At 38.0% G+C, this 234854-nt stretch overlaps 7 protein-coding genes across 10 annotated transcripts; 4 read left to right on the top strand and 3 right to left on the bottom strand.

The window, feature by feature from the left end:
* The first annotated feature begins 4567 nt into the window (after positions 1–4567).
* On the top strand, positions 4568–149215 carry prkcab (protein kinase C, alpha, b). Of its 2 annotated transcripts, XM_058418421.1 has the most exons (18): positions 4568–4908; positions 7294–7325; positions 59907–59989; positions 106882–106993; positions 108295–108423; positions 117640–117796; positions 117891–118025; positions 121499–121592; positions 127723–127752; positions 132665–132805; positions 133621–133794; positions 136137–136228; positions 137079–137141; positions 139043–139181; positions 142354–142434; positions 144647–144754; positions 145190–145330; positions 145612–149215. In XM_058418421.1, exons 1-18 carry the CDS (start codon positions 4742–4744, stop codon positions 145777–145779), a joined length of 2046 nt encoding a protein of 681 aa, XP_058274404.1. In that variant the 5' UTR covers positions 4568–4741; the 3' UTR covers positions 145780–149215. The 2 variants fall into 2 exon arrangements, with proteins under 2 accessions (XP_058274404.1, XP_058274414.1); XM_058418431.1 differs by lacking the exon at positions 127723–127752.
* A 2566-nt stretch (positions 149216–151781) lies between these two features.
* On the top strand, positions 151782–164113 carry cacng5b (calcium channel, voltage-dependent, gamma subunit 5b). 2 transcript variants are annotated; one of them, XM_058412815.1, is made up of 7 exons: positions 151782–152733; positions 153627–153664; positions 157303–157510; positions 158760–158846; positions 161400–161540; positions 161619–161764; positions 162171–164113. In XM_058412815.1, exons 3-7 carry the CDS (start codon positions 157315–157317, stop codon positions 162411–162413), a joined length of 813 nt encoding a protein of 270 aa, XP_058268798.1. In that variant the 5' UTR covers positions 151782–152733; positions 153627–153664; positions 157303–157314; the 3' UTR covers positions 162414–164113. The 2 variants fall into 2 exon arrangements, with proteins under 2 accessions (XP_058268798.1, XP_058268797.1); XM_058412814.1 differs by lacking the exon at positions 153627–153664 and having other exon boundaries at positions 151783–152733.
* A 158-nt stretch (positions 164114–164271) lies between these two features.
* Positions 164272–201922, bottom strand: cyth3b (cytohesin 3b). Of its 2 annotated transcripts, none has more exons than XM_058412782.1 (13): positions 186741–186892; positions 183587–183669; positions 182883–182947; positions 179586–179652; positions 179254–179372; positions 178747–178827; positions 177236–177348; positions 175658–175806; positions 173348–173459; positions 167191–167267; positions 166984–167055; positions 166565–166719; positions 164272–165838 (listed from the first exon to the last, which is right to left on the bottom strand). In XM_058412782.1, exons 1-13 carry the CDS (start codon positions 186778–186780, stop codon positions 165766–165768), a joined length of 1206 nt encoding a protein of 401 aa, XP_058268765.1. In that variant the 5' UTR covers positions 186781–186892; the 3' UTR covers positions 164272–165765. The 2 variants fall into 2 exon arrangements, with proteins under 2 accessions (XP_058268765.1, XP_058268774.1); XM_058412791.1 differs by lacking the exon at positions 186741–186892 and adding an exon at positions 201553–201922 and having other exon boundaries at positions 164273–165838.
* An 8915-nt stretch (positions 201923–210837) lies between these two features.
* On the bottom strand, positions 210838–213765 carry LOC131367482 (small integral membrane protein 10-like protein 2A). The gene is made up of 2 exons (XM_058412820.1): positions 213389–213765; positions 210838–211679 (listed from the first exon to the last, which is right to left on the bottom strand). The coding sequence occupies exons 1-2, from the start codon at positions 213566–213568 to the stop codon at positions 211659–211661; spliced, it is 201 nt and encodes a 66-aa protein (XP_058268803.1). The 5' UTR covers positions 213569–213765; the 3' UTR covers positions 210838–211658.
* Positions 213766–214730: 965 nt separating this feature from the next.
* Positions 214731–221248, top strand: rac1b (Rac family small GTPase 1b). The gene is made up of 6 exons (XM_058412819.1): positions 214731–215082; positions 218060–218131; positions 218651–218768; positions 218890–218952; positions 219045–219204; positions 219805–221248. Exons 1-6 carry the CDS (start codon positions 215048–215050, stop codon positions 219933–219935), a joined length of 579 nt encoding a protein of 192 aa, XP_058268802.1. The 5' UTR covers positions 214731–215047; the 3' UTR covers positions 219936–221248.
* Positions 220015–225856, bottom strand: stk19 (serine/threonine kinase 19). The gene is made up of 6 exons (XM_058412816.1): positions 225495–225856; positions 225198–225343; positions 222829–223064; positions 222649–222746; positions 222253–222400; positions 220015–222162 (listed from the first exon to the last, which is right to left on the bottom strand). Exons 1-6 carry the CDS (start codon positions 225595–225597, stop codon positions 222117–222119), a joined length of 777 nt encoding a protein of 258 aa, XP_058268799.1. The 5' UTR covers positions 225598–225856; the 3' UTR covers positions 220015–222116.
* Positions 225857–230434: 4578 nt separating this feature from the next.
* On the top strand, positions 230435–233584 carry LOC131367402 (uncharacterized). The gene is made up of 2 exons (XM_058412803.1): positions 230435–230695; positions 231405–233584. The coding sequence occupies exons 1-2, from the start codon at positions 230611–230613 to the stop codon at positions 232301–232303; spliced, it is 984 nt and encodes a 327-aa protein (XP_058268786.1). The 5' UTR covers positions 230435–230610; the 3' UTR covers positions 232304–233584.
* The last annotated feature ends 1270 nt before the right edge of the window (positions 233585–234854 follow it).

The raw sequence follows: 234854 nt of genomic DNA, 5'->3' as shown, positions 1-234854 counted from the left end.
TTAAAATTTCTAGTATTCAGTATTTTCTGTTATGATTTATTTTATTATATTTTACTTGTTATATTTTTTGTTCGATTTTGTACCCTAAAATTCTAGTATTTAGTATTTTACGTTATATTTTATTTAATCGTTTTTTTATTATTATTATTTATTTATTTATTTTTTATTACCTTATTATCTATGCTGCTGGAAGTTATATCTAAGTTCTATTTATCTATCTATCACTCTCCGGTGTCACCCAAATGAGAATGAGGTTCCCTTTTGGGTCTGGTTTCTCTCAAGGTTTCTTCCTTTTCCCATTGAAGGGAGGTAGTCTTGGAGTTTTTGTACCATGATTCTTCACTGTTAAAAGTGCTATCCAAATAAAATTGAATTGAAAAATGTAATTGATTATATTATATTATATTATATTATATTATATTATATTATATTATAGTAAGCTTCTGGAAAATGATCACAAAGGATTTATCATAATTTACGTTTTTAAGGAGAAAACAATGTGTCTCGATTGGGAAGTTTGTACTAAGAGTAGTCACCTGACCAGGATCCCCGGATTCAATCCTGTTCCTGTAGAATATTACATGTTCTCTTGAGGTTATCATGGGTTTCCTCTAGGTTGTCTGGTTTTCTCCCACTGTGGTAATTGTAGTCTGCTTGTATTACGTAGTCAGATGGACTATGCTATTGCCCCTAGTGTGGATGAGTGTGTGTATGTGTGTGAGTGTGTGATGGACAGAATATTGAGAATGAATGAATGAATGAATGAATGAATAGATTTCACATTATATGCTTTAAATATGTGCTCTGATGATTGTTTTATTGGTTTTATAACAACAACAAAAAAAGAATACCATCCCCAAAAGCAAAAACAAAGTAAGTAGAGGTCAAAGTAAGGGGTAGCCAAGTGACATAAATGACATAAATGCCTAAATAAAGTACAAAGCAGAAGGAGGTTTAGATTTAAAAAAAAAAAAATCTGTTACTGAAAAGCAACTTTCCAGTACTGCCAATTTAGCAACATTTTTTACTAGCTTTTGTGACCTGTAAACATATCCAGTGGACATATTAAATGCCATTTTGAGCAGACATTAACTGTGCATCCATTAATTTTCTTTTGCAGGGTCACAGGAAACCTGGAGCCTATCGTGGGGGACTTGGGGCACAAGGCAGGAAACATCTTACACAGGGTGTCAACCCATCACACCCATTCACACACTACAGACAATTTTAAAAAAGCCTTTTATATCAGCATTGGCTGGAGGAGGAGTCTACAACCTACAAACCTAAGACTGGAGGAGGAAACTGGATTACCCTGAGGAAACCTCAGAAGCATGGGGAGAACATGCAAATTTTACACACACACACGACCTCAGAGGTGCAAGACAAATGTGCTAACAACTAAGCCGGTGTAAGTAATAAGTAGATATTCTACGATTTCCTATTCTACGAAAACTCAATTCTGTTGTATTTGAAATATATTTGAAAAGAATCATTCTCATTAAACTCATTTTGATATGCAGATCATAATTATTTCATAAACATGCAAATTTTTCTATGACACATCTGGGGACTTAATTGTACAGTCCTTTATATAAACTCCCTTAATCCGAAATTTAAGTCATTTAAGATATCTTTCGCTATGTGGGATTTTATTTTGAAATTCCTCTTTTCGTTCATGTTGTTTCCAGCTTCATGGTACTTCAGAAAGCGGTTGTATCTCCTAGCAACAATATAACGCTTTGCGCGCGCCGGTACTCTGCTACTGTGCTTGTAATAGTCCAAGCCAAATTAACACAACAAAATGTTAGTATACGTTTTAAGCAAAAAAAAATTATTATTAAGTTCAAACATCCCAAATCTAATATTGCAATCATATGCACAGATCACAGCTTCCCAAACCCATAAACAGAACCGGACTGTGGTGTAGAAACTATCAGCTGCTCTGATAAACAGCTGCTACTATCACATGATGCCTGTAGTAGTGGATAATAGAGCAGGTTCATATTCTGTATCAAAACTGGATTAAAGAGTTAGACATGATGGTCCGACATTTAATACATTCATATACACACATTGTAAAATGACTGTAAATGTACACAGATCAGGTATAACATTATGAGCACTGACAGGTGAAGTGAATAACACTGATTATCTCCTCATCATGGCACCTGTTAGTGGGTGGGATATATTAGGCAGCAAGTGAACATTTTGTCCTTAAAGTTGATGTGTTAGAAACAGGAAAAATGGGCAAGTGTAAGTATTTGAGCGAGTTTCACAAGAGCCAAATTGTGATGGCTAGATGACTGGATCAGAGCATCTCTAAAACTGCAGCTGGATATGTGTTCCCGGTCTGCAGTGGTCAGTATCTATCAAAAGTGGTCCAAGGAAGGATCAGTGGTGAACCGGTGATAGGGTCATGGGCGGCCAAGGCTCATTGATGCACGCGGAGAGTAAAGGCCGGACTGTGTGATCCGATCCAACAGATGAGCTTCTGTTGCTCAAATTGCTGAAGAAGTTAATGCTGGTTCTGATAGAAAGGTGTTAGAATACACAGTGCATGATGGGTCAGGGCTGTTTTAGCAGCAAAAGGGGGACCAACACAATATTGGGCTGGTGGACATAATGTTATGCTTGATTGGTGTATGTCTGTATATAACTTCTGCATTGAAATATTTCTAAGCTTTGCTATTATTCACCACACTGCTATATGGTTTAAATAATGTTGACTTATATAATGATTTAAGAAAAAGAGGTGAATACAGGCTGTGTTGAGTTTTATGTTCCTGGACAGTCTTTGTTATGTGAAGAGCTGAAAGAGCAGTGTTCACTAATCATAATATAAAAAGTAGCTCAATGAAGCTGCATTGTGACTTGTGGGAGGCTTTTTCTCTAAATGTCAGTGTTTTTTAGCTGTTGTTTAGAGTGCTAATGAAGGAAAAGTACAAATACCTCATCCCAGTATTAATGAAATTGAATATTTGTGCTCAGGTCAATTAAAAACAAAACAAATAAAATAAAATAAAATAAAATAAAATAAAATAAAATAAAATAAAATAAAATAAAATAACATCCATTTTTTTCCTTCTTCTACTCCTAGGTTTCAGAATTTTAAATTCTATGAATTTTTTTTTTTGCTTCGGGCTTATTTTTCCCTTTATTTTTCCTTAGAAAGTTATCTTTATTTGAAATTGCACATACATTCAGGACGTTAAACAACGCATAAAAAGTCATCTTTTAGTATGTTAAAAAGTCAAAGCAAGTTAAAACATGATAAAATGTCCTCATTTGACAATTATGTTCAATTGGCTAGTTATGTATTGAAATTTGGCTAGTTGAAATAGCTAGGTATTTTCCCCTCTATTTTTCCTTAGTGAGATATATTTATTTGAACTTACACATACATTCAGGATGTAAAAAAGTAATATTTTAGTATGTTAAAAAGTCAAAGCAAGTTAAAATAAGCTAAAACGTCCTTTAAAACTTTGACAATTAGGTTAGATTGGCTGGTTAGGTACTGAAATTTAGCTAGTTAAATTGGCTATATGCTTACACATCTCTACATTTTGCTCTTGAATATTGAGTATGTATAAATGTAGATATTTTTGGACTTTCACATGGTTTGGCTCCATAACTCTACTTTAATAAATCAATACTTTTACAGTTTTGATGTACTTTCTCCATCTCTGGTAATATATGTTGTCTCTGAGTGAACACAGTAAACACACCCTGTCCAGTGTTGCCAGATTGGTCTTTTTCCATCCAAACTACAGCTTAAAACCCGTCCATTAAAAAATAATACCAGCCCAAAATGCATACTGTGATAACTAATACAATAACAAACAGAAAACCCAAAACAAATGGGTTAGTGCAAAGGGCACTATTTACACACACACACACACACACACACTACCTTAGCTACTTGTATACGTTTAATTTAATTACCAAACATGACATCAGAATTTTATAGCAGAATAATAGCTCATAAACACGCTTACATTTTTATAGGGACTTTTGAAATATTATAGAATTATTAAAACGAGACACTCTCCCATTCTTTTCGGTAGGACTTTCTATATTTCCCCCACTTTGTCATGATGTTGATAAAAACACTTAGAGCTGTTCTAATAACTTTGTGATATTGGCTTAAGGAGTACAGCGATTACAGCAACCCGCCAATCAAGACTGAAGTCTGACTGGACAGGACTCTCCTCAACCTTATTGGCTAAACTGACCCATATAATTAAAACGTCGACATTTACTGTAAAGTTCGTTTGAATGGAAAATTAATAAAATATCATGTTTATAGTAAAAAAAAAAACAGACCAAATTTTATCAACCCGCCCAGTGCAGGAGACCAATCTGGCAACACTGACCTTGTCCGCGAGCATAAACCTATAGGCTGGAAGTGGACCATATTGGACACCAGGTGTGTGTTTTATTGCGCGTTGTGTCCACGAGGAGGCGCTATGTGACCTTCCCGTAGCCGCGCCGCCGACTGAACTCCACTGACGTCACTGAGAGACGCGAAAGAAGCAAAGAAGCGCTCAGAGGAAACGCGAGGAAACAGACACAGTGAGAGAAGCGTCCTCTGGTCCGGTTACCGCGTGCATACGATTACTGTCAGAGAGAGAGGGAGAGAGAGAGAGAGAGAGAGAGAGAGAGGGAGAGAGAGTGAGAGAGGGAGAGAGAGAGAGAGAGAGATCGAGCAGTACGGCGGGAGAGCGCGCTCCTCTGTCCCGCTATGGCTGATCTTATCCACATGCACGACTCTACCGCTACGCTCGTGAACCGGTTCGCCCGCAAAGGCGCGCTGCGGCAGAAGAACGTGCACGAAGTAAAGAACCACAAGTTCATCGCGCGCTTCTTCAAGCAGCCCACATTCTGCAGCCACTGCACCGACTTCATCTGGTAAGAGGCACCTGCCCCGCAAAAGCAGCTCTCTGTTCAGAGAAACGCTCTCCGTGCAAAAACTTTACCAGTTTCTCAGCGTGTGGTCTAAACTTTCTCCGTGAAACGCTTTCCTTTTTTGAGATAAATAGACTTTTTAGTTCACGTTTTCAGTTTAGCGCGTGACCTGCCTCCTGGCTGTCACCATTACGCACCAAGACGCGCCAGTTCTTTCTGCTCCGTTGGGAGACACAGCGCGCTTACTTCAAACTGATTGTACTTCATATCAGTGTAAATATGCTCGAATGCAAATATTCAAAGAGCGCGACAATAGTGCATATCAATTTCCAGTTGAAAAGTGTACAGCTTTTATATCTTTAGTGGGTATCTTACAGCTGGAAACGTGGATACAGTGTCGCTTTAAAGTCACTAAACGTACAAAACACGTCTCCTTGATGGTTTTTACAGCAGCGACATGGTAAAATAGAGTTTAATACTACTGTGCACTTTAATTCTTTCGATTCTTAGAAATAAATATAGCAATGCGCTTCTCTTTCCTTGTTGCTGAAGAGTTGCTGTATCTTTAAAAGTGTGTGCTTTCACCAGTAAAGTGTCCCCAAGTAAGATTTAAAGCTGCATTGCATGCACCCTGTGTAGATAAAAGATACATAACCCGCTATAAGCTGGAGGCATGTCTTCACGAAGGACGTTTATTTCCCTGTCACTGCGGTGAGAATGAATTACTGAATAATGAAAAGTACATCTTTTGTACATTTAGTGTGTATTTTCACCAGTAAAGTATTCCCAAGTAAGATGTAAAGCTGCATTGCATGCACCCTGTGTAGTTAAAAGATACATAACCCCTCCTAGAAGGACATTTATTTCCCTGTCAGTGTGATGATAATTAATTGCTGAAATGGTACTATCAAAAGTACATCTTTTGTTGTTTGTAGTCTTCATCGGTAAACATGGATACATCGGACATTTAAGATACATTTTTGTAAGGATATAAAGCAACATTTCATGCATCCTGTGTAGTTAAAAGATACAGAACATGTCTGCTTGTTGTATCACCACAGCGAGAAGGGAAAAAAAATACAGTTTAGTGCTGTTTTTCTAACAGCATGATGATGTTGGATAAGTACATACTCAGAAATAAAGGAAGCAGGCTGTACTTTGTTGCTGAAGAGCTACCATCCAAAGTACATATTTATACCGTCAGTGTAGATTTTTCACCCGGAAATATGGGTATAATGCAGATTTAAACATCCATAAATGGACAGTTTCTAGAGTGGAGCTTTAAACACACATGATTCTCACTTATTTTGATACGTAGTCTGCTAAAGGAACAAAACATGTCCCCTCGATGGTACCATCCCAGCGTCAAAGGAGCGTACAGTTTGTACTGTTTTTCAGCGACAGTGATGATGTTTAATACACACACTCTAGTACTTTTCCATGTGGCTGGGTTGGAACCATCAAGAGACATGTTTTGTAGGATCAGTATGTATATTTTATCCTGGAATGTGTTTGTGCTGTGTCTTTAATTAGCAGAGTGAAGCTTGACAAGTACATCAATGGCCATTAAGATCCAGTTTCAGTTATTTTTTTAAAAATGTATTGTATTTATGTTTCCAAGTAAAAGATACAGAGTGCAAATGATGTTGTTGACTCAGTGACAAGGAAAAGTACCATTTCCTGTTTTTGATACCTTTACTTGTATGAGTAAACATAATTTCCTTGATTTACATTTAATTCAGTTGAATAGTATTATAATAATAATTATTATTATTATTACACTTTTCAACCAACAGAGAAAGGAGCTGTATCTTTTAATTTCCAATAACAACAATTTAATTTAATGTTTATTTATTTATTCATTTATTAAGTAATTAATTAATTTATTTAAAAAACATACAAGAATTATCAAGAATTCTGATCAATACATTATATTTTTGGGGGATCTTTGGATGTTTGTCTGAATGAAGTGTTAAAGTTTCTATATGTGAAATGTTTCCATTAAAGAAGGTTCAAAGAACTGAAAGATGATGAGAACCATTAAAAAAACCCTTAATTCTCTACAGACAATTTTTAGGGCCCCATACATTTTTGAAACAGCGAATGCAGTAAAAATGATATTTTGACTTTTTGACAGTATTTTGTGATGAGTGGATTGATCCTCTGGTTGAGTCAGGTATGACAGCTGCGTCTAAGAAATTCAGTTACAACAATTAGAACGTATTCTTGGGTAAAATTACGTTCCAAATGGCATTTGAGCACAAATAGATTGATTCATGTGTATGCCCGTGGGAGGCTAATTATTCCTGTGTGTGTATTTTACTACTGTTTTGATTTGAATTGTTCTAAAGTTATTTATGTCTGTGTCTTTTTTTCTCAAATCAACAGGGGATTTGGCAAGCAGGGATTCCAGTGCCAAGGTAATGTGTGCATTGTGTGTTTGTGTGTGTGTGTGTGTGTTTTTAAAGAAGCATCTCCACAATACTGTGCTATAAACGTGTGTGTGTGTGATGAGCCTGTGGAAAAGACAGCGGTTATAAAATGAACAGACGTGACTGTTATTGCCTTCCTGTAATAATAGTAATACAGAGCCCTTGTTGCAGATGAAGGGGTTATAATACCTTCATTTGTTTAAGCATCATGTCAAATTAAGGAAATTTACTCCTCTGTAATGTGGAAAGTGTTGCGCTTGCCAGGCCCTGGCTGCATTTGCAGAAGTGCCTGAGTGAAATTGTACAAATGTGTCGCTGCAAGATGAATGGCAAATCTTCTAGAGTGGAAAAAAAATCGAGAAGTTAGATAAACATGTGAAAGTGGCTCCTTCCTCAGTAGTGATGAATTCCTGTTTTGAATGAATGGAGTTATGTTCCTTCTTGCTCAACCGAATGTTCAGAGAAGGCTTTGAAAGTTTAATTTGTTTGAAATTTCAGCTTGTGTGACTCTGATTTGTGCTTTTATTATTTGCTTCACAATGGTCATGAATGCGTTTACAGTCTTTTGTCAAACTGTAACACATTTCAAGACGGTGAAGCTTAGTTCACCTCCTGCCTTAAAAATGTGAGTCAACTCGACTTGGATATAACCTTTGCTTCAACTCAAATGTAGTCAAGACAGTGGATTACTTTAAGGCTCTTTTTTTTGAAAATGTATAAAATTGAGTTTAGTATCTAAAGCTTATGACAAGTGGAGTTTTAACTTATATCGTAGACAGGATTATTGCTGAATGTATGCTTCGATATGGAAGTGCTCACACTATTTCATTCGTGTCAGAAAAGAAATAGTGCCGTCTCTAATTACTCAAAAAAAAAAAAATCAACAACTGATATTCAGTCTTTTGGCAATCCTACTGGACAGATCCAGGAAGAAGAAATATGCTTAGATACTGAGCTAGCAACAGATGGCAAAGGCATCAATGCTTGTTAATTCCCAATCAGATTATCTCCTTTCACCTGCTTTATTTTCCATAAGAGATGAAGCCTTGTTTGTTTGTGTGTGTGTGTGTGTGTGTGTGTGTTTGTGTGCGTGTCTGTTTTTTTGCCTATCGTCCACTTATTTTTGTAGTATTTAACCTGCCATCTCCAACACAAAACAGAAAACAGTTAGCCTCCATCTCAGAAATGTTGCTCTCAGTACCTCTCATTAAACCAGCACCGTTTTCACAAGGTCTCTAGAAGCACAGCACAGGGCACCGACTCTTCAGTGAGTGAGAAACTGGCCATCAAGATAAGAGATAAATTGGCTAAAAGCCTCTGATGTGCCTGAAGTCAGATTCCCACTGGAAGACTCTTTATTAAATGGGATTGCAGTCACTACACAAAGCTCTCACACACCACACAACACCACACTACAGCTTTCTCCCTTCAGCAATAATGCAACACACCCACACAACCATGGTGCTCTTCTGAAAAGGAAAAAAAAAAAATTACAACCTGGTTCAAACATCTGTGTCCACTAACAAGAACCATTTTTTAATGACTACAACTCCTCATTAACAGAAGTTAGTTACAATAACACAACACATGAATGACTAAACTAATTAGGCAAATATTAATCATGAGACAACAACAGGCTTCATTTATTACAATGGATACAACCAGATTTATGTGTAAATCTTCTTATCTTCACATTCTCAGGACTATTTACATGTGAAATTTGGTACTCATGTCAATCTAGTTAGTTCAGAACAATTCATATCCCATGAATGCCTCGTTAATGTGAACCTAGAATGATATAATCATATAATTTGTGACATTAGATAGGTTTGATGTATCTGATCTAATCCACTGATGTATTCTGTTATGTTCTGTTATGTTGACTGAGACAACATGTGCGCATAGGACGCGTCTATAAAACCTGCTGCCATTGTGCCGGCTTTACATAATTTTGCAACAGAAGCTTGCAGACAATCGGCTTGACTACTAAGAAGATGTGAGTATCGGTGGAGCTGGAGCTTACAGATGGTACTACTGATGGGTTGTAGGCTGTGAGAGAAGGAAAGTGTGGGAGAGATGACAGGAGGACCAGGCAGTGAGTGCATGTTCTTGGACTCAGTAGAGAACTGAGATGAGGAAGATGAATGAAACGAACTTCTTGAAGACTTTCAGATGAGTCTGATAATGGCCTTTTGCTTGAATGAACACTCAAACGTTCTCAAAATTATGTAGAGAAATATCAGTCCAGTAAATATCATGTCTAGGCTATAGGTTTTTTATTTGTAGCCTCCTGATAGACCAGTTGGTTAAACAACCAGAGAGCAAGCATCTTACTTTTAACTGACTTAGACAAACAAAAGTTTTTTATTTAGGGTGTATTATATTAAAACATAATGCACTTCATGGTTTTTTGATGCACCTTGATGCTTAACCACAGAGCATGCATCTTCACCTCTGCACTGCACTAAACACACAGCTGAGGTCGATTAACTAATATCCATGCACTAGATGTTGGGAAGCAATCATTTGGAAAAACTGATAAAATTGAGTGAAATTAACTGCCATATAGAGTAACTCCCCTGCAGTAAATAATCATTACACTGTGGTTAAGCTTATTGAAAACAACACCATCACCACCAACAATAAAATTACTAGCCTAGGCTTGAACAATATCTATAACATGTGAACCAAGGGCAGAGCACTGCATCCAACAGCTGGAATTTGTGGTTTTAAACTTTAGAAACTATGTTAGAAGAGGATAATAGTCATATACTGTATGGGTTTGATTATTTTAGTCTATATTAATGCACTAAACTTGAAAGCATTTGGCAGACAACCTTATCTAGAGCAACTTATATTTTATACAACTGAGCAATTGAGGGTTAAAGGCCTTGCTCAAGAGCCCAGCAATGACAGTGACTTGGTGGACTCACAACCTTCTGATCAGAAGAACCATCACAACTTAACCACTAAGCTACAACATCCCCTGTGGTATGAATATGAATGTCATCTGACAAAAGCTTTTTTTCATCATCAGTGACTTAAGTGTTATGGATGGAAACCATGTTAACCATATGTGTACTGGTAAACACACAGACTACAAGCCCCTATGTAACCAAAAACAGGTCAAACAAAATGGAAATGGAAAGGCTGAATAGCTTCAATCAGGTCAAACAAAGTGGAACAACCTTTGACCGTTTAGTTCACTTAATCATTATTGAGGTTCCTGTGTGTGTAACAGACTCATGTGATAGTCTCTGTCTCCAAGCAAGTGTAATGAGGCTGTGTCTCAGCCATTCATCACCATCAGTTACACTTCAGTTCGACTTGGAACTCATTAAGGGTCTGCCCATTATAGGCAGGTGAAGCAGGGGTGTAAAATCCGCAGGTCTGAGTCCATGCAGTGATCCCTAGAGCAGTGTAAATGAAGTGGAGGGCTTTCAAGCTTTGGAGGCAGTGACCTTGAGTGTTATGAAACTGCTACTTTGTATGTTTGCTCTGTTCACCTTCTTCAGCCACCTCCACATTTCTAGGTCAAACAGAGTGTAGGTTTGTTTGTGTATGTGTTTGTGTCCTATGATCAAGCATGTTGATTCTTTAGTGACTCTTTGGAGTGTGTGTTAAGCTTTAACCGATGCTGTAAATTACATTTTCTAGAATTAAATTTGACTTGAACAAAGCCAAAATCTACATTCATCCCAGTTCAACTGTAACTGTGATTATTAGCATTTATATACTGTAATAATTGCATTTATTAACTAAATGGTTAAATATAGCAATTTATTTATTATGATTTTCTGAATTTGCATTTTTTTTTATATAAACATGAGTGTTATTAGTTTAATTTCTTACAACTAAAGTGGCATTTGTGTAAACAGATTTAAAGAGTAATTTTGAAAGGGAACTGTGGCAAAGTTACATTATCTTCTTTGCATAGGTTCTTTATTATAAATAGATAAATGGATGGATGGATGTACTTTATTGGTCCTCAGGGGGATATTTGGGTTCTATAGTAGCAAAGGGCAATGAAGTGTTAGACAGAGGTCTAACAAACAGCATATTTTAACAATTAACATAGCACAAAAAGACCCATTAGGTACAAAAATACAGTGTTATGGTAAGGGTGTGAAAATCCAAGGAGCAGAAGGGCAACATCAAAATAGCAACAACTGAATAGGTGCAAAACTACCATGAGGTGCGGAAGAGCAGCAGCAGACAACCAAGTGGTGGTGATACATGTGTGCACTGGATGTGTGTAAAGGAATAGATTCTGTCCAATGGTTTATTCTTTCTGAGAAGCTAGGGGTGTGTCCCCCTGGGGGCAGATGTGAAGCATGATAGCAGCTGGTAGAAATGACCCCCAGTAGTGCTTCCTTGAACATCTTGTTGGTATGAGCCTAGGGCTAAATGTGTTCCTGGAAAAAGTGCCATGGAGAGGATGAGCAGGATTGTTCATGATGTTCTCCAGTTTTGTTACCATTCTCTTCTCTGTAATTGTTTCCAATGAGGCTAATGTCAGGCATGTGTTGGAGCTGGCCTTTCTGTTCAGCTTATTGATATGTATTGAGGTGTTTTGCTGCTCCTCCACAGAACAATTGGCTGGTCTTGTATAGTGCTTTGGTAGTGTCTGTCCAGTTCAATCTGCAGTTTATTGTGACCCATGTGAAACACATGTCATGATTAAAAAAAGTAACCCTAGATCTTAGAGATTATACTCTCATTTACAAGCTTTTGAGGAGCAATATTTGCAATTTATTATAGTCTGTTGTTCATGTAAATTAGTTATTGGATATTTTACCTGTTTAAGTAAAAAGAAAACATACTGATCCTTTGTAAAGTAATAAAGCTATTAACATGAATTAAATACAAAACCAAATATAGCTCTCTTAATCCACTTGTCTTAATCGCCAGCATGTCTAATGAAATGATGAATCTTTGGAGATTTTCTTGTATGTTAAGAATTAGTTTATATAATAAATTGAAACATAATTATTATAGTTTATATAGGTGGTAGAAAGGTGATATATGACAACTATTATTTAGTAACGTCGTTAAATGTGGGAAAACAACTGGCTTCCACATAATGACTCCATTGTAAAAAGCTCATTGAATTTACTTTTCTCAAAAGCATACATCAGTTCCACATGATTGAATTGAGTAATATGAACACAATTAGTTTTTGTACATCCAAATGATTTGATCACATATTTTCAAAGACCTGAATAAAATAAACCCACAATTTACTGTTTTGAAGCAGACACATTAGCACTACACTATTCTATTAATTGTCTAAATTTAATATTACAGTTATAATTCCCATCAGTACCAGCATCCTCATGAGATTTCACATTGTAACTGGTTTACGTTAATGCTATTTGAATTGATCACGCTCACTCTACATCATCCAATCTAGCAATTAGAAAACTGTTTTAAGTATGTTTACTATAAGCAATGAAATCAGATTTTGATGTGAAACTTAATATTTTTATACAAAGCATATGTATTATTTTTTCTTAAATCTGACTTGCCACATATTCCTTTTTCTACTCTCTTTTCTAGTGCAGTAGTTCCATAAATGTAAGCAAGGCATTTCAGGATAGGCAACTCATTTAGAGTGGGCACCATTGTCTTTCCAAATTTGGTAGTGTTTAGTGTCTCAGTCTCTGTTCTTAGTGTCCAGCACTAACATGGGCGTCATTCATGCTGGAGCCCTGACTGTTCTCTGTCAGTGTAGGAAAATAGGCAGATCATGAATTAGAGCCTGCTGCTCTTACATTTTTCTTTTTGCATTTGATACACTTGAAGTCATGGACTCAGAACAAAACTGGTCACTTCTTATGGAGAACCATAAAGCCTTGTTGGCTTTGCTTTGCTAATGAGAGAGAAAAATGATTTTTGGTATATATTGGGGCAAAATATATTGACATACAACATACAAGATAATACAGAGGCTGCTTATAATAGTGTAGAATAAGTGCAAATTGAGAACTAGAGAGTTGAAGCAGGGAAATCCAAAGGTTAATCGTGGATATGAAAGAAGGGGAGAGGCTGTAGGGTGTCTCTAATTCTGTATGAGGAGCGCTGACAGGGCCGGAATAAACAGATCATCCACAAATAGGGTCGGCTGGTGAGGAGAGGAAAGCAGGAGTGGATGTTTTGTCTGAATGTGAGCAGTGGCAGAGACCGGTACAGTGATCCAGCTGTCTCACATCAGCACTAGCTTCATTTTTTCCATATATTAAACGTCCTGGAAAATGTCCTTCACTTCAGTAGTAGTCATGTCCCATGTGGAGTTTTCACTCTCCTCATTCTACTATAGTGCGCAGAATTTTTTTAAAAGTTATTAATAATTATTAAAAATATTAATATTTCTTATTTATTATCTTTTATCATTATTTAATGGTTGTAAGCATGAGCACATAATTGTTCCAGATTTGGTTAAATAACATTCTTTGGATGTTTGTTTTGTTACTCATTCAATTGACTTGAAATTTCTATTAAAAAATCTTGTATTAAACATCTTTCATTGCTCAGAGGAACAGTTTGGTCAGTTTACTTCAAGTACATTTAGTGGAAATTGTGTGATCATGCTGAATGAATCACATTTAATGTGGCATTTGGGGATTTGCTAATTGCATGACTAAAATTATGATTCATTTATGGTTTATCATACAGGCCTATTCACAGATGAGCAAAGACTGGCAACTTAGACCTCTTGCTAATCCATGGTTCTCAAAGTAAGGACTACTTGGATTTATGAAGTATAGACAGTGAATCCACAATTTTGAATTTTTACAGTGCCTGAACGCACAAGCCACCATTAGCAAAGTTATTATATTTATTAATAAGTTTCTATAGGGCTGTAATCTTTCAGAAATTATGTTAATATTTAAATAGGAAAGTTATTCATATTCAGAGTTGGGTTTATGTACACGCTTAAGTTAAATAGACAAAGTAGGCCATTAATTTAACAAACGAGTACATCAGAGGGACAGCTCATGTTGGACATTTGGGGGACAAAGTTAGGGAGGCCAGATTAAGATGGTTTGGACATGTTCAGAGAAGGGAGAGTGAGTATATTGGTAGGAGAATGTTGGACATGGAGCTGCCAGACAGGAGGCAAAGAGGAAGGCCAAAGATGAGGTATATGGATGTAATAAATGAGGCTATGTGGCTAGTGGGTGCAAGTATTGAGGATGCAAAATATAGGGATAGGTGGAGAGAGATGATTCGCTGTTTCGACCCCCGAAAAGCTGAAAGAAGAAGAAGAAGAAGGCCGTTCATTTAACAGTCTGAAATGGAAGCCAATTCAGAGTGTTATATTTACCTGCATGTAGTTCACATTGAGGGGGTTGCCAGATTTTTTTTCAGTAGAGGATTCTGAGGCAAGGTTTAAACTTTAAAATATAGAAAAACCACTGCCTTTAAAGTGTGGACTGAAGAATATTATATTTTTGCATATTTTTAGATATATAAGTGCCAACTTATAAAAAGGAAAAAAAAAAATCAGGAGAATGAGATTGAAATTGATATTATGGCATTGTAATGTATGTGGGATGTAGGTTATTTTACCAAGCTGTTCATTTTCTATTTTGAATCATGCATTTATTACAATAATGCCATTAAATTCTTATTTTATTAAAGTAGATTGTTTAGTTCTTATTTTAAAGAATAAGATGAAAAAACACTCTCAATCTTGGTCCAGAAAAACTATTCCTCAAGATAAAACAGTGTCACCAGTTAAGGTTCTGTAATCAAAAGCACTATTAAGGAATAGTGTTCACTAATTAATTAATTAATTAATTGTCTCATATTTATGTATTTAATATTGGATTTTAATTTTAATTTGGAATTTACTGTCCGAAACATTTCAGTATGTTTCAGACAGTGGTGCTGGACTTTATATTGCTCCCTATTAAAGCTGATATCTGACAGGAAAATAGGTTTAAATCCAAGAAGTGTATGTAACAGAACCACACTTTTATTTTAAGCAAACTTTGCCCCATGCACATGAGGCTCATGTATTCTGACAAGCAGAATTTTGGTTTTAAATGCGCACAAAACATGGTTATTACCTTTTTGACTAGTTTGTTAACTAACTAACAAACTAACTTAAATAATAAGGGCTATAAATGAAGATAATGTCTAAATGAGTCTAATGAAAGTTGCCATGTAAAATGTGCTATCTGAATGGAAATATTGGAAATAAAAAGCACTTTGGTGCCAATAAATAAGTAAAATATTCTTGGACATGTTTAAAAATGGAATTTTTGTCTTATGTTAATAAAATAAAATCTGTACTGAGGAGGTCCATGGAATTCTTTTTTATAACTGGCTGCAAAACCAGCCCTGATTTATTGTATGACTGTTAACAGTAGCATTATGTTGCTGGAAAGAGCATCCGTTTGGTCTGCCTTTAGGGTTGTTTGGACTTTAGTGAAGATGGTCTATTTAGTTGGCAGTCTCTCTCTCTCTCTCTCTCTCTCCCTCTCTCTGATGAGAACGATGTTAGCAATTCTCACTTGCCCCCTTCCTCTGCACCAATGCCTCTGCCAAAAAGCTTCACTTCATCACAGTGCCCGTCTGCTTTGATCTGACATGCTGTATCCGTCACTTCTTCCATTGCTTAGACTCCAATGAGCTATTCATTCAGGTTAGTGTTATTGCAAACGTGGCACGAATGATACTAAAACCTTTTATGGGAGTGGAATGGTATGAATAATGGGAGGGATGTACAACAGTATAATAACTACAACCTAAAGCCATGGGATATAACAGTACAAGTTTGCCAAATGGTCAGAGTTGAAGCAATGTATTTGTTTTGACTAGAAGAGACCTGACACTGAATCTCTTATGACCACATATGTTTAGTTTAGTTTTACTGTAGTTACTCAATAATTCATCATAGTTTTTTCCACAGACTTGCCATGTATGGACTTTATTACTAATATACATGTTGTATAAGTTACATGAAAGTTTAAAGGGTTTATAGGATTGCGCTTTCTCAAATCTACACCCGGTGTATTTGTTCCTTAAAAAAACCCTGTAACATATTTCAGATATTATTATCGGTGTCCATTTCCTAATGATCAGTATACATCATCCCAAATGCAATTGTTTTTCTCTTTGCTTTTATCATACCCTGCTTTTTAACTACCGATGTACATAATAAGTGTGATATTGGTACTTGCCGTGGCAGCATCACACACACACACACACACACACACACTTTATGTTTAGACACCCATCTATAGTCTTATTATGGAAGTCTTTGGGAAATGGAAGGCTAGGACATAAGGCTACGACACTCATGTGCGTCCGATGTTCCGAAGCGCTGACAGATGGGTTGATAGTGGCTGTCTCTTAATTGTTGCGTAGGATGGGGGAGCCATCACTTTTGTCTGCAAGAAAAACCCGAGCTCATTAACCGGCAAGGGCGGCAGAAGTGAGTGGGTGGTGGAATATGTGAGCCAGGGCTGTGATGCTATGAAACAATAAACATCTTATACAACTCTATGCTTGATGCCGTTCTTCTCAGAAGTCATCCTCTAATATCTAATAAGATCTATAACATTATGTGTGGCTTGTTTTCACAGAACAGTGAGAATCATCAACTTCATGGTTTCTCACGTTTCCTTTTTTAAACCATAATATTTATTATTATATTTTTTAATATTAAGCCAGTGGATGCTTATTGGGTTAAATCAAATTTTTTTCTTAAACCCTTAAAGTCTAAAAGTATTATTCTGTCATTCATCAGTTACTGATATCATAGTAACTGCTGTTAATCAGATAGTAAAAAGTACCGGAACAATGAGGAGGAGGATCTGTCAACAAGTCCTGGGACTTGAGTGGTTGAGACAGTGGGTTTATGGTGAGTGGTGAGGTTTGGTGTTTCTTGATATTTGCTATAATAATAATAATAATTATAAAACACCTACCCAGAAATACATGATTGAGTTAACTTCCTTGTCAGAAATTGAATAGAAATTGTAGTTTTGTATAAATTATATATAAGCAATATGTAATGGTGGTAGGCACGGTGGCTTGATGCTTAGCACATTTGCTTCACACCTCCAGGGTTTGATTCCCACCTCCGCCATGTGAGTGTTGAGTTTGCACGTTCTTCCTTTGCTTTGGTGGTTTCCTCTGGGTAGTCCAGTTTCCTCCCTCAGTCCAAAGGCATGCGAATGGGTGTGTGAGTATGTGTGTGTGATTGTGCCCTGTGATAGACTGGCATCCTGTCAAAAGTGTACCCTGCCTTGTGCCCCAAGTCTCCTGGGATAGGCTGCAGAATGGATGGATCGAATATTACACCAGAAAGAGTGTGGTTATACTGAATATTGGCATTGCTTTGATTTGCCTGTAGGCATGAGCTCACAGCTCGCTGCTGTGGCTAATATTTAGCTGTTTTTTTACACAGCTATGTGTGCTGGTCATGTCACTACTGTAGTAACAGTTTTGAAGTAGGGAGTGAGATTTATGTTGCAAGCACAGATGAGGACGGTGATACACAGTGAAACATCCCAGTTATAATAAATTTAAGCACTGTTGGAACCTTGCTTGACCAATCAAATTAGTGGAACGGAACTAACTGTTGAACATTTTATATATACAGTATATCAAGCCAGTGACCCAATGATATCACCAAAATTTATTTATTTTTCATACTATATGCTACTTCTGTCTACAGTCATTTTTTCCCTTCTGTTGAAGCATGTGTTCAGATGATACTCTAGTGGATTTGATCCAATATGGATCAACACATTTATGAAAATCCCTTTAAGATTCTACGTTTCCCTCATGATATTACTGATCGTAAAATCTCAATGAAAAAAATGTTCTATTAAATTAGACACTATGCAAAATAAAAGCATTTTCACCAGTGCTGTCAGACTCCATTGTATTCAAGCATGCAGTAGACAAATCTGAAAGGATAACAGGGAATAGAGAACATGGAAACGGCTGCCAGAGATTTCAGGCTCATTCAGAGTGCATTGTATTCCTGCTTCATGACCAGTGTGACCCTGACCAGGATAAAGTGCTTAGTGAACATGAAATAATGACAAAAAACAATCTAAAGGCGTAGAAAAGAAATAACCTAAACAGAAGCAGAAGAACACTGAATCACAACTCAGGCTGAAAATTGTTACAGAGGATATTCATGTGAAAGTTTATGTGTCTTATAATGCCTAAACACCTATAACACTCTACTAGTGTGCTTTTTTAATAAGTCTTTTTTAATTAAGTGTTTCTCTATGCACTATTTTACTGTACTTTTATTTAAATATAAAAATTAACAAATTCTAATACTTTTTAAGGTTGTTTATATGCACCACTATTATATTTGTATTTTTTATACTGATGAAAATAATCTGTTAAATTATATCTGTTAAAAAGTCATGCTAAAATAGCTCATAATTTATGTAGGGTGGCAAATATACAATACAGTACATAGTACAAATATACGTAAGTACAAAGATAATTCAAGCACACTGTTTTTGTTTTTTTTTTCACTACAAACCTCAAGCATGTTGCTAGTGTTTGTTGTACAGAACCTTTCCCTTTGCATCTATGGAAACATATTTTACAGGTCATACCCTCCACTTAAAGAAACTGAAAGGAGACACTCAGTGCTCTTTCCGTGATTCACTGTATTCTGCAAAACACGATCAAGTGTCATTGTAGACCTAAAAATATCACCTCACTTTCCCCTCTAAATAAACGTAGCCCAAAAAGGCTGCCTGGACACTCCCATTCATTTTATGTTCCATTATCTACAGCCTACAAAGGAGTGACGTGAGGCTGTGAGCTGGTGAGTGTTCTGCTGTCCATTGGCGACATTCATCTAAAAAGGCACTGCTCATTCATGTCCTTCACTGCATCACCACTCTCCAAACCCTTATAGCATGAGTAATGGATTTGTTAGTCAAGCCCTAATTATTGTAATTAACTCACCCCTCTCATCTCTCAGTGACCCCGACACTCCCACTCCACTCCAGTGACATTCAGGAGTACCTCATGGCTTGTCGTAGGCTTGTCACACACCCACTAGCATCTGAATGGGCTGCTCTGGTTGCCAGGGGAACACATCTGCCTGGCCTGGGCACTTGGAGTGTGTGCTAAAAGTCATGTAGCCCCAGGATAAGTGAAGATGTCTGCAAAAGGTAGCTGTTTGGGATTGCTTTATAGTTACATCCTTCTACTAACAATTGCTCACACCACTCCTTTGGTGATTTTACATTTAAATTTACATTCATTTTCCTGGCTGGCAGATTATTTTTATCTACTTGCAAGAATACAATGCAAACACCCAAGCTGCTGAAAGAGCTGAAAGTAAAACTAATTAAACACCAACGCCAACAAGTTTCAAACAACTGACCAGAAATAAAGTGTAGGAGAAGATAAGTGTTGGAAGAACCACAGATATTAGAATTGGAGAAGAGTTAAGAATGTTTCTGCACAAGGAGAACATGGGAAGATGCATCACACATGAATCTGTGAGCCTTGAGTGTCCATGACCCTGTCGCTGGCTCACCGGTCATCCTTCTTTGGACCATTTTTGGTTGGTACTAATCACTGCCTATTGGGAACACCCCACAACACCAGCTGTATTGGAGATGCTCTGACTGATGCCTAGTCATCTAACCGTCACAATTTGGCCCTTGTCAAAGTCACTCATATTCTTACACTTCCCATTTTTCCTGCTTCCAACACACCAACTTTGAGAACTAACCGTTCACTTGCTGCCTAATATATCAAAACTCTTGATATTCAGTCTTATTCACTTCACCTGCTTATGTGTTTTTTTTGTTATGGGTGATTGGTGTGTATATACTGTATATGTATCTGTGTATATATGAAATTCTTAAATTCTTTAATTTAAGTACACAATGCATATTTTCTCTGGGCAGTTCTCAGTCTGAAAATATTATTTTTTAAATATTTTTTATTTTATTAAAATAAAGTAAAATATTTAAAATAAATAAAATAAAAATAATTTATTAAAATATTTATTAAAATAAAATAAAATATTTAAAATAAATAAAATAAAATATTTTTAATTTTATGTTTTTTGTTTCTTTTGAATTTAAGCTGATAATTCTCTTTTGTGTCAGGCTTGTGTTCATAATGCAAGAGATCTTCATGAGTCTGTCAGTTCCAAAAGACTAAATAGAAGGAATGTGATGAAATTAAAAATATAAAAACTGTTTTTGTGAGTGTAGTAACTTAATGTAATTGTGACCAAATTCATGGCATCAGATGGCATCCAGAAATTTTGTTATTGGTGCAAAACAAAAACACAGCAGGATTTGGTTAGTCTAGGTTTAGACTTGCCTCCAATACTGTGGTTTAGCATATTTGTTGAGGACCCCCTGAACTGAGTACAAGAGTTAAGAAGGTCTGTTTTGGGTGAAACAGGAGGGGAACTGTAGGAAAAAGTTCAGCTAATTAAGAGAACGATAGGAGGCTACTGTGATTAGCGCCTAGCACCTTTCACATAGAGTTGTGATGACAGGCTGGCCAGGAGGGCTACACACACACGTACACACACACACACACACACACACACACCATTGCTTATGCAAGGTCACTGCTGAAGTGTTATACACCAATTCTAGCTCATGAGATAATTACAATACTGCCTAGACCCTATCCACAAAAATGTTCACAGTTCACAGATTTCACGTTCACGATCTCTACACAACAACTATCTTATATTATATTTTACAAAAGTTTTCACAGTCTTTTGGTTTTTATCTGTTAAATAAAAGGGTTCTTAGATCAGACAGTGTCCATGACAGGCTTATTACTGAAACATGAGCCTTACTACCATCAAATAATCTATTGCAAGCTTAGCATGAGCTCGCTAACAACCAATGCTTTCATGTTGAATTAACAGCTGTCTCCGAGTCTGCCATGGCCAGAACTGTCAAAGTAATTTCATTTTACATCTGTTAAATAGCCTTTTAGTTGAACCAGCAACATATTTTTTCCTTCTCACTCAGCACAGGCAAAATCTATAGCAGCTGAAAGACTCTGAAGCTTTTTCTCCTGCACTGTGAGCCTCAAACTGCCCTTGAAGTTAATTGTCATCATGATGCATTTTCCTTGGAGTCGCATTGTTACCGTAATGAGAGGGCAAAAGCTTCCTCATGCACTGTTTAGCGACAGCGTATCATCAGGAAGAAAGCAAGAGGGCGAAATGTGTAAATGCTTCATCACCACAAACTGTGAGTGGGAGAGGCCGACTTTAATGTGCTATAATCAGGATGAATAAGACGGCCTGAAGCAGACTAAGCTTGTTTTTATTATTATTATTATTATTATTATTATTATTATTATGAAAACTGTGGACATTACAGGTTTTGATAAACGGCAAGCAGCCTGAAAAGACCCTTCACATGGTCACATTTTAACTATACAATGTCTCTAATCACCTAAGGTAAAAGATAATAATTAACAGTATATTTATTGGATTTTTACCAAATAACAAGCAACAGCAAAAATCATTCATTCATCTGTAAATAGAGAAAAAAATGAAAAAATGTGCCTGTTTTGGTGGTGTCCATGTTCAGCACTAAATGTTTTTGTCATGTCACACTCCAGAGAGATGCTTAATGTCTCATATAAAAGTAGATATTCAGTGCTTTAAGAATTTGTAGTTTTTACTTAGCCAGCTAGGTGCAATATAATCATCGAAGTTTCCAAGAAAACAATACAGTTATTTTTTCTTTCAGACAAATGTTTCTGTTTTCAAAGTAAATGGTGATATCAAACCCATTTCTGCTCTCCGAGAGGTCCCCAAGTGCTTGCTCATAAGCCTCTAAAATTTGAAGGCGTTATCTTCAACCACTGAAATTCTGTGTAAGGTTATCAACAGGTATAAAACATCTCAAATTTGTTTATACTGATTGAAAGTGTCTGATGAGTCGACTTCCAGAACACTTATTGTACTGGTAAAAACTGGTGGTATACATGATCCCAGTCCTTAAAATCCATGCAACATAAGATCTGAGTCACCAGGATCCAATTCATTTGAAATAATGTTTATAAAATGTTTCCCAAACTTTCTAAAAATGATCAGTTTTGAAATTCAAGATACATGTAAGGTATTCAAGTGTCGAAATAAAATATTTTCCAGAGTTCAGCTGCAGCAACATCCAGTGGATTTTCCCAAACAACCATACAAATAGCAATTGTCCAGTCACGACTGCACATATAATATTTGAATATTTTTAGTATGGACAACAGAGAATCTAAACAAATGTTGTTGGAGTTAAACTAAACAATCTAAACAATAGACAATTTAGACAAGATCACATTCTAAGATTAGTCAGATTAGATTCTTATAAGTTTACTTTTAGTAGGCTTGTGTTATTTAATGGATGTGTTTCATCTTTATAGACAGAAGAGGTCTAGCAAAAAAAATTATAATAATAAATTAAAGGGAGCTAGATTTACATTTATAGCATTTGGCAAACATCCCTATCCAGAGCGACTTACATTTATCTTATTTATACAACTGAGCAGTTGAGAACTAAGGGCCTTGCTCAAAAGCCCAGCAGTGGCAGCTTGATGGTGCTGGGACTCAAACCTTCCCATCAGTAGTCTAACACCTTAACCACTTAGAAACCACTTCCCAGTACTAAATCATAAATGCCTTTCTGCTAAACATATATGTTATAGAGTATACACAGACTAAATAACCCTAAATGGTACACTGAGTCATTTGGAAATACCATTAACTCAACGTTTTGTTCCTGGCTCAGTTTCACCAGCTATAGTCTGCTCATAATTCAGGCTAAAGTTCAGTCCATAGCTATATATTTAAAGTTGTGGGTTAAAAATGTAAAGTGTAGATTTTTTGAAGTGTTTAGTATGACTAGTAGCATGGAAGTGTTGCTAAAACTCACAAAGTCGCGTAGATTTCAGCATCAGCACATAATCAGAAACACGATCTGACACAAACAGGAAATAAGACATCCACAATAGAGCTGCATAAGGATGCAAGGAAGCGGTGAATGTCTGTTTTTTTTTCTCTGTGTAATTCAGTGTATGAACAAGCAAAGGAAATAAACCAGATGTGTGCGTTTACAGTAAATACAATAAAGTAGTAGACTCAATTTATCCAGCTCTTGTTTTTGTATTTTACTTTGCTATGCAATTGTTCTCCTCTGCTGCTTTAGTAATGAACCACAGCAACAACAACAACAACAAAATGGATGCCTGCAAAATGAATTTCCATTTAAATCCAGTGAAAAGTAGTGTAATATCACATTAATGGCAAACTAAATCTAATCTTAAGTGGTGTAAAATGCCTTTCTTATATCAATATTTGATGACATTTGGCACCAGAGGAAAGAGCTCACTGCACTGGCTGATATATAAAAGTAGCATATTTATAGTCTTATAGTCATAGAGGCTTGTAATATTACGCACATATTAACACACAATTTAAATTCAAGTCCAGTTTGTTTGAATAGCACTTTTAACAATGGACATTATCTCAAAGCAGCTTTACAGAAGTATAAAAATTCAGATTAAAAATTACATGGGACAAAATTCAAATGAAATTTATCCCTAATAAGTAAGCCAGAGGTAACAGTGGCAAGAAAAAACTCCCTGAGATGATATGAGGAAGAAACCTTGAGAGGAAGCAGACTCAAAAGGGAACTCATCCTCATCTAGGTGACACCAGAGACTGTGATTATAAATAATGTATGCTGTATACAGTCATGTGGAGCAGCTTTTGAGCAACTTATAAATCAGCGTAATTTCTGAATTGATTATAGATTTAACACTAATTCCTTTTTGCCAGAATTATCAAGTGTTCATTGAGAGAGAGATTGAGTTACAGTATTGCATGATACTACTTTATGTTGCAATTGTGAGATTAGAAAAAGTGTAAGATATGTAACTCGCATTGGGTAATAAATGGTGGCTTAGTGGTTAGTCCATCAGCTTAGGCGTTAGGGGTTCAAATCTTGCCTCCTCCTTGTGTCTGTGGAGTCTAGATTTTTTCTTCTTGCTTCAGGGGTTTCTTCCTGGTACTCCAGTTTCCTTCACAAGTCCAAAGACATGCCTTATAGGCTTTTCAGCATCTCTAAATTGTTCATAATGTGTGAATGAGTGTGTGAGTGTGTGTGATGGGTCTGCACCCTGTCCATCGTGTCCCTTGTTTTGTTCCCCGAGTCCACTGGGATAGACACTAGGCTCCATGTGACCCTGTGTAGGATCGACAGAACATAAATGAATGGATGGATGTGATGAAAACAAGGTTCATTATGCATTCACATATTTTAGCAAGTTGTCCATGTCCAGGGATTATGAAGTAATCACATGAGTAGATCCTAACAAATGTACTATACATATGGTAGAGTATTGCTCAATTTTACAAAGTATTCATGCAGAACATTAGGTTTTAAATACCAAGTGTCAATATTTGTATTTTGTATACTCAAAGGTATTGTTTTACTTTCCTACAAGGCCTTGCCTAAACTTATATTCAGCTGGTGCAACTGGCTGCTGATTCACAGAGATGAGTTTGTAGTTTTAAAATGGCCGGTGCTTCATGAGGCTGGGTTTCTATTCTCAGGCTTAGCGAAACACCCTCTGGGAATATGTACTTGAACACTCAGCATGAGTACTTGAAGAAGTTGTGATTAATTAAACACTAAAATAAGAGTTGTGGGCATTTATATAGGAAGGTGGACTATTTTTAGAAGAAAGCTTCGAGCCTTTTCGCTGAGCTATGCATGTGAAGAAGTAATACAGTGCTGTTGCATATTACTGGCCAGTGAAAGAAACCTGAATAACCAGTGATTATTGTGCAGTGATCTTGATATTTAACACATTTCCTTCAGTTCAAAGCCATAAAGTAATAATTATGGTGTTTAATACTGATTATGGTTATGGTGGGTTAAGGGAAATATTTAGGTGTACAGTAGCTTTAATTAGCTGAGTTGTGTCAGTGGAATGTCCTCATAAGGATAGACAAGCGTGAGAATGTGTGTGTGTGTTTTTCCTTTGCTGCTGCTCAGTGAAATGGTCGCATTGAGTGGAAGGTTGGAAACTCTTGCCTCCTTGTGCTAACAGAGATCACACACACACACACACACACAGACTGGTCTGTCAACAGAGAACTCAGCTGTATACCACCACTCATACAATATAGTCTTTCCATTCTATGCTCTATACACACACACACACACACAACTATGAAGCATTCCTGGACTCTGTAATGACCAGAGTCCCTTCTCAGGCACTGGATAATCATTATGATCCAATGAGTCACCACACACACACACACACACACCGTTGATTATATTATTGTATTATGTTTAATACTATTTATATCTGTGTGTGTGGCGTGCACGGGGGGCGTATAGTAGAAATTCAGTAGTGTAACCTGCACACACAAGCACACCTCCATACTCAAGGACACAAGGTGAACTGTTTCACCACATCTCCTGTTGTAACTGCTCTAGCTTATTCCCTTCATTGGTTTCTGTTTCTCTCCTTCATCAGACCACCATCTGTGTGCTACCATGACAAATGTCTGTTCCATGTTTTCTCCTCCTCCTCCTCCTGCTGCTATTGGTCTGACAGTGAAGTTTTCCATTCCTTTCTCTTTGTTGCTTTGCATTGTGTGACTGACAAATGTTCTTAGCAAGTGCCGTTTGTTTACATCTAATGATTACATCAAGCAAATAGCAGATAACGCTGCATGGCACGCTGCAGGAGAGTTCAAATGCAAAGGGTTTTAGTCTTCAGCTGAGTTTACTGTCTGTCTGGAGGTTTGCATGTTCTCCGATGTATTCTCCCACTCAAAAACATGCCAGAAGGTAGAATGGTGCAATGTGTGTGTGTTTGTGTGTGTCTGTGATGGAACTGTGTCCCATCCTGGGAATATTTCAGCTGAGATAGGCTCTAGATCAAGGTATGTACTGATTTTTTAATTTTTATCCCACTGCTGCCCACTCAAATAAATTTGAATCATCTAATTCCACTCCAACAGAAAGTTAACCAGCCCTGCCCACTCCAGCTGAAACTTAACCAGCCATGCCCACTCCAACCGAAAATTAAACAGCCCTGCCCACTCCAGCTGAAAGTTAACCAGCCATGCCCAGTCCAGCCAAAAGTTAACCAGCCCCACCCACTCCAGCCGAAAGTTAACCAGCCATGCCCACTCCAGCCAAAAGTTAACCAGCCCCACCCACTCCAGCTGAAAGTTAACCAGCCATGCCCACTCCAGCCAAAAGTTAACCAGTCCCGCCTACTCCTGACAAAAGTTAACCAGCCATGCCCACTCCAGATGAAAGTTAACCAGCCATGCCCACTCCAGCCAAAAGTTAACCAGCCCCACCCACTCCAACTGAAAGTTAACCAGCCCCGCCCACTCCAGCTGAAAGTTAACCAGCCATGCCCACTCCAACCGAAAGTTAACCAGCCCCGCTCACTCCAGCTGAAAGTTAACCAGCCATGCCCACTCCAGCCAAAAGTTAACCAGTCCCGCCTACTCCTGCCAAAAGTTAAGCAGCCATGCCCACTCCAGCCAAAAGTTAACCAGCCCCACCCACTCCAACCGAAAGTTAACCAGCCCCGTTCACTCCAGCTGAAAGTTAAACAGCCATGCCCACTCCAGCCAAAAGTTAACCAGTCCCACCTACTCCTGCCAAAAGTTAACCAGCCATGCCCACTCCAGCTGAAAGTTAACCAGCCTTGCCTACTCCTGCCAAAAGTTAACCAGCCCCGCCCACTCTAGCTGAAAGTTAACCAGCCATGCCCACTCCAACCGAAAGTTAACCAGCCCCGCTCACTCCAGCTGAAAGTTAACCAGCCATGCCCACTCCAGCCAAAAGTTAACCAGTCCCGCCTTCTCCTGCCAAAGTTAACCAGCCATGCCCACTCCAGCTGAAAGTTAATCAGCCTCGCCTACTCCTGCCAAAAGTTAACTAGCACCGCCTTCTCCTGTCAAAAGTTAACCAGCCATGCCCACTCCAGCTGAAAGTTAATCAGCCTTGCCTACTCCTGCCAAAAGTTAACCAGCACCGCCCACTCAAGCTGAAAGTTAACCAACCCCGCCCACTCCTGCTTTTTTTTTCATACCAGATATTTTCTTGTGCACTTAGTTGGCTGTATTTCTACTACAGAAATACTATTTTGCTACTATTTTCAGTAACTGTTCAGGAAAGTGTTTTTTCTTTACCTGGCAGCCCCCATGAAAGTAAAAAATGCCCATTGCTGTGACTTTTTATTAGGCTTGCTGCACAGCTCTAGTTCCAGATCCACCACCATACAGTAAGATGGATTGATGGATGGATGAATGAATGGATGAAATGTGCAATAGTTTGATAAAATAAGTCTAATTAAGGATTTGGATCATTCTAAGCAGCAAACATAAACTTATCATTCATCGTTATATCTTCTTTTTTGTGTGCTATAAACATTATTAGTCATTATTTTGGACCATTCAAAACTTTCAAAACATTCAAAACAGATAGATGGGCACATGGGCTATGTTTTTAATTCCTTGCTAAAACCAGGCATGTATTGGTTTATGATCATTTCTATCTCACTGTATGTTTACTTTAACCTGTATCCCACTGCTTTTCCCAAACTTTTCCAGCAGTACATAACCTGGAAAATGCTCAAATATGTAACATTTTTAACAAAGAAAATGTCTGTTTATGACTGTTGTTTTTCAACAATGAAATAATGTTGAAACAACCTTTAATGCAAAATGGTTAAACAAAAACACAAGAAATTTCCAACAGTGAAATTTTAGCACAGTGTGTACATACAAAAGAGATATATGCCTTTTAAATGATTACATTGATTTTTTATTATTGTTGTATTAGCATATTTATATATTGTGATCATAAAACCTCTTGAACAAAATTGTAGATGTTAATAATAATAATAATAAATTAAAAATATATATACATTTCTTATAGGTTTAGATATAATGTGTATATATATATATATATATATATATATATATATATATATACATAAATAAATAAATAAATTCTATAACATTATCAAGCACATTTTATTCTGTTCCGTCCAGACCGTACAGTCAGTGTTCTGGTTCATTGCAGTCTATGATCTAAACACCAACCCTAGTGGCGACACAATATTGTGAGATTGCACAATACTGTACCACATGTTAGACAAACAAGAGAGCATATCGTGTCTAGTATCTTCATTCGTTCATGCATTCATTCATTTTCACAAGCTGCTTTATCTAGCCCAGGGTGGAGTAAATAACTGATTTGCATTTACTTTGGGAAACAGAACCAACAAATTTCATTAGAAAACATTGCTGACGCATGCAAACAGGAATAATTGAGGAAGAGATGGGCTTTGGACAATATTTCTTTTTAAACAGATGGAAGTGATATTTTTAACAGCCCTATCCACACCTGAAGTCTGGATTAATCTAGTAAAAAAAGAACAAATTTTTAGCTGTAAAAGCTTCCTCACTTTCTCAGATTATGACACTATGATTAATTACATGAACCAAGATAAAGAAAGAGAGCTGCAACATTTAGTTCATTTCAAGTAGCTAACACAGCTGTGTTAACAAAGCAAATTGCTACAGCAAGTCATTTTAAATCTTGCTCCTGAAACCCAAGCCAATATTCTTCCTGAAACCCAAACCAAGGTCTTATTATTACTTTTGTTTTTCTTTAGAAAAGAAAGCTGTTATCACATTTCCAATCCCAACAGACTAAGCAGCAATGTCTCTGATCATCAGCAGGTTTATTCTTCACTGAACACCATGTGATTACACACACACACACACACACACACACACACACACACACGGATATCACCTCTGCATTTAATGCTGTTATTCCCACAAAAATAAAAGTGTTTATTTTTATGAAAGTTCAAGCCATCTTATTTATTTTTTTAAAAAAGAAAATTCCTCTAAAGAAAATCTCTAAATGTGATACATCATACTTTTACATCTCTTTATTCATGCAGTTATCCAATCAGCCAGTCATGTGGCAGCAGACCAACACATAAAGCCATGCAGATACAGGTCAGGAGCTTCAGTTAATGTTCACATCAAGCATTGTGTGTCGATTCGCTTATTATACATCCAAGTTCAATTCATTTTGTAAAGCAATGTATTTAATGATTAAACTCATGTGAGCGAAGGCAGTCACCTCAAATTTTAATAATTACAAAAGATAACAACAGAAAAGGAAAACTGCCTCACAGTTAGCAGATGATAACAATCAAAGCAACACCTGCCACAGATGATTACTGAGAAAAAAATAATAGTTCAGTTAAATATATTATTTTCTAATAATTATTTGGTCTTTAGTTCTCTACATTTGCATTAACTACACTGTAAGACTTTTCAAGATTTTTAAACTTATAGATTCATTTGCTGCCTTAAAAAAACATGAGTAAACTCAACTTTAATATAAGCTTTGGACAGTGGATTACTTTAAATGTAATTTTTGAAAACTTGAGTTGATTAACCATGCCATGGGCAGAGCCACCTGAGTTCTTGTTTTAAGCAATAATTGAAATAAAAGAGCACTTTGAACCAGGAAGTCTAACTTGTTTCGCTAAAAAATAAGAATTTCCATCTAATTGATTAGGCTTATTCAGTTTGCTAACAAGATTTATAGCGATGAAGCCAATAATTAATTGGGCCAAACAGAGTTTGGGTGGGTCAGTGGAGCAGCAGGTAACCTCACACCCTCCAGCTCCCCAGTTTGAGCTTGAGCTTAGTTTACAGTCTGTGTGGAGTTTTGCATGTTCTTGTGTAGATACCTCTGGGTTCCTCCCACCTCCCAAACACATGCTAATAGATGGATGGGGGCATAATTACCTAAAGGTGTTGTGGCAATTAATGAGTGTGTGCATGGTGCCCTGTAACGGACTTATGTCCTATTAAGGCGTGTATTCCTGCGCCATGCACAGTGTACCTGGGATTGGCTTTGGATTCACTGTGACCTTGAAAAGGATAAAGTGGCCACTGAAGGAATAAATTACCATCTAACTCTGAAATGCAATTGTCTTAAACCATGTTATTCTTTAATAAGCGCTTGACCATGATACAATTTATTTGTGTCATTATCTTTTTTTTTCCACATTACATACTGCACATTACCACTTTATGTATCATCCTGGTGGATTTAGCATAGCATTGCTTTTTTCAGTAGAAATAATGCTTTTTGTTCCTGACAATTTATCATTATTTATACACATTAAGAAAATGTGTTGTCTCACTTGTCCTTGGATTGACACCTGGTTGCATAAAGCCTAAGTGTTTTTGCAGAGAGCCCATCATCACTCCTCTTCCATTTTAATTGAATTTAGCCACCCCGAGCTAAGCTGAAACAATGGGAGAATGATAAATAACGAGAACAAATGCTGCATATGTCTGTCTTTGTCTCTATTCACAGTCTAACAATTCATTTGTGCAATGCCATAGCTGAGACATTTGAATGCTGTAAATGGAGGTTTATGGGATTCATCAGTTTCTAAATACATACACCAAATTCCCAAGCTTTGGCACCCAGTCCTCCTGCTCAGCTGGCCATCGTTCATTTACACCTTTCCCTTTTTTCTCCCAGTCAGTGAGTATTAGATTCGGGTTGGAGGAGTGTGGTACATTGGGAGACCTATAGCAGGTGTTTGGATTGCTCACTGCTCACAGAAGTCAAGGAATAGGAAGAGTTGGAGAACAGGAATAGAAAGTAATATATCAGCGAGTCCCAGACGAAGCCGCTCTTCTAGCTGCTGCTTTCAAACCTCCCCACGTTCTTGCTGCTGGGCTGTTGGGGGCGGTACGACAAAATGGGTATCCTCAGCCCACCAATTAAAGCTGCCGGCATTGCCATGTGACCCTCGAGTGGGTAGGTGGGACGACACCATATGGACCACTTTACTGGCAACTCCTTTGTTGTACCAGTATGCGCCAGTATAATTAGTCGCCTTTAATTGTGGAAAACAGATTTATGTGCTGCTCTGTAGCTCCTTCTTCACAGTTTTCATTTGAACATCTTCAGTGAGGAGATAATTCCAGATAAGCTGGTGGGGTAAACTCTTAAAAGGAATGGTTATTTAGGGAACATAATGCGGTTCTCGTATATGTAAGCCCGAAATGGTTCTTTATATAGAAGCATTATGAAGGGTTTATACAAATTTAGACTGGCAAATACCGCAAACTCAAACACAGTATGTGTGTGTATATATATATATATATATATATATATATATATATATATATATATATATATATATATATATATAATTTTTTTTTTTTTTTTTTTTTCCACCATTTTTTAGAAGCATGACCTGTGATAAATTGCTCCTAAGAGTGAATGAGCATGTGTGTGTGTGTTAATGGTGTCTTCTGATGGAGTCGCATGCTATCCAGGACTTATTATAGTATTCCTGGGATAGGCTCCCAATGCACCACGACCCTGACCATGATAAAGCATTTACTAAAGAGGAATAAATAATTCATGTATAAAAGTCTGAATGGAATATGACTTAAATATTTGGTTCTACCTGCATTCCCAGTCGCGACAGACAGATCCAGTCCAAGGGTGGGTTTTATTAAAAGAAACCAAAGCAAACAGCCAGGAGGACTAGCAATAATAATTTAATTATAATTTAAACCCAGTTACAGGCTAAAGGTCAGCCGATCAGCAAACAGGCATAAAATAGACAGGACTAAATGGGAAATGTGTAAACAAAGCAGAAATCAAATCAGAAGGAGAAACATGTAAATTCAGATGAGTATAAAAGGGTAAGTACTAATTATAAAGAGGCATGGGTGGACATTTCATATGCAGAACAGCTTAAATCACCTCATCTTCCTGACATGACCAATTACTCACTGCACCTGAATGAAAGCACTTCATGTACAGGTATAAACTCACTCCCAGTTTATACTTCACCATAACCATTACCATAACAGTATAGCTCATTCTGCACACAATAATAACTCACAATAATATTTGGTATTTAAAAATACAAACATCTGACCAAAGTGAGGATTTTTTTTATAGCCAGTTTCTTTACTGTGAGGAAGAAAACACAGAATGATGTGTTGTTCTAGGAAAATAATTAACATCCTGGTGATGTCATGCAGCAAGTTCACAATTTTCCAGTCCAGGTTTTCTTTCTCTTGTTCTATAGCCGTTTGCCAAAGCTGATAATCTGTATTTGTTCAAGAACGACAAATTGTGCATTTTATCCATTTCTACTAAAGTCTAATGTTGTGAAAAGTCCTGAATTAAAACCGGAATTAAAAAAACTCTACCCAGACGTGTAATCCCAGTCCCAGAGGTGCTTTAGAGAGCTCTTCTCTACTTGATGAGATTATTTAAAGATATTCTTACACATGCTTTAGTTCTATTTACTGAGAGAGATTAACTGCTCCTTGGTGCTGGTATTTTGGTTCGGCATGTTAAAAAGAAATAATGTAGTGAGTGGATGAGATGTGATTTTGTTTTCATCCCACTTGTGAGAGGAAAATACTATAAGTGCGAGAGATAATGTACACTGCAAACAATTGCAGTAATAAAAAGCTGTTTTATTATGGTATCGTAATTTTGTAATGTCATACTGTGCTGGTTTTCTGGGATACCTTGGTTTTTGACAGAAATCATTAAAATCAGCTTTTCCTGAGGAACAGTGGGATTGATTTTCTCTTCACTCTTTATGCCATTTTAGTAGTGCCTGTATTACCAACAGCAAAATACACTCTAAGGCCAAATGTTTGTGGACTCCTGACCATCACATTCATATGTCCTTAGTGAACAGTCCCATTCCCTCTTTGCTGTTATAATAACCTCCACTCTTCTGTGAAGGCTTTCTACTAGATTTTGGAGTGTGGCTACAGATTTTGGAGAAGAAGCCTTGGGGTTCAGTTTGCATTCCAATTCATCCCAAAGGTGGTCAGTGGGGTTGAGGTCAGGGCTATGCAGGACATTCGAGTTCTTCCACACCAAACCTTGGCATACCATGCCTTTATAGATCTCACTTTGTGCACAGATGTATTATCATAAACCAGTTTGGTCCCTTTAGTTCCAGTCAAGGGAAATTGTAATGTTACAGCATAAAAACATCCTAGATATAAAACTGGTAACAGTTTGGTGAAGAACCACATATGAGTGTGATGGTCACAAGACCACAATCTTGGCCATATATTGTACACTGCCAAAAAAAATACATCTTAGATCTTTATTATAATTGAAATGATACCAACTTTGATATGATTAAACCAATATCGAGACATTTTTCTTGTATATTGTCAGATAATCAAGCTAATTTTAAGTACGCATTTCTAAAAAGAAGCAAAGTAACCCACCAATAGAGTAAAATAGCAAAATATGTCTAGAAATAGGCTTAATAATCTTATATTAAGTTTATTGTTATCTTATTGTTGGAAATAGATCACTTTTACTATAATCAGTATATTGCAGCTTACCAAGATGTCATTTATTGCAGTGTATCAACTAAATATTCACTTCATATTCTGTCTAGGTTAAATGAATGACTTTACTAAGAGCTTTTGTGTATGTAGGCTAATGGTGATTACTTTATTTGGTGATTACTTACCTTATTTGTGATGTATGTATAACATGATCGTGTAGTGAAGGTCATTTTTTAAGTGAAGGTTACCAAGCTGTTCCCTGACCTGTTGAAACATTTGACAGAAATGTAATTTTATCTTTTGTCATGTTGCTCACGAGGCCGATGTGACTTTAGTTAGTGCACTTGTTTTTTGAGAGGGGTTTTTTATCCCATTTTCACCCCTAGCTCTCGCCTATCACATGGCAGATTCTAATCAGAGAAAGTGGGGGCTAATGCAGTACATACTTCCTGTAAGATATATGAAGCCTGCACAAACTACTGCTCATTCGAAAGAACATCACACTCCAGCAGAACACTTTCGGAGGAAAGCTGTCTTCCATATACATGAACCACATATACATAAAAATACCCGATTGCCTAGTCTTCCTGAAGTATCCAGACAATTCATTTTTATTCCCTGGCCGTTTTCCCAAAGAAACTTAATGAGATAACAGTCAATGAGATAAATAATCAGAGTGTAGCTAATCTATGCTGAATGCAAGCTATAGAGCAAATAGCCTGCCAGTGTTATACTGACGATATCTATGATCTATTAGTTAGTTAAAAGTGTTGCATCTACTGATGCTTTGAATACCAAATTTGCAAATGCATTAGCAGAGTAAATGGGCTTAATTATCTTAGATTTGGTTTATTTTTAATCTTATCATAGGAAATAGAACATCAAGGCTATTAAGCCTAATCAATGGTCATACTCAGATACAGCAGTAGTAAAAAACTTTTTAATAAAACATGCACTGTATTGTGGCTCATTCATGAACCACTCCAGGCTGCAATCTAATTTTAATCATTTATTTCTAGAAAGAAGAAAATGATCTGCCAATAGAATAAGAAAAGTTAATGCTTACAAATAGTAAAATATGCCTAGTGGCTTAATGGTCTTCTATTTGCATTTTCATTTTCAGACACCTTTTTGATGGTTTGAAGTCTCTATTGGTGAATACATTGATACTGGTTCACTAGGTCACAGACTAAGGATACTATGAGTCTTGGTGTATTTGAATGATGATAATATTTTTTGCACTGTAAAACCAGCCTGAAATCCTCAGGAACATTACAACATTATGTGTGAAACCTTAAGGAAGGTAGATTTATGTTCATGTTAATTTTAAAGGTTGTGAGATCAAATCCCATTGCTGCCACTACTGGGCCCTTGAGCAAGACCCTTACATTTATGTCCATGTAATTTTGTCCCATATGTGCTCCAGCTTGAGCTCCGCATGTCATACGTAAGTGAAAGTGGGTGTACCAGCTACAGCTGGGACTCATCACTCATTCTCCTGACAGAAGGAGCCATCACCTGAATACTGAACTGTGTCTAGGTCAAAGTTGACTTCCTGTTTTTAGCTATTTTTAAGCTATGTTTATGCTCACCTATGCGCAAAGCATTGCCAGCCTGCTGCATTACCAAGCCTTTGTCATTGATTCTCTGTGTTCTGTTTATTCAGGGTGTTTTTTTTACTTGCTTTTTTGGATTAGTTGTAATGCTGACTGTTTCTTTCGGTTTCTGAACTGTGCCTGATTTTCACGCTGATTTTTCCTGCTGTTTTGGCTTGTCTATTTGTGTTTCTTAAATAAACTATGCGAATGGATTCTACCTATTCTGCTTCTATGGGATTATTACAGTGGGTAAGATGTTGACCTTCGAATCAAAAGGTTGTGAGTATAAATCATCCCTCCACTGGGCCCTTGAGCGAGGCCCTTAACCCTGACCTGCTCAGTTGCATAAATGAGATCAGTGGAAGGCACTCTGTATAAGTGTGTCTGCCAAATTCTGTAAATGTAATTCTGCAGTAATAGCACTCATCATTAATCCAGCTGCTACAGGATGAAAAAGGTGATTATGTCAATATTGGTGGAGTTTATAGGTATATAATCAGCATCTGAAGGAATAACATATAAAGAAGGTGTAAGAGTTGGAGAATATGTAACAAAAGGCACGATCGAGATCTGAGAAGTAAGTTGTATAGAGATAGAGAGAAGGAAGCCAGCTACAATTTAATAATAGTGTCAGCTGGGCAGTGAGAGCAGTGATGGTGCAGCAGCTTTGCTTTGTTTAGCCCCCACGATCATGGCTCAAGACTGTGTTTGTGCGCTCTGAGCGTTCTGGCGTCAGCAGCGTCGTGGGTGTCAAGTTCACGGTGAGCAATTTGAGCGATCGTGATGAGGAGGGCTGTTCAGAGGGGAGTCACACTCCCTCACACAGCCTTTAATCAGCAAGAAAGAGGGCTGCTTGTTTAGCACCACCTTCCTGAAGCCAGGTTTTCTGCTGGGCTTTACAAAAGACATACTGTGTGTGTGTGTGTGTGTGTGTGTGTGTGCATATGTGTGTGTGTGCTTTTGGAATAGAAGAGGTGTAGTATGCTACATTAGACCTAAATAAATCCTCTGTGACATAAATTTACAAAAATAACACTACCATAAAGAGTGCTGTTTCAATTTTGATGTTACGTTATATACACATAAGGCTATGACATAAGGTTATGACACTTTTTTAACTGCATTTAAAGTGGTACGTTTAAACTTTTTATGAATAGATTTAATTCAATGCATTTAATAAAACAAGGCTTTTCCACCCACAAAATTGGCTCTCACTCAGTGTTTTTTTTTTGCTATAAGGTAATACTTGTGGCTTCTTTTTTTGCTTCTCCACTAGCAGGGCTGCAATAAATGGTGCTTTTGTGCATATTGTGTTTCATGTTTATAGAAATATTGTATAAAATCAACATCGCACTGGCAATTATTCAGCTATACTGACTAGCTTCGGCACTTCTTGTGGCTTCTTGCTCATCTGATATTGCTGAAATGTATTTCTCCATGGCTTTCTGTATAAGACTCCACGCACTTGGATGTAGCAGAATAATGCTGAATCATTTGATTGGTCCCCAAGGACGTGAGGGCGGATTTCAAGTACTACTTACTTCCAAAAAATACACAAAAATGATAAGATGCTGAAAGTGGAAGAACACTTTTGGAAGCCTGTTAGTATTATGCAAAAGGTCCCCACTAGATTTCTTTTATGGTTAACCACATTAGCATTTTCAGCGTCTGGGGTCAGGTTAGGGTTGTTATTTTGAAGATAGCAAGTTGATTTAGGGGCATTTGTAAGCGTGTTTTGTGAGGATGTTCATTAAACAGTGTAGAGTACTTCACATGAACACCCAGGTGCTCATGGGTACTTCTGTTAAAGAGGAGGCTGATTGATCTCCATATGGGCTCTCTCTCTCTCTCTCTCTCTCCTATTCTCTGTCTCTCGTTCTCTATCTTTCATACTTCAAAATATTTTAAGCCATTTAAAGGATATTGTAAGCTATTCAAAAAAGTGTCTGGTATAAAATGATGTTGATGAATGAAATGAAAAATATACCAAGGTTTCAGCACAACAAATTAATCTGCGTCCACTACACATCCATGTTAATGAACATGTCCTGCAAGCTTCATGTCTGATAGCCTGCTCCTGTTTACCTGAAAGTAAAAATCCCAAATCTTTTTTTGGGGGGGATTGTAAGGGTCACATCTCTCAGTCCGCATTTCCGTACCCAAATGTTCATATACTAAGGTGCCAATATTTAAATGCTGAAATCATTTTGTATTTTTTTTTGTATTTGTTTCTTTGTATGTCCGTTGAAATTTATGAGAAATCTGAAAAACAAAAGCCACATCTAGCAGTATTTTAATGCAGCAAGCACTAGGCTAGATAGAGGACTAAAAAAAAGTCAGTCAGACATTTAAAGCACTGAGTGCTACAGTTGAGCTACCGGCTAAAATATCGAGCTGGCATTCAGTAAAGCTTTCAACGTGCATTTAATATTCCTGCTCATGTTTTCTCTACATTACAAGAGGAAAGTTTAATTGCAGTGGAAAATGATAGGCCTATTTAATTATGCCACATTAAGGGCTCCTTTTTTCTTCGCTCTCCTAAATAAATATCCATTCATTAACGTTCACAGATATTCATATATTAAAATTAGGCAGAAGGCATGTTCCTAATTAGAGTGCCACAAGAAGTTTATCGTTTATGGCTTTCATGTTCACTTTATAAAAAAAATAAAATAAAAGTTTACCCACAGTTATAATTATAATTAAATAAGCCTTGATCAAATACCCACATATTTGTATTTAAAGACCTATTAATTATCTAACCTCTGTTGCTAATGGGACTCTAAATTAGTGCTTTATTTGCCTATATTTTGTGCTCACTGTATCCTCAGATGAGTGCAACCCATTGTGTTTTTCTGCTCTTGTGGCTTATCCATCTGAAGGTTGCACATGTGCATTCTGAGATGCTTTTCTGCTCACCACATTTGTTAACAGTGACTATGGAGCTACTGTAGACTTCCTGTCAGCTCTGATTATTGTTCTTTGACCTCTTTCATTAACAAGATCCCCTGTAGATCTGCTGCACAGAGGATGTTTTTTTTTGTTGTTTTTTCACACCATTTCTGAGTAAACTCTAGAGACTGATGTGTGTGAAAATCCCGGGAGATCAGCCGTTTCTGAAAACCAGCCCATCTGACACCAGCAACCATGCTGTGGTAAAAATAACTGAGAATAGATTTTTTTCCCCATTCTCATGTTTAGTGTGAGCGGTAACTAAAGCTCTTGAGCATTGATTGGCTCTGCTGACTAGCTCTGCTGTCACATGATTGGCTGACTGGATAACTGTGTGAATGTTCAGGTGTCCAAAATAAAGTGGACTGTGAGTGTACTTTATATATTGTGTGCTAGTTAACGTTGCCTAGATAGTCTAGGGTTAGGGTTAGTGGGTAAGGTTAAGGTTAGGGTTAGTTTCCAGTTACGTCTAGATTTTTTTGTAATAAAATAAAGTCAGTTCATGTACAGTTGAAGCCAAGTGTTTACATATGCCAAGACTAAAGATATTCTCTAAGTTTTTCACCACTCCACACTCAATTAGAGCATCCACTTTGTTCACATCAGAGGTAATTGATTAAAAGCAGATTTTTTTCAGCTTTAATTCAGTGTCTGAGAATTCCAGTGGATCAGGTGCTTAAATATACAGTGTTGACTGTCTCTTTAAACAGTCTGGAAGATTCCAGAAGTTGATGTGATTTCTTTTTGAAGCTATGTACCTGTGGCAGTAAACAGGCCTACGTTTAGAGACCTTTAGAGACCTTGCTCTCATACTGGCATTAAAAAAAAATTGCAGGAGATCATTTGCTTTCTGGAGGCGTTAGATGAAACAAAAAAACTCACTGTTTGGCCATAATGAACAGTCTAATGCACATCGGCTGAGGCTTTTCTTGTGGCCAAAAAAAAAGCATCCCTATTGTGAAGCATGGGGGTGGCAGCATCATGTATTGGAGCTGTTTTGCTGGAAAAGAGACTGGTCTACTTGGTGGGACTGGCTTCATGAGGAAATACTGAAGCAACACCTCAAGATATCAGCCAGGTTGCGATTGTTATTTCCATCAGGACAATAATCCTTAGCATACCTCCAGTGTTGTAACAAAACGATTTAAAGACACCAGAGTGAAAGTTTTAGAGTGGCCGTTACAAAGTCTTGCTGTTAATGTTGTAGAGAATTTGTGGACTGAATTGAAAAAGTATGTCTGTTGTGACTATTGTGACTTATGAGACTTATGAAAGGTTGCCATTAGCATGTGATTCACTTTAAAGGTAATCCCATTAAGTACTAACAAAGTGTATGTAGACATTTGACCCACTAAGAAATGTAATCTGAATAAAAACTGATAATAAATCTGTCTTAGGTACTATTCTAAAATAACCTCTCATGGAAATAAAGTAGTCTAAATATAAGTAAACTTATAGCTTTTAATATATTACCTTTTCTAATTGACACTTTCTAGTTTTGGAGTATTTACTTGAACCCATTTCTTGAAGTTTGCATGTTAATACAGAAAAACTTGGCTGGGTATATAAGTAAGGAAACAACTGTGTTTAAAACCAAATTGCTGCACTGGAAATATATATATATATAACCCTGCGCTGTTGATTAAACAGATCCAACTGTGATGAAAATCAAGTATTTCAGAGTAGAGATGGAGGAAATGCAACATGTTGTGCTGTAGGGAAAATAGCCCTTCAGACCAATTTATCATGTGCATCTGGCCAAAGACCAAACCTTGAGTAGCACTTAGCTACTTAGTTAAATGGATCATAACCAACATGAGGATCTGAAGGCAATTTTTAATTTCATAGATATAATTACCCCTCTGCCTCTCTCAACATCTTACTGCAGTTCCATCAGCCTGGACAACCAGGGGTTCATTTCACAGAGCCAGGCATTTTTATTTACCAATGACATTTATAATAATGTAATATCTGCAGGTAAATATGTATAGTATATAATGTAGTTGTAAACTCTTAGTCAAGGCACTGGCTTGATGGAGCCTCTTCCTTCCTGTGCATCTGAGGTTGAGGTGAAGCAACTGCTCCTTTATCTGGCTGCAGAGTGGATGTTCTGATATCCTCAAAGTCACACCGGCAAAGCTAGATGGCTTTTTTTTAAATTTTTTTTTTACGGCTGTCAAATCTGAAGATGTGGCAGCGTCTTGCTGTTTCCGGTACAAAAGTTGCACAAGCTTCTGCAGTGCAGTTCTTTGGTAGCACTATGAAGAGAAACGATGACTGTGGCTGTTGGAGTGGTTTGGGAACCTGGTGTTGGTGCATTAGTTTGTAAGTGGGTCAGGTATAAGCAGATTTGCCTCCCGGTGGGCATAAAGACGAGTGGAGGAAGATATATAGGTTCGAGTGTCAGGGCCTGTTTGAGATAGTGAAAGGTGAGACGTTTTAATGTCACAAACACTTTTTTTTTGACCTTTAGAGATATAAGAGGTTTATATAACAAGCATCACGTGGCGTGTGAGATAGGAAAATGGAAATAACAGGATAGTTGCTACATGTTTATCACTTTCTCTTGGTCTGCAGTAAGGATGTAAGTGAATATTATTTCGATTGTTATTAACAGATACAGATATGATGAGATGGTGTAGAAACATGCCAGAATGGTTCACAGATCATATGGTTGTGTTGGGGTTGTGTGAACGGGATGCCAAATGGGCATGAGTGAGTGAGCAGATATGACAAAGAAAGAACATATTTGTTAACATGTGTATGTGGGTTTATGTGATGCATATACAGCATCCTTTGTAACTGCCTGGTCAGGAGTGCAGTTGTTTAAATTAGTGTGTAAAGTTCGGCAAATAGAACAAACTAAATTCGTTAGAATATACTTTTGTGGAATATGACTCTTTTATCAATCTTCCGTATTGCTTATCCTATACAGGGTTATGTAGGGACCTCAAGTCTATCCTAGGGGACTCGGGCACAAGGAGGAGAACCCCACAAAAATGAGTACACGCAAATTCCATGCTCATAAGGTAGAGGAGGGAATCGAACCCTCAGTTGAGAGGCAAACATGCAAACCACTAGGCCCTCTAAAAGCGACTCTTGTTGAAACTAATTATGATGCAGCTGAGTTTGAGGAGCTGTCAGAGTCAGAATTCACATGTCATATTGATAGTTCTGCCATTTCTATCTTCCATCTCGATCTGTTTATCTAGTGTTTGCAGTGTTCTGGTGGGTATAGCAGTAGGATTTATATTTAAATGTTTAATTTAAAAAAACTTGTTTAAAACACACCCATTTTAGGTTTGGAGGTACTGATAGTGTCACGGCATTATACCCCAATCTGCAGATAGTGTCAAATTTTTGCGTATGTTTAAGACAAAGAAATTTCTAGCAACAGAATATGGTATGTTAAGATATTAGTTGTGAAAAAAACACACACTTGTATGTGCCTTCTTAATGGCCTCCTTTCAATCTGCAGTTTCTGGGGCATCTCTGTATTTCTGTTTTAATTCTATTTACCTTTCAGTTGTTGTCTTGTTGAAGAATATCTATCTATCTATCTATCTATCTATCTATCTATCTATCTATCTATCTATCTATCTATCTATCTATCTATCTATCTATCTATCTATCTATCTATCTATCTAATTTTGGAATTCTATTTGTAAATTTTTTTGCAAAACAATTAACGCAATCAAAGCTTTGGCTTTGCTCTGCTCACACCTACATATACACATACACCCTTGTGCGCACACCTACACACACACACACACACACACACAAAATGCTCACTGTCCAGAAAAAGAGAAGGATCACACAAAGTCAACTGTGTTTAGGTGTGCCATGTTAGTTATAACCCCTGTAGCATGCACAAAAATGAAAAAAATCCCTCCTAGTACATACACACTCTAAACCACACCCCCGCCTGCTATAACTAGTATTTTGTTGACAAGTTAAAACAAAAGTTTCCTTTTTTCTTGTCAAAAGAAAAAAAGTTGACTTTGGACCTGAACTGTGCATTTATTGTAAAGCTAAACTGTATTAGCTCTATAATACCAGCGCCATGTCTCTTTAGAACATAATGCAGCTCTACCTGCATATCTTCCTCACAGTCCTCCTTGCGGCCTTGTCTCTAACAGTCACAGTGCTGCATTGTTGTGACAGCTCAGTAGGCTGAAAGTCGGCCAAGACGTCCTTCAGTTCAGCTTCCTCCCTCTGACATTTGTGGCTACCATTTGACCTTTCAGAAACAACGATGCGGCCGAGTAGCAGACGCAGCGACAAATACAAGTCCACCAGTCAGAACATTGTCATCAATCAAAGAAACGGGTACAAGCTTGGTTTTAATAAACCGCTGAGAATTTGTGTTGTCCTTTAATAAAATGTCCGTCCTCTGATGTTCAAAAGAGAAAAGGGCAATATGTACATTCCTAATTTGTGTCTTCAGAATTAACAGGAAGTAAAGTGTGTAGTCATGGTTTTCGGCAACTTGCAGGCTCATCGTCTGGATCTTCTGAAACACACACACACACCCACATCCACACACACACAACCTAGTGAGTTAATTCTCGACAACAAATAACTTGCAGCTCATTTCACAATATTTAAATATATGCTATTTCCCTCAGAGTGGTCAGATTGTTCATTGTGTCATTCATAATTACAAATCTGTACTTGTATAAAAGATGTGTGGGTGTGTTTATTATAATAAGATGCTGTCATCAACTCCATCTTATATTCATATACTGTATATTTCACATGTATTCTCAGCTCATTCATGGGGACTTCTTGCGTGTCCTTTAAAAGGAGATGGCTATTATATCTCCAAGACTCTCATTATAGATGTCATCTGAGAAGCTGAGCTGTGGGTCAAAGGGAAATAATGTTTGCTGAGAAAAATACTCATGCTGTGTTCGTGGACTATGTGGAAAAAGAGACCAAATATCATAAATAAAAGAAAGAACTTTATTTGGTTTTGATATGTAAGTAAGTAGTGCAAGATACAGGATTATTCTTGTAACAGTGTATTTTCTGGATGTGTGTAACAGGGTGATGCTCTGTAAGACAAGCTTTAGGAATAAAATATTAGCTGTTGTAGATATCCAGAGGTGGGTTCATACACCAAGCTATGCAAGGTTTAATTGCTATGGATCTGAATGCCACCCACACAACAGTAAAGGGAGTGGAGCTGAGATCTCACCAAATTAGCCTGCTTGCCTCAACCCACTGTTTTCCCAGTGTGACAGGGGATATGGGAGAAAAAAAATATGATCAGGAAAAGCCATATAGTGGAATAAGGAAAATAGACAACTGAAGGCAGAGCCACAGCTGGATTCCTGCACTCTAGGATTTTATCATCAAGTGTGATATCCTCTCAAGTCTCAAATTATGCTTGAGACTATACCGTAATTAATGTCCTGTTCTACCGAAATTTGCGTTCGTGCAGCAGCTCAGTCAGACTGTAGTAAGTTTGCACTAATGAGATGTCCTGGCATGGTAGATGGTGCGCTGCATGCTGAGGATTCCACTCCGATCTCATTAGTTGTCTCACTGCATCAGACCCAAGTGTCATGTCCAGTGGCATGCTGAAACACATCAAAAGGTTTCAGGGACCGTCATCTGCTTGGACCAATTAGATCACACCTGGCATGACTGACGGGTGGCAGAGAGCCTGATTTGCTTTGTTTTTTTTCTTCCGAACTGGCTTGTGAAACCTTTGCAGCTTTGGAAAGAACTTATGTGAGATGGGAAAAAGAAATTTAGAAAGGTCACTCTTTGAACCTGAAGCATTCACCCACCTTCACTGCATGTGAATAGCAGGAGCTTACAACTCTGTGAAGGAAAGCTCTTCTTGAATAAGCCCTGAATCATGTAATAGTCAACATAATTTCCCCTTAGACACTGTGGTCCTTTATTGTTTAAATGAAGTCACAGTAAAAACATCCTCATTTGCAATCCTCATCAAGTTTTCCCTACTTGCTGCTTATTGTTTACTACTCCACTCCTTTTTGATGGACAGCTAAGATCCTCCTACTGTTCTATAAAATTCATGAGTGCTCAAGGCCTTCAGTTCGGAAGAAGAAGGAGCAGCCTTTACTTTTGGCATATATATACATTACAGTGCAGTGAAATTCTTTCTTTGCTTATAGCTAACACTAATGCCCCAGTTAAGTGTCTACTGTCATTTAAACATATATATGCAGAAAATAATGTTGGCAATAAACTCTACTGCTGTTCATCCTAGGTGATTCATCTCCCTGGACTACTCTCGGATCTCATCTTAGGTTATTGAGCACATCCTTGAGTTAACCAAGGACAATCAACTGTCCTTTTTGTCTCATGTTGCTAATCTGACACAATCATGTCCAAGGATTTGTCTGTTTCTGTCCACCGAGGCCACTCAGGTGCTCTTGTCATTTCAAGACTCCAACTCGTCCCTGGTAGCTCTGCCTCTAAGCAATATTCAACCTCTGCAGCTGAGCCAGCTGCATGACTTTTCAACCTTCCTAAGTTCTCCCACACCACCCCATTTCCTTCACATGTTTCTTGTAGCTGCTCGCATCAGACTTAAAACACTAATGCTTGCATATTAAGCCAAAAACAGACCAGCAACCATTTGCCTTAAAGCTCTTATCACAACCTGCACTCAACTGATCCTATCATCTCTCAGGGTACAAGAAAGACATGCATCAAGTCTCTCTTCTGTTTTCGTACCTACTTGATGGAACGAACTTCCCCTCGATGTCTGAACAGCTGTTCACTTTCAAATGACATCTGAAGACAAACTTCCTCTGGAATTCCTTAAATTAGCATTTTATCTAGTGTTTAAAAAAGCATTGTATGTTCTTTTAATACTATAATTACCTCCCAAAAGAGTTTTTAGACTGATAGTATTCTTAGTCTTTGACCTAGTGAACCAGTGTCAGGATGAATTATATATTGATAGAGCCTTCAAAGCACTTCTATAAGTCTCTCTGGATAAAGACATCTACCAAATGCCATAAATGAAAATGGAAATGTTTACTGAACAAATACAAAACCCTTTAACTCCTATGATAAATGTGCCAAGTTTATGAAAGGGAAACGGTCATAAACACGGCACTCATTTAGATTGGTAAACATGACTCATCCGTGAATTAGCGTTGATGTGGGGTTACACAGCCAGCAATATGTGAATAAATGGATTTGTACGAGAAAAAGAAGAAGCCCAAGATGAACCTGCCAAAATGAGGCATAACATTGGAAGGGCATTAGATGGCTCATAAATCCAGAAAGAGAGAGAGAGAGAGAAAGAGAGAGAGAGATGCTCTGTCATTATCGATCCTTTTTTGTTCCAGTCTTGAAAAAACCTTGAAGAATTTATCACTTTTTACCAGTACAATGGTGTTCATTTTGCCAGTGGAATGGAAATCAACTTATCAGACATTTCCAATCAGTATAAGCAAATGAATTATTTTATTGCCTCAAGTTTGATTTAATATTTGTCACGGCACTGTAGGCTTTCAATGTGAGATAAATTTACCTCTGTTGGAATAGTTTAACACAGAAATGTAGTGGTTGAAGATAACGTGTTCAAATTTTAGATGCTTATGAACAAGCATTTTCTTTTTATTTATTTTTTTAAAATATATTTACATAGTAGACTAGGTAAAATCAGAAATATGTATGAAAAGTACTTTGAAATGAAAAGCCCTCAGTGTCTACTTTTATATGATCCATAAACTGTGAAGTGTGATGACAGAAATTTATTGTTGAACATTGACACCCCAAAACAAAATTCCTTTTTTTTGGCCTCTGGAAACCTCTGGATCCTGCTGTGTGTGTTGAACGGTTTGAAGCTAAATGTCATTTTACTTGGCTTGAATAAAAGAAACTGTAGAAAAAACAGGAAACTCAAAAGGACATGTAAAACTTTACAGAGACATTATTCAGAGACACTAAAACTGTGTGGCAACAATGCTACCCACTGCACTACCGTACCACATATAGTTGTCCTTTTCTTTTTTTTCTTTTTCTTTTATTTTTCATCTTAATTTGAAACTTGTTAAGAAGTCTTCAAGAAAGGAAATAAGGAACAGAATTTACTACCAGCACTTCCTGTTTTCTTGCCATCTACCTTTATTACTTTAAATAGAATTATACTACAAGTAATAGTAGGGGGATTTAGGGAAGAGCAACGGATCATATTAATAAGACCAATTTGACTTTCGGCTCTCGCTTCAGGCCCAGTACCCAGACATTTCTGTCTAGTTGTGTGTGTGGCACTCCTTATGGCAATCCCCCTATAGTACATAGCACTTCTGTCACTCTTGCTATACCAAACAGAGCCCGGACTTGACTGCTGTAATGGCTAACAATTTTCTTCTGGTGAAGTGTGACTCATTCGGTATCCTCTAAATTAGGAACAAGAGACAGCACTATCGTTTGCCATCAGATTACTTTCTGAAGTGTCGTCCCACTCCCCTGCTTGCGCATGATCATTATCCTTGTAGCCAAGAGGTGCACAGGAAAAAAGGGCTCTCTGTTTAAGACGCCTATGTTTAGGAACTTTCCGGAAAATTCAACCATAGTATTAAACCTGGTAGAACTGGTCACAATCATGTCAGAGCTTTTGACCAGTACGCTGCTCTGCCATGCGAGGATGCTGGCTTCGTACAATAGCTGCCCTTCTGACTAGAAAATCACTGTAAGACTGTAAGTAACTTCTAGTAGACATCATTTATGAAACATAATTTTGAAAATTGGGGAGTAACAGGCTTAGTAGTGCTAAATGCACTATGCTGCTTGCTGTTTGAGAGTAACAGTAGTGCAGCAGCTCCAGGATCCTGGATCTGATCCTGAGCTTGGATGATTGTATGGAATCGTTACGCATGGAATTGTTATGCATGTTCTCCCCATGCTTGTGTGGGGTTTCATCCGGTTCTTCCTCCTAAAAGATTAGTTGGCTACTAAAAATTGACACCATATGTATGGAAAAGTATGCACGATGGACTTGCGATGGACTGGCTTCCCATCCAGGGTGCATTCGCATCTCATGGCCAGTCTCATATCCACCACGACCCTGACCAGGATAAAGTGCTTTCTTAAAGGATTAAATGAATGAATAGTTGCTGTTTGCTATAAGGTTATGATATTTATGTATATGGTTATTTCCCAGCTACTTTGAAGGAAAAAAATCAAAAATCTTTTGATTGTCTTGATTGTCTTACTATCAGTATGGCGATCTTTTAAACAATAAAGCATTGAATTAACTTATACCATCAAGTCCCTCCTGAAATGTTTCACTTAATTAGAACATATTTTAGCACCATCGAACAAAGACATTTTCAAAAGCAAGACAGATCTGATCAAAATTCGACTTGACTGAATTTGTGCAGGATAGCGTAGTTTACGCTTCTGATCTGTATGAATCTGATCCATTCGAAGGCAGATCAGTAGTAAACCTAGAGTCTTTCCCAAAGGACTTGAGATATAAGGCAGAGGACAGTCTGAATAGAGGTTCACCCCATCACAGGGCACAGTAACACACACATTCAGATACCCATTCACACACTACGGACAGTTTAGAGTTGCCAGTTAGCCTAAAACACGTCTTTGGTCTGAGGGAGGAGGACGGAGTACCCAGCGGAAACCTCTGAAGCATGGGGAGAACATACATGCTACATCGTATATCTCCAACTTGTATAAAGCTTTATTACAGATGAAAATAATACGGCTTATATATGGTATATAATAATGGTTGTCTGTGTGAGAGCCATACACACATATCTGCTCTCTGTGCTGCAGGTATATTAAACTGGTGAGTAAGAGCTCCCATGAATTTATTTATTTATTTTTAAAAAGTAATGATGATAGAGATCAATCTCAATCACTATTCACAGAGGGCTGTATTCAGAATTCGAACATTAAGTCAATATTTACGCCGGGAAAAGTTACATGCACTCAGAGATGAGTTAGAGGGCTGCTTAGGTCAATTTTCTGAGCTCTCCATTCATTTATGCAAATCAGCCTCCAAATAGAAGTGTCCAAGATGGATTTTGTTTCCACTAATATTGTCTAGACCACTACTTTCAAAATAAGCACAAGGCTTTAAGCTCATTTTTCTTGACTGTCAAATTTAATACAATGCAACATCAAAGCAAGAGGCAATTTAAAAACGAAAAAAAGACTACCGTTGGGTATAAATGAGAAGATGGCAAGCGTTGAAATGAACATGTAAAAGGAGTCTGTATATTTTTAGTATATTGCTGCTTGAATTGTCCTAGTTGTATTTTTCACATTAATCACTGCAAACTTGGTTAAATAGCAGTTTATAAAACAGCATTGATTTTGCAGATGCTGTTATTTTGCTGACCTGTCCAGGGTGTACCCCTGCCTTTCGCCCTATGTGCGCTGGGATAGGCTCCAGCAGACCCCCGTGACCCTAGGAGTCCTAGGAATAAGCGGGTATAGACAATGAATGAATGAATGAATGAATGAATGAATGAATGTTATTTTGCTTATTATGCTTACAACTAAATGTGATTCAATGAGATACTAAAGTACCTCACTAGTATTTCATTGAATCTCATTTAGTTGTAAGCATAATAATTTTTACATCTCACTCTAATTAAGTGTAGTTCATTATTTTAGTCATGAATATCTAATATCTAATTGTGCTACACCAAATGTTATGGAAAGCTCAGTTACCTAAAGCAAGCTTAAATGGCAACTCTAAGTATAATAATTAAGCTAAACTTGGATGAAATTCATAAAGTTAATCATTGCAGCGATCAGTAGGAGTTTCTTTTACACTAAAACAAGCCCCTGGTGATATACAATTTATGAACATTTGAGACTTTTTACACCCACTTTACTAAACAGATCGTTGCTCTCTGAAACGTTCTGATCTATCTAAATGTTGTGTGTTCGGCAAACCTAAGGGTCACAGAGTGAAAGAAAGAATGAGAGAGAGTGTGGCAAGCGTAGATGTCCTGGTGACATTATGATGCTGACTTGGGGGAGGCACACTTACGCTCAGAGAGAGAGAGAGAGAGAGTGGGGGGGGTGAGGGAGAGAGAGAGAGTGGGGGGGAGTGAGGGAGAGAGAGAGAGTGGGGGGAGAGAGAGAGAGAGAGAGAGAGAGAGAGAGAGTGAGGGTGAGAGAGGTGGGGGTGGGGGGGTTGAGTAAGGGAGGCAGCCAGGTGTCAGTTTCGCTTAATGTGTTAAGGGACAGAGGGACGACACATGCTCCTAGAAGAAAGGATAAAAGACCTGCACAAAACTGTGTCAGCTCATGGATGAAAACACCAACCCACACACACACACATACACACACACACACACACATAGTCACTCAAACGCAACCTTTGTGCTGATCAGCGTCTTCTCCCGAGCTGACTCGAGTATACAAAAACTTGCCAAAGGTAAAACCACTTGCACTTAAAAAGTGCGATTATTAAAACCTAAACTGGCCACTCAGCAAAGTCTAATGGATAAAAAAATTAACTTTTGGGAATTTTACCTCATTTTCTTTCAGTTTGGTCATTTGCTGATTCCCACCCCCTAGTTAGCTCTCTCCTATGACAGTCCATCTGCCAGCCAGGGAGGGTGAAGGCTTGCATGTGCTTCCTCCAAGCCATGTGAAATCCCTGCATGCTTTCAGACTGCTCAGTTGTGTTCAGTCACAGCACAGCTGAACACTTAGAGGAAAGCGCTATCTGCCCTCTTCCACATACATCACCTCACAGATCTCAGAGTCAATCGGTGTTGCTCAGATTGACAGAGAGAGAGAGAAAGTAATGCTGTCCCTCTCACTCAGAGAGTCTCTCATGGACTCTTGGCCCGAGATGTCTACAGCATCTCAAAATGATTGGCCGAACACTTTTCTGTTGTGCCACAGATAATAATCTTTTGACTGTAACACTGAGCTTTTCAGCTTAATTCACTGGACTGGAAAATGTCTCATTTTTACAACCTTTTTCCACAATGTCATTTGCAATGTCAGTCAGTAGACTCTTCCTGAAGGTGTTTTTATCTACATTTTGTGACGGAAAGTCCCAGATTCTCTAATAATAGTCTGGTTTCTGAGACTAGAAATAGAGGAAAGTATGATGGTGAAGCATGTGTGCTGTTGTTTGACATGAATTTGAATATCTTATGGCATTGTGCAAGTTTTACTTCAAGTAAAAAAGGCTTGCGTGAGTTGGCTTTACATACGAAAAGGTCCATCCATCCATTTTCTTTATGGCTTATCCTACACAGAGTTGAAGAGAGCGTGGCGTCTATCCCAAGTGCCAGCCAAACACAGAGCACAATTTCATGCACACTCACACAATTAGAGATGACAGCCTACAGTGCATGATAATCAGCCTACAATGCATGTCTTTGGACTGGGGGAGGAAACCAGAGTACCCAGAGGATGCATATGTGCTAAGCCACCATGCGCCTCATATGAATATAAATGATTCAAAATGTTAAAGTAAATGTAATAGAGTAAATATACTGTTGTTTCTCACATCTGCACCTCTATTTGCTAAAGTCCTCACCAGCTCATTGTTCTTCTCTGTAATGTCAGTGTTTTGGAGCTTGTAAGTTTGTTTCGCTTTGCTGCGTTTTGCCAGATCTGTGGGAAGGAGAGCTAGCTAGTGGGTGGGAATGTACAAACGATCAAGTTGGCAGAAAACGAGGTTTAAGAAAAGTTAGTCTCTACACCTTCTTGGAAATTCATCTAGGAATCAGATCAAGTTCTGGGTTTCTAGAAGACACAGGGTGCCAGTTTCTGGAGAGAAGACAAATACCTTCGTGTGCTTGAAATTCATTCAGTCACTCAGGCCATTCATCCTTGTCCTCTACAGATCATAAACAGGTGTGAGTGTGTGCAGTGTGTCTCCCCTGTGTGAACGGCTGTCCAATCTGACTCACTTGTCCTCTTGCATCTACTCTTACTTTTTGGCTTGTGGAACATTCTGTAACAAGGTCAAAGCAAAGCCTGTCTTCTCACACTGAATTGTTTATCAGTTTAGAGGCAGGCTATCTATAGGGCCAGCTCTAATTGCAGAGGTGCACTTGCTTTGGGCCTGTAACATGCCAGTCTATCTCCATGGCAGCGGGAGTAGAAAGAGGGATAAAGTGACAGCGCGGCCAGTAAGCTACACCCTGGTTCAGCTTTTGCTCTCTCTTTTTGTCGTGAGCTAAAGCGGGATGCTCCGAGAGTCCTATGAAAGTTTGACGAGAATTTGACACAGAAAGACTTATTGTTTTCTGACTGTCAGTATAAAAAGGCAGGATCATCAATCAACACTGTGATACTGCCAAAGGTGTGCGTGTGTGCATCTGTGTGTGTGCTTGCACATGTACTCATATGTACATCTGCATGTGGGTGTATGTGTGTTTGGAATTGTCTGTCGTAGAGAAGGCAGTAACTTAAGCTTTATTGCGTGTGTGTCAGAGATGTTTTTCTCAAGGCTGTCATGTTGACAGAGGATCTCTCTCACTCTTGCTCTTATTGTTTCTTTCTCTTTGTGTGTCTTTCGCTACTTATCTTTTAATTAATATTCCTTAATGCAAATTACATCATCTACCACTCTTGGCATTTGTCATTTCTCTGTGTGTGTGTATGTGTGTTGCCCACTGTTTTTGTGCACTGAGGCAATTCTGTTTAAAGTGAGGCTAAAGGTTTCCAGTCATGCTAGATTAGCCATGGCTAATCACTGCTTCAAAGGCTCTGGGTGCATGCGAGGGAGAGGCCGAGGTGTAAATACTTGTTAGACTCTGCTCACAGCTCTGTAAGCTGTTCTTTATCGACTGACTTTACGAGTTGCTCTCCGGCATCGGAAACAAAGCCCACGGTAATTAATCCTAACAGCTCTGGCACTCCCTGACCTGCCATGTGTTATTGGAGCCAGCACATTATAGGCTCTGCGCACTAAATCCATCATTAATGCGAATCCTTCATGGTGGTAAACATGTCATTAGCAGAGGAAGGCTGGCTGCCTTGGTCTTCATCATTCAATTTAGTAGCTTAAAAGGCCACTCGAGTATAAGTGACAAAAAATGGATACTGTGTGGTGTATGCATGTTCATAGGCATTTGTGTGTCACTGAGAGAAAAAGTTAGTTGCTTTCTACAGCCTTCTTGGAAAAAACTGGGTCCAAATCCAGTGCCATGATGAAAATCCAGACAAACACAGTCATCCAAGGCAAATCTGCACTTAATACAGATGTACCAGCAGCTAAAAGTTTTATTTGAAGCCTCCATGATTCAAGAGCTCATCAGCAATATAAAGTGTACTGTGCTGTCCAGAATTATTATTAATTGGCTCACAAAAAAGAAATCATTTATTCATTCATCTTTAGTAGCCCCATCATCCAGTTTAGAGCAGTTGTTGGATCCAGAGCCTCATGTACATATACAAGCGAAATACAACACTTCATGTCCAAGCACTCTGTGATCATTCATTCATTCATTCATTCATTCATTCATTCATTCATTCATTCATTTATTTTCAATAATCATCACTTGCCTAATTTCAGTGATTTTTTTTTCTTTTCTCTTCCCAACTTCCCAAAGCGTTTTGTCTCATATGCACATATGCTCATATGATAAAATACATGTTCTCATGTTCATAGCATGAACTATCATGAATCGAATGCAGTTGCATGTAAAAGTACACTGTAGTAAAAATCAGCACGCTGGATTAAAAAACGGGAGATATAATCAGGTGATTAGCAGACAACACAGTAAAGGCGAGGCAAAGTCAGTAACATGAGAACAGAAATCAGAAACAACAGTAAAAGGCTTGGTAGCTTCAGACAACAAGCATGAAGTAAGCAAACACTTTGCAGTGATTCAATTGAAAGAAATTTCTTTTAATCAGTGTGTGTGTGTTTGAATACAGATGTGTCCAATCAGTAGCTGGGTGACTGAGAGTGGGGGGAAGTGTGTGTGTAGTGTGTGTGTGTGTGTGTTAAGCTGCCATGTTGGAGTCCGTTCCTAGGTGGTGATGTGACGATATGTCACTTTATTTGAGTTTGCTATTAATTACATTCTTCCTGTTTATTGTATTAAGTGGCAGCTGTCTAGCAAGCTTTTTGAAGTGTTAGTTATCATTATACACAGGTGTAATATTTAAAAAAAAAATAGCATATTTGCAAGTCAGTCCACATCGTTATATAAAAGCTTAAATCACAAACCTTGTATTAGAAAGGCTATGGCTATGGTGCTTGGATATTTTCAATATGAGAACATGAAAGTGCTTCCTGAATTATTTTTACAAAAATAATTGTAGCATTAGAAATAAGCAAAATTATCAGAATCAGCCAAGAAAGAATGGTTTCTTACCGTTCGGGCCATCAGCCAGGACAACACACAGGACTAGACATGGGATGCTAGGGCTTTTTATACACAACCCTGAGATCAGTTTATACACAGAACAATCTGCTTATGTTGCATTAATTGCACCCTGTTGCTTTGCTTGTACAGAGAGAATTCAATTTTTATTTTATATATATATATATACACTACCAGTCAAAAGTTTGGACACATCTTCTAATTCCATGGTCTTTCCTGATGTTTATTTCTTTATTTCTTTCTACATTGTAAAATAATGCTGAAGGCGGCCGAAATACACAATAATCTTGATATTGAGGTATGTCTGCTACTGATGCTCTGTAAAGCCGTCATAACGGCTCTAATCTGAGGTGCTGTTAATTGGTGATTTCTGAGGCTGGTAACTCTAAATGAACTTCTCCTCTGCAGCAGAGGTAAGTTTTGGTCTTGCTTTACTGGGATGGTCTTCATGTGAGCCAGTTTCATCATGGTGCTTGATGGGTTTTGCAAATGCACTTGACAATACTGTTCTTGCAAGAACTATTCCAGAACACCTGACCTTCGGGTCTTAAAATAACAACTGAATGTTTTTTGTTGTCATTACATATGGATTACTGAAGTCCATGTGTGTTATTTCATAGATTTGAAATCTCCAGTATTGTTATAGAATGTAGAAAATAAATCCCTAAACAAAAAACATTGAATTAAAAGGTGTGTCCAAACTTTTGACTGGTAGTGTGTATATATATATATATATATATATATATATATATATATATATATATATATATATATATATATATATATATATATATATATATATATATATATATTTATTTTATTTATTTTGTGTTAAATTAATTTTTTTATTTATTTATTTATTTTCTTCTGGCAGGACAGTAATGAAAAGCATTTTGTATTGTGTATCATTCTGTGTATGATTGTGTATGTGACCTTTAAATTTGAATGTGAGACGCAGTTATTGCTGTGCATTATGTTGCATATGCTAGGGCACGGGCGCCTCGGAAGGACAAGCTCTACTAAAGTGTGACTTTTTTTTTCTTTCTTTCTTTTTTTTTTGTTCACACTTGGCCAATCTATAAAACACTCTACTTATTGCCCCAGAGGTCAAGTGGGTCACTGTCTTACAGTAACACCAGTGAATCACATTGAAATGTGAGCTTTACTCTTAAACCTTTGAAACAGCACACACAAGACGAATGGAGTAGGGATGAGAGAGGGAGAGAGAGAGAGAGAGAGAGAGAGGATCAGGGTGTCTAGCCCCTGACAGGTTTATTCCCTGTTTGAGTTGGTGACAGGAGAGGAGAAAGGATTAAGCGGTACATCTGCACTCTCTCTCTCTCTCTCTTCCTCTTTCTCACACACACACACGCACACACACACACACACTCTGGCAGCTTCTTCGAACACCAATTTTCTGAGTTTATGTTCTTTCACTTCAGCTTTCACGTCCATACAGGAGCGCTATAGTGCATTCTGCGAGAGCAATGATTACAACTCCCCTAAATCAGCAAAATAAGGCACACGGTGCTCTTAAACATGACTCTCTCTTCTTTGTCCACCTACCCAATGATTGAACACATTCTAAGAAGCATTTTAGTATCTTACCATAGCTACTCTAATGATATCTAACACTTCTTTAAAACAGATATTTCTGTCTCTGACCAAGATGAATTCTTACCTCTTTCAATTTCTTTATTTCTCTATTGTTAATATAATCCAGCTTGACCTTGCGGTAACAATACATGGGCAGGTGTTATGGAGCTCTCCTCACCCAGGCACTTCTTATCTGATCAGACCACCAGGTTGGGTTGTTATTTAAATGACCGCAGATGATATGTTAACCTACATGAGCACATATTACTAATCTTACTCCACTTCACTGGTACAGTGTAGCTGAGTAACCAAATAAAATTCCCATACCTTCTTTGAGGTACATCATCTAAAATCAAGTTTGATGTTTCCCTTGCAAGCTGCGAGAAACATCAAACAAGAGCACTGAGCTCTTATGAGAGCAATTGGACATTGCTGGAGATTGGAATTATTAATTTGGTATATATGGCTGATGTAGATCTGTGGCATTGTAAACGTGACAAAACTAGATATTGATACAAGAGATAAAGAAATTGTATTAAATAATAGTTATTTAAACTTATATAATCATTTATAACTCATTACACTTAAGCTATAATAAAAATTACCTAATCAGCACTCCCATAAATCATCCATTTATAATAACCAGGCTCATTTCCTTACCAACTCTAAAGTAATCATGCACTCTACAGTGTACTCGCCTAGTCTCTGATACACTAATAAAATATTGTTCATCACCCGCAGATATCTTGCACTTGTTTTTGGTCAGTTAGGGGAAATTTAGCCGTCTACTTGTAAGCTTGTTTTGGATTAATGCCAGAGGAACAAATGTAAATGTGTGTAGTTCTGTAACAAATATTATATTTATCAGAAGCTTCTGCCTTTTCTGGGAATGTCTGTCTTTGCCTTTTCTTTTCACCGGCAGCTCACTGTTCAAGCACACTGGTCCATGAGGAGGAATAAATTATGTTCGGTCATATTTGTTATGCTCACCATTTCCTCGAAGTCTGCTTAGTAGTAACTGAGGAAAATGAGATATATTAACCTTCATGTTTTTCTTATAAATGGCCCTTTTCAAGGAAATGTACATCTTTTCTTAATACACCTGAATGTAGAGTGTATACAATAAACCAAATTAAAGCTGACATTCTGTAAATTTATGTCATGAAATCCACACTTCTATCCTCTTTTATCCTTTATTTTTTTCATGAATTCAATAAGCTGTTCTAAAGAACCTACAGATTAAATGAGAAGGAGGATAAAAAGTATGAGTAGTTTGGGAACACAGGAACTGGTTGTTATTGACATTGTGCTTTAATCATTTAAATTCACTTTGGATGAGTTTAGGTATAACTAAATGTTTAAACAATAGCTTTGGGTGGATTGTTTCTTCTTTTAGAGAACGAACTTCCTTAGCAATGTCATGCTTGTGCCGAATACACTGCAGTTTCCCATTACCCCCCTGGATCTCACCTGACTAGTATTTAAGTCATGTTTCATGTTGCTATATCAATGCCATGCTCATACTCATTTCCTGCTTGTCTAGTTTTTGTTGTGTTTGTTGCGTAGTCCTAGTTTTTTTCAGTATTGGGTTTCAATTTATATAAAATACTCTGTACTTGTTTCCATTTCCAACAGAAGCACCAGCTGATACTAAATCAATATAAAGTTCTTTTTCAATTAGGCTGAATAGGATTGAGCACAAATGTTAAAAATACGTCTGGATTTTGGCCAGTGTGTGAATTTTTGTATGCCTTTTATTTACGTGAAAGATGTCTACTATAGTATATACAGGATGTCAGCAAATGGGTTGATTTAAGTCAGGTCAGACTGACCCGAAAATGAAAATCCTGAACAAGCTATCAAGATGCCCTTAAAAAAATAGAATAGAACACTATTCTAGTATTGCACGTGAAAAATTGACAAGCTCCTATTCAGTCACTCAGACTTGCAAAATCCCATCCAAAATCATCTTTCAATCCAAATCCAATATCTCCTGCTCATTTACACTCTAAACAAAACCCTGTGGGTGTGCTGTGTGGCGGCAGGATTCAAGATCATGGGTTTGATCAGACATGCTGGCGTGTGATATTGATTGGCAGTAATGATTGGTCATTCTGCAATAAATGTGATTCAATATTCAGAGAGGTTGCAGAAAAGCATATGGAAAGGTCAAGCTGTGATATTTTAACACACACTGGTAAGCACGCTCTCCCACTCCTCTAGACACATACACACTTATTCAGCTTCGTTTCAGTCAAATCAATCTGTGCTCTCTTGTCTGCACAGGTGGTAGTATATATACTTGTGCTTGGTGTATTTATGTGTGTGTGTGTGTGTGTGTGTGTGTGTGTGTGTGCAGGAAACACAGACAGGAAGAGAAAGGCTTCATGTACTTATAGGAATATATTTATTGCATTGCTCTCAAAGGTCCAATTAACCATATTTTGTCATTTCAGGCCTTTATATTTGACACAGTACTACTTGCTGTCAATAATACAAGGCTTGTCATTAACTTCAATAAAACATGTCAGTTATATTTATATTGGCCAATTACTCACATTCTGTTTGATGTGTGTGGCTCACTTATTACAGTGGAGCTGTAGGCTGTTGATTGAACTCACTGTGTGTGTGTGTGTGTGTGTGTGTGTCATTGTCATTGTCTGGTAGCTGTAGAGAGATTTCCAAAGCTCCTACTGATGCATGCTATTTGCATTGGTAAAAAGGCATTACTGGGGATACCAAACTAAAACAGTCTACTTTCAAAGGTTCTGCAAGCGTTACTTATGACTGCAGACCTCACAACTTTTACACATTTTGTTTAGAAACTCTACACTTTAACGTCAGAGTACACCACTGAAAACTCTTATTTTTGAAAAATAAATAGAGCATTTAGATCATTTAAACGATATATAGAATCTGGATGATATCTCTCATATTAACTGACTTTATTTGAATGAAATGATATCTATTACCTTATCTGAGCCTCCTGGTGCTCCAGTGGCAGGATCCTGCGCTCTCATTGCAGAGGCCCAGGTTCGATTCCTGGGCAGGACACTAACCCAGCCACTGAAGAGTTAACTCTCAGTGCCGGTATCAAAGCCCGGATTAAATGGGAGGGTTGCGTCAGGAAGGGCATTCGGCGTAAAACCTGTGCCAAATGAAAACAAGCAGACCAAATGATCCGCTGTGGCGACCCCAGCTGAATGAGCAACAACATATCTATTGCCTTATCTATAGCTCATTTATGACTTGATGTGATTTTTAATTTTTAAATAAATTTAGAGCCAGGGTGTCCAATCTTTTTGCCACAGTCGTAATACAAGAGCAGCAGTGAGTACTAGAACACAAGAACTTAAAGTACTCACCAAACTCACAAATACTTACAAATATCACAAATAAGAAAGAATATACTGCATATATTCATATATATGTATATGTATATGTGTGTATATATATATATATATATATATATATATATATATATATATATATATATATATATATATATATATATATATATATGAATCTATGTCTATGAATCTATGAATATACATAATGAAAGCTCTCACATTATTTACAAACTGAAACTGTACAGATTAACTGTATGATAATAGGTTGGTGGTTTAAAACTGTAGATTAGAGTATTATGTATGTGTATAATGAACAGATTGTTATTGTGTATAAAATATATGTGCAGTGGTCATCATTAAGTATTAAATAGTATTAAATAAATAGGCAGTGCTAGAGTTAATAATAATAAAAATAATAATAATAAAAAATTGTGCAATATGCAGTCCTGTTTAATCACGTCGTCTTGATTTCCTAAAAGGTGTGTCTTCTGCTTTTGGTTGGAATGAAAACTTGAAGCCACACTGGAAGTTTCTGGATAAGACTGCACACCCGTGCCTAAGATACACAGTATTTATTGGTGTGTGGCTGTGCTGAAGTGAATTTTCTCCAAAGGATAAAATCTGATGGAAACTGAGGTGGATTTTTATTGAAGAGGCATTGAGTGCATAACCACATAGCTGGTTACTCGAATACCTTGATAATAGATGAGTGTAAAGATATTGTATGCAGATCATCAGATAATTAAACAGGATATTAGCAGTGGCAAACTAGTCAAGAATGATCTAGTTGTTCTGTTTGCATCCAAATCAACATCCAAAGTTAAAGTGTTGCTCAGTAATTGCTAGAACAGTGAATCTGCATACTGTACATGGTGTGTGTGTGTGTCTGTGTGTGTGTGTGTGTGTGTGTGAGAGAGAGAGAGAGAGAGAGAGAGAGAGAGAGAGAGAGAGCGAGCATGTGAGCATCTTGCAATTGCAGTAGACAAAATACAAGATGACAGAACTATCTCTGGAGCTGTCATTAGCTACTCTTTTGCAGAACCGTGCAAAACCGTGAATCTAATTTATCTTTCCCTTTTCCATCTACTGAGGCATCTGGATGTGTTTCGGCCTATTTATGAGCACAAGAAGAAAGACAACCAGTTTGTATCATGCAGAGAAGTGGATGATGAGCAGAGGGATGAATCTCCACCTAACATTACAGACTGAATTCTTCTTGTGCATGAGATTGTTCTTGTGTATGCAGAATGTTATTGAAAATTCAATATGAACCAGTATGGCAAAAACATCTTATATAACTTCTTTGTTGTTTTTTTTTGCAGTGTGCTGTTTTGTGGTGCACAAAAGGTGCCATGAGTTCGTCTCATTCTCCTGTCCAGGGGCTGACAAGGGGCCAGACACAGATGTAAGTAAAAGTCACAGAAAGTTAAATGATGGATGCTTGAAGTCAAAGGCAATGAGATCATGTAAATTAGTGTATATTTTGACTTGTCTTGTTGAATAAGGTTAAAGATTTGCACTATGCAGATGGCCTTCTGATTCAGGCCTGCGGGGCTTAGGGTTGCACTTGCTCATATGACACAAATGAATGACTCATTACATTTGGCTTAATGTCTTTTGGCTTATTAAACCTTTCAGGAGGGCTCTTGACTGACTCTTGAATCATTCACCCTTGTCTCTTTCTTGGGGTGGAAGCATGGTATTCCTCTCATCTGTCGATCAGGTTACTGACATTGGTTGTATTTCTATACAGAAAAGTCATGCCAGAAATGGTGTCCAACCATGTTTCACTGCTTCATGGCTCTGTCTGAACACTGTGGTGGAAAATCTTTTTAATCAAAAATCTATACTATCAAACACAAGGGGTTTAAGGTCAGACGTTACTGAAAAAGCAACAAAGCCGAGATATCTGTTGGTCATCTGAATCAATACAGCCAGGCTTTTATACAGTTCTAATACTATTTTTTTTTGTCTTTGAATCACATCTCAACCACCTCCACAATTAATTCATCATTCTCTGTTCTTGTTTAAAATTGTTTCATGAATGTCTTAATCATACCTTGTTACATGTTTAACTGGTGATATTTTTTATCTTTAATATTTTACACTGTAAGCATAAGCAACATTGTAAATGTCAAAATCTTCACGTTTCACTCGCACACAAGGTGCATACAAGGACACTCTGAGTCCTTCATGATTCTGGCATCTTCTTGCTTGTTTTAAAACCTTGACACCTGCGTGCTCATTTTTAGGCCTTGATGTTAGTCACCTACATGGTCATTTTGAGGCCTTGATGATTAAGAAAATTCTTGACAAGTCCTGAATGAATACACGCAAGTTCTGATTATGCTAACTATGAGGTTAAATAACCTTATAATAAATATTCAGGAAAAATATTCTATACCACTATTTACAGAAATAAAAACAGATCAGATTCCAAGGTAGAAGTGTGAAGTGTCTAACTCTGATTATCTCCTCATCATGGCACCTGTTAGTGGGTGGGATATATTAGGCAGCAAGTGAACATTTTGTCCTTAAAGTTGATGTGTTAGAAGCAGGAAAAATGGGCAAGTGTAAGGATTTGAGCGAGTTTGACGAAGGGCCAAATTGTGATAGCTAGACGACTGGATCAGAGCATCTCCAAAACTGCAGCTCTTGTGGGGTGTTCCCGGTCTGCAGTGGTCAGTATCTATCAAAAGTGGTCCAAGGAAGGAACAGTGGTGAACCGGCGACAGGGTCATGGACGGCCAAGTCTCACTGATGCATGTAGAGAGCGAAGACTGGCCTGTGTGATCTGATCCGAACAGACGAGCTGTTGCTCAAATTGCTGAAGAAGTTAATTCTAGTTCTGATAGAAAGGTGTCAGAATACACAGTGCATGACTGGTCAGGGCTGTACATTTCTACATTTCTTGATTAAAGAAGCAACCAGAGCTGAACAATATTTTCATTGTCTGAAAACACTGTTTATCAGTTGTGTACAGGAGCAAAAGTGGTCTGTCGTGAAATTTGTGTAGTGTTACACCCTTAATGTGTATTGATCTATACTGCAAACTTCAAAGCCAAAGCATTTACTATTAAATTTGTTTGATAAGATAGGACATTGCAGCTTAGAGATTGGCATTGTATAATATGATGGTAAAGATAATTTATTCCTTTCCTTAAGGCTGGATGGACTTTACAGTGTTTACACTGAAATGCTGTGCATTTTTGCATTTGTGTCAGATTCTGCACTAACACATTCTTAGCTGCAAGCTGATTAGTCATGTACAAACACAAACAAACACGCCAATTAAGTCTGTGTTTATTAGCATTCATACAGGCATCGTGCTGCCATTCACTGTGCTCCCGGAGTTTTTAGCTAAACGAGTTCCAGTGATCCGGCTTAGAAAAGCATGGATGTCCAGAGTAAGGCTATATTTGTACAGCTAGTCTCAGAAAATAAAATGTTTCACTTATCATCTTCATAAAATTGGCCTGAACTCAACAGAATCAATAGAAATTAAAAGCTTTCCACAAATTAAAAGCTACATATCCAGTGAAAGCAAGTTACACTGATCAGGCATAACATTATGAGCACTGACAGGATGTGAATAACACTGATGATCTCCTCACCATGGCACCTGTTAGTGGGTGGGATATATTAGGCAGCAAGTGAACATTTTGTCCTCAAAGTTGATGTGTTAGAAACAGGAGAAATGGGCAAGCGTAAGGATTTGGCCAACTTGTGATGGCTAGACGACTGTATCAGAGCATCTGCAAAACTGCAGCTCTTGTGGGGTGTTCCCGGTCTGCAGTGATCTATCAAAAGTGGTCCAAGGAAGGAACAGTGGCCAAGGCTCATTGATGCACGTGGGGAGCGAAGGCTGGCCCGTGTGATCCAATCCAACAGACGAGCTACTGTTGCTCAAATTGCTGAAGAAGTTAATGCTGGTTCTGACAGAAAGGTGTCAGAATACACAGTGCATGACGGGTCAGGGCTGTTTTAGTAGCAAAAGGGGGACCAAGACAATATTAAGCAGGTGGTCATAATGTTATGACTGATCACTATATCTCAAGTAAAAATGATGTAATCTGTGTGCTCCCATAAGTTACAACATCAGGTGTGTTTATGTCCGAGAGCTCAGGCAAAACGGATTTTGCCCTAGTTCTTGACTTGGAATTCTGAGCACTACACTGCACTTTTCAATGCTTATGAGAAATAATGAGTTATTTCTGACTTCCAACTTTAATAGACTGCAAAGACTGCCTCAGTTTTGCCTGCTGACTTGTCTGCTCGATGAGAGGTTAGCAACGTCTGATTCATTCGAATGTTGTAAGTGTTGTGGCAGAATTCAGTCGCTTGGTGTGTGGTTGGTTTGGCATGACAGAATGCTGAAAAAAAAGTGATAAACCAGAGCCAGCACTTCTTCCCGTAAGCTATTGTGGATCTGTGTGGAATTAATTTGGTGTTTTCACCATTTTCTTGTTCTTGGCATCTATTTTTTTGATTATCATAGCTCCTTGTCTTTCGGAGAGGAAGTTGATGACTCTTGAAGTCGATAAACCCCTCCGTATGTTTTTTTGCTCAGTACGCTAGTGTTTGATTCAGTGCTGTGTCATGGTGTCATCACCCTGAAAATCATCACACCTCCAGATCCAAACCACATGACTTCACTCCAGATTTCATTCTCTCTCACTCTCACTTCTTCTCCTCCCCTACTTCTCTCTCTCTCTCTCTTTCTCTCTCTGAATAGTGTCTCGATATTCCAGTGTTTTTAACACTCTTTTCACACTCGTCTAAATAGCTCATCACTTCTCATCCACTGTCTCTTTCTCTCCTATATGGTAATAAAAATGAACTGTATTGAGTCTCGAGTCCAAATTATACAGGGTTTATTGTACTATAACCCCATCACAGAGTAATGTATTTCTGTAGGAAGGGTTTTATTATTCCATCAACATTTCATCAGTGTGTCATCAGCTCTAGGCAGAGTGGGAAAGAGTACAGAACACACTGACTTGAGTCCAAGTTCTTCATGAGAAATGTAGTGATCAAATAAGACTGAATAGAGTGCTGCAGGAATGAGTCCTAAAATCCGGATATTCCAGTTAAATAACCGGAATAAGCTCTTACAATCCGTTCTAACTTCAACTTTTTATTCGTTTAAATTCAGCTAAAAAAGAGCACAGTGATTCCTTATCAGCAAGCACATTTTTTAAATAAAGAGCTGTCGAAAGCTTAGTGGGTGTGATGTTGAGGTCATGTGACCATGGTGTAGTTTTAGTGTTACTTCTGATGATTGTACTTAGGCTTCAAAAAATAATAAATTGTGTTATGTTTATTTGTGAAGATTATCTGGATAAGCAAAAGTGTCCCTGGTGGACTAAAAGCAGGATCCTGTGCTCTCAGTGCCGTAGCCTGGGTTCAATTCCCGGGCAGAGAATCAACCATGCTGCTCTAGGGTTAACTCTCAGTGCCAGTCCCAAGCCCGAGTAAAATGAGAAGGTTGCAGCATTAAGGGCATCCACTGTAAAACCTGTGCCAAAATCAATGTGTGGATATGCTGTGGCGACCCTGAACAAGGAGCAGCTAAAGAACAGCAACATCTCAATCAACAAAGCATTCAAAAATCATTAGCTTTTGTTGGTTACAGAGATTATTTTCTGCAATGATCCAGAAGCCAATGCAAATATCCTATGTAAAGCGTATGTAAACTGTATGGCTGCATACAAAGAACTGACCCAAGCCAAGCATTCAATGTCAAGGGTCCTCACAGGAAGTCGTGCCACCAAGCTAGGGCTAAAAATAGAATGGACCACCCACCAATCTGTCAACAAAAAACGTGCAAAAAAATCATGTAGCTTTTGAACGCATGCCAAAGGCAATGTTGGTATGGTGGGTTGACTCTTTTTAAAAAGCTTTTGCTGACTAAAAAAAATAGTAAAATTTGTAAACCCGCTTCGGTTGGCTTTGCTTGGCTTTCCACTGAACAGCTCCTGGACATACTTGCAACTTAGCCATTGTTCGATTTAGTTTGTTTGTATACCCAAAATGCATTGTATAATGATACAAGTTTCTTGCAAAATTTCCATTCTTATGGCGGAAATTTGTAAAGAGGGCATTTGTATGCTGTATTGCTATTCTATTCTATCCTTTTTTTCAGGAGAACCAGGGTGATGCTAACTTCTGGGTTGTCCTATAAATCCCTGCAGCACTCTAGAAGTCATTTGGTGAAAAGCTATTTGAGTTATTACTTAACAGAAATAGCTTAATATATCAGATCCGAATTATTGGCTCCTGAAATTTAGACCTTCAGCTGAAAACTGATTTATTTAAAATCATGAAATTATTTAAAATTGCCAAATAAATGGATTGGATTTTTCAGGGAATAAATGCATGAGCATTGCATTCTCTTTCTCTCTCTAAATAAATGCAGCCCTGGTTCTAGAATTAGCTGAAATTGTAAGTAAGTAGATAGGAAATGCAAAAAGCAGATTGTGCATCAGTGATTCCTCTCAACTTTTATCTTTTCTTATCTTTTCCTTTTGACATACCTGGACAAATCACTCTGTTGTAGATGTTGCAAATGTCTCAGCAAACTGTTTTATGATATAATTATATATACTACATTCTCCCTGCTAGAGGTTTCACCCCAAATTCTCACCATTCTTTCCTGTACACCCTGTGATAGGCAAATGTGAGCTCTGTTATCCTGTTCTGTATAAGCTTGAATTAGCATGCTGACCTCGCCAAAATAGCTAGCAAAAAAAAAAAAAAAAACTGGAAAAGGTCAACCTCATTACATCATTGCATTCCTATGTGATCTCTTTGCATTCACTGCTTCTAGTGTGAGAATCCCCATGAGAAGCCACTGCTGCTCTGTTTGTGCTGAATTTCCTAAAAATCCTCCTGACGAATCATCTTCACTGTACCATGAGAGTCCTAATGAAGCAGTTGATGTTCCATGTGCCACTGAGATGTTCACTAACTGCCGATCATTTTTATTTTATTTATTTATTTTTTTTAGCCAGATGGATTTTTCATAGTGCGCTTTGGGTTTTGTGTGAGACAAGAACGAATGACCTGCCATCTTTCCAGCAATTTTCTATCCATTCTCTCTCCGTCTCTCAGACACCTTAGTGCATTGATTACATCGAGGCTGCAGTTTATCGGGTGTTTAGTGTACAGTGTTGTTATATTTCTATGATCCTTCACTGTTATATAGTAAAAAGGCGTCTCTATATTCGTTACATCTTACTGTATAGGATGGAGGTGTATATGGTTTAATCATTTGTGACTGTTGACTCTACAGCAATACATGAAACACATCTTACAAATAAAGCATAATAAAAATTGAACTGGCAGAGAGCCTAATTCAGTGAACGGACACAGGATGTAAAAGTCATGTTTCTGACCTGTACATATCTGAATTCTGATCGTCTTAGCCAGTTAAAAACAAGGAGTCACAGCTGTATGCCAAATCAGCTCTTGACCACATTACCCATCAGCCCCTGCATGACACACGACATTGTCGCATGTCACACTCACACTTGCTCCCCTAATCGGAACATATATTTAAGTTTCAGATTCTATGCAACTCATTGTTGTGCTTCTCTTGATATTGTGTGTTGTTTTCCTGTCAAAGCCTTAGCCTCATAGTCTGTTCGGTTTGGTTTGTAATAATTTGCATCGTTGCCTCTACAAATCCCTGACTCTGTGGTCTCTTTGAGTGTAACAATATGGCAGAGCTGATATTTAGCTAATTAGTATTGATACTAGACTTTTGTTTTGCTAATGTGTTATTTTACTGTAATACATCAGAGTATCAACAGTTAGTCTAGGTGAGGTGTATCACGCTCAAATTAGACACACATTTTTATGAGTCCTTGAAGCACGTAATTGAAATCTAATTGAAAAAGAAGAGCTAACAGAAACTATTAAGGTGTATGCACTCCTGGATAACAGATTATTTGCTTAATCACATTAAACTGGAAACTTTGATGAGAAACACATTAGCCAGCTGGGATGGTGCATTTTTCTTGTTTATGTACAGAGATATCGAGGTGAAATTTGGTGAAGTAGCTTAATGGAGTTTCCTGCAATTGAAACGTAGATCACGATCGGCTTTATAATAGAAGGTTCTAAATTGATTTTAGATGTGAGTATGACTTACATCAAGCACAGCACACAGACCACGTTCAGTCCACGGCAATTTGGGAAAACTACCCTTCTAATATTATAAAAAGTGGACAATAATGCAGCAGATCTAGTTGTTTAATTGAAGCCTTTGCACATTCTGCACAGTGGTGGTCACATCACAATCGCTCTGCTGTGAATTCTGGATAGTATAAAAATGTTTTAGTATAGTTAAAGCCTCTTGTGGGACATTTAACTGTTGTTTTTTCAAAATTCATGCAGGCCTAATGATACAAGGCTGCATGCCAGATTAGGCCCATGGCACGTCTGGGTTAAATGTAGAAGAATGTGTTTTTTTTTGTTTGTTTTTTATTTAGTTCTCAATCTCAGGAGACAGCAATTAAAATAAAATTCAGTGTCAGTAAAGTCTTCATTTTAATATTTACTTTTTAAAAATATACTGTATCTTATTTTGTGTCCCTCTTTGTTGATAAATTGTAATTTCCTTGACTTTTTGTCAGTGTGTAACACTTGTAACACTTATATTTACAGAAATACAATTTACCAAATGACACTTACATGTACAGTAAGCCAGTTAATCATCACTACAGTTAGAGACTGTAATATTATGTGCAATATAAACTAATGATGCATAACATTTTGAGCACTGACAGATGATGTGAATAACACTGGTTATCTCCTCATCATGGTCCCTGTTAGTGGGTGGGATATATTAGGCAGCAAGTGAACATTTTGTCCTCATAGTTGATGTGTTAGAAGCAGGAAAAATGGGCAAGCGTAAGGATTTGAGTGAGTTTGACAAGGGCCAAATTGTGATGGCTAGACGACTGGATCAGAGCATCTCCAAAACTGCAGCTCTTGTGGGGTGTTCCCGGTCTGCAGTGGTCAGTATCTATCAAAAGTGGTCCAAGGAAGGAACAGTGGTGAACCGGCGACAGGGTCATAGACGGCCAAGGCTCATTGATGCATGTGGGGAGCGAAGACTGACCCGTGTGATTCGATCCAAAAGATGAGCTACTGTTGCTCAGATTGCTGAAGAAGTTAATACATTTTATTGCGTATGATTTGAGCATGATAACCTGCCTGTTTATTGATATATGATTTGTTTTTTATTTGTAGCAAAATTCAGTTTTTATTCCTCTCTGCTTGTTAGTATTGTATTGGTACCTATTAGAATGCAATGGTATAATGCTTTTAGTGCTAACTGCTAACTGCTTACTTACTACTTATATCACTGATATACTACTAGTATCACTGAGATCCTGTACTTATTTTACTGGAAATGGTTTATTACAGGCCAACAATAATTGTGTCTTTACTATTATGACAAAAAAATCCAGCTCTAGAAAATTATTATTAAGATATGAATGGTAATAAGAAACTCATAAACAGGTTCTCTACCTTCTCTTCATCTTTGTGCTATTCCAGAAAATAAAAGTATATTGCCTTTTTTGTACCGTTTTCACACGGTTTTGTAGGTAGCATGCATCCACAGATAGAGGGCATGCTTTTATTAGTCTGTTTACAGCACCTGGAATTACGTCACCCCCGCAAACCATCAAAAGGACTTCACCAGCCTTTGTTCAGTCTCTGTGCTGGTTGGACCGTAAAAGGAAAGAACTCAAAATCAATCAGTGGTGCACAGTTGCATCACGCATGTTCTTGTCTTTCATTTTGTATATGCAAGCTTACTTTTACTTTAACAGATATGTGAATCGGCTGCTTTCAGCTTTATAGGACAGCCAGGCCTCTGAGAGTTAAGAAGCTGAGGAAATGAATCCAAGGATGGATCAACCTCCAAATTGCATGAATGCACAAACCCGCTGCACACCGTTCACACACCTACAGCTGCATTCATGCAATTTGCAGGTTGATCCGTCCGTGGACTCAGCACCCAACAAATTAAACTACATGAGAACTAACTCAATATGCATCTGTGTTCATTCAGAGCACACAATCACGCTTCACAGACTCGAGCCTCATTCCTCTCATGCTCAAACTCCAATTAAGGCAGAAAAAGATATTGTTCACTAATTTTGTTTTTTTTTTCTTTCTAAGTTTAACTGTGTTGAATAATTGGAAGCTGCAAACTGTTCGTTAAAATCAGCCTGCTTTTAAACAAAGGCAATTCTCACTCTGCCACATATCTCCTTTCTTCTTACTCAGTGCTTCCTAACCAGGTCACCAAGTCAGTGATCTCCCTTTATGTTGAGAACAAAAAAGATCCAAATTACATACAGTAGCATTATTTCTCGTAACGTTTCTTTTTCTATCATTGGCCATCCACCATGCTCAAATCTTTTAAAATCCCTGACATATTTGTTTCCTATTGTTTCACATACCAGGAGACTCGGCCATTTATCTCATGCGGTTTGTGGTCATTGATTTTTATGAACTCAGATCAAATGTGCACATGGGAATATGAGCGCTAAAGTACACACACAAACACACACGTTACTTTCTTCTCTCTCACACACACTCTCTTCTTTGTCCCTATTTTAAAATAGACTCATAGTTAATAGTTAATTGGTGTCTATTATTTTATATTTTAATATATGGAACATCTTATTGCATTGCTGTGGTTATTACTTTTTATTGCAAGAGGACAAACTGCCCTGTATAAACAGAACCATGTCTCCTACAATAGTACACTGTGTTTATACTATGGATTATGATAAAATTTTGGTTAATTTTCAAGAATTGTGTTTAAATTAAACCCTGTAGAATTAGAATGAAATATGTGTAAATGAACAGAGAAATGGATGTGAGCTTTATTGATATTTTGTTGGAAAAATAGTCTAGCTGAAAATGTTCTGCAATCAGGAAACTTATAGCACAGTAAAAAAAAAAAAAGTCTTCAGTTAATACCAACAGGGTTCAGTTTCAGCTGAAACGACAAATCAATTTGCAGTGTCAGTCACTCTGTACAGCACTTGATTGACACTTCACTCCAGACAGGGAGACACCTATAGAGTAACTCTCTGCTTACCCTGATGGATCTACCTACCTCAGATTACTGGGTCCCTTTGACAAAGTCATCCAAGCTACAGTTCCACCACCAGCCTCCAGTTTTTTTGAGGCTCAATGCCATCAATCTCAGACTCTCAGACAGTAAATTAGGTAGACCCGGTCATTCAAAACAAAGAGTTCTATTCAGCTTATTTTCCTATGTGGAAAAAGGAGACCAGATTTTAGTAATTAAGTCGTTTCTGAACATTTTAATTTTTTTTTTATGTCTTGTGAAGTCCACTGGTATCCGTATCCTCCCATATGTGGATGACTGCCTCCTTTATGTACCCATCAAGGAACAGACCATCCGGAACACATTCACCCTCCACTCTCACAATGTGCTGCTCAGGACACACGGTTCATCAGCATTCACTGAGAATGCTAGCAACCCCATCAACCCAATGTGTGGTGAATGTTATTACACTTGCCTGGCTGCCATGTGCAGTGTAACCCTCTGTTGGATGCTTAAAGCGATAATGGGACTTTCCTAACAGAAGGGCAGAACTTTCCTAACAGAAGGTGTCCATTTGGGGGTGATGCCCCTGCAGAGAAAGATAATCAGCAGGGATCTTGCAGACTTCAAGGAGGGTGACTCTGCGAACCTTTTATTGCTGTTTCTTTTATGTGGCCTACATCATGACCCTACAGCAACATACACTTTCCTAAACAATCATGGCTCTGTGAACTCTGGGTAACTTCCAGAGTTCCTTGTCATGTTCTGATGATGTTTAAATTCTGGGGATCTTGATATGTAAGTATACAGCATAAGGTGGTATGCAGGTGTTACACACTCTTGGTGGTTATCTGGGGTCCATTGAACCAGAGTTACGTACGTAAATAGCTTTTATGCTAAAAAAGCATGGTTATTGTGGCAAAAAAGAACAATTTTGACCATGTTTCAGTGCTTGGTTAAGGTAGCATCAAGTGGTCTCTCCCGAAATGGGCAAGTGCCACACCTTATCAAGCACCCATGCCTTGCAAGTAGCCCCAACTTGGCATGGTATAGTTTAGGGTGGTGGTAGCTCAAGTGGTTACAGCTCTGGGTTGTTCATCAGGGTTCAAGCCCCAGCACTGCCAAGCTGCCACTGTTGGGCCCTTGAACAAGGCCCCCAACACCCCACCCCTGCTCTAAGGGCACTGCACCATGGCTGATCCTGCGCTCTGATCCCAACCCTCCAAGGATGGGATATGTGACGAAGGGAATTTCACTGTGCAGTAATGTATACATGACAAATAAAGATTACTTAACATTATTGTGACAAATGATACAAACATCTTTTATGCAATGCTTCTTTCATACTTTTGGACAACAGTTCAAGCTATAGAGGTGCTGCAGTCATCAGCATGACTAAGAAAATTTGAGAGGGCAGCTGTTTGGCGATGCTTGCTTACTTTCAAAAAGAATTTAGCTGTAATGAGAAGCATCACAGCTGGAAAAAGCATCACAGCTGGAACTGAAAGATAAGCCCTGCACCTCTGCTGTACTTTTCCAGGATATGGGATATATTATCTTTTATTAACCTCGTTAGATGGATAAGAATGTGCTTTTTTTCTATTCCACAGTAGTTGTTGTCTTCTTAATGCTCATTAATCTCCTTGCTTTCATCAGTTACAGTTTATGAAAAGCTATGAATAAGGATACCATCTTTTCCAATTAGCAAAGGATAAAATGCCAAAAAGCACTGGAGAGGAAACAAAAATACAGCACAGTCAAGTGTGTTGTTTTTAATCCTCTTTTGGGAAAAGGGACTTAAGCTATTTTTGTTAAAGCCATTAAATGATGTTTTCAATGGATCAAGATGTTTTAGATCAAATAAACTCCCTTAAGGCCTCTATACAAGCATGGTGATGTTTACTAACCCACTGTTCCACAAATTTAATCCTTAATATTTCATATCATTTTTTAAAAAAACGTTCATGCAGTGATAAATGGTCATTTTTTACTTTATTTGAGGTAAATTGGAATAGTGGAATAGTGTCCCCACTATGGGCCCCAAGCACCATAATACATGCCTAATGAAAATAATCACCACTTCTTAATGTCTGTTCATATTTAATATGCATTCAAAATTGATTTCGTGATTATGGGTCTTCCTTTCTCAATCACTGTCTTAATTTATATTTCATAGGCTGGATAATTATTAAGGCATGTGCAAGCCAGGAATGTGTACTTTGGTCCCTAGAAGAAAATATCCTGTTGCAGTTCCAGTTAGACTGTCAAAGCATTAGTATAGAAAGCAGTCAGTCACTGTTGCCATGCAACTAGGACCATCACAAGTTCACCAAAGCCACTTTGTTATAAGGGCCCTGAGCATGATGGCCATTGGTCTTCTCAGCACCTGACAGGGCATGTCTAGAACTTCTTCCCTACAACGTTCCTGCCAGGTTGCTCAACATAATCTGTTAAACAGAAAATATTAACACTTATAGGTAGGCATGAAGTATTAATATCTGGAGTGGAACAAGTTTTCTGCAATATGTTTCTTCCACAAGTTGCCTGGCTGTTTGAAAGCTCACCATCTGTTCTCATTGCTTCTATTCTAGGGAGAATATGTAAGCTGAGAGAGTACAAGGACCTAATAGACTTAAAGCAGCACAGATGTACTCTCATGTACTGAGAACAGGATTTGAGAAACTCAACAATGTTTGTCTGAATTACTTAGATCTAACAAACCTATACAAGTGCCTATTATTTAACACCTTAGACTACTTATCCAGGAACTTAGGGATAATGAATCTTTTAATCGTTTAGAATTTTTATTTAATATTCATTATTCATTCATTATTCAGACCATCCTGTTATCCTATTATTACATTTAAGGCTTATCTGTTTAAGACCAAAAGTTGAGATTCATTGCCATACTTAGCGATCCCTCTGAAAGTATTGGAACAGCATGATTTTTTTTCCTATTCATTGAAGATATTTGAGATTATTTGAAGATATTGAAGATATTTGAACCCACCCAGTTTTCAAGTGATCAAGTGATGAAAAATATAGGACCATGTGATTGACAGGTGTTTCTTGTTGCCAAGGTGTGCCCTGTTGGATTGACGATGAACTGAATGTCTAATCTCATATTTTCAGCCCTGGGGTTTGCCTGTGAAGACTGCATTTGTTATGAAAATTTTTATGAAGATTAGAGAACTGTCAATGAGAGAAATGTAAGCCATTTTAAAAATTGACTAGAGCCATTGTACAAGCAATGGGCAAAGCAATACTGGCATACTAACAACCAGCCATCAAACAACTGTGAAGTTAAATGCTAAAACAGTCAGTCTTTACTAACAACCTCCACAGGGCAGAGGTGAAGTATATATATATATACCACTTGAAGAAGTATAGTTGCACAAGTAGTACAACGATGAGCCACAAACGTTCTGTAACCAAGATGAACCTCTACCAAAGTGAATAAAAGACCAAAGTACTGAGAAAAAATGACCTGTTAATGATCTAATACATCATACCAGCTCATTGCTCAAACATCGATCATGTCATGGCTTGTCACTTATGATGGTAGCAGCAGAATTAATTCTATAATCTACCAAAAACATGTCTGTCAATTTTTAGAGAAATGCATCCAAACTAATTGGGAGGAAATTCATCATTCAGCAAGACAATGACACAAAACACCCTGCCAATACAACAAAGGACTTTATCAGGTGAAAAAGTTGAAGGTTTTAGACTGACCAAGTCAATCTCCAGACCTTAACCCAATTGAGCAGCATTTCACCTCCCGAAGAAAAGACTGAAAAGAGAAACCCCATATCCCCCAACCCCTGCATGCCCACCTGAAACAAACAACAACTAAGTTAAGCTGAAGTACAAGCCTGAACAAGCATCAGAAAAGAAGAATGCAACAGTTTTGTGCTGTTAGTAGGTCATTAAATAATGTGTGTGCCCCCCCCCCCCCGATCAGTTCCTATACTTTTGCTCACCTAAAAGTCTGCCACCAAGAAAGAAAAAAAAGAGAATTGGCTGTTCTAATACTTTAGGAGGGGACTATAGACTGTATATTTGTATTTATTAAGATTATGAGCACATTTATCTAAAATTTATAAAAGACACTGAGTACAGATTAGAGCTTTTAGTTGGTATGTGCACTCTAGTTATACAGGTGATGACTTTTTTTTTTTTTAAAGTAGCTATTGGTCTCCATTTAACTTTAATAGGATTCAAATGGGGTTGTTTAGGCCCTTTGTGAAAAAAAAGGCCAGAACTAAAGTGCTGTATATTTAACATCTTGTAGCAGAAGGCTGAAGTGACATGTGGTCATGCGTCTTACTATCCTTGTGAGAACTGCCATAATTATTAATGCAGTTCATTGATGCTATACTTAAATCTAACCTCAACTTTAACCCTAGTAAACTGAAAACTTTGCCTCATTTAATTTGCCTCATCCTCCTGGGGATCAGCCACAGTGAAATCTGACAGATATTCCGATGCTTGTGGGATCCTATCAAAGAAAAACATGCTCACTCACACACACACAGTTTAGAGCCACAATTTAGAGTCACCAGTCCACCTACTTGTATGCTTTTGGAAGGTAGAAGAAACCCACACAAACACAGGGTGAGGACACAAAAACTCACAGACAGTGAACAAAGATCACGATTGACCTCAGGACCCTGGAGTTATGAGGTGTCCACACTACCCACTGCATCACCATGCCTCCTATCAGCAAGAGGATCACATTAAATTCTAAGGAAATATTGATGTTCCTTTGTCGTTGTTAGGCTAGGCTTTAGGTTCATTCATGTTTACACAAGATGAGAGAACAAGATGAGTGTATCTGTGTGTATTCTGATACAGATTTTTCTATTTTGTCAGGAATAAATCTATATCTTGCTATTTGTCTCTTAATAAAGGTATGGCTATTCTATCTGTAACACAAGCTAAAAAGATTGATCTGCTAATTCAGGGTAGGGATTTTCCAGAGTCATCACTGATACACTTTGGCATCTTTTCTGGTGCTAAGAAACACATTTGAACATAAACATTAGAATTCACTGATAAGATTGCAAATGTACAAATCATATCCATCACAAATGTAGCCTTGCCTGCTGGTGTTGCTCTCTGTGCTGAAGGAGAGAAAGCTGAGATGGCAGGAAAGTCGCTTCCCACCGTGAGCTCCTGCGTGGGTGGTGTGGGCTTCACATGGGCAACACTCAATCTAACACATCTAACACACACACACACACACACACACAAACACACACACTCTCTCTCTCTCTCTCTCTCTCTCTCTCTCTCTGTCCAATAAAAGCCCTTCCAAGTGAATAACCCTACAACAGCTAGGAGTGTTACAGAAAAATGTCACTGTGTTCCAGATTTGTCGAGGATTTTCTCTTCACACTGCAGCCAACGAACATGCAGTACTTACACTGCGGGAGCCACGCTGACATACTCCCCGTATCATCACACGCTCTTCTCTTGTCATTTGTTTATACTTTTATTTTACACTTTATATTATAATAAATAATCATATTCATGTACGTACCCAGTACAAATACACAAGTTATTATTTCCAACTAATCCTTGATGTTAATGTCAGCTCAGACTGAAACTGAAACAATACAAGCTTAGAGACAGAAAGCAACCTTTTCCTAGACTGACATTTAAATGCCATCGTCTTTATTTTTATTTTTTTTAAGTCAGAGTCCTTATTCAATATTCTAGACACTGCAAGTGTTTGGGGTAAATGATTTTTAAAGTGTTCCCTTTGGATTATTACCGCAGAAAGTTTTGCAAAGCACACCTGCTGACACAAAGTTCTTGATTGAAAGCTTGAAAGTTTTGTAATTCCTCTTTGTGTGTGTGTGTGTGTGTGAAAGAAAAAGAGACAGAGAGAAAGAAAGCGTCTGCAATTATGTCTTGCCTGATTAGCAGAGAGACTCCTCAGTCACAAGTGGAGAAATATAACGAGTGCTGATGCTTTCAGACAGCTTTAGTTCATGATTCAATTAAGCAGTTAACATCCTGCTATGCTCATGTACTAAAATGCTGAACAGGCTCCGCCGACCTCGATTTTGGATTAAGATGGCAGGATTTTGAAACCACTTTGAAAGTGGGTTGATCACAGAAAAGTTTACTGTAACATAATTTGAATTGAAATAGGAATGATGAATGATATATATATGATAAATTGTCCCAGTGCATTTTGAAATATCACTGATTATTGAGGACAATAATTAACTTAAATAAGTAACTATTATTCATAAGTAATGTAAATAAACTAATTATTTTGCGTATTATTTTATGTAGTTTATTATATATTATATTCTATATTATTTTCTTAAATAATTACTTTAACTAGAGCTCAAGAAACAGGGTGTGAAAGACACAGAATATACATATATAATATAGAAGCACTAGATTAGATTATATAAGATTACATATTAGATTGCATATATTAGATTATATTAGATTAGGTTTGACTTTATTGTCATTGAGCAGAGTACAACACCACCAAAATACATTAACCAAAAGTTAAAAAAGTACAATGCAAATAGATTATAAGACCTGAAAAGCATGAGGTGTGTAAATAAGTAAATATTTCAAAGATTCTACTTTGCAAATGAAAATTGTATATAATCGTTGCATATGGAGGGACACGGTGGCTCGGTGGCTAGCATGTTTGCCACAAACCTCCAGGGTTGGGTGTTTGATTCCTCCCTGTCCTCCAGTTCTGTAGGCTGATTGCCATCTCTAAGTTGTCTGTAGTGTGTGTGTGTGTGTGTGTGTGTGTGATTGTGCCCTGAGATAGACTGGCATTCTGTCCAGGGTGTACCCTGACTTGTGCCCCAAGTCTCTTGGGATATGCTTCAGGTTACCCACAGCCCAGTAGGATAAGCAGCGTAGAGAATGAATGGATGGATTGTTGCATATAATTAGAAAGCAATGCAAGATGCAAACATGTTAGTACCCCACTGTAGATATGTTCATTATTAATTGTCTGTGCAGTATGTATAGGCATAGGCCAAACTTTTTATTTAATTGAACTTGCTTCTTTTCCCTCTTTGCTATTGGAAACATAGCAGCTTCCAAAGCCAATGAAAATCCTCACAATCTCTTCTGCACATAATTTCAACGACTTCAAGTGTTGGAGCTAATACATGAGGAGTGGAAATGCTCACGTTACCCAAATAATAGGAGCAGATGCATGCATGGAGCAAGGAGCAAGGGGCCGGCTGCCCAGCCAACAGACCTGCACACCACATGACTCCCCAATCCTTCCAAACTATCGTTCACTAGTTCACCACCCCTCATCCCACATGCAGTCTTCCGCTCCCACCCATCGTCTAGAAATACAGCGTAATTAATAAGTCACTCACGCCTGCACTTTGCTCTTTTCACACAAAATCTTCTTCCGTTTCATTTCAAAGTCTTCTGTTTCATTTTGCCTGCATGGAGCTCCAATGGGAATCACTTTCAGCTACTCCAACAGAGATGTTCTGCTTATTTTAGTACAATTTTCTAAATTCATTCATATCGTATACAGAGAGAAATTCAATCAAAAAATCCTCCTCTGTGTATGACTGTCTCTTTTCTTTCTTTTTTTCACAGTTTTTTTTTTGTAGATCCAGTCACCGGTGACATTTTCCCAAGTTGGTACTGCTAAGAAATTCAGTAAAAAGCAGAAATACACAATGCCTCCCATCACCTAGGGGAGTATTAATGATGAGATTCAATAAATTATTCCCATCATTAGAAATGGCACTTATCTGATATCTAGTATTGTGTATCTAGGAAAATTTAAAAAAAAAATCAGATGGATCAGATATGAGGAAAAAAAAGTTTACTTGGATATCGGATCTTGTAAGAAAATACTGATCATATTTAGAAAAGTGGGTTTGGTTTGGATTTGTTAGGACTGATGTATACTTTATATATCTTATATTTCTAAGTGATCTGAAAATATAAGCTTCTATAGCTTAGTAGTTTTTAGGAAAATCAGTGGGTATGGGGATCAGTTCATACTCGAGGCTTCACTATCAGTATTGGTATTCGTATTAGTATTAGAAAAGAAAAAAAGTCTACATTAATAAACATATGTGAAAAATGCATTATACTGTACATAAGAGACTGGCACAATAATCCAGACACATGACTAACATGTTAAACATCACTGTTTTTAATATGACTCTAGATAATGTTGCATGTTAGATGTAAAAATATCTCTAGACTGTTCTCTGGCCCTGTTGATGGACGAACGCTAAAGTGCTTTAAATTAGAGACTAATTGATTGAAAACATCTTATTAGGAATGGATGCATAAATTAGGCATATGAGAGTGTATGTCTAGGGTTCCTGAGAGCAAGCACACAATTGTAATTTGCAGAACAACAGCAAGACTTACATCAATGTTTTGCTTCAACGAGTTTTTTGCTACAAATAACCAAATTTTGTCATATTATATAAACCACCTCAGCATGATCACTTATTCATATGTTTTCCATTATATTGACTGATGCTAGTCATTACTAAGTGTATCTCGTATGAGGAAATTTTCTGAATAACTAAGCAGTGATGCATCACTCGAGCAGACTCGTTGTCGCTGCATGTAAATAACACTTTGTCATGCGTCAGTCGTGTCCGTTCTGCTCGTCACACTCGTTTCTCAGGAAGTTCATTAACCCTTGCTGTGAAAGACGTTTGCTGGGACAACATAAGCACCTCACCTCCTCTGGTTTCCTCTGAGCTCAGGAGGCAAAGAGTAATCCTCATTTACACATTGCTATGACTAATCATACCCTGGTTCATTTTCCAAACAGCCGGGTCATGTCACAGCCAGCGCCCCGAGATCCTGCAGTGCTGCTGAGAATTTGATGCTTCCTGATGACATGATCTGTTCGAGATTGAATTCATAATTGTAATTGAATATCTTTTGTTAGAATTTACCCTTATATCGCAGCAGTAGCGTATACTCAAAGCTGAATGGTTAATAAATTATCTATAACGAAGGCTCGAACAAGAGTGCCGGCTAACCCTAACCCTGTTATCATTTCTATAGCAACAACTCATTCACAGGGACTTTTATGACAAGCGATCTACATAATCTAAGACTTATAATGGATTCAGCAATGAAACCTGTATAATCATAAATACTGTAAAAGCTCGCTGATATGTATTTAACATTCACAGAAGGAGTCTCAGGTGTCAGATCTTCACAGTCAGGATGTTTTCTGACACAGCATCAGGATGACGGACTTTCTACATACTGTAATAAGGTTCATCTTCTGTTCTATGAATTTCTGGAGAAAGAAAAAACAGTGTGATGAGGGAATTACTGTTTATAGCTGTATAAACATATAATGTAAGTGTGTACTATATATGTTTATGCAGATCCACATTACCTGTAACTCTGATTAAAATAAAAACATTTATAAAAAAGATAACTTTATAAAAAAGTTTTGATTTTCTTTAATGTGTAAAAGTGCAATCACTGCCAAATTGCTGTGGGACTAAAGGAATGAAACCTAATGGATCATGAACCAGGAACTAGTTCAAACTCTGCTATTTCCAGTTCCAACATAATATCCACTCTGCACAATTGTTTTGCTGACTCAGCACTTTGTGTATCACTGGCTTATTGTGTTGTTGTTGTTGCTGTTTTTTTTTTTATAGACAACATATTGTAGCACTCTTTTCTAAGCCTCGGTATGTCCATATTAATCTCCTGGTCAGTGAGTTTGCACCATAGCACTTAACAGTATATAGTGGTCATTCTGTCAGGCTTTACTGAAGTATTGATGAAGAGATTCAGCACTGGAACAGAGTTTGTCCCACACCATTAATTTTACTGGATTTTCTGGAGACAAAATCACTTTATATGGGATGATTATAGAGTTTAACATGAAAAATGCAGATTACTGCAGAATAGAAAGCTCTCTCAGTCTTAGCTCTAGTCCTAGCCTGGGGTAAACCAAGTATTTATTTATTTATTTATTTTTTTTAACTTTGTTACCCAGTAATATTTTTTCTCATATACTCTACAGTTTTTTAATCCAACTGCCTTTCGCTTGATGTTTCTGGCTTGATAACATCAGGCAGTTTATATAACCGCATTCTTTTGTAGTAAATTCTCCACCAGTCAGACTCACACTGTCCAGTTTGATCAGGTTCAAGATCCCTAGTTGCTTTACTGTCATGACCTGAAATGTGATACTTTCTTTCTTGAACTTTTTTTTCAATCAGATCTTTGGCCTGGGTTGGGAATTGATGTCTGGGAGTCTTGATGATTACAGGATGTAATTACATCTTAAATCCTTGGTGGAGCTTCCCAAATGCTCACACAAATCAGCTGCTGCTGCTGCCTGATTACATCCTCCTAGAAATAACTCTCTCTCTCTCTCTCTCTCTCTCTCTCTCCCTTTTCTCAGACACACACACGTTTACGTTACACACTTTTTATCTCTGTCTTCATCCCTTGGCTTCTTCTGTACTTGAGACTTACACATTAGGTGTGTAGCTGGGATTTCTTTCTTTCTTTCTTTCTTTCTTTCTTTCTTTCTTTCTTTCTTTCTTTCTTTCTTTCTTTCTTTCTTTCTTGCTCAGGTTTGGGACTGAAATGACACTTATTAGTTTGCTTTTAGATGTACATAGCTCAAGTGGTTAAGGCAGCACTGCCAAGCTGACACTGTTGGGCCCCTGAGCAAGGCCTTTGACCCTCTTCTCTCTAGGGGTGCTGTATCATGACTAACCCTGCACTCTGACTCCAACAAAGCAGGGTAATAATATGTTTTCCCTATGCTTTGGGGATTTCCCTCTGGTTTTCTCCCCTAGTGCAAAGACATGCATTGTAGGCAGTTTGGCATCACTAAGTTCTTAATCTGGGTGAGTGTGTGATTGTGTGTATCTTATTTCGCCCTTTAGATTGGCATCTCTTCGAGGGTGTCCCTCATCTTGTGCCCTGTTCCTTGAGTCCACTGGTAAAGGCTTCAAATTCTTCACAATTTGGAGGTGAAGGCAGATACAAGCGCAGATATTTATTTCCAAGGTGTAAAAGGAATTAACAAACTGTGATGCAAAATATAACACTAGGAACAACAAACACAATGTGCTAGACAAAAGCTAGACAACAGCTAGGGAATCGTCTGTGTGGTCATGACAGCAACCCTGTGTAGGATGTGAGGCACAGAAAGTGTTATGTTCTAATGTCATAATACAGGGTGGTGCAGCAGATAGTGTTGTCACCTCACAGCTCCTGGGTTTGACCCTGAGCTTGTGTTACTGAATGTGTTTCATGAGTTCTCACTGTGGGTTCCTTCAGGTTCACCACTTTCCGCTCACTGTCAATAAAAACCCATGCAGGTACACAGATTGTGTGTGGGGGTGTGCGTGCATGTGTGTGTGTGTGTGTGTGTGTATGTGTGAATTCTGAGATCACTTCTCCCACCTTGCAGTAATAAAAAGGCATTCAGTTATGAATGCCACTTGACTCATACAGTATACTGTTGAATGCTCTGTTAATCCTTATGTTACTAAAGGATCCAAAAGGATGTGTTTTTTATTTTTTATTTTTTAGTGGTGTTTTATGCTTACACCAGCCAAATTGGGATGGTGCCAATACTAATGCAACTAATGAGATGTAGCTCTCTGTGTGTGTGTGTGTGTGTGTGTGTGTGAATAAGAACAAACACACACACACACACACATACACATACACATACACACACAGAGAAAGGACTCTATAACAACTAACATGTTATAGAACCCCAACACTTATGATGTTATAAGAGCACATGACAAATATATGGTTTTATAAAAAGGTCATGGTCATCGCTGACAGTTCGAGCAGGATTGCAAATTACTCTGTTATCTCTACCCATCCTTCTCCACTGCTGTATGTTTGCTGTGTGCTGTTTCTTAAGGCGTGACGGTAACAAATGCACCTACTGTACAACCCACTTTCCTGCACAGTGTGCTTCTCCAGAGGGGAAAGACAGCCTATGTTATTTTTTGCATGGCAGCTCCACAGGCTGTTTCGTAGAGTGCCTACTTGTCTCGCTGCCTAACAGCCCGAACAAAGCATTGCGTCGCATCTCGGCTCATCTCCCGCCCCTCTGCTGATTTCTGAAAGCACATCTGCAGCATTAGCGCTCAGTATGTTGTCTCTTCTTTTTTCATCACCTCCAAACACCTTCCAAGGGAGAGGAAGAAAGAGAGAGACAGAGAGAGACAGAGAGAGACAGAGAGAGACAGAGAGAGACAGAGAGAGACAGAGAGAGAGAGAGAGAGACAGAAAGAGAGAGAGTGAGTGAGAGAGAGAAAGTGATGGTTTGATGTCATGCAGGTGGTTTTATTTAGCTCTGGGCTGCTGGGGGGGCTCCTCGAGCTGTCCTCTCTGCTTACCTGCAGTGGGAAAATAAAACCCTCACTTATACGTCCACCTGGACTGTCTGTCTTTCAGGGTGACAAGCATGACGACAGCAAGAGACACAGAGATCAGTCAGAGCATTAGAGCTCATTAGTGAATGGAAATGGTGTTTAGAAATCCTTCGGGGTTCATCCACTGTATAAGCACAGAGGAGCTGTTTACATGGAGCTGATTAAGACTTTGGATTTGTTGTATTTGTTGTTGTAGCACATTTAGACGACTGAATTTTGGCTGTGTTACAGATAATTAGTACTTATGTATAATTATACATGCGTAAAGATTGGGATGTTTTGAAGTGTATGTTTACTCAGGTTAAAAAATGATGCTAGCATTTTGTATTGCAGTTCCTTTGGCTTAATATATGCGTTAGTTAACAATAACGAAGTGAACACAGCACTGTTTGATATTATGAATTATGAGGGAAAAAGAGGCAAAAAGTCAGAGGCAGAGATCAGAAAAGAAGCTAAAAATTTCTCGAAAGAAAATGCATAAAAGATTTTGCCATGATTATATTAAATGCCAACTGGGTGTGTGATTATGTACAAATGTAGATGATTGTGATATAATATACTGATCATGTGGTGTACTTTGCAGCTTCTAGAAGTGCAAGTGTCATGTACTGAATTGTAGTATAGCAGGGTTCGCCAACTGGCGGACTCTGGTCCGAAATCCGGAACGCAAGATGTGTCCATCCGGACCGCAGATCCTTTTCACATAATGAAATAAATATATGCCAAACGCTATTTTACTAATAAAATCAAATTTATATCAGGCACATCAAGGTCAGCTCAATAGAGCCACGGGTTGCTACTACAGTTACTATGCTTACTGTTTCTGTGTTAAGACATGCAGTTCTGCGTGCAGTGAAGAGAGCAGAGAGTGGTGTGAAAACAATGGCATTCTCAAAAATAAGGAAAGTTGACGCTGAAAACCGAGTTTTTCAAGACGAATGACCGTGCCGGAGGCTGTTTTTCCTAGACTTAGGAAAGTGGCACTACACACCTTGAGCATGTTTGGTTCAACATATAGCTGTGAGTCAGCATTCTCAACACTTAACATTATCAAAAGTAAATACAGGTCAAGAATGACCAATGAAAATTTACATTCCAGTTTGAGGATTGCACTGACCCCAATCCCTCCAAGATTCAAGGTGATAGCTGGTAAGACCAGAGCCAGTTTCTCCCACTGAAGTTCTCAATCAGAAAATGTATGCAAATTAACATGAATGCAATGTGATATAAGTAGTTTTATCCTTCCACCTTTAAGTTCAACTCAGTTCAGCCTAACAAGCAATTTTATTTAATTTCTACTGAGTTTTTATGGACTTAAAGAAACAGTACAAATTAACAGTAAAGGGTTTATTGTACTGTTTAATTTTTCCAACACTGGCACTTTATTTTTGCCTGTTTGTTTTTCTGCGTTATATTACCTATGATCTTTTACCAGTGCAATGTGAAGCACAGAAAAGAGCAGTGTTCAGTATTAGATACATTTAGTTAAGTAGAGACAATACATGTAAAGATAAAATTTGTTTTGTTTGAACCAGTGAGGTTTGCATCATTAATTCTGATTGTTAATCCCAGTTCAGCAAAAAATCACTTTATTTTTCCTTTTATCTATTATATTGTGTCCAATAAAAATGTTGTTTACACTCATTTGTTTAGTCTGGCAAAAAGTATCAGTTCACGTTTTAAGGTATATAATTGTCCGGACCTCAGCTGGCAAGGAGGGTCCATTTACTGGACCTCAAGCAATTTTAGTTGAAGACCCCTGTAGTATAGGGTTACAGTATTTACTGAGACATGACAAATTTATACATCACCCATAATGACATCTTAAACCCAAGAAACAATAGATGTTATATTGTCATGTTTGCAAGTTTAAAAAAATCATCGTCTTTTATCTCTGTATCAGAATGAAGTTTTTACATCCTCTCCAAGTGGAAACATCTCTACTGTTATATCATACACATACTCATTTGTACGCCTGATATACACTAAATGATACGTTAGTTCTGGTGTTAATATTTCAAAACAGTTACAAAGTAAGCAAGAGAGACGTTATACTGAATATCAGCAGCATTCTCATGTCTACATCCCAATCACACCCAATCACAAGCAATATTGCTTATACATACTTCAAATAGGAAGAAAAACATGTATTTCTTCTGATATATATATATATATATATATATATATATATATATATATATATATACATGTTTGTTGAAGTGATACTGTCGCACTGGAAAGTTAATGTTATGTGGATAAAGATGAAGCATCTAAATACAGCATGTTTGAGTGAGTGTGTGTGTAAATGCCTAGGCTTTGCACTCTAAATGTTTTTGTGACTGTATAATGAGAAACTGCTGATGAAAACAAAACCACATGAAGCAGAGATGCACACAGTTGTGCATAGTGAATTGCAACAGTGCACCTCTACTCATGGGCATAAATGCAACCACACATCCCTGTGTGTGAGAGTGTGCGTGGTTTAACTGATGAACAATAATTAGACCTTTAGTTGCTCATCACATGGGGACGCCCCTTCTTACCCTGAACACAAGAGCATGCATAAATGAACAAACCGCACACACACGTCTCTTCGTGCACAGACACATAGACATGTGCAAGTGCTATTGGCCTTACTGCTTTCTGTTTTCCTCACAGAGTGGCTGTGGGAGTCTTTATAATCACATCAAATGGAAATTCAACCTCCATACATCTATTGGGAGGTTGAGGTTTCCCTCAATATCTGATTCAAGCAAGTGAGTGGGAGGCATTTTCAGACTTGTTTTTCTTTCTTTCACACACCAGCAACCAGGAAAACTTCAGCTCTGCTGTAGCCTGGCATGAAACAGAAATTGCAGCTATGTTGAGAGTTTACAAACTAATAAAAATTTCATCTTTGCACTTTATAACCTTGTGTCAGCGTAACCTTATGGTAAAAAAAGCCCTACTCCTAGCAGGTGGAAAAACAGTTTGTACAAGTCCACTTTGTACAGACTAACAAGAGCAGTTGCTTCTACTATATACACTATTTATTAAAGAAGGACCTGAGCGACTTTGACAAGAAACAAATTGGTGATGGTTAGACAACTGGGTCAGAGCATCTACAAAACAGCAGTTCTTGTGGAGTGTTCTAGTGGTTATTACCTACCAAAAGTGGTCCAAAGAAGGACAAGTGGTGAACCAGTCACAGGGTCATGGACACCTAAGACACCTGATGTACGTGGGGAGGGAAGACTAGCTCATGGTCCCTCAGAAGTGTTACTATAGCACAAACTGCAGAAAAGGTTAATGCTGGTTATGATAGAAAGGTGTCAGAACACACAGTGCATCACAGCTTGCTGCATATGGGGCTGCATAGCCACAGACACAGTGTCCATGCTGATCCCTGTCCACCACCAAAAGCCTGCAATGGCCATGTGAGCAACAGAACTAGACCATAGAGAAGCAGAAGGAGGTCTGGTCTAATGAATCTCATTTTCTTGTGTATCATCTGGATGACCAGGTGCATTGGTTACCTGAGAAAGAGAGGGCACCAGGATGAACTATTGGAATAAGGCAAGCTGGTGAAGACAGTATGATGTTCTGGAGAATGTTCTGCTATAAAACCTTTAACCTTGGCATTCATGTGAATATTATTTTACACATACCACCAAACTAAACATTGTTGCAGATCAAGTACACCTCTCTATGGCAACAAGATTCCCTAATAGTAGTGACCTCTTTCAGCAGGATAACTTTCTCTGCCACATTCCATAAATTGTTTAGGAATGGTTTGAGGAACATGACAAAGAGTTCAAGATGTTGACTTGACCTTCAGGTTCTCCATTTCTCAAGCCAATCATCATCTGCGGGATAAAAGTCAAATTCATGGAGGCCTCATTTTCATCTACTTTTAATGTTTTAGAGCCAGATCCCACAAAATAACTTCAGAGGTCTTGCCTTTTGTGAATTGATTAATGATTTCTTCATGTGAAATTGCATAATGGTACATACCCTACAGAGCTGTCCTGAAATTTTAGACACGTAAAGAAATGCTTTAAAACAAATATGCTTTCAAAAATAAGTAAATAAACCTTTCTTTGTTTTAAAAAAAATGCCTTACAAATGCATCAGTAGTCTCAGGTTCACATTATTTACATCATGGAGAAGTTATACTGTCACACTTTTTTCAAGGTAATTACTGACAACTTATTATTATTATTATTTTGTCTGAATGTGACTTTCTTTGATTTTTTTTTTTAATAAAGTGATGCCATAATGCAGTAATTCAGAAGTCATAAAATGAGGGTGTTGTATAAAGAGAATAAACTGTACATTTGAAATGAGTTTTTCTTACATTAGGCAGTGTAGTGAACTCTTTCCTCAACTCATGAACTCAAGTCATAGATTATTTGTAATATAACATTACCTTTTTTTAATGTTATTCAACCTACATAAATGAAGATTGCTTTTTCACTGCTACTGTGATCATGATTAAAAATTCAATTTTAAAATATTAGATAATATGTAGTGAGTGAATTTAATAGAATTAGCTGCATGCTACCTAGCTAAATTATGCCCCCAGAAAAGAAACCTATGTTGATTAATCATGGAAGAAGTTGTGTGAAAGGAGCTTGGGGTGAATCTGAATGTCAAATAACCAGAGTGTGAAAACTAAGTCAAAAGCCTTACAACACCTGATTACTCACACTCGAGTATGACTGAAAAAGAGCGGATGACTGAATTATTGTGTATTGATGTCTTCCCAGTGTGACGCCTTTGAGAGGTAAACTGCACACGTTGCGCAGACATCTCAGAGATCTAAATAAAAAACAAAAGGAACAAACCATTTAGAGGTTGTTAAAGTATAACTAACTGGAAAATTGTTTACCTGAATTTACACCACAGTGCTTTTATAGTCTTCATTATGATAGTAGTCCCAGCTTCCGGGATTATATTAATGCACTTGTTCTGTTACATTATTGTTTCTATAGTAACAGCGTACACAGAGACAGAATAAAAACTCCTAGTTACACATTTCCACTCGACTGTATACAGGTGTAGAAAGGACAGTATTTCAAATCACAGTCTCTGATGTCACCCAGATGAGGATGACTTCCCTTTTGAGTCTGCTTCCTCTCAAGGTTTCTTCCTCATATCATCTCAGGGAGTTTTTCATTGCCACAGTTGCTTTAGGCTGGCTCATTAGGAATAAATATAAATTTTGTTTTAAACTTTGTCATTTTAATTCTGAATTTTTACATTTCTGTAGAGCTGCTTTGAGACAATGTCCATTGTTAAAAGCTCCAATTTGAATTTAATTTAATTGAAAGACATGTGTAATTGTTATCTATCTATCTATCTATCTATCTATCTATCTATCTATCTATCTATCTATCTATCTATCTATCTATCTATCTATCTATCTATCTATCTGTCTGTCTGTCTGTCTGTCTGTCTGTCTGTCTGTCTATGAGCCTCCTGGTGGTACAGCAGCAGTATCCCACGCTCTCATTGCTGTGGCTGGGGTTCGATTAAACCAAGTGATCCACTGTGGCGACCTTGAAGAGATAGGGAGCAGCCGAAAGAACAATATATATATTGAAAACCTCTAACTCTAACTGACTTCCTGCATCTCACAATAATGTGTCCAACCTGCATTTGCTATCAACACCTTTCTCTTCCTGTGTTCTTTTACATTATCATGTATATCTTCCTTCAAAGAAAAGCTCCACAATGTTCCCAGCCTCCATTTGAGTGCATTTGGTACATTGTTCACTGAGCCTGGTTATCTTTTGCCAAACCGTCTTGTACATTTCCTTTCTCTTTTATGAGGCTTTCTGTGCGATGATGATTATACACTGAACTGAAATACTGAACAATACTGAAATCAAACAGCGTGTGAAATACCAACCTGACAGTATACTGTCTGAAACAATGGGGCAATCATTTCAAAAAGGAAAATAATTTTCTCCAGAGAAATGGATCAGCTTTTAATGAATATTTTTATTTGCCTCTCTTGTCTCAACCACACGCGCCATTCTATTAGCATATTCTCTTGGATAAGCTGTATGTTTACCCTGATTTATTGTGATTGGGACTGTCTGTCTACACAAACCTGCAGTGTGTGTGTGTGAGTGTGTGTGAATTTCAACCATTTCCTTGTCCTTAGAAAAGAACAGGAAACCTATCTATTCAAACTCACTTGAAATGGAAGCCTACTGAAACTGTGATCTCTTTCTGTCAGCACTTTGTAAATTTAGCTCTCAATGTGTATAATTTGTTTATTTTAGAGACAGTACTAATTTTACAGAGAACTAAATTTGTGGTTATGTTTTAAGAGTGTAATTGTATGCCTCTAATGGTGCATGGACACCACATAACCTCTGGGAAATAGTAAAAGCAACTAGAATGAATTTCTGGTATATTGACATTGTATTGGACAGTAACCCTGAGTAACCAGCATGAGCTAGTCTATAAAATATAGTTTATATTGCGGTTTAAGTCAGAAAATATGCATGGCTTCGCTTCAATTTTTGAGTGATGGGCTTAATGCAGGTAGGAACTAAAGCTGTCTGTGTAGAGTTTGTGGATGTAGTAGTTTTTCTGATTTACTGTCATAACAAGTTTACATCTCAGATGGTGAACATCTCGAATGTGCTTTAGAGAATCGTAACTGCTCACTTCACTTCAGATGACTGGTGGCGTATCGCTTTGATGGCTGCTAGTGTGAATGCAGGGTAATGCTGATAAAAATGACAAAAGAACAGCTTTGATAACACATCAGCTCATGTCTGTCTCTTAGTAACGCCTTGCAGAAGTTCAACATCTTCCTCTAGACTATCATTAGAAATAAGTTTTGAGCAAATGGGATTTCTGGTCTTTGCATAGTAATGTAACATATTTTTAACAACCGTTTAAGTCCCCAAATCTCTAGGCTCTGACATTCACTCAGCACCTACATTATGGGCAGCACAGCAGGGTATCCTACATAATGTGGGATCTTAAGAGAGCTGTGCCTTTAAGAAGAATGCCCTTAAATGTCAATGAAATGAAGCAATGCTGTAAAAATGAGTGGGCCAGATTTTCTCCAAAACCATGTGATAACCTGCTACAGAAAATGTTTACTTCAAATGATTAGTTACTAAAGGTGGTTCTGCGTGGTACTGAATGATAAAGAGTACTTATTTTTCCTGCTTGGTTTCAAAATATTGGTTTATGGTTAGGGTTGGGGTTGGAACCATTCGGGCTGCATTAATAGTTATGTAACTGAATTGTACTCAGAATGTAGTAAACCTCTGTGTGTGTGTGTTGGTTAAAGTAAACATTGATGTGAGTAAACTAGAGCGCAGCTGACCTTATCACCATGACTAATCTCTTTAGTGTACCTCATTACTGGTCTGAGATCAGCTTAAAGAGCCACAACAGCACTTGACACACAACAAGCACTTTATTAGCACTGCACTCAGGCCAGCCCCGATAGCTGCTGTGGCCAGCTTCATTTCACTTAAGCCGATTACTCCGTGTCCTGCTCTCTACTTAGCCACAGATATCCAATCGACCGAGACCATCTCTGACTTTCGGGGATTGTAAATGGATTTTAAAATGTCTTATCTGTATCTGTGTTATGAGTCTTCTGTGTGAGGGTGAGTTGTGAGTGGAGGGTAAGAGGAAATGTTATGGGGAATAAAATCAGCAGTTTTTCATGACCAGGTTTTTTTTTGTTTTTTTTTCCGTGAGAGCTTTATTTAGGAAATTTTAAAACACCAACTCCTCTATGTTCTCTATGGGTAGTAAGCACTCGTGTCATTTTGGTTGTCACTTAACTGTAACAGAGACAACAAGAAGACTTTAGCTTCCTACATGGATAATGTTTTCTCTTCTGCAAGTTTAGCAGACTTTTTTTGCAGTTGGGGTGAACAGTAAGGAGATAAAGGCACATGAAGTTCCGTTCCTTGTTGCATAAACATGTTTAGCTGCGGTGCAAGAAAATACCGACTAATGCTGTTTATTTAGCATTGAACACAGCACACAGTGGCGGCATATGGGAATAGTCACAGATCACATTAAAAAGATGTAACATGACGGTACCTGGTGGGGTGAAAAATGAGCTTGGGGAACTGAGGAGGTGTGTGTATGTGTGTGGGTGTGTGTGTGTGTGTGTGTGAGAGAGAGAATTACTGGCTATAAATAGCTCTGACAGCTTTACTGAGTACACAGTGCAATTGAGTCCTTTGGCAAGCAGCACTGATGCGAATACATATAATGTTTTGACACTTAATTCCCAAAACATTACCTTCGTTGGTAATGTTCAGGCTTTCAAAAATGAATAGATTCAAATTTGCCAGTAAAATATGGCCAAAGGCATGGACACCTGAACAATCACACCCATATGTGAAGGCTGAGTATTTCATTCTGGGTTTAAAATGAAAGGTTTGGTTAAAGAATAGGATACAGTCTCTTGGTGGTTAGCGTGTTCGTCTCATACCTTCAATATTAGGGTTTGATTCCCGGCTCTGCCCTGTGTGTTTGGAGTTGTTCATGCATGTTCTCCTTTGTGGTTTGGTGTGTGTGTGTGTGTGTGTGTGTGTGTACCCTGCAATGGGTTGGTACCCCATCCAGGGTCTCCCCTGAATCTCTGAAGATAGGCGGAAGGATAATAAATGGATTTTAAATATTTTTTGAAAAATAATGCTGGTAATACTAATGATTAGCTTTTTCTCTGACTACATTTGTAAAAATTATACATATTATACAAGGTCAAATGAATGCAAGTTTCTTCAAGCAAGTAGAGAAAGTGCACTTTTAGGCCATTTGTTTAAAGAAAGAAAAGAAAAGAAAATCACATATACACACAGAACCAATTCACTCTGCCTCCTCATTCTGGAGGCATTCTGTATGCCCAGAGATCATCCGGCAAACTGTTTCCTTTCAACTATGGTAATCACGTCGTGACTGTAGATGATTGCCAGGGTCTTAGCAAAGTTTAGGAGAGCGTCTGCAAGAAGACATTGATCTGAGAACAGAAATGGAAATATAGGCCCCTCATTACATCCTTCCACAGTAATTAATTCAATGCTCTTAGGCTAGAGAGTGTTTAGAAGAAGACTTAACTAGTAGCAGGCAGGAGATGGTATTTTAAATGACTAGCATGGCTTCATTTAGGATGTGTTTGTTCACTGTGTATTTAATGGTGGAATTTTTTTAAAGTGTGTGGCTTATAGTACCTGCAGCATTCATTTGAATGTGAAGCAACAACTCTTGAACAAAGGACGTTCTCACAAAAAAAGGTCAGGGTGCACACATTTCAGAGCTCAGATCAAGTGTGAATGGCTCAAAAATATTCAGTCATTTGCTATACTAACTGTGAACCTGGATTAAGGTTAGTCACAATCCATAAACTACACACTTTGTGTAGCACTGTGTAACAGTGTGTTGTTTTCCTTGCCAGCAGTTACAGTAGAGATGAATAATATCCAGACATGTTGTTATTGTGAACAATGTTTGTGGTTTTATTGTACATCAGAGCAATTTAAAATGTGGGCTGGAATTACAGAGGCTGGGTGCTGGGCACAGATGAGGGTGAAATGGAAAATACCAAAAAAAGTCACTGAATCAAACAACAGAGCTGCTAGCCTTTACTCATGTTGTGTAGGAGCTTTGCAGTTTAATATTGCAGGAATGCAAAATTGTGTCTAAAGTGCACCGAGTTAAAATATCTGGAGTGATTGACTGTGTGTGTGTGTGTGTGTTTAACTGATACAGTGCCTTCACATCAGTGTGTCAGGATAAATGGAGAACATTATTGTGAAGTAAAATCTAGCATTATGTGTCCAAATATCATAAAACCCATATAAAGTGTAACATCAAAACATTTTTTTAGCTCCAAATCCAGATTCCACATTCAACTTCCACATTAACACACAACATTACTTTTTCATACTTGAATTTAACACATATTTGACCTTAACACATTATATATACATCCATTTAAGCATAATTTTCCAGAAGATATCTGATAAGTAAGCAAAACATATCCAAAGCATTTTTGGATATTAATATCTGATATAATCAAATAAAAGTACTCTTTATGTCACAGTGTTTTTCACCTTTATATAACAGTGTGGAGTTAAAAGACAAACTAATTACAGAGCTTCAGCTCAGGGTTAGAGACAAATATCAGCCATGTGCTTGTTTCGCTGAACCTACATGTTTCATTGAATGCTAGAGCTAGTGCTTTTATAGCTAGATATTTCTAAAAGATGAAACAAATTAATTTGTTTAAAAGAAACTTGATGTTGTGTATCTTAAAGATACTAAATATACAGGTGAGACTATGGTGCAAAAGTATTTATACAGAAACTTTAGAATCATTATGTAGGACACTGTCTCTGTCTCTCTCTATTTCTGTCTCTCTCTCTCTCTCTCTCTCTCTCTCTGTCTCTCTCTCTCTCTGTCTCTCTCTGTCTGTCTCTCTCTCTCTGTCTGTCTCCCTCTCTGTCTCTCTCTCTCTCTCTCTCTCTCTCTCGCTCCCTCTCTCTCACTCTTCCACGATAATTATAACTGCCTATAAGCCCCACTTTTTTGTAGGACCTGTGAGCATTTGACACTGTCCATCATTATGAGCACATCATGAGGTCCATTTTGGAACGAATATATAAAAAAGATGTCAGTCGCATCAATCATGCGCACCTTAAAATAGCTGCTTTTAGCAGAAATGTGCTAGCTGTTTTTAGTGCAAGCACTCGAGTAACCCCCTTTTTTTATCATGGGGCTGTGTTGTGATGACAGTAGAAAGAGATGTCTATATATTGTACTGTAAAAGGGAAAATGGTGTTTACTGCTGAATGATGTGTCGCCTCTGAGGTGAAGACAGAACACAACAGGTCTGAAGTGTCTTTGAATACATGGATTTTTTTTTCCTTACAAGAGACGATCCATTGTAGAGTTTTTTTTTTTTTATAGAACATTCAAATGATTACTCAGGAGTTTATATGTAAAATAAGCATTTAGAAACTTTGTTTTAGTTTTTTTTTTTTTTTTTCAAGGAAACTTCTGAAGGCGCATCTCTCCATTCCTATTAAAAGTACATTTTTATGAGTACACACATTACAGAAATGCACCGAAGCTTCTGAAGCTTGTCTCCAAATCGCACAGGTCAAAAATGTTTTCGAGATACGTGAGACCATAGGACACAAAAACGAAGAAATGCTTCTGTCTTGCAAATGAAACAGCGCCTAATGGTAAATGATTCACATCTCTATTAAATCAGCCTCTGGTTCAGACTGGTGTTAAATACAGAGAAAAGAAAAGCTAAAGTCACACAGTGCAACAGGGGATCACGCGTACAGTCTGAACCTGGCAATCCTCTTTACAGCCTAAATCCTTTGTGAGAGAATGAAAAAAAAATTGGCCGGGCCCACAGTGGGAGAGCTTACACCCACACACAGCTGATCCACATCGCGTGCTGATTCACTCACTAACACAAACACACACTGCAGACAATCCCGCAAGATTATACTCTTTATTAATATTAAATTTACAGATGCAAAAAAAATTAAAAAACAAACAAACAAGGCTTTGGGGTTTTTTTCCCCTGTAGATTTAGTTTGGTTGTTTTAATAGAAATAAGATTTGATTACATTTAAATATTTAGTCTGTGACTATGAAAGGAAATTGTAATTATAGTTAGTTATTCAATAACAAATATATCATCAGTAGTCACTCTTTGTCATGCCAGAATTTGATTGCATAATATAAAGCATATACCTCACAATTTCCAGTTAAATAATTGTACAAATAACTTTTATAATAATAATAATAATCCAAATAACATTAACTTATTTAATAATTACTTTAATAACTTAAAATATAATAACTGTTTTTAATGATTAAAATGTGAGCTCTAGCAGTGAATAAATGACCTTCAGTGAACTCACAGCCCTTTCACAATAGTACCGAAGTAGTTACTTTCTTCACAACACTGACAAAACTGAATAAACACTGGCGAAAACTGAATTACAGGAAACATAAAAGAAACTTGGATGTGCAGCTTTAAACTCCTCAGTTTCCACATATTACAGTTTATGCGGTAGAAACTTCAGATGACTCCAGTGGTTCAGCGTGAGCCAGGATTCCTCAAATCGTCTACCAATCGACCACTGAGATTAATTTTAACCAGCAGGATTGCCTGTTGAGTTGGAAACCACACAAATGTCGAACTCAGAGCCTTGTAGAAATTGCTCAGAGCTGTAATTAGAGATGAGCTTCCCTCTAGGCAACTCATGAAGTCACATTGGAGGGCTGTTAAAGACCCTCGATATCAGAACCTGCTGTTTACACTACTACCTACTGGTAGACAGTGCTGCAGTATTGGGACACAGCACGGAAAAAAATGTCTCATAGAAAACCCATTACTCTGAAGAACGTCTTATTGTATGCAAAGTGACTGATTTATACCGCTACATGTCTGTCTAATGATAATTGTCAATGGCAACCACTGGCATTTCTGCTCCAGACCACCAGAGGACACTCTTACTCACTCTTACTCTTCTTGAACTTCTACTTCGGTTGTCTGCTCCATTTCCTTCCTTGATTGTTCTCATTTGCTTTGTATTGTCTCATTAGTGACTGTTTAGTTGAAGCAGCGCACATCATCAGCTTATGTTTATGCGTTCTTATGGTCACTGTTTGCACAGAGAATAGCTTTTGTTTTCATGTTTTCTACTTGTGTGTTCTTTCCCAGTCTTGGGTCTGTTTTCTGAGTTATCCCACATTAAAATATCTGGCACTTACATCTGCCTTTGCCTCCACTTCATGACATTAATCATGTGTGTTTATTCAGCTTGCAGAGCCTAAGTGTTAGGGCTCTAAATTTCATTCGTCTTTTATATAGTGGTTATAAATAAAAGGGAAAAACAAGCCTACAAACCTACCCTGTTAAAAAGAGAAGTGCTAGAGGTGCCATTGTAGGTTCCTTTGGTTTATTTGGTCATTTACCCAATGCTTTTATTTAGAATGCAGTAGTTAAAGGTGAAAAGGATTCTGGCAATCTACAAGACAAAGATCAATAAATAAAGAACACTGAACATACGGCAGGAATATACCTGGGGACAACAGTCCTTCACTAGACACCATGGACCAGTAATTTACTTCATATTCTTATCCTGGTTAGGGTCAATATGGATCCAGAATACACCCTGGATGGGAAGCCAGGCTTTCACAGAACATACAATGTCTGACTTATTCATTCCTAGGAGCAGTGTATCATAGCCAAGCCACCTACCAGCCTGTTTTTGGAGGGGAGGTCAAAGAACCTGGAGGAAACCTTTTTATCATCATACAACATCAACATAGTAAAGTTGTGTGTGGGTTAAAGATAAAAAAAAATCTTTATTGAACAAAAAATAATAATATAAAACAACAAACAAAAGGGAAAAAAAGGTCAAAATTGAGTAACACCAATGAGAATAATCCAGCTGAGCGAAAACTGGAAAAGCCAAGGTCATACACAAAAACAGTAGGAACCATAGTGGGATGAAATGTTTAGTAGTCTAGCAGTCTAGTGAAAAGTGTGCCGTTAGACAGAGGATCCTGGGAAGTGGATTTCCCAGAGGATGGGGCAAGTGACACAAGGAACTGGGATCTTCAGTGCTCCTATGATTAATTGTAGGGTTCAACTTGAAATGTTTTATAGAATAGAGTAGCCTCTGTTGTAGGATTTTACATAGAAATGTCTTCCAAGCTCTTTGTGGATGCCAGATGGAAGCTAGTAAAATAATTTTCTTATTTATTTATTTATTTATTTATTTATTTATTTATTTATTTATTTATTTATTAATTATTTAAATTATTTTCTCTGTCTCTTCAGAAAACCAAGCAAAAAATAATAAATAAAAATAAAAAAAAATAGAAGAAAAGTCATTTATGAATATTTTTATACTCCTATTCCAGTCATAATACTCTTTCTTTTATAGTATTCTTTCTTTCATTCTGCAAATATGCAGCGTACACAGGAATTCAATACAGGACCACAACAGCTATGACATGTTCCATATGCGTAAATGACACTTGACTATCGAGCTATAGACTATAGAGACCACAGAGAACAGTACACATGAAGGGGCAATACCTAAACAAAATGCTCAGAAAAACCCACTTCACCCACTCTGCTGTAGTCAATGGGAAATTTCCTTTGCATCATTATTCCCACACTATTAGCCTGTATCTTGAAACCTAGCACTAAAATAAACAAGAGAGAGCTTTTATGTCTTCTGTGCACACACTGCAACAGCAGGCAGGCTTTGAAGGATTCTGGAAACTGCCAGCTCTTAATAAGATGCTAATTTATTTTACATGTGACAGATGGTGTATCCTATGTGTGAAATGATGTATAATCATTTCATTTTGATTATTGGGAATGGGAATGGGTGTTTGGTTTGGAGAGTATGATGTTGACAGTGTCAGAATGTATTAATGGCACAAGCTGTAAATATAACAGAGAAATTAAATATACACAGTAAGTCGAAATCGCTGTTTGTCGTAAAGGAAGCGGATATGCTTGTTTATGTTATGAGTGATCCGTGCTTGCCCTTCTTTTGGAATATTAAACCACCCCTCCCATTCCGTCCCATCACATCCCATCCCGCTCCCCGTGAACCGCTTACAGCTCCAATGGTAGTGTGTCTCCAAACAGTCGCCATGGCAACATCGTTGCTGGGAGCGCACTGTTGTCTGCTCCCACACGGTGATCGCAACTTGGAGGGAAACATGCCTTTGCGCTAAATGTGTGACTGGTGTGCTAAATCCTAGTGGCCTTAGTGTGACATGTTCAAACCTGTGTGTCACTCTCTGTGACATTGTAATCTTTCATCTAGCATTTTGTAGCAAGTTTTGGCATAAAAATCACATGGAGATAGCGTCCACAGGAACAGAGGAGCACAAATCAAATAATCCCTGCGAAACCTCCATCAGAGCACTGGTTGTGATTCATCATTCACATGACCACACAGTCACAGAACAGCAATCTTTATGAAAAGTGCATGGCAGAATAGATCTGAGGGTGGAATTAAAAAATGAATACAGAGTAAAGACCTGGATTGGTGACTTTTACATCCAGGAAAACAAATTTAAACAGTAAAACATGCTGAGATGTAAAATTATACAGACATCCAAAGGTGGCATGATGGTACATCAGGTAGCCCTGTTATCTCACAGCTTCAGGATCTGCGGTTGGCTCCTGAGCTCGGTTTGCTCTCTGTGTGGAGTTTCACACGTATCTCCCAGCATCTGCGTTGGGGTTCTCTGGATTCTCCATTTTCTTCCCACAAACATACTAGGTAGGTGGATTGGCTGTGCTAAATTATATGTGTACAGTGGCCTTAAATGAACTGGGATGATCTCATCAAGGGTTGTTTGTGCCCAATGTTTCTGGGATCAGCTGTAGATTTTCATAAAATAAACCCAGTGCTAAAGACGTAAGATTTTATCGTAAAGGGGAATTCTTTACTGATCAATGACTTCTATGATCAAATAAATTCTCCTAAAATATAAGAGTTTAATATCCAATAAAGTGTAAGAAAAATATCGGTTGAGAACTAGAACACGATGCAAGCTTGTGATTCCTCAGCAGGTATCTCTCATTGTTGTATATATTTAACTGTTATGACTGAGCAGGCTGATTCTCTCTGCTGTGCCTGTCATTCCTCCAGAGTTTTGTGCATTTCTAACATATTACAACTGACATTAAAATCCATGTCAGTGATTGTTTTTTTCAGCATGGTAGTGAAAATGGCAAGGAAGCTAAAATATACACTTAGCATCAGTTGTATACTCAAAGCAATATATTTCCATATACTCCATATGCGTGCTTATTGGTAATAATTAGAGTAAAACAATTCATATGATACAGTATGTTACATAGGTTCATGGGTAGGGTTTGAGGTTGGGGTTTGTATTTTGTTTTCTATATCATTTGTAAGATGTCGAACAAAATCCAAACACAGTGTCTCAAATTCATATTCATGTTCTTTAGTAAAATATTTATGCTAGTTGCCATGGTAACATTCCAACAGGCTTATGCATTGTAGTAGGCTATCAGGAGCATTGATATAGTACTCTGGTCTACTTTTGTTGTGTCTCAATATGAGTTCTTGGAATGACTGTATTTCTTGTGGCCGTGGTATACGAGTTCAAATCAAAGCATCTGATTTATTTAGCAAATGATACAAAACTACTAACTACTGAATATATGACATATGCTATATACGTGTTGTTGGTTTATATTATAATGTGACATACTGTAATGTGTCTGCCCAATGCTGTAAATGTAAATGTTGTTGAAAATGGGCCAACGAATGGTCCAGTACAGCTTCTTACATTTGCTTATTGTGAGATGACGGTAAGAGAGTTGAATATTTAGCTGTCACATTTTACTGTGCCAGTCACTGATGTACTGGGCACTAGAATAGACAGAGAAAAAAAAGGAAGTAAAAAGAAATTAAAAGTAGGGATGTTTGCATGGTAATTGCTTCCTAATTTATATTTTGTGGCAAAATATTACAGTCCCATCAAATCCCAATGTTTTGAAGTAAAAAAAAAAATAAGAGAGAGAAAACGAGAGCAAATGACACACGCAATTATTAAAACTAGTCATTAGCCTCTGTTTAAATATTTTTTGTACCATTGTGAGAGAGAGAGTCCAGACAGGAAGATTTTCTGAAATTGTTTTTAGATGCCAGGTGGGCATTCAGACAAATTATCATTGAGTTTTCAAAGTAAGGCATCCATCTAGAAGGATCCGCTATGGAAAAAGCCAAGTACATCACATGAAGCACATAGTTCCTTTTCGCTGAACCTATACACATTGATGTTACTGAATAGCCGAAGCTAGATGTGTGATGATGAACATAAATAAAAGTCGTTTGTTAGATACAGAGTCAGACTGTTTTGATATTGTACAATTTAATGCACATTTACAGAGATACTGTAATTACACAATAGCAACTTATTAGTGCAGGATTGTCCTACAGAAGGTGATCATCTCTGCAAATGGTCAGTGTAGGTGCAGGGTTTCATTCTAACCATGCAGAAGCTACACCTTAATGAATAGAAACATGAGAGCAATTGATTCAGGAGGTGGAATCAGGTGTGGCTCTTTCTTGATTAGAATGAAAACCTTCACTCACACCAGCAATGAATTGAAACGAGTTGCCTGAAGGTGCGGTGGGGAGAACTGCCACCTCATCTCAGCTCCAGGGTCCTTGGTTCAATTGTGATTTTTTTAGATGTTTTCCACAAGCTCATGTGGGGTTCTTTCTGGTTCTTTGGTTTCATTCCACTGTTCAAAAACATGCAGATAGTTGAAGTGGTGGTGTGAAATTACCCCTAGGTGTGAACGAGGATGTGAATGTGTATGTGCATGGTGCTCTATGATGGACTGCTGACCCACTGGGGAAGAATTCTCACACCACATCCCTGACCAGTATAAAGTGTTTACTGACGATGAATGAATGAATGAATGAACTTATAAGATATGCAGACATAAAGCAGCTTATAAGAGACTTGCCTTCAAAGTTCTGAGGTTGTCCTTCTGAGTGATCTGTGTCTGCAGTGTGTTTCTTTAAATAGCCTAATCCTCCATAAAAAATTATTTTAAAAATAAAACCTCTACCGCCTGTTTTTTTTTTTTTTTTACAGGGGATGGTAATCTTTTTGGAAGCTATCTGTATTAGGGGTGCAGGGACAGGTGGCTCAGGAGCAGGAGGTCTCTGCTGACGCATCACTCGCTGGTTAACTTTTTATAGCACAGATCAGGACTGTGACTCTGCAGGTGCTGGCTGTAGGTCAGCTCCTGTATGTTTAGGAAAGAACTAGCACTTCCAAAAATACATTTGGTTTTATAGTGTGTTTCTGTCATCTAGAGGTTAATCGGAGCAGGTGTGTTGCTCGTTTTAACGAACAATCTTTGTGGATGATATATTACATAAGGAACTCTTTGCCTTATTTTGTCATGAAATAATTACTCCAGATATCTCTGCATTACTGGATTCATGAAGTTACCTAAGCTTCTTAAATGGTCTAGTTAAAGTGCTTCATGCACTGTATGTAATGTATGCAGAGGTGTTTATATGAACAAGCACTTCTATAATCATACACTGAAAAAAAAAAGATTTAACTACATTTTTTTTTTAAAAATGACATTTTTACAGACCGGAGCAAAACATAATGAGAAAGAATGCACAGAGAGAATGGGCAAGAGTTTGCAAAGGCATGAGACAAATTCATATTCAAATTTCGTTTGTCACACATGCAATCACACACAGTACAACATGTACTGCGATGCTTTTTATGACTGTCCTCATTAAAAAACAGAGTTGGATAAAGAAATAGTCAATAATGGAATTAAAAGTAAAATTAAAATAAAGTAGAATAATAAGGAAAGTGGAGTTTGCTGTGCAATAAATTAAATTTAGTGTGCAAATAGCTAATAGAAAATATTGGATGTGAATGCAGTGACTGATATGAAATGAATATGAAAGTAGTTCATATACAATAGAATATATTGTTATAAAGCGCAAAATGTGTGCAGTGTGTAGCAGTTTTTGGTGCAATTTTGCAAACAGTGCTGTGCTGAGGAACTGGGTGTTATGAGACAAGTCCAGAACAGTCCAAGCTCTAGGTGTTCACCTGGTTGAGGGCCCAGATGTCCTTCAGGAAGAAGCTTCTCCTCATTCTCTGCGTGTGTGTGCCTTCAAGGAATGTTAGTGCTTCCTTGACCACAGAGAGAAGAGTCTACTGTTGGGATAACAACACAATCAGCATAGGAGTATTTATAAGACTCCGTAGTGAATCTAAAAGAAGCGAGGGAGGTTCCAGTGCTGGAACAGGAAATATCCGATCCAGATATGTTTCATTATTGATCATTTGCTAACAGTTAACCATCATCCAGCAATGCACTGAAAAAAAAGTTCTGTTAAATGCTTCATTTAATGTCTACAAAAAAATATGTATTGTGACTGAAAAAGGGTACAATATGTGGACGCCTAACCATCACACCCATATGAACCCAAGCCAAAATCATGGGCATTACCATGGAGTTGGTATCGTCCTTTGTTGTTATATAATAACCTCCAGCAAGCTCAGGTGATGTGTAATGAGAAGGCCTGGAGTTCAGTCAGCTTTCCAAATCATCCCAAAGTACAGTGGGGTTGAGGTCAGGGCTCTGTGCAGGACACTCGAGGTTTTTTTTTTTTTTTTTTACATCATCTTTTGCAACCATTGATTATGTTTTCATGTTGACTGACTTAGCCTTGACTTTTCCGTGTTGTTTGACCTATCCGTGTCTCACGTTTTTGAGTTTCTTATTAAAGATCACGTTTAACTGCAGCTGCATCCACCTCAGTGAGTGTTTTGCGACAAATAACATGACAATATAAATGAAGTCATTACTGTCATTACTACAGGACAACCTGCATTATATACAGTATACCATGCCTTTTCCTTCAATCTTCCCCTTAGTCGTTATTCTCTCTCTCTCTCTCTCTCTCTCTCTCTCTCTCTCTCCCCATTTAATTTTTTTTTCTATTTAATATCAGTTCTGCTTCTCTGGTATAACGTTTTTTGTGAGTCATAGCTTGGGAAGAAAGAGAAAAAAATAACAACATAAGAATAATAGAAAATAAAAGGGGAACAGGAGAAGAGGAGGAAGCAAGAGATATGAAGATGCTGCAATAAAGGGGATGTGGAGGTGGGGAATGAAGTACGTGGGAGGGATAGAGGGAGCGAGAGGGTATAAGTGAGTTAATGGTGGATGGTGAGAACAGCAGAGGAGAATGGAGATGATTCCAAGGAGGGGGAGATGGGTAATAGGCACCTGATGGTCACTGGCAGTGTGTGTGTCGTTGTTTTTGCCAGGAGAAATTAGCATTTCCTGAGTCTCATCCTCAGAAATGAGAGAGCGAGACAAATATTTGTCTAGATGGAATAAATGAATAATTATAAAAAAAAGATAGTAATCCATTCTCTTTTTTATATATGAGTTATTGGTCTGATATAAAGGAATAAGAAGCATAGACAGAAATGAACAGGTCAGGATTTTAATTTTTGATGAAGTAGTGTGCAAGATAATGACAGAGAGAAATACATCCGTGCCACTTTCTATTCTCTCTCTCTCTCTCTCTCTCTCTCTCTCTCTCTCTCTCTCTCTCTCTCTCTCTCTCTCGTTCCTGGCACAACATGGGCTTGTTGTAGGCAACTAAAATAAAGAGGAATCCAAACGCTATTTTAAAATGCCAACGTTCTAATTAGAGCTTTCCGGAATTCTCTGCTGGTGACTCACACCACGCCGATCACAGTCAGCTCAGCGCTGTGGCTTTCCTCGAAGGCTGCCCTGGCAGGAGCCTCATTTAGTAGCATTTTAAAAGCCAGCGTCTTGTGGTTTTTCTTCTGCCTCTCTGCAATAGCTGGAGTCATTCGGCACAAACTAGACTTTGTAATGACATGATGACATGCTGTTACGGTTGACTCGGTTATTAATTAGGGTTTATTAATGGACTTAAGATTTTTTTTTGTGTCATAATGTACCCATCAGTGCATGAGGAGCATCTTAAATCACATATCCGTGCACTATTCTATGCTATTTTGTATTAAAAAAGAACCAAGTGTGGAATGTCGGACGCTTCGTGCACTCAATACTCGCAGCTTTGCTTACGTAGCAAAAGAGGGGGCGGGGCTAGCAGGCACTGACCCTGACAACACTTTGGTTTAGTGGTTAGCCCTGTTGCATCATAGCAAGAAGGTCCTGGGTTTGAACAGGCAGAGGCCTTTCTGTGTGGAGTTTGCATGTTCTCCCTGTGCCTGCGTGGGTTTACTCCGGGTACTCCGGTTTCCTCCCACAGTCCAAAAACATGTACATTAGGTTGACTGATCTAAAATTGCCCGTAGGAGTGAGTGTGTGTGGTTGTCTATATGTGGCCCTCTGATGCACTGGCAACCTGTCCAGGGTATACCCCTGCCTTTCACCCAATGTGTGCTGGGATAGGCTCCAGCAGATCCCCTTGACCCTAATTAGGAATAAAGCTGGTATAGATGATGAATGATGAATGAATGTATTCTGCTTCAGCTAGCAGCGTCGCATTACATATGTTTAATATCGACTAGGAAATGGCTTATACTTCCAGATAGTAAAAAACCTTAGTATCCCATTTGAGATGATACAACCCTTCTAAAATTCATACACTTGACCCTAGAGTACATAGTGTTTGTGCGTATTGTGTAATAAGTCATTTGGGACACAACACAACCATGGCTTCTCAACACTCAGTGTCATCTCTAGACGTGTACTTCCTGATTTGCATCCTGGGAACCTGCAAATTTTGAACAGAACTACAGCCACTTTAATAGATTTTGGTGATGTATGAACTGCTAGTAATTGCTTATTCATGATGCACATTCCCAGTGATTGTAGGCCTTAGGACTGACAATTCAGCAATGACTCAAAATGACAAATTCTGCCAAAACACAGAGATGCAAGCCTGCGCTGTCTAATCCGTGACAGATAACATTGTGAAAGTCAGATTTCTTCTGGATTCTTTGAGCATGACATTGCAAAATAGCAATTTAACATCTTCTCAGTAAGAGGATTTAATTCCTGGGTGCCCCTAGAACAAGTCTCAGTGTTAAATCGCAAAAACATTCACGTATGCAGGTAGTGATGGTGCTTTAATGATCCAGGATCCTGTTCTCCCTGTACATGAACACTGGTTTCCTTTCACCGTTTGAAGAATGCCACTGGTCACTTTAAATTGCCCCCAGACAATATATATATATATATATGTAATACCTTCAAAAAATAACATTCATACAGTACCAGTGCCACTTTCCCAGAAGTTTGTCATCCCTCTTATTCCTCTAACCCATGAGATTACAGAAAATCAGTTTTACACACACAGCAGCGGTCCTTTACTGTGCTACCACAGCACATTTTAAACTCTCAGATTAGACAAATTAGATAAAATGAAGATAAATGCCTTATTTGGAGGTCACTTTGCTATTAAATCAAGGCAATGTGCTGGGTGTGAGTTTCCAGACCTTTTTTACTATAAAAGAAGGGCAAACCTTTCATCACTCCATGAAAGGGTCCAGAAGGATTTTCAGTGATGTTTACGACCAAATGTGGACCTCAACTATAACACTTGAAGTTCTGTGTGGTTCCTTGTAATAAGAGAAGACTGGAAATAACTGTTGCCTTGAAACTCTCAGATGATCAAGCAATATGACGGTTGATGAACACATATTTATGTTATGAAACACTGTTTTTTGTAGCATCTACAAGACTATTTGTATTTAAAGTGCTCTTACAGAGACTACTTTTTGGGTGGTATTACGTATATAAATATATCATTTATATTATATAGTTAATATATTAATATCATTAGTTACTACATTAATTACCATTAATTAAACCAAGACTACTATTAATAATAATAATATTTTATATTATTTTATATATTGTTTTAAATATTAATTCATTTATATAATTTATATATTATTTTACTATTATACTATTTTAATAATAGATTATTTCAATGACTAGTATTGATATGTAAACAGTCACAGCCTTAAAATCATCTAAAAATTGTAAGTTACCAGTACTTCCAGATTCTCTAATATCTCATTCTAAGACTATTTCTTTTTAGTGTGAAGGATGTAATTTGAAATTTTGTCATACAGTCACATACACTATATTGCCAAAAGTATTCGCTCACCTGCCTTGACTCGCATATGAACTTAAGTGACATCCCATTCCTAATCCATAGGGTTCAATATGACGTTGGTCCACCCTTTGCAGCTATAACAGCTTCAACTCTTCTGGGAAGGCTGTCCACAAGGTTTAGGAGTGTGTTTATGGGAATTTTTGACCATTCTTCCAGAAGCGCATTTGTGAGGTCACACCCTGATGTTGGACGAGAAGGCCTGGCTCTCAGTCTCCGCTCTAATTCATCCCAAAGGTGTTCTATCGGGTTGAGGTCAGGACTCTGTGCAGGCCAGTCAAGTTCATCCACACCAGACTCTGTCATCCATGTCTTTATGGACCTTGCTTTGTGCACTGGTGCACAGTCATGTTGGAAGAGGAAGGGGCCAGCTCCAAACTGTTCCCACAAAGTTGGGAGCATGGAATTGTCCAAAATGTCTTGGTATGCTGAAGCATTCAGAGTTCCTTTCACTGGAACTAAGGGGCCAAGCCCAGCTCCTGAAAAACAATCCCACACCATAATCACCCCTCCACCAAACTTTACACTTGGCACAATGCAGTCAGACAAGTACCGTTCTCCTGGCAACCACCAAACCCAGACTCGTCCATCAGATTGCCAGATGGAGAAGCGTGATTCGTCACTCCAGAGAACGTGTCTCCACTGCTCTAGAGTCCAGTGGCGGTGTGCTTTACACCACTGCATCCGACGCTTTGCATTGCACTTGGTGATGTATGGCTTGGATGCAGCTGCTCGGCCATGGAAACCCATTCCATGAAGCTCTCTGCACACTGTTCTTGAGCTAATCTGAAGGCCACATGAAGTTTGGAGGTCTGTAGCGATTGACTCTGCAGAAAGTTGGCGACCTCTTTGCACTATGCACCTCAGCATCCGCTGACCCCGCTCCGTCAGTTTACGTGGCCTACCACTTCGTGGCTGAGTTGCTGTCGTTCCCAAACACTTCCACGTTCTTATAATACAGCTGACAGTTGACTGTGGAATATTTAGGAGCGAGGAAATTTCACGACTGGATTTGTTGCACAGGTGGCATCCTATCACAGTTCCACGCTGGAATTCACTGAGCTCCTGAGAGCGACCCATTCTTTCACAAATGTTTGTAAAAACAGTCTGCATGCCTAGGTGCTTGATTTTATACACCTGTGGCCATGGAAGTGATTGGAACACCTGATTCTGATTATTTGGATGGGTGAGCGAATACTTTTGGCAATATAGTGTATGTGGGTCCATTCAGGATAGAAACACTTAGAGACCCTGGCGCCGGCTTTGAAATGCTGTTGTGGTGGTCAGTTTTTCATGATTGAACATTTGAACAAATTACGCTGATTTCTTATTAAGTTGCTCAAAAGCTCCTGGTTACACATTTCCACTTGACTGTATACAGGTGTAGAAAGGACATTATTTATAATGACAGTCTCTGTTGTCACCCAGATGAGGATGAGTTCCATTTTGAGTCTGCTTCCTCTCAAGGTTTCTTCCTCATATCATCTCATGGAGTTTTTCCTTGCAGCTATTGCCTATAGGCTTGCTTATTATGGAGAAATCGAAATTAAAATTTGTCATTTTTATTCTGAATTTTTATATTTCTGTAAAGCTGTTATAAGACTATCTCCATTGTTAAAAGCACTATACAAATAAAATTGAATTTAATATACTGATAGACTTATTTATATTATATATATATAATTTTCTTATATGTTTTTTTATTGTATTTAAGAACAAATATTCGGCCTTAATTCTCCAATTTCTTGCCTTATATATACTGTAAAAGATCAAATATTTCCAGTTAAGTGCAAGGGAAAACTTTTTAAAGTCTGTATAAGTCTGTTTATGCATATACAGAACATACAGTACAGTATTCCAGTGAATTGTTCCAACTGGATCTAACTCAGTATAATAAAAGTAAATTTCATTATCTATAAAAAAAAAAAAAAAAAAAAAAAAAGGAAAATGGAAAGTTCAACCTTGTATCTGCTGATAAATGGCACTAATCCTTATTACTTTGCCTTCCCAGGATCCAAGAAGCAAGCACAAATTCAAGATTCATACCTACGGCAGCCCGACCTTCTGTGATCACTGTGGCTCGCTGCTGTATGGACTCATCCACCAGGGGATGAAATGTGACAGTGAGTATCTTTGAGCCACTCTGTGAAACACCTCACACCACATCATGTCCAGATCTCTAAATCCATGTGCAGTAACATTAAAAAGCAGCAGCGTGGCAGTGGAAAGCTAAGCTATGTCTCTGTCTGTGATCGATGTGAGATTCTAGCTCCAATGTATAATGCCTGGGTTTCTAATGCATAAGTTATCTACAGACTGCAACCTCCTCTAGCAGTTCCTTCAATCTTTATTGTCTGGCAGCAGCCATCTGTTTTCAGTTCAGCCATGCATGTTTGTAAAAAAAAGTGCACTTATTTCAACACAAGTACGAGGTCTGTCCGGAAAGTATCCAGCCATGTAATGTGAAGTAGAGACATTTATTGTACAAGATACAAGATACAAGCAACACTGTACATAGGACAATGAGCCCTCGCCTATCTTTGTTGACTGTTTGTTGCAGGCCTTTCAGAACGTGGATCACTTTCAACAGATTCCCGACCATCTTTGCAGCAATTGGGTTACACTTTTGTTCACGTTGCACTCATCCGAAAACCTTCCAAATCATCCAGATAGTTTCCACAGAGGAATGTTCAAGCTTAATGCAAAATTGGATGTAGATTTGTTGCTCTACTCAATCAGTCATTTTAAATTCAAGGTCCACACAGCACACATATGCTCACTTAACGGAGTCTAGCAGCCCACTGAGTAGTACACTGAAGCTGGACACAATGGCTAGACTTTTGCCAGACGGACCATGTATTTTGATACACAAAGGCAATTGTAAACTATTCCTCTTTTCTGTTCTATCCAGCTTGTGGTCTTTATAGTAATCAGTCAAGCTGGAGCCCATAGTGTTGAAATGCAATCTCTGGTAAGAAAAGTTGATTCATTTCCTCAGACAGTAGTGATGGCTACAAGGCAGATCAGAGGTTTATATTAAATCCAGTGTCAGCATTTTGTAGCAGTCGCTTTCCGCAGTTTTTCTTTCTCTTTTTAAAAGAGGGTCTGTTCTTTAATGAAGTGAATTATATAATCAATGGCAGGTTCTTGTGGTATACGAGGATAACACTTGTTATATGTGCTGCTATAGGAAAATGGCATTGATTATTGAGTTTGCAGTGTGTGTGTGTGTGTGTGTGCGTGTGTGTGTGTGTGTGCGTGTGTGTGTGTGTGTGTTCATGTGTGTGTGCGTGTGTGTGTGTGTGTGTATTGTCTTCATACTAGGTAACTCAACTAACTATACCATAAGGATACCTTCTTCCCTTATATTTTATTTATACTCTCTCTCTCTCTCTCTCTCTCTCTCTCTCTCTCTCTCTCTCAGCATGCGACATGAATGTACATAAGCAGTGTGTGATGAATGTGCCAAGCCTGTGCGGAACAGACCACACCGAGCGCAGAGGACGCATCTTCCTCAAGATTGAGGTCAGCGGAGACAAACTTCACGTGACAGGTGGGCATCCCACAATGCATCTGCAACTGTGAGTGCTAGTGGCAAAAGTCAGAGGACTCGGATTATGTCTTTTTGATTACACAGCGTCTCGAAATTGTGTTGTGTCGTCTCTGGCTGTTTCTGTCAAGAATTGTTCATCAAAGCCATACTGAGAGCTGTGTAAAAGAAAACATTAAATTATTACATTTTTAAAAAAAAATGACAGCTATATTTTACATGTAATGACTGTGAAAACAGACAGGAAGTGAAGTTTGAATTGAATTGTTCAATTGGAAAGACATAGAATATTTTGTGCATGCATTTGGATATACATGAAAAGGGACACCACACACACACACACACATTCCTAATACTATCGGAAATTTAGAGTAGCCAGTACACATTTTTGGGAAGTGGGAGGAAAAGAGTCTGGATGTTTTTTTTCCCAACATACAGATTGCTGCTTGATTGTTTCTTACCATGTGCAAAAGATTCAATTTTCAATCTTATTTAACCTTAATCTCTATTGCATGGTGTTGCATCAGGGTAACATTTTTCCCTTCTTCTCTTAGTATCAAAAAACAAACAAACATACAACAGACACCAATTAAACATGCCCTTTGTAAAAGAAAGGAAGTAAAGAAAACCAATAGTGTTATTTAATATTTAATGAGTTTTGAGTTTTCCCACTTTTGTTCAAACTCTCTTTCTCAACTTAATCATCTTAATCATAAATTAGTGAGGTGAAATCCCCCATATGGACATTTTGTCTGATTCAAGTGTCTGAGAGGATCTTTGATCTGTATTAGACACACTCTTGCTGACTTCACCATCTGTTTCATGGCCTCTTATCTAAAATCACTACTGCAGAAACATAACTTTATGAGCACTGATCCAGTCTCTGAAACAGATTTCCACCTGCCTTTTTATGACTGAGCTTAAGGGCTCTCAGGCAGATGGGAAATGTTGTTCTGTGTTGCGCATAAACTGCTTGGTATAAATAGTTCACAACTTACATAAATGACTGAATCGCCAATTACCACTCCGACTTACTTGGAAGTTGAGTCACGTCAACTGGACCTCTGTCTTGTTAGGTCAAAACGTTTCACTACTCGTCCGAGCAGCTTCTTCAGTCTGAGGGAAGTTGGCAGGATTCCAACCAATTTGTATCCTCCAGGGTCAAGGATCTTCCCCTGCCTGGATTGGCTCATTAGGGGAACAGTGGAGAAGGTGAAAGCAGGGGAGAGTCGTTGAGAGTAGGGAGAGTCATAGTATGTAACGACCCCAGACTCTTGACCCTAGAGGATACAAGTTTGTGGAAACCTGCCATCTTTCCTCAGACTAAAGGAGCTGTTCGGATGAGTAGTGAAACATTTCGCCTTAACAAGAAAGAAGTAGTTGACATGACTCAGCTTCCACCTCACCTGGATTGGACTGAGAATCTTTACAGACACTCAGACTTACAAAAATCCCTGCATTTTCTGCTAATTGTTTGTGCGAACAACAACCGGAAAGCCATTTAAGTTCAAAAGTTTACACGAGGAAAGTCCTTTGTATTCAAGTTCAACAGCTGCTTATGTTAATTTTAATTTTTCACCATTTATATTTCTAAAATTACCTGAATGTACAACTTCAGGCCACCAAAGTTGCCGGATTTTGTGTCTGAGGAAGTAAAAAAGTATCTGAGACAGCAGGCTTTTTCAACGTCTAATCAGAGTCTAGCATATTGCTGACACACCGATCAGCCATAGCATTATGAGCACTGACATGTGAAGTGAATATCACTAATTATCTCATTACAGTGAAACCTGTGGGATATACTTGAAGCTCTTACAGGTCTTATAGAACTTACAGGACTTTTTGGAGCACACTTTCAGAGGTTTTGTGGAGTCCATGTCTCGCTGGGACAGAGCTGTTTTGGTGGCACAGCAGGGGAGCTACACAATATTAGTTTTAATGATATTGCTGATTAGCATACGTTATGGCAGGGATAGTCTTAGTTGTAATTATTACACTAATCACAAAGCAGATTTGGTTTGCAATATCCCAAATTAATTATTCATCAGCTTAATAAGTTCTATTATTCATCATTTTATGGTTTTATTTTCTGCTGCAACAGTTATTTGCATGAATAAAGCCGTGAAGCCATGAGAAACTAAATCGAGGTCATGAAATTTTTGCGTGTAAGAGCACTTTGGTTTTCTGAGCAGTGAATGCTGAGATATGCTCGTTTCCTTCCCCGTTGCTCGCCATGGTCTGCAGTTTGTTGATGGCATGTTGTGCTCATTTTTACTGGCCACACTTGCTGATACTGATCTCATGCGCATCAGCACAAGAGTTCTTTGCTAGCAGCACACAGCACCAAAACAACAAAAAAAAACCGTTTCTTAATATTTTATACTGCATTTAATACAGCTCAAGCTTATACTGCACAAAAATTGTTGACTTAAGACCAAGTTCACAATTGTGCATAACTGAAAACTCTCCAAGAAGTGATTAAGTCCATAGTCGCATCCGAGGTCAGAATACCAAAGTGTGCAATTTCAGTATTAAATTCTCATGATGCATAACTACAGTCTGAATCTAGCTCTAGGGTAGACTTAAAACCAAACAACAAACGATGCTAAAATACCATTTAACTGTACCTAACAGTCTTGTCGGTTGCAGGGTCGTGTGAACATTACCATAGAAACGGTCCATTTTTTTTAGTTCATGGAGATGAACTAATCTCAAATCATCTTGCAATTAGCATACTTCTGACATGAGGTGAAAGAGGATTAACGCATGTGTATTTGTATAGAGTGTGCATATCTCTGAGTAATTGTGCGCTTCTTGTTTTGAGGGCTTTAGGTTACAATGGAACACATGTCGGAGCTCCCACAAGCAGCAGGTGCATTCTCTCTCTCACCCACTCTCTCTCGCTCTCTCTCTTAATCTCTCTCTGCTACTGGCTGCCAGATGCTCAGCCCACTGGCATGTTTTACGTTACATGGCACTACCCACTAGGGTCACTACGGGGCCATATTCAGACCTAGCAGTCCGCCTCAGGTATGATTTCTTCATCCTGTTAAAGGAGCTCTCCATTCTCGTGGACGTGGATGATCTTTGAGTTCAGAGCTCTGAGTCAACGTTGATTTACTCTGCCGAGCCAAGAGTCTCGAGGCATGGCTGCTCTACACACACTGCAAACAAAGTAGAGAGATTAGATTTCTGGAGCCAAACACAAGACCCTGGTACACACTGAGTGGCAGCAAATGGACAAGTTTGATATATTTTTCTTTGTTTTAACAGTATCCATGCTGGAGGATCAGTAGGATGTGTTTATGTTGAACATGGGAATCCTCTGTGACCTTCTCTCCACTGTTAGTAAATACTGGAAATGATCCAGTCTATTTGAGTGCCTGATGTTTAGCGGTTGAATAATAATACATCTGGAATTGGTCAGTTTGTTTTCAGATAGATTTAGCCTGCCTTCTTGCAGGGTCATTATCAAAAATGTCATGTTTAGAGCAATTGGTCAAATCCATGTTAATGCAACATTTTCGAGTGTGCTTTATATTATCACTATTTTTTTTTGTTTATTGATTGAAAAGAAGATATGACAGATATGTTTTTCCTTGTGTCTGACCTACCTGCTTCATATCTCTGGTATAAGAAATCATACATACTGTATACTGCTAGAGTCATAAGTCATAAATATACTGCTTTATTGGTATTATAAAAGCATTACTCTACTGGCATACTGGTATAATAAAATCATAACTGTATTGGTATACTGGAATAATAAACCATAATTTCTACTATACTGGTATAATAAATCAAAACTGTTCTGCTATACAGGTACAAAAATACATAATCATCTTGCATTACAGTTGTAGAACTTAACATAACATAAAGTAGTATTACATTTAGGCCACTAATGCATGCATAGTAGAATAGTACAGTGGTAATATGTGTGTGGATTCAATTCTCAGCTCAGGTTTTTGTCTTTGAAAATACTTGAATCATCTTACTCAGTTCAGTCATGAGGAGCTTATGTACACGTGTGTATTAAGTAAATTATAATTATACTAACCAGGATTCTGGAGAATTTGATGGAGCTTCTCTTGCAACTCTGAAAGCTCTGTCAGTTCTGTTCCCTTTCTCTCAGATTCAGTGCATCTTTTAGTTTTGTTTTTTTTTTCTAAGAGATAACCAAAGAACATAAGTAAGCGGTGATGTATAAGCAAGATTTTTATAATGCTACACTTCCAGGATATTAAGAATAAGCTAACTTCACAGTAGTGTCACAATGCACTTTGAACAGGTGTCGTCTGAAATAGATTTTATTGAGTCACCGGGAGATGAGGAAGACATTGAGAAATTACAGGAATTTACTTTACATCTTGTACCAAATAACAACTAAGCTTTTATTTCACTCTTAATGTTGGCTCAATAATTCATCTGTTACTAATGTCACGGGTCCCACTTTGAAGCAGCCCCCAAGTATGGCTGCAAGTGAACTGCTGCTTCAAGCAATTCTCAATCACTCAAGCTTTCACATTCTCAATCACTGGACTTTTAGTTTAGCTCACCTTTTCCTTCATATGTGTGTTTGGTTTTTCTGTTTTTAAGCTAATTTATTCCATCATCTCTTCATGAAGTATGTGCTCAGTTTCATGCGATGTTAAACCGTTTTGTTTCTGTAGTGTTTTCCGGTTCTCGACTTTGTCAGTTCTTTCAATTTTTGGATTAAGCTCACCTCAGATTTTGCCCTTGTTTGACCTTTGCATGCTTTACATTACATTTTAGGATAACTTAGACTTTTGCTGTGTTTTTGTACGTGTTCCATTAATTTTTGAATATCTCTGTATTTTTGGCTGTTCTTAATTGTGTGACTGGATTTTTACATTCCCTGTTTTTGTATGCGCCTCCTCTTTGTGACTGTTAAATTTTTTGCACCCTGTTTTGTAATAAATCACACTCTGCACTGGCATCCTGCTTTGTGACACTAAGATACCTGTAAATAATTCAGGTAGTGGTTGTAAACAAGCTGACTTCTAATTCTCTTTTTATATTCCTTGCTATTATGAGAAAATCTTCCTGTCAAACAAAGAATATAATAACATTATATGACGAGCTGCTAAGACCACTGTAAATGGTTTTCTTTCTCAGAAGTGTGTAGGGCTTAGAAAGTAGAAAAATGCAGTTTTCTTTCACAGTTCATTTTGAAAGAAAGATGTTGGTCTCCCCCTCTTGGTTTCGAAGATCACTGCAAGGATTTTGTATAACCTACTTTAAGTATACTGTTATTATGTGCTTGTTACACCTGCTTATTTCTAACTTGCTTCAAACCAGTGCTCAGTAATCTAGAATAATAAAAGACTACTTATTTTTATATTTTATATTTGCTCATTTCAGTCCATATTTTAAGAGATTGAAATCTAAATCCTGACGATTTACATATGGGCTTTAGCATTTCATTATCCAAACTGACAGAAGACGTATTATAGGCATAATATACCTTGTTCCCATAAAGGATCTGATCATGAGTGTGAGTCCATTCAACCTCAAATGGCAAATTTCCATTATACACCCTGACAGGTTACTTAAATGCTCATAAGTTGGCTTAGCTTTCTCTCTAACCAAAAGTCAGTAATAACTAACACCCTTCAAATCACCAGCATGAAGCATCCCCCTTGACTATGAGTGATAAATTCCTATTATCACCACAGTATTAACCTGGTGAGCTGCACAGATCAACCCTGACACTTACAATGGAGCAAGGTAGCTTCCTGCTGCTGATATGCTGGCATGCTTTCATTAGTGGGGTTTTTTTTGTTAACCTCAGGCTAATGTACATTACACTGACACAGTTTGAAAATCTAGTCTTCAGGGAAATCTCATTTATTACGTATTACACCTGAAGGAAAGGCCAGAACATTTTTAGTTAAGTATTAGTTAACAGTGATATAGAAGATGCAGAACTTGGCTCAGAATAGTCTTAAGATCTGGTGGTCATATATGGGGGAACACTTGGGGGACACCGTGACAGGAGTCTTGCGCATAACCCCAACTTCCACTATGCTGTAATGTATGTTTGACAATAATAAATTCTTCTTCTTCTTCTTCTTCTTCTTCTTCTTCCTCTTCTTCTTCTTCTTCTTCTTCATATGAGGCTAATAATAGCACCATATATGAATGAATATTAAATATAATTATATTAATTATAATAGACCATCTTACACCTAAGTGTGATATAAATACAGTAAACGATGAAATACACGTAAAAAAATATGAGGAATTATATATGGTAATAGATCTTATTTAAAATAAAGAAAACCATCCATGCGTTCAATTACAGAAGCAGTCAGAACAGGTTGATGACCCAGTTGGTCATTCTTTATAATAGAATTCGTCTGTGTGCTGTCTGATACAAGGTCACCTTTTTTCCTTTGTCATATTTGCTTCATATTGAATGGAATGAGGTGTGTGTGTGTGTGTGTGTGTGTGCGCGCCTGCGTTTTCCTAGGTCATCTCATTAACACTCTCTGTAGATCAAACCATTCTGTCCGAAATGTAAGCACACAGCTCTACACAGACACACACACACACACACACAATGCTTTATCCGTATCTCTCTAACGACCATTGCTTGATCAAGGTTACCATGGAGACGCAATTTGTTAAGGTTTCCATGCCACAATGAGGAGCTAGACATTTGTCTTTTGTCAGTTTGTTTGTTTGATCATTGTTGTCTGCTCATGTCTGAAAGCGCTTGCAGCTCTGGGAATTATAGTCATTGTGATTGCAACATAGTGATTACAACAATGTCAGAACCTCTCACACTGTTTTAGATGCTTATTTGAAATCAGAGAACATAGCATTTAGCTGTTTTTTTTTTTTGGTAATCTGTTTATTTGTGTGTTATTTTGTTCATCCTGCCACCTAATCATTCATACCATGGCCTACATATAGTTGTGCATAGCAGTGTCGTTTTTTCCCCCCACATATTTATACATGTTGATTAGAACTACAACCTATGTGATTTTAACAGTGGCAGAAAGTTAAATCTTCACTCTGTTCAAAGGAATTTCTTATAGGAGTGTATCCGCAGTAACTTTATGAATCTTTGTCTGGTTAGTTGTACTGACCTTAAAAACAATTCTACGTGGAGCCACTTTTAAAAGAAACCCACAAGGATTCTAAATGGTACCATTATGTGTTTCTGCAGTTGAACAAACTGGGAAACAGTTTTCATTGCTGATTAAAACTTTTTTTTATATGGGACTGTAAATTCAAAGATACAGATCCAACAAGAAATAATGAAAAATTTTAAAATGCAAACAAGTACTGAGTTAATCAAGAAGAAATGTAGTATATATTTGAGGTAATTTAATGGGAACTCATTTTCTTTCCACAGCAGCCTAAGTAGCTAAAGGGACCACCTAAACTTTTCAGTATATTTTTGCAGTTAGTGTTTATATACCATGCTAATTGCTAAAAAGCTTGCTTGAAGTGGCGGCATTATCTTAGTCACCTATAGAACCAAGAAGAATTTGTTGTCAGAAGTGACAGAAATACTGTAGTACTGTAAATACTGATATTTGATATATCAAATAACATAATATAGCATATTTACCATAACATCTTGATATAAGCATTGGTCTTTTATTTCCTGACTCTAAACTCCAACTCTAAAATTTTCAATTGAATTTTAATTGGTCATTTATACATTTATACACACCTCATCCTCCATCACCCTCAGCACTGGAGCTCCTCAAGGTTGTGTTCTGAGCCCCCTGCTGTATTCACTGTACACTTATGACTGTGTGGCCACTTCCAACTCCACCACCATTATAAAGTTTGCTGATGACACTGTTGTATTGGGCCTGATCTCAAACAACAACGAGACGGCCTACCTACAGGAGATTAAAAACCTGGAGAGCTGGTGCCAGGTGAACAACCTACTCCTGAACATCAGCAAGACTAATGAGTTAATAGTGGACTTCAGTACAAAGCAGGAGCGGTCATACCAACCGACCATGATCAGCGGAACCCCAGTGGAGAGAGTGGACAGCTTCCGGTACCTAGGTGTTCACATCACGCAGGACTTGACTTGGTCCTGTCATACCAACACCCTGGTGAAGAAGACCCGGCAGCGTCTATACCACCTGAGACGCTTTAGGGACTTTAAACTTCCCTCTCAGGTGCTAAAGACTTTTTACACCTGCACCATTGAGAGCGTCCTGACGGGTAGCATCACTTCCTGGTTCGGGAACAGCACCATGCAGGACAGATGAGCCCTCCAGAGAGTGGTGCATTCAGCTGAACGTACCATCCACACCGAGCTCCCTGACCTGCAGGACATCTACAGCAAGCGGTGCCGGATCAGAGCCAGGAAGATTGTGAAGGACCTCAGCAATCCCAACAATGGACTCTTTTCTCTGTTGCGTTCAGGGAAGTGCTTCCGCTCCATGAAGGCAAACACAGAGAGAATGAGGAGGAGCTTCTTCCCGCAGGCCATTCGGAGTCTGAACCAGGAAACACCTAGAACCTGATACAGATACGGGGACTCTCTCCGCCTTTTTTTTTCATCACTTTGCACAACTTCGCACATTTGCACAAACTGACACTTTGACACTGGACTGGCACAAGACGTTTAGTGTATATATATATATATATATATATATATATATATATATATATATATATATATATATATATACATATATACTTACACCTATATTTTCATATTTTTATTTACACCTATATTTTCATATATTTATTTTATTTTTATTTATCTGTATTATATTTTATTTTACTTTATTTTCAATTTTTATACTTTTAAGATACTCTAGTTTTATTTTTATATTTATTTTTTATGTATCTCTTTCTCACATACTTTTTATAAATGTTTACATGCCGGACAGTCGTGAAAAAACATTTCACTGCATGTCGTACTGTGTATGTGTATGTATGTGACAAATAAAATTTGAATTTGAATTTGAATTTGAATTTGAATTTGAATTTGAATTTGAATTTATCCATTGTGTATCAGTTTGTACAAATACTCAAGTATTTTTTTAGCATTTGAGCTATTAAGCAAGTGCTAGCTAAATTTCACAACCATAAATGTGGCTTCATTGTGTAAAAGAACAAAAAGAGACTAAGAACAAAATAAGAACAAATGCAAATACTAAGATGCCTGGTATTGATGAAACTGCTTCTCTCTATTTCTGTTGTGTTCACACTCAGTCGGTGAGGCCAGAAACCTGATTCCCATGGACCCTAATGGCCTCTCAGACCCATACGTGAAGCTGAAGCTGATCCCTGACCCTAAGAACGAGACCAAACAAAAGACAAGGACCATCCGCTCTTCTCTCAACCCCACATGGAACGAGTCCTTCACCTTGTGAGTCTGATGTGTAGATTTGGACATTAGATCTCTGACAAGAATGATAAATTGTTGATACTAGTATGTTTAGTGTGTGTGTGTGTGTGTTTAGTAAGCTAAAGGCCACAGATAAAGACCGCCGACTGTCAGTAGAGGTGTGGGACTGGGACAGAACCACCAGGAATGATTTCATGGGGTCCATGTCGTTTGGAGTTTCAGAACTGTTCAAGGCACCAGTGTGTGGCTGGTAAGTTTGCTTTTTTCCCCATGTGTGCAGTATAATCTCACTCATTCTATGCTTCTGCCTTGACCTTCTGTGCTCAATAATACTACGTTTCAAGTTTAAGCTCCAGGACTGCCACAGAAAGCCACTATTCAACCCACGAGTCAGGCACTCTTTCTGTATTTGTTGGGTTGTTCAACTGTATTCATATAGTTACAGTATTTGTGTCATCTCCAAGGTTGGGGGTTTGATTCACCCCTCTGCCCTGTGTGTGTGGAGTTTGCATGTTTTCCCCCTGCTTCAGAGGTTTTCTCTGGGTACTCCAGTTTTCTTCCCAAGTCTCTTGCCTTCTGCCCACAGTCCACTGGGATAGACTCCAGCATCCCTGTGACCATGTGTAGGATAAGTGATAAAGGAAATGGATGGATGGATTGTTGGTTTGAAGGATGTATGAATGGTTGGATGAATGGATGGATGATTGGAAGGATGCATGGAGGGATGGATGGATGGATAATAAAACTCCCACTTGCAATCTGTAATACATAGCATGATCACTTCCTGCAGCTGAATAAAAAGTGCACTGTCTAGCAGATCAGCTCCGTTCAGCCATCAGCCTCTACTTGTGTCTGCTGAAACTCAAACACCACAATGCCTTCACACGTCCAATCTGTACTATTAATTTTATCAGTTCACATAACCATTCTCATCACCAGCATTTGTGTGTGCAATCTGTAGATCTGATGCTTATATCTTGTGACATTTGTTTAGGGCTTCTAAATAAAGTCGGTCAACTGATGTAGAGAAACTGTACAGTGTGTCATAGAATCCTGAATAATGAACATATTAACTAGTCTTTGAACTTGGAAGATGAAGAAAGAATTGGAGTTGGTTTGAATAATCAGAATGCAGTTCAACTAAATAACACTAAATGCCACCTTCGCATGCATCAGATTATGTTCCAGCATCTATATTATCTTTTGTGTGCTTTTTTTTTAATAATAATAATATTCTCAAACCTGGAAAATGTATAGGTTTATTTGCTATCATTGTGACTACTACCTTTGTGAGCACAATGAGGAGAGATTTTACTAATAACTCAAAGTAAACAGGATGAACCTATATACTGTAGCTTACTTGTAGCTTACTTATGATGTTTTTAATCTACACCACTTCAGGTATCTCTTTTCTTAGTTGGTACAGTGTTTAATTTGATTACAACATGAACATGTACTTCACTGATAAACCTAGTAATAACAGTGCAGTCTAAATGTTTAAATTGAGCTACATTAGCTATTTGTTTAATTTTTTTGTATGCTTGTCTTCCATCTCACAGTAAGCTTATTCAAATAAGCATAATGTTATTTTAATTGCATCTTTGCCCCCCATAGAGAAGTTGCGTAAGATTTTTCACTTTTATTGGATTTAATCATCTAAAGGAATATTTAGGCTCCTAGTCTCTCATGGGCCTTGACTATGACTAGGTTGCCATGACGACAGGAAGTGCAAAGAGGGGTTTAACTCTGCAAGTCATTATAAAAACAGGCCCTGCTTATCTCTGCGGCTTCTGTACAAGACTGCTTATAAGCCAAAAGGCTGCAACCTTGATGTCTGGCACCAAGATATAATAATGAGATAGAAAATCAGACAGAGAATTGTGCACATCTTGGTGTTAAATCTCTAAAGCTTTAATAAAAATACTCCTATCAATCATTTCATCTTCATATTTCAGGTAATATTATTATTTTTTTCCCCTTTTCCCTCACCGTTCATCATTACTCCAGTTAGTTACAGTATTTGTGTCTTATATTTTTCAGCTTTGTTTCCCATAGCCTTAAAAAATCTAATGTTACACTTATTCCTGAGCTGATATTTCACTGTCAAACCACATTACATTACAACAAGGTAGAAATCTTGAAAAAGCATAGCTCAGTGTTCTAACCATTCACCAGTGCATCGGTAGATTGAGCTTAAATGCCATTGATGCTTCAGCTATTCATAGTCAGGTTCAGCTCAGAACATACGAGTTAAAGGTGGCAGCTTGGTGGGCCTGGGGATCAAACTCACAAACTTCCTATGCAGTAGTCCAAACCAGTGAGCCACCTTTTGGTCTAAGCACCACTTCCATCACTATCACTGCACCTCTGGCTTTGACAGCATGTATCCTGGACCTGCAGCTCTAGTTTAAAAATAATATTTTCATATTAAGAATTTTAATTATTCATGCAGAATCCCTTGCGTCTACATTGTCCAAATGTTCCATTAATATAGACAGTGTGTTTGCTGAAACTATTCAAGTTGCAATAAATCTTGTCCTTGTACTGAATTTATATTTATTTGAAACTCATTAAGCATCTGTAAGCAACGCTGGTGTTCGTATTAACTTCCATCACATCTAGACCAGCAGTATACTTGCTTTCAGCATGAGTGTGGAGATGCTGAGATCAATTTACGCACTTAAATGCAAACCAGGCTTAAGTTGTTTTACTCCATCCGTAGCCTCAGGGTCTGCTGTTTATCTCAGTATAGCTTATGAATTACAAAGCTTTAATGTGTCAGGCTTTAATACACCACTGCTTAAAGTCCTTATCTGTTTTAATGACCCAGCACTGGTATAACAACTCTAAAAGAACACTTTAGTCTGATAATGTGCTCTTACACAGGGACAAAGTCAAGTGTGTGTGTGTGTGTGCTTAGAGGGACTCTGTGGGGCATCAGGTGTGTGTGTGTGTGGGCTTGTGTGTGTGTGTGTGTGTGTGTGTTAAGTGTTAATTCACACCATGTGTCAGTAGAAAAGATAACAAAATCCTGTTTAACATGCAGCTGGACCATATTTTATTAGATCAACTTTGATATACATATGAGAGGCAAGAGAAAACCTGTTTTGTTTTGTGGCACTTTAGGTAAAAGTGCTTAGTAAGTCTTAGTGCATTGGTCATTACTTAAAGAGCTATAGAATCATAATTAATAAATGCATCAGTACATACCCTTTTTATTCATAATTTTTACTTCAGTGTAGATTGTTATTTAAAGGCCATGTGGTGTCAGTGGTACGTATTACAAACTGAGCCATATGCTATTATAACAAATAATAAATTAATTATAGTACTTAATGCTCCTGCTTTAGTAATGCTCATTAAGAAGAAGTATATAGTGTTATATTTGTGCATGCAACTGATCTAAGCTGGCCACAAGCTTCATTTTCATATGTAACTCAGTGCCTGCAGCATTTTCTCTCCATGTACTTATCCATTGAACAATGAAGGAGATTTGTAAATTCATTTTTAAGCTCAGTGGATAAGGTTCTGTTGTAGGTTTGTGACTTCCCAGAATTACAGAAAGCTACCGTTGAGCCCTTCTGAGTATCCCTTAACTGCTCACCTGAATCTTTGTGTTGTGGATTATATTCTGACTCATTAGTATGTCGCTTTGGATGAACACACTTGCCAAATGAATAACTCAGCTTTTCTCTTTCTCTCCCTGTTTCTGTCTGTTCACAGGTACAAGCTGCTGAACCAGGAAGAAGGTGAATACTACAATGTGCCGATTCCAGACGTGGATGATATTAACTTTGAACTCAGGCAGAAGTTTGAGGTGAGAGAAGCTTCAAATAAAATAAGTCTGTAATGCTAATATCATTTGCACGGTATAGGAATTTGGTATTTTTTTCACAGTTCTTTTCATATGTTTCATTTTTGAACGTTTAAAGCTAATAATAAAGAGCAACAGGTTAGAGTTTTATAAATACTTAACAGGATTCATCTTGGTCTTCTGTACTCACCAGTCTCGCCTGTCTATAAAGTCAGGCAGAAAAAGTCTTATGGAAATTCATTTTCCTGTAAACCAGCACTAAAAGAGTTGTTTTGTACTTTCTGTATTTTATTATAACTATTAGTTTAAACAACCAGTGCTTCATTTTTTTATATAATTTTAAATGTTAATGTTCATTATTTTCCCATAACAGCATGTCTGGAATTGTTTTAGCCCTTGCATTATGCGGTTTTAGTAGTCAGACACATTGATCTTAATGTGTTTGAGCTCGATTCCAGAAAGCCACGGTGTAATTGTAGAGAATTGTGATACTGTACATTTAACAATAAAGCTCTGCTTACAAATAATACCTTATAATACTAAGGTCAGAACTTCTACACACTGTAAAATATATACTACGGCTTTTACAGCAACATGGAGGCCGGTAAAGTAGTGCAAAATTCACTACTGGAGGCATGCTAGAATCCATTTGCACCGATTTATTAAACAAATCCAGGGCACACAATCAATTGTAAATCAGAAAGTTGTGAACGGTGTCTGGCAAACAAATCCAAAACAGAGACAAAACCATAATGTAAAAGACAGAGAAGTGGTCAGGAATATGAAACAGACTAGGTTTGGTGTGCACTGACAATACTTTGCAACATGGTTAAAGTGAACATGACTTAAATGTCTTAGAAACAGGAAGTGAATTATGACACAGGTGACAGCTTCCTCTGGTGGAGGGATGAGTGGTGCATGGCCTGAAACATAGAAAACAACTAAAACATTTACAGCAAAGCACTGGAACAGATTACATAATATTGACAGTTATCTTGCACAATAACACAGTTACATAGGTACAGCTAATCTAGTACATGTGTTCATTTGACTGATGCTTTAAAATAAAATAAAAAAAACTTTCTCTGGTAGCTCTGCTAGTTTGCACTGATTCAGTCAAACCCACTACTTAAGTAACCGGCACTGACAGACAGCAATGAATCAGTGCAAGTAAGTTAAGCTTGTTAATATGTTCAGTTACACATCAGAAATCTCATCATCATTGTGCCTTTGACCAAGAGCTGAGCTATCAGTTGCTTTTTCTAATCAGCATCAACCAAATGAGCAAGTGTACAGGATTATGTGTTATTTTCTACTATGTTCAGTAATAGAATTTATTGTAGATATGTTTTAAAGTTGCTTACTGTAAATGTTCCAGTACCTTTAGTGTCTAAAATTTACAGTAGATTTTCTACAGTGCAACTTTGAGGGACAATTAATAAACATGGCATAATCTGTTTTCATGAAGATGCCAAATTGCTAATCTACTCCCTAGGTTAACATGGCAACTGTAGATTTGGGAAGTTTGTTGATGCAGGCACTGGCAGAGTCGAGGGTTTCGGTGCCAGTATGACCTGAGTGATCACTCCACATGCTCACATGGTGCTGGAATTAGCCAGTGAATGTTCATGAAGAGTTTTACTGTAACAACATGGTTCCCCAAATTCCTCTACTCTGTTCTGCCTAGTTGTACAATAGCTGTCATAAATACAAAGCAACTTATTTTCTGAAAGCGGTAGTGAATATTTGTAATGTGTATACCAGACAGGGCTCAGGGAACAAGCTGACAACGTAAAATTATGATTGTAAGTCAAAACACAAGCAAGAATAAAAAAAAAAACTGGGGAAAACCGTGTTGGTTATTTTAGATAGCAAAATGATGCTAATTCATGCAGTAGAGGAACAAAATGACAAAATAAACACTTTTTATACATTGGTGTCCAAAGGTCTGAGAGCACTAGTGAAAATGCTTCATCTCTGTGCCATTAAAAGTACCCTTGTAAATAATTTTCTACAAAATCTGCTAAGTTAATTCTCCTGTAATGTTTGCTGATGTTGGAGAATACGGAGGATGGAATCTGAGAGTGTTTTTCAATGAACAATCACTCTACATTTTCAAGCGTCCTTGCTTAAATATCTGGAGCTCTGTTATATTTGACTTAAAACAGGGACAGGGTGTATTACGCAGCAGGTTTTCAAAATGCACCAAAAAACACTTGGACAAAGCAGATAGACCTGTTTGCTATTAACAGTGCAACTGCAGCTCACCCTTAAAACGATTAGACTATAATTGATTGTCCTTTTTTTTTCTTCTTGGTTAGAAGTGTATGCTGAAGTGCTTTTATCCTGTACTAAAACATCCCAGAGGAAATTGTAATATCTGCACTACTGCAGATGCTTTTTTTTTTTCATGTTAATACTCTGTTTCTGTGTTGAATGTGGCATTGACGTCCCCGAGGTGCCAGAACATCACTGAATACACTCGCATTACCATGGAAACAAGACCTGGCAAAGGATGTGTTAGCAACTTGTTGACAGATGAAGCCAAGCCTAATTTTTTTTTTTTTAATGTCATCAACTACACAGCATTTGTCATACATCTGTCATCAGCATAAGATCTCTGACAGGATGTATGAATTGGATTGGTTTTCTCCATCTTCCAGCTAAGAAAAAAAAAAAAAAAACTCATTGCCTAGCAGTCTGGCAGCTTTGAAGATCTTCTGCTGTTCGGCTGAAATGTGAGTTCATTCTGATAGAGGAAATGTCCTGAAAGAGGATCTTTGTGATAAAATCCATATATCCAATGCCTCATTGCTCTATTAAAGGACAGAAATATCTCTATCAGAGATAGAATGCAGTACCCTGCAAATATTCAGGAATCTGAATGACAAAGTGAAATATATTCATATACTATTACCTATAGACCTGTAGGATTTTTTTTTAAAATGAATTATAGCAAACAATGATGTAAACATTCCTTGACAATGACCCAACATCATGCAAAATAGACAGACAGACAGACAGATAGATAGATAGATAGATAGATAGATAGATAGATAGATAGATAGATAGATAGATAGATAGATAGATAGATAGATAGATAGATAGATAGATAGATAGATACACTATATTGCCAAAAGTATTCGCTCACCTGCCTTGACTCGCATATGAACTTAAGTGACATCCCATTCCTAATCCATAGGGTTCAATATGACGTCGGTCCACCCTTTGCAGCTATAACAGCTTCAACTCTTCTGGGAAGGCTGTCCACAAGGTTTAGGAGTGTGTTTATGGGAATTTTTGACCATTCTTCCAGAAGCGCATTTGTGAGGTCACACACTGATGTTGGATGAGAAGGCCTGGCTCTCAGTCTCCGCTCTAATTCATCCCAAAGGTGTTCTATCGGGTTGAGGTCAGGACTCTGTGCAGGCCAGTCAAGTTCATCCACACCAGACTCTGTCATCCATGTCTTTATGGACCTTGCTTTGGTCACTGGTGCACAGTCATGTTGGAAGAGGAAGGGGCCAGCTCCAAACTGTTCCCACAAAGTTGGGAGCATGGAATTGTCCAAAATGTCTTGGTATGCTGAAGCATTCAGAGTTCCTTTCACTGGAACAAAGGGGCCAAGCCCAGCTCCTGAAAAACAACCCCACACCATAATCCCCCCTCCACCAAACTTTACACTTGGCACAATGCAGTCAGACAAGTACCGTTCTCCTGGCAACCGCCAAACCCAGACTCGTCCATCAGATTGCCAGATGGAGAAGCGCGATTCGTCACTCCAGAGAACGCGTCTCCACTGCTCTAGAGTCCAGTGGCGGCGTGCTTTACACCACTGCATCCGACGCTTTGCATTGCACTTGGTGATGTATGGCTTGGATGCAGCTGCTTGGCCATGGAAACCCATTCCATGAAGCTCTCTGCGCACTGTTCTTGAGCTAATCTGAAGGCCACATGAAGTTTGGAGGTCTGTAGCGATTGACTCTGCAGAAAGTTGGCGACCTCTTTGCACTATGCGCCTCAGCATCCGCTGACCCCGCTCCGTCAGTTTACGTGGCCTACCACTTCATGGTTGAGTTGCTGTCATTCCCAAACACTTCCACATTCTTATAATACAGCTGACAGTTGACTGTGGAATATTTAGGAGCGAGGAAATTTCACGACTGGATTTGTTGCACAGGTGGCATCCTATCACAGTTCCACGCTGGAATTCACTGAGCTCCTGAGAGCGACCCATTCTTTCACAAATGTTTGTAAAAACAGTCTGCATGCCTAGGTGCTTGATTTTATACACCTGTGGCCATGGAAGTGATTGGAACACCTGATTCTGATTATTTGGATGGGTGAGCGAATACTTTTGGCAATATAGTGTAGATAGATAGATAGATAGATAGATAGATAGATAGATAGATAGATAGATAGATAGATAGATAGATAGATAGATAGATAGATAGATAGATAGATAGATAGATAGATAGATAGATAGATAGATAGATAGATAGATAGATAGATAGATAGATAGATACAGAATGAGAATGACAGAATGATCCAGTAAACAGTACAGCAGAAGAAATGGATATATTTATAAATATTATGTATAAAGATACATAATTGACTTATATCTTTATATATAATATTTATACTTTAGTGGATACTATTCTATACTACAGTATAATTAATACAATTATGTATTGTTATATATAGTCTATAAAGAACTATAATATCAAAAAACATAATCAGTCATGTAGCTACAAAACAACTGAAAAAAATATTAGCTGTAATATTATGTAATTTTATGTTTATGTTTATGTAAACATGACCCTATAATTCATCATATTACATCTTTAGAAAATCCACAAAAACCAACAGATTTAAGGACTAGAGATAATATGAACAGAAACAATGTACAATTCAGCCAAAAAATAATGTTTGAATAAACAAACACTATTTACTCCTTGTTTCTTTATCGTTCTTACTGTTTAATATGTTTGACCTTATTTCTGTGTAAGGTAAAAGTGCATGTTCATGTTGTCTTTTGAGAATAATGTGGATGTCCTCAGTCCTCCATTAATTTTGCTATGAAAAATGTGTTGGTCACTTCACTGGGTGCTGCTTTTCAATCAGTGTATAAAAGACCAAATAACACTGGATGCGTTTCTGAATGGTTCAAGGACATTCAGCAAATACATCAATTATAACCAGTGTTTTAATCTGCAAGAGCTCTGAGATCTGAGACCTCTCTGATATATGCAGAGATATGAGATATGCAAGCCCATGTGCAGTGTTTTAGTTAGTTAGTTAGTTAGTTAGTTAGTTAGTTAGTTAATTTGTTTCTTTGTTTTGTTTTGTTTGTTTGCTTTTACAGTTACAAGTTTGTTTTGACACATTAAAACATTTAGATTTTTTACGCACTAAATTTTCATATCATAAAATATGTCAGGATTGTGCTGCATGTCGATGCATAGGAAAATATTTAGTATACTATATACAGTATATCAGTATACAGTAAATTGGGCAATGGTACTAATGTGTAATCAGAATGAAGACAAATATACAGATTAATAAGTCACATTTTTACAATGTTTTGTCACAGATTGAAATGAACTGTGTTGTAAATATAGCTCGCCCAATATTGTTTCACTGAGAGTTTCCTTTGTATAATTAAGCATGCTGTTACACAGGTGGCATGGACAGAATGTGTGCCAGGTTGATCTGATTGCCACCTTAGTTTATACACTTCCAGTGAGACAGAGTTGGATAGTCGTGTGGTCAATTTCAGTATACTTTTCTTTTGAGCAGATTGGTAATGAAATGAGACAGCAGGCTGTATTTGACCTGCAGCTAAACCTGCTATGACATTTTTACCTTTCCAACTTTGCTAACTATTCTAGCGTAGGCATTGCACTTATGATAAATAAACAACCAGCACATTTTCCCAGTCCTAAGTACTTGAGAGTGTATTCAGTAAGGTGTAATGTTACGTAATCCTTTTCTCATAGACATTCTCCTGGCTTTGGCTTCCCTTTGTCTCTTTCTGTGTGCCTACTTGTTTTTTACAGTCCCTGTTGGGTCCTGCTAGTTAACAGAGATGTACAGTATAGACTAACATTGCAGTTTTTCTCCTCTCTTGTAGGCCTGTCAGCTAAATATCCACTTCCTAAAGGTAGCTCTTTCTGTTCTCTGCTTGCTCCCTCATCCCTGCGAACTCACCCTCTCTTGTTTTTTGTTTTTTTTCCTCTCTGATTTTTTTGTTTGTGGCTATGGCCACTACAGAGAAATCAGATTTACTAACAATGGTGCAATCATTGATTTATTACAGGGTTTGCTATGCATGTACAAACACATGAACTTGCACACACAGACATTCTAATTTTCTCTCATAGTCTTTTATTGCACATGTGCACTTACACACACACACACACACACACACACACATTTGCGATTGTTAGTAAAGAGGCAGCCCACGGATGCTCAAAGGGAAGGTATATTACTGTGTAATATACCGTGTGCGTAAGTGGTCTGCAGCATGCCTTCTGTAGAAATCACTCACTGCACTCAGATGAAGCATGCCTCCATGTGCATGCACAAGTAATGAAGCATTACAATATTTCTGCCCTTTGTCCCACCCACAGTTTTATAATTTTAAAAAGTTATCCACTTTGTAATGAAAACACAACAGCTGCATCAATACTGGCCACTGCATTTAATGCTGTTTGAACTTTGCATGCTAATGGAAAGTGCACTTACACAAGAACGACACTAGAGGGCAGGACAAGTTTTTGGTTGGAGTCTTTTCACCATCCAAGTGGATTGTATACAGTACTAGTATTCCTTCTAACTGATGTATGTCTCATATATTTTTATCTGATGAAGACTAATATCAATGGCATATCAACTTGTGGATTCAGTTCACTCAGAGAATTACAAAAGACTGCTTCAGTGACTGATTTTTTTTAATCACAGTGCATCTGGAGTTTATGTCAGGAACACTGGGTGTGGTGTATTAAGGCAGGAAAGCTTTTTAGCTTCAAACTTTAGCTACTCAAATACAATTATTATTAAAATTAATAGCTAATTTCCTGTTCTGTATAAAGCATAAAGTATAAGCTTGTGAATAATAAAAGCCTTAGACAACTGAAAAAATGAAGAAAAAACCCCCTGCAATATTTTGCTGTGTATTTGACAGAAAACACATTCAATACACTGTAAAAAAATATACTGTAGATTTTGCAATCAGTATCTAGATTTTATATACGTGCTTTAAAATTTACAGCAAACAACTGAAAACCATATTTTACAGTAATGTACTATAATATCGTGTATAAAATAAACCCATAATCTGGATGTAGGATAGAACTAAGTGATGCTGGGATTTGACCACATAACTTTCTGATCTGTAACTCAAAGCCTTTACCAGAGAGCCACAACAACAAGCTGAACTATCACTATCTCTCAGTCTCAGTAAATCAGTGCAATCTTTCAGTGAATTAAAGTTCAGAAGCAGTAGACGCTGTATCAGTGTGCACTGCTGGAGCAAGTTGTGATGACTCAATGATTAAGGTTTTGAGTTACAGCTCAGAAAGTGTTCAAATCCCAGCACTGCTAAGGTTGAGTAGTAGTGTGAGATGCTTCAGCTTCTACTTGTGTCACACAAATATACTGGATTGTGTGTTACTTTATACAGTGTATGATATTATAATACTTTACTGTAAATATATTTTACGAATCAGGTTGCCAGTAATTCACTATAAACTTTACATACATGTTGTTTTTTTTTACAGTGTACAGTGTAGTATTTATTCTAACTCTCAGTGCCGGTCCCAAGCCCGGGTTAAATGTGGACCAAATGATCCACTGTGGTGACCCCAAACAGGGAGCAACCGACACTACGACAATGTAATATGTACTCTCTATTTAAATGGCAAAAGACAAATACATATAAATCATTTTGAAGATAGTTCAGGCTACATACTTTTTCACATCCTGCATATTACACTTTATTTTGGGCAGGGATGAGTATCACTAGTATTTCATATTACAGTTTTAGGCAAATTTTATCTCAGACAGAGTACACAAATGCTGCAACTGTAATAATTTTATGCAAACATTATTAATATCATTGCATTATGATCTCAAGCTATGTTTTATATATAAAACAGCAAGTACTATTTTGCAATGTTGAAACTGCTAGAAGCTGCACTATTGAAACAGACACAGTCCCCCAGTCACTGAGATAACATTAGAAGAACACACATTAAGCTGGCTTATTTTTTAGAAATTATTTTCTTCTAATAATACTAACTGAGCCTCCTGGTGGTCCAGCGGCAGGCTCCCACGCTCTCATTTCCGCAGCCCAGGTTCGATTCCTGGGCAGGGTGCTAACCCAGCCACTGGGGAGTTAACTCTCAGTGCTGGTCCCAAGCCTGGATAAAATGGGAGGGTTGCACCAGGGAGGGCATCCGGCATAAAACCTGTGCCAAATCAAAACATGTGGACCAAATGATCCGCTGTGGCAACCCCAAACAGGGATCAGCTGAAAGAACAACAAATAATAATACTATCTATGCAGCTTTTTATTGATTAGTTTATTAGCTAGACAATAAAAGTCTTGTAGACTTGTGCACTGCAGATTTATCTATTCTCTAGGTCCATTAGTTTAACTATTAGTAATTAATTTATTGCTATAAATGATAAACGTTTGAAGTGTGTTGCTTTAGTGTTACACTGGTGCTTCATATTATCATTTGTGAGTAGTGCCATAAACTCTGAACAGATAAAATTTAGAACTTAAAGCAGAAAATACACACTTCTTCAGTTCATCTTTCACATTCTGTTTTTGTCATTAACCTGTTTTGAATTTATTTAAATGTACTGCCAGTTCACTAATCAAAAGAGAGGGTTCTGTATATGAAATAAAAATCAGTGATCTGCAGAAGCAAGCTGCAAAATAGCCTGATGTAGAGGGTGTAATGGGGCCAATTAATTACACCAATCAGCCATAGCATTAAAGTCCCCCTTGTTCTATCAAGGCATGGATTCTACAGGACTTCTGAAAGTGTGCTGTGGTATCTGGCACCAAGACATTAGCAGAAGATCCCTTGCAAGGTGAGATCTTTGACTGTTTGCACATCCTACAGATGTTCGATCAGATTGAGATCTTCTGATGCCAGTTCAATATTCCTCAAGTCACAACTGTTAAATGTATGCAGTGTGGCAGGGTGTGTCAAACACATCCACATGAATGCCACAACCAAAGATTTCCCAGCAGGACATCCTGGTGCTATCTCTTCCTCAGGAAAGTGATGTGCATGCACCCGGATATCCACATGATGTAAAAGTAAACATGATTCATCAGACCAGGCTTTCCTTCTTCTACTGCTTTGTGCTTCAGTTCTGATGCTGACATGACCATTGTAGGTGCATTTGCTGGTGGACAGGGGTCAGCATGGTCACTCTTACTGGTTTGCAGCTATGCAGCCGCATACACAGCAAACCGTGGTGCACAGTGTGTTCTGACACCTTTCTGTCATAGCCAGCATTGACTTTTCAGCAGTTTGTGCTACAGTAGCCCTGTAGGATCAGACCAGATTAGCAGATTATCCTTCCACCCCTTGACAGGTGCCATTGTAATTAGATCTTATTCACTTCAACTGTCAGTGATTTTAATGCTATGGCTGATCAGTGTATAGGAATGACCAGATAAAATAAGAGAAATAGAAAGATGTTGTAAGGCAGTGAGGGGAAAACATAAAGAGTGTGGGTGGCATTTCACCAGTTTCACACTCCTTTGTTAAAGCTGTGAACAGGAAGAAGAAGCGAGAAGGGGAAAATTAATGAAAGAAAGGGAATAATCTTGTGTTAGGAGATGGAGGATGTAATTGGAGGTTGTTAAAGGGCCTTATTAACATTGTCAGGGGGAAGAGATAAAAATCCACGGCCCTGGCTGAAAGCACAGTATGATACAACATGGATTTTTGATATCATATGAATTCTATTAAAGCATCCTTCTTATTTCTTCTTTATGATTCCTTGTTTGATTTTCTTGTATCCTTTCTTCCAGTCCTCACTCTGAGGATGCAGGGAGGACTATATAAATAAAATAAGTAAGAACAAAGGAATGAACATCTGTATTTGCCAAATGAGATGTCCTTGCTGAAGTTCCTCTTTAAAGTGACATTAATTATTAATGACCAACTGTGTGGCCTGTCACTGGCTATAACAACAACAACAAAGTGTAATTACACACTGAATTAACCTAAATCAAAGCAATACTGCATATGCTTAAATGCTAAAAGCTCTCTAAAAAAAATCATTATCATCATCATCATTGATCATTATCATCGATTGACTTGTCATATGTTTTATGGAAATGTAATCATGCTTTAATCAACTTTAAGCCAAGATTTTCATTTGTACTTTAATAGGAAGACCGATACACTTGCTTATTTATGCATTTATCTGATCCAGTTATCCAAATCATGTGGTTGCAGCACAATTCATCAAAAAGTACATTTGGATAAAAAAAAAATAGGCCTGTGGGTATTAACACTTTGGCATTTTTGTTTTTTTGTTTTTTCAATGCAAATAACCACTCTTTACAACCATGTTGCACAGAAAAGTTTTTCACATTACATCAAAACTTGAGGTACAAGAGCAGAAGAACACATTGGTATCAGCCATTGGTATCCACTCCTATCAGCCAAGACCAGAGATCTGAGGCTAGAGTGGGCAAGGACAATTGAAGATTGGGGAAAAAACTGAATGTTTATGAACTATTAGCTATGTTATCATTTTGTGTAGAGTCAGGTAAGTTTTTGTTGTCATCCTGTAATCATGTATACACAGGGATTGAGCCTTCATAACTATGGTGTTACATACAAGCTAGCAAGAGCTCAGTACACCTACTACATGAAATGCATACAGTGCAATAGGATTTGTGCAATAGTAATAGTGTAGAAAGAAAAAAAAACATTAATTATACACAGAATATAAATGAGGTTCTACACACTACCCATTTCACCGTAAGGGGAACACAGGTGTGTCTATGCTCATTAAAGTCTTCTGTTTTTTTTTAGAAAGCTAAGCTGGGCCCAGGTAAGAAAGTGATCACACCGTCAGACCACCGGCGCTTCAGTTTTCCTTCCAGCAACATGGACAGAGTTCGACTCAACGATTTCCACTTCCTGGCACTTCTAGGAAAGGGCAGCTTTGGCAAGGTCAGCCTTGATGTCCAAACCCGTATTTAAACACTTAGTCAGCCTCATTATTGTAAATGTGGTGTAAAAATGTGCAATCTGGCGTCACTTAGCAGTAAGCAAATGAGATTATCCTGATTTTCGTACCTTTAAGAATTAACTAATGATACCTGGTATCTGTTAGCATAGAGTTGTGAAATCAAGCTTTCCATACAACAGCTAAAAGGGGTTTGGGTAGCAAATAGCTAAGAATATTATGCAAAATACTCTACCTCATGTTAACTAAGAATTAGCTAATGAAACATAGTTTCTGTTAGCATAAAGGGGTGAAATCATACTAACTTTCAGCTAAGAATGCCTAATTTCACAACTGGGGGTCGTTAGGAAAGAGTAAATGAGATTATTACATTTTTCCTGCTAGTTTTTAGTGTATAACTATGCTAGCAAAAAAGCATGTAGTTTTGTGACTGTATATCAGTGCGATGGTGTACCATGGTGAGGAAATTTGAAGTATTTTTTTTTCTGTTAATGTTATGTTACATTATTAGTGATAATTACACCACAGATTAATTATAAACCAACCCGGTAAAACAAATTTTAATTTTTAATTCTATTTACAGTGCTTGTAGTACTCCTTCGGTGTTATAAGTATAACTATTATGTGTGCAGTATGATAACTGACAGAAAAAGAATAGTTATTGTGATTTACCACAATATAGAGATTATTATCATGATTTTATATAATCCTTATGATTATACATAGTAAAAGATAGAGATGACCCTTGAACTTGACATCTTCTCTTAAGAATTAGATGGAGTCTGTGTTCTCCATGCAGGTAATGCTGGCGGAGATGAAGTCCACAGAGGAGCTGTATGCAATCAAGATCCTGAAGAAGGACGTGGTGATCCAGGATGATGATGTGGAGTGCACTATGGTTGAGAAGAGGGTGCTGGCACTGAGGGACAAGCCACCGTTCCTCACCCAGCTCCACTCCTGCTTCCAGACAGTGGTAAGAGAGGGAATGAGAGAAAACAGTCAAGGGAGTTGAAGGCAGAGGAGCAGAGAGAATTTGGATAATTTTTGGAATATTTAAAAATGCTAATCATTTTTTGGCCAGTACAGTAGTAGTACACTGACCTGCACTCGCTAACTAGTAAGTGCATTAGTTAGCGAGTTTCATCTAATGCTTGAATGCATAATGTAGAATATTCAGCACATTTTTGAAGTCTAACAATGTCCTGCAGTAGGCTGAAATGCAAATGAGAATAGATAAACATAGTACACAATACAACTGCTAGCTGTCTCTGTACTGGATTTGTTTATCAGTACTATTTCAGCTGAAAAATCTCTTTAATGTGTTTTATGTCTCAAAAGTTTGTTTTAAACAACACATACCAAGAATTTTACTTATTTGATGCATAGTCCATTCTGAAAGTATTGGAACGTCAAGGCCAGGTGCTATGTTCTATACATCTTTATGTAAATCTCAGTAGATGAAAGCTGGGATTCTTATCTATTGTCTCATATTAATCTTTTGATTTTAAACCCAAGTGTGTCCAATTCGCCTGGACAATACTTCCGGAGGTGACAGTATTCAGTAGGCTTGTAACTAAATACTGAATCGATCAACCAATATGAATACAGATTCGAGCACTTGGCAGAGTATTCATTCGCTTGTTTGTTAAAATTTTTGCTAGAAAGAGGAAATAAAGTCATATGAGCATGACATTTTATAATTTAGCATGAAGCTTCACTGAACAGCCTGTGAAAGCTCAATGGGAGACTTGCCATGTTTCAGCAAATTTCCACTCCAACTACAAACCACACAAACAGGGCATGTGATTCAGGAGTTGAATAAGGTTATGTTTGGAAATTTGTTGTTATAATTTGTGAAAGGAAAAAAAAAGTATTTTGCAGAGTTTCCAGAGCATAGTGGTAAGGTTAACCAGTGTACTACACAGACCAAAAAACACTGTGTAAGTGCTTATGTACTCTATCACTAAACATGGGGCAGCTTGTGTTTGTCAAACTGTAACCAAGTGAAGAGTTTTTACAGCACATATCAGCTATAGGGATAGACGGCCATATTTGTTGTGAATACTGTAAACACCATAGGTCATTTACTGTAAACACCATAAGTCATTTCAAGACTTTGCTGGTATGTACATGCAGATGTGAAGGTATTCAGGTATTTCTCTGCTCTTGGGGATTTATAGGGCAGCACTAATACACAGCATTCGCAAGAGCTTCTGGCTGGCAGAACCTTGCACGACTTAATCTATGTTTTTACCTTCGTCATAAACAAACACTGGGCAAAATGAATCTTCACAATATCCTCCTACAACCTGGCGTCCTCATACAAGGACAACACATTTTGGGTTGTGTGCATCATAATACTTAATTCTTTGTAATTGGAACCTGTTATACACAAAAAGAAGTGGCTTCATGTTCAAAGATAATATCTGGTTATTATATTTATTGGTTCCTCCTAACCCCAAATAGGTAGAAAAAATCTAAAATGCAAGCTCAGGTCTTAGGAGGATATGCCATGGTAGACATGATTTCTCACTCATCTTCCATGCACAAGAATCCAAAAGATGAAATCAAATTTAAAAATCAGCAAGCATCATTATAAACACTCCTCCAAACATTGTAAAGATGTGGATACACCCACTTTTTATATTTGTAACCAGATTATATATTGTTTTCCATTGTATTATTTTCCACACGGAAAAAATTGCATCATTTTTGCGAATTTTGCCACTCAGATATACATACGTGTTTTTTTCCTTCCTTTCTATTTTTCCTTTTACAATTCATAAGTTTGTAAGGGCGTTCTTCTCAATAATATCTGCTTAGTATATCTAAACATTAAACCTTAACCTTAAATATCTGGTATATTTAGTCTGGTATGTTTCTGAACATATTTCTCTATAGGTCAGTGTGTGAATCTATGAAGTGCGTGGGTTGTTTTTTTTTCACACGTTACAACAGGGCATGCTCAATAAGGGCATCCTGCCCATGAATTTTGCAGTGTGCTTTCCTCCACATGCTCTTCATATATTATTCAAAAGGTGTTCATAAACACTACTGTTATCATTCCACAAAATCTCCAGCCATCTGTCACTAGAAGGTGGTTTAGTTAAATAGTTACGTGTCACCAAAGCATCGGAATAAAGATGACTGTGTGTATTCATAATGTGATATAATTATCTTTAAAGAGTGTATTATATAAAACTGATGCAAATTTGGGTTGCTGTTAGTAATGCAAAATAAAAAATAAAAATCTGCACATATAAGCATAAAGCATGAGAATTTTGAAGATTTCTTCTTCTCTGACTTTATTTGCAGGATCGTCTCTACTTTGTGATGGAGTACATTAATGGCGGGGACCTGATGTACCATATCCAGCAAGTGGGCAAGTTTAAGGAGCCTCAGGCTGTGTAAGTAGTTTATTATAATGAATAATGTTAGATATATGTTCACAGCTATTAAATACATAGAGCATTTAAAAACATGTAGGTACAGGAATAACATCGATACATAACATCAATCCAATCATTATATCAATCCAGTCCTTTTTCATTTCTTTGAAGTGTTTCTATTCTTTGTATAAACACATGTACAAGCATATAGGACATACACACACTTGATAAACACCTAACCGCTTGTTATGTAGAGGAAACCTTTACTAACATTAAGTAGACACATATGCATTTTGTGATCTCTTTCCAGGGCAGTATGGTGGCTTAGTGGTTAGCACTGCTGCCTGTTGGGTTCGAACAGACAGGGGCCTTTCTGTGTGGAGTTTGCATGTTCTCCCCGTGCTTGCGTGAGTTTACTCCGGGTACTCCAGAAAAACATGTACATTAGGTTGATTGGTAATTCTAAATTGCCCATAGGAGTGAGTGTGTTTGGTGAACTGGTGACCTGGCAACCCCTGTCTTTCGCCCAATGTTTGCTGCAGTAGGCTCTAGCAGATCCCAGTAACCCTAATTAGGAATAAAGCGGGTATAGAAGATGAATGAATGATCTCTCCTGATAGAGTAGATTTCATTATCTGTGGACTAGGCAACACAGTAAAGACACAGAATCCTATGCATACTACAGGATAACCATTTGTGTGTGCATCCTTAAAGTGTTTGAAACTTTTTTAACTTTTGCACCTGTTACATTTATATGGTCTCTATTAGTGCTTGATAGCTGATGAAGATGACTGTAATTCTGAGAAAGCGGTAAAACCAATTTCCTTGTCTAATTACCTCTGATCATGTGTTTATTATGTGTTTGTAGATTCTACGCTGCTGAGATTGCCTTGGGCCTGTTTTTCCTGCATAGGAAGGGAATCATTTACAGGTAAGTCTGGGTCCGAACCAAAGGCCTGCTCCTGTCTCCTAAGGGGTAGAAGAAACACTTGTTAGTGTTATATATGTGAAAACAGTTACACAATAATGCAAAAAAAAAGTTCAAAAATAGTGTGTAATTGTTTTTGTGCAACTGTTTCTACAGAGTTGTCATATCATTTGCATACAAATCAATATACACAGAGTCATGCTCTCTAAACTTATAATGCATCTTGAAGATTTTTATGAAAATCCCAAAGCATTCTATGATAGGTTGATTGGTTAATTGTTTTGGTTTATGATTTGTAAATTATTATATATATCTGTGTTAAAAAAAAAGTGCACTGACTGCCACCAGAAGTCTCCTTTCTTATATGTGCAGCTGTTCTAGACCCTTGATGTTTACAGCATAGTTTTAATAATTTATTGTGAAATATTGTATGGGGAAGTGGTGGCTCAGTGGTAGGTTTCTTGCCTACCATGCGGAAGGCCTGGGTTCAACTCCCAGCTAGTGCCCAAACCCCAGCCACTGGATGCAAAAAAAAAATGGGTGGGTTGTGTCAGGAAGGGCATCCGGCATAAAACCTGTGCCAGAGTTTGTCCATTATGGTGACCCCTCACACACGTAGGGAGCACCCGAAAGAATAACAACATTATGAAATATTGTATAATGTTACACTTGACAAAGATCAAACGTAAATTATTATAGAATTAGGCAGTGTTGCTTCATTAAAGCAACAGTCAAATGAAATAGTAGGAAGCACGCTACAAATAAAGCTACATAATGCAGCAGTAAGAGTACAATAATACATTTTAATATACTTTATGTGTGCAGCACCTTCCATATAAAATAGAATATAAAATAAAAAAATATAAAATAAAAAAGTCAAAACATAAAAAGACAGAAAAAATACAAGAATAAAATTGAAAAAATGAAGAACAATGAAAACCAATAAGTAAATGAAAAGTATAAACTTATAAAAGAATAAAATATGAAAGAATATAATAATAATAATAATTATTATAATAATTATTATAATAATAATAATAATAGAAAATTGAAAATAATAAATATATATTAATATCAAAATATATTATAATAACAAATTTAACCGGAATTGGGGTAGCCTTTTTCTCTGCACCATTTTTCTAATGCATGTGTCTTTAAAATGAAGCACAGGTTATTGCTGTTTACTATATTGTATGGTCTTCTAAAATACTTTTTATGGTAAGTTTGGTTAAGACTGATCATGAATGATCACAAATTAAGATTTTTTATTGTCTGTTGGCATGTGCCTTTAATACTGGAAGTGTAAAAAATGCCTCAGTGTTTGCTTTTATTGCCCAGAAGTCTCCATGGGAAGCAGAATACATTGCTAGAATGTGAATGTTCAACTCGCTGTGATTTGACAAGTGCATGCTATACTGCAGGTGGCATTTTACAGCAGTTTTACTGATAATAACAGTGCAAGACATCACGTCTGGGTGGTGTCAGTCTTGTGACACTGATGAAGATAAATTACTCAGAGTGATAGAGGGATAGGATGAGAGAGAGGCTGTTACCTGTCACATTGCAGAGCTATTTCTATTCACTCTCTTGTTTCTGATCTCTCACCAAACAAAAACATCATCTGTATTAATAATGCTCTTTGATGCTGCTGAGAAGTGACTCATATATTCACACACACACACACACACACACACACAAATATACACACCCACGCACAAAGCTTTTTCACACACAATACCATAACCCTCCAACACAAGGACAAAGACAGGCTTTCAAAAAATAAATAAATAAGACAGTTGACATCTCATTTGCTTTGTAACCATATGCTAAATATGGTCAGATATTTGTCTCATGGCTCTTCTTGTACTCCACTGATGTTCCACTCATCTTTTTTTTCCCTCCAGAGACCTGAAGTTGGATAACGTGATGCTGGACTCAGAAGGCCACATTAAAATAGCCGATTTCGGCATGTGTAAGGAGAACATGTATGAAAGCATGACAACACGCACCTTCTGCGGTACTCCAGATTACATCGCCCCAGAGGTAAGACATGAAGAATGGGTGTCAGTGAGAGGGGGCGGGACTTTGGTGTGAGTGGCAGGTGACCAGGGTTTTTACTTCTTACTTAAACACACAGCTACAGATATTTTTTTTTACTTAAATATGTATTAATAATTGTGTTTGTTTAGCTATTTAATGCCTTACTGGTTATATACAAGGAATCCAGAGATTAATAAAATGAAAATAATTACTGGCAGAAGGCTAAAAAAATTTTTACTTTACACATGGAGTATAGTGTGCAGGTTGTATAAAAGAAAACAGCAAATTCAAGATTTTTGGTTTGCTCTTTTCACAGTGATATCCAAGCATTTGTGCATGAAATAAGTCTATGCTATAGAAAGGAATTTGGAATGATGAACACTCAAAGGATTTAAAAGAAAAACTTCAACACAGCTGAGACAGCTCTTGATTGATAAAATTATATTTGTAAACTGACCCAAAAACCAATATTTGAACTTAAGCCACTAATAACATTTACATTACAGGTTTTATGATAAGAAGAACAACAATAACTTTAAACACAACAGGACATTAGGAATGCCTGCCTTTTCATATATAGAGAGTATTTAGAAGACAAATCATATTATTTCATTGGATCTGCTTGAATATCCTTAACTAAGAGATTATTATAATTGAGATTGAAAAATAAAATACACAAACGTTATGACTTCAGCAGTGAAAGTAAAGATAAAGACATATCCCACTACAACATCTTGAACAAGGTTGGAATTCGAAACATTTTCGAACATCCGACAACTCATAAATTTTTAAAGTAAGTTTTAGCATATACTACTAGACACTGAACTGAGCAGATACTGTATCTTTGCTGTACTTTTTGTTAACATAGAATTCTACATTTCCTTCTTTATTCAATATTTGTAGCTGAATGACATACTAAACACTATGCTCTTGCACTATGTACTCGAGCGTCTAGTGTACAAATTTAAGAAGGGTAGTATTGTTTCTAATGGAACGTTTTTTAGTGACTGGAAGTATATTCCATTTCCCTGTCAATGGTAAATGACATCAAATGCACGTAGGGTGATGCTGCTGGCTTTAACACAATACAGTAAATTTTTTAAATATTGATTTGGGACGCACTTATTATCTTTTGTCACTAGAGCCAACCCGTGACAAAACTGAAAGCACAAGCGCATTTTTTAAAAAATCGTCCGAATCAATTCCATCTCATCATATATTCAGATTATAATACAGTTAAATATGCAGTATAGTAATATTATATGTCAGATTTTGTCTGCACACAGAATACATTACAGTTCAGTTTTAGGCTAGTCGCATGCTGTAAAACTGTGTTGTATACCAGGTGAGTGGTTGAATGCAGATTTCTTTTTAAATTCTGGTCCTGAGATTAGACTGTTCTGTCCTTCTCCATGTCAGACTGACACTCTGCTGGAACACCTGGTGTCTGAGAAATGCAACACAGCTGCACATTAATTCTGTATCAGAGTGGATGCAGAGTGGAAGAATATGCATAACAAGTGGGCTGATATTTTTACAGCAGGGGAAATTGGTTTATGTGTAAGTTGGACATTTGTATTTAGAGGTACAAATGTATGAAAGATCTGGATTTATCTGGGTCTGGATCATAATCAGGCAAAGAATAATGTGATTTTATCATGTTAAAAGTCAGCAAAAGCTCCCTCTTTTGCTAAACCATCTTCATCTGTTCTGTCTAAATATCTCTTAGTGCAAAGCAACTAAAACAGATTGAAAACAGCATTTATTGTGACGTTAGTATTATAAAGTTATAGCAATCTTCATTCTTCACTCAGATAGAATGCCATGTTATATATACATGCTGTGTTATAATGTGATATTGTTTTTTTTTGACACATTATGCTAACTACTTTGAACAGTCCCTTTAGGATGTCCTGATTTTGTGATTGCAGCAAAAACTACAGCAAAATCAAGCATTTTTGGACGCTACAACCACACTCAAGCAAAAACCTAGACGGATTGATCAATTCAATTCAATTTTATTTGTATAGCACGTTTAACAATGGACATTGTCTCAAAGCAGCTTTACAGAACATAGTCCAAAAGTCCAAGATTAATGTTAGACAAAATCATCCCTAGTGAGCAAGCCTGAGGCAACTGTGGCAAGAAAGAAATCCCTTAGATGGTATGAGGAAGAAACCTTGAGAGAAACCAGACTCAAAAGGGCTTTATTTAGTATTGAAATCAAATTTTATTGGTCACATACACAATCATACACGGTATGAGATGCAGCAAAAAAGCTTTGTACGACTGACCGGATTATGAAAATAGAGTCAAACACAAAACCAAGTGGATTTAGCTGTATAGAACTCGAAAAAATATATTTAAAAATATATAAAAAAATTATGATTGTAAAATAGAATGAAATTAATTTCTGTTCTATACAGCTAAATCCACTTGGTTTTATTTTATTCTATTTTAGAATCATTATTTTTATATATATTATTTTCTGTTCTACGCAGGTAAATCTACTATATTTATGATTTTAAAGTGCTCACTTGCTTCCAATATAATTGAAAAGCACATTTACGGAGGTACACTGAGGTTATTATTATCGCTCCAGACTTCAGAAAATGCCATGGTAGATTGTAGGGTTAGAAAATTTTTATATTCACAGTTTTGACATCTGTCATCTGCCCTATCAGTTCTTACACACTTGTCAGTCCTAAAGTAAAAGGATTAAATATGGTACTCTGCATTGTCAAAAAATTTTCTTTCCATTAAAGCAGATTAACGGATTTCAGTTCTTAGTGCTGGTCCTATACGTGGATAAAGTTATGATATTTCTTGGTGTATTTTTTTTTTTTTGGTGCAAATATAACGTTTAGGTACAAGATCATCTGGAATGAATTCTCCAGTGAAGAAAGAATTGGCATGCAACAGGAGATTTACACGCTGCTAATATATATCATTATGCACGTGTGTGTCTATTTATAGTAAGCAGTGTGTAGGAGGATTGACAGTTGTTAAAAAAAAAAAACAGAAATAGAATGTAAGTCAGTTGATGATCTCCACCACTGTAATTATGCCACACTACAGTGAACACTCATGAACAAAAAGGGCAAGAGCGATCCAACTCAACATTGATGTCCACAGTGCGTAATCATTAACATGTCTGCTCTCTGCCTGTCTGCAGATCATTGCCTATCAGCCTTATGGGAAATCAGTGGACTGGTGGGCTTATGGTGTCCTCTTATATGAGATGCTTGCTGGACAGGTATGTATGTGTGTTTTCAGTCTGAAGGATTGCATAACGTTACAGTGGTCAAAAGCAAATAAGAAATTAATTTAAGTGGGGATGAGGAAACAGAATCAAAACTTAATTAAAATTAGAATGATAAGTGAGACACACTCATGCATTTTGAGAGGATGCCAGACAGTAGTAGAACATGTGATGGCACAAATTTTTTATTTAATCATTTAAGGTCTTGCTATGTTAATAACATTGCCATTAAAAAACACCTTTTTGAAATTTTCACTGAAAAGTACAAGATAAAGTGACATTGTTCTCCTGCAGTAGATCTATAGCACTGCATCAGCTTTCACCTTCATGTCCCTTTGCTCAGTCTGTAGCTAGCTGGTTAGTAGCTTTAAAACAGAAATGGGGAAAATGCGTGAATCTGATTGGTCAATTCTGTTCCTCATCCATAACAGCGGGTAGCCATGTACACTGTTTATAATCTGCTCTGTTCTTCGTCTGTTTACTACACGTGTCGTGGTTTCGATTCATATCTTGTCCCCGCCTCTGTCTTGTTATTGATTGTTCCCAGATTGTGTCCTGATCATTCTCACGTTTTGTGTTTCCCCTTTGATTCTCTGATCCTATATACAAACCCTCACGTGTCCTGTACTCAGGGTGATGTATCAGTGTTGTCACCTCATGAGCTCGCTGTACTGATCTTTGTTTCCAGTTGCATGTTTCTTAATTCTTGCTAAGCCATAGCCATAACCTTAGTTTGTTTCATGATTAGCTCATGTGTCTTTGACTATAGTTTCTGTTTCCTGTTTTCCGTGTTCTAGTCCCAGCCAATTATAATCCGTTTGCTGATCACCCGACCTTGGTCTATTTCCCAAATTTGCTTAATGTTTTGGACTATTTGCCATAGTGTTTATTAAAACCTCCTCTACCTTCCCTTACATCTGCCTCTGTGTTTCAACCCCGGTGTGACAATTATAGTATAGTTACTGCACAAAACATTGTTTTGGTTCTATGTATGATATATTCATTATTCACAAAGAAGCATTTGAAACTATAATTAAATCCTGCAGCAGGCTTCAAACTCAAAATCCATTCTTCCCTCATCCCCACCTCGCCCCAGTTGCACCTCTGTAAAGTTAACATGGATACTCTGCTGACTCACTCCAGGTTATAAGCACTTTTATGAGCCAGACTGAATGTGTCTAATTAGCTGACTGAAGCCCCGCTGTGATAAAGCTTGTGCTCTTACTATTGCTTTGATTGAAATTTGAAAGTCAAGACATGCTCAGCCTGTTCTGCCTTTTTCAATTTATGCTCTATTTGTCACTTTCTTTCCACATGTTGTTCCCTCCTTCCTTTTCTTTGTAATCATCAAGTCTCGTGCCTACCTGATGTGTGCTAATTTTCTCCATGTAAACAAAATGAAACAAGAATTAATTTAACAATCTATCGATTCACTCTCTTTAAATACCTAATTCGTATTATAATTATAATTCATATAATTCAAATATTTAATTCATTTAAAGAACACTATTTCACTATTATTCAGACTAATTATGTCATTATTATTAAGATTGGTTAACAAGATTGTCTTGAAGGCTTCATTTTTTGTTTTTAGTGTGAACAACACTAGGAAATATCAATTAAATAAAATCTTATTTTATTTATATAGCATTTTACCAACAGATGTATAGAAAGTACTTTTTTGTTCCCTAACCTCTCTTCTGCAAAACGACTGTAAAGAACAAGAGCCGATACAAAATTATTCCCCTCAGTCTTAAACTGCAGAAATGACCTAAGATACTCTCTGTTGCAGCCTTTAAAGAAATTTAGTTAGTAGTAGTTGTTTCCAAGCATCTTAATATAATCTGCACAAAAAACAGTATTCTCTGTAATATTGATTCTTTTGAAAGATGAAAGGTTTGTGAAGCAGTGCAGTCAATGCAGTACTCATCAACGAGGTCAAAACAAAAAATTATTAGTAAATCTTTAGTGCTGCTTATTGCTTGTGTTCCGAGAATAAAACGTAAAAAACTGTAAAGCAAAATCTTCCCGCTTGGCCTACAGCATCACAACATGATCAGCAAAACAGATTCCCATTGCACTTACCTCAAGCAGTTACACAACTGAGGTTCTTTCCATCATCAACACCTCCATCCTGGTAGACTTCACACTTCTCTAATGTGTTCTTTCACCTTCTGAGGAAAATAAACTGTGTGTTTCACAACAGCCACCGTTTGATGGTGAGGATGAGGATGAGTTGTTCCAGTCTATCATGGAGCACAATGTCTCCTATCCCAAGTCCATGTCTAAAGAAGCTGTGTCCATCTGTAAAGGAGTGAGTATCCATCTTTTTAACTACTCTACTTTTGCTTATACCTGACCTTCAGCTTTTAAAGGAAAATCAGCAGATTAGAACGTAAGGACATCACTGTGTGATAAAGAGGAGCAGGAAGCAGGATTCAATTTTGTTTTCCAAGGCCAGATCAGTTTATAGCAGAGCAATGTGTTCAATATCATGTTTTTTTTGTGTGATGTGGGTGGGAACATTGTCATCCTGGAAGAGTCAGAATGATACATTATTTTCAGTCCAATTGAGTCCAATTAAATGGGAAGACATTTTACAAAAAAACATGTGCAGAAGATATTAAAGAATTAGAACTGAGAAAATCCAGCTGTTCTACAAATAACTTGTGTTATGCTATATGATATGGTGTGATATGATCTGATATAGTAAGAGATTATTATTTTATTGCTTTCCTTTTTTTTGCAGCTGATGACAAAGCACCCATCGAAGCGACTTGGATGTGGGCCTGAAGGGGAGAGAGACATTAAGGAGCAGGCTTTCTTCCGGAGAATTGACTGGGAACGACTGGCCAACCGAGAGATTCAGCCTCCATTCAAACCCAAAGTTGTAAGTGTGTGTGTGTGTGTGTGTATGTGTGTTGTAAGTGGCCTGCACAGAGACCTGACTCAAGCCCACTTAACACATTTGGGATGAACTGGAATCCTGACTATATATTATAAATATATTGCCTTTAGGACCATAGTGAAAGAAAATACAGGGTCGTTAAAATGTGGACAAGACCGTCCGTGAAATTATACAGTAACACCAAATACAAAGAATGTGCAAATAAAATACACACATAGCCAATGTGCTTGGACTCTTCTATAATACACCATCTTTTGTTACAGTGTGGCAAAGGGGCGGAGAACTTTGACAAGTTCTTCACACGCACCCAGCCCATGCTGACCCCACCAGACCAGCTGGTCATCGCCAACATCGACCAGAGCGAATTCGCCGGCTTCTCCTACATGAACCCACAGTTCATCCACCCGTCAGTGCACGGAAGCGTCGTATGAGACTGAACCGACGTGTAACTCGCAACCACAATGACGATGACCATAAACTCAAAAATCTGTCTGTGTACTGTTAATGACCCTTTAGCAGAAAGTGCAGAAATTGTGAAAGTGAGGGTTTAAATTGGATGATAAATGACTGAATGACAGGATACCCAGCTTCACATGGTGCAATACAGTAAATAGGTCACAGTGGTTCTGAAATTTAACGGTTTGAAGGCTTTAGAGCAATGATTCCATCACAGTCTGTTGTATATCCGGTTACATATATGTCAATTCAGCGTGTATTAATGATGCAATATAATGTGGAATTAACAAAACATGACAGAACGTATATTTCGAAGAATTCGTTGATTGGTGAATGTTATTTGGTTAAATTGGAGCAGTGGGCAATACTAAAGGACAAGTGTAGGACCAGTGAAATCATTTTAATATAGAAAAGTATAGGACACTGGTTCTCTTTAGTTTTTACCCCTGAGTCCAGAGCCTTGCCAGTCTGTGTGTATGAGGCATGTTTGACTTGCTTTTTTTGTTTGTCTTAGCATTGTGTTTCCTCTTATCTACTGCCATTTCTAAATCTCTCTCTCTCTCTCTCTCTCTCTCTCTCTCTCTATATATATATATATATATATATATATATATATGAATTTCCATATTCTTAGTCGTGCCAAAATCAAAAAATTTTATAACTCTCATTATGACCATATTTTAATTATTTCAAGCTCTTATGGTTATAACTGGTCAAGTCATCCTAACTTGGACTAAGTTGTTCTGTGCTCCTGTTTGCAGCATGAAAGTCCTCGAATGTATGTTCGATTCCCCGTGACATTTCGTTTAATCTGTTATTTGCATCAACCAGCATGCTGTATACTGTACATTCAAGACAAAACAGCAAACGGTTACCAGAGTGTGCACGGTTGCTCTTGTATACACTGCAGAGCTGCATGATACAGCACTGGTTCTTTTTTTCCTACTGATTTTCGATGCAGAGTGGAGTGACCACCCTGATACTTCCCAACAGACAGCTGATACCGTTGTTTTCCTTCCCATAAATTGAGAGACACACAGTGCGCATGCATTAGTAGCCTAGCAGCTAACGCATAGTCAAAAGTCCAGTGATGAAGATCGTTGCCTCCACATGATTGCAACCAGTTTGCTGTTCTGAAATGCACAATGCAGTACTATGATGCATGTTTTTTCTCTGTTTCTCTGTAACGTCTATTAACGAACCCATTAGACAGGCAACAGTCCCCAATATCAAACCTGCTTGCGTTATATCCTAAAACGGAGTGTTTATGTAATTTCCCGTGATGAATTCTGTGTCCTAATATATGCGCTGAAGTTCTTCTCTGCTTCTTTCGAAATGCATTTTTACTTTCTTTCTTCTTTTATTTTTTTTCCCATACTTTCGTTCTTTGCGCCGTGGATGCTTTCCTATGACGAAGTATGTTTACTGTTACATTAAAGCAACACTATATCGACCGTTTTTGTAAATACAGAGGCTGTTTCAAAAGAGAATTAACGTTAACTGTAGATTTTATACCAACAACTGAATGTGCTTTTACAACATTAGTTGGTTTTGACATATCTGTATGCTTTAGATAACGTGATTAAAGGAGACTAGTTTGGCAGAACCCTTTGATAGCTTTGGTATTGGCGAACCTTGTTATAAATGTATTTCTTGTATTTATCTGCACTTTTTGTCAATGTTTATGAGACGATATAAGCAAATAAGCAGTATCTAGGTATGAGCGCAGTGTTTATACCAGCGCTCTTGTATTTCTTTTTGTTGTGTGCATGTGAGGGTGTGGGCAAAACAGAGCATGTAAATCAAGTGTTGAGTCAACTACAAATCTACAAATCAACTATCTCTAGGAACGGCCATGTCATGCCAAGTACGAAACCTGTGCCCTTTACTTTCATGTCGGCATTTTTGTTTCCAGCTTCCTCTTTCTTTTTCTGGCTGCTGAATGAAGAAATAGCAGGCATCAGTCAGACGTCATTTATATTCATCATTTACACTGATTACTGTATTGTAACAAACATACAATTTCAGCGAAATACATTGGCTTGCATATGTTTTCTGTCCCCCATGAAATTTTCCACATTTTTGAATGTAAGAAACTGAAATTTTTAAAGCAAATGATCTCAAGAGAAATACACTTGTTCCTGAACCTTGTTATAGAAAATCTAAACAAACCAAATCATAAAAACCAAGCAGTTATGAAAATATGTCCAGGACAAATTTCTGACAATGTCTCAATCAGAGTTTGGTTGTAAAAAAGTATGTAAAAAAATATAAGTTTTGAATATACCACAGAGCACTTGAATTCATTACTAAAAATGGACTGTGACATCACTGTTGTCCACCAAGTCAGCTACCAGATAAAGAGTGCATTAATCTGAGAATATGTCAAACATTTAAGGGAATAATACTGAATTTTCTCACAAACTTCTATTGCCTAAATGGTCTGAAATTCCAATCTTTGTCCATTTTCTCTCTATCCATTTGTGCCAAAAAAAAAAAAAAACCTGTATATCTGTATGGATATAGAAAATGTAATTAAATTAACTTTGAGAAATGACCCATCAGGAATCCATTTCCCCCAACCTAATACCTCAGGATGTTCCCATACGCACGCACTATTAATGTGCCAATGATCTTAGTGGATAATTGTCTACTTTGATACTTTACAAGTGGATTTGTCCACTTTCTTTATTGAATTAGGACAGGAATAATTGGTTTGGGTCTCTCGCCATTCAACAGTAGTGTTCTGTTCACTGCGTAGCAATGGATATATTAACCCAGACCAGCTCTTTTATTTTTTATAGCAATACAGCTCTATCTTTTATTTTAAAATGCCCAATATATCTTTAATAATACGTTATGTATTATTAATTATCTTCAATTGAATTATTATAATATATACACATTTATAGAAATGTATGGAAATAGGTGCTCAAAACCTTTTCATATGCTTGGGATCATCCTGATGGCAGGTGTGATTTTAAAAAAGCAAATAATTTTGTTTTGGGACAATAAAATGTTTTATTAGCATTCCTTCACATAAAGGTTTATGAGTCATACTAAAATATAAAAATGTATGAAAGATTTAATACTTACAATGATGGTTATGTCAATGAGTTGACACCATATCTTGCAAGAATTACAGCGTGTCTCACATTGAGAATGTTGGAATATATTATATTTGTTATTTCAACGTCTCAGATAATGTCCAAAATCTCTGTGGGTCGAAGACTATATTCACATAAATCTTCCTAAGAGATTCGAATCAGAATATCAATGGATCCAGGACAATGTTTTAGTTTGAAAAAAATATTTTATCCTTCTTGTTTATAACTAACAAGCTTTGCAAAGGTTTGTCCTTATGTTCATTGTTGAAGATACTGTGTATTAATAAATGTTAAAGAAATGTTGTCTTGACCTTTATTATTATTCTTTTCCATTACATTGCATATAATGGGAATACTTTCAAGCTATAGTGTAACCATTTCTTATGAATTAATCGGATACGTTTCAGACATGATCATATGTTTTTTGCATGTGATTGTTTGAAGTGAAAAACGTTATGCTGTGCCTAAAAATTCAATTGTACTTTATATAAATTTGCATGAATATACACTCGTTTGATTAGAAATGATTATGAGATCGATCAGTTTGTAGCCAGTCTGTAGCTATGCCACATATGTCATTATTGCTACTCATCTGACTGTGGAACACAGACCCTGGGTAGGACTCCAGTCCATCTGAGGGCACCATGCCCTCACACATTCACACCTAGAAGCAATTTATTATACCTAATCCACCTAAAGCCATGATTTTGGGAGATGGAGGAAAAACTCACATGGACACACAGAGAACATGTTCAACTCCACATAGACAATAACTCAATTTCACTATCAAAATTAGGACCCATGAAGCAGCAACACTACCTGCACAGCCACATTACTGATATAGTATGGACATACTAGCTTTTATTAGTGAAAAACCTTTCAAATTCATTGCAATTAAACTCACTGTAAGTAATGTTAATGCACCACAGATGTCTACTGCAAAGGTACATTGTCAACTCAGTGGTATGGTGATTACCTTTTTTCCTTCAACCATCAGGTGTTTGGAATTTCTCCCCATGCACCAGGGGGTTTCCTTTAGGTACTCTGGTTACCTCCCCTGGCCTGAAATTATGCGTTGTAGGTTGATTGGCATCTCTAAATTGTGCGGTGTGTGTGCGATTGTGCCCTATGATGGGTTGGCACCTTGTCCAGGGTGTCCCTAGGATAGCTTTGAGGTTCCCTGTGACCCTGTGCTGGATAAGCGGTATAGAAAATGGATGGATGGACTTTGCCAACTACTACTGGACAAAACTTTGTCTATATTTAGGACTGGATTTCACACCACAGAATAAATTTAAGAAAGCTGATTGGCATTCACAAATAATTATGGACACACACACACACACACACATATATATATATATATATATATATATATATATATATATATATATATATATATATATATATATATATATATATATATATATATATATATATATACACTATATTGCCAAAAGTATTCGCTCACCCATCCAAATAATCAGAATCAGGTGTTCCAATCAATTCCATGGCCACAGGTGTATAAAATCATGCACCTAGGCATGCAGACTGTTTTTACAAACATTTGTGAAAGAATGGGTCGCTCTCAGGAGCTCAGTGAATTTCAGCGTGGAACTGTGATAGGATGCCACCTGTGCAACAAATCCAGTCGTGAAATTTCCTCGCTCCTAAATATTCCACAGTCAACTGTCAGCTGTATTATAAGAACGTGGAAGTGTTTGGGAACGACAGCAACTCAGCCACGAAGTGGTAGGCCACGTAAACTGACGGAGCGGGGTCAGCAGATGCTGAGGCGCAAAGTGCGAAGAGGTCGCCAACTTTCTGCAGAGTCAATCGCTACAGACCTCCAAACTTCATGTGGCCTTCAGATTAGCTCAAGAACAGTGCGCAGAGAGCTTCATGGAATGGGTTTCCATGGCCGAGCAGCTGCATCCAAGCCATACATCACCAAGTGCAATGCAAAGTGTCGGATGCAGTGGTGTAAAGCACGCCGCCACTGGACTCTAGAGCAGTGGAGACGCGTTCTCTGGAGTGACGAATCGCGCTTCTCCATCTGGCAATCTGATGGACAAGTCTGGGTTTGGCGGTTGCCAGGAGAACGGTACTTGTCTGACTGCATTGTGCCAAGTTTGGTGGAGGGGGGATTATGGTGTGGGGTTGTTTTTCAGGAGCTGGGCTTGGCCCCTTAGTTCCAGTGAAAGGAACTCTGAATGCTTCAGCATACCAAGACATTTTGGACAATTCCATGCTCCCAACTTTGTGGGAACAGTTTGGAGCTGGCCCCTTCCTCTTCCAACATGACTGTGCACTCCCATAAACACACTCCTAAACCTTGTGGACAGCCTTCCCAGAAGAGTTGAAGCTGTTATATTTGCAAAGGGTGGACCGACGTCATACTGAACCCTATGGATTAGGAATGGGATGTCACTTAAGTTCATATGCGAGTCAAGGCAGGTGAGCGAATAGCTTTTGGCAATATAGAATATATATATATATATATATATATATATATATATATATACTCACTGCAGACGGGGAACACCCCACAAGAGCTGCAGTAGTTTTGGAGATGCTCTGATCCAGTCATCTAGCCATCAAAATTTGGCCCTTTGTCAAATTTGCTCAAATCCTTACGCTTGTCCATTTTTCCTGCTTCTCACACATCAGCTTTGAGGACAAAATGTTCACTTGCTTCCTAATATATCCCACCCATTAACACGTGCCATGATGAGGACTCACTTCCCTGTAGCTGCAGGGTTTTGTGCTTATTCAGCCATTAGTAAGAAGGGGCTGCTTAATGTTGTCACTCTAGACAATTGTGTGCTACGGAAAACATTCTAGCAAAACTTTGGAGAAGACCACCTTAATGGGACTAGAACATACAGCTCTTGGGGGGGGGGAAAGAAAAAAAGAGACCACTGCAATATAATCAATTTCTTATGTTTTTTTCTTCCAGGTGCATGTATTGGTGAGATGAACAGTTTTGTTTCATTTTTGTGAACTGCTGACAATATTTCTCCTAAATTCAAAATATAACTATTGTTATTTAGAGTGTATATTTAAAGGAAATGACAACACATCAAAATAACACAAGATCATGCAGTATTTGCAGAGCTTTAATAACTCAAATCAAACAAAATGCAAATAATTTGTAAACAAATTGTGTTAATGCTTTGGCTAAATAACATTAAGAAATCAGTATTTGGTGGAATAACCCCGATTTGCATGTGTTTTGGCTCCATGCTTTCCACCAGTTTTTCACATTGCTGTTGGGGAACTTTATACCCGTCTTTTTGCAAAAAAAGCAAACAGCTCAGCTTTACTTGTTGGTTTGTGACCATCCATCTTCCTCTTGATGACATTCCAGAGGTTTTCAGTAGGGTTCAAATCTGGAGATTGGGCAGTGGTCTCTTATTTTTTTCCAGAGCTGTATATCATTTCGATATGGTAGGCGTCTTTTGCTGTGACTGTGGCTTTAAAAACTTGCGGGGTTTTGTCTCAAACCGCATGTCCGAGTAGTGAGCTAGCAGGTGTGTCACACAGGCTTTAGTGAAATGTCACTGGAGTGTCATTGTGCGGTTTGGGGGACGGGGCAGTATTCACGCGCGCTTGCTTTACGCACGCGAGTCACTGTGACTGGAGGACGCAGCTGGAGAAGAGGAAGGTGAATGTTCTCGTGAGTTCGTTTCCACAGCTGGATTTTAACCTCTTTTCATTTCTGAATCAAACCTAAGCTTAACAGCTGAGTCTGCTGGACTGTTAGACAGTTTTATCCGCACCAGAGCTCGACAGTCCATATTTTCCCTCATCTTTCTCAAGGTAATGTCCATCACTGTATACATCTGTTCTGTACAGAAGTACGGACAGGTATACTAGTATTTTACTGCTGGTTAGTTAGTTTGTTTGCAAACTCATTTTTAATGGTTAAAGGAAAGCAATATTTATATTTCAATTAATTTTCTTTTTTTAAAGGAACTACCAACTGAAATAAAATGTTTTTGTTTTTTGCACTATTTTTAAGAATAGTAATAGAAATATTGATGTGCTTTGCATTTTATTTTACACCAATTCAGAATGTAAGCTGGTGTGATGGGTTAAACTACTGCTAATGTAAATGCAGTGAAAGGGGGTAAACTGGGTACTTATTTTGTGTATGTTTTGTCTGACCACATCTCAGCTGGTGCTTGGGTTTTCTAAGTAGGATTTAAAGATGTCCAAAATAGGCTCTTACATTCCTCAGATTCACATCACTTTAGGGAGTCTTTTTTTTTTTAAATGTCAAATTTACAAGCTGTATTACTGTCAGAAATAAATATATATAACCTACCTATTTGGCATCAGCAGCCCACACACACACACTCTGAGAAAAGAGAGAGAGAGAGAGAGAGAGAGATGCATACTTTGTGTTATGCGGCACAGTATCCAGGAACTCTTTTAGCATTTATTTGCACTACACTTCACTTTAGCATTATGGATTTTTCTGTGTACCTTTGTATTCATAAGAAAAAGGCACAGTCTGATAATACGAAAACTGTTACTCTAAATCGTATGTCCTTTTAGAGGGTAAAGAGAAAATCTATATGAGATTTTATAGAAAAATCTCTATATGAGTTATATATTAGTTTTTCACTAGCTTGTTGGTGGCTCTTACTGACATCTGACATGTCAAATGTAATGTGTGTATTCATGTGTGCGTACAATATTGTGTTTAGGTGCAGACTTCTGGAGAAAGACAGAAAGACTACAGCAAGTGAGTTTGAGTGCCTAATCACTGCTGGATACTAAAGGGAAGGAAAATACGTGTGAAAATAGAATGAGAGAGAGAGAGAGAGAGAGATGTAGAGGCAGATCTTTGGAAGGAACAGGAATGATTCATCACTCTTAGGTCACCTGGATGTGTAGATTAGTCTAAGCGTACAGTCAGACATTGGTAAAAAGGTTCCTCCTCCTCCCACTGGAACAGTGAAATGACTCATCCACTGATGCAAGCACATTTTCACACTCTTCTAGCTGTTTGACACAAGGGAAGAACGCTGATTGTTTGACACACGTGAACAACGTGCCACATGACTAAATCTCATTTATGTTTCTAATTAAATGTCAGTTCACCTAGCAGACACTTTCGTAGAATAAAAGCAACCTCGGTTATAAACACGAAAATGATCAAATGTGCTAGTACTCAGAAGTGCTGCACAAACTAGTTGTTTTGTAATTAGCTCCTTAAAACAAAAGAATGTTTTTGTTCAACACCATATTTTAATGATAATTCCAACATAGAGCAAATGTCAGACTCTAAGTTACAGTACGGATCACTTATTCATAAATATGAGTACATATTTCAACCAAGTCACTGCTTATTATTAACTTATAATTTTATCTTAATTTTATTAGATATACAGTACCAGTCACACCTTCTATGTCAGTGTTGTTTCTTTATTTTTATTATTTTCAATATTGTACAGTAATACTGAAGACACCCAAACTATAAAAAAGAACATGTATGAAATTATGTTTTATATTTTGAATTGTCCAAAAGGAGCTACATTTAGCTTTGATAAGACCTTGGCACACTCATGGCATTCTCTCATCAGGTTCATGAGGTAGTTACCTGCTACGGTTTTCAGTTTACAGGAATGCTTCTGTCAAATTCATTTGTAACAATTCTTGCTTTTTTAATGTGCTTTAGACCATCAGCTGTCTTGTGCAGGTTAAGAGTGGATACAGAGTCACTAGCCCTGTTAGTGCTAATACAACTACTATACAAATCCATATTATGGCAAGAAAACATTCAGGTAAGTTAAGAGAAAAGACAGTTCATCATTAAGAAATGAAGGTCAGTCAATCTGAAAAGTCTCAAGAACTTTGAATGTATCCCCAAGTGCACTGGCTCTCATGAGGACCGTCCCAGGAAAGGAAGACCAAGAGCTAACCTCTGTTTCAGAGGATAAGTGTCAGAAGCTACTGGGACAGTTCCCTGCCAGACCACCAGCCAAATGAGATGGTTTGGGATGTGTTGGACCAGAGAGTGAAGGAAAAGCAGCCAACAGGTACTCAGCATCTCTGGGAATTCCTTCACAGTTGTTGGAAAACCATTCCAAGTGAGGTAGTCATCTGGAAGGCTGTCTAAGAGAATGCCAAGAGTGTGAATCAAAGCAAACTGTGACTAAAGAATCAAAAATAGATATAAAATATTCTGGGTTATTTAACATGTTGAATGCATAATTCCCTATTTGTTCAATGTCTTCAGTGTTAATATACAATGTTGAAAACAATAAAAATGAAGAAAAAACAGTGAATAAGAAGGTGTGACCAAAATTTTGACTGATAGTGTGGCAGTAGTCTAAAGGGATTTTCACACTTTAAATAGTTAACCCTCAGTCATTCTAAGCAGAGGCCTGGGTTATCTTGTTTAATATTTCACACTGTTTATACTATAACAAGGAAGAGGAAGCTCAGTGCTTGAGATGCTGGACTGCTGGACTGGTGAGTGCTGTCACTGCAGGGCCCCTGAGCAAGGCACTTAACCCTGAATTGTTCAATTGTATAAATAGGACAAATGTCAGTTGCTCTGGTTAGGGGTGTCTGCCAAATGCCATAAATGTAACAATTAAATCTGTCAGATTCATGAACATCCCTAAACCCTGCCTTAATATTTGCATATCTGAGGTGCCAACCATGATTGGATAAATGCAGCACATGACAAGATTAAATAATAGCTTGTCTCACTCTTTCACATCAGTGAGAAAGAAATCATGCCAAGTAAATTGTCTTTGGCTGTTTTAAGGCTCCTGGGATGCATAAAGGCAAGAAAACAAAAGGACAAATGAAATGAAAACTAGAAGCAAATTATATGAATATTTCTTAAATGACTTTTAAGTCTAGGGAGCCTTGCATTTTTGTACAGTACAGTAGCACCATTGCTTAATGCTCTGTTCTCATCTTGGAAATTATGGGTCATTCCCAAGGGCCATCACTGGGGGTGTTTCATTGTTTACAGCATATTTACTGATTACACCTTTGTCTACTGTTTGTACAACAAACAGGGTTTCTCTGACTGTACAAAGCATGTGATATGAGCTACACGCTATTCAGTTTCTGATTGGGTGTCTGTTGCTAAGCATCTAGCCGTAAGGTTCTGCATCATTTCTCACTGTACATGTTTGGCACTCTATTGTGGGTTTAATGTGTGTGTTTGTATTTTCATAGCTCTGCTTACAAATCAGATAGCAAAGCAGTTAAGTGTGAAGCTTGTCATTGGTAGAATTATGACTGGGACACTAGATAGATAGATAGATAGATAGATAGATAGATAGATAGATAGATAGATAGATAGATAGATAGATAGATAGATAGATAGATAGATAGATAGATAGATAGATAGATAGATAGATAGATAGATAGATAGATAGATAGATAGATAGCTATAGATAAGATAGATAGATAGATAGATAGATAGATAGATAGATAGATAGATAGATAGATAGATAGATAGATAGATATTTTAACTTTATTGTGATTGCAAAATATAGTAGCAGTAGTTTAACCCATCACACCAGCTTACATTCTGAATTGGTGTAAAATAAAATGCTAAGCACTAGTAAAGGACTGTAACATGTAACATTCCATCCAAAGTGCTATCATGATGGACATCAGCTCAAATGCTGAATTATTCAGATTAGCAGCCTATAAGCCTATATTTCCCAGTCTGTGTGATTAGACATAGCAATTTACTAAACCCAGCCACAGCAACTGACCCAGCTTTGTGCAGTATTTATGACAAGAAGAAGGTGAAAGAAAATGTGTTATAGTGTGGGTGGCACAGAAGACAGAAGTGCAGCTTTTTCTTGTACACGAAGAGATCATCACAAAGCAGATACTAGCTCCATCCTGAGAGCTGTAAGCTTACTACCTTAGTTACTTTGTTTGACCAATAGTAAATATGACTTCTAACAAATGAATATAACTGCAGACAGTAGCTTGGCTTTAGGATGGGGAAGCAATTTCAAATTTCTAAGCCAAGCCAACAGTTCAGGAAGGCAAGCTTATAGATTGGACCTGATTGACTAATGCATATACAGTACTATGAAAAAAGTATGAAGTAATTTATGCAAGTATTTACGTATTTGCTAAACATTCATCCATGCTGAAGATTTGCAGTAATCTGTGGGAGAAACCTTGTTTGAGCTTGTTCTTTCTGCAACCTCCAGATGTGCATTCTCATTTAATCTGGTTTCAAACTGAAAAACAAAACAAAACTACAAAGCAAATAAGGAAAGATGCATTCCTCGCAGAAACAGTTGCATTTTATTGTTGTGTGTCAAGTGCATATGTGGGTGTAGGTGTGTATGATCATCATTCTTCATCAGTTGGTGTTTTCTCTGCCTGCAGGAGGTTGGTGGTATGACTGTGTGTGGCAGGAAAGCGCTGACCCTGTTGAGCAGTGTGTTTGCAGTGTGTGGCCTGGGCCTGCTGGGCATAGCTCTTAGCACTGATTACTGGCTCTATCTAGAGGAGGGCATCATCCTGCCCTTCAATCAGAGCACCAGCATCCACACATACCTCCATTCTGGCCTGTGGAGACTCTGCTTTCTGACAGGTATCATCTATTAAAATGCACTCAGTTTCAAAAATTAAAGACAGCATTGACCTGGGTACCAGAATGTTAAACAATATGTCGAGAAAGTAGCATAAGTTCAGTGCTTTTGGTGCTTATGATGACATCTTTGATAATGACTGGAAGCCCTGTTAAGGGATTGCTTTCAAGAATTTTACATGATCACATCGACAACCTAAGAGGCTAACACAAGATACAAGTAATAATATTACAAACATATATAATTAAAAAAATAATAAAAACATATTATTTAAAATTTGTGTGTAGACTGCGCTAAAGATGAAATACACTTAATTTAATTGACTTTGTCCAAATTTTACACACTCAATGCTATGCAGGTTCATGTAGTACACAGGTCTATATCACTTGACCACTGGTGGCCTTCCAATCAACCACTTCTTAGCTTGGCTTCTTCTGCTTAGCTTGGCAGATTGGCTGGAAAGCTTCAATACTTTCTGCAGCTTTGTACTGCCTTCACTTTAAGACAGGAATTGAAACGGAAGAAGAACAAACATTATGACACAAACCACCTGTAGGGAACTTGTGTCTAGAAGATGAATTGCTACATCCACAAGTATAGTATAGTGAAATACTTTTCTTCAGGTATCCAATCTTGTGAAAACATAAGGGTCAGGACACAGGGTCTGCCATTATACAAGCACTCCTGTAGAGAGAGAGGGGTTAAAGGTCTAGCTCTGGAGCAAAGCTGGGATTTGAACTCATGAGCATCTGAACATTTGCCCATGTAAAATATGTCATCGATAATTAATCAATCAATAAATCACTGTAATTGTTGAGTAATTGTAAAGGAAACCTCCCCGTCTGTGAAATTGCAAGTAGAGTTCTTTATATGGATATTGTGGTTACATACAATGTCCAGATTAATACAGTCACACATACACACACACTAGCGTACTCTGTGGCATGTGTTGTGAATAAAAAACAGTATGATGAGGAGCTGAGAAGTGGTACTATAGTAATTTAACTAATCTCACACTCAGGCTATAAGAGTGTTGTTTTTAGCTATTCATAAAGATAAAAAAAACAGTGTATTGGTTAAATGTAATCTGCATGTGATCACACTATGAGTGCGTCATGATCCTGCAAATCTCAATGCATTTTAAGTGTCAATGAGTCACTTTGACATCCTCATACGGGCTCCCTCTCTCTCTCTCTCTCTCTCTCTCTCACTCTCACTCTCTCTCGCTCTCACTTTTTCTCCCTCTACTAGGAGAGGAGATGGGCCGCTGCTTTACTATAGAGTACCTAATGCCTATGAACGTGCAACTGACCAGTGAATCTACAGTCAGTGTCCTGAGTAAGTGCCTTTCTTTCTTCTTGCAACCATGTACAGCATCTTGCTGGATGTATGAGTATGGCAAAAGATCCTATGCTAAACCTCATTCTAAAAACGAATAAATGCTGAACTTTAATCCCCCCCCCCATTTACAGTATCCTGTTTGCTTTTATCAAATGGTTTGCACTGGGTTTTTGAAGTGATACAGACACTGTACAGAGAAAAAACACCCCTAGTTGTAAAGTCCGTTGGGGTTAATCTATCTAAGCCTGTCTTGCTCTCACATCTCTAACACCATCATCATTAGCGTCATCCACAGTGATGTCGATGTTAGATGTTAAATGCCGTGTTCAGTCCTGAGCTTGGGTTACTTTCTCTGCAGTTTCACATGTTCTCTGTGATTGTGTGGGTTTTCACAAGGTCCTCTACCAGGTTTTTTTTACCAGCTCCCAAAAACATGCAAGTGCACAGACTGGCTAAGCTTAATTGCCCCTTTTTATTTTATATTTTTTTTCCTCTTAGTTTCTAAAGCATGAAAGCTGATTTGCTTTATCAAGTTTTTGATGTCCCTCCATGCATTCGTAATAGTCTAATGCCTTTGCGTATATAAAGATAAAAACCCTATGCAGTAAGCCTCTACCACAGTGGTTTCATAATAGTAACACCTTAGGTACTGATTGACAGTAACATCTGTTTGACAAGAGGCCTAACATGAGTATAATATATATTTGTTTTAAATTGTATGTTAGATAAAAAACCAAATAGATAAAAAGGTGTGTATGAGATTTTATAGGCAGAATATTTGTGGCGCTGCAAATATAAGCTGCATCTGTAATGTGGATAGTGCCCTCTTGTGGTAAGGAAATATAGAAATCTGTAACACTTCTGCATCTATAATTTTGTCACTAAACGTCTGTGGAAGGGAAAGCTTGGGCCTCTTCTGCACTTGTATTCTATTTATTCTATTCTATTCTATTCTAATTATATATATATATATATATATATATATATATATATATCCAAAACTACTGCAGCTCTTGTGGGGTGTTCCCCGTCTGCAGTGAGTATATATATATATATAGTGTATATATATATGTGTGTGTATGTATGTATGTATATATATACGTATATATATATATATATATATATATATATATATGTATATATATATATATATATATACATATATATATATATATATACACTATATTGCCAAAAGTATTCGCTCACCTGCCTTGACTCGCATATGAACTTAAGTGACATCCCATTCCTAATCCATAGGGTTCAATATGACGTCGGTCCACCCTTTGCAGCTATAACAGCTTCAACTCTTCTGGGAAGGCTGTCCACAAGGTTTAGGAGTGTGTTTATGGGAATTTTTGACCATTCTTCCAGAAGCGCATTTGTGAGGTCACACACTGATGTTGGACGAGAAGGCCTGGCTCTCAGTCTCCGCTCTAATTCATCCCAAAGGTGTTCTGTCGGGTTGAGGTCAGGACTCTGTGCAGGCCAGTCAAGTTCATCCACACCAGACTCTGTCATCCATGTCTTTATGGACCTTGCTTTGTGCACTGGTGCACAGTCATGTTGGAAGAGGAAGGGGCCAGCTCCAAACTGTTCCCACAAAGTTGGGAGCATGGAATTGTCCAAAATGTCTTGGTATGCTGAAGCATTCAGAGTTCCTTTCACTGGAACTAAGGGGCCAAGCCCAGCTCCTGAAAAACAACCCCACACCATAATCCCCCCTCCACCAAACTTTATACTTGCACAATGCACAATGCAGTCAGACAAGTACCGTTCTCCTGGCAACCACCAAACCCAGACTCGTCCATCAGATTGCCAGATGGAGAAGCGCGATTCATCACTCCAGAGAACGCGTCTGCACTGCTCTAGAGTCCATTGGCGGCGTGCTTTACACCACTGCATCCGACGCTTTGCATTGCACTTGGTGATGTATGGCTTGGATGCAGCTGCTCGGCCATGGAAACCCATTCCATGAAGCTCTCTGCGCACTGTTCTTGAGCTAATCTGAAGGCCACATGAAGTTTGGAGGTCTGTAGCGATTGACTCTGCAGAAAGTTGGCGACCTCTTCGCACTATGCGCCTCAGCATCCGCTGACCCCGCTCCGTCAGTTTACGTGGCCTACCACTTCGTGGCTGAGTTGCTGTCATTCCCAAACACTTCCACGTTCTTATAATACAGCTGACAGTTATTATTAGAATAATATAATTATAATTAGAATATTTAGGAGCGAGGAAATTTCACGACTGGATTTGTTGCACAGGTGGCATCCTGAGAGCGACCCATTCTTTCACAAATGTTTGTAAAAACAGTCTGCATGCCTAGGTGCTTGATTTTATACACCTGTGGCCATGGAAGTGATTGGAACACCTGATTCTGATTATTTGGATGGGTGAGCGAATACTTTTGGCAATATAGTGTATATAAGTGTGTGTGTGTGTGTGTGTGTGTGTGTGTATCTAAATGTATTTTTAAGTGCGTTTATTGTCTAAGGCTTTGCAACAAAGATATACATTTTATGTTTGTCCCATAAAAACACCTTCTTTATACAGAGATGATTCGCACAGCCACTCCCTTCCCCCTGGTCAGCCTCTTCTTCATGTTCATCGGCTTTGTGCTCAGTAACATCGGACACATTCGGCCTCACCGCACTGTACTGGCCTTCGCTTCTGGAATTTTCTTCATCCTCTCAGGTACTGTTAGTGTTCCTATTTCCTGGTCTTCTCCATATTGTTCTCTTATACCACTATGTCCTTCTGTCTCTCTGTCAGGCCTTTCTCTCGTGGTGGGTCTCGTTCTTTACATCTCCAGCATCAATGACGAGATGTTGAATAGAAGTAAAAGTAATGAGGCCTATTTCAGCTACAAATATGGCTGGTCCTTTGCCTTTGCCGCTATCTCCTTCCTACTGACAGAGGTAAATGTGTGCAATATTACTGTGCTCTTTGCCTTTTCCAGATGACTTTCCATTGATTGGGATCAAAAATTTTGTGAGCAAAGATCACATGGCATTAATTCAAGCAGTAGAGAAAAGAATGAATGGATTTCTGTAAAGCTGTACTGTGAAAATATTTATTGCTAAAAGCACTTTACAAAGAAAACTGAATCAAATTAAATAACTATAGAACCTAACAGATCAAGTGCTTGCAGCTCAACAGTCAGATATTACCTATAATTTATTACATTCATATAATAATTTTCATAATATAATGTAAATCTAAGGTTAAATTGGATTTTGAAACATTTAAAAAATTAACAGATTAAATATTAGGACCTGGGGTTTGCTTGTACTGTAAATGTAACCTGCTCACCTTTCTGTTCAGAGTGCAGGTGTCATGTCGGTCTACCTGTTCACCAAGCGATACGCAGCTGAGGAGCTGTACAGGCCACATGCAAGCTGCTACCGGCCGCGTCTCAGCAACTGCTCCGAGCACTCAACACAGTTCCTGCAGCGCCGGCACAGTCCCTCAGACATCTCCAGTGAGGCCTCTCTCCAAATGAACAGCAACTACCCAGCCCTGCTAAAGAGCCCTGAGTATGAACAAGTCTCCTCCTCACTCTGCTAAACACAGATGGAGTGATGTGAAGGTTGACAGGAAGACAGAGAGAGAAATGGCTGGCTAGGTGAGAGGATGGAAGTCATTTAGGAGAGTTATTTTTTTAATAAAATAATGTGGAGACACCAGAAAGGTAGAGACAGTTTTTAAACAATTTAATATATTGCTGTTCATATAACTGTCTTAGTTTAGTTGATTTTGTAATCATTCTGTGAAGCTGAAATCATATTTGAGAAAGTACATCTTGTTCACCAGCAGGGGGCAGAAACACTTTACTGCTGACCTGCTCTTAGTGCCACAATACCTAACCAGTTTCATTTACAAGTGATTATTAACTACTTTATTTATAACTACTTATTTAAAAACGTATAGTGCAGATATTTATGTTGTACAGCCATATAAATAAAGTACCTAATACCCTAGCCTGTAGGTGGTAATCGGTAACAGCTGCAGCGAACAGTACGGCGTCTGCATTGGCTTTCCAGTTCCATCTGTTCACCTCCATAATGAGTCTCTGTGAAAGAGCTGTGATATTACACTTCTGTATAACTGAAGTGCAGTGGTAGAGCATTAAAAAAACCAGCAGACAGGTAGTATCATGAAAACAGTAACTATAGTAAAGTTATGTGTAAGATGTTTTTGTAGGCTGTATCAAAGTAAAAATCCCTGCCAGATTTTAAAATCTTCTGGTGACCCTGAAGTTCTTTATATTCGTGTGTGTATGTTGATGAATTGTCTATAAATCGAAAGACATTTTAATACTTCAATAGGTGGATTAGGTGTAAATTCAGTGAAAAGAAAATGGTTTGATGAACACAATAAGCTATCTATCCTGTACCTGAGTGAGTAGGTACACCAAGCACATCATTTAGGAAAGTGCTGTGTTTAATTGTTGCCCTGTAACTGGTCAGATGTCTCTAAAAATTGATGCACGTACGTTTCGAAAAAAAGCCAGCATACAAGAGATTATACAGTGCATTGATCTATCAGACTCTGAAATGTGACAGTACCTAGAAACCCAAGCACCAATAATTTGGACATGCTAAGATATAGCACATATACACAGTAACTTCCAGAAACCCAAAGCCAGCAGAGCCATTGCAGATACACACCTGTCCTTATTTAATACAGTAGCATTTCTCCTGTGTTCACTGATTGTCTAGTCTCATTTGTCTTCATTTATGGATGTATTTTTGCTTAGTTTCTTTAATTAGTTTCTTTAATTATTATTTTCACATTTAATATTTCTGTAATTAGTGCCAGTAACATGAAACAAACTGGTTACCCCTGCCAATTTTAATTCAATCCACGTGTTCAATTGAAATTATTAAACTATTTAAATGTATAAACACAATCCAGTTATATGACCTTTTGAGGGTCACAATAATGAAATGTCCTTATTCGCAATTTACACAAACCCTTTCTGAAAAGTCTTGTTTTCTTCTTCTATAAATGATCCCACAGATCATTGTATCTCTCTAGGGGATTTCTGAGCTGGAAGAGAAGGGAAATATTAAACATAGAGCACAATTGTAACATATATTGTCTGGGTTTTTCACAATTTCAGAAATTTGAGCAGTCAAATTCAACATTAAAAATCCATGTTCATTATCCAGACATGCCAAGGATCAGCAAAAGCAGTCAAGCCTGGAACACAATGAATTAATGTCAACCGTTTCTCATTCCATACTGAAATAAAACTACTTTGAAAAGCCTGTTGGTTTTTAGAATTGACTTTCACACTGTCTGAATCTGCTTCATTCTGTATTTTTTTAAATTCTATACATATGTCAGGACTGTTCTACTACTATCTTCTATAGGTTCCTCCCCTCATAAGAATAGAGATGTTGACTAAGTGCAAAATAAATATGGACACTCCATCAGGTTCAGGGTTAAAGCTTTATGAATGTTTTATGGTAATGACCAATAGCTTTTACAGTCATATAAAAATTAATGTATAGCTTCACAGGGCAGCTGAAGATAATATTCCACCCTGGGCTAGAGCTCTTATTTTACAAATACATATAAATCAACATTTAATAATAATAATAATAATAATAATAATAATTCTAAATCACATGACATGACGGCAGTATAAAGCTGCCAAAAGGAGTTTCCCAAACTATAGCTGTTGTGATTTATATGCAGTAACTCATACATACACAAAGAAGACAACTGTTTACAGTATTTACACATAACTTAAGTCCATCGTATCAGCAATTACAGGTCAAACGTTTCACACAGAAAATAAATATAAAAAGATATTCACTTATGTTTGAAAAGGGAACATAAATGCAAGCAAAATTGTAGCTTTTAACAGGGATAAAGATTCACAACACATCAATATATTGTCAAACTTCTACATCAAGAGTCTCAGAGGAAAGAACTGATCTAGGATCATTCTTGTACATATAATCATAAACAAGAGTAAAGACTGATCCCAGAGCAGCTCTTGTACACTGAGTAGAGCGATGCATGTGGCTCAAGGCCCCTGGAGGTGAAACCAATAGAAACCTTCATAAAACAGACTGTGTTAGATTTGTGTCGTAATATCTTCAGTCATACATTTCTTTACGGGGGTCTTAACCCTGTGGTCCCTCTTAATGCTCATTCCTAAGGACTAAACAGAAAACTTAAACTCACTGGCACCAGCCCATTTACAAAGAAAACAAAAAAATGACACAAAAACATACCTGTATTTCTTCTAGCACTCGGTCAACAAATTAAAGAAATCAGTCCAGCTGACTTAAGACTGCCACATAATGTTAAATTGCATTCCCACATTTATATAGCTTTTTATGCTGTTACTCTTGACAAACTGCACAGACACAAACTCGTTCAGCACCATAGTGAGATAATAGTCTATGTCATTTAGAGCTGCAGTGAAATGACAATGCAGAATATAAAGTGATGATTGGAGTACGCAGTAACTCTCATTGGTCATTAAAGAAACACCTTACGTTAAGAGTTTAAATTTGCTTAATAATAAATATAACAGTTACTGCATGCCTGTTCACTTCCATAATCCTAACCGGCTCCAGCTTTCTGTTCTTATTAATCACATGAGCAAAGTGTTGCTTTAGTGACTGGGGATAGACTGAGGTCTGAACACACTGGGATTTCACGGTGGAATCCCATCAATCCGTAATCTTCTGGTCTCTCATGTGCGCTGTCCATGTGTGCGCGCTGACATCCATGCAAGCGCAGGGAAAGCACCAGCGGTTGCGTTGCGCTCTCGTAGATGGAAGGAAATCAGAGCGAAATAAGGGATAATGGGCTTAAATTGTGAAGAATCGGCCACCGTGACAAGGTCCTGCGTTGATGATGTCACAAGGCCTCACACATGGCAACGAGGCACTCATCACTTTTTGTTGGCAATGCGGCGTTTCCTGGTAGCCAGCATGTCGTAGAAGGGGTCCCTGCTGATGCTGGCTCTGAGGAAACAGATGAAAAGGGAAGCCATCAATTATGGGCAAAGATGGAGGGGAAGCAGAGACTTTCAGCATCTTTGATATGGAAATGCGAGCACATTTCTACAAACCCCGGCTTTAACTTGATAGAAAGAGAGAAAGGTTTGTTCAGTGACCTAGTTACGTTTCTATGGTTTCTGTAGTTAACCTACCGCCCCTCTGGTTGCTTCAAGTAGAAATCAATTCATCTGAGTTTTTTCTCTGGTCTCTGGTTTTTTCTCTGGTATTAAACAGAAAGCACCCTGACGCACTTAAACTGGCCTGAACAGCAGGTTTATGGCCTACAAAGAGCGCTCCAGTTTTCATGGCCCAAAAATCCTGTTAAGATGAGCTACTCCTCTGCTAGAGAAAAAATACTGCATTGAATTTCATTAGCATTAGCAGATAGATTAGTTGACATGGATGGCGTGTGAGAACTGGGGCTGCTGGTCTCCACCATGATGCTGTATGCACTGACTAATCCCCTCACGGATTCTGGCAGGAAAAACCCATGACAAGTATGGCGTGGTGGAGGGGGGGGGTGTGTTGAGGCAAGACTACATTTTTTCCTCGCTATAAAAAACAGCATGATCATATACATTGGCAATCCCTTCGATGTGTCAGTCAACTGCCACTCCACACATTAATATAAATGACATGCTTCTTCATCGTTTTAAAGAGGAAAACTGGTCATGTTACAGGGGTTCTTACTTTATAGACTTAATCCACTCCTCTTTCTCCTCTGGTGTGGGGGCCGATATCCTGTAGACCACATGGTTCCCTTCCACCACCCGGCCATCAGCCTCCGTCTTACACGCTTTGATCACCTGACCCTTGTGGCTGGGGTTGTAGAGCTCGAAGCAGTTCTGGATAGAAAAGAAAGGTCTTCAGTGCTATGTATTAGTTACATAGATATTAGTTATGCAAGAATGTTTTCAAACTCAAGTAACCAGAATGCACTTTGGTCTCATTTTAGGTGGAGGATGTCATCAAAAATATTTCTAGCCTCAACATTTTTTTCTCAAAATATTTGTGTCACAGCAAAAAAGCATGATGCCGTGCAATTAAAAGTTCACATCTTGCTTGTCTGTTGGTCTAGGGCAAATCTGGAGATAATAAATGACACTCACAGGCTTCCTGGGCTCATCCACCTCTCTAATACTAAGGTTCTCCAGAGGGATGATTCCCCGTGGCTCCTTGTCCTGTGATGCATACAGACCACAATACACAGTCACTAGAAAATTCTACCACAACTGACTCAAAAACTGACCACTTTTGAAAGAGACTAAACAAACACCACGCAACACAAACACATACTGAAAAGGAAACCTACGAACCGTTGTGTACTCAAAGTAGTACAGGCAGTTGTCGGTTAAAATGAACCACCGCCTTTTCCAGGTTTTGACTCTTCCTCCTGCAGGAAAAAAAGCACAGGATTGTGACATCACTAACCACAGTCAAATATACACACCTGATCCGAGAAGGCAACAAAATGATCTATGATCAGCGTCAGTGGTCCATAACAAGGCAAATATTTTTACGCCTGTCATTTAACCCATGAGTTTATTGAAAGTTCCTGTGCAATAAAACACACATTTCGGTAGATTTTGGTTGTTTATTCTTGCTTGTGTGCCTGGACTTTCTAAAAGATTATTTACAACTCAATTTAGAACAGAACTGAATTCACTTCTCTGACAATTTGGTCCTAAAACCAGACTTAATTTGTATGTCCTTTAAGCTACAGTAAAACACTTTCAATCCTCAGGTAAAGGAGTGTGTATGGAAGAATACACATCTGAGAATACATTGGAATCGAACCACTGGCCACACAAACGAATCTAGAAATGTTCCTCAGCTGTTTGTCTGTGATGTATGGTCGGGGCATTCAGGTCGGGGATGCTGAAACCAGAACCTGGTTTTGTACAAGGAATTACTGTTACTGGTTCCAGAGAAAAAATAAATGTAAATTTACATTTGAAATAAATAATATAATGAAGTGGAAGGTGTTAACATTCACCATTAGTGGAGAGAGAGAGAGAGAGAGAGAGAGAGAGAGAGAGAGATGGGAATTTGTAAAACGTTAAGAAGGATTATCAGGAATGTTGTGTCTCCCAGTTATTTCATAAAGTTATATTAGTTAACGTTAACAAGTAATTCGTAATAAGTAAAGCAGCAAAGCAATTAACACATGATTCATTCATTCCTCAGTAATGGCTTTATCCTCATTAGAGTTGCAGTGGATCCAGGGACTACTGCAGGAACACTAGCGGAAGGTAGGATTGAGATTTCAGTCCGTCACACGGCACATGAAGTACACATGATTGTGAATTTTGATAATATGTCTACACACGCCTGTTAAAATGGCAGGATTTAGTATTAGGAAAAATACGAAAGCAAGATGAATCATCAGATCGTTTTCCACTGTTAATGTGAGGCAGCAAGCAGCAAAATTCAAATAAAGAACAAAAATTTTAGTTTTAGTAAAGAAAAAAAAACCTTCCAATATCCTTAGTGTATAAGTGAATACACCTTCTTATAATGGGGATGTAGCTGTGCTTGAAATGAACCAATCGCATTCAGAAGTATTTATCATACATCTGACATCAGTGTAGTGATTCTGATTAACCCCAAATAAAAAAAACCTCTTTTCTTGACATCTTCTTGCCATGATCAACAAGTGAAGACCGCAGTGACATCACCAAGAACAGGACAATCCTTGAGAACTGACGTAAGGACAGGACAAAATCTGCTAAGAGACCTCCGGCTAGAGCTGCAGGAATATCTGGCAAGTACTGGTCACAAAGACAATAATTGTCACAAGTATGAAAGAGGTCCACTGAATTGGAACAGTGGGCAGTGTTGTGCGCTCAGGCGTTCAGATGACATGGAAAAAAAAGAGAAAAGGTCTGTGCCACAGGTCAGGGCAAAGGAACCCTGGGGCAAATGAATGAGGTTGTTCATGTAACTGGGGAAATCCTTTTAACACCCACTGCACTAGCATGCGGATTTTTATCCGTCTCCAGTGTTTCTTTCTCCTAATACACTTTCAGTTTACGATGCCTTTGTCTGTATTGGAAGGACAAATAAAAACAGCATCTGTTATAGCTGTTAACAATTATTATTCATCACCATTATCTGGAAACTATAATACAACTTAGACACAAAAGCAAGTAATCCAGTTTCATCCTGCTTTCATGAACTTTATTTCACTTCCTGTGTACTGTACAAGGATCACACTTCTCCCCATATCATGTCTGTTATTCGTGTCAGGAGTAAATCCCTACATTCGTGCTCATAACCGAGGCATTGCTGGTGCATATTAGCCTGAGTCATGTGGAGAACCCTTGCTGAGTGCGTCATGAATCCTGGGAGTGTACAGAGCTTAATCTGTTACGGGAAAAGCAATCTGCAACGTTTTCTCATAACATGTGCCGAGTTGCTAATAGTGACGACGGACAAAGCAGCAATGCAGCGTTGGGGTGGAAGCAAATCCAAAATATGGTTACGCATTAAAGGAATACAAATAATGTCAGCTCAACTCTAAATATACCTGGCTAAATTCAATTTCTTTTTAGCAATGCCAGGTTGTTGGGTTTTTTGTTGTTGTTGTTTATTTTTGGCAGACGTATTCCTTTAATGCATAAATGTTGATCTTTGTTATGGAGGTGAAGTTTCCCAGTACAGAACTCAGGGATCTGGGAAGAGAAGATGCCTGAGGGCTAATATGACACACTTAAGTAATACGGTGCGCAATGTTGGGTAATACATGCTCACGTGCGGGATTTGGCTGGTTCATATACCCACAGGGCATAGAAACAGGGCAGGGAACTCAAGATGGTTGAATTTATTTTCCAGGTGTGAAGCTAAAGGCTAAAACTATACTGTACTTGCTTTTTTAACACACGTGACCTGAATACTGCTTTATTTAAAGTTCTCATGTGTAAATTTGTTAACACTTGCAAAAAGGTTTAACAAACAGGATTTTAGCATGAAGTGTTGCGTGCCTCATGTCTTTTCGGTCTTGCATGTTTACAATAATGAATTTGGGATGTTTCCGTCACTTGGGCTTCAAAAAAGAAAAAAAAAGAGAATATTTAATGCAGCACTGACCTGGTATGCAAGTTACATAAGTGCTGGGGCTAAAAAAGGGTTTTTCACATGTTGGCTCTCTGTAAACTCCAGGTAAACAGAATCCTGGGTTATACTGTTTCATGTTTCACACTGCTCATACTTCACCCAGGGTTAACAGTTAATCATAGGTATTCATAATCTGATGTTTCACACCATACATTCCTAAACCCTGGGTTAATGTTCTTATTTCAATATTTGTGCTGTCAACAACCTTGACTGAATAAATACAGCATGCATACGCTTTAAATTATAGTCTTGTTGCTAAGCAACAATCCAGTTGTAGCATTCGAACACCTTTTGTTTTCACACAGCACTGCAATACGGGGTTAACAGTGTAAATGCACCGCTAACCCCGCTTCAGAGCAGATAAATTACAAGTGTGAAACGGCCCTCTGCCTGGGGTAAAAAGTGGGGTTTAACCCGCACTGTGTGAAAAGCTCTAAACGGTATCTGTAGCAGTTAGCTTTTCCACCTATGCAGGTGGGTACAGGGAGTCAGATATGAACGTCAAGGCCACAACCACTTTTATTTAATACAGAACAGCATAATTTCTTGGTTTAGTGAATAGAAAGAACTTCTGTAGCTGTTACAATTGAGCTACAGGCTGAAATACTGAGCTGACACAGAGAAAAGCTTTTGCTGTATGTTTTCTATAATTTCTTCATACCACAGTGCTGTTAAAGCTGACTGGTCAAAAGGTTGTGATGAAGTTTCTATATTATATTCAAATCTCAGGTTTATTTTAAGGCACTTATTCTAATTCTCCAATTCTAAGAGCTTTACATAATCCAAGGCTAATAATTAATGAACTGTATTATTTAACTAATCATTGAAATAGTGAAGATTTTTCCATATAAAGATATATAGATATTTATATTCCCATTATATTTATATCCCTTATGGGAAGGAGTCTCTTATTTATTTTAAGAGAGAGAGAAAAAGAGAGGTTGGTAAGGGAGTGAGGGACTGTTTACAGGAACTAACTTGTCTCATGGACATTCCATGACATGAAGCATAACCAGTTCAAAGCACGACAGATTGTTCAATAGTAAAACAAAATGCTGTGCTGTATGAGGAAAAAAACACTTAAGGATGTGCTGTTATTGGGAAATAATCAGCTTCGGGGTGGCGTATCACATCTGTCAAACACATAAACACGTGTGTCACCACACAGGAGGAGTGTTTTATTGCAGTGGAAATATTTGACTTGATTACACCACATTAAAGACCCCCCAGCATATTTCCTTCTCTTAGAGGTTAACCATAAATCCGTTCATAAACTCTTACGACTCTTATGGATATCACACCATTTCAATATAGGATAGTTAGCATTTAAAATATTGCACGTAATGTCATTTCCGCATTTATTCTTCAGCAAAACGTCCACTAACTATTTACAAATTAGTGTTTTTAAATACACAGATCAGCCATAACATTAAAATGGAGTCCACAAGACCTCTAAAGGTGTGTTGTGGTGTCTGCCAGTCATGTGTTGAGGCCTCCATGGATCTAACTTGGTTGTCCAGCACATCCCACAGTTGCTCACAGATTGAGATCTGGGAAATTTGGTGGCCATGTCAATAGCTTGAACTGTCATGTTCCTCCAACCATTTAAGAACCATTTTTTTTTATAGTGTAGCAGAATGCATTATCCTGCCCCCATACACACAGCAAACTGTGTGTTCTTTTCTCTCATAGCAAGCATGAAATTTTTCAGCAGTTTCTGCTATGCTAGCTTTTCTGTGGGATCAGACCAGAAGGACCAGCCATTGCTCTCCATGTGCATCAATGACCCATGACCCTGGTTCACTTTTGGTTGGTACTGACCAGTGTATACCGGGAACACCCCACATGACCTGCTGTTTTGGAGATGCTCTGACCCAGTCGTCTAACCATCACATTTTGGCTCTTGTCAGAGTCATTCATATCCATACACTTGCCCATTTCTCCTGCTTCCAACACACCAAATTTGAGAACTAACAGTTGCTGCCTAATATACCAAACCTTTTGTATTACATTTTATTACATGTATAACATTTGTATGCTCAAATTTCCCCAACTGTTAATATGCTGGAATGGGACTATGTGATATTCTAAATTAGATTTGTACTTTTGGTTTCAAGCTCTTATATAACATCAGGATTCCTCTTAGGAAGTACTACAATTATGCACCAGCCATTACAAAATAATAAAATATTTGTGTATTAAAATGCACTGCCCACCTCAGATGTTAAAGTATGAGCATTCTCTCTGTTATGTTCTCCACGTGCTATTTTTAGGTAACTGTAATAGATCTCTGTAAAGTAGGAATATAACTTCTCTTTCCTTACCACCTAAGGGAGATTAGGGTGAGAGAGTAATAACTCTGCACTCCGGAGCTGCTGGCATGTATATGAGTCTGCAGAGAGCTTGCATACTGCAGGAGGAATGTGTGTGTGTGTGTGTTTCCAGGCCAGGCAATAATCCAAAAGTGTAAGGCTCAACCAGGCTGACAAACAGCAATGTGACCCCTGACCTTGTCTCTCCTCAGCAGCCAATTAGAGAACAGGTACTGGGTTTAAATTGCCACTGTGAGGAGATGCAGATAGCTTCGAAATGACAAGGGGATGCAAGGATCAAGGGAGGAGGTGAAATGAGGAGAGGAGGAAGGACAGTTGGGATGGAGCGGCAGTGCTCTCCGAGGTTACCTACCTCCTTGAGAAGAGACAGGCAGACACACAACAGAAGGATGGGAGGAATGGGGGTGCAGAGGGAATAAAGAAACACAAGAAGGAACGTTTAACAATAAACGAGCCACACGCAACCACATCTAGGACCAAAATTGCAGACATGTTGTGAGGAGGGGTGGGCAAGTATTAAAAACACATGGGAGTAAATACAATGCAGGGTAACAGTCAAAAACCCCAGCGCTTCATCTGACGCCTGGGGAATAAAAATAGCTCAGTGGTATAAACATGCTTTGTTTTGTGAGACACCTCAAGAGTCCTTAAAAGTCAAGATTAATATAGAAGCATTGAAATTTGAGGATCTTAATATTAACAACATTATACATGCATTTCACCTTTCATGACATCTTTCTCTACAGAGTGTCATATTTACGATGAATTGCCCATTTATTAATCAGCAAATGATTAAATATGGCACGGTTATGAGCCAGTGAATTGTGGTGTTTGCATAGTTTTCACTAACACCATTCACTGTGTGAGGAAACCCAGTGTTTCTCTGGAGTATTGATGTGTGATAGCACTGTTAGCGAAACAGTGAGTGAAAGGGGGATGGAGAAGATGGAAGAGTAACACCACATACAGAGCTCAGTGACCTGAGAAACATAAGTGTGTGAAGAAGATTCCTCTATCCACTGACCTAGCTTAAGAAGCCAGCCTTCTCTGTCGGGGTTGAAAAACGTGTGGGTCAGGTCGTTGCCATCATCCTCCGGGATCTTAAAAGGCTCACTTTTAATGCTCTCATACAAGTTCTGATCAGGAGCAGGAGAGGGAAGAAAAAAAGAGAGACACATTAGGCGACACTTTAGCACATACAGAAAGCCAGAAGGACAAGTACATCTTTGAAATATTCATCGCCCTCCTATGGCCACTGGTGCATTAATCATGACAGGATTGTGATGCTGGTTCGGACTTGCACTCTAATAGAAAGCGGATTGAAGCATTCAGCAAGTTCAGGATGAGGTGAAGTTTCTAAGTAAAAGTCTAAAAGATCATCCAGCCTAAAAACCTCAGGTAGCTTTTCAAAATCTTTGGCTTCTTATAAGGCATAAAAAGCAAAGCACATGTATACAGTGTATAAATATATACATCTCCCTTCAAAATAATCACATTTTGTTGCTTTGCAGCCTGAAATGAAGGCAAAGGGTGATTCTTTTATATACCCACTGTAAATGTTAATGTTACTACCATTTGATGAGTTAGCATGTTTATGCTCTGTTATGTTTAATTCTTTACTCCTTGGTAAGGGATATTGAAAAATATTTGAAAAATCTGCACGTTTTCATGATATAATCTAATATACTGTAATCACATGCTGATTATTAACCTAAATAGTGAGACTGGAGTATAGTATAGGATACTTCATCTATAGATAAATTTTGTAAAGTAGTTTTGTACTTGCTTCAGGCTCAAATGGGACAAGAAGTATCCTAGAGCTTTTATTTTGTGTTCTTAAATACTACTAGCACACTGGAGCATAATGCATAAAATCAGACAATGTTCACATCAAGCAGAAATCAGACCGGGGAAAAAGTGTGATCTCTGTGACTTCAGCAGAGGCATGATTACTGGAACCAGACAGTATTTCAGAAACTGCTGATTTCCTGGTAATTTCACACACTACGTTCACTAGATTTTGCATAGAATGATGCAAGAAAACAAAAAACACCCTGTGTGCAGAGGATCTGCAGGTTGAAACACCTTGTTGATAAGAGATTAGAGGAGAATAAGCAGATGGGTCTGAGCTGGGTGTAGCTGATGGGTAGACAAGGTTTAACTTGCCCCTTATGAAATGGTTTATGAAATCCAAAGATTTGGTCTTTTTTCCACAATTTATTTAATTAGCATGCTTAAAGACAATTTAAATTGTATTATAAGTACAGTATACTGTACACTGGGTTACAACTAGCTCAAATTAAAAAGGTTAATTAATGGTCACTTAATACAAATTTACTTAAAAACATTTTACTCTGAAAAAGAACAATTTCTTAACTGAACTGAGCAGTACATATAAAAGTTAACTAATATTTTATGCCCATAAGTTACTTACGTATACTTAGTAAATTGTAAGTATACACAGTATACTTTTCTCCATGTGTAGTAGTAGTAGTAGTCTTAAGTGAATAAACTTCTAGATTAACTTTTTTTCGTCATAACACCAGTTCAATCAATTTCTGCCGTTGATTTTTGTCTGATTGTTGCAGGTTTATTTATTTTAAGATTGTCCTGCCATCTGTAAGTGTTTTTTTGTGTTATACAATCCAGATCTCTATATAAAAGTTCTGTGTGATGCCTACACAGGTGAGTCCATCTCACAGCTTTCTGTGAAACTTTCTAAAGATTTTTTGCTAGGGAATAGAGATTTCTAGTATTCTGTGAAGAAGGTGGTTGTTATAGATTGCTGCTGTGATCCAGTCACTCCAGGATTTTACAATTTTTCAATCTCAGAAATGGATGCATATCAAGCAAACTGCAGGTTATTCAGAGGAGCTTGCCATTTTTCAAAATTAGATCAGATTTGGGATGTCAACACAACACGCATTCAGCCAAAGCTTTCTATGATTCACGTGTGTCAAACGTAAGTACAGCGATCATAGAAAGCTATTACATATGTCTTCATATTCATGTCTGCCAATTGAAATAGTTTTCTGCAAAAAAAAAAAAAAAAAGCACAAAAAACTGACACAAATTTTGGAAAATGCTGCAGCAAAATCAAGCATTTCTGGCTGCAACAATCACAAAAGATCTTTGTGAAATCCTGGAGACACTCCTATCTAGCAGCAAGTCATGACTTCACCAAAACTCAGGTGAACTCCCCTTAATGATGAACAGGATCATAATTAAACAAGAAAGTGATGATTAAAAACTTTAAGAGACTATCTTTCTACATTTGGAGTTAGAAGTAGCATTGTTAGTTGTCAGAGAAATGCTTTATAATAAATGTCAGTACCCTGAGCAGCTCCTCTGGGAGATCTCCTCCCTCATTGATTCCCCTGTTCATGGAGATGAAGCGCTCCACAGCGGGCTTGTCCCTGACGTTGGGGTTGTGAAGGCTGGTGTTCAGCATGATGATAGCAAAGGACAGGACATAACAAGTGTCTGGAGAAATGTGGAACAGAATGCCACTTACAGTATATAACAGCTGAATAAATGCAAGCACACATTAAGCACATCACAAATATGAATTAGATTCATGAACATTGTACAACATTAAAAAAATTTTAAATGAATGAATCAGCTTCAGCTGTGTAGATTCAAGCTCCCACCTTCTAATCCTGTATTTACATGTCATATACTTACAACACACCCTCATAGCTGTCTAATTCACATCAAACACACCCTAATTACAGTGTTGTGATAGTGAGCCAATTAGTGTTTTTAGCAGATCTGAGGAAAGCTAAGTGTACCACAATCCAACATTGAATCTAGTAGCATTGTGAGGAGGTTAATGCTGCTTAATTTAAATGTATTCATTAAGCAGTCGCTTTTATCCAAACCGACATTCAAAGGAAAGACAAAAGCGATATATCAAGCAGAGGGTAATATAAGTAGTGATACCTTTCAAGATTTTTAACTGAGTGCTAGAGGAGCCACAGAGTAGAGGTGTAAATGCCTTTTGTTTGTTTTTGAGTGGGGGCAAGTTAGGGGTTAGTCTTCACGCAAGAGGTGGGCCTTTAATCATTTTCTGAAGATAGTGATGGATTCTGCTATCCAGATTGAGGTTGGAAGTTCATTCCACTGCTAAAGGACAGTCAGTTTGAAGGTTTTGAAAAGGAACCTCATACCTCGCTGAGCAGACAATATCAGGCGTCTGTTGTAAGCAGATGTAAAGTGAGAGTGAACATAAGACTCAAGGAGAGTATTGAGGTATTGCGGGCTGCTGTTCCAGGCAATGTCTAATACATGAGCATCAAGGCCTTGAATCTGAATTTGCTTAATGTGCTTATTCAGTAATAATTTGAAATACATGGATTTGTTTACATGAGTGTCAGCGAATGTTAGATAATAAAACACTGGCTTCAGCTTTCAGAAACGATGCTCTAATGTGCTCCAAATGGCTGCCACAGTGGGGGATCCTTGAGAGTTTTTGAGTTATGAAAAAAAGAAAAAAGCCTTTAAAATGTAAGTCTGTACACCTAGGCAAAGACTGATACACAATAAACTGTGACCTTGCAGTAGTTGAAGGGTCATACCATGAATCTTTCATACATTTCCCTTGCTAATCACGTCTCTTTCTATTGATCCGGAGCATGAGCAAGTGTTTGCACACAGAGATTGACCAGAGACTAATTTAATTTTCACAGACGCTCAGTAAGGTAATTAGAGTCTGGCTCTGCTGATGAACCAGCTGACAAACAGTGAGTGGCACGCTGTGCATGAAACCATGTGGCTTTCGTTATGCTTCAAATTAAATACAAGGTAGCACAAAATCTGTAGTCCCTGTGATCAATAGAGTTCAGTGAAGGAGAGACAAGAGATGACGTTGCTCTGATTGTTATCGCAATAAGAAGGAGAGCACCAGTCTGACCTGTGGATTGGAAGACTCCTGGGTTGCACTGACAGTACCGCGATGCGAAGGCCTCCATCATCCTATCGATCTTCTGCGCCTCTCCCGGCAGCCTGAAGCTCCACAGAAATTGCCTGCACAGAAAGAGTGTGTGGGCGGTTCAACCAAAGACCCAGAGCATCAATAACAATGTGAGGAGGACGTTCTAAGAAATAACCCTCAGGTGATGAGTATGAGCACCACCAACCCACTATAATGCCTCGATGCCTTCACCTGGTCAAATGTGGACATTTTTTACTGGTTGGAAATCTGTATGTTGATGTGTTTTCTTCTGTAGCAGAAAGTCAAAGTTCTATCTTTTTGAATGCCACAGCCCGCTAAATCTAAACAAATCTGACAGAAGCTTAGCAAGCTAGTGAAATACGGAGAACAACACATTCGAAGTAAATTGCAAAGTAGACGTTCAGCTTCGAATGTGTTCTGTCAATAGTCAATCCTTTGTGTAAATGTTTGCTGGTTTGACCCTGTTTTTGCCTTCAGTCCCTATGTTTTTCCCTAGCTTAGTTTTTTTGACAGTCACCTGACTTGGACCTGTCCCTTTGATTCCAAGTTTTTTTTGTCTGCTATAGTTTATTAAAACCGCCTTATCTGCAATTCCATCTGTCTCAGCCTCCATCTTATGGCAAGAAACATTCCAGCATTGAAGAGAACCAAAGCTGCAAAAACACCTCTCAAAAAAAAGCACCAATCGATTTTGTACAAATTTCTTCACAATGAATAAACTACAACCATTCATTTCTCAACTAAGTGAAAGGAACAGTGTGCTGGAAGGTACATAGCCAAAACACACAGAAAAAACATGTTTACTGCTAAAAAAGCTCCTACTGTAGTGCTAGACATGCCTTCAGGGGCAGGACATCTATGGTACTAGAAAGCATTTAACTGAACAATCAATAGAAATTATTCATGAATTTGAATCATCACTTAAGATCATTTTCCATGAAGTGAATATAAAATTTTAATCAGAATCTCTACTTTACTACTTTTTGGGGTTTTATCCAGGTTTATACTGTATATAGCTTTGTAGAAGTACCTATAAGACAAAAACCAGTACAAAATACTCTGAAACACTATCAGTTATAAGTCAAATTGAGAAAGGAGGAATTTTGTAACATTTAAAGATTGAAATAAATTCCACTGGAAGCCTTCTACAGCCGCTTTTATAACCTAATCTCTTTATGGAAAAACAAAGGTATTCCAAATTGTAAAGAATTCTGAGTTTACAAAGAGAAACGTGTTTTCTCTAACTAATTATTAGTGCTATCCACATCAGTCTCTTGCAGTAATAGTCACTCTCAGCATCTCAGAGTCTCGTCGTCTCTGATCACTGGCTCTTAAATTGGTAGAACAATAATATAACCAGTGCTGTGGACCAAATGTCTTGTTATCAGTGCACATTTATGAGGTCACTGGAACATTTTAAAACCTTGAATGACCCTTCAGGCGATGCTCAAACTTATAAACCAACCCACCTTAACGCCTGGACAAGATTGAGGTCTGCGAACTCATGGAGCTCCACGAAAGCCTGGAGCACTTTAATGTTGAAGTCATCCCTGTAAAAAATAAATAAAATAAAATAAAACTCTCAAAATAAAGACAGAAAAGCATGAGTGCCAAGATCCCACCAATGGTGCTTCTGAACTGCACAAGTTATTGTTTTAGAGATCAGAGAATTTACGATGGCTCAGAGCCAAACCACTGCACAGGATAATATTCAGACTTAAGTTATACTAAGTTATGCAGCTTTGAATGCTGGTTGTTTTGACAGGCACGTCCCTAGAGGTGTCTCATTTACTTTGGAGAGATAAGAAACACATGTGGCCCCAGCCACTTTTTTTGTTTTTATTGCCGCACAGTTTTGTGGCCGTTCCACACAATAAACCCAGACCATCAATTTCCGGAGGATTTATGCCATGCTCAGAAGCACCAGGCGCCCAGCTTTGCCAGGGGGGACAGACAAAAATGAATCGAGGTCTTACCGTTCCCCTAAGTAATCCCCAATGACTGTTTTGTTTAGACCCTCCCCTTTGTACAGGAACTGGGCTATATCTTCAGGAGTATGCTGCAGGAGGTCATTCTCCAAGAGAAACTGGATCCCCTAAAAGTTAAACATGCATGTTATGTACCAAATCTCTCCACAACCTACACTACGTTATTAACTGCAGATAATCCTGGATCTGTTACTGTGACTAATATTCCTGTGACCCACTAAAATCTGATTAGTCTAGTGCCTATGTGTTAAAAAATAGAAAATCAGGTCAATTTTAATATGAACAACATCAAGATTTAGTGTTAATTTATTAAGACTTGCCTTTTTGGGATCCATGTTGAATTTCTTTCTTCCCATGGCAATCTGTTTGTTTCTCTGTGTGGTTTTGCTATAATTTGCAGAACAAGAACAAAACAAGAGCAAAGCAATTATTCACATGTTGGTTGTTTTCCTGAACCGACTTCTTCGAGTGAAGGAACGTCTCAAAAGACGACAAATATGCAAGAAAGTCGAGAGCGCTTCATGATCATTTTCGGGCCTAGATGACTACAGGAAATGAAATATTCATAATAGCAGAGGTTCACAAAATGCAGTTGTACACAATGTTAATGAACATTTGAATAATTCTATGCAAATTGGTGCTTTGCATATATTGGCTTTTGAAGTGTAAAACGAGCAAGTAACGAGCTCCAGTAGTTATTTTATTGAGATATATAAAAAGGGTGCAATGCTTTGATGATAAACAAGAACAACATAAAACCTGGTCTGTCTTCAAATGTGTGTTACACAGAGGAAAGAATAAGGCAAAAAAGGAACGACTCAGAGTCACACTCTTGTGAGTAATGTGTTATAGCCCAAATTAACACCTCATAAAGCTTAAGTGGCTGATAAACCTGTAGGTTGCTGTCTACAGAATGAATGATCGGTTCCTTTTCAGCTGTTTATACAAATAGTTACATGAAAATGTATTTTCAGATCTTTGAGGATGCATATGGTGGCCTGGGAAAAACACATGGTCAAATTTTAATATTTACTACCAGTTGGTATCAGCCAATCATGAGGCAGTTGATCAACGTATAAAATCATACAGACTAGGTCAAGAGCCTCAGGTAATGTTCACATCAAACATCTGAATGTAGAATAGATATTAGTACCATATGGGCTTTTTTAGGTATTGCTGATCTGCTGGGGTTTTCAAATATCCTTTGTGTGTGTGGAGGATCTGCAGGCTGAGCTGAGCTGATAGGGAGTCTGTTGTAACTCAAATAAGCTCTTTACAACCGTGATGAGCAGAAAAGCATCTCAGCACACAAGACATCAAACCCTGAGGTGGATGAGCTACAACAGCAGAAGACCATATCAGGTTCTTATGGATAGCCGCAGATTTTAAAAAGATCAGGTAATTTTTTTAAAAATCTTCAGCTGTCCAGTTTGGGTGATTCTGTGCCCATGATAGTTTCAGATTCTTGTTCTTGGCGGACAGGAGTGGAAGCTGATGTGGTCTTCTGCTGTTGTAGTTCATTAATCTCAAGGTTCAATCCTTGGTTCATGCCGAGATCCTTTTCTGCTCACCATGGTGGTTAAGTGATTATATGAGTTACTACAGAATTTAAACCAGTCTGACCATTCCCTTCTGATCTCTTTTTTGTATTTTCACAATTTTATATAAACTCTAGACACTGTTGTTTGGGAAAATCCCAGGAATTCAGCAATTTCTAAAATACTCAAGCCACCTAGCACTAACCTATGCCACAGTGAAAGTTATAGATATCACACTTTTTTTGTTTGATGTGAACATTAGCTGGGGCTTGACCTGTATCTCCATTATTTTGCTGCTGCTACATGAATAAGTGATTGGATAATCACATAAATAAACAGGTATCCAGTAGAAAAGGGGGCTGTGAGTGTACAGTTTGGAAATCCACTGGCTTTCATGATATTAAATAAAAGAAGACCAGAAGTATTGTGTTTTTAAAGGTTACCCCCAGAAGACAGCATGCCACTCCCTCTATGCTTATAACCTAATGGGTTAAGAAAAAAAAACATTACTAAATTTTAATGTGAAATGTTTTGTCACTTCGATTATCATCATCATCCACGTCAGTCTGTTTCATCACCTGAAGTAAAAGACACTTGTGGCATTTAAATATAACCCTCAGCTCCATCTCTTCACTCAACTGTTCTCTGTTCAGCACTGGTGTTTAATTCTGTTATTTCTATCATGTTGGCTAAATTTGGCTAGGTTTAATCTCCCATTTGCTTCTATAACAGCCTCTTCTCTTCTGGGAAGACTTTCCACTGGATTTTGGAGCGAGGCTGTGGGGATTTAAGCCACAGGAGCATTAATAAGGTCAGGTACTGATGGCGACCGAGGAGGTTTGGACTGCAGTCAGCATTCCTATTCTTCCTAAAAGTGTTTAGTGGGGTTGAGGTCAGCGCTCTGTGCCGGACACTCGAGTTCTTTCACAGCAACCACATCTCAAATCTCTACGAACTCAATGCAAAAAAAAGCATGTTGAATCTAGTGGCATTTCTTGTTATAAGATAACAATACACAAAATAAAAATTATTAATCCTATTCCTAGACATATTTTACTATTTCTAAGGTGGTTCTATTGGCAGATTATTTTGTTCCTTGTACAGGGGACAGTGTATAGTTCAGGAAACTACCAGCTTTCTTGACCTTAAATAACACATGTAGCTTGTTCTGTTGGCGGATTATTTTGCTAATTTGCAGCATTAATTTCTAGAAAGAAATAAAAAACAAAATATGTCTAGAAATAGACTTAATAATCTTATATATGATTTAAATTATAATCTTGTAATAAGAAACAGTAGACACATTTGACTAGATTCATTTTTTTTTTTTTAGGGGGTGTTGTTGGGGCCCTTTATTTATAGTAAATTGCAATTGTTAAAGCGACATCACAATTGTTGTGTGCTTCCAGACTTCTATAATCATGTGATGGTCAGGTGTGCACAGACTATAGTGAAAAAGTGTATTTCACTAAGAGAAACAGTTTTTCATCAACTCGAATGAATCGTAATGAAAAGATACTTAGCTAGGGAGTTTTAACCTCACTATCATCTTTAGCCATGTGGTTGTATTTACTGCTGCGGTTGGTATGTTTACAGGCAGAAAGCCAGGGCAAGGTTAAGAATATATATACATTATAAATGCATTCAAATATATAAGTACAGATGACAAAGTATTCTACTGGACTTTTGGATGTTTTTCAGACTTATCCAACAATCCAATGTTTTTCTAGACACATTTGAGAGGCAAAACAATCTAACAATCTAGCTTTCATCTCATTTAATTGGACCACAGATTGTATGGATGCTGTTGCAGCTGCCCTCTTGCCACACAGTGATGTGCTGCATCAGACAGATGACAGTTTGTGAATGGATTGGGTTTACTGAACATGTACATGAGGACAGATGTGACACTGCTGAACAAATAAAGGTGATTATCACAGTGAGCAGCTGCATAACTGAGTGCGTTAATGTGTGCTTAACAGTGTAGTAGTGTTTAAGGCCAAACATTTAATTGTCAGTGTTTTCTCTGTGCCACATATTCGTGTTTGCCCGTGTTCAGAAAAAGATCCTGAAACTCACCTCTCTCCTACGCAGGTGAGCTGCTCGATTTCCGTCATCACTTCTGCAATCTCGAACTTCAACCTCTGCCAAAGAGTGTCAGAGAATTAACCTTCTGTGCGGGAAAAGTCTTGCAAATGATTACACAGTTTGCACAGGAATAATCAAGTCATTTGCTGCAAATTCTGCCCCCATTTGTAAGAAGCTTAAAAAGAGAACAGGCTTCCATACATGGAATGGAAAAAAACCTAAAAGGACATGCTGTTTTAGGAAAATAATCAGTGTTGAGCTTATTGTCCTGAAGCCCTCTGTCCTGAAGACTTTCCCATGGAGGAAAACGTACTGATACAAAGCACTGACACTGGAAACTCCTTTAATCAATGCTGAACAAACAGCTCTTTACAGAAAGCTTTATCACATCAATGACTAGATGTTTTTTGTTATAACGTATAGAAGTGAGTTCATAAATGTAAAACCTGTCATTTGCCTTACAACATCAACATCCTCTGACCAATCAGATTTGAGAATTTACACAGAGCTGTGGGATATGCAATAATAAAATGCAAAACAATAAAAGGCAATTTGTTGTTATCCTGCAATTAGGAAGGGACAATATTATGCAAATAATTAATTTACTATGCAAAAGTGATGGCGAAAAATAGCTATATAAAATATCGAATGTGTTTGCAGACATAGTGTACATATATAGTCTCAAAGATTCTCACTTCAATGTCATCAAGTAGTTCCTTTTTCCTGCGCCGTATGTTTGTCAGCTCGTCTCTCTCGTCCATGGACAGGTCTTCAGGTACTACAAAAGAGAATGTGGGTCATGTTAGCTATAAAGAATGTCTGAGGATTTTCTTTCTACATGATAGAAATGTCCAAACATTCTAGCCTTTAAAATTAGGACTCAGAGCAGTTAAAAGACCAATGTTCATTTCCTCTTCCTTATAGCATTAGACATGTTTGGTTCTCATACACTCTATATGTTTGAGTGCAAAATTTAACATCCACAGCTTTCATATGCCACTCACTTACAAGTGGGAATCTGTAAGATATAAGAATATAAATTCTTGATGTAATGGCTTTTAGATCTGAGGCACAGAAACACAGCTTTCAAATCCTTTTCACAGCGCAGGAAATTACACAGCAGCTATGAGAAGTGCAATAGAAGAAGCGGAGTTGTGAACAGTAGCACCTTTGCATCCTTAAGATGTTTTTGTGAGTCACATGAGCGGCAAGGAAGTAGGTCACTTTTGCATTTGGTCCATAATGCTCACTCCTCCACTCTCTTATGCTAGCTGTATCCACTGATTCTCCAAGCAAAACCCTTAGCTGACTCATTCCGTTAAGCTGCTTTGCAACTCATCATCCAACAAATCCCAATCATCTTTCATCAATAGTACATGCTCTATATTTAGTAACACGTAACGACAGAGACACAAGCCATTAGTTTCATGATGGTGAGAACTCAGAGCGCCTGGAGTGATGGATGTGCTGCCAAGCTCTGAAGACACGAACATCACTACGACTCAAGCGTATGTGAGGCCATCGAAGACAGTGTGTTATCATTTCAGAGCAAAACGAAGTCTTTGTAGTGAGGAAAGACCAGAGGACACAGACAGTCACATAAGCTGCAATTGTCACTATCAGTCTGAGCAATGCCCCAAACCACCTACGCTGCTGTAAAGAATTCACTTACTAAATAAAAGGCTTGAATGTCTCTGATTGCTTGGTCGCAGAGCCCAATAACAGGCACCCGCTGTGAGTTTGAAAGAACACACTAGTGTTCAAAGCGCAGGGATAATTTAACATTGTTGAGGATTTCATGCTCTGACAGAGAGAAACTGGCAGAAGGAAAGATCGTTGCTGTCATCAGGGATGGACAAATGATAAATTCATCAGCTAGCTCGGGACGTGGCAGCTCAGTGGTTAAGATGCTGAATTACTGATCAGAAGGTTGTAAGTTCAATCCTGGAACCACAAATCTGTCACTGCTGACCCCTTTGGGATGGCCCTTAAAACCCTTTTGACCAGTTACCCTGGGGCTCCATCATGCCGGTGGAATGGAAATCGACCTATCAGGCATTTTCAATCAGTATAAAACAAATTATTTTTTTGTTGCAAGTCTGAGTTAAAAAAAGTCAGGATTCAGTTGGCTTTCAGTGTGAGATGTTTTTACCTCTGTTGGGATAACCTGAGACAGAAATCACTCAGGGCATCTCAGAGAGCAGAAATGGATTTGAAATCACCATTTACTTTGAAGATCTAAACATATATGTGAAAAAATAACTACTTTGTTTTTTTTTTTTATTTATCTGACAATATTGCCCCTTTGTAAGCTAGGTAAAAACAGAAATACTACAAATTCTTAAAGCATTGAGTGTCTACTTTTATGTGAGTCATTTAAGCATCACTATGGAGTGTGACATGACCTTCAATGCTGAACATGGACACCCCAAAACACTCCATGAACACTCCAATACACCCAAAAAAAACCTCTCAGTTGTATACATTTAAGTTGCGTTAGTGTGTCTGTCAAACGCCATAAATGTAGCTCTCCAGGCAAATAAACACTCCACTGTGCAGCCCATTCACATGTGTTGGCTTAACTGACTAAGCTACAAGGTGATAGCTATTATAATTTTTCTAAAGTATGCTGAGTTAGTTAAGTGCATTAATACAGACTAAAGAAAACAAACAAGCATAAGCCTTTTGTACCATCGGCAAAATGTCAGTAAGTTTCAGTTATGTAATGTTGTGTCCTTGCATCTCACATAACAGAACTTATTCGAGCCTGGCTATTGTGAACTTGAGGTGACTGTGTGCACTAAGCCGAAGATGCTGGATTTTGTTTTGCTCGATTTTTGTCAGTTTCCATATAACTGTTCGCTACTGATTTTGAAAAGCCTGTTCGTCATTTGTGTGCTCCCGACATATAAAATCATTCAAAAGTCATCTCCTCGTTGAGGCAGAGTGCATTAGTGGAGAAAGACAGAAAGACATCAATATGCAGCTGAGTCTCCATATGCGTCAAGAGTCGATGAATTGAACCAATGAGAAGTGTCCTGTGTAGCTCAGTGTGTCAGCATGAGCACCATAGCATATCCACAGGCTCCACAACATGAACTACACACTATATGGATAGATTACATGCAAAACCTTATGCAAATCCTCGGCTCTATCTTACTCTGTCTCGCTTGTTTCAATAAAACCACTCTGTTCATTTCTAAGAGGAAGACAAATCACACAGTCTTGGTTTCCTCTAAAAAACTGCAAAGCCTCTAAGCCTGCTCTGTTTAAGCCTGAGCCATGCTGACTAATCTGAGTAGCTGCTTTAACCAAGTCTTGTAAGTGCTAAGGCTTCTTAAAGCTTGCATAAAGCAGCAAGATCTACAGATGCAGAAATCCTGTACTGATACTTCATTTTTAAGCAGTGAAATACCTCACCCATTGCTACTGTTGGCAAAAGAAGCCATAGATAAGTCTGCCAAGCATTAACAAAGGATTCATTCAGCCTACTGTCTGCAGTAACTTCAGCTTGAACACCATTTAGTAATTGACTAAGTGCTAAGTCATGCATACCAACCGTCTGTTTAATGTACGGCTACGATCAATAGAAGAAGAAAAAAAAACACATGGTCAAATGTGACCAGTCATTCCAGAGATGTGACTGAAGACAGGGCGAGGAGAGGCGTCCTGATGTTCTCCAGATAAGCCTGGAAACAATAGAGCCGAGGACGACTGTGTATTGCTCTCATTCTGTAACAATGGCAACCCAAACAAATGTCGGCAAGCTTCATTATGGTTGAGCAAACTCAAACCTACTTGCACAACGAACCATATTAGCTTAGAAGTAGAAAGTAATACACTTCATACCTTGCCTTCCGATCCATGTCTCACTTTCCTCACACCTCATGGTAGACGGCGTTTTCTCCTATGAATTGGAGCTTTAGCAGCTAGATTTTATTTTTTACCCCCACTACAACTCCCTGACAACCTGTATGCGTTTACACACAGGCTCTAAGACTCAGAGGGCATCGTTTGCATACCGACAGCAGGCTTTCAGGTTAAACCGGTCTATCTATCTGCTGCCTTGAGGAAACGTGGCCTACAGTCAAATCTGCTTCATGATAGAGAAAAATGCCAAAACACACAGGGGAAGAAAAAGCTCACTTAGAATTTAGTCTTGATGGGCCACAAGCTAGTCATCAAAACACACTTAAGGCATAACTACTTATTTTAGTTACACTACACTACACACAACGTGGAACTGCAGACTCTGTATCTATGAGCTCTATTCTTTCACGCTCAGTTGTGTTTACTGGACATGTGCCACTGATGCACTGATAATCTGTATTTTGATAAAGCCTTATGGTTGAAATGGTTACGGCAGTGTAATGAACACTTGTAGAAAGAAAGAAAGAAAGAAAGAAAGAAAGAAAGAAAGAAAGAAAGAAAGAAAGAAAGAAAGAAAGAAAGAAAGAAAGAAAGAAAGAAAGAAAGAAAGAAAGAAAGAAAGAAAGAAAGAAAGAAAGAAAGAAAGAAAGAAATTGTGTACAGCTTCATTGAGAACACTGCAATGAATTTAAAAGACAAAATGATGACAGCTTTGGACTACAACTGATACAAACAGTTTTATACTCAGGTCTCCATCAGTAAACAGATAAAAAAGACAAGATAGGTTTACGATAGGCTTCATGTTAAAACCTGTTTCCTGTTGTACCTTTTTACTATATAGTACAAAGTTATAGAACAGACGTGTTCTGGTGTTACCCAGATGAGGATGAGTTCCCTTTTGAGTCTGGTTCCTATCAAGGGAATATCGTCTCAGGGAGTTTTTCCTTGCCATGTCGCCTCTGGCATGCTCATTAGGGATAAATTGCTAAATTTCTAAAATTACAATTCATGTCCTGAATTTCTACATTTTTATTTTTTTTTTTCATTTTTTTTACATTTCTGTAAAGCTGCTTTGTGACTAATGTCCTTTGTTATTAGCGTTATACAAATAAAATGAACTGAATTCATTTTAAAAATAGGGATTAAATAGGGATAAAATAGTAACTTTAATTTAAACCTTATATTTTTTTTCCTTCTCTGTTTCTATACTTCCGTAAAGCTGCTTTGAGACAATGTGCATTGTTGAAAGTGGTATATAAATAAACTGAATTGAATTGAGCACTTTTCTTGGCCACAGCATAATTTCCTATCTGATATTTCATAGGATCGTATAAATCCCTACAAAAGCATGTGTGTCCTTTTGACCGGGTAGTGTACCTCATGAAAAGACAGGAGATCCCATGGGCACAAGTGTCACATTCACTTCCTCAAAAAGAACACTGCACAGCTCATTAGTCTGTAGAAGTCATCTAGAATGGAAAAAAGCAGGATCTTTGGCTCAAACCGGAAAAATCTGAAATACAATCTGGAGATCCTGTTCTTAAAATGTCAATAAGTGTCACTGAATAGGAAGGCGTTTCATTCAAAGAGGCTGTGTTTTTCTAGTAATGCATCCTATTAGTTTCTAATGACTGTTCCAATCACACCTTTAATTTAATCATCTGAAGTTTTGGCCATGGTGTGATTTTAAATAACCCCACCCAGGTCGTCTTGCATCCCAAGCAGCATGCCTTTCTCATTTTATACTTTGTATTTGTACAATAAAATCCATCCCCTCCACTTCCCCTCCCTCAGTAGGCATTAAGCCCATTTAATGTCTGCGCACAATTTAGAAAAAAAATCTTACAAACAAAAGCTTCCTCTTTGTATCCCAGGAAAAAAACACACATACAAACCAGCTGTGCACTGGTTCATTTACAAATCCCACAGATCGACGTCATTTTGGGAACAGTGCTTACTTGTATTTCTTTATTTATTACCTGACAGAGATTGCATTGCATTTCTCCTATTTATATACCCTTCATTAATTTCCTGCTTCAATGCTAATGTTGTATCTAGCCCTTCATGCCACATGTTCTCCTCTACATGTTCAGATGCTTCCCAAAATTACACCTCAGGGCCATTTAAATCCAATCACGCCAGCTGAATCATAACACATTCTCTCAAACGCCTTCACATCAGGACAAACAAACAGATCACCATCTTGCTAAGGGAACAGCTCCGTGCGACTGGAAACTCTGAAACGATTATTAACCAGACAGAACATTTCTCCATAAAGTTTCCGCCAACGTCTGGATCTAATTGAAGAGCTAAAGCATGCTGGATCTCTGGAAGCCTTGGGCTCTGCTATTACCAGCTCTTCTTACAAGCAGCTTTCCAATGAACTGCTTTACCCGATGACTCGTGCTTGCAGGGGGTCACGTGTGCTTTAGCGAAGATGTCCTGTCTCTGATCTCTGAGCATCTCACTGTCCCTCAGATGACTCACTCAGGAAATGAGTTTAGTGTCTGATTCCAGCCGACTGATAGAGGCCAACAAGCCTGTTTATATTGGCTCTGGCTCTCCAGACGCCACATCTGTAAACGAACAACGAGAGACGGGGGATGGTCTCTTCCAAGTCCACACTTTTTGTAGATGTGAGAGGGAGACAGCTTTGTTATGACTGAAATATGGTCATAATGGCTCTTATTGGTTTTGAAAGAAGATTTCTTTTATTAATGGCCTCATGTCTGCCACACATAATATCCTTGAATTTTCACACTTGGACCAAATACTTAAGTCCACACCCAGGACAGATTCTGGGCTTGTATGGGGGAGAGGCTCATAATCACACAGAAAAAATCCTTCTGAACTTTAGATCAGTTGCACAATTCTGTACATCACATCTGTGCACAAAGGTTTGCAAAATGGCAGGCACTTGGCTCATCCGATTTCCTGACATATCGCTGTAATCATGAAAAACAGCACTTTTTGTATGCACGACAGGTCATACTGCAAAGAAGCAACCAGTCCTTCAAATCTTTCTGAATTCCAAAAATTTCAGAATTTCAGCCATGCAGTCTGGTACGAAACATGCCTTTTTTGCTTTCACCGCGCTTCCACCTCAAAGGTGAGCTAATTACAGTGCTCCGGTCCTAAGAAAATCAGGTTTAATATATCAATAATCATAGCCTTTCCCAGCATCCGGAAAGTAAAACGTGACAAGATGAACAACTGCACATGCTGCGCCGACTACGAATAGCTTCCACATCTAATGTGCACCACTAAAGCAAACCCAGGCCACCGTTTTCAAACCGGCCAGAGATTGGTTTTCTGGACTATTCTGAAGCTTGAAAACAGTATTCACATTTCACCAATCATGTTAAAGTGTGAAATTACTCGAAGTGGTTTTCATTCTAAGCTGCAAAGCAGTCATTGCTATTACAAATCCAGCTTGAACCTTTGAAGCAAACACATCAGTGTTTTTCGAATATTGCTTCCCAGGTCAGTCTTAATTACTATTGCAATATATCACACCTGGAACTTCTGGGAACATTCGTGTTCACCTCAATACCAGGAAGAAGTGACACATTTTTCCCCTGGGAAACACTAAAAGTAATTGTGTCAGGACTTATCCTCCAACATAGGTTGAGTGAGGGTTTTTTCCGACTTCACTCCAATGCTTCTACTAATTTGACTAACATAATATGGATTATGTTAAGAAATATCTCTACTGCAGCTGAGAACTTGTATGTTGGATAGCTTTACAGCTGTGTTGGATAGCTTTACAGTCGACTGCAGTTTAAATGAAAATTTCTTTCTCATACATAGCTGAAATATGTTAGGACTACATAAAACCAGCTGAGAAATACAGAGTTTCTGATTGCAAGCTGCAATGGTTTCTATCTCTGATATTCAGGATAGAACAGCTGTGTGATATGAAAGATGCAGGACAGTATAATGCAGTAATGCTGGATTAGGAAGCGGAGTCACATTCATTTTACAACCAACTTAACCAATCCAGGTCAGAAAGAGCTTAATAATCATAATATAGTTAATTTAGATCCTCTTGTTCATTGCCAATAATTTTGGAACCACACTGACAAATACAGCACATATTAGTTGCTGTAGTTTTATAGCTGCATAGTTTTTTATTAAAAAAAACACACACACAGTGCCTCCAGATGTTTAAGTTTTACTTTATGAGGTAAAAACCATTCATTCTTGATTTTCGATCCGGAAAAGTGTCAAGGAAGCATTTTATTTTAATTGACACCATTCAGAATTGCTCAGAAAAACAGAGCAGCTGTGATACACCCAAATGGACATGTGACGTGATGCAACGTGACATACATGAAGACTGCCGTTAAAACTGTGTACAAACCTCCTGCTAGGCCTGCTGGGAAACGCCATGACCCACATACTGCCTTCAAACCGTATCAGTTTTATGAAATCACTCTCAGTGACAGTGGTGCGCAATACTGATGTCAGGGGATTTCTCTCCTGACTTATCTGTAGATATTTGCTGGTTGGTCGTCTTGGCAACAGATCACATACCAGGTATAATAACAGAGTAACATATTTTTGAGTTGGGGGAAACCTGCGAATGTAAAGAAGAAGCTAGCTGGCATTAAGTACGGAATTAAGTACACAAGTGGAAAGGGAAGATCGATGTCTTCAAGATCAGTGAAGCATGGAAAAATCAATCCAGTGAAATTTTCAATATATGGGAGATTCAGTGACTTCAGATGGAGTGATTCAGGGACTTCTTCATTTAATCCATTCCGGGAGAAGGATTCCAAACGGGTAGTAATCCTAAACTCTCTTATGCCACACACACACACACACAGTGCAATTAAACATCCTCTCAGGAAGAGCATCACATATACACAGCTGGGCTGAGGTCTCCATCCCTAACCTATTCCTACATACAACATGACTGTTATATCAGGTCAAACTGTAACTGTAACACACATACACACACACAGTGCACATACATACACATCTGGCTGCTCATACAGCCAAATAGGGAGTGTACACTCGAGTCGGAAACAGATGCATGCTTCTAGAACTGCAGAATCACTCACACAGGTAAACGTTTACAAGTGCAACACAACATGCATGTGTCTGTGTGACTTTGCTTATCATTGAAAGAATCTTGACTGATGATGTGTTATGAAGGTGCATTATATACAGTAAGTCCATGTGAAAGAAAAAAAAAAGCAGCTGGCATTTCTAATAGCAAATGTACACATTTGAAGGACTCGGTTTAGTTGCCAGGCAATGATTATAGTTAATGAACAGTCTAATTTGTTATGATATGACTATGTAATAGCGTCTATAGACCTTTATAGAACTTTAACATTAAAACCACTCAACAGTGATGATAAGAATATTATGTTTTTACACTGGCATCTATCAAGGGGTGGGATATACTAGACAGCAAATAAGCAGTTAGTTCCTGAAGTGTGTGTTGGAAGAAGGAAAAATGGGCAAGTGTAAGGATCTGAGTGACTTTGACCAGAGCCAAATTGTGATGACTAGACGACTGGGTCAGAGCATCTCCAAAACAGCAGGTGTAGTGGGGTGTTACCAGTATGCAGAGGTTAGTACCTACTCAAAGTGGTCCAAGGAAGGACAACCGGTGAACTGGTGCCAGGGTCATGAGCACCCAAGATCCCACAGAAGAGTTACTGTAGCACAAACTGTTTATGGTTGTGAGAGAAAGGTGTCAGAACACACAGTGCATCACAACATCTTGGTGCTAGATACCACAGCACACCTTCAAAGGATTCAAAGGAAAGCTGTGTTTGCTACACAAGGAGCACTTACACAATATTCGGCAGGTGGTTTTAATGTTATGGCTCATTCAAGTCATTTAAAAGATCTTATGGTTATGTTTGGCTTATGTTGAGTAACAGAACAAAAAATGCGTTCATGAACAGATCCACACTCTATGATATGCTCTATGGGTAGGAAGGATTGCATTATCCTATTCCCTGTCAACCAGAGCGACACAAGTCTATCATGGCTGTTTTTTGAGCTCATGCGTATGGAACACTGTAGATAACACTTTCCTCTGAGTGTGTTACGCTGCCCTGTGAAGTTGCATGAGCAGCAGTCTGAAAAGATGCAGTTGGCTGGCTTCAAATGTCTCAGAGGAAGCGTGTGTTAGTCTTCACTCACCCTGGCTGGTAGCTGCAGTGTGTGATAGGTGAAAAAGAAAAGAATTAGCAAGTGGGTGGGAGTTGGCAATGACTAAAATATTTTCCAGGATCAGTCCTGCATCTTAGTTATTGTCTGTGTTTAAACATGTTCTTCCTGTGCCCACTTGTGTTTTCCTTGTTGGATGGCTTTTCTTAAAGGAAAGATGGTAGGCTAGTTCTCTAAATTGTCACTAGGTGTGACATAGTGTGTGTGTATTGCTTTGCATTTGATTCCTTTCCCTTTGGGTCCAGTGCTTTGTGATAAGGATTGAAAAAAATTTTTTTTAAAAGATAAGGCAGTGGACTCTGAAGAGAAGCTCCATTTTTTAATTCTGTGCAAGCAATAAGACATTTTTTCTAGAGTTCAGCCTTAATGTGTTTAATATGGAAATCTTATGGTCATGTGATAGCATAGCTTCTCTATACTGTGTAACAGTTTCTAATGGTTTTGCCTTTTCCCAGTCCTCATCCAAAAAAACATAATCATTATCTTACAAGTGTGTTATAACAGGAAAGACACTGAAGTGTGCAACACAGGGCGTACCCCGGGAACTGACTGAGCACAATGCTGTAACCAACTACAAAATGTTCAATCACGCACCTGACAACTTCCACATCATCCTGAGGATCACTGTGAAGTAAATGATTAAGAGCGGATTAAATCTCTTTAACTCTTTTTACCAGAGGCCAGAAATGGAAGGGAATTTGGATTCCAGTTCAGCATTGAATGTCCCACTCCACATTGGTCCAGAATTTCTGTTTTTACCTAGCCTACTAGGGGCTATATTTTCATAGAAAAGCTCCACAAAACAAAAAGGGTTCATTTTTTTCAGACCAATTCTCGAAGTAAATAGTCATAACAAACTTATTTCTGCTCTCTAAGCATTTAAAATTTTAAGCTGTTATTTTAACCACAATAATTCAGTGTAACGTTACCCCAACACAGGTAAAAACGTCTCACACTGAAAGCCAGACTTGAGACGATAAAATTATTTATTTGTTTAATCTTACTGAAAATGTCTAATAAGTCGATTTCTAGAATGCTAGTGTAGTGCTAAGAAAAGGTTAACTCACAGGTTAAATCTAAATATGTGAAGATTTGGAGCATTTTGAAAAGGGTCCAGATCTGCAAATATTCCTTAAGCCTATTTAGCAGCCATATTAAGGTTGTTTTTAGATAAACAAGGAACACAAACACACACACATATGAATTCTTATTATTATAAGTTTAGACATTAAGGTGCTAAAAACCCGTACGTCTGTAAGAGTCAGACTGAATGTAAGAAGAGGGTTTATGAGTGCACCATAAAATAAATCAGGCTTCTTTGATGCGGATTAGTTAAGGGGAACCCAGCGTATCAAACAGACTTCCTCACCACACGATGTGAGACTTTCTCATGTGGCACGGTTATTGCAGCCACTTCTCCACTAATGAAGACTGACAGGATAAAACTGCGGTTGTGTAACACAGTAAAAAAATATCTTATTGCATTGCAGGTATTTTCAGGGTGCATGAGGCATACAGATAACGATTAGACTTGAATGGAGACTAGGTAATAAAAATAATAACAGGAATTTGAAGGGGTATGGAAATAACTATAAAACTGAGAAAAATACAGCATGATGTTAGATTTAAATACTTCAGACTAGCCAAACTTATGATAGAACAACACACAACCATTAGAGCCAGAAACTCTTTAAGATAAAGGCTTCTTGGCAAAACATGACACAAGACATTGGAGTGATGGTCTAGCTAAAGATGTCCATTACTGTACAGTATCTACCATCCCTTCGAAGAACCCTATGCATAAGAGCGAACAGCAGGCAACACAATGTACACAGGAATACACCTTTTTCCTGTATCTTCAACACACTAAGCATTGTGTTATGTAATTGTCCAGGTCCTGAATCTCCCCACCTACACCAGCCTACTCTTTCCTCTTTCAGGAAAGCCACTTCAGAAAGAAAAATCTTCCAGCTCCAGGGATGAAAATATTGCAAACACAGAGAACAAGGGAGAAAGTTTCTGGAATTTCTTTTTTTTTTTCCACTAGATTTTATTCCCCTGCACAGCTTAGCACTCCCCAGACTGGCGTATAGCATGACTTCCTTTTGCGTGGGCCTGATGAATAGCCTTCAGCCTGCCTCGCGCCTTCTTAAATTCCCCCAATACTGACGCATTGTTTGCCTAAACGTGTTTCCAATTTAGTCGTTCTCAGGCTTTTAACCCTGAATTGCACGCTAGCATCCAGCATTTCTTTCTCGACAGTCTGTGAACAGAGGTGCCTCTGTGAAGAAGACGCTTTAAAAGGCAAAATTTATGGAGCAAGTATGTCTTCTGTGTTTTTAGCTTAACAGTGTCTAAATTAAATGTTTCAGAGTTGCAGTGATACACAAGAGGCCATTTATGAAGACAAGCAGACTCAACAATAACCTGTTTTTGTTTTTTTTTTAAATCAGCAGCACAAAGCAAAATCTCTGTGCTTAATGTTGTGCTCTACAAATATTGCCCTCCTATATTTTGTTAGCACAATTGGACAATGCTTGCAGACAGTCAGCTTACTGCATACTCACTGAAATACTACTGCAGTTAAGGTAATCACCCTGAAAACAAATATTCCAGGGCTCAGAGTTGGGCAACAGAAAAGCGTTTGCTCTATAGTCTGGAGATCCTGAGTACTGATGGCTGAGTGCAAGAGAGCAAGAAATCTATGATCTCGGTGAGGAAAAGGGAGGCTTACTCTCTCTCTCCTCTATCAATCAGTGAGACACTAGTCAAGCATGGCTGTCTGTGAGCAAATGCACGTGGAAGTGTGCAGTTGGAGAGTTTGAAATGATGCAGTTAGCTGGTTTTACATGCCTCAGAGGAAGCATGTGATAGTCGGATATGGGGAGAGATGCCTGATGGGTGGGATCTGGCAACTAATGAAGGGATTAAAATAATTGGGGAATATATATACATAAATACACACAACAGACAATTTATAGATTCCATTCAGCCTACAGTGCATGTATGTAGACTGGGGGAGGAAACCAGAGTACCCAGAGGAAACCCCTGAGGCACGTGGAAAACAAGCAAACTCCACACACACATACACACACACACAGGGCAGAGGTGGAAAGGGGGAGGAAATTTGATACAAAAGAGGTGGAAATGTGAGACAAATGTCCTAACCATTAAGCAACTGTGCCCAATGGCCCTCAAAGTTGTGTCAGGTTAATTCTGACCAGATAATGAGAGTCCACCAATTCCACCTTAAAATTCAACAATTTCGTCTTAGGTGTAACTGATCAAACACATACCTGGTCTTAAGTGTATTATTTTAACAATCTCAGAATAAAAGCTTGATTTGCAGCCAGATAAATAATCAAAGTCAGTGTTAATATCATTAATATAGCAAGTAGGACTACAGTAAGTACAGAACTGCGAGGAATAACAATAAAAACAGCAAATAACCCTGTACTGAATCACATTTATAATCAGAGACATGAGGGTTTTTTTTAATCAGATTTCTAGTCCTTTATTTTTGCATTAAAAAGGAACTGTGATGCACTGACCTAAATGTTAAGTCAAATGGGTTATTCAGAAAGATCACTTCACCTATTTTGAGGTTATTAATTCAGATCAGAACTAAACAAGCCGAATGTGACTTTTTGGAAATCTGATTTTTAGACTGGGGCGGCACGGTGGCTGGGTCCTGGGTTCGAACAGGCCAGGGCCTTTCTGTGTGGAGTTTGCATGTTCTCCCTGTGCTTGCATGGGTTTACTCCGGGTACTCCGGTTTCCTCCCATAGTCCAAAAAAAAACATGTACATTAGGTTGATTGGTAATTCTAAATTGCCCATAGGAGTGAGTGTGTGTGGTTGTCTGTCTATATGTGGCCCTCTGATGGACTGGCGACCTGTCTAGGGTGTACCCCTCCCTTTCACCCAATGTGTGCTGGGATAGGCTCCAGCAGATCCCCGTGACCCTAATTAGGAATAAAGCGGGTATAGACAATGAATGGATTTTTAGACTTGAAAAGAGAAAAAAGTTAGAAATAAGTTTCTTGTCAGCATTTTTCTGTGAAATATTGCTTTGTTTATTTGTTCAGAACAAAATCTTGGCTCACCCACACCACATACGCACACACGCTATATATATATATATATATATATATATATATATAAATTAAATTTGACCTCAGTTACATCTGACAACCTCAGTTAATCTAATCTAAAATGAACATGAATATAAGACTAGGCTCTTGCTGGCAAGATTGGAAAGGGTTCAGTTTTCCACCTGATTATGCTCTTTATAAAAACTCTTTTTATTTTAAGTCTTTTATTCGCAGTAGCTTTAGACAAAAACACTGAAAACTTTTTTTCCACTCTTCGTTTTGGATGGCTCTTTTCTCAGATCTGGATAAATGCTATCATACAGTAAATTCTGGTTCACTAATTTGATGGGATGTGATGTGTTCCATGAGTGCTGATATTTAGTATAACAGCACTGGGACTCTGAAACTGTCACTACACTTACTACAGGCTGTGGGTCAGTCTGTGTGCTGTATGGCAACATGCATCATTCTATCCAGCAGTAGGACTTATTTTTGTTGACAGACCAATATTAACCATGATACTTGGCCATAGTGTGTCTGAAATGTTAGTTAGTCCATATTTTAAATCTTGTTAGTAGACCTGTTGTGTAAAAAGCAATTTATACAGCAGTTAGATCTGGTGCACTAATTTGATTGGTTGAGCAGAGGTCCAAGAATGCTTATATTTATATCTGCACTGGGACAATTCACTGTGTCCTAGTCCGTGTTCACACTATAAAAATTCCACTTCCTAGTCCAAAACAGTTAGTACAGTTGTATTAACAACATCATCAGCAGACAAAGCAAACAATACTTTTTCCGCAAAAGAAATATAAATTCTTCAGCTCATGAAAGCTTAGCAGATGAAGACGAGAAAGAAAAATTGGGCCAGTTTTACCAGAAGCACTTTAAACAAGAATGTACCTATGAATGCGAGCTAATTAGTTGAAGTGCTTTAAAGAAAGCGTGGCTTCTTCAGGATCTATTTCCGCTAGTGGAGCAAAAATAAACAGATAATTTGGCTGCATGTCACTCACTTTATATTAATCTCTTGTTTAAAGACCTGCTATATAAATGCAAAATCTCACTTGTTATACTGAATATCAGCCTGCTGTGATGTGGATGTAGGTGATCACAGCCATGCTGATATTCAGTATAAGTGGCCTTGCTCATGCTTACATCACACTCACAAACATCCTGTTGTACTGAATATCAGCATCAGTATCAGAATATCATCAATGCTGATATTTGCTACAGCAGCACTCTTGCTTAATTATCACACCTGTATAAAATACATATTTCTATACAGGAGATTTGTATACAGGTATACTGAGATTGTGTGTACAAAAATGGCATGTATATAAGTGACTAGTGGAGAGGAGCTTGCATCCACACAGATGAAACTGATTCAATATTTGCTTTCAAGTCACGGACAGTTTTAAGAATCGGGCACAGATTTGTTCATACGTACCAATAGATAGTGACAAGCAAGTGGTTTAAGTGTATGAGTCCTTGAAGGAGAAGGCAAAAGTAATTAACTCAGCAATGCACCGTTACAAAATAAGAGCACAGACAAGCAGCAAATGAATCCCAGTAAAAGGACAAACTGACACTCGCACCCCTGAGAGTGATGGAATGACTATTTGTATGCTTTTATGCTTCAAGAAAGCACTTTTGGTACTTTCTGCCCTGCGTGAAGTCATAGACCACAGTCACGTTTTTCCCCTGGATGTCCACCAACAAGTTTTTACATTAACCCTAGCGGTTTGCAATCATCCAAACAAGGGGAGTACCACAGGAACTTGCCCGAGGTTAACCGAACACAAGTTACCTCAGCCGTATTGCAAATGCATCATCATAACTCTGATAAACAATGATACTCAGCAGATAAATTCTAGCTGGTTCGTAGTTCCACACACAAAATGACCACCATCTGTAGAACCAAATGGATCTAAAGAACTCAAAAATATCAGAGAGGTGTGATATCTTTTTAATCTGACAAAGTGAGCCGGTATACAGTAGACAGACTCCCACAGAGGGTGACAACACTGATTAGTGTTTCGCAGCAGGGGAGCGTCTCTTTCTACACTGGGGGTCTAATCCAGTCTGCCTGCAATATCAGACCTAGACAGCTAGCATTATACACACTGGCCTCCCGCACTGTCTCAATAACCCAGGGTCATGCTAGTCTAAGGGGAAAGCCTAGAACTTTAGATGAACCCTGGTCAATGATATCGGGTGATCTGACACACATGTGCTCAAGTCCAGGGGCTGCACAATTATAGATCTAATAAATGATCCAAATGTTCAAATAGTTTTTAGTAACAGGCGAACTGTAAATTTGTTACAACTGGACTAAACAACTTTCTCTGAATATTCAGTCAGGTTCGACCACATGACCATATACATGTAGGCACTTTAAACAGAACAGCTACTACATGCTACAATGAGACTACTGTGCTTACTAGACTAGAACAAAAATACACAAACTTGTCCAGACAGCATGTCTGGGACCAAGAGGCTCTGCACTACACTCCATACAAGACATACGAATTAGTGACGAGTGGCTCAATAATGAAATATCAATGAAATATCAATCCTGGTATAAAAATAATTAAAATATAATTGTGTGATTTTTACAGAATATTGGACAGAATGTAAAAAATAAAGTGATGTAATATAGATATTCTGCATAAGAACTACTGCGCCCTTCTCTATCTACACACACACACACAAACTCTCACACATGCATGCGCTCAGAGATAAACAGGAACATGTACTGTAATTTGTATAGCTCTTTTCTGTAATTAAACAATACCCAAAGCCAAACTTGACAGTCTCTGTTTACTTATGTCAAGATACATTCACTGGCTAGTTTATTAGGATCACCTGGACACCTGTTCATTCATGCAGTTATCCAACCAGCCAATCACATGGCAGCAGCACAAAATCATACAGATACAGGTCAAGAGCTTCAGTTAATTTTCACACCAAACATCAGAATGAAAAAAATGTGTGATTGCTGTGACTTTAACCATGTCATGGTTGCTGGTTTGAGTATTTTAGAAATTGCTGATCTCCTGAGATTTTCACACAGAACAATTTAGGCAGAGTAGTGAGGAAAAACAAAAGAAAAACATCCAGTAGGCTGTAGCTCTGTGGGTGGAAATTCCTTGTTGATGACAGAGGTCAAAGAACAATGAGCAGACTAGGTTGAGCTGACAGGAAGTCTACAATAACTCAAATAATCACTCTATACTTTGACGGTGAGCAGAAAAGCATCTCAGAACATATAACATGCCAAACCATGAAGGGCATATGCTACAACAGCATTAGGCCACATCATTCTCCACTCCTGACAGCCAAAAACAGGAGACCTAGGCTACAGAACCACCCAAACATTACAACTGAAGACACAAGGTGATATTTGCCCGATCTTCAACTGTCTATTTCTATTGTGTTTATGTGTGCAGGTCTTCCTAATAAAGTGGATAAATCCTATCTTGCTATTCATTTTTGCCAGTTTTCAGTAATAATATAGCGTACTACTCTGTATGACTTGGTGAAAATCTCTAGACACTTTTCATTTCTATATGGTTTCAAGCCAAGGGGCAATTACAAAACAATCCTTTTTGCAGTTTGATCATTTATTTTCATAGCCTACATTAGCATGAGCACTTCAAAAACAATATCATTTCCATGCATAATGCAAAATACATCAAAGCTGTGTATAATAATAGGCTTATTATTGTACTGTTGGCATTTTCTAATGAAATCTGAACCATTTATGCATGAACTTGTGTAAAATGACTTTGTGGGGGGAAAAATAGTCATATTTGAATAAATTATAGAAATAGAAATGCAGAAAAGTAAGAGAAAAGTTTGACACAATGATAAAGGAAGTGCTATTTCTGGTCAGTGTGGGTTAATTAGCTGTTTCACAATTAAATGTAGTTCATGACCTTCACCTGTACTAATGTCTTAAAAACAAATAATCCAGCTTTTATTTTCGAGGTGTTTGGTTTCTTCCTCTTGAAAACTCCTTAAAGGATTTATGTTGAACCATACAACAATTGTTTTCCCGTTCTTCCACCAAACCTAAAACATAACAACCGAGAAAATCATATATTTAGATAAGGGTGTATACCAATAATGCCAGTGAAGTCAATCCTATCATCACCAGATGTGGATCAGAAGATTAAAATAGGGATTAGTTTCACAGTGCAGGTTTGACCATTTTATCCAAATGTCCATCAGGTCAGCTTTCCATCCGTGTGATGTACGAGCATCAAAACTTACTAACATATTACTAATATCCTTCAGCGTTACCTGGCCTTCAGAAAGCATTGCATGTGGAGCTGCAGAACCACAATGCAGAAGGATTCAGAACCATTTATTACACTGTAATAAACACGTTCCATCCTCATCAAATCTAACAGCTCATAGGTTATTGATCATGATTAATATATATATGTGCAATCAGACGACGAGCAGGGGAAAAAAATGCAAATCAGAGAAGAGTCGTACCTTGATTATCATCATCCATGCTTGCTGCTAAATGAGACGGTGAGATACCAAAAAACGGATAAATAAAACGCTCCGAGCCTGATGGCTGTTGCAGTGTCGCTTTTTACGTTGAAGGCTGCATTTACAGGCGGCTCGCATCACCCGCACACACACACAGACACACACACACACACACACACACGTCCTGTCTTTGACCAAAAAATAGTGTTCACTGTCTTCACGAGACAGTTTTATCTGTCACGATGTGAAAAACAGATGAAAAACCTCTTCCTCCGCTGATGTTGGTTAAATCATTCGGCGAAGTGATGCGACCTCTCTCCATCCAGCCCACCAGCACCGACTCTAACATCTGGTTTACACGGCTTCCCTGAAAGCGCTTATTTCGCACCGGTTTTAAGGCAGACCCCGCCTCCTGAGCTACGATTTGCTTTGGTGGTTCATACTCAGGATCAGTCCGGCGAATCAGAATCGGGGGGCTGCGTGCGCGTGTGAGTTGCTGACCAATCAGAGTGCGAAGGGTGGGCTTTGTTGGAATAGGAGTGGGGGGTTGAGTGGGGGGGGGGATTAATCACTATATTACAGCTGCCCTTGTTACGTCATCACACAGTATCCCGCCCTTACTGCCGCTACAAACCGGCACTCACGTGACTCATCGTGTTGTAGGCCTGTATTACTGCTGTCCAGATCAGTCATTGCATTATTATGACAGTGTGAGGTGGAGTTAGCAAACCTGGAGCCTTTCCCCACCTAATAAATTCTTGTGAAATAAAAGAAATTGAAACTGGTTAGATAGAATAAAATAGTACTAGTTGATTACTAATTATTAAAGATGTTCAATTGCGATTGGCGTCTCTTATCAAGGTACACCACCAGTTTTCCGAGGAATGAAAAGAGTTTAAAAGCAGCGTGAATAAGGCCCACTGAGGATTAGTTCGAAGTGACGAGCCAACCACACATAGAGAACATGCTGACATAAACATAAAATGAAAAAGAGGTTATATAAATTGAACAAACAGGAGAAAAAGTAAAAAAAAAAAAAAAAAGCAAGAGTTAACACCATAATGATCATGTCCCTAAGGAAAGGAGCAAAAGCAGCAAGACAATCAGGACTTGCCTGATCCATCCAGACGCTCTACCACTGGATGGAGTTTCATCGCTTGGTGGTGGTAACTGATGCTGTGGATGGACCTGTGTGGACAGCCTGTGACCAGGAGACAGCTGTGGACAGAGCCACCTGGAGAGTAGGTGAGACACCTGCCGTTACATCTGTCAGCTTGTGACAGCAAGAAATTAGTGTCTATAATGAACACAGAAACTACACCGACCTAATAGATCATGAGCTCTTGGTTGCTGTTAGAGAGTAGAAAGAACATTATTTACATTTACATTATTTACATTATCCACCGTCGCTGCAGGCTTGCTCATTAGGGAAAAAATAGGGATAAAATAGTTACTTAACCTTAAATTTATCATTTTTTTCTTATCTGTTTCTATACTTCTGAAAAGCTTCTTTGAGACAATGTCTATCTATGCTATACAATTAAATTGTATTGAAAAATTGAAACTATTACAGACACTAATCCGTCTCCACAGGTTCAGCACAGAGGATAGTTGCATTCCCTGAAAATATCTTTTCCAACACACTTTACAGGCTGTAAGGGTGAAACAAGTGGTTTCCAGGTGCTGAGGAAACTATCAGACGTATTGGGGATCAGCAATCAGGAGCCTTCACAGCCATCAGGAAGCTAGTTAATCAAGAAATTTGAAAGAGTTAAATGCACCAAACCAAGAGCCCTGATGTGACTCTTCACCCCTGGAAAAGACTGGCATGATCTTGGCAGCCAACTCCAGTTTCTCAGAGAGATCATCCCAACATCACTCCTGGTCTGACATAGTGGTAAGGTCCATTTAAGCCAAAACAGTGTCCCTTAAAGAACTGACTATCCCAGTGAAGGAGTAAGTGGAAGCTGCTTATAAGAGGTTCAAGTATTCAAAGCTGGCTGCTGAGTGTATGGTGACTGACTGGAGGCCCATCATCTATCCAGTGGGGCTTCATCTGTCTATCTTAGAAAAATTGGCAAACTTCAGAAAGAAGGAAGAGAACTGGCAGAGCCCAGGTTTCTGCTGTACTTTTCTGGCTGATGACACTATAGCTGGCACCACTGGAGTTGCATCATGGCCAAGATACCCAGCAGGTATAAACATCTATCTGTACACTGCAGTAGGAGATTTCTGGTGTATATGTTGAACAGTTTGAACAGTTATGACAGTATAGATATTTTTCTTTCTATTGGTTAGTGTGTATATTATGCTTGCTCTTGCTTTCTCTTGCATGTCTGTGAGTAATACATGTTTTTGTGACAATAGAAAAGGGTTTAATTGCTTACTGTACATTATATCCAACATACTGTATATACTTAAATAATTTTCCTAATAATTACATGGCAGCTTAGTGGTTAGCAGGTTTGTAGTATTGAGCTTAGTGGTTTGCCTTGCATGTCCAGGGTTAAGGGTTTGTTTCCTGTCATTGCCCTGGGTGAGCATTTGGGCATTTATTCTGGGTTACTCAGGTTTCCTCCCACAGACCAGAGACATGCATTGTAGGCTAACTGGATTCTCTAAATTGTCTTTAGTGTGTAAATGAATGTGTAAGTAATTTTCTTATTGTGCCCTGCGAAGGGTTGGCAGTGTTTCCCACCTTGTGCGATTGGAATAGGCTCCCTGTGACTCTCTGTTGGATAAATGGTTCCAGAAAATGGATGGATAGATGATTATATTCATAAAATAAATCTTTTTACAATGAAAATATTCTGACTGTATTAAGTCTGAAACAACAAACTGAAGCATTTTGTGAATTATAGTTAAGTGCACACCTGCAGCATAGGAGACACAATATGTTATTACACGCTATGTCGCTTTGTCTAAATGTAAGATCAGTGGTATTTAAATTTAATTAAATCTCATTCCACTAAGCACATTAACATCCACTAGCCTGAAGCAGTTTCAGATATAGTTCAAACAATGCTTGAGAACCTATTTATATTTGTTAAGTAGCCTTAACCACTTGAGCTACCACCACCCTATATAGACACATAAAGTCCTTTATGTTAAGACCTAAAGTTCTTCCTCTAATATAACACAAACAAATGCATTACTGTTTTGCAGCAATAACAGTCAAGGGCCTTGATTTTTAAGGAACAACAGAAGAGTTGTGTGTGTGTGAATGTGTGTGTGATCAGGAGCTTTAGTGTAGCTAGCTTTCCAGGGGTTGGTTGTCAGTGTGGTTTATTAGATTTAAATGGAAATCACAGAAATTAGACTTGCCTTTCACATAAACCAAAGGTAAGATTTGGCTCAGTTTAAACCCTGAATAATAATAATAATAATAATAATAATAATAATAATAATAATAATAATAATAATAATAATAATAATAATAATAATTATTATTATTATTATTATTATTATTATTATAAATAACAGTCTGGGTCACTTGAGTTCACTAAACTTAACAGATAGTTCACACAAAGACTCCTCATTCCTGGAACTGAACTGACTCTTTAATATGATGTCTGAACCACTGACGCCAAGTGAGCTTTTTGCCTACATGGAAATTTGAATATTGAGGTCACATATAATAGACGTGTGGAAAATAAGATAAAGAAACTGCACCAGGACTGTATTCCTCTCATAATCATAAAGAACAGAGGTAGTGAGTTGTATTAACACTACTGCCTGCAGTTTCTTGCACACAAGGATTCAATTATAGCATTCCATCTTTTTTTGGGGGGGGGGCTGGGGGGGCTGGAGGGGTTGCAGATAGGGGCGGGGAGTGGGGGGCTGTGGGTTAAAGGGGGTGCCTAGGTCCCTTTCATTTCAGGACACTTTCTGGTGATTTAATGTAGTTTATCTTTATTTCTAAATAGATTTAGGACACAAAAATGTGCAATTACATGTGCTGGTTCGGAATGTGGCATGAGGAATCTATATACTATTATGTTTTATGGCATATAGAAGGATGCAAAGGACCAGAGATCAGGTACAAAGGATACAGAGATATATTAATACTGAACACTATTATTTTTGCAGAGAAACAGTTTACCAGATTCCAGTGTGACACAGAGACAATATGTCCTCCTCATAACCACCCTGTTATGGAAATAATAATGTTGGTTTTTTTATTGTTTATCACAAAACTGAAAAAGCTCCAGAACCAAGTCTGCAGACTTAATCCAAAGTCCTGGAGATTTCTGCCAGATCATGTCAGAAAAATGTCTGAAAAGAAATCTGGAAGTTCTTTCCAGGAGTTAGCAAATAATGTTCATTGGCAGAGTGGGAGTTATAAAGAAAGAAGGAAAGTTTGGGAATTTGGGGGTGGCTCCAGTTTGGGGGAGTATTTCCTGCTCAGAAAGCAGATGTCTGGCCCACTCCAGGAAACTCTCTGTTTTCTTAGTTTTCCCTTTTTTTTCCACATTCCTAGGGTGTGGATGCTTTCAACAAAAACGCCAAGGTCATCTGAAGAAAAAGTCAGCACAAGTATAGTGTTGCTTTAAATATGTCCAAAATGTTATTTCTGTTGTTTCTGTTTCTCTCATTAATGGGATTTAGAAAAGGTTTCTTGACTTCTGGAAGGGAATCTAATTGGAAGTCTCTCTAATAGAAGAAAAACCCAATAAGGGCAAATCTCTGAATGTCAAGATGGGTTCTAGATAAAACCTTTTTTTTAAGAGTGCACTAGTTGCAATGAATGAAATCTACATTAAAGATCTCATTACTCTCTCTGTCTTGGTCTTTTCTATAATAACTCATTTTCTGTGAAAGTGAAAATGGATTGTGGTGATCATCTAACAGGGGAAAAAAACGATATTATCTTTTTATGCTCTTTCTAGATCTTAAGTCTTAATATCCAGTTCAGGGGAAACAATGCAAAAGTTATCAAGCTAATATTGTATTATTAAAGTGAGGAATAAAAGTGAAGAAGCATCCACAGTTCCCCTGGGATAAACCGTTGACATAATAATCACATTGCTATTAGCCTTCCTCAGACAGAACAAATCACTAGCAAGAGGTCATGCACAATAGCTACCATTATTCCTAGCAACAAAAGCAAAGTAGCCAAGTCTAATATTGTGGAGTGCAGTGCTATACAATTCAATACCCTCCATAATGCACCTCATCCTGCTGCCTGCCATCACCAAATTGAGAATTAATGTGTATGCTTGCATGAAATGTATAGCATGGCTTTGCCAGAATGCACTTAGTTAGCAGCATGCCAAGGGCTGGCACCTCTGGGGCAGCATGTGTCTGTCTGATTATAGAGTCAAACACAGAAGATGGACACATGCTGACCGACTTCTAGCAGCCTGAATGAGCAACTGGAGCATCCCTGTTCTGTGCATATGCTCCAGTCACCACAGTCAGATGACCCCCCCTTTCCCATCCCTAAGGTCAAAAGCTCCAGATTCAACCAGGTCAAATATAACACACCCTCATTTGCTGTGAGACACACGGCATGTTGTGCTTAAAGGAATTTGTTTAGTAAAAAAGGACAAGGTGGACTCACAGGCTGCTCATCAACATGGCAACGGTGTCCTTGCTGCCTGTCAAGGAGTTCATTTCTGTTCTGAGAGAGCGTGAGAGAGAGAGAGAGAGAGAGAGAGAGAGAGAGAGAACTGCATCCAGACCCTCAGACAGATGTAGGAATTCACACATTTACATAGGAAGACATCCCCAAAATGAAAATTGCAAACTGCTGTCAAAATCATCATGTGTCACGAATGAAGTGCACTGAGAAGTCAATTGCATTAATAATTCTACCTAAGAATTAAAAAACTCTGGATCTATCATTAATTGCAGCACATAAAACCAACATGTAGCTCTGCAAGCTGAGGAACTAAGAGGAAAAAGTGGTATCCTGTGGTGGAAGGTTGGAACTGATGGAAAGGGGCAAGCCAGGGCTAGAGGAAGCACAGTGCATCCGGCATCCTCTGTGTCCATGCCTATCACTTACCTCCCAACATGTTCTTTGCATTAGCAGACTGAATGGACAGAGCAGTTGCTTCTGCTTTGACACATACCGGATGAGCCGACCAGTCTCTTTTGTCTGGAACCAAACCGGTTCCTATAGTACATATGACTTTAGATTCCTGGTGCATTTATTGCAATTTTTGATATCTTCCTTTTCTCCGTAATACTAATCATTTAAACTATAGTTTTAAAAGGTTGATACTATAAAATTTTACCATTAGTAAGTTTGAAAATCTATGTTTTGTTTATGTTTTGACAATGATCTCCAGCAGACATTCGCTAGAAATGTTGCTCCTTTTGAAAGAACTCATACACATATTCAAATAGGACCATGATCTGTTGTGGTGGTCCAGCTTAATATTAGGATACCACATGACAACGCACACTTTAGATAAATCAGTTTATGAATCCAATTTGCTAATCAAGTCACTTATTTTCTTGTTTATGTTACATGAGCAGAAGAACACTAGACCTTACATTATAAAATTAAGAAACTGTACTAAATCTCGTTCAAAATCTCATTACTCCAATTCTAGAAAAATAGGTTGCTACAAATAAGTACATAAAGTTTTATATAGACTTCTGGACACTAAAATGACCAGAATGAGTGTGAATGTGCATGGTGTCCTGATAGGCTGGCATCCTGTTCAGGGTGTATTCCCATCCATCCAGGGTGTATTTTCCAATGTCCCTGGGATAGGCTCTGGCACCATGTCTCTGACCAGGACACACCTTTACCGAAGATGAATAAATCCTGCATCATGTATGATGGATGTGTGTACATGCTAAAATAACTTGAATACACTCAAGATTAACGATTATTTGAAGTCCATATATATATTTTTATCTTTGCAGTTCATTTGACATTAAATGTAAGCTTTTCTTCATATGACAGCCTTTTTCATAAAGTAATCAACTGTCACACACCACACCCACAGCACCCACAGCAGATACCATATGCTACACACTTGAGCATGGCTGTGTCAGACCTTGTGCACAGGATGCACCTGATGGAACACACAAAAACTCATCACTACACGCTTTTCTGACAACGGCCATGTATATGGATATGCTGAATACAGCTACTAGACAGCAATATTACCTCTAATAAACATAAACCCTCTTCTGCATACCACAGGATGTTGGTCTGTTTCAACCAGTTTCTATTGTTATCCCTTTTCAAGCACTTTCATCTGCAAAACCTCATAATCTAAGTGCTCAGTGCAGGAGATTAAATATGTGTAGCTTTAATGCAGAGCGGGTTGATGCACAATCATTTAGACAGTTGCCTTGGAAACACATTATTGAACCGTGCCATTAGATATGTTTTGATCACGTCATTGGATGGAGCACTGGGAGAGAAAAGAAAAAGAAAGCTCTGCGGGATGAATTGTGCATGTTCATATTTTTTTTTCCCCTCAATACTTACTTACTAAATTATTTATTTAGACTCCCAAAAAGAAACATGTTCAATCTATCAATTCTGAGGTGTCTCAAATGAAACATAGATTTTTTTTTTATTCACGAAATAAATGTTATGCTTAAACAGCGTATGACAGACATTCATGTCTCAGAGAGAATATTTTCTACTTCTTTTATAAGGTACATAATACAGCAAAGCCTTTAAACTAGCAACATGAAGACATTTTAACGATTAAATCAGCCTCGATTGAGGGAATTCATTTTACAATTTTAAAAAGAAAGCATTTCTCTCTAAAGAAATGCTAAATTGAATCTCTGCCTCTGTCCATCCATCCTTCTTTGGAAAGCAGTGTGACTCTGAACCAAGTGTCTCTGATTTACTGATACAGCTCAATGTTCTTGACTGTGTTGTTCCTCATACCGTGTGCACGTGCTGCCCCTCTGTGGCCAAAAACCAGAAGTTTTCACTGTTTCACTTTTTATTTGTTCATGCAAAATACAAAACAGGCTGGATTTATGGCTTCAAATTAGATCTGGACTTCTTCTCTATTTCCCCACTGAAGGACATCATTGCTTAAACAGTCAACTCAAACAGTGCAAATATCCACTACATTTCACATTATATAAGGTATAAAACATGACATGGTGTTTTGCTTTTTTAATAGGAAAATAATAAATGGCATAGCGGTAAGAGGATTATTGAAACAATAACAGCATGTCCTAGTGTTTTATTTCTCTTACATGACATTAATAGACAATAATTACAAGTTTTGATTTATTTCACGTACATTTTTTTCTTATCCATTATGAGTCTCATTTACTGACGTGGAATGAAGCAAATGAGTCCCCGTTATCATAACAGCCAGAAACTGTTGTTCCCTTACTAGGAACTTCTTTCAAAGTTAATAAGGCATAAAAATGCAGCATGTTCTGTTACCATATTTAGAGCAGAGCACAAAGAAAATGTTTCCATGTCAGAAAACCTAAAGCTTTACCACTGGGAGAGGACCGTCATCTTCTCTAGCTAACACTGGAGACTCCTTCCAAAATAAAATGAAAAATAAACACGGTGGGAAAATTCTGTGAGAATCACCTGACAGAAAACTTCACCATTTCAGGTATTACATTTGATAAGTCTGATTATGTGTAAGGTTTGCCTGCCAAACAAGTTATTACCAATAAAGTTCTCATGTGAAGAAGTTATTTCACAATAAAGTATTACACAAAAGCACTAATATGAACAAGTTTGAATCAGCTGCTGTTATACAAACCTGATCAACACTACCACTAAAAGGAATCAACACTTCTGTCAATCAACCAGCCTATTCAGCCAATCAGAATTAAGAATTAAAAAAACAGGGCAAACAAAGCTCATTCTTCATTCTTTTATTGTTTCAAGTTTTGACATGACTTATGGTTGCTGTTCGAATTAACTGCACATTTAAAATATGCACTGACAAAAGATAAACAAGAAAATCCATAAGATATTTAAGTTTGAAGACATCTCAAAGTACCATTTCCTGTTGTCTATAAACAGCTGAATTGACTTGCAGGCAGGAGGCAAGACTGCAATTTACAGAAAATAAAACAGTGTAATAAGTGGAGCCCATCAGACAAAATGATGGGATTATTGTTTTGTGGCATTCTTTAAAACCATTAGAAATAGGGAAAACAGTTAATAAACACCAGAGCACTACTCATCACAAACAGCTACCTCATCAACATGAGGTACAAAACCAAAGGTTTTATCATGCTGCCCTATTGCCTGAATCATCTTCAGCATCCACAATTAAAACTTGACATGCTTTTACACCATAATCCAATCTAGACTCGCTCTTTTTCTTTTTTTTTTAAAATAATATATCCCTTGGTATTTTTGTAATTGTGTTTCTCAAATTGTGTAAATTATAGACTACTGCAGGATTTCAGCTATAAAAAATGGCATGTGTGATGGGGTGGGGGGGGAAACAAACAACCCCGAACTCTGATGTTACCTTATATTATATACATGTAAAAACTATGTCCCATGAGAGGCTCCATTATAAACTAAGTGGTAAACAAGTAGACTTCATTACAGTCTGTAATCAGCACATTAAATGGCATGCAGAGAAAGTGCGAGATCAGTCAAGTGCTACATAAACAAATCGACAAAAACTCCCCTGACCTTTTACAATCTGAGTGTTGTGAGAGTGTGTGCATCTTGCAACAATGATCACGCCTCTAGAATTAAAAGGCAAACTCATCTCAGAGGTGTAGTGGACCTATTAAAAAAAGGCGATAAAAATTTCCCCAAACCAAAATTGGTCACTTTTGTAATTGTTACAAGTGAGCCAAAAATTGCATCTCCCTGAAACATTTACCTTATCGCACAAAACACACCCAAAAGATTTCCATTCCAAAGCCACGGCAGCGAGCCACTGTCTGAGATGACCAACTGTAATATCCCATAAAGTTCCCAATTTGTTTTTTGGAGTAATCATAGATATTTTCTGCACACTATCCTTTGGGCAGGTTTTCAGCTTCGTCTTCGTGTGCGTATCCATAGTTCTTCCAGTTCTGGAGTTCCTTTGGCCTCGGCTGACTTCTGAAGCAGCAGCATATGAGCCTTCCGGTCCAGAGGTGTTGACAATCAGTTAACATAAGTTTGTGAAAGGAACTTAATGGATCTCAATGTGGACCTGCACACGACAAAAAGGGAAAACTGATATGCTATAGCACTAAGGCACCAAAGTCAAGTTTGCTAGTTTCCTTTAAGAAGATACCCAAATAGCAAAGGTATTGTATGATGTTTGTTTAATTTAGTTCATTTTGAGTTCCCAATCATATACAGTCAAAATACTGTGTCTTCAAACACGTGAAGGCAACATAATGTGGTATTTCAATAGTATTGAAAGAGAATGTACTTATTTACAATATAAAATAGCAGGGCTGCAGTGAGCATTTACAGGACATATTCCATTTGTTTTCTGTACAGCTTATTCTACACAGGCTTGTGAGGAACCTGAAGCCTATCCCAGGGCACTTGGGGCACAAGGTGAAGGTGGTGCCAAACCAGCACAGAGCACAAACGCACTCACACCCTACAGGCAGTTTCGAAAAGCCAATCAATATGTGCCTGGTGGAGGAACCTGTAATACCCAGAGGATACACAGGGTGCACACAAACAAGGCAAGAACGAGGCAAGAATCTGGCCTCCAACCGAAGAGATGTGATGGAAATGTGTTAACTGCTAAGCCACTGTGCATTCCACAATAAAAATTAATTTGGCAATTTTTTTTTTTTAATCAAAAGGTTAAGAAGGCTGAAGGTTAAGAGCCTTTGCTTAAGGTCATGGTGCACAAAGTAGAGTCTGATGGCCCCAGAGCTTCGCAAAGCATAACCAATGTAGTGCATTCCTTTTTAATTTAGATATAGCAGTGCAAATCACAGCACACCATTGTGCAAATGATTTATAGTTATTATTGTGTTCTTATAGTTATTAGCTTATTTGACTGGCCCCTTTGAATTTAAGGTGGGTTTAAGGCAAATATCAGAATTTGAGAACAAGCTAAAAATATAGTCAACTTGGAGCCTAATGACGTTCTGTTTGAGAAACGATTGTGAATACAAAGAGCTATTGGCTCTAATAAAGACAAAATATTATTGTCTATTTTAAAATATTTAAAGCGACATGGTGGGCAGTGTCGCTTCTCAGCACAGGTTTGTGTGGTGTTTCACATTTTCTCCTCATTTCTGTTTCTTTCTTTCTGGGGTTTCTTTCAGATTCTCTGGTTTCCTCTAAGATAACATGCTAGTAGAGGGATTGGCTATGATTGCCTCTAGTTATGAGTAAGTGTGTAAATATGTCCGAATGACACCCTGATATCAGATTCCAGGGTGTATCCCTGCCTTACGCCCAATATTCCCAGTATAAGCTTCAGATCCACTGTGACCCTGACCAAGATAAAATGACTGCTGAGGATAAATGAATGAAACTAATGTGCATATAAAATAAGTGTGTGTTGAGGAGCCTGTGGATTTTCTTTGACAGCTAAGGGATTATTTTGCTATGAAAGGTTTGGCTTAAGGACCCAGCTGTGGAATTTGAACTCTCTGGAATTTGGACATTTGAATGTGAACCCCCTGATCATTAGAAACTTAGATTGAAAAACTGATCTAGTCCTGCCATATATGCATATGCCCCTTGGAGTTATTATTATCATTATTATCATCATTATTATTATTATATGTAACAGATAACTGAAATAGAAATAGATATTCTAGTTACACAGGAGCTGAGATGTTCATTTGATGTAAATATTAATAAAGAATTCACTCTGGCTTAGTATGAGACTGTCGGCTTGCATTTAACCAAAATTCATATTATTATTATTATTATTATTATTACCTGTAAGCGCACGTTAAACATCATGGAAGCGATGAGGTAGAGATACGGGAATCGGATGCGGAGACGCCACGCCAAATTAAAAAAGATCAACAAAGTCCTGGTTAGTCCTTTAGAAAACACGCCGTAGGTCCGACCAGCGGATCCCGAGAAGCGGAGCACCAAGTACGACAGTCCCGCCATAAGCCGCCGTTTAGCGCGCGCTGCTCCAAATATGCCCACCTCCTTCACCGGCTCGGGGTCCTGAATTACGTGAGCATGTTTTACGCACTCGTTTCAATCTCAAAACACTATCCGGTATCTTAGTGAACTCATACTCCACCCTCCCTGCAACTCTAACCTTATCTTCTCGACCCGGAGCAGATATCCTGAGACGCACTTCCGGTTACCGTAAAGGCTGATTATGCTGGTTGGTACCTATAAAACCAACATAACCTACATGACGAATGGTTCTGAACATGACTTGAGAGATAGATAGAGAGAGAGAGAGAGAGAGAGAGAGAGAGAGAGAGAGAGATGTTTAGTATAGCAGCACTTCACTTCACAACATATGTTTGTATGACTTCTCTTATCTGTGTTAAATAAATAAAATTCCTATTCTAACAATAGTTATTTACACTGACACTTTAATTACACTTATTGCAGGCAACATAACATTATTAAGCCGGGACTTTTTTGGGGCGCGGGGGGGGGGTGACTTATCTGAAATGTTAATTCATAAATTGTTTATTGGACTGTTTTATAAATGAATCTCTCAGTCGTGTTTGTGTGTGATTACGTATATTACTATATTACAGCTGATATTCACTACTACAGTTCTGTTATATTGCTTAATTAGTCAGCAGAGCGAAGCTGACCAATTTCCTAAGTCTGATTTAGTTAAGGTTTTCTATAACAGCATAGTAGGTCTAGCTGTAATACAAATCACGTTTATTTATATAGACGAGCTTGTTCTAATACGTTACTGGTTCTATAATAACAGCTATTTCATTGGGATTTGTGTGCCAATCGCTCTATATAATCTTAGACTTATAATAAACGGATTCTTATTTAACAAAAAAAAAGTAAATATGTTTGTGAGTAAGGTTTCTTTAAGGAGTTTATGGAAGGAGTTTTGGGTGTTTGATTTTTTATTACATACTTATATCCCTTTTGCATGTTTGCCTTGTAAAACATTTGGCCTAATTTCTTGTAAAACGTGCAGTTGTTATCTGATCAGTTGAAACAGCTGTTGAACAAATGTAGTCGAAGACAAATTAAAAGTCTGCAAGCGTAATTCCAATAGGGTGCTGTATGAGGGAGGACTTTTATTTTTGAATAACTGGAGCTAAACCGGAAACGGGATTGTGCATTTATGAAGCCTGTTCCTTTGGGTGGTGGCTACAAACTTTTCTGTTACTCTGTAGAGTCTGCTGTTCGCCCAACGGTGGAATGTTCGAAGGACGTGAAAAGTATACTTGATATATGTAATAGTAATCGGTTTCGAACGACTAGACACATTATTAACTTTAATTTCGATAGATATTTTGAGGGACTTGTAAAGGCTGGGATTGTCTGGCCAATTGTTACCGAGTTGCACGGGAGCTATCAAGTAATTAGCCACTAAGCTAGCTAGTAAAGCCACGCAAAAGGAGAGAAAACGCCTGAGGACATCGAGGACCAATGCAGGCCATAAAGTGTGTCGTGGTTGGAGATGGGTAAGCTTCTGTTTTCGTAGTTTTGTATAATTTTATCCCTACGGTTGATTGCTATAATCCGAGAAATCTCATGAGGCCGTGTGTAAAACTCCGAGACGGAGCTAAGCTAACAGTTTACTCCTTAGGATGCAGGAGCTATTCGAATTAATAAGATCACCAAGGTAACACAAAGCTGTTCATTCTGTACCTCTCTCTCTTACACACACACACACATACACACTATATTACTGATTTTTTTTTAAGTGAGAACTATCGATTAATGTAATAGATTTTAATGGTCAAGTCGAAAATAAGTTGTTTTTTGAAGCTAGATGTGGTTAGTAAAATGACACTAAGGTCATACTTAACATTGTAAAAAAAAAATAGTAATCGTCACAAACATTTTATTTATGGACGCGGGATAGTGACGTAACTGCCGATCAGTTACCTTTAAACCGTAAGGAGATGGAGTGACGTATTATTTCCTGTTCTGGTCCAAGTGTAATAAACTAACACCCTGTTTATGGAGTCTGTGTAACCGGAGACGAAACCCAAGATGTATCAAGGCTAATGTTTTGTATTAACACGTTTCACCTCCGTTTTGGTTTCTAGGAAGTCATTGTTTCCTTTCTGCGTTTGCCTTAAGTTTGAAAGTGAGAAGTGGGCGTGGCCCTGTTCATCCTGGGGGGGGGGGACCCAGCGCGTGAGAGCCTTGATCTCCTGTTGTACTTATCCCGTTGTGTCCGATCTCACACACTTGCACTTTATACGCTGGACTGTAAACTCTTCTGCATTTCTCAGACTCCATAAACATTTACTGGATGACAGGCGATTTAAGGAAAGGAAATCTTCACCTTGAAACACAAAGAATATGCTGGTGTTGAAAGGGTTAATGATTCCCACTGATGTTGCTGATTTGTAGATTGATGCTGTATTTTTCTTATTCCTGTGAGTGAAGACACGAAGTTGATAGTAACTCAGATAAGCACTCTTTACAACTGTGGTGTGCAGAAAAGCATCTCAGCATGCACAGAACATCAAACCTTGAGGTGCATGAACTTCAACAGCAGAAGATCACATCGGATTGTACTCGTCAGCTAAAAAACACAAATCTGAGGTTTTAATGAGCACAGATTCACCCAAACTGAACAGCCCAAGACTGGAAATAGGTGATTTATTTATTTTTTCACCTTCATCAGTCCAGTTTGGATGAGCCTGTGCCCATGAAAGCCTCATTTTTATTTATTTATTTATTTTTGCTGTTTTAGGCAAACAAGGTTCAATGTTTGTGTGAGATTCAGAGATCTCAGTTTTTCTTAATTCTGATGTTTGATGTGAAATATTAACTGAAGCTCTTCACCTGTACCTACATGATCCCCCCCCCCATGTGCTGCTTTGACATGATTGGCTGATTTAGGTAACTGCATGAATGTGTAGGTGTTCCTAATAAAGTGGACAATGAGTGCACATTATAATTATTGTTATGCAAGTCATTCAGGGTAGACTTTTCATTCAAAACAATGATTAAAAACAGAAATGGGCTTCCCTGTTATAATAACCTATTTAAAATATTTAACATGATCTCTTCTGAGTGTCACTAAGCAACATGGGTTAGATACACAGATTGAGTTTATGACTAACCACACTGGCTTGGTTACCTGTCATCATTAAAATTGTATCATGTTGGTAATTCCTGTAATCCCATTACACAGAATTGCTGTGAAAAATAATGGTCATTTTTCTCCAGGAGTTTGCTGTCGTTTGGTGGTAAAGGAAGGGTACAATTTGCTAATTTGAGGCACCCTCGTTTAAACCATTTACAAAAGCATTTGTCATACAGAGATTCTAGTTTTTAATCAATGTTTTATGTGTGGAGTAAAAAATATTTAAAAATACATGAGTTCTAGAGTTAACACTAAGTGCAGTCATTCACAGTAGTGCTCTGGATCGCAAAGGATTCGATAGAAATTAACATGGCCCTCCTGACAAAAAAAAGCAGACCATTAAGTGGAGAAAATGGCTTCGGTTTACTTCACTTGCCTTGTTAACACTACATGACTGTAAACTGTCTCAAACTCCAAGACATTAATTAATCTATCGATTATAAAGACTCCAAGAGGTGTGTTTTGTTGTCGTTGAAACTGTCCATTGACCTTTTTTCAACCTTTTCATCCCAGATTTATTTATTTATTTAGAGGGGGGTTGGAGAGTAGCAGTGTAGCCATGCAAGTTAGCAGAGGAGAGGTCACAAGTATTTTTTAGTGAGCAGTGCAACCAAATCTTTTTCTTTCTTTTTTTTTTTTCTTTCCAAACCAGAATGTTGGCGCATGATGCAGCAGTTAGCTTTGGTTCGCTAATCTGATTTGGTTGGATTTGGTTGTGGCGTTCCAAGAGTGCCTGCATTTCCTGTAACAGCACTGGGACATTTAACTGTATGAATCATGCTACTTGTTTGTCACCATGTTGCAGTCTACTTCCTAGTTTGAAAGTTAGTATTTGCTAATCAGTGGACATGGCTTCTCAGGATTTGTAACTGTTGATTTAAAATATGAAGGCTCATCAGTTGAAAAAGAAAGGGCACCAGTTCTACCAGGGAAACCATTAATGGGAATGTGTGGTATCCAGGCTGTGTGCTATAAAGGAAGTGTGGCTTCTTTGTGACCCGTTTCTGCTAATGGCGCAGACAAAACTTAGTTTCTGAAATGTCACTTACTAAATATATTATTTTCTTGTTTATTATAGAACTGTTTGTACAAAAGCAATATCTCACTCTGTCATACAGCTATACTATATTCACTACGGCCAAATCACAGCCATTCTGATATTCAGAAGAACAGCACTCTTGCTTGTCACATGTTTTCTAATCTTATTTCATTTAATGCAAATGTTTGGTCCTCAAGAAAAAGCTCAATTTGCATACAAGCTTAAGTTGTTTGTAAAGGGATTTATAAAAAGAAGCTGTGATAAGGTGACCTTTATTTCTATTCCTCTATTTTAGGGCTGTTGGTAAAACATGCCTGCTGATCAGCTACACCACCAATGCATTCCCTGGAGAGTACATCCCTACAGTGTGAGTACCCACTGCACACACTTTTTGTTTATCAAAATGAAAAAATTAGCAGATGAATTAAGTGTTGGACAGTTTGTTCACGCTACTTTTAGTGTAATGTTGTAGTTCATGTTTGCTTATGCTTAAATGTTCATTTTTAATGTTGGAAAATTCTCACGAACAGGTTAAATAAAACATTAATGCTGTACTAATAAACAGATATTTCCATAGTTTGAGGCGAGAGACAGTGGAATTTTTTAGTGAAATGAGTTCAGAGGCTTTGCTGTGACCATAGAAGTTATCTTCTGCAATTTGTAGAACTTGTGCACATTGCTATTAAAATAAATCTCACCATTTTGCATATAATAACTATGTTGTAATTGCGCAATAAACAATGTATACCACAAAGATTTGAACATTGAAATTGTGCTTTTGTTTCCAGGAATAATCTCATTACTCACTGTGGCCTCAGGTGCACATATTTCTAAGAAGCACACACTTTCCAGTAAAGACTTTTTCTCCTGGTGTTTTATTTGGCAGATTTGATAATTACTCTGCGAATGTGATGGTGGATGGTAAACCAGTCAATCTGGGTTTATGGGACACAGCAGGACAGGAAGACTACGACAGGCTCCGTCCTCTCTCCTACCCCCAGACAGTAAGACCTTTTTAAATTCTCCACATAGACATGCTTTTGTGGCTTATTTAGGACGAATCTGATCTGTGTGCTCTTGTATTACAAAATGTACATTACAGTGCATTTCTTTTTTTAATTCTAGGACGTGTTTCTGATCTGCTTTTCCCTCGTGAGTCCTGCCTCTTTTGAAAATGTCCGTGCAAAGGTGAGACCAGTTGCTAGCCATTTATTTATTTATTTAATGTTGCTGTGCCCACAAACACACATTCACGGCTGGATATGTTTTACTCTGTACAGTGGTACCCAGAGGTGAGACATCACTGCCCCAACACTCCAATCATCCTGGTGGGAACCAAGCTTGATCTGAGAGATGACAAGGACACCATTGAGAAGCTGAAGGAGAAGAAACTTACTCCCATCACCTACCCTCAGGGCCTGGCCATGGCTAAAGAGATTGGTATGTGTACAGTGTCAGGTTACTGTGTTTCACTTTGAGTGATATGGGTTTGAAATATTCCTGGCATTATAATTAAGTCTAAAAACAGGATAATTTCATGGTGCTGATGGATCACTTAAAAACAAAAAGCAGGTGGTTTCAAATGTAAAGTTTGAATTTTAATACAAAACCTCTGTATGAAAGTCTCCTTGTATACAAAACAGGAAACAAAAAAAAAAGTCCCCTAATTACTCTGTTTCTGCAGGCTAAGATTTCAAAGCATCTGTAAAGTAATGTTGCTGGGGGACGGCTGTAGAAATTATATTCAATAAGCTGTCTCTGTGGTCACACTTAAAATGTGTGCAGTACATGCACACTGTATTAAAATGAAGTGAATGAATGAGAGAGAAATGAATTAGAAGTGCTTGTTTGGTTTGTAGACACAAACTGTGCCTAAACATTAGTAGGTCATATGAGCATAACGTTGTAGGCTTTAACTGTGCTAGGAACCACAGAAAAACACCTATTAAGTATGTTTCTCTTCTAGCCATCTATCATTCTATTTCGACTGTTTTAATTAATGTACTAACATCCCTGCTCATCTTGCTGTTCGTCCATCAGGAGCTGTGAAATATTTGGAGTGCTCGGCCCTGACGCAGCGCGGCCTTAAGACAGTGTTTGACGAGGCGATTCGAGCTGTTCTCTGCCCACCTCCTGTGAAGAAGAGGAAGAGAAAATGCTCTCTGCTCTAGACAGTTAGCAAGGCCTACAATCCCAGCTGTATTTTGAGGGATCGGAACGAGACGGTGCACTTGTTCCCATTTTCCTCTCTTTTTTTTTTTTTTTTGTTTCTTTACTTTTTTTTTTTTTTTTTTCCATTGACTACAAGTTTATATCCTCACACAACTGAACATAACCTCTAGATGTAGAAACAAGACACAATCACCTCAAATCCATTTTCCCTTACACCCATACTGAGATTAAAATTAATATGGCCTTTCAAAAGATTTTTTTTTATTTTTTTAAAAAAAAAAACACCTTACGAAGTTGTCTTGTAGTTAATTTGTTTTAAGAGCCCTCATTGTTTACAAGTCATCGTTGGAATGAAATAACGGTCTTGCCAAATAGCACTACAATACCCCGAGATACACTACAACGTTCTGTGGAATTCTCTTCTGACGTTTTGTGAACAGGCCATGGTTAGACATGATGGAATGAAATATTTGAGAGTACTGATGATCTCTGTAGAGTCTGTCGCCTACCACGAATCAGTACTTGTCATTGGCTACATATTTGTATTACAGTCATTCATTTAATACTGTAAAACATTAGTCCTGAATAACAGTGCTAGCATAGCTTCAGTGTTTCTCAAGTGCTTCGTATGAGCACAGTTATACCTCCTCTTTACGTGATAAATGATTATGCCCGATTAATTACCTTTAATATGTATAACCCTGTCTGTATATCCTCCCTAAATAAGTTCAACTGCAGTCTTAAAGATTGTGTATGCCCACATTTGATTCATCACGAAATAAAACACTATATAGGGTTATCAGTCATTTTAATGGTTTGAGTACATTTATCATAAACCTTAAAACTTGTATTAAAATTTCGTTTTAATTTTTTTTTGGTATCTGACATTGAAAAGGCAACACTACTGTTGGTTGTGACATGAGATGAATTTAAGTAGCTTATATATTTTTTTTTTTCCATTTTAGTCCTTTTTCCTTTGTATTCCCATCATAGCTAATCATATTTTTTAACTAAACTTTTACTTTGTACACTAACATTTAACTGTCCACTCTGTCAACTGACTAGTATGTTTCTAGTTTGTTTAAACTTAATGAAAGTGTCATGCCTAGTGACATTCAGAGCTTGTTTATGCATACTTCCTGTAACTGTCAAAACATCCAAGTACACAATGTGCATTTGCCATCGCAAGTCTGTGTGCACAATTAGAGCCAATGTTGTAACCCTGTGGTTTTTTTTTTTTTTTTTTTTAGGGATATTCCTAATCATTTTGTTTTGCATAAATGGTGACAGAAATAAAGCAGAATTAAATGTGGCTTCTTTTGGGGTCAATTCTATAGTTGATGGAGTTAACTATAACATGTGATGGTAAATTTCATAGTTGATGTTTGACAATCATTCATCTACTGTGCTGTGCAATGTACAGACATTTGAAGATTCATCCATTTTTATACTTTGTCATACCCAAATGACTAGATAAACTGTTCCAAGATGATTCCTCCAAGTCACACATGCAATAAGGACACGATCTGGACAACAGTTCGTCTTCAATATCTGCTTTACACTTGAAAATGGAGTGTGTGGAGGAATACAGGCCATAGGGCTAAATGGAACAAACTCATTCACACTTAGTTATTTTTAGAGATGCAAAGTCAAACACCAAGCATAATTGTGGGAAGAAACAAAACTCTACTGACATCAGCCTGGGCTCTGGATCTAAGCAGGCACCTGGGAGCTATGAGGCAGGAAAATGACCAGCATCATCATGCCACCTAATTAATTTTATCATGTACATCCCTAAGCAAAATACAAACATTGGTAAAAAGGCCTGCTGCAACAAGTATTTGGACAATCAGGTTGACTATAGAGAAGATTTTTCATTTATTTTTTAAATAGAAATTTCTACAACCATCTTAACAGAAATGCCACTGAATTTAAGGCAACACACTGTAATGCTTCTCACTGGAAGCAGATCTGAATGTTCCTAAGGTGGACCATTACACACATTTGTAGTCTTGCAACATTAAAGGTAGACATGTTTGGATGTGACTCAACATCAATATCCCTGTTCACATTTCTTACCCATCACACCCTTAAATAACAAAATATCTTCCCTGTATGAAGCTTGAAAGGAAATATCACCAGCTTCTCAGTTCATTCACTTTTGGTGCGCAGAGTGAAGATCAAGTGTCCACAAATCGTAATAAAGTCCCTGATGTGGTCTGTATGCTAGAAATAGAGAAAGAAATGACGTTAGGATGTTCATAATAAATAACTAAATGCAAAATAAATGTTAAACGTATAATCTTATAGTCTTACCATTCTACCAGTTCTGCACCGATTATGTCATGAATGAGGTACTTTATATCGAGTTTGACTTGCGATTTGGTCCGACGTTTTTCCAAATCTGCCTTTAGGATTTCGTGGTATTTTGATTTCTTGACCATGCCGAGTACAGCTTTACGACCTGAAAACAAATGCACAACATGTAAGAGTATTATTTATAGTGTACTGGGACATGCAGAAGAGTTGCTCTGGAAATGATATAAGGCTATTGAGTTATTTATCTAAAACAGGCACATAAGTTATGTAGGACACTTTGACCTGCGTTTTAAAAATGTAATTTAATAGCAACACAATCATGGTATCACCCTCGTAGAATTTCTTGTGTTTACATTCATCAAACTTATTAGTGCTGTTCATTTTCCACATTACCCTGAATGAAGTATTTGGTGAATCGGCCAGAGTTTGGAATTGAAAGCCACCAGCTTCCTGCATCTCTCACCGTCAACACTCCTGACTTCACAAGCTGCCTGTTTGTTAAAAGGAGATCCTTAATTAAAAGGGAAGTACAGGTACAGCCTGCTATTATTATTCATTACAAAATTTTCTTACGTTATCTCTGAATCTGTGAATAGGAACTCTGTGAGCATTTGACACTTGCTGAAACTCAATCCTGAGCAACTAGGCAGCACTTTATCTAGAAACTTCTCGGCAGTTGCGCAAGTGTCTTTTCCGTTCTGTTCTGCCAGAACTTTAGCTCTGTAGTCTTCAGTAAACACCAAGGCAAACGTGTCCGTGTCGAAGCCCAGCTGGAACATGAGCAGCTCTCCTTTGTCCCTCATCTCATTCTGCAAACACAGAAAACACAAGTGTTTGTTGATTTCCTGGATACTAGGACGTCTTATGGTTAGTTCCGCTCTCTGCTTTACTTACAACTATCCTGCACTTGTTCTGATCAAACAGTGAAAACGAAGCAAAGCAAGCAAAGGTCATCTTGTATCAAAATGCTGCAGAATTCTCAAATCTGATTGGTCAGAAGGTGTTGGTCAATTTTCTAAAAGAGTATCCCTGACAGCAGTTTTATCTGTAATTTAATATGCTCATCCTAACCCATAATATGGCCCAAAGTGTGTGAACACCTGACAAATCACACATCTGTGCTTATTCCAAAACCACTGGAATTAACTCCAGAGTTGGTTGTTTGATTAGAATCCATTTTGGAGCAGGGCTACATATGGTTGTGATGGTCCAGTGTTCACATACTTTTGGCCATGTAATGTATTCCATCAAACAATAGATTGCCAAAAGTTATCATTCAATTCAGGCGTTGTTTTTCATGGATTGGGCTTGGCCCCTTAGTTCCAGTGAAGCGTACCAAGACATTTTAGACAATTTCATGCTCCCAACTTTGTTGGAACAGTTTGGGGATGTCCCCTTCCTGTTCCAACATGACTGCACACCAGTGCACAAAGCAAGGTCCATAAAGACATGGACAAGCGAGTTTGGTGTGAAGGAACTTGACTGGCCTGCACAGAGTCCTGACCTCAACCCGATAGAACACCTTTTGGATGAATTACAGCAGAGACTGTGAGCCAGGCCTTCTCGTCCAACATCAGTGCCTGACCTCACAAATGCACTTCTAGAGGAATGGTCAAAAGTTCCCATAAACACACTCCTAAACCTTGTGGAATGCCGTCCCAGAAGAGTTGAAGCTGTTATCGCTGCAGACATCCCAAAACTTATAGCACTAATATCTGCAATGTAGCACTAATATCTGCACTAACCAAATACTTCAGACTTGTATATAGCAGACACTACATGGTCTAATAATAAATAGATGTTTAAGAAAATTTGTTATTTAAAAACATTTGTTGATCAGGCAAAGCTTTCTGTTAGTAAAGAGTGTCAGCACTTTATAAATGTCAGTAATTTTTTTTTGCCATGGGCCTGAGGGTTTTGTGCTTTCTTGGTAACATGACATGGATTATTATTATTAACTACAATACAAAAAAAGAAAAAAGAAAATGAATGTCAACCAAGTCCTAATGTCTTCTATCATTCGAAAGTTGAGGAATCAAGAGCTCAGACTGTTACTGAGTACAAACATTAACCAGTTTCTTAAGTACTATTTGAGAAACCTCTCACATAATCTACTTAAACCTTTGTTTTGTGTAGCTGTCTTCTAGATTTTCAAGATCAGTAATGAATTTTCAATGTAATCTCCACAACAAGAGTGAACAAGAGTTCAGAATTTGCTCATGACAACAATCACGACGGTGGCAGAAAGTTTTGAGACAGAGTCATTGAGCATAAACACCACTGAGAATAAAAAATAGCCACGACTTAGAAACAGAATGGATAAGGATGTTTTCGAGTGACTATCTGTTGTAAATCTTCAAGCTGTACATAAGATATGCAGGCGAGAATGTAAACAATGCTGCTGTGGTTGCCACTGCTTCTGCACGCACACGCAAGATCATATGCCAAGAATAAACCAGGCTCGGCGTCGAGGTGCATCACATCACCCAGGCCTGGATTACTCAAGTCAAGTCAAGAAGCTTTATTGTCATTTCAACTACATATAGGAGACGCAGTGCATAGTGAAATGAAACAACGTTTCTCCAGGATCCTGGTGCTAGATCAACAAACAGTGCAAGACAGAAGAAGAAGAACTGCTGTTACCTTCACACAAAATCTGTTCTATATTGCACTGACAACGTAAAAACTTGATAAGAGAGAAGAGATACGGTATTTCGATTCCTCTGTATGTCGGCACATATGGTGGCGTTGACAAATAAAGAACCTTGAACCTTGAAGAAGAAGAGGATTATTCTCCTATAACACAACACTTCCCACTACACTGCTAAATCAGTGCAAGGGATATTATTGTGGTTTAGCTCTCTGCATGCAAGTTACATGTATATGGGTGGTCAAGGACACTCACAATGGAGAAAAAGTTAGTGGACGTGCAATAACATTACCAGCTGCTTGTCCACCAGCGTTTTGTCGCTAAGTAAACTGTACAGCTGGTGTTTGTAGACAATCGGTGGAAGGCTGTCGTCAAACAACTTTCTTGGAAAAAGAGTCATTAGGTACTGCAAGGTAGCTTTGACGTCACGAGGTCCCTCTGCTCATAAAAATATAAAAACAGAAGTATAAACATTAATACAAATGATCAATACAACTGTCGTGCATAACAGCTAATCGGATTCAACTACACTTGAACACACCACACAGACTGGGAAACAAACCGTTACTCCATCAGGTAGTGAACGCACCTTGAGCATCTTCATGTTCAGGATTTCCGACGAGACTGTCAACTCCAAATCTGCGTTTCTTTACACCGAACCTTTCAGAAATGAGCGATCTTTTTCTGTTCATGGCTTCAGAATGGGATAAATAACCCCTGAATTGTTGAGAAAAACCCAAACAAATAGCATATGCTATTCAAGTGTGAGCCAGAAACTCGGTACACATTCAGTGCTTAGTAGCTTTGCTAACAACTACTTTCTGCATGTGAAGGAGTATATATTATCTAATGGAAGAAATAAACGGCGAGATTCTGTCAAAAGACAAGTTCAGGCAAGAAATGAACGACACCTTGATGAGTTGTTTGCTTAAGTAACTTCCTCATGGATGTTTTTACGGTTGTCAGAGTGAAGGTGCTTTACTGCCATCTACTGGACTGGAGCGTATGGGGAAAGCGTCCAGGAATTCATTCATTGTCTATCCATCCATCCATCCATCCATCCATTGTCTATACCCGCTTATTCCTAATTAGGGTCACGGGGATCTGCTGGAGCCTATCCCAGCACACATTGGGCGAAAGGCAGGGGTACACCCTGGACAGGTAGCCAGTCCATCAGAGGGCCACATATAGACAGACAACCACACACACTATGGGCAATTTAGAATTACCAATCAACCTAATGTACATGTTTTTGGACTGTGGGAGGAAACCGGAGTACCCGGAGTAACCGGGAGAACTTGCGAACTCCACACAGAAAGGCCTCCGTTTTTTGTGTCTTTCCTTGTCCACAGATTTCTGGAGGCTCCCAAGTCTAATAAAATGGTGAGTGCCAGGTCTTGTGTCAGCATGTGTGGGGGTTATAAATATATATTTGGAAACTATGCACCTTTTATTCTATCCTTTTTTCCTTACCTTCTATCCTTTTATTCTAATGTCGATCCAGTTTGTAGAGAATGGAGCAGATACAACATCGCCTGATACTCCTGAAGCTGACACGACTAAAGTGCCTAAGCGAGGTGAGCTTCTCTTTATGGCCATTTATAGGAATCCAGTGTATACATGTGTTTCATATATATATACACTACCACTCAAAAGTTTGGGGTCACTCAAAAATGTTACTGTTCTCCAAAGAAACACACATGAAATTAGTCTAAATAGAAAATTTAGCAAAAGAACAGGACATGCTGACATGTCAGAGTTAGAAATAATGATTTTGATGGAAATGATGAATGTTTTCTTCAAGCTTTGCCTTCATCAAAAATATCAAAAAATCCTTTTGCAGGAACTACAGCCTGGGCATTCTAGCTGTCATTTTTTCAAGAAAATCCGATGAGATTTCACCCCATGCTTCCTGGAGCATCTCCCACAAGATGGATTGGCTGATTGTGTCATCCCCTGTAGCTGAAATCAAGCTGAAATATACAAGTGATCCCAAACTTTTGAGCAGTAGTGTATATGTGTATAGATAAAGTTTTACTCTAGATTTGTTACAGCCTTGTTGGATTTTACAAATATGGCCTTCACAGTTTTTTTTGTCTTTGTGTCTTTCCTTGTCCACAGAGATTCTGGAGGCTCCCAAGTCTAATAAAGTGGTGAGTGCCAGGTCTTACCAAACAAACACACACTATGTGTTAACAACATGGCCAAGAGGGTATTGTTTGTGCTATAAATGAAAGACATTTGGGTTTGAGCTGAAAAGAATATGAGATGCTAGATCAGAATTTCAGCTTTTTATTTACATCTAGATGTCTTAACAATATAGAACATGGCACATTTTGTTGGATCAAAAATATTGGAATATGTGAAAGACAGGTGTTTCATATTAATCAAGTGTGTCCTGTTAGATTGAGAGTTTAAACAGTGAATATCTCTTCTTGGTTTTCTGGAACTAACCTGTGCTGATTGCATTTGTTGTTAAAAATGATAAATCAACATTATAACCAGAGATCTGTCTGTGGGAGAAAAGTGAGTCATTTTGAAGCTTTGAAAAGAGGGAAAATTTCAATCAGAGAAAATCCATCAGAACCATTGCAAACACATTGGGCATTGGAAATACAACAATTTGGAATGTCTTGAAAAGGGAAGAAACCATTGGTTTTACTAACAACCAGACAGCAAACACGTCAGACTAAAATTGGCCCAAAACTTAAAACCCATTTTTACTGTAAATCTCTGTCATTACACACTCCACACACACCATTTATTTTATGAACAAAATCTGAATAAATATTAAACTATTAAAACTAAACAGTTTTGGTCCAAGTTGATCTGATATGGTTATTATTTTATATTAATTATTTTATATGAAAAAAATAAAGCTAAAATAAATTAAAAAAGAACCCCAAGGGTTTCTAGTACACACTCTGTAAAGCTCTATAATTCCTAATACTCAAAAGATTTGGTCTGAATACATGAAAAGATGATTAAAGCTACATGAACTAGGCATGATTCTTTAAATCTGGGTGAAATGCATAAGAGTAACAGATATCTCAGTGATGTGGGGTAGTAGTGGAGGCATAGTTCATTTCAAGGGTCACAGTTTGCAGGACCTTATGCTTAATAACACCTATACTAAGAGAAAAACCTGACCATGATCAATATTTCTGACTCTTATTATTTGCCAGACATTTCAACAGCCTCTTTAAAAGACCTCCCACTGGTTATTTGGGGTCATCTACATTTTTTGTTCAATTATTTTACATATGATGTATTAGAGTTCCTATTACAGGCTCAGTTCATGATTAAGTGATACATCAGAAATCTGTTGCCTAGTGCTTTCAGTGCATTAAAGTGCAGGTCCCTTTCCCTTTGGTCTCAAAAAAACATCACAGTTTTAAGAAACTTGGAACTTGATCATTCAGTTACAGTAAAATCAAAGCATCCTCTGAGTGTGTCTGATCTGTCTAGCTGCACTCTGGTGTGCCCAAGTAACTCTGATTAAAAAATAATAAAGCTGCTGTACAAAACATAATAAATAAATAGTCAATAAACTTTCACATTTCCAACTGAGAAGCTCTACACTTAAACAAAACTGAAGAATCAACACTGAAGAGCCATCACTGTGATGATAATGAGCTGTACATACACACACACACACACACACGTTTACATCTGAGGATATCTGTAGGTTATCAGAGTTTTCTGTGTTTATTGTCTTTCAGCTGTACAACGATCCACAGCACAGTGGATTAAGGCATGTATATGTATGTCTACATCATAACGTCATCATATCGCCCTCTAGTGGCTGAGAGCAGTATAATTTTTAACCCCATGTTAGTGAATGAAGCAGTGTGAAGCAGCAATAAAAATAATAATAATAATAATAATAATAATAATAATAATAATAATAATAACAAAAATAAATAGATGAAAAAGAATATTTTTAGAGAGGGTATAGTTATCTCTTTTTCTTTAGTCTTCAGTTGTCAGGTATTTTCTGTAGCTACTTCCTGTAGATGGAGTGAGCAGGGAACCCACAGATGTCCAAGTTGTTGGATGACTCCATGAGTCACGGTGTGCAGATAAACACCCATTGATCAGAATATCCGTGGTCTATAAGTGTCAGCAGGATTTCAGGTCATCTCCTCCTAAGAACAAGCAGAAATTACATGTGCACACTTAATGCATGATTTTTACACAGACTTACATTAGAAACTCGGTACAGAACACACTCCGCTCCTGATGTGTGTGTGTGTGTGTGTGTGTGTGTGTGTGGATCCAAATGGCCACCTACTTCAATAATGCAGAAGGATGAGATGGAGAATAGAAGGATGAAAGTATGAAGGAAGAGAGTTGAAGTATGGATGAAAGATATGGCTGTGAGAATGGGGAGTTCCTGTCTTTTTTAAAGAGTGGTTTGTAAAATATTAAACCCACAACATGTTATATTATATTATATTATATTATATTATATTATATTATATTATATTATATTATATTACAGAGAGAAGCTAAATCACTTCCCAGTCATGGCTGTAGTACTTCCTATTTACGACAGATGGTAAGAGATGATTGGCAGTGGACAACTTCCTGGAGAAAAATGCCATTGGCTGTAACTTTTCTTTAAAATGCAGTGAGAGAACACCCTCACCCCTGTCTCTGAGATGTCCACGAGCAGGAGCATGGAAGAATCAGGGTGTTTTAGGTTGAGGACCAAACTTTTAAGGACTTTCAAATAACTGATTTGCTGAGGGATTCCACTTCAACCTTTTCCATCCTTCCTTTATCATAGCTGTTAGGGGTGATGCTATGATGCTGAAGTGTAAGACAAATCTCCAAAGAAAGTTTGCAAATCCTAAAAATTATTGCAGTTGGTGATGACAGTGAATTTGTCCGGGCCCTTAAGTATGCCTTTAGGGCTAACAATGCTACTTTGGATAGATGGAGCTTACATTTTTTCCTCCCTTTGACAAAAACAAACAACAGAAGTTACCTCTGAAAAAAAATGTGGAAAATCCAAATGTGTTAATAAACAATGTGTTAACAAACCTGTTCATATCCAATACAAAAATAGAGCAATATTTTTGAGGTTTAGGATTGTTATGATATAGCTGATTTTCCAAAGGTTTTAGAAAATCGATGGCATTCATTATTATTGAGAACACTTTTTACATTCAGTTTGCTTTAAAGATATACCAGAAATCTGACAAAATTGAGAGGAATAGAAATTGTCCGAAATGGAATTGTCCAAAATGTCTTGGTATGCTGAAACATTAAGAGTTCCTTTCACTGGACCAACCCCTGAAAAACGACAGGTGAATTCAGATTTGGAGGGGTGTCCGAAAACTTTTGGCAATATAGTGTGTGTGCATGTATGTATAAATATATATACACAAATGAATGATATATAAAATAAATGAATAACTCAGATATAGACTGCCATCATTTTTTTATTTTAATAATAAGAGCATTGATGATAACATCTGTGAGGGTGAGAGATTACAGCGCGTCACGTGACACGCGCGTCACGTGACTGGACTGCGTCGTAACTTTGGAATGTTTATTTTCAAATTCGAAAGTGTTTTGAGTTGAAGGTCGCAAGATTTGGACTCTACTCTCCAATTACTGCTACACCATTATATCTCTTTATTCCTACAACACTTCTGGGATTGGACTCCTATACCGACTCTGCACCACCAGAGAGGATGAACTTCGGAGGAGAAGACGCGCTACAGCGGCAGGACGCGGACCCTCAGCCCGGATCGAGCGGACTATACGAGCCCTGGACCGGTGAGTTACTGAGTTTTTACCTTTTTAGTAAAGTAGGAAGTGCTTTAGTGAGTAAAACTGTGTTAAAAACAACACTAAACGCGATTAGGGATATCGTTTTGTATGGTTAAACAGTTTTGGGGAAAAGCGATCTGTTCGTTGTTATTTGGCTAATCGGTTCATTTACATGATCATTATCCCAAAGTTTGTGGGCATAAAGTGGGCTAAAATGGCTAAAGTTGGACCTTTAAGCCAAATAAATGACAAAATTAGCACGTTTACTAAAAGTTTACTAAAGTCAAGCGGATGAGGAGGAACGTCAGCTAGCTAGCTGAAGATTAGCTAGGCGGCTAGTTAGCATAGCTAATGTGGCTAAATAATCGTTTTTCAGTGTTCAGAGTTCACAAAAGTGATGAGAAGCATCGGAGTAAGAATGGATGAAGTAAAAACTAACCCTCATTAGACATAAATCTAGTTTAATCTGAAAGTTTTTTGTAGCAGAGTTAGCAGTGAGATAAGTGGGTCATGTGACTGTCTACATTAGAAGCTAAAACGTAAATACAGAGAATGTATGTACAGCTATAGGAAGATTACTGTAATATAACTTGTGTACATACTGAGTAATGATTTTCTGCTGTACAAAACAAACGCTGTGTTATTAAACTAAAGGTTTCTGCTTCCTATTGTGAGTTGTGCAGATGTTTCTCATCGTTTATATCTTTTGACACAGGGAGACGACGGGAACAAACACCATTTGATCATCTTCCTCAAGACGAGCTCAACTACAACAGCGAGCAGAGTGACTCTGAGGATGATGAACCAGGGTCTAGTCAGCAGCAGGATGTTCAAGATGGAGGTGATGAGAATGAGGTGGCTGTGAGGAGCTCATTCCCCATTAGGAACCCATCCCTACCTGCACGGAGCCCATCCCCACCTATAAGGAACCCATCCCCACCTTCATGGAGCCCATCCCCACCCATGAGGGTCCATTTACCTATATTGGGCCAATCACCTCCATGGAGCCCATCCCCACCCATAAGGAACCCATTCCCGCCTTCATGGAGCCCATCCCCACCCATGAGGGTCCATTTACCTGTATGGGACCAATCACCTCCAAGGAGCCCAACCCCACCCATAAGGAACCTATCCCCACCTTCATGGAGCCCATCCCCACCCATGAGGGTCCTTTTACCTATATGGGGCCAATCACCTCCAAGGAGCCCATCCCCACCCATGCAGAACCCATCCCCACCCATGCGGAACCCATCCCCAACAATAAGGAGCCCATCCCCACCTGTAAGGAGCCCATCCCCACCCATTAGGAACCCATCCCCGTTAAGGACACCACCCCCTCTAGGAAGCCCTTCAAGGATCCCACGCGATTCCATTGTTGTGTTGCGCGACATGGTGTCTGGTCAACCTTATGTTCCAGCAACTGTGACCTTTCAGGTTCTGCGCCAGCAAATAAGGAAGAGGGATGAAGAGGAAGACGATCAAATAGTCCCTTCTGATGAAGTAATCCCTTCTAATAAAAGACGGCGTGTGGATCCTGAATGGGAGACACAGGTAGTCATGAGGCCCCTCCAATTATCCGTTGATGTGATTCCTGCACTAAGCGGAGATCTTTGAGCCAACCCCATATATATCAACTCATTTTCATCACCCCCGTATTCCTCATGTGGTAAATATCAGTGGTAGGTATCTGTGGTAAGTATTTGACCTCTAGTCTTTAGCTTTAGTCTGTTTTTAAATTTGTAGTGAATATTTCACTACCAGACTCTAGCAGTAGTCTATTATTTATGTAAATGATTAAACATGTGAGATGGTAAGAATCAGCTTGATACCTTCTCTTCTGTTTTGTTGTCACGAGGTCATCGTTCAACCTTCTTCCTCTCGCCTTGTAGATGTCTGAGCCCAAGTACACTTTGTACAAAATAAAAACTAAATTTACACAAATGAACCAGTTCAAATGTTTACATACCCTTGATTTCTAATATTGTGTTATTACCTGGATGACTAACCACTGTTTTTATGTTGATGATCCAGGTAACAACACACAGTATTAAGAATCAAGCATATGTAAACTTTTGAACTGGTTCGTTTGTGTAAATTCAGGTAATATTTTGTCTTTTGGATAAATGTAAATGTGAAATAACTTATTCAGGGCAAAACGTAATAAAAAAACAAACCACAATTCATAAGATCTGTAGGTCACTTTATGACTTTAAATTCTCTGCGTTTTTGAGCAGGTGTCCAGGGGATTCTTACCACCATCACTAGCATTAAACCATTTTCATGACTGTGACATAATTTTGGTAAAATAATAATAATAAAACAGGATAAAGTAGTTATAGCAATTATGTTAGTTTATATATGTCTGGTTAGTGTTCAATGTATAGGCTTGTTTCTATAGTAGGTTGTATATTTAGGACATATGAATTAGTATTTATTATAGAATTTATAATAAACCAGTTTTCTGTTTATAAATGTGTAGGTTGTGCATATTACTGCTAATGTTTATGTTGTTGTAAATATGTATATATGAAGTATTTAAGATTAAGATTTTAAGATTAAGTTGTACAGAAGTAGTGCACTCCCACCCCCTAACCCCCGTCTAAAAGCCTCACCCCCACCCCCCTCCACTAGTTTAGAGTGTGTTCAACTACTTATACCACAACGATTTGCTAACAATAACATAGTTTCATTTATTAAATAATAAAATAAGAATTACTTTGTTAAAGGTTTTTAAATTTATATGTTACTAGTCTCAGGTTAAGTTTGACATGCAAGCCACTACAATAATACACACTTTTTAATGCTCAATTCAAGCATTCATTGTGGTATAAAATATTAGTAATGTACAGTTTATGATCATTTATGTTTGCTTTAAAATAGTCAATAAATTTTCTTCATTTTGTTCAACAATCATGTGTCAAGTGTCTTTCTTATAACACCCTATAAGCAATTTTCATTTGTTTCACCTATAATTACAATGCAGAAATAAACCTTCAGTTGAAACCTTGGTGTTTTCTGTCATAAGCAAATACATTCAAGCCAACAGTCTGAACATGTTAATCTGTATAATTAATAATCTGGTGTTGCTGTAATGCTTCATAAACTGATAACAGGTTAATCTTAACGTGCAATTTTACTATTACATGTTTAAATTCAATCTCACAAGCTACTTGGACTATTGGTTAGACTGTGGGACTATTGATGAGTTTACTAATAAGACCCAGGAACTAATGCAGTGTGAGGAAGATTCTTCAAAGTAGCATCAACTCTGAATATGGAGGAAAAGATTTCAGAGAGATAGACAGGAGGATTTTGATTTCCTTTCTGTTTATACATTGTAAGAAAGTTTCCTTCATTTATGGTATAAAAACCTGTACTGTTAAAAAGAACAATATTGCTTAATTCTACATCAGCATTGTTCTAGAACTACAGCCACTTTACTGTGAAACACTGACAAAACCTGTAAAAGTACTTTCTTCTCATAAACAATTGTTTAAGAAAGCAACTTCCTAAAGTGCCATTAAATATAGTTGTTGAGGCAGGGGTGTGCTAAAGGCCAAGAGAGGAGAGAGAGAGTAGCCCAGCAGTGTGTGTGTGTGTGTGTATAATTGTGTCCCCATAATAGTGTCACAATACACAATCAAATAACCAATAATCAGCATAATTTAAATTATACACCTGAATGAAAAAAAAAAAACTCAAAAAGCTGAGCTTGAACCTGGAGAAGAATAAAGCTGTTGGCAGTGGACAACTTTCTGGAGAAAAACTTTTGCTGAGGTGTCCATGATGAAGAGCATCAGAGTGTTTTAGCATGGAGCCAAGGTGAGGAGTTCAAATGCTTGTGGAGTTCAAATTCTATTTTTTAGGTTTATGTACCTGATAATACAAAATGATCTCCACACAAAGCTGATATAAAGTACCTCTGACATTTCTAAAGATTCCTCCAATTTAAGATAAGATAAAACTTTATTGATCCGACAGTGGGGAAATTCAACTGTCACAGCAGTTCAACAGACAGTTAATGTGCAGGTTTTTAACCTAAAGGTAGAAAGAAAGAGAATTAAAAAGACAGTAAAAGAAAATAAATTATGTAAAAATTATTAAAGAAAATGAATAAATAAAAAATATAGCACAATACAAATAATAATAAACTACATAATACAAA

The sequence above is a fragment of the Hemibagrus wyckioides genome, linkage group LG02, assembly GCF_019097595.1.
Source record: "Hemibagrus wyckioides isolate EC202008001 linkage group LG02, SWU_Hwy_1.0, whole genome shotgun sequence".
In the NCBI taxonomy this organism is placed as follows: Eukaryota; Metazoa; Chordata; class Actinopteri; order Siluriformes; family Bagridae; genus Hemibagrus; species Hemibagrus wyckioides.
The sequence above is the reverse complement of the archived record's forward strand: the minus strand, read 5'-3'. Positions and strand labels throughout refer to the sequence as shown.

Excerpts from the sequence above, each read along its gene's own strand:
- prkcab (XM_058418421.1), top strand. The coding sequence starts at position 4,742 with ATGGCTGATCTTATCCACATGCACGACTCTACCGCTACGCTCGTGAAC. Across the intron at positions 4,909-7,293 it reads CACTGCACCGACTTCATCTG|GGGATTTGGCAAGCAGGGAT; the intron begins GTAAGAGGCACC and ends TCAAATCAACAG. Across the intron at positions 136,229-137,078 it reads TTTAAGGAGCCTCAGGCTGT|ATTCTACGCTGCTGAGATTG; the intron begins GTAAGTAGTTTA and ends ATGTGTTTGTAG.
- cacng5b (XM_058412815.1), top strand. The coding sequence starts at position 157,315 with ATGACTGTGTGTGGCAGGAAAGCGCTGACCCTGTTGAGCAGTGTGTTT. Across the intron at positions 158,847-161,399 it reads ATCTACAGTCAGTGTCCTGA|AGATGATTCGCACAGCCACT; the intron begins GTAAGTGCCTTT and ends TTCTTTATACAG. Across the intron at positions 161,541-161,618 it reads AATTTTCTTCATCCTCTCAG|GCCTTTCTCTCGTGGTGGGT; the intron begins GTACTGTTAGTG and ends TCTCTCTGTCAG.
- cyth3b (XM_058412782.1), bottom strand. The coding sequence starts at position 186,780 with ATGAGGTGTGAGGAAAGTGAGACATGGATCGGAAGGCAAG. Across the intron at positions 167,268-173,347 it reads AGGCTGGCTTCTTAAGCTAG|GAGGAAGAGTCAAAACCTGG; the intron begins GTCAGTGGATAG and ends TTTTTCCTGCAG. Across the intron at positions 165,839-166,564 it reads GAGTGGATTAAGTCTATAAA|AGCCAGCATCAGCAGGGACC; the intron begins GTAAGAACCCCT and ends CTGTTTCCTCAG.
- LOC131367482 (XM_058412820.1), bottom strand. The coding sequence starts at position 213,568 with ATGGCGGGACTGTCGTACTTGGTGCTCCGCTTCTCGGGATCCGCTGGT. Across the intron at positions 211,680-213,388 it reads TGTTTAACGTGCGCTTACAG|GTCCACATTGAGATCCATTA; the intron begins GTAATAATAATA and ends TGTCGTGTGCAG.
- rac1b (XM_058412819.1), top strand. The coding sequence starts at position 215,048 with ATGCAGGCCATAAAGTGTGTCGTGGTTGGAGATGG. Across the intron at positions 218,132-218,650 it reads GGAGAGTACATCCCTACAGT|ATTTGATAATTACTCTGCGA; the intron begins GTGAGTACCCAC and ends TTTATTTGGCAG. Across the intron at positions 218,953-219,044 it reads TTGAAAATGTCCGTGCAAAG|TGGTACCCAGAGGTGAGACA; the intron begins GTGAGACCAGTT and ends TACTCTGTACAG.
- stk19 (XM_058412816.1), bottom strand. The coding sequence starts at position 225,597 with ATGAACAGAAAAAGATCGCTCATTTCTGAAAGGTTCGGTGTAAAGAAA. Across the intron at positions 225,344-225,494 it reads TGAACATGAAGATGCTCAAG|AGGGACCTCGTGACGTCAAA; the intron begins GTGCGTTCACTA and ends TTTTATGAGCAG. Across the intron at positions 222,401-222,648 it reads CACCAAATACTTCATTCAGG|GTCGTAAAGCTGTACTCGGC; the intron begins GTAATGTGGAAA and ends ATTTGTTTTCAG.
- LOC131367402 (XM_058412803.1), top strand. The coding sequence starts at position 230,611 with ATGAACTTCGGAGGAGAAGACGCGCTACAGCGGCAGGACGCGGACCCT. Across the intron at positions 230,696-231,404 it reads ACTATACGAGCCCTGGACCG|GGAGACGACGGGAACAAACA; the intron begins GTGAGTTACTGA and ends CTTTTGACACAG.